We start from the raw sequence: 271,558 nt of genomic DNA, 5'->3' as shown, positions 1-271,558 counted from the left end.
ATATGGCAAGGATGCAATATAGGATCTCTGTATCCCATACATTTTTCTGTTGTTTTTGGCTGGTGATGAAATTTAGTATTTCAGATCATATTTAGAGGAGATCTCATGTTATTATGTCATGTCAAAAGAAGCACTTCAGCTCAGGTTTAGACGTGCAATACAGAGTAGTTCTTTGTGTGGGTAGAGGGTATTAAAAGTGTAAAAGATTATGTTGGTAGTTCTTTATTTCTCACCTGGTTTTGTAGGGGGCGTTAGCTTTTCAGACAAGAAATCCTGAACAGGCAAATTATCATGTGAACTGAAAAAATAAGCTCCTCAATCCACTTGAAGAGCAAACTGCGTAATGAAGTGAAGGTTAGGCTGATAGGAGGGAGAAAAGAGCTGAAGGTTAGGATAGGTGAGAGAAAAGTAGGAAAACTGACTTTCTGTTGTCAGAAAACTAAGGTCGTATTTGTTTTGGATTTTTTTAAAACCGATTATTGGACTCAAACTTAGGCCTTGTTTGTTTTGGATTTTGAGAACCGATTCTGAGTGGGTTTTTTGAGAACAGATTCTGAGTCCAAAACTGATTATTGGACTCAAAATTAATTATCAAAATCCAATACAAAACAAGGGAGTAAACAAATTTGAGTCCAATAATCAGCTTTGAACTCAAGAACAATTCTCAAAATCCGAAACCAACAGGGCCTAAGTAGGAGATGATTTTGGAATCTACTGTCCGTGGTGCTTCGGGGAGTTGGTTTTATTGATTTGTGACTCAGAGGTGACTCAGAGCTTCAGATGATAAATGTCTTCGTTTGAGATTTCTCACTATTTAAGCTTTATTTGCAAATGAAGGTTAGGATGTTCAGCTTGGGGCTCAAATTTTCTTTGTTTGGCAGGGAAAGTTGAGAAAGGAATTTTTCCTTCCCCAAACTTTTACCTATTTTCGAGTCATTGTTTGCTCAAACAATGACTTGGCTTGAAAGATCAGAGGCATGCATTCTCTTTAGTTCATTGACAAAATATCAATGAAGTCCTTCCCATAACTTCGAAAATTCCCTTCACTACTTCCCAATGAATTACTAGAGCTTCTAATGCCTACTATTATACAAGCAAAAGCTTATTAAGAAAATAAGGAATGATATGAAAAGAAGAAAAATAGACATTGCATTTCACAGGTTGCCTGCGCTGAGTAGGCTTCCCATTCAGTGTACTACTCCAGGTTTCGGCATCTTACGCAGGTGTTGAAATGTAAACAAAGCCGCCCTCCAATATCCATACCACCTTTAACCAAATGATACAGAACAAAGAAAATAGTTGGAACTTGACAACCCTTTTACACCTTTTTATGAAAAGAATTGATTGTTTCTTGGTTGCATAATTATTGGGGTTTACTAGGTGTTTTGACTAGTTTTGGGGTGCCACGCCAGTTGTGTTTGGTTGCATGTTTAAATTCAAAATATAAGGAGACTACTTGCCTTCCCTTGTGACAACCAAACACTACTGCCATTAATCTGCGAGGAGACTACTTCACTGCTATTACACATGTTGACTGCTTAAAGTTCAAATTCACCACTACAGCTAACTGTGTGCAACCAAACCAAATTCTCACTTGAGACATGGGAGACCTAGAATGGGGATCGCGGCAAATGCACAAGGACACAACATGCAATAGATCGCAACCCTCCGATCTATAGAGGTTTTCATAATACGCAGTTTCTCTTTAGATCTGAGGGCTACGATCATCCTATGGAAATGATTTTTTGGGACACAACCTATTTACGATGTGGCAAAAACATGGGTGGGTCCGGGAGCATTCATGCCCTCCAAACGTTCATGTTGGAGAGAGAGAGAAAGAGAGAGGTGAGGTGGGTCCCGGAGCATTTAATATTATATGGGCGGGAAGGGAAATTCGAATTTTCAACTGGATTGTGAGGCCCTTCATAGCCACTAGTTAGGAGGACTTTGCATTTAATGCTACTGTCGTCATTAATGCTCTGTATGGTTGCCAGGTTTTTTTTGGTCCCGGGAGTTGTGGGAGAAAAAAAACCCTGGGAGATAGGTGGGAAAAAAAAAGTCCTGGAAGTATCCTGGTAAAATAAAAATTCCATGTTTGGTTATGTTGGAGAAAAAACTACCCTGGGAGATATGGTGGGAAAAAAAAAACCTTTGTTTGGTTGCTTGAACTGTTGGGTAGAAAAAAATTCTTCTCAAGCTTATTTTTGGTTCCTGAGTTTATTTTTGTTCCTGAGGTTATCTTGGGATGGGATGAAAAGGCAATCATTACAAAAGTGGGATTAAAAAATTCACCCCACAAGTAATCATTACAGAGTGAGATTAAAATAAACCTAGTGCTAAAAGGCAACCAAACATGGGATAGGACCAAAATTTAACTTACTCTCCCACAAAACTCCCGGGAACAAAAAAACCCCGGCAACCAAACAGAGCATAAGGCACAAATAATTTTTCAAGGCTTGGGGGTAGCAGCTAGGACTGGGACGGTGATCTTTCACCCAAGTAGGAGGTGGTGGGTCCCGCTGAGTCCATATTTGATATTGGCAGCCCTCTTTATCTTACCGTTCGCAAAAAGTTACTGGGCTCCTAATAGGACGACGTTGTGAAAATAAAAGGAATGTTATAAAGAAGAGAAGCCCAAATTGGAGAGGGTATTATAACGGTCGTTTTTTAGGTTGAGTACTGAGTAGGAGGGATGAAGGCAAGATGTCGTTGAGATTGAAGAGAGAAGAATGCAAGCATACATACCACGACTCTTCCTTCTCCAAATGGGAGGTCTCTCTCTCTCTCTCTCTCTGTAATTTTTTTTCAGTTATTAGGGCAAAATGCAAATCCCCCCCATTCTCTTTTGCTTTCGATTTCTCTTTTACAATAGTTAAATTTTCTCCTTCTTTTTCCCCTCACTACTTAATGACTATATATCTTTGACAAAAATCTAATCTTTTAAAAAATTTGTTGTTGTTAACTAGTTGAATGGAATGTAAACTTCATATTTTCTATGTTCCATTAATAAACTGGTAAGGGTCGTTCCAAACCCTTCAAAAAATTGTTCTTATTGTTTAATAATGGATGGGTTCTTTCCTTATTGTTTGTTCCTTTTAAAATTTTGCTAATTTTATCAGTAGTTTTAGGTATTTTAATTGGGGATTTTTCCTCTCACCACTTGGTTTATCTATGTTGGGTTTTAATTGCTTCCAAGATTTGTTTTCTGCATTAGGAACTCGGATTATTCTAAAGAAGATTAGAAAAGCACTAGGGTTTCTCCTCTATTGTTACGGTCAGTAAGGCCCTGTTTGGATTGCAAGAATGTTTTGGAAATTTTTGGAAAGGAAAAGTATTTCTAAAATTTTCTACTTTTTTGCACCCAAAGAAATATGACTTGAACCGATCCTATTCAATTTTTACATGGAGGGACCTTCAATCTAATCTAAATCAATCATAATCTTATCATTGCCCTTTAAATGATGGAAGGAAAAAAATTTCCCAAGAATTTTTTTTCCTGTCAGAAATGTTTTTCTTCCAATCCAAACTGGGTCTAAGAGAAAGCTATTTTGATGTCTATTGTATGTATGTGTTACAAAGAGAAATCGATTTAGGAAAATCGCACTACACGAGAGATTGGTTTCGTGGAACTGTATCTTAAAAATCTTAACGGATAAAAATTAAATTAACATAAGAGTGAAAGTTCAGCAGATTTACAACTATCTTTGTGTTTACAACACTTTATTTTCAACTAATTAACTCTTTCTTGCTTGTCAACTCTCTTTGTAGTCATTTCCTCCTTTATGATTGTGGAGTTGTAGCCTTCATTATTACTGAAGGCTACGACCGGTGGGAAAACACAAAGGAACGGAATGCGTGAAGTTGAAGTACCATTGTCTGTTTGATCCTTGTCATTTGTTCATTCTCAAAGTCGCCACCTAGAATTGAACATTGGGATCTAGGGCCTAAATATTACCTAACCAGGCATATGTATCCATAAGGGTCCGTTTTTGTTTACGTGATTTGGACAGTGTTAGGCACCAAATCCGCCAAAAAGTCTCATCCTCGAATGACACAAGATTGGAACTCAGACCTTGCTACTATGATCATGATCCAATAGGAGATTTTCTCTGCATTCCTCGGTCATCAAGCTCCATTAAAAGGGAAAGAGGCGCTACGCTTCCCAAGTCACATCTTCGCTAAAGTCTTTCGTTAACTCTCGTTGTCAAGCTCCTCCCTCACTCTCGAGTAAACACGGTCTCTACTCATATACATGACAGTATATTTAGATGTTTTTAAGTGTGATCAATTCAAACATGATTTCACCATGGGGCAACCAATTCTAGTTTATTACATGTAAGTACATGAAAGAATAAGGGCAGATTAAACGGAACTAAGCTCAGAGTGAGTTTTAAGGAGGCCATCCCTCTCAGGTTGACTGATTGGTATGGGTAGGACCGATCGGTTGGGGTACCAACTGATAGACCTGGCAAACGGGTGGGCCGGGCCCGGTCAACCCGCGAGTGATGCGGGTGCGGGTCACACGGGTCGGGTCACGAAATGACCCGCATTTTTGCGGGTCAGAATTTACGTGACCCGCGCGGCCCGCGGGTGGGCCGGGTCAACCCGCGGGTCACCCGCAAATTCAAACAGTGGTTAAATTCAAACGATTTTTTTAATTTAGGAAAATGTTAAAACTTAAAAGTAGGGTATGGCCGGCACCGTGGGATGATCCAAACCGTCCATTAGATGGCCCACAGCCTAAATAGGTTGTGCCCCAAAAATCATTTCAATAGGTTGATCCCAACCCTCCGATCTATAGAGGGTTAGGATCAAGTGATCAACCCTCTAACATTCAAATCGGAGGGTTGGGATCAACCTATGGTGCTAGCCATAAGCTATTCAGGCATCAAACCCTTAAAAAATAGATTAGCATGGCAAAATCACCATCCTTTGCATTAGAAAAAAAAGCCATCTAACTAGATTAGCATAACAAAATCACCACCCTTAAAAAAGCCAAGTTACTTGCGGGTGCCCGCGGGTTGACCCGACCCGACCCATGTTTTTGCGGGTTGGGTCACCCGCGGGTTAGTTTTGACGGGTCACTAAAAGTCAGACCCGTGCCCGCAAATTTGCGGGTGGGTCGGGTCGACCCGCGGGCACGGGTCGCTTTTGCCAGGTCTACCAATTGATTGGCTGGGCCGAAGTACACGAGATGATTACATCCCGTTGTCTTGATTATTTATTATTGAGTTGGGTATCTTGAATTCACCCCAGTTGGGTCTGAAATATTGTGTGCAACCCGGAAGCGGCTTGTTTATTTGGCCGCTCGGCCCAGCCTGGCCTGCTATTTAAGTGAGTTTGGCCCGTTTTGGGTATGCTTGTTTTGACCCGCTTTGTATAAGGGGTTTTAGGGTTTATTTTCTGTTCTAGGTTTTAGAACAGGGGTGAGAGCTCAGAAGGGGTGAGAAAGGTGTAGAAGGGTTTCGGGGTGTGTTGGTGAGAGATATCTCTTTTCTCTTATAATATCTAATTCTCTAGTACATATAGTGGTTTTTTCTTGTCGCCTCTGCTGTGAATGCAGGTTTTACGCCGAACCACGCAAATCTTTGTGTCTTCCTATGTTTGCTTGTTTCGTTTGCTTTGCCATTGAAATTGTAGCTTGCTTTTGAGATGTTTGTTCACTACATTTATGGCCTTAATTAAATCTAAATGAAATGAACGATGTACACCAAGAAAAGCTAATTAAGTGCCTATTCTAAACATGCTATGTGAATATGATTTTCTACCTTAATTATGCATGCTTAATCTAATCTAAATCTATTCTAAGCATATTAGATCTGTATTAATTTTAACTTCAGCGTAAAAAAAAATTCAGAGGGAAGAAATTATACCTGAGAAGCATGGGGGGGGGGGGACCTTAGGTCTCCTTTCGCTCTCCTTGGGGCTGGCCTCCGTAAGAAGATAAAGAAAGGAGGGGAAGGGGAAGAGAGCAAGAGGACTTGCTGCCTTTGTCACAAATATCTCCGAGATTTTCAAAATATAGATATTTTATCACGACATTTTGATAAAACGATAAAATCCCGAAATAGTACCGAGACTTTAAAAAATATAGCTATATTTTCATTTAACGCGATAATATCATGATATTTTTATGATATTTTTTCTTAGTTTATATATTTTTAAATAATTTTATTTTTATCATTTTCCCAATACAAACTCGAAAAAATAAAATAAAAAATTAATATATCCTGAGACTTTCCCTTCGGAGAAATTCTCGAGAACAATATTTGTGACTTAGCTCGTTGCGAGTCGTCATAGAATCTTATGTTCGTTCGAGCCCTAGACTCTCGCTAACTAGCTCTTTACGCTGAAAAGCTACCCGAGCATGATAACACTTTTGGACTCCTAGAGAGTTCTCTAAACTCTTTTCGGGGCTTTCTTGGAAGGGTTCTGGTTCTTGGAGCTGGAAATGGGAGGCTCTATTTATAGATTTATGTTGGGGGTCTGAGTTTGATTTTCCAACGTGGAACTAAGTGTATGGTTTTGATCCCAGGTCTAGTTTAGTTCAATGTTAGCAGGATGACCCTCCCACCCTCCGACCCGCAATCCAGGGTTGCCGACCCGAAATGTGGGTCGTTTGCGACCCGGATGGCAAAAAATGGCGATCCGGGCGACCCGCTGGAAAGGGAGAGAGATGCATAGAGAGAGGAAACACTTTGTTGGACTAGGAATAGAGAGCTCAGCAATAGTTTATTAGTTTGTTCATGTTTCTATGTTTCTATTTCAAAAATAGGTAATTATTTTCTGATATGTTGGTACTTAATTTAGTGATATTTGGAGATCTTGAAATTTTATATATTATGGATTGTAACTGGTTTTCTGATATGTTGGTACTTAATTTAGTGATATTTGGAGATCTTGAAATTTTATATATTATGGATTGTAACTGGAATTTTCATTTTGAATATATATGAATGGCATACACACGGCTTTTGGTTTTGTTTATTCATTGCACGTAGTATGGACTATAGAATGATATTTTTGTAAAAATATATGAAATTATATATAGAGAGCCATAAACACCTCGTACCCCGTACCCGTTCCCGTACCGTGTACCAGAACGAACTGCGTTCCAGGTAACGTTGGTTTAGTTTGGGCTTTTTGGAGTGCTAGGATCATTCAAAATGAGTTTTAGACATATTTTAGGTAAAAGGGGTGTGTGAAGGGCGGATTGAACGACCTATAAGGGGATAGAGTTCGAAATTTAATTTTTATCCTAACCATCTCCACCTGGCCAACTAATCAGTAGGGGTCCTGATCAATCAGTCTCGACCTAACTGGTTGGTTGTGAGGCCTACTGATCTGTCGGATAGAGGCTTGACCTTCATTTTTCTGGGTTATTTTTGGCATTTTCCAATATATTTTGGTCTTTTTAAATTGTTTCTAGGGCTCCCAAGGATTTCTAAGGTTTCTTAATGTTTCCTAAGGCTTCTTAGGGTTTCTTTGATTTCTAGGGGTTTCTGGGAATTCATAGGTTCTCTAAGGTTTCTAGAGTCGCTAATACTTCTCAAGGTATTTAGGGTTGGTGATTTCGAAAGATAGGTCAAAATATAGGTGGCCTTCAGCTTAGTTTCAAAACTTTCCCGCGTCCTCGTAGACTTTCCTGAGTCGATTCCGTTTTACCTTGACCACGTTCTTGTCCAAGTCCGCTTTCTACTCTACAAAGTCAATCAAAACTTCTTTGACTCTTCCGAGTACTCAGCCGTGTTAACCGACTTCTCAACCACGTCTTGCCGAGTCGACTCGATGTGCTTTGGCCGCATTTTGACCCGCATCCATGTTTTGAAACACTGGCCTCGAGTCTAAATCCTTTCATAGGGTCTGATTGTTAGCAAATCATAGAGGCTCCATCATCATTGGAATCCCCATCCCAAGGCGACAAATGTCAGGTTAGACAGGGACAAAGTGAGGTGTCTACAACTATCCTCCCTCAAGTAGTGGAGGGAGTGACAATGAACACTAAGCTTGACTCATAGTGAGCAAAACACAAATCCTTAGATAAGAGGCTTAGTAAGAATATCGGCTAGTTGATTAGTGGGCGAACAAACCTTGTAACGAGTCACAGGTTTGATCCCAACTTATCGACACAAAAAAAGAAAAAGAAAATAAACTTGTAACAAGAGATCCCATTTGCACTCGTTTACAAAATCATCGTCCAGTTCAATGTGATTCGACTGAGCATGAAAACATGATTAATTGACATGTTCAGAGCACTCGTACTATAAAAATTAAAGCGGTAAGATTCGAGAGCATCACATCTAATGCTTGGAGAATGAATGATATCCAAGTCAGTTCAGCTGCAGCGCGAGCCATTGAGTGGTATTTGCTTCCATACTTGATCGAGCAATGTTCGACTGCTTCTTTGAGGCCTAAGAGATAAAGTTTGAACCCTATTGGTAGAACGTCTGGTAAAATGACAAGTTGGAGATGAGAGACAAGTTGGTAAAATGATCTCTATCCAATCTGCATTAGAAAACAAGTAGAGATCCAAGTAGTATCACACAGCAGATGCATTCCATAGGAGATCATTCCATGAACATACCTTAATATATGGTTGAAAAGTTGGAGATGAGAGATAACTGGAGCATGCATGTATTGATAGACAAGATTGACTGAATAAAAAAAATGTCTTGACGAGTGAGTGACTAGTGCTGGAGTGCACCTACAGACTACGAGAAAGACATCAATTTCAAAAAAAGAAAGAACGAAAAAAGACTACAATAAAGACTAACATCATGAAAAGTTGTTATAAGAAGAAGAATATGAATGTTTAACAGCTACAAGAGTGGATATAGTTTTACAATCAGACTAGAAGCACATGAAAGAATGCCCTTAGCATACTCTGAATGAGAAAGAAGAATACCAGAAGAGATGTATTTGACTTCAATCTCTAAGAAAAAAAATGAAGAGACCAAGATCTTGCATAGCAAACTCATTAGCAACACATGAAATAAGGGCATGAAGTAGTGTTTCAAAACTCAAACTCAATGAAAGCTTAGCCACTGTAAAAGGGGAGTCGACTGGGGCGAATCAATGATTTGATGCGATCACTTTTTCATTAACTTGGGTGAGTCAAAGGTGTTTTGATTGACTTGGTAGGTCAAAACTCAAACTCAAATGAGTACAAGCTAAAAGGGGGGATTCTACTTGGACAAGTAGACGATTGACACAGTGTTTTTAAAAGTAGCATGAAAAAGGAAGAATTACTGCTAGTTAGGATTATATCAGCACACAGGAACAAAAAAATTGTACCTTGATGACTTTGAAGAACAAAGAATGAAAGATCATGCATGCTGCATATGAATCCATAACATATAAGAAAGGTACTAAAACTGATCATACAAGGCATGGGGAGCTTGTCTGAGTCCATACAAGTTACCGAGAGAGGCAACCCATGTAATGATACCAAGTGGGATCAACCAAGCCCTGAGACTGCCCCATCTAGGAAGGGTTACTTGTGGTGCCCATGTAGGAATGTGTTTTTAAGTAGTTTTAACATCGAATTGGCATATCTCCCATTGTTGTGATAATGCAATGGTAAGAACGATGCAGATTGTCTATGTTTTATGATGGGGCTGAATGTCTCCTCAAAGTTAATACCTTCAACCTTACTGTATTCTTTTGCTGCCAAATGAGGGCGAGTAGGATCAGCCAAGCCTAGAGTCTACTTCATTTAGGTGGGGTTCCTTGAGGTGCCCACCATGGTGTGTTAAACATCGAGTTGGCATATCTCCCATTGTTGTGATAGCGCAACGGTAAGAACTATGCCGATTGGCAGTGTTTAATGACAGGGCTGAATGTCTCCTCAAAGGCAATAACTTCCGCTTGGCTGTTTTCTTTTGCTACCAAATGAGCCTTAAGCCTTTCAGGAGAACCATCGACTTTTAGCTTCATGAAAAAGACCCATTTGCACTTCTTTTTTTCTACAATGGAAAAGACCACATTTGCACCCGAAAACATTCCTTGATGAGGTTCAAGATACAAGAGTCCAAGTAGAGTTAGTTTGGAGAGAAGTGATCTCTTCATTAATTGCTTCAAGCCAACCGGGATGCTGGAGGGCAATTTTCACAAAATGAGGTTCCTTTGGAACTGATGTAGTAGCAATGTTTGCAGAAACCAGATGTTACTTTACCTCTTATTTTCATTGAATTTATATTAAGATGAAATTGGTGATCAGGTGTTGTAGATGATGAAGATGGTTGTCCTTGTACAACGTATCATAGATTCATACTAGGCACTGATTCTTGTGGTCGACCAGATTGATAAGAGGACATAAATCAATATTGAACGTACCACTGGCTGTATGAGCCAATGGTTGAAGTTGACGAAGGCATATGGTAGGTCTACATAGGATATATGCTAGTCAATCAATGGTCTACATCTGATTTGGATGTGGAGTACCAGTCAATGTGATGTAGCATCGGGAGAGAAAAATAGAAGAAATGGGAGAAAAAGAGAAGGAGAGAAGAGAAGGAGAAGAATAGAGTCAATAGACAAAGAAGAAGATGAAATTAGGGGAGAAGAGAAGAGGGAAGAAGAAGAGAGCTCCAAATAGAAGAAGAGAAAGATTAGATGAGAAAGAGGAAGAAGAAGAAAACCTGTAGAGGGGAGTAGCCAATCAGTTTTTATTAATCATGCAAAACTTAAAATCTCTACTACAGAAGGCCTATTTATAGGGAACTGAAATAAAATTCCATGTAAAGTAAACAAAAGCTCTAAATCTAAATAACATGGAAAATAAAATCCTAGAAACTAAATAACATGCAAATAAGAATCCTAGAAACTAAATATCATGGAAATAAATCCTAATGGGCAAATATGCCACTTATTGGCCTAATATCTGCATCATTCTCCCCTTCTTGAAAAGAATTCGACCTCAAGTTCTAGTCCTCCTGGATCAAATATGTACACGGCCCAATTAAGTAGTAGGAGTCGTAATCCGTCAGAAGAACACGTGATGCCTAATACTTGCGACAATCGTGAGAGTTGCCTGATATGACGGCAGAGCAATAGGGAAGAAATCGCCCATGTAGAATCATAAGAACACAAACTACGCCGGATAAGTAAACTGCATGGGAAGATAGCAACATAGTCTTCCTGGATCTGTGAGATCGGCATGATAGCTATGGGCAGTACCAATCTATGACAAGCCTCAATGAGGTCATCACCCGTTAGTATATCATTTGACTCAATGAAATCAACATCAAAGTCATCTGCTAGAACAATATCTGGCTCAGTGATGTCAGACTGACAACCCTTCTGATGATCATCAATGAAATCCACATCAAAGTCACTGAAATCCTCTGTTTCAACCTCTACAATCATCTTGAGCGGAACATCTACTGTAGAACTGTGCTCATGTACTGATATGGAATCAGCATCCTCAATGAACTGCTCGTGCTCTGCATGCGCTGGCAATGCTTCATCAGTTACTAGGCTCTCTAGCTCTATTTCTTCCATCTCGGATTCTGTATCTTACATAAGCATGGGCTCAACTTCGATAATGATCTCATCAACACTAGCATCAGGCTCCTCAATAGTGTTCGCAACTTCCTTCTCATGCATGTGGCGCTCCAAATATTTGTTTTCTGCTTCAATTTTGGCGTCTCGTGTACAAAGGGCTGCGGCTTCACGTTCACAACGAGCTGCGATTATTCGTTCACACCTCAATCTTAGTTCATACCAATGTGCCGAATATGCATAAATAAGCGTTAACTCAAAACAGATCTCCTCCCAATGACAGAATGGAGGTCCGCCTTCAATACGACGCGCTTTCACCATGCTCATCAAGAACCATCGGGCTTGTCCCCTCGTAGTTTCTCTGGCTCGGTAGATGGTCGCTCTGTGATCATAGCTATAGTTACTCATGATATGTGTCTAGAGCACAGATCCACCGTAAACATGCATCCTCATAATAACTCATGATATAGTATTTACTCATGCTATGTGTCTAGAGCATAGATCCACTATAAACATGCATCCTCATAATAACTACAAGGAGTCTGGCGTTGCAAAAATTGATCGTCGTACCCATCATGTAACGACTACTATTATCCTCGCTAAAATTTTCTTTTTTTTTATAGTGACAGCCTTTTTGAAACACTAAAACATATTAATATTGGGGAAATGATAAATGCGCCCCATTTTCATCGCTTGGGACAGCCAACTGTACGTGGAAATCGAATCCGTTGAATCCTTCTGGCATGAAGTACATCAGCCCCTCCTGCTGGCTGTCCCAAGTGATGAAAAGGGGCGCATTTATCATTTCCTAATATTGACACCCCCTTTATTTATTTTAAAAACTCTAAACAAACTAGGTAAAAATTCTTTTTTTAAGACTAATTAAGGGGAGATGAACATTGAGTTTGGAAAACCGAAAACCCAACTTCTTCTTGCCGTGTGCACGCCCAAAATTTGGGGAGGTTGCACATGGCTGGAGTGGGCCCCACTATTATGAACAAATAGTATTAAATAAATAGATGCATTTAGAAACTTAGAAATCACACCCTTTTTGTTAAGCTTAAACCAATTAGACCGTTTCCTTAGAAAATAGAGTTATAGAAAGAAACAAATTTGGGGAATTTGTATGTGACTCAAAGAAGGAAACTTGGTGAATGGGTTTCTATAAAACCCATTCATCGTGAGTCATCAAACTCACTGTGTATGCGTGAGTTCTCCCAATCGAGAGCCAAGCAGAAAAAAATCAGAGAGAGAGAGAGAGAGAGAGAGAGAGAGAGAGAGAGAGAGAGAGAGAGAGAGAGAGAGAGAGATTTCATTGATCTTTCCTTCTCTGGACTTTTCTTCTCCGGTCGATCTCTCCTTCAATTTCCATCACAGCTTCGCCGAGCTCGTCTCCTTCAAGTAGGTCTTCTGATCAGTCTTGGTTTTCCATTTTTCCTAGTCTCACTGTATTATCCTCTTCTTCTCTATAATTTAATCTAGAACAGCAACCAAAGAAGATCTAGATCAAAGGGTAAAGAAATCATAATACAGATCAACAATGAAGCAAGACCCAATTCAGGGATGAACAAGGCCCAATTAATAACCATGCCCAGGAAACCAATTAACAATCACACCCCATTCCCTAAAATTGAAATCCTACTTCAAAAAACTTTAGAAACAATTGGAAACCCATGTCAATACAACTTTAAAATCAACCACAAACCCTTCAAGCCATTGAACCCACACCATCAAAACCTATCCCTGTACAACTGGATGCCTAAAATCCACATCAAACCTGCAAATCATACAAGCACCCAATATACATCATGAAACCCACCATAACACCATGCCACAACCCATGGCCATTTAGAGATCAAACCCCTTTTTGCCTTCTCCATCACACCTACATGCCCAAGCTGCCATAGCCTCAAATCTGTGAACTCCATGCATTGCCCTCGATCTCATGTCCGGACCATCATCCGCACATTCAAACCCACTTTCGGAAACCTGCAAAAAAATGAAATAGAAACAGAGAATAAGGAGAAACAGAAATAAAAAGGAAAAGAAGACTTCAAGAAAATGATGTAGTCAGCCTTCTTTTTACCGTGGGCCACCCCCTATGTTGTATTTATGACTACTCTTTTACATTAGAGAGGGGTGGTTCAGGTAGGAAAGAGGGGTGGGGTAATTCACTAAATAAAAAGGTAAAAAGAAAGGGATGACATCAGCCCAACCATTTTCTTAAATATTCACACAATTTTAGCTTGTTATTTTAGATCTCATGGGGTGGCTTGGGTGGAAGTAGGGGATGAAAATATTACTTCAACATGTTGACACTACCATGTTTTAAAAAAATATTTTTTTGCACGAATGTATGCTGTTGAGAGCACAAAGCTTGTTTTGATATTTGCACTACCATGTTTCTTACTTTCTTCCATGAGAATTGAGAGCACAAAGCCTTGCCATGTCATTATGTTGACACTGCCTTGTTTTAATAATTGCACACCCCTCAACAAAAAACTACTGTTACTTGCACTACCTGGTTTTGATAAGTGCACTAACTTCCATTGTCTTTTATTTAGCGTGCAAACCTCTTTCTTTCGAGGACTGTAACATCTCTTTTGGCAGCTCTCAAAATAATAAAAGACGTAGAGAGTGAGTGCAAGTATCAAAATATGGCCTTGACGATTTCATTAAGAAACAAAGTACACAATGGATAATAGATATCGGCACCATCATGCTTCAACAAGTACGTTGTCCTAGCTTACAAGGTTTACATAGGATTGTTTTGGACAACTTATTGACCTTTTGGCCACTTGATAAATACTAAGGGATAAGGAGTAATGGTGTAGGTTTCAAAATATGGTTGTGTCAATATCATTCCTTTAAGGTACTCTTAATCCAGCAACAAATAACTTTAACAATTAAGAAGCCTTTGAACACTTTGATAAATTCCCTTCGCCTTTCCACTTTGAAAACCTACAAGCCACTTTGGTAATGTCACTTTTTTTATAATAATAACACCCCCTTTTAAACAAGTATGCTTAACAAGTGAAACTAAAGAAGAATAGATAATATTAGAATAAATAATTTTTGCTCTTTGTCATGAAATATTACAGGTTTCTTCCTGGTTAATCCTTAGAGCTATTTTTCACTCTTTCGTTGCACTCGAGGAATCAAAGGCAAGTGATGACTGGAATTTGTTATTTTAGTCATAATTATGATATTGTTTTTGAGGATTATGTTTCTTATGTTATTTCAAATCTTGCTTTTATTCCTTATTCACATGCTATACTTCACTTATGTCATTGAATTAACTGATTATCCCGTAGAACTTCTTGTGGCAGGACTTTTTATTTTAGGCCATAATCTATATACACGATGTTTTTTTAATTATTATTACGCCTCGTGCTATAGTACGGGAAGGCTATAGAGCTACGTGTGGCCACTTACCGACGGGTTTGTGAGGATTTTCATCGTGTATATACTTATGAGGAGTTAGAAGACCCATATAAATTATTGAGATGATATAATCATCTTTGTACTTCTAGATCCCTAGGTAGCTTATGCTATTTTGAGACACATCTTCTAGTGAACTCCATATTGTGTTATCGTTAACTTTTTTTTTGTCACATTCATATGTTAATGTCGTTCCTTCTATTGTTTCTTTTTATCAAGTGAAAGCTATGCGGAACTATATTTTTTCAATACAATTATCATGTTGTACTTTCATTACACTTTTTGGTTCAATGACCTTGCTGCTAACTTAGTTTCTCCTACCAGATTTCATACGTGATGATATAATAGTAGAGGAATCTGATAGCTCCTTCGTAGAAGAACAAATTTAGGCAACATTCGAGATGAAAGAGCATTCGTAGTGGTTTTGGGGCATGACGACTTAGTCATGCCCTCTAGTTAGTTATTTCTGCTTTAGTAGTTTGGATGTTTCCAGTTGTCTTTAGTAGTTGTGGATTTTTTTTACAGTTAGATCAATTCAATTCAAGGGTAATGGACAATTGGTATTTGGAATAAGAATGATTTTTCCTTTGGTTTCTTTAATCAGGCTATTGTTTTTTTTAAATAAAAATTTTATGTGATTTTTGGCTTTTCTTGTTCTCTTGTTGGGAGCGACCTTAGTATGGAACCGGGTCGTTACAGTTGTGGTATCAGAGCCGTCAGGTTTAGTCAGTGAAGAACCTGGTGTGAGCGAGTCTTGGGTATGTCCTAAGAAAGGGGTAGATGAACATAACCTAAGTAAAAGTCATGCACCTCTCTTTTACACTTGAAATACCCGTAAAGGAAAACACACACCAACATAGATCATTAGGTTGTAAGTAAATAAAGTAGACCAACCCACCTCATAAAACATTGTATGTTTAAAATAAAAGAATAATCCTTTGGACTTTTGTAACGTATCTAATTGCATGTTACTCATTTTGCAGATGCAACAGTATCGTAGGAGGGGAAATCGGGCTAATGCCCAAGATGGAGAGGGTGAGGACGCATTGCACATGCTTGCTGAAATTTTGAGAGGGCAAGTACAGACTCGGGCTGCGAATCAAGTGGCCAATCAGGCTGCTCTTCAGGACATTACAACGAGCTTTGCAGCTCGTCAGGAGCCGAGAGCTGTAGCAGATCCATCGCAGCTACACAGACAGTTCAGGGATTATCACCCACAGGAGTTTACTAGGCTAGGAGATCATACGCTTGCAGATCAGTGGATTGTGGAGGTGGAATGCATATTCGATGTTATGGAGTGCAACAATGTTCAGGAGATTCATTTGGCCAACTTTTTGCTGAAAGATCAGGCTGGCATTTTGGTGGAGGTCAGTGGAGTAGAATTACCCTGAGGCCAGAAATGAGACATGGATGCAGTTCAAGACAAGATTCAATAATCAGTTCTTCCCAAATCATGTAAGAAATGACTTGGCACCACAATTCGCATCCCTGAGGCAAGGGAGTTTGACCGTGCCTTAGTATGGAGCCAAGTTCAGGCAGTTATCGAGGTACGCGCCATCTATCATGCGAGCATCATCAATTCTGGACTCGTAGACATTGGCAGAGGCCTTTGAGAAGGCCGAGTTAGCGGAGCGTTGTGACATGGTTGTTCAGGCAGCTCGAATGCAGTCATCAGGAAACAGAAACCAGGCACCGCCTCCTAAGAGGCCGAGGACAGATGACAATTTCTCTGCAAGAGTTCCGTGTGTTACATGCATAGTTAGCAAAACTCTGTTTTTTTGAAAAAAAAAACACGTTTTATTGGTGTGCCGTTTAAAACTTTTACAACTAATAAAACTTTGCTTTTTTTAGGCAAACGTTTTAAACACGTTTTTTTGGCCAACTTTCCAATTTTACCCCCACGTTTTAGGCAAACATTTTTGCTACATTTTTTTGAACCAATACCGTATTAAACTCAAATTTTTGCCCTCCCGTTTTTTTGCTGAATCACGTTTTGCTAACTATTGTTACATGTATTGCATTCCCGGAAGTGTTGGAAGACTATGAATGTCTTCCACAATTGTGGGGACGAAAACCATAAAATTTTGGAGTGTCCCAAGCCTTTATATCGGACCATGAGAGCTCCTCTGAGGCAGTAACAAAACTTTCCACCAACGGCAAATCAAGGCAATCGGAATTTCAACAACCAGCAGCGGGAACAACAACCACAGCAGGTGTCACAACAACAGAGGCAGACGACAACAACAACCACAGCAGGTGTCACAACAACAGAGGCAGACGGTTCAGCAGAGACCCAGCACAGCAGTAACAGAATCAATGGAGAGGAAATTAGAGCAACAAAATCAATTGAGAGGAAATTCGAACCACCTGCAGAACCAAGATAAAAATGCCCCTCATGCGTCAGTCAATCGAGTGTTTGTACTCAATCAGCAGGACACCAAAGCTTCTGATGCCGTGATAGAAGGTCATCTTTTTGTTAATAATACATCTGCATACATACTTATTGATTCTAGTTCTACCTCGTTATTTATATCACCTGCTTTTGTTCGGGAGTTAGATTTGACTCCTACACCATTATTGACTCTTTTGAGAGTTGTTACACCTTTAGGAGATGTAGTAGTCACTAATTGCAAGAGATGTATCATTAAGATCTGTGACAAGGAGCTATTAAGAGACCTGATACTATTCGACATGAATGACTTCAAAGTCATACTTGGCATGGATTGGTTGGCTTCCTATCATGCTAGTGTAGATTGTCTCCATAAGTTGGTGAGATTTAATATTCCTAGAGAAGAAGAGTTCATTTTTGAAGCAGTGAAGCGTACTAGGAGGATCAAAATGATAGCAGCATTAAAGGCTCAGAAGTTATTAGGCAAAGGGTGTGAAGGTTACTTGGCATATGTGAAGGAGGATGACTGTGGAGAGCTTTTTGCAGTAGACATTCCTGTGGTGAGCTAGTTCTTGGATGTTTTTCTAGAGGACTTGACGGAGTTGCCTCTCCACAGAGAGGTCGATTTCATTATTGACCTTGAGCTAGGGACCAGGCCAATTTCTAAAGCACCTTACAGGATGGCCCGCCAAAGTTGAAAGAGTTGAAGGATCATTTATCAGAATTGCTTGAGAAAGGGGATTCATTAGGCCGTGTTCATCACCATTGGTAGCTCCTGTGTTATTTGTGAAGAAGAAGGATGGTAGTCTTCGGTTATGCACTGACTACATACAGTTGAATAAGGTTACCATCAAGAATCGTTATCCATTACTTAGGATTGACGACCTTTTTGATCAGTTGCAAGGAGCCTGTCATTTTTTGAAGATTGATGTAAGGTCTGGATATTATCAGTTGCATTTTAGAGACGAAGATATCTCTAAGACTGCATTTCAGACTCGGTATGGTCATTATGAATTTGTGGTGATGCCCTTTGGGTTGGCGAATGCTTCAGCCATATTTATGGATGTGATGAATAAAGTTTTCAAACCTTTTTTTGGATCGGTTCGTGGTAGTGTTCTTTGACAATATTCTCATTTACTTAAATCTAGAGAAGAGCATGCTGAGTATTTGAGGTTGGCATTTGAGACTTTGAGGCAAAATAAGTTGTATGCAGAGTTCTCTATATATGAATTTTGGTTAGAGCGCATGATATTTTTGGGTCACGTGATTTCAAAGGAAGGTACCTTGTGGAAGCAGCCAACAAATGCTACAGAAGTTAGGAGTTTCTTGGGCTTGGCGGGATATTATAAAAAATTTGTTGAGGGCTTTTCAATTCTAGCTGGACCATTGACTAAATTGACAAGGAAGAATGCTAGGTATGTTTGGACTGAGGAATGTGAAAGCAGTTTCCAAGAACTGAAGAAGAGATTGACATCTGCACCAGTTTTAGTGCTTCATTCCGAGGAAGGGGATTTCGTAGTATATAGTGATGCTTCATTTAGAGGTTTGGGTTGTGTTCTTGGGCAATCAGGAAAAGTCATTGCTTATGGGTCGAGACAGCTGAAGAGGCATGAAGTAAATTACCCCACTCAAATAACTTTTTGATAAAAAGAATTGAATATGCGCCAGAGGAGATGGCTGGAATTCCTTAAGGATTACGATTTTACTTTGAGTTATAATCCCGGGAAATGTGGTGGCGATGCTCTTAACAGGCAAAAGCATCCTAAAATGGCATGTTGGAAGATGGAAGAGTGGAACTTATTAAAGCAGTTTAGAGATCTGGATTTGGGGACTTGTGAGGTTGGTGGCAGTTCTTTCATTGGCAGTCTTCGAGTTCAATCAGATTTTATGGAAGGGATTAAGATGGCTCAGGCGGATGATGCAGAGTTAATGAAAGTGAAGGCAGAAGTGGATTCTAAACCAGACTTTTCTGTTGGGACAGATGGCTGTTTGTATATCAAGGATATAATTTGTGTACTGGATAAAGAGGAGCTTAGAAAAAAGCATCTTGGATGAGTTGAGTCATTGAATCCACATCATCAAAACCTATCCCTGTACAATCGGATGCCTAAAATCCACATCAAACCTGCAACTCATACGAACACCCAATATACACCATGAAACCCACCATAACACCATGCCACAACCCATGGCCACTTAGAGATCAAACCCCCTTTTGCCTTCTCCATCACACCTACATACCCAAGCTGCCATAGCCTCAAATCTGTGAACTCCACGCATTGCCCTCGATCCCATGTCCGAACCATCATCTGCACATGCAAACCCACTTTAAATACTGCCTTTCTCCAACAGCTTAAGCTTTTGGAGATGTTGGTAAGTTAACATCATCAATTAAGCCCGCGAATCTCCAAGGAATTCCATGAGGGTTTCTCAGCCATCTAATAACGTTAAGGGTATCCCCTTCAATCACCACCTTATTTAACTCTACATTTTGGAGCAACCTCACACCTTGGTGGACAGCCCGAACTTCCGCCTCGTTTGCATCCGCCACACCAATAGGACCCCTAAAAGCCCATACCAGCACACCATTTTCATCCCTCGACAAGCCTCCAATACCCGAGGGCCCATGATTCCCCAAACTAGATCCATCAAAGTTCAGTTTATGCATCCCTTGCTAACAAATCACGCGTATGCCATACCATTAACTCTAATGAATATGCTTGTAAGACCTTATATGAAGAATCTCTGAGATAAAATTTACCTACATTTGTGTGCATAGCTCATACTCCATGATTGAAGTGAAGCTGCTCTTTACTTAATTTATTTTTCAAGCAAGTGCTTTTGAGTGGTCTATATTAGCCTCAGCAAAGAAAGAATTTGTTGTCTGAATTTATTTTGAACCTTATTTCCATGTCATGAGAAGCTGACTGTTCCCACCCCATGGTTAAATTCTCTTCCTTCCTCTCTCTCTCTCTCTCTCTCTCTCTCTCTTCAAACTTCATATGGTATCAACTGTTCTTGCTCCACAAATAAATTCACAATATTTAATTCCTCTCTCTCTCTCTCTCACTCAACTCTATATAGTAATTACTCTGGTTTCTTTATTTAAGCTTTGAGTCTCTCTCCTTTACTTCAAAAAAGCCGAGTACACACATTTTAGGGGAGGGAACCCACCTAGAAGGTAAAAATGAACATAAAATCGAGAATAAAGGGGTACCATTAAAAAAATCAGGAATAAAGGGGTACCATTAAAAAAAATCAGGAATAAAGGGGTATTCGGAAACACTTCCATCTCCCTCACTTTGTTGCTTCTAAATTTGGAATCTGAAAATTTATACAATAGCCTTCCTTTATAGCATTATATTTAATTTTCTATTTTATAGATTCATTTTAAATAGTTCTGTTTATTTTGGTGTGTCATCTATTCAGATTCTAGTTGGGCCTTCTGATTGGGAAAACCACTCCTTGGGCAAGGATGGAACAGAGAGGTATCGGGTCCATAGGCTTCCAGAAATCTGCTCGCATCCAGGTCTCTATGAGCTTGGCATAGCTACAGTCCACACTGATTTGGGTCGTAAGGTCAGCAAGATTAATTCTAGCCGCATCATCGCTGTCTACCTTGGACAAGCCGACAATGTTAGGGTAAGACTCCAGAAACATGGGCGGGGAAGTTCTCATTTGGGCTGTGGCATCTCAACTGGGGAGCATGGATTATTTGGAAATATATTTTCGAGGGGCTATCCAATTGTGTACAGATGGGCTCCGGTAAAGTCTCACTTCTTTTATCTTATTTTATACCTTTATTTGGATGGGTACCTGATGCTTGGTGAAACCGATGCCTTTTTTTGTAGAAATTGATTTATAACATTATACGTTGAACTTTCTGAATGTTTGATAACCATGGTTTTAAATTTCGAGTGAAATACCGAAAATTCGGCCGAAATGTCGGATTTCGGCCAGGACTGAAATCTAAAATCAAAACTGAAATTCAAAAATTTTGGCCGAAATTATAAGATTTTCACCAATATTTCCTCCGGAACTGAAATTGCCACCACCGAAATTTCAATCCTTTTTTATGACTACCTCAAATTGGAATCCAAGTGGAGCTAAATTTGGCTAAACGAGACATGGAAGTAATCTTCACTTAATCTTGATTTAGGCAGTCGACTGAATTTTTCACCTGAAGTATCATGTTGCGTTGTCCTCTTCTAGATGCAGCTATGAGGATCCCAATGTGATAGAATTGGTGGTACTTAAACTGTGTACACTATATATATTTAGAAAAAAAATGTTTTTGTACAACAGTTGATGACTATAAATAATCAATAAATGTAGCATTTTCAAATTTTCTAGAAAGGATAAATCCGATGGGAAGTTTTGATAGTCCGTATTTCATTTGTGTACCATATGTTATACCAGAACAGAAGACCCTGAGTGCTGGTAAAAAACAAGCACGTCGCATGTGCAATAACGAAAAGTTATATCTGAAATAGGTCGGTAATTTGAAGAAGATGGATAGGAGGTTGAATTTCTCGAGAGGATTGAACGCATGAAGTAATGGACCGAAGGAGGCAGAGACCTGAGAGAAAAGACCAGTTTTCATGGCAGGTGCAGAAAAATAGAAGAGAGAAGAGGATTGAATGCATGACGAAGAAGAGAAATAGTGAGAAGCACAGCGACCGGAGGTGCTGCCGCTGTGGGTATCACAATTTCAGAAGATGAGTGGAATGCTGGGGATGCGGTAAAATATGGTCATCCTTGGATGCAAATTTCGAAAAAGCAACAGAGAAGACAAACGATGGGATCAAATCAAACCGACTGATTCTACTACATCACAGAACATTGTCATTGGAGATCCTGAAAGTAGGATATTGTGCCACTGATCTCTATCAAAGGAGTTCAGTGGAGGTTGTGGAGCAAAATCAGGACTGGTTGGTCGGGCGACATTCCAGCCCTAGAAGATTGGCTTCTGAAAAGGAATGGGTCAGAGAGAGGTGTTAAGGCATTCAAAATTGATGCTCTAAAAGTAACTATCATTGTGAATCCGACGACGAACGTGGTTGAATCTCAAATGACTTGGATAGCGGCGACCAATTCACCCTTCGTGGTGCTTTGTGCCTGGAGCAAAAAATTTGCTTCAAGGGAGATGTTGGATTGGTGGTACATCAGGGATCCCCCCTCAAGCATATGGTACACTGAGAATTTCATCAAGATTGGAAGGAAAATTGGTAGGGTGGTCAACCTTTACAGGAGGACTGTTACCTTTTCAAAAAAAAAAAAAATGTAAATCGGGGAGGGGGTATGCGAAGGTCAAGATCTGTATTGCAACGATTTAAAAATGCCCGGCATTAGTGGCTATTCCGGTGTGTATTGAGAAAGCAACTATGTGGGTCAAGTATGAGAAAGAGGAGTTCTGTGCATCAGGGAACGATCAGACGATCTCGTTGACAGCGGAAACGGAGGATGTATCAGGAGAAGACAGATCTTCGTTGAGTACCAGCGGCCACTCTGAAGCTCCATCGGAGAAGGTAGCGGCTCACGATTGTAACTTGGAGGATCGATAGTGGTGCAAGATAGCCCGACGGAGCATGTTAGCAACCATTTTGAATTTCAAAATCAAATCCCACGTGTCGCTCCCCATGTGGATGATGTTGGGAGGGACTTTCCCTACCTGACATGTGCACACCACGTGCAGACCACTTACCCTGATTTGCCCGCTCCTGTATCATATGACTCTTTTAATATTGGGCCTGTCGACGAGCCCGCGAAACATAACCAAAGGTCATTAAATGGGCTACGGGACCAGTTGCACCAAATGGTCGATAATATGATGGTCTTAGTTGAAAGGACCTCCACAAACATCCCAGGTCCCAGCACACCCCTTCGATTTGTTCGAGGTAGGCATGCATCCAGATCGCATCTTCCACCTCTCATCGAACTATCTCCGTTCGCAAACCCCTTCGATTTGTTCGAGGTAGGCATGCATCCTGATCACATCTTCCACCTCTCATCGAACTATCTCCGTTCACAAACGACATTGAATCTATCTTTGGAGACCCCTGCTATGTTCCAAAGGCGGTGCACTCAGCGTGTCTACTTCAGAACTTGAATCGGAGGAGGAGGATGTTTTGAGCCAGCAAGACTCCGGTAGCATGCAGGACGACCGATTTGTCTAAAGAGGGCCCAAAAAATGAAATCGTCCTCTACGGACAGTCAACATATTCTGCAATTAGAAATCCCTGTAGAAAACATATTTCAAAGAATTGGGGAGTCGATATCCGGCTTGGCTAACATGCATACGCCGAGCCATGATAAACCCTCGGGTAAAACTCAGAAATCAAGATGCTGGAACCATCTTATGGTAATGAAACATGTGAAAGAAATGAGTGGCCGAGCAGCAGGTATATCTAACACACTCCCTGATTCTCCTGCTTGTGTTTTGTTTCCCTCCAATGTGGCTTTGCGCAGGCTGCAGACACGTGTCCACCAAATGAAGAATCACTACTTTACTCCCCCTCCTCCGAGTTCCCAGATCCTATTCCTAGTCACCCACAGAGTTTTATTGATGACATTTCAGCAGCAGAAATGGTTGTGCAGAGATCCGAGAATCAGAATTGTATGGAAATAGTGGTGCAAGGGGAAACTGTTGTGGATCCTATCACTAGCAGCGGGGCGGATGACGACACCTTGGAGACTTTTATCAAACGTGTTATGGAAAATGGAAACAAGCATAGAACTGGGCTTATCATACTCGGGGGTAGTCAGTAAACTGGAAAGCTTGTTCCGAGAGGCTGAATAGAGAGAACTGACCTTGCGTGGCGAATCGGATGTGGCAGCAAGGGAGGTGTCTAGGAAGGTAATGAGGGAATTAGCAAGGCTGAAGTCTGAAGTGAATTATGATGGTTCTGCCAAGACTGCAGTCAAGAGCAAAGTCATCAATGGATGTGGAAAAAATTCCTCCAAGGGAATAGGAAGAGGTCAAAACTGTTCGTAATGAAGATCTTATCATTGTTAGGTTTGTGCTAGTGAGAAAGCACAAACCTAACATTCTCTGTATTCAAGAATTGACATGGTCCTAAGTCAGTAGAGCTGCCATTAAGGGGTTGGGGATCCCAAGCAATTGGGACTTTCTGGGATGCGGTGGGTGTGTCAGGGGGTATCATTGTTGCATGGGATGCGGCGAAGCTTGAGATGCTCGACCCTCACTGTGGGAGTTTCTCTCTATCAGTGGTTCTCAAAGATATCAGTAAGAATTTGTGTTGTACGTTTTCTTGCATCTACGGACCGGTCCTTAGAGAGGATAGAAACTTGTTGTGGGAGGAGTTCGTGGGCATTAGTGGTTCTCAAAGAAAATCAACCCGAGTTGCACCCCTAGGAAGACCATTTCCCAGTCGGGTTGAGCTTTTCCTAAAAAATGAATAGGACTCAACCCGAACCCGACCCAATTTTAAGGTAAAATCTCAACCCGAATTCCTAAAAATCAACCCAAGTTGCACCCCTAGGTCTTACCCATGGTGTCTGTGCGGGGATTTTAATGAAATCAGATTGGTGGAGGAAAGAAGAAGGGGATGTACCAGATCAAGTCGCAATATGAGAGTTTTTTCAAACTTCATCGCTACACATGAATTAATAGATATCCTGTTGATGGGGCCCAATTTACATGGTCCAAAAACGAAAGCAAAAGCAGGCTCGACAGATTTCTCATTTGCCGTTTATGGCTCGATTATTTTCCGGAAACTTGCCAACGCGCACTTCAACATTATGTTTCGGGCCATTTCTTGATTCTATTGGACTCAAGATTGGAATCTTGGGGGCCTGCGCCATGTAGATTCGAATTGGCTTTGTTGGAAGTCCCTAAGATGGTGGAAAAGCTAGGCTTATGGTGGAACGAGCACTCCGGTTGTGGGTAAGGCGTATGTGGTTATTGGTTCCAAGCTAAGATTTGTTGATAAAAAACTCAAGGAGTGGAGCAAGGAAAACAATAGGGAGAAGAACGAGAGAAAAACATGGTTATCCTCACGCATAAGCGAGCTTGTTAATAAAGATGAGGCGGGTCTGGCAAGTGTTGAGGAGATTGAGGAAGTTGGAAAGTTAAAGGAAGAACATAACCGTATTATTTTGCAAGTGGAAATCTCTTGGCGACAAAAATCTAGAGTCAAATGGCTTAAAGAATGAGATAAGAACTATCACAAAAGAAATTATGGATTTCTATAAGGAACTCTACTCATCGGAAGCCATCATGCGTGTCCGTACCTAAATAGAGTAGATTTTGGGCGGCTTGAGCAAGAGGAGAGCAAGGCTTTAGAAAGTCCCTTTACTGAGGAAGAATTCCATATGGGTTTTTTTTCACTTGATAGGGACAAATCTTCGGGGCTGGATGGTTTCTGTCTTTCTGTCTTGCGTTCTTTCAAAGATGTTGGAAGTACGTTAAAGGAGACGTGACCAATTTCTTTCATCAATTTCACGAAGGGATGGAGTTGGACCAAGGGACGGGAGCCACCTTCATTGCGCTCATTCCTAAGGGGAAAGGCGGTACTAAAGTGAAGAATTTCCGCCCCATTAGCTTGGTGGGGTGCCTATACAAAATTCTTGCTAAAGTGTTGGTTGATCGCATCAAAATGGTCCTGCATAAGATTATCTCCCCAAACCAGTGCGCTTTTGTACAAGAGAGACGGATTCTTGATTGCTCCCTCATTGCGAATGCGACGATAGACTATCATTCGAAAATGGGCTATCCGGGCTTTGTTTACAAACTGGATATGGAAAAGGCATATGACCGGGTGGAGTGGGACTGTCTTGACTATTTACTTGGAAGGATGGGGTTTGGGGCGACATGGCGATCCTGGATTATGAAGTGTCTATCCTCGGCATGGTTTTTTCAAATCATCTAGGGGTCGTAGGCAAGGAGATCCTTTTTCCTAGATAAAGGAAAAGCAAACGGGCTGGTTAAAGGGTTTGAGGTGGGGGATAAGAAGGTTGAGATTACACATCTACAGTTTGCTGATGACACACTATTGTTAAGCTCTCCAGACCTGTTGAAGATTGCAAATTTAAAAGCCATTCTGAGATGCTACGAAGTGATCTTAAGACAGATTAAATTTCCATAAATCCAAGGTGTTTGGCATCAATATGTCTGAGGAAGATGTTATGGATCTGGCTGGAATTCTGGGTTGCTCTGTCGATTCCCTTCCAACCTTGGCCTCCCTCTTGGCATGGGTTGTCCTAAGAAAGAAAGTTGGGAACCAATTATTGAGAAGGTGGAGAGAAGATTGGATACATGGAAAAGAAACATTGTATCAAGAGGCGGAAGAATCACTTTAACTAAAGCAGTATTAGCTAATATTCCAATTTACCAATTATCCATGGTTAAAATGTCCAGTGATTGGAAAAAATTCAGAGAAGATTCCTTTGGGGTGGATCGAGTGATAAAAACGGATTTCCTCTGCTCAAATGGAAAAAAGTATGCAAACCAATTAAGGTGGGCGGTCTGGGAATCCGCAGAATTACAGAGACTAATCAAGCGTTGCTAGGTAAGTGACTATGGAGATACGTGGAGGAAAGTTCTGAGCTTTGGGCAAAAGTGATCGATAGCAAACAAATTCAGGAAAAAGGGTTCCACAATGTGGAGGGAAATCATGAAGTTTAAACCCAAATTTGATAAAGGTATCAGATTCAGGGTTTACAAAGGAGATCACATTAGATTTTGGTTGGATCTTTGGTGCGATGCTTGTTCTCTGAAAGATATTTTTCCGGATTTATTCATGGTCACGGGAAACAAAGATGCTCTAGTGATGGAGTGTTTTGACTGGAGGGATAGCAAATTGGTATGAGTTCCTCTTTTCATAAGAGACTTTTTCAATAGAGAGCTGGATGCCGTGGATAGGTTGCTGGCCATGTTAGAGAAGATCTACATCAAACGCTCAGGCAGGGACAAAAGAATATGGATCTGGAACTCGAGAGGGGACTACTCAGTCAAATCTTTCTACAATCATTTGGTGCCAGGTTCTGCATCCTCTAAAGTCGCCAAGGTATGGAACATCCAAGCTCCCCCCAGGGTTCAAACATTTGCACGGGCGGCTATCCTACAAAGAATTCAAACTATGGATTTCCTTAGGAACCGTAACATATGGGTCATTGATTATTGCCCCATATGCATCGAGGAGTGGGAATCGGTTGACCATCTGCTCCTACAATGCAAGGTTGCTAGAGAGGTATGGAACATGTTATTGTCCAGGTTTGGCATTGCATGGGTCCTCCCAGCCAAGTTAGAAGACTTGTTTGATCATTGAGAAGTGGCCCCTTGCAAAGGAAAAGGGAAACTCTATGGACGGTTTCCTTTCTTGCCACGATTTGGGTTCTCTGGAAAGAAAGAAACCCTAGGGTTTTCAAAGAATTCTCACGGAGACCTCTCTTCCTTTTTAATCAGGCTTAGCATCGCATGGGTCCTCCCAGCCAAGTTAGAAGACTTGTTTGATCATTGGGAAATGGCCCCTTGGAAAGGAAAAGGGAAAACTCTATGGAAGGTTTCCTTTCTTGCCACGATTTGGGTTCTCTGGAAAGAAAGAAATGCTAGGGTTTTCTAAGAATTCTCATGAGACCTCTCTTCCTTTTTAATAAGGTGATCACACTCATTGTTTCTTGGGTGAGAATCATCCCTAGCTTTGCTTTTGTCTCGGCAGACGACCTATGGTATGGATGGAATGTGATTTGCGAAGAGGACATGCTTGCTTGTAGTGTGGATCAGGTTTGGGAACCTCCTAATCAAGGATCTCTAAAATTAAACTTTGATGGCTCTAGTATGGGAAATCCGGGTCCTTCCGGAATTGGGGGTGTATTGAGAGATGATCGGCCCCACCTTAGGTCGGTGATGCAAGCGCATCTAAGGCCAGATGTTTTAGATTGGCAATTGGATTGCGTAGATTCTTCGGGTCTACGGTCGGGAATTCTCAATTCCATGATCGGACCATTGAATATTTCCATATCGTTGAAGATTTGTTCTAAGGTCTATGAAACTTACAGACTTTTTGAACATCAGTGATTAATGTGCATAATGTATTTGAAATGATTTGCTTCCGTCTGTAACATTCTTATGAATGATTTCTATCTAAATCCTTCATTTGTTCCTAATCCTTGTTATTCTTGAATGTGACATGCAAAATAAAAAAGGAAGCTGACAAGACAGAAGCTCGGCTGCTTCAGCGTGTTCATCTAAATCGTTAATTTGTTTCTAATCCCATTGTCATTCTTGAATCTACAGATGCAAAATAAGAAAGAAGCTGAGAAGACAGAAGGTCGGCTGCTTGAAACCTTTGATTATGCATGGAACAAAGGTTGCAATGGTACCCGCCGCCCAGAGGACATCCTTCAAAAACTAGATAAAACTAGTTCTGGCATTGCCCAGTTCTCTAACTTCCTTGAACCTTTCAATCCCCGGAATTGGTCTCCCTTCAGTGTGAAGCAAGAGGGTATCAAGATTAATTCGACCATGAAAGATACCGAATCAATTTTGAATGATTCGGAGCACATTATTGGTCCCCGGGCCTTCTCATTCAGCAAATCACGTCCTCGATTAGTTTCAGGAAACTGTGATGTTAATGACAATGATGATATATGTGGAGTGGCCCTAGGTGATGGGTCTATTTGTAGAAGCAGGCCAGTTGATAGGAGAAAAAGGTGTGGTCAACATGTAGGAATGAGGGTTACTGGGACAGCCTCCCGGTTAGTTATACCTTCAGTAACAAAAGAAGAATATGTTAGTGAGGATTATACTATATGTGGAGTGGCTTTAGGCGATGGGTCTGTTTGTAGAAGTACACCCATTAAAGGAAGAAAAAGGTGTGGTGAACATAAAGGAATGAGGGTTAATGGGTCATTCTCCACTTCATTTGTACCCAAGGGAGACTTGGAAACAACAGAGAAACATCTTAAAGAGGAATATAGTATCTGTGGAGTTGCTTTAGGTGATGGGTCTCTTTGTAGAAGTAGACCCATTGAAGGAAGAAAAAGGTGTGCTGAACATAAAGGAATGAGGGTTAATGGGTTATTCTCCACTTCATTTGTAACCAAGGTAGACTTGGAAACAACAGAGAAACATCTTAAAGAGGAATATAGTATCTGTGGAGTGGCTCTAGGTGATGGGTCTGTTTGTAGGAGTAGACCCATTGAAGGAAGAAAAAGGTGTGCTGAACATAGAGGAATGAGGGTTAATGTGTCATCCTCTACGTCATTTTCACCCAAGGAAAGCTTAGTAACTAGAGGAACATCAGGTGTTTGTGGTGTAGGATTACGAGGTGGATCTGTTTGTATGGAATCCCCGGTCTGTGGAAGGAAGAGATGTGAGCGACACAAAGGAATGAGGGTATGATGATCTCTGAGTCAAGTCTGAATCAGAAGCATCTTTGTGAGAGATGCTGTGTATGTGTCTTAGTACCGTGTTCTAAATTGCTTTGGTAAATTTGTGGACTGGCATAGATATCATGTTGGAGGTCTTTGTAATAGAATTTGCAAAATATTTGGTGTAACAGTTTAAACCCCATCAGATTTAGCTAGTCCAACGTTGTTTGAATAGATCCGTCTTATGATAATGTAAGATATATTCCTTGACTTGCTTGTGGCATTCCTGTACTGTGTTATTATTTTCTTCTGTTATATTAATTTCCATGATTATACCCCTCGGAGTTCCAGTGAAGTTGCTGATGGTTTAGCATGAGAGGGTACAGATAGGGAGGTCTAATGGGTGGGAGATAATCATCTAATCTTCTAATTTCTGTTTTTTTTTCTGTTGTGTTTACAAAAATGTTCGTCTCACATTGGTGTTTTATAGAGAATTACAGAAGTCCCTTATTTATATGGGTGCTTGGATTCAATTGTTTCTTACTTGGCTCCTCTAGTTCGACATTGAATATACTAATCTGCCTGTAAGTTTAGAGGAAATTTAGCTCCCTGTCTTTTGGAAATCAGCACTCAATTCAGAGGTGGAAAAGCAATTGGAAGATCTTCTTACATCATCATCTATAAAAAAAGAAGTTAGTGTTGATGCTACCAGCTTTCAAACAGAAAATTCAGGACTCTTGTTTCCAGTCAATTTCTTCAGCCAGGGCAAAAAAGCATAAGTATGGCACTGTTCAAGGAAGTTTCTTCCTCATTGCACATCTATCCATTCTCTTTGGAGGTATTCTTCTGCAGCTTGAACTCCAAGGTTGTGTTCGGCAACCATTCGTTTCAGTAATTCTGTTTTTCTGTGAAGTGAATGAGAAAAAAAGTGTTCAGCCAATAGGACCCACAAAGCCTGCTTCTCCAAACTCTGTCAAAATAGCATGGGAGAATTAGATTTCCACCAGTTTTTCGAAGCTTGCAGAGTTCCTTCGGGCGGTTCTAATTCCCCTATTTCTCCATTAAAAAAAAAAAAATCTCTCCTATGTCTGACCCTTTTTAGATCCTGTTTTACATGTTTTACGATTCTTCATCTGAAATGAAGCTGATAGTTGAAGGATTCCAAGATTTTTTGTGCTGGCCACAAAATTTTCAAGCAACAGCTAGACTGTTTATGAATTAGGCAATATGATAGCAGGCAAGCTCTGTAAAGTGCCAGTTCATATTTGCTGAAGGATTCCAAGATTTTTTGTGGTGGCCACAAATTTTTCAAGCAACAACTAGACTGTTTCTGAATTAGACAGTGATAGCAGGCAAGCTCTGTATAGTGGCAGTTCATATTTGCTGATGAGATTGATCCAGTCACTGTTAACAAATTCCATGTGATGTTTAGCTTGAACTAATGTATTAGCCTCCTTTTTATCCCAAGTGAATGGGAATCACTTGTAAACCAAATCCAAGAGATTCCAATTGAATACTGTCTGAATTCTGAAACTCCTCATCGGTGGAAGATCGGTTCGCAGAGGTTAATGGGCTTTCATTTGGAGTTCTGCCTAGCGATGAGCAATTATGGGTTAGGATTGGAAATAGAGCCTGGCAAGAATGTAAGGTGAGCTTCGCCGAAAATGGAGTATCTGAAGTTAGAAGATCATGAATTTTCATCATAACTTATATGATCATGGGTAGGGATTGTTTGATGGTGTGCTTGACCTATCTGATATGACAATTTAGAAGCGTTTTCTAATTTGATAGGACAATTTATGGTCATTAATCAATTTCTCTTTTAATTTACTCCTGTTTACATCATGTGTTTTACGATGGAAGCATTGAAAGTCTTCTAACCCGGATAGGACTTATATTTTCTGGGTGAGTGGGGTGTCAGGAATGCGAACTGAGCTGAGACATGTATGCAAAAATGCATTGTGCAGTGGTAGTAGAACCATGGGACCTGCTGATGGAATAACTACTCTTCTACGTGATATTTAGAATGTTCTACTAGGGTTTGTAAGATTAGTGGACCTATGTGTTTAGTGTTTTAGGAAACATACGGGTAGGCATATAGATGTGATGTGTTGGGCATATTCATGCACAACATGCGGAAATATGCACATTTGTGGGGGATCGTAGAGTAATTCAATAGAAGTATGCCCTTATATATACTTTTGGGAATATGTTGAATAATGTGTACTTTGTTATATAACATAGTTTGGGATTTGCTAGGGTCCATTACAAAAGGCATTTCTTGGCCGGTCTGTTGCATGTCAGACCAGCCCAGCCGCCTCGTGCTTTTGTCTCCATTCACGAGGCGGCTGGGCTGGTCTGACATGCAACAGACCGGCCGCGGAATGCCTTTGACGCTAACAATTCCCAACAAGGTTCTATACTCACCCCTTTTTATATGGAGAAGGTATATGCAAGATTTTTTATTAGGTATATAAACGTAGGAGTTTTTATAAGATGCATTCCATTATTGGATGATCCAAATCATTCAGTTGTTGGATCTCGACTGAAACAGTCCATGCCCTAAAAATAATCCCTAACCTTCCAATTTGTTGAGGTCTAAAATAGATGGTGTAAAGAAACATATATAGTAGGAGAGTATATTGTTTTTGTGCACCTGCACATAACTTCTGACAAAACCTTTACATATCCGAGAGGATTTTTGTTTTGGGGCGGCTTGGATTCATGGATTTTATAATCCAGGATTGTAAAATTCCAGGTTCTAGGTTATAAAACCTTGCATTTAGCTTGTAAAATCTAGGTTCTAGCCCGTAAAATCCTGGTGTTGTCGTGCAATCTTTGTCTGTACTTAGCACGTACTCAGGACTCAGGACAACATACCAAACTACCACCATTATAACAAGAGTTTTAAGAGAGGAAAATTCTCAGAAAAAAGGGAGGAAAAATACCAAATTAGTTTTAAAATTCTGAAAAAATAATAATTAAGAAACAGGTGCTTCCCTTCTCTCTATTTTTTCAAAGAATTGTTAAGCACACTGGCGAGGCATGGTCACGGGCCATTGTTTTTTTTTTTTTTTTTTGAAAGTTAACGAACCAATTTTATTCTAAGTCTATAACAATACAGCTGTCCCACGAGATGCAACCAGTGCGTCCAGCCTCTGGCCTCACTACATAAAAAGAATTGACAAAAATATTCAAGAGATGATTCCCCGGGTGTTAGGAAATATGATGCGTGCTTGAAGGAGATAGACACCCACTTTTGCCAATGCATCTGCCATCGAGTTTGCAGACCTCCATATATGATCGAGCTGAGGATGTAAGATCCTGATCACATCTCTAATCGCGTCATGTAAGGACATACATTGAGCAAAGCATGTGTGCTCGTAGGTAAATCAAAGTCTGAACTCTCCCGTGCTAGTCAGCAGGTTTAGCAATGAAAATTTTGATGCCTTGGACCTTGAGAGACACATTTGCAATGAAAGTTTTGATGCCTTGGACCTTGAGAGACACATTGAGACACGACCATTGGATATGTGATGCAGTGCCAACATGGTAGCCATGTCTTACCTAGGTGGTTTTGGGGAGTTCCAAGGTGCAGTCCCGTTATAATGTTGCTGGCCCGTTTTGAACCTTGTTTTTGGGCTTCTAAATGGTAGAATCATGGAAAGTGGTAAATTACAAAGTTGTAGCTATCTTTGATATCTTTTCAACAAGTATTTGTTCTCGAAAATTGGTCAAGTGGGTAGAAAGTTATGGCTGTTTTAGTGGACTGTGTTTGTGGGTTCCCAAAACAGTCAAAGTTAGTAAATTCCAGTACAATTTAATGTTTTGTTAGTCCCTAAGTTAGCTTGTGGAGGAAGTTGGACGAATTTTCTTTGGTTTTCTTTTATTTAAAGGGTAAGAAACCATCTTTAGATGGGACTTTGGATTTTGAAAACTTGTGTAATTGATGGAATATCAATTGGGTTGAGCATTGCTCTCATTTTGGTTCTTCCTCTCTTTTTGTGTTATTGAATACTAGTTTTCTTCTTCTTTCCTCTTAAGCACCCGCATGAGTTCATTCTTTTTGGCCGTTGGCACTGAAACCATTAAAAGAACACCCAATAACTTATTGGATACTGTACGGTGGATTTGAAATACGGGAAATAATTTGATTCATTGATTTGATTGAACCTAGCGAGTACGTGCTACAAGATTGAAGATTTCACCAGGATTCCCTTCCTAAACAAGGGTAGAAAAGCGAGGTAGTCAACTGTATCAAAGCCAACGTTACTCTCTTGGGCTAGCTTCGATTTGATTTTAATGGCGGCACGGAGAGGTAGAGAAAGGCGTGGTGCCCAAATAATGGAAGATTTGAAAGATGGAAGAGATGATGAACTTCAAGCACTTCGAAGACAGAGAAGAGCCAAAAACAGCAGCGCTATCCATCACTATAGGGATCTGACCAAGTTAGATGGAAAGTTTACTACAAACGTTTTGGGTTTTGATTATTACTATTCTGTTGTAACAATCACTGATGAAAAGACAGTTTTAACCTATTCATCGGGTATTAGCCAAGCTGTAATCCTGCCTACCTAAAAACCCTTTTATACTTGCACGAACTGAACTTGTCTTTTCATTTTTTATTGGGTTTTGAGAGCTTTGTGGGAATTGTAATAACCTTTCACATAGGGGCGCAAATTGGGTCGGTTGGGTCGAGTTGAGGCCAACCTGAGGAACCATATACTAAACTTAAACCCGACCCGACCTGAGTTCCAACCTGACCCAACCCGAGGAATCCTTTTTTCCAACCCGAACCCGACCCGACCTGAGTTCCAACTCGACCCAACCCGAGTTTTCAAGCTTACTAAAAATTTAAAAAATGAAAAAAAAGAAAGTTGGGTTTCACTCAGGTTGGGTTGACCAAGCCATCAACCCGAACCCGACCTGAACTCGACCCAGGTTAAGAAAACCCAACCTAAACTCAACCCGAAAAACACCGAACCCGACCCAATCCTTTTTATGATTGAACCTGACCCGAGTTACACCCTGACTTTCGCAGCTGTTTAAATAATAAAGGACAAGCTGAGTCTGTGTGATTATTAAAAATTGTCTTTTCATATAGTGCCTACGAGAAAAACATTTCAGCCGGATAGAAAAAAAATAAAAATTTATTTCTACAATTTAGATGGAAATGATGTGTTATTGGCATGATTTTAAATTTCGACCGAAATCCGAAATTTCGGATTTCGGATTTCGGTGGAGACCGACACCGAAATCGACCAAAACCGAAACGGTCATTTATTTCGGCTGAAATTTTGGAATTTCGGTTTTTCCAAAATTTGACCAAAAAAAAAAATTGTTTTTTTATATATTAATTTAATATTTTATCGAAATTTCTATAATTTCGGCCGAAATTTAATATTAAATAAAATATTGGTTTCGGGTTATGTACCATATTTCGATCGAGATTTCGAAATTCCAGGGTCCGAAACCAGTACCGAAACCGAAATTTTAAACCTTGGTTATTGGTGAAGCCTGATCTCAGTCTAATCTGGAAAGTACTGTACTCTTTACCCTGACTACGGCGGTCCTGCTAGGTTCGGGGGCGGTAGCCCCCGACCCGAATTTTTTAAGGTATTTTTATACTGGGGGTAGTTTTGTACTTTCATGAATTAGGTTTATTCCCTTTATTGTAACCCGTTTTCTGAACACCATATAAAAGGATGTGATATCAGGAGACGCCATAGAGAGGCGTGAGGGTTTGTAATCTCTTCTTCATAATAGTGGAATCGTTGGCTTGTCGCTCTGCCGTGGATGTAGCCCATACCAAACCGGTTGGGTGAACTACGTAAATCTCTGTGTGAATCTTTCGTTTATCTTTGCATCGTTATTCTGCTGCGTTGTTAATTCCTAACAATATGATTATGAATAACTTCGGGTGATGAAGAGAAATGATATCAACACACCCATGTTTTAATAATTGGACCAACTCGGATTGTCTTTTTCTTCTTAATTGGCTTGTGACTTGTGAGCATGGTCTTAAATTTCGACCGAAATCTGATGGAGACCGACACAGAAATCAACAATACCTGAAATGATATTTTATTTCGGCCGAAATTTTGTTTTCCCCCGAAATTTCACCCAGAAACCTGTTTTTTTTTAATTAAAATAATATTTTACCGAAATGTTATATTGAATAAAATAATGTTGTTCTGGTTTCGCCAGATTTCGGCCGAAATTTCGATTTCGGTGGGGTCAGAAACTGGTACTGAAACCGAAATTTAAAACCATGCTTGTGAGTTTTTTTGAGAAATATAATAAACATTGACAGTTCTTTAAATAGTAAAAGACAAGAAGAGTTATTGCAATTATTAAAACATAGTTGATATAATTTCTCGATTACAAATTGAAGGCCCCTTGAGAAAATATTGAATTCGGGTTTGTTTAAGTCGTTCTTTTCTCTTAATAAAGAAGTAAGAAATTTTAGAAATTTTTTTCATTTCCAAACTTTTCCAAAAAATCCATGCAATCCGGCCATGATTTTCACATTTTTTCTTTCTGTTTTTTAACAAGGGTTTTTGTTAACGAGTGCCCCCGGTGCATTGGAAATGTAAATCTACACATTGTTTGAGAAGAAAGACTCAAAAGCCATGTAAAACTCTGAATCCCTATGTAAATTTATTATAGATTTACATTTTCATTGCACCTTAACTAGTGTCCCGGGGGAAGTCGTTAACAAAACCCTATTAACAACACCTCTGTGAAAATCGCTTCCTCTTCAATAGATAAGAAAAGAACGATCCTAGGGCCATTTTAAACTATCCAAATCACAAAGCTTGAACCAATGAGATTGGGGCAGCTCAGCACAATTTAAGAAGCTTAAAACGATTAGCCACAACTATATGACCTTCCCTTGGTAATTTTGGTGAAGGATAACAGACAGAATTCCCTTGGTTTTAACCAAATTTTCGAAACCATATTTTTTGGTAGGCAAGCTGGGGTTGGGACCCCTATCAATGTTACAATCGGATATATTGAGCAATAATAAAAAACAACCGTTAAAAATAAAAAATAAAAAAATAGCTGCTTATATTCGCACTACCACGTTTTGACAGTTGCAATAACTCACCGTGTCTTTTAGTAGTTAACTAGCTGTCAAAGGTTATCACAATTTCCAAAAAGCTATAAAGAAGCAACTAGTAGGTCACCAATGAAAACCAATGAAAAGGAGTAACTTGCTATGCAACGCACCCAAAACTCCTACTTTTCTGTTGTCTTATCCTCACCCAAAACTCCTACTTTCTCTTGCCTTATCCTTAGTAGATTCTGTCCTTACTACGCATGATTGCCTTTCTTTAATGAAACTTGCTATGCAAGGCACCCAATATTCCTACTTTCTTCTAGGTTTCCTTATCAGACAAGGAACCTGTAAAAATAAAAGGAATATAAAAAGGGCGATGATATTTTCACTCCCCCTGCATTACGCATGCGCCCCCCTTTTAAAATGATTTAACGTCATGAAGTTGCCCCCTCTGTTCACGTCAAATCACGTTATAAGGGGGCGTATACTTAATGCAGGGGGGGTGGTTTGAAAATATCATCTGCCTATAAAAAACAGAAGCCAAATTAGAGAGGGTATATTTTGACGGTCGTTTTTTCAGGTCAGTACTCTCAGTACTCAGTAGCATGGATGAAAGCAAGATGTTATTGAGAGAAGAATGCAAGCATACGCCCCTCGACTCTTCCTTCTCCAAATGGGAGGTCTCTCTCTCTCTCTCTCTCTCTCATTTTTTCTCTCTCTTTCTTTAATGAAAGCAAGATGTTCACATAAGAGTGAGAGTTCAGCAGATTTACAACTGTTTTTCTGTTTACAGCACTTTATTTTCAACTTCTCAACTCTCTTTGTAGTCATTTCCTCCTCTATGATTGTGGACTTGTAGCCTTCATTATTAATGAAGGCCACGACTGGTGGGAAAACACAAAGGAACAGAATGCATGAAGCTGAAGGACAAATCTCTACCATTGTCTGTTTGATACTTGTCATTTGTTCATTCTCGAAGTCGCCACCTAGAATTGACCGTTGGGATCTAGGGCCTAAAGATTACCTAACCAGGCATACTTTCCTAGAAGGGTCTGTTTTTGTTTACGTGATTTTGAAGGTGTTAGGCATCAAATTCGCCTGGTAAACACAGTCTATACTCATATACGTAATGATATTTTTAGATGTTTTTAAGTATGATCAATACAAATATCATTTCACCATGAGGCAAGAGCAATTCTAGTTTATTACATGTAATCTCTAGTTCATATAGTGGATTTTCTTGTCGCCTCTCCCGTGGATGTAGGCTTTACGCCGAACCACATAAATCTTTGTGTCTTCCTATGTTTGATGTGTTTGCTTGTTTCTTTTTGCTTTGCCATTGAAATTGTAGGTTGCTTTTGAGGTGTTTTTTACTTTTTTCACAACATTTATGGCTTTAATTAAATCTAAATGAAATGAACAATGTACATCAATAAAAGCTAATTAGGCGCCTATGCTAAACATGTTATGTGAATATGATTTTCTACCTTAATTCGCATGCTTAATCTAATCTAAATCTATTCTAAGCATATTAGATCTGTACTAATTCTAACTTCAACATAAAAAAAATTGAAAGGGAAGAAGTTATACCCGAGAAGCATGGGGGAAAACCTTAGGTCTCCTTTTGCTTGCCTAGGGGCTGGCCTTCATTAGAAGATAAATAAAGGAGGAGGGAGGGGAAGAGAGCAAGAGGACTCGCTGCCTATGTCACAAATATCTCCGATATTTTCAAAATATAATGATTTTATCACGACATTTTGATAATGTTAAAGTATAAAAGATTAAATACTGCCGTTCTCCAACAGCGTAAGCTTTTGGAGACATTGGGAAGCTTCCACATGGTGTCAGAACAATAGGTCTCGAGTTCAAACCTCCCCGATTTCAAAAAAAAATAAAAAAAAATCCACATGCAATGGTCGGCCCAAGGTGGGACCACATGTGCCACGTGTTTGCCAAGTGGGCCACACGTGAGGGGGAGTGTTAAATGCACAAGCTCATCATATTCGTAGATGCACAAGCTCATCATATTCTGTACGAGTGATGACCATAGTGTCGGAAGTCACAGATGGGGTGACAGATGAGGGAAGATTGTTTGATGCAACAGCAGAAGCACTCACAACTCTGTAGGAATGAAGCTCAGGGTGTAAATCATAACAATACTCATCACTGTGACCATCCATCCGGCAGTGAGTGCAGTAACGGGACCCGCGCCCACGGCCACCACCAGCACGGCCTGCCCCTGACTCACGACCGTCGCCACGGCCAAACCGACCACAACCACGTCAAAAACGACCACCACTTCGACCACGATCAGACCCAACATATGTCAAATGAACGGACCCATCTGGCATAAGATCACTATGTTGAACAACTCTCATACGTTGAACCCGAGAGAAGACATCAACAAGTGTGGGAAGCGAACCAGAAGAGCTAGAACCAACAATCTGCTGTCGAAGCTGTAAATAGTCAGGCCGTAATGAATCCAAAAGACGAACAACTCGTAACTCCTCCTGTCATTTTTTCAGGAGCTAGAACCACCAGCACGGCCTGCCCTTGTACTAATTCTAACTTCAACATAAAAAAAATTGAAAGGGAAGAAATTATACCCGAGAAGCATGGGGGAAAACCTTAGGTCTCCTTTTGCTCGCCTAGGGGCTGGCCTTCGTTAGAAGATAAATAAAGGAGGAGGGAGGGGAAGAGAGCAAGAGGACTCGCTGCCTATGTCACAAATATCTCCGATATTTTCAAAATATAATGATTTTATCACGACATTTTGATAATGTTAAAGTATAAAAGATTAAATACTGCCCTTCTCCAACAGCGTAAGCTTTTGGAGACATTGGGAAGTTTCCACATGGTATCAGAACAGTAGGTCTCAAGTTCAAACCTCCCCGATGTCAAAAAAAAAAAAAATCCACATGCAATGGTCGGCCCAAGGTGGGACCACATGTGCCACGTGTTTGCCAAGTGGGCCACACGTGAGGGGGAGTGTTAAATTATAAAAGATTAAATACTGACCTTCTCCAACAACTTAAGCTTTTGTAGACATTGGTAGTTTCCACTGAGAAAATGATAAAATCCTGAAATAATACCGAGACTTTAAAAAATAGAGCTATATTTTCATTTACCACGATAATATCATAATGTTTTTATGATAATTTTTTCTTAGTTTATATATTTTTAAATAATTTTATTTTTATCGTTTTCACAATATAAACCCGAAAAAATAAAAAAATAAATTTATCCTGAGACTTTCCCTTGCCGAGAAATTCTCGAGAACGATATTGGTGACTTAGCTCGTTGCGAGTCGTCATAGAATCTTAAGTCCGTTCTTTCCTTGAATACGCCCTCTATTGCTAATATGTCTGCCTCGCCGTTGGCCGACTGTCTGATATGGGCAAAAGATACCGAAGCCAAGCCAATTCTATTCTGTATCTCATCAAATAAGGCCGCGAATCTCCAAGGAATTCCATTAGGGTTTCTCAGCCATCTAATGACGTTAAGGGAGTCCCCTTCAATCACCACCTTATTTAAGTCTACATTTTGGAGCAACCTCACACCTTGGTGGACAGCGCGAACTTCCGCCTCGTTTGCATCCGCCACACCAATGGGACCCCTAAAAGCCCATACCACCACACTATTTTCATCCCTCAATAGGTCTCCAATACCTGAGGGCCCAGGATTCCCCAAATTAGATCCATCAAACAGGTCTCCAATACCTGAGGGCCCAGGATTCCCCAAACTAGATCCATCAAAGTTCAGTTTATCCATCCCTTGCTAACAAATCACGCATATGCCATATGTTAACTCTCATGAATATGCTTGTAAGACCTTATATGAAGAATCTCTGTGATAAAATTTACCTACATTTGTGTGCATCGCTCATACTCCATGATTGAAGTGAAGCAGCTCTTTACTTAATTTTGTTTTTCAACTAAGTGCTTTTAAGTGGTCTATATCAGGCTCAGCGAAGAAGAATTTGTTGTTTCAATTTATTTTGAACCTTATTTTCATATGTCATGAGAAGCTGACTCTTCCCACCCCCTGGCTAAACTCTCTTTCTCTCTCTTCAAACTTCATGTGGTATCAACTGTACTTGCTCCACATATAAATTCACAATATTTAATTCCTCTCTTTCTCTCTCTCACTCAACTCTATATAGGAGTTACTCTGGTTTCTATATTTAAGATTTGAACTTCTCTCCTTCACTTCAAAAAAGCCAAGGAGACACATTTTAGGGGAGAGAACCACCCGAGAAGGTAAAAATGAACATATGATCGGGAATAAAGGGGTACCATTAAAAAAAATCAGGAATAAAGGGGTATTCGGAAACACTTCCATCTCCCTCACTCTGGTTTCTACAGCATTATCTTGAATTTTCTATTTTATAGATTCATTTAAAATAGTTCTGTTTATTTTGGTGTGTCATCTATTCAGATTCTAGTTGGGCCTTCTGATTGGAAAAATCACTCCTTGGGCAAGGATGGAACAGAGAGGTACCATAGGCCTTCAGAAATCTGCTCACAACCAGGTGTCTATGAGTTTGGCATAGCTACAGTCCACACTGATTTAGGTCGTAAGATCGGCAAGATTAATTCTAGCTGCATCATCCCTGTCTATGCTGGGGAGACCGACAATGTTAGGGTAAGACTCCAGGAACATGGGCGGGGAGATTCTCATTTGGGCCCTAGCATCTCAACTGGGGAGCGTGGATTATTTGGAGATATATTTTCGAGGGGCTATCCAATTGTATACAGATGGGCTCCGGTAAAGTCTAACTTCTTTTATCTTATTTTATACCTATTTTTTGGATAGGTACCTGATGCTTGGTGAAACCAATGCCTTTTTGTGTAGAAATTGATTTATACCATTATAGGTTGAACTTTCTGAATGTTTGATAACCATGGTTTTAAATTTCGTCCGAAATACAGAAAATTCGGCCTAAATTTCGGATTTCGGCCGGGACTGAAATTTAAAAATTTTGGCCGAAATTATAAGATTTTCACCGAAATTTCTATCCTTGTTGATAACTACCTTGAATTGGAATCCAAGTGGAGCTAAATTTGGCTAAACGAGACATGGAAGTAATCTTCAATTAATCTTGATTTAGACAGTCTACTGAATTTTTCACCTGAGGTATCATTTTGCGTTGTCCTCTTCTAGATCCAGCTATGAGGATCCCAATGTGATAGAATTGGTCGTACACTAAATATATTTATAAAAAAAATGTTTTTGTACAACAGTTGACTATAAATAATAAACAAATGTAGCATTTTCAAATTTTCCAGAGAGGATAAATCCGATGGGAGGTGTTGATAGTCCTTATTTGGGTTTTGTACTATATGGTTATACGAGATCAGAAGAGCCAGTATAACTCACATGATTTAATAGTTACTAAATAGTCAGCCCCAGGACCAATGCAGATTTGGTAGAGATTTCCAGCTAAACATCATGGTTTCCTTGGGAGGCTGAGTTTTACTTCTTGCTGAACCAACCTTTCCTTGGTAATTATGATTCCATGAAGAAGAGTGTCTTAAGTCCTTACAAGTTCTTGTGTCACCTAATTGCTAGTTAGCATGAGGCAAATCAACGATGCAGATCAATGCACCTTCAAAACTACACAGAGCCGCTACAAGTGACAACTACCCATGTTACTTTCTAAGTGGGATTTATGGGATAAAGTCCGTTCGGATGCTACATAAAGAAAGAAAGTAGATGGAAAGAACTCCTTTTTCCGTTTAACACAGTTGATTATGTATTTGGATGCCATGTAAAGCAGTTTCTTGAGAAGTGGAGAGTTCCTTGTCGAGTGCTTGTCGGCTGAGGGGTAAGCCCATTTAGGACTTCATTTTCCCCTTAAAACGAGAGGGTCTCTCTCTCTCTCTCTCGGTGCGGCGATTAAAGCAGAACGTGATTTCGGCCACCAGCCCAGAAATTCGTAATTTCTCTGCTCCCTGCTGCTCCCTTCTCAGATTCAAGCTCTCCCTGCTCCGGCTAAATCACTTTCAACAAACAGTCCTGTTATATGAGGGAAGAGAAATGTCAGAAAATTGGAATTACTACTGGGGAAACTAAGCATGGATTACGCAATTTTTTTTTCTGGACAGTGGCAAGTGTGGCTTGATAATTTCCTTTCATAAAAAGTATGGTAGAATGCTTCTATGATGAGTTCTTGCTAGAAGTCTGTTGTTGCTTGTAGAGTCATCTTGTTGTTCATATTTATATTTAATCTTGTTATTCAGATTTATAGTTTTCAATTCTGCTCCTGATTTTGGTGGATGCTTTTTTCTATGTAGTACAGGAACCCGTGCTTTTTTATAATTTATTGTTTTAGGAGCCTGGTTTTATTCTTTGTTTGTTGGAGTGAGACGGAATTAGCAATTGGGAAAATTAAGTTGGTCTCTTGTGTGAAACCCACTCCACAAGATACATAAGTTATGTTAGAATGATTAGTCTTTCATGATCTTTGCCACCATAAAAGTTTACAGCATCTAGTTGGGCCACCTTGTGCATGTTTACTAATTTATTGGAGGTGTGTACATCCAGTTACACATGCATGTTCACTTGTCTAGGTTCCAAGAGTTTGTAACTCTTATTATGTAAGACGTCGCATATGTGATCATCATAGTATAAGAATGAAAATGGATCCACTTTCATGTATGGTTTAGATGATGACGGCAAGCGGGTCGAAATGCAAACTTTGCAGTTGATGTGTATGACTAGGGTATATTTCTATTACATCATGGTGGAGAGGTTCCTATTCCTGGACTAAGAATCTGTGGATCTAATGAACAAGTATTTCATTCTTTAATTTCTTTATTATGTGGTGATCAGTTCTTAATAATTTTAAGCAAATAATGTTTAATTTTGAGCCCAACTCTAATGGATCAAGAAATGTTACACAGTGAGTGCATTTTCTAGGTTCAAATAATTGGAAATAGTTTAAGTTAAACCAAACTAGGACATTACCCATGACAATCATGCTTCCGAATGTAAGATTCCTTAATCTTTATGTTTCAACTTTCTCTTATGAATGATATATTTCTAGGTACGCTGTTATCACATGATTGTTTTTGCTTCTCCTCCTTTAATTAGTATGCTCCTCATTTTCTTACGTTTGTGTAAAAAGATTCCTATATATTTATCTGTCATTTTTTTTTTTATGCTCCTCATTTTTTAAAGCATCGGTAAGACACCAATTTCCAAGTACCCTTTCACATACTTGTTGACCATTAGTACCTTATTGTTATAAATCTAGAAAATAAAATTGACAAGGAAGGAATCAGAAGGAATAAGAGTGAAAGATTGAGATGGGGGGAGTGAGAGAGTAATACTCAGCCCTACCTTAGGTCGGTGATGCAGGCGCATCTTTAGACAATCTAAGGCCAGATGTTTTAGATTGGCAATTGGATTGGCTAGATTCTTCGGATCAATGGTCAGAATTCTCAATTCCATGATCGGACCATTGAAGATTTTCATATCGTTGAAGTTTTGCTCGAAGGTCTATGAAACTTACGGACTTTTTGAACATTAGTAATTAATGTGCATAATGTATTTGAAATGATTTGCTTCCGAGTGTTCTTGGATTGTAGCTGTAACATTCTTATGAATGATTTCTATCTAAATCCTTCATTTGTTCCTATGCAAAATAAAAAAAAGGAAGCTGACAAGACAGAAGCTTGGCTGCTTCAGTGTGTTCATCTAAATCGTTAATTTGTTTCTAATCCCATTGTAATTCTTCAATTTACAGATGCAAAATAAGAAAGAAGCTGAGAAGACAGAACGTCAGCTGCTTAAAATCTATGATTATGCATGGAACAAAACTCACAACGGTACCCGCCGCCCAGATGACATCCTTCAAAAACTAGATAAAACTAATTCTGGCATTGCCCAGTTCTCTAACTTCCTTGAGCCTTTCAATCCCCGGAATTGGTCTCCCTTCAGTGTGAAGCAAGAGGGTATCAAGATCTATTCAACCATGAAAGATACCGAATCAATTTTGAATGGTTCGGAGCACATTATTGGTCCCCGGGCCTTCACATTCAGCAGATCACGGCCTCGATTGGTTTCAAGAAACTGTGATGTTAATGACAATGATGATATATGTGGAGTGGCCCTAGGTGATGGGTCTATTTGTAAATGCAGGCCAGTTGATGGGAGAAAAAGGTGTGGTCAACATGTAGGAATGAGGATCACTGGGACATCCTCCGTGGTAGTTATACCTTCAGTAACAAAAGACGAATATGTTAGTGAAAATTATACCATATGTGGAGTGGCTTTAGACGATGGGTCTGTTTGTAGAAGTAGACCCATTGAAGGAAGAAAAAGGTGTGGTGAACATAAAGGAATGAGGGTTAATGAGTCATTCTCCACTTCATTTGTACCTAAGGGAGACTTGGAAACAACAGAGAAACATCGTAAAGAGGAACATAGTATTTGTGGAGTGACTTTAGGTGATGGGTCTCTTTGTAGAAGTATACCCATTGAGGGAAGACAAAGATGTGGTGAACATAGAGGAATGAGGGTTAATGGGACATTCTCCTCTTCATTTGTACCCAAGGGAGACTTGGAAACAACAGAGAAACATCGTAAAGAGGAACATAGTATTTGTGGAGTGACTTTAGGTGATGGGTCTCTTTGTAGAAGTATACCCATTGAGGGAAGACAAATATGTGGTGAACATAGAGGAATGAGGGTTAATGGGACATTCTCCTCTTCATTTGTACCCAAGGGAGACTTGAAAACAACATGGAATCATTTTAATGAGGAATATACTATTTGTGGAGTGGCTCTAGGTAATGGGTCTGTTTGTAGAAGTAGACCCATTGACGGAAGACAAAGATGTGGTGAACATAAGGGAATGAGGGTTAATGGGACATTCTCCACTTCATTTGTACCCAAGGGGGACATGGAAACAAAAAGGAATCATTTTAAAGAGGAATATACTATTTGTGGAGTGGCTCTAGGTAATGGGTCTGTTTGTAGAAGTAGACCCATTGAGGGAAGACAAAGATGTGGTGAACATAAGGGAATGAGGGTTAATGAGACATTCTCCACTTCATTTGTACCCAAGGGGGACATGGAAACAAAATGGAATCATTTAAAAGAGGAATATACTATTTGTGGAGTGACTCTAGGTAATGGGTCTGTTTGTAGAAGTAGACCCATTGAGGGAAGACAAAGATGTGGTAAACATAAAGGAATGCGGGTTAATGTGTCATCCTCTACGTCATTTATACCCGAGGAAAGCTTAGTAACAAGAGGAACATCAGGTGTTTGTGGTGTAGGATTACGAGGTGGATCTGTTTGTATGCAACCCCGGTCCGTGGAAGGAAGAGATGTGAGCGACACAAAGGAATGAGGGTATGATTATCTCTTATTCAAGTTGAATCAGAAGCATCTCTGTTAGAGATGCTGTGTATGTGTCTTAGTAGTATGTTTCCAAATTGCTTTTGGTAAATTTGGGGACTGGCATAGATATAATGTGGAGGTATTTGTAATAAAAATTTGCAAAATATTTGGTGTAACGGTTTTAAACCCAATCGGATTTAGCTAGTCTAATGTTGGTTGAACAGATCCGACCTATAATATATTGCTTGAGTTGCTTTTAGCATTCATTGTGTTATTATACCCTGCTGTTATATTAATGGGCCATGATTATACCCCTCAGAGTTCCAATGAAGTTGCAGTTGGTTTAGCATGAGAGGGCGCTGATATGGATAACTGGTGCAAGATAAGCTTCTAATTTTTTATTTTTTTATTTTTATTTTTATTTTATTTTATTTTTTTGTGTTTCCAAAAAGTTCAATCTCACGTCAGTGTTTTGTTGAGAATTACTGGAGTCCCTTGTTAATGGGTGCTTGGATTCCATCGTTTGCTGCTATTTAGCATGTGAGCTTTATTTTATAGGTTATGATTTGTGGACACAGACACGAGTGTCGCATGTTGACACAGACACGGAGTGTTCAGACACGGCGAACTCCAAAAATTTAGAAATGGGGACACGGCTAAACTAGAAAGCATATAATCATGATTTGCGGACACGGATTCATGTGCCGAGTTTCCTCATGGATACGTGGTGTCTGACATGACAAACCCTAAAAAACTAGAATTACTATGATACTCACACATACATATGAAGGTGCTGACACTTCTAGTAGTACATTTGAAAGTGTCTAAAGGAGTGTCGAAACGTGTGGACACGGGTGTCGTGTCGGACACGATACGATACGTATCGGCAATAAATTCAAATTGTCGGCCATATCATTGCTTATAGGGTGTTCTTTTTCAATAAAAAATTGTCATGTTTTCTCTGCTTTAATTTGTTCATGTTTATCCATTTTATGTCCAATATTTTGCCAAGTAAGCAAGAAAATGTGCCATGATTATACCCCTCGGAGTTCCAATGACATTGCTTATGGTTTGGCCTGAGAAGTAGGGCTGCAACTCGGGTAGGGCGGGTCGGGTTTTGGAGAACCCAACCCTACCCGAGAAATATCTCGGGTCGGGTCGGGTCGAGTTTTTTCACGTTGACGCAATTTTTTTAGGAAAACTCTTGTTTGGCAAGGCAACTCAACTCATAGAAGCAGAAATTACACTTGAATCAAACAATGTTGTAATCAAACAATGCTGTAATTACAATCAAACAATGCTGAATCAGAGACTTGAATCAACTCAACTCATAGAAGCAGAAATTACACTCACATACTATAGCAGTGGGTGCGTGGATTTTCATTTTTAACTTTTAACTGACAATAGAAAAAAAAATGCATACTATAACTTATGTAACTCGGGTCAGGTCGGGTCGGGTCGGGCCCCTTCAAACCCGGCTCGACCCGAGATTCATGCGGGCTTTTGGATGCTCAACCCGGCTCGACCCGAAACCCATGAAACCTGAACCCAACCCAAGCTATTTTCGGGTCGGGCCCCTTCAAACCCGGCTCGACCCGAGATTCATGCGGGCTTTTGGATGCTCAACCCGGCTCGACCCGAAACCCATGAAACCTGAACCCAACCCAAGCTATTTTCGGGTCGGGTCGGGTCGGGTCGGGTCGATGCAGGTCGGGTAAAACCCGGCTCGGGTTGCAGCCCTACTGAGAAGGTGCTGATAGGGAAGGTCTAATGGGTGGTAGATAATTTTCTAAATTTATAACTGTCATTTTTTTCATTGTTTCCAAAAAGTTTAGTCTCACATCTATGTTTTATAGAGAATTACCGGAGTCCCTTGTTTATATATGGGTGCCCAATCCCCAATTGCAAATCCCCTTTCTGTTCTGTGACGATCTGCAAATCTTTTCATTCTCTCATAAGCTGATAATAAATTCTCCTTCAGTAATGATAATAGGCGATCTCTACTGCATAGCTCTGTCTCCACTGCTTGCACCTTTGTAGTTCTGGGTATGTAAGCCGTGATTCGTGGTGGTGGTCTCCATAGACTACCTCGTATGGTGTGAGAAATGTGGAGAAATGGAAAGTGGTATTATACCACCACTCGGCCCTTGGAAGCCACTTGGCCCACTCCTTCGGCTTTCCACAAGAGAAACATCTCAAATAATTCTCAAGGCACCGATTAACAACCTCGGTTTGGGGGTGATAGGCCGAGCTCATTTTCAGTTGGGTTCCATGAAAGCGGAATAATTCTGTCCAGAATAACCCGGTAAATGTTGGGTCCCTGTCACTTACTATTAATTCTGTCCAGAATAACCCGGTAAATGTTGGGTCCCTGTCACTTACTATTCATCCCTGTCACTTACTATTCATCTCTGCATTCCATGTAATTTAAATACATGTTCCACAGAGAGTTGGGTAGGGCTGTAACTCGAGCCGGGTAAAACCCGACCCGCATCGACCCGACCCGAAAATAGCCTGGGTCGGGTTCAGGTTTCATGGGTTTCGGGTCGAGCCGGGTTCAGCATTCAAAAGCCCGCATGAATCTCGGGTCGAGCCGGGTTTGAAGGGGCCCGACCCGACCTGACCCGAGTTACATAAGTTATAGTATGTATATTTTTTTCTATTGTTAGTTAAAAGTTAAAGGGATAATTACATTTACACCCCCTCTAGTTTCTGACACATCCACTTACACCCCTATAGTTTAAAACGTGACAAATACACCCTTGTAGTTTCAATTTGTTTAAGGTAGGCCCCCTCAGCGGAAGGTTCGTCCATAGATTGAAGGGTTAGGATGATCCGATGGAGCTGATTTTTTGGGCACACCCTAACTATGTCAGGACTCATCAAATGAACGCTTTGGATCATCCAAACAATGTGGGCCCACATTATTTGGATGATTTTTTGGTAGTGTTTGGATTCGGGTAGGGGCCCACATTATTTGGATGATCCAAAGCGTTCATTTGATGGGTCCTGACATAGATATGGTGTGTCCAAAAAATCATCTCCATCGGATCATCCTAACCCTTCAATCTATGGACGAACCTTCAGCTGAGGGGGCAAACCTTAAACAAATTGAAACTACAGGGGTGTATTTGTCACGTTTTAAACTATAGGGGTGGAAGTGGATGTGTCAGAAACTAGAGGGGGTGTAAATGTAATTATCCCAAAGTTAAAAGTGAAAACCCACGCACCCACTGTTACTGTATGTGAGTGTAATTTCTGCTTCTATGAGTTGAGTTGATTCAAGTGTTTGATTCAGCATTGTTTGATTGTAATTACAACATTGTTTGATTACAGCATTGTTTGATTCAAGTGTGATGTGAGTGTAATTACATCATTGTTTGATTCAAGTGTAATGTGAGTGTAATTTCTGCTTCTATGAGTTGAGTTGCCTTGCCAAACAAGAATTTTCCTTAAAAATTTGCGTCAACGTGAAAAAACCCGACCCGACCCGAACCGACCCGAGATTTATCATGGGTAGGGCCGGGTTTGGGAATCGTGGGTTTTCCGAAAAAAAAACCCGACCCGACCCGACCCGAGATATTTCTCGGGTAGGGTTGGGTTCTCCAAAACCCGACCCACCCGACCCGAGTTGCAGCCCTAGAGTTGGGCCATAATTGCTGCTGTGTAGGGATGAGCCAAGGCTATAAAATGAGCATACTTTGTGAGGCGATCTACCACAACCAAAATCACGCTTTTTCATTGATTTTATCAAGTGATATATCAACCCAAACCTGCTCGAGTATTGGTAAGGGCTGAAGGAGACAAGGGGGTGCCACATTTTCTGACTTGTGACGTTGGCGGATGTCACATTCATGAACATGTTGCTTAATCTCTTCCCTCATTCCACGCCAATAGAAATTGTGGGCGACCCGTTTTAATGTCTTTTGATATCCCGAATGTCTGAGTAAAAGTCTTCTCTTGTAATAAAGTGAAATACAAGTGTGGCAACTCAAGAGGGGGGTGAATTTGTCAATTAAAAATTTTGCCTTAAATAGAAGGGTGTGTGAGATTAATCTTAGATTATTATAACCCTTGTTCAAATATGCTTATGAGATGAAGAATAGAAATTGTCAATTAAAGCAATTTATATCTAATCCTTGTTAATTAAGCAAGATAATAAAATTAGGGTTTAGATATTATCAAAACACCAAGTGCAAGAAGGCAAGTAAGAGAAGAAGAAGCACACCAAATTTATAGTGGTTCGGTCTATCAACAAGACCTACTCCACTCTTCCAAGTTTAGCTCCTTGGGAACTCCACTAATGTTGAAAGCTTTACAAACGCCTTCTTCACCTCCGAGGGGACAAACCCTCTAGCTCTGGATTCTCCTTTCTTAACGAGCAGAATCGGAGACCCTCCTACAATTAAGCTTCTCCTTAAGGCCGAAGAGAAAACCTCTCTCACAACTCCAAGATTCACCTTTCTTACCTGGCCGAATCGGAGACCCTCAATACAATGAAGAACAATAAAGAAAAACCTCTCTTAGCCTCTTGATATGCTTGATACAAAGATAGAAGCTCTCAATCTCTCCAAATGATAACAAATGTAAAAGCCCTATAGAGATCCTCTTGTTGAATGTAGATGCAAAAATCAAAGTATAGAAGCGGATTAACTAAAAACCTTGGATTTGAAAATTTGGCTCAAATAGATATGAAATAATATTGCAAAAGGTTATTTAGTTGGCCTAGGATAGGGTATAAATAGCCCACTTGAAAATATGACCGTTTGGGGGTAAAACCGTAAAAAACTGGGTTGAAAAAGTCAAGCCCCGCAAGCCCCAACGGCTACTTTTTGAGACTGTCGCAGTCGACCGAGGTGTCGCGGTCGCCCACCCTATCGGGCGCTCTTTTTTTTTTTTTTGAATTTCTTATCGCCGCAGTCGACCGAGCTTGTCGCGGTCACCCGCCGAGAGCAATCTGGACATTTTTATTTTTGTCCAGGTTCCTATCCACGGTCGGCCGACCATATGGCGATCGACCGGCCTAACCATGCTAGATTGTTTCTGGATTGCCAGAAACCCATCCGCGGTCGCCCCGGAAGCTTCGTTCGACCGGCCCACTATGTTTCGGTAGGCGCCGGACTTCCAGCCACCCTACCACGGTCGGCCGGGGAACCCGGTCAACCAACCCTGTTTAAAATTCCATTTTAAAGTTAAAATCTTAGGGACTTTGGGCTTTTCACCTTTTGGGAAGTGTGGATGGTTTCTAAAGATATCAAATTTGTTTTAAAAAAATCATTTTGAAAATCTTTGAAAGTGCAAATATACATTTAAAACAAGAGGACTCCAAATACAATTTAAAAAGATAAAACCTTGAGTCTTCTTGGATTGCTTGGCTCTTCCGCACTTTCTTGGACATCTTTGCCTTGCGAGTGAACTCTTCGACTTACTTTGGCTCTTGTGACTTCCTCCATTCTTTGAATATCTTCAATGGTCCATGAGAAAGTCACCAATGCTAGTTCAACTCCAAACTTCTACTGGCATATTGCTAGACATGCTTGTGGGATCTTCAACTTGAGCTCTTGAACTTGAACATCTTTCAAGGATGATGTCTTCAATGTGTGTGCAAGCTCTTTGGTTCATTTGCATCTTGATCCGCAAGCCATGTGTTGCATTGAGTTGTGTAATGGTAATATGACATGTCAAGTTCCTGTCTAAGACACAACACTCAAAGACAATACATTAGTCCATAAAGACTAATTAATTTGGGTTTGCTAGGATCAAAACAAGAAGGTAAAGGTGAATGATTAAGCCCATGGGAACTCTTGGGCTTGCATAAAGAATTCCATTTGTGACTCTCATAGAATAATTAGAATCATCAAGTTGTCCCTCCTTCCAACGCCGCAACTTATCTTGCATTTCCGGATCAGCATCATACTCCCTCCTCACATCATCTAACCAAGAGGGTATCAGAGTTGATATAGTAATAAGGGAACCAGAATCTACTACCCTTGAAAGAGCATCTGCTACACGATTCTCTGTCCCCTTTTTATACTCTTGTCACATATTCATACCCCATTATCTTTGTCAGCCATTTTTGTTGAGCATTGTTGGCAATTCTTTGCTCTAACAAATACTTTAAGCTGTTTTGATCTATTCTAATGATGAATCGACGACCCAATAGATATGGTCGTCACTTCTGAACTGCGATGACGATTGCCAAGAGCTCCTTCTCATATGTAGATAGGTTAACGTTCCTTCCATGCAATGCTTGACTCATGAAGGCAATGGTTTTTCCTTCTTGCATAAGTACCGCACCATAAGTACCGCACCGATGCCCCCACCAGAAGTGTCACATTCTATAATAAACGGCTTATTGAAGTCAGGCAAGAGCTTGCATCATGGCTTCTTTGAGACGTGTGAAGACGTGTTCAGCTCCATCAGACCAACCAAAAGGATTCTTTTTAAGTAATGTCGTTAAAGGAGCAGCCACCTTTCCATAGTCTTCGATAAATTTCCGGTAATACCAGGGTCCATGGCTGCCCCTTCGTGCGAAATGATGTGGCCAAGATAATCAATTTCCTCTTGACCAAACCCGCATTTTGACATCTTGGCAAACAAATTGTGAGCCCTTGATACATCTGAGGTTTTTCTAAGATGAATCAAGTTATCCTTCCATGTCCTGCTATACAAAAAATATCATCAAAAAATACAAGTATAAACTTTCTTATATGTGGCTTGAATATCTGATTCATAAGACTTTGAAGTAGAGGGTGCATTGGTGAGTCCAAAGGGCATCACCAAAAATTCATAATGACCCGGGTCCTAAACGCAGTCTTTGGGATGTCACCTTCATGGACTCGGATCTGATGTTATCCAGATCTAAGGTCTAACTTAGAATAATAGTGTGACCCGCAATTCATCAAGTAATTCATCAATAACAGGAATAGGGAACTTATCTTTAATTGTCTCCTCGTTGAGTGCTCTCTAATCAACTCAAAGGTGCCAACTACCATCATGTTTACGAACCAGCAGCACCGGAGATGGATACGGGCTTGCACTAGGGCGGATAATACCTGCTTCCAACATCTCACGCACCATCTGCTCTATTTCATTTTTTTGAAAGTGTGGGTAATGATATGATCATACACTGACTGGACCGCTTCCTTCGTGCACTGGAATTCAATGATCATGGGTTCTAGATGGTGGTACCCCCATGTGGCTCAACAATGACATCTTTGAATTCATTCATCGATTCCTTAAGTTGAACCTGATTAGGTAGTTCAGTAGGCTGCACCTCGAGACTGTAAAATTGTAGGACCACCCCTTTTACATGCTTCATGATACTTTTTTTCCATCTGAGAACAATCCACAACCTCCATACCTGTTGTCGGTACTCCCTTAACGGTATGTTCCTTTCCCTTAAAAGAGAAACTCATCCATAATTGTATAAAATCCTAAAGGATCCGGCCTAAAGTATGCAACCAGTGGGCCCCTAATACCATGTCGAAACTGCCAAGTGGCAAGAGGTAGAAATCAGTTTGGATTGTAAGTCCTTGGATGGTGATTGATACACCTGAGAACTTCCCTTCACTATTCATTTTATCACCATTAGCAACCATCACTTGAAGATGATCATTCGGTAACACCTTGATCCCACTTCTGTTAACAACTGCAGGATCTACAAAGTTGTGAGTAGTCCCTAAATCAATCGTGATGGGTCACCAGTCTCAAATCGTGGAAAATCTAGCTTAACAGTCCGGCCTTGGATTAATCCAGGTGGCTCACCTTGCGACGGCCCAGATGCTCCATCAACCCTCAGAGGTTGCCCATTAGATCGGCCATCCGAATGCTCCACTCGGTCAGCTTGAGAATTGCCTGCTAGGGTGTTCAATCTCATCTTCATGACGAGTCAGAGAAGGATCATCCATGGTCCCAGTTGGCTCTTACCTTTAGCTATCTTGAAAAGGAAGAAGAAATTGACTCTCTTCGAGGGAAATCGGTCCTCCTATTCCTTAGAAAAGTATAAGTTTGATGCAAAATTGTGAAGTCTTTCATTGATTCTCAAAGTTAAATACAATACATAACCATTACTTGCCAACATCAACAAACTAAGCAAAAGCACAAACACAGTCAACAACCAAGCCATATCCCTCCTACATTATCTCCCTAAATCTCTAGAAAGACTCCAACAACTGTTGACTTAGCATATTCATGATAAACCCAAGACTCTATCCTAACCTACCAGTTCCCACAAAAGATAAAACAACCTACTTGAGTGGCATGCCCCATAACGTGCATAAACTGCACGCATCTTGAGTTCAACACAATCACCCTCGTAAGGCCCTGTTTGTTTTAGACTGACAACGGATGGAGCCCCCAACCGATTATTAGACCGAAAATTGCAATAAATTTGAGACCAATAAGGGGACTCAACAATCCGTTGTCATAATCTGAGACAAAAGGGCCCTAAACGGGTACTGATATTTCCCCCCCTCTGACAGATCAAATTCCCCCTTTAACGTTATTAGTTAAGTTTTACACGCAAAGAAAAACGTTAAAGTGGGTGAATTTATCCTTAAGCAATGAACCATTCTCACAGAAACCATTAGGGGGGATATCATTTCCCTCCTAAACCCATAGTGCATAATTCTAATCTTTTTTTTCTCTGAGCAAAATCCGAGAAAAGAAACCCAGAAGCAGAAAGACAGAGAAGAGCCAAACGTTTTGGGTTCTGAATATTACTATTCTGTTGTACCGATCACTGATGAAAAGACGGTTTTAACCTGTTCATCGGGTATCAGCCGAACTGTAATCCTGCCCATAGTTAACAAAACGTGATTCGCCAAAGAAACGGGACGGCAAAAATTCGAGTTTAATACGGTACTGGTTCAAAAAAACGTAACCAAAAAAACGGAAACACAAGAAAATGAGTTTAGAATTTTGTCATTTACAAAATATGGTGGGGTTTGTATTATCTTTGTTCCTTCAGGACCACCTCGGTTCTGTTTTTACATATATATATATATATATAATCTGTTGCCCTTTTCAAAAAAAAAATATGGTGGGGTAAAATTGGAAAGTTGGCCCAAAAAAACGTGTTTAAAACGTTTGCCTAAAAAAAATGGAGTTTTATTGGTTGTGAAAGTTTTAAACGGCACACTAATAAAACGCATTTTTTTTCAAACGGAGTTTTGCTAACTATGATCCTACCTAACTAAAAACCCCTTTCTTTAGGCTACTGATATTGGCACTACCATGTTTTAAAGTTGCACGAACTCAGGTTGTCTTTTCATTTTTTATTGGCTTTTGAGAGCTTTGTGGGAACTGTAGTAACCTTTCACAGCTATTTAAATAATAAAGGACAAGCTGAGTCTCTGCAATTATTAAAAATTGTCTTTTCATATGGATTTGCTAAATCCAGGACTTTGAGGGACTTAGTTTAACTCGGAGTCCTTTCTCACCATTGATGTGCGTCTGTAATCTTTTTTACACTTGGAATAAAATCATCTTTTCCAAAAAAGAAGAAGAAGAGGGTTTTGCTATCAAGGTGCTTTGGGAGCTTAATTTTACATATGTTTTTAGACTTCTTTATCAAAACAGAGTTTTTATATGGTGGCCGACCGTCTGACATAAAGGGCAGAGAGAGAAAAAACTCTCCCTTGATTTTTGATCCGGTCAAACTCTCCTTTTAACCTTCCTGGGCTGATATTTTCTCTCTCGGCCCTTTATACTAAAGGGCGGCTACCATATAATTTCTCATCAAAACAAGTGTAAAAGTTTAAAACTACGTCAAAATTAAGTTGCCAAAGCACCTTAACGAGATCCCTTGATAGCAAAACTCTAAAATAAAAACTCACTTAAAACTGAGAATTTATACGATGGGTGGCCGTCAAAACACGTGAAGTCTAAAAAAGTAGGTACGACCCACTCCATATGATGATCCAAACTGTTCATCTGTTTTGGCATAACGTAAATAGGTTGTGTCCCAAAAATCATTTACATAGGATGATTCTTAACCCTCTGAACTGATCTGAATATATATGTACTGCCCCAAAAAATCATTTATCGAATCTTCTGCTAATCAGAGGGTTAGGATCATCCTATGGAAATGATTTTTGGGGCACAACCTATTTACATTGTGCCCAAGCAGATAAACGGTTTGGATCATCATATGGAGTGGGTCGTACCTACTTTTTAAGACTTCACGTGTTTTCACAGCCGCCCATCGGATAAATTCTCTTTACAACTAGAGTGCATTCTCAATATTTCAAAAAAGACAAAAATTTTGGCCATCGATTGATCTTAACGGTCCATCAATTGACCTTTGTAGATTATAATTTGCCACCATCCGTGCATTTATGACTCCACCTTTTTACACTAAAAGTGGGGTGGAAAAGCGAAGAAAACGGGGCGAAGCTTATATATTCAGTCCCCAGCCTTTCTCATTGGCTGTTACAGACTTACAGTACAGATTGCGAAAAGCTATCAGGCGCCCAATACGAGGAGGTGTAAAAGTAAAAGGAAGGGCATAACAAATTTATATGGGTCGATTTTTGGTGAGTGCCAGGGATGAAGGCAAAATGTTGAGATTGAAGGGAGAAGAAGACTGCAAGCAAACGTGCCACGACTCACCCTTCTCCAAATGGGAGGTCTCTCTCTCTCTCTCTCTCTCTCTCTCTCTCTCTCTCTCTCTCTCTCTCTCTCTCTCATTTTTTTTTTCTCTTTCTTTTCCCTTTCAGTACTTAGCTACTATATCTTTGACATAATTTTAATTTTTTTAAAACATTTGTTATTGTTAACTAGATTATTCGAATGTAAAGTTCATATTTTCTATTTTTTCAATTAATAAACTGGTAAGGGTCTTGAGAAACCTATGCTTACACCCCCACCCCACGACACACACGCAAAAAAAAAAAAAAAAAAAATGATAATGGGTTCTTTCCTTTTTTATAAACTGGGGTTTAGATCTATGTCAGATACATCTCCTATATTTTCAAAATATAGCAATTTTATAGTAATATTTTAGTAAAACGTCAAAATCCCGATATATTTCTGAGCATTTAAAAAAAAATAGCAATATTTATTTTTATTTTTTTCTTAATTTAAAATTAATATATCTCTAGATTTTCCCTTGCCGAGAAATTCCCGAGAACGGTATTTGTGACATAGGTTTAGATTTGTGTAACGACCCGGATTTTGGGCAAATTTTTAGACATAATTTTTTTTTTTTCAAAATCCTAAAATCCGAATCGCTACCCCAAAAAGGAAAACAAAAACTAAACAATTCTATTCCATTAATTGAATGTCTATTATATGATTTATCTAAACTGCTAATATCAAACTATGAACCAAAATAAAATAATAACTGAATCCATGATTAAACCTCAATATGTAAAATGAATAAAAACAACTAAACTTCCATTTGGGCAGCACAACAAGTCACCCCCCAAAAGAAATCCTATGAGTGCTCTCCCCATCCTAAGTGCCACCTAGACTTGTTCATCGGCAAAGGCTCCTGAATTTTCTCACGAACAAAGTCTGGAAAATAATCTAAGTCAAACAACAAGCTCATGTGACTGGCTTGGATAATAAAAGTGACAAGAATGAAAATTTGCATTATAAAGGTGTTCATCATGGCATTCACATGTGATAAGGAAAATAAATAAGAATTATAAGATTTATTGCTAAGGATAAAGAATATCAATAAGCATGTGAGAATGTCAAGAAAATATACTAAAGATGGCAAATCATGAAATCATATAAGAGAGCCTCAATCATAAAATAGTACATATAGAGAAAGGTATCATGTCATCTCCACGAGGTATATGGGTCATATTTATATCCTCATAATTATATACACGATGGAAATCATCACAAACGCGTCGGTAAGTTGCCACACGTAGCTCTATGGCCTTCTCGTACTATAGCACGAGGCGTAATATTAATAATAAAAAAACACCGTGTATATAGATTATGGCTTAAAAATATAAAGTCCTACCACAGGAAATTCTACTGGGATAATCAGTTAATTCAATGACATGGGTGCAAAAAGAATGCGAATAATCATAGGAAACGGAAATATAATCACAGAAATAATAATTATAACTAATATTATAAAAGTCAGTCATCACTTGCCTTCGATTTCTTGAGTGAAAGGAGTCAAAATACCACGCTCTAGGTGTCACTCGGAAGAAAGCCTGTAATCATGACATGTCGCATGGGTGTCAATCCAAATATATTTGATGTTTCAAATACTTCTTTCTTTTCTTTGCTCCCCATTAACCTATATGTTTTCCCTAATATTTTCACTTCCCTAATTTATTCCTATGTCATTCTTTTTTATCCTAAAAATCCCTTTTTTTCCAATTCTTATGTAACATTTATGATTTAAATTTGGTAGGATGTTAGTACTTTAACCCACTAACCATAGCATACACTAGTCCTTCCCAAAATCCTTAATTTAAGCCATAGGATTTCTACTTAAATGATTGTTTTTACTAAGTAGTTACCCCAACACATCCATTCCATTTAAGTTTAAAAAACACTTTTCCCCATCTCCCATAATCCAACAATTATTATTTAATACATATAGGGGCTGTTCTTACCAAAAAGAGTTCCCAAAACATGATTAAAACTCATACTCGATTGCCGTTTTATCTTAAACTAATTCATATATTTTGTTATTCCATACTTGTACATCCAACACATCTTAAAACAACATTTTTAATAAATTTTCAGCTACTTTAGGTGCTGATTTTTATCGAAAACTGCGCTTAAATACCTATATATTGTATATACATCACCCATTTCATATAAAATCGTAGACATACACTACATGCTATTTCTACAAAAAAGGTACACACAAAACAACCCCCTATTTACTACTATTTTGTGCGATTTTGTTGAAAAAACCTCCTAAAATATTGTAAAACCCATTATCATGATGTATTCACCATTAAAACCCATTTATTATTACTCTAGGTTGAAACCCTAATATATTTCTTGAAAAACAGTGCTGATTTTTTTTAATTAAAATCGTTGAACCTCTTAAAGATTATATGAATAGCCTTAAATCTCGAAAACAAGTCCCTAACACAATCGATTAGGGTTCCGACAACAAAAGAAAATCCATGAAACTCTCTCTTCTTGATTCGAAAAGTTTATTTTTCATCTTAGATTATAGAAAATCCTAATAATTAAAGCAAAATTTCGAGTTTAAGCACTTACTTGATTGGAGAAAAAGAAACAATTTGAGGAAACCCCTATTTTTCTTTTTTCTTATATTTTCTTCTTCTTTTCTTCTCTCTCTCTCTCTCTCTCTCTCTCTCTCTCTCTCTCTCTCTCAGTTTCGGGATGGCGTGCGCAAGGGGAGGAAACCCATGTTTTGATTCCAATATATAACATTTTTATAAAAGGTTTCATATTCTAAGTCTAAAAGGAATGGTAAGTGTTTACTTTTATTAGTTCTCTCTGATCTTATCTTATTAAATAAATTAACTACAAAATATATATTAAGTGGTCCCACTTATTATTTATAGTAAAAATAGACTTACTATTTATAGTAAGTTTATTATTTATAGTAAAAATAGACTTACTATTTATAGTAAAAACGGACTTACTATTTGTAGTAAAAATGGACTTACTATTTATAGTAAGTGCAATTTTGACGGTCCGAAAAGTTCCAATCGAAGATCTAAACCGTTGATCTTCGATCGGGGGATCTATGACCAAGATTTAAATAAAATCATTAACTTTCCTGACCCTTAGTGGGGCCGGGTGTTACAATTTGGTTCCCTGAGGCCTGGCCAAACTGAATTGGCTCAGCTGAGTTCCAAGTATGTCATGCTAGTGAACATTGGATTGAACATATGGTGACACGCAATTAGGGGTGCAACTTGGGTCTGGCTCAACCCGATTTTGGCTCGGGTTGGGTTGGGTTAGGGTTGGGAAAAGCCGTCCCGATTTAAATTCGGGTTGGGTTAGGGTTGAGGCCTTGGCAACCCGACCCGACCCAAACCCACCCTCCGTCTTCTAATTTTATCATGATTTTCTCAGGATTATGTTTTTCTTTCTTGTATTTTTCTGTTTGGCCGTAGATGAATCCGATCCCAACCCGTGGCTTGGGTTGGGTCGGGTTAGCGTTGAGGGAATGCTATCTCAGGTTGGGTTAGGGTTGGCCTCAACCCGACCCGACCCGAGTTGCACCCCTACACACAATTGTGAGAAGATTGTGATCCCATCATATCTGGAGGTGATAATGCATTATGTTACATTTTGCTCTTGATTTTGGTTGACCTTAGTGCTATAAAGAATTATATTTGAGCTATAAATTGTGAAGTCTACAAACCTTGAGTTGGGCATGTCATATAGATGTGGATCCCCACAATTAATCTACATGTACAGCTTTCCTAGATTGCTAATGATTCATTTGTGACCAGTAGCTTTTTCTTCTGAGAGATAATGATGAAGTTTATTAGATAAAGGAAACAATACCAAAGAGAAGGTGACATGCTGACCCCATTAAGAAAAAAAGTGAAATAAAAAGAAAGGAAGGGGAAAGAGCACCGAAATTACATGCCTTCTACAAAACAAGGACCCGCAAAACCCATACATGGAACAGTCCTATTCCTATCTACTCCATCCCTTGCTAACAAATCACCCATATGCAATATCATTAGCTCTCATGAATATGCTTGTAAGACCTTATATGAATAATCTCTGAGATAAAAAAATCCTACATTTGTGTGCATAACTCCTACTCCATGATTGAAGCAGCTATTTACATAATTTATTGTTTCAACATAATTCTTTTAAGTGTTATATATCAGGCTCCGCAAAGAAAGAATTTGTTGTCTTAATGTATTTTGATTTTTATTTTCATGTCATGGGAAGCTTACTGTTCCCACCCCATGGTTAAACTCTCTCTCTCTCTCTCTCTCTCTCTCTCTCTCTCTCTCTCTCTCTCTCTCTCTCTTCAAACTTCATATGGTATCAACTGTTCTTGCTCCACATATAAATTCACAATATTTAATCCCCCCCCCCCCCCCCACACACACACAAAACACTATATAGGAGTTACTCTGGTTTCTATATTTAAGCTTTGAGTCTTTGTCATTTCCTTAACAAAAGCCGAGGAGACATATTTTAGGGGAGGGAACCACCCCGAAAAGGTAAAAATGAACATATAATCAGGAATAAAGGGGTACCATTAAAAAAAATAGGAATAAAGGGGTATTCGGAAACACTTCCATCTCCTTCACTTTGTTGCGTCTAAATTTGGAATCTGAAAATTTATACAATAGCCTGTCTTTATAGCTCTGTATAGCATTATCTTGAATTTTCTATTTTATAGATTCATTTTAAATAGTTCTATTTATTTTGGTGTGTCATCTATTCAGATTCTAGTTGGGCCTTCTGATTGGGAAAACCATTCCTTGGGCGAGGATGGAACGGAGAGGTATCGGATCCATAGGCTCCCAGAAATCTGCTCACATCCAGGTCTCTATGAGCTTGGCATAGCCGCAGCTCACACTGATTTAGGTCGTAAGATCAACAAGATTAATTCTAGCAGCGTCGTCCCCATCTACATTGGACAAGCCGACAATGTTAGGATGCGACTCCAGGAACATGGCCGGGGAAGTTCCCATTTGGGCAGTGGCACCTCAACTGGGGAGCATGGATTATTTGAAAATATATTTTCGAGGGGCTATCCAATCCTATACAGATGGGCTCCGGTAAAGTCTCATTTCTTTTATCTTATTTATTCCTTTATTTGGAGGGGTACCTGATGCTTGGTGAAACCGATGCCTTTTTGTGCTGAAATTGATTTATACCATTATAGTTGAACTTTCTGAATGTTTGATAACTACCTTAAATTGGAATCCAGGTGGAGCTAAATTTGGCAAAACGAGACATGGAAGTAATCTTCACTTAATCTTGATTCAGACAGTCTACTGAATTTTTTCACCTGAAGTGTCATTTTGAGGTGTCTTCTTCTAGATGCAGCTATGAGGATTCCAATGTGATAGAATTGGTGATTCTTAATTGCATACGCTAAATATATTTAGAAAAAATAATGTTTTTGTACAACAGTTGACGACTTTAAATAATCAACAAATGTAGCAATATCAAATTTTCGAGAAAGGATAAATCCAATGGTAAGTGTTGATAGTCCTTATTTGGTTTGGGTACTATATGTTATACAAGAACAAAAGAGCCATTATAGCACACAGGATTTAATGGTTACTAAATAGTCAGCCCCAGGACCAACGCAGATTTGGTAGAGATTTCCAACTAAACATCATGGTTTCCTTGGAGGCTGGGATTTACTTCTTGCTGAAGCAACCTTTCCTTGGGAATTATGATCCATGAATAAGAGTGTCTGAAGAAGCCTTTTAAGGGCTCTCCTTACAAGTTCATGCATCACCTACTTTCTAGTTAGCATGAGGCAAATCAACAATGCAGATCAATGCACCTTCAAAACTACACACAGTCGCTAATTGACAGCTACCCATGTTACTTTCTAAGTGGGATTTATGGGTTAAAGCCTGTTTGGATGCTACATAAAGAGAGAAAGTGGATGGAAAGAAACCCTTTTTCCCTTTTAACACTGTCGATTATGCTTTTGGATGCTATGTAAAGCGGTTTCTCGAAAAGTGGAGAGTTCCTTGTCGAGTGCTTGTCGGCTGAGGTGGCAGCCCATTTAGCCGACTTCATTTTCCCCTTAAACTCAACTCAACTCAACTAAGCCTTTGTCCCAAACTAGTTGGGGTCGGCTGATGAATCCTTTAGAAAATTTTCATGAAGAAGGTGAAAGGATCTACGCAGCTCAAATTGACTAAGTCTAGTCTGAGCCGGTCAGAACCAGGCGGGTTCTTCGTCATCACAAATCCAGCAGCCTTCAAAAACCTTTCCTCGTTCTCAATCGGCATCAACAAGCAGCACAAACAGTCTAAGAGATTCTACTACATCTCGTCCTCGCCCATAGTCCTCCAGTTACACATGCACATGCTCACTTGTCTAGGTTCCAAGACTTTGTAACTGCTATTATTTAAGATGTGGCATGGATTATATGTGATCATCATAATATAAGAATGAAAATGTATCCACTTTCATGTATGATTTAGTTGACAACGACAAGCGGGGTCCAAATGCAGACTTTGCAGTTGATGTGTAGGACTTGGGTATATTTCTATTACAACATGGTGGAGAGACTCCTATTCCTGGACTAAGACACTGTGAATCTAATGAACAAGCATTTCATTCTTTAATTTCTTTATTATGTGGTGATCAGTTCTTAACAATTTTAAGCGAATAATGTTTAATCTTGTGCTCTACTCTAATCGATCATGAACCGTTACACAGTGAGTGCATTTTCTGGGTTCAAATAATTTAAAATAGTTTATTCAAACCAAACTAGGACATTCATCCAAACTATCATTCATGATTCCAAATGAAAGATTCCTTTATCTTTATGTTTCAACTTTCTCTTATGAATGCTATATTTCTAGGTACCCTATCACATGATTGTTTTTGCTTCTCCTCATTTAATTGGTATGCTCCTCATTTTTAAGATGAACATCATTTTTTTACGTTATACGTTTGTATTCCTATATATTTATCTTTCATCTTTCAATTTTTATTTTATGCTCCTCATTTTATAAAGCATTGGTAAAACACCAATTTTCAACTACCCTTTCACATACTTGTTGACCAATTTCCAACAACCCTTTCACGTACTCGTTGACCATTAGTACCTTATTGTAATAAATCTAGAAAATAAACTAAATTGACAAAGGAATAAGAAGGAATAAGCGTGAAAGATGTGTGTGTGTGTGATGTGTGTGTGTGTGTGTGAGAGAGAGAGAGAGAGAGAGAGAGTAATACTCGGCCCCACCTTAGGTCGGTGACGCAGGCGCATCTTAGACGATTGAAGGCCAGATGTTTTAGATTGACAATTAGATTAGCTAGATTCTTCGGATCAACGGCCAAAAATCTCAAGTCAATGACCGGACCATTGAAGATTTTCATATCCTCGAAGATTTGTTCGAAAGCCTATGAATCTTAGAGACCTTTTGACCATTAGTAATTAATGTGCATAATGTATTTGAAATCATTTACTTCCGAATGTTCTTGGATTGTAGCTTTAACATTCTTATGAATGCTGTCTATCTAAACCCTTCATTTGTTCCTAATCCTTGTTATTCGTGAATGTGACAGATGCAAAATAAAAAATACAAAAAGGAAGCTGACAAGACAAAAACTTGGCTACTTCAGTGTGTTTATCTAACTAGTTAATGTGTTTCTAATCCCATTGTCATTATTGAATTTACAGATGCAAAATAAGAATGAAGCTGAGAAGACAGAAGGTTGGCTGCTTGAAACCTTTGATTATGCATGGAAGAAAGGTGGCAACAGTATCCGCTGCCCAGATGACATCCTTCAAAAACTAGATAGAACTAGTTCTGGCATTGCCCAGTTCTCTATCTTCCTTGAACCTTTCAATCCCCGGAATTGGTCTCCCTTCAGTGTGAAGCAAGAGGGTATGAAGATCAATTTGACCATGAAAGATACCGAATCAAATTCGAATGATTCGGAGCACATTATTGGTCCCTGGGCCTTCACATTCAGCAAATCACGGCCTCGATTAGTTTCAGGAAACTGGGATGTTATTAACAATGATGATATATGTGGAGTGGCCCTAGGTGATGGGTCTATTTGTAGAAGCAGGCCAGTTGATGGGAGAAAAAGGTGTGGCCAACATGAAGGAATGAGGGTTACTGGGGCATCCTCCCGGTTAGTTATACCTTCAGTAACAAAAGACGAATGTGTTAGTGAAGATTATACTATATGTGGAGTGGCTTTAGGCGATGGGGCTGTTTGTAGAAGTAGACCCACTGAAGGAAGAAAAAGGTGTGGTGAACATAAAGAAATGAGGGTTAATGAGTCATTCTCCACTTCATTTGTACCCAAGGGAGACTTGGAAACAACAGAGAAACATCTTAAAGAGGAATATAGTATTTGTGGAGTGGCTTTAGGTGATGGGTCTCTTTGTAGAAGTAGACCCATTGAAGGAAGAAAAAGGTGTGGTGAACATAAAGGAATGAGGGTTAATGAGAAATTCTCCACTTCATTTGTACCCAAGGGAGACTTGGAAACAACAGAGAAACATCTTAAAGAGGAATATAGTATTTGTGGAGTAGCTTTAGGTGATGGGTCTCTTTGTAGAAGTAGACCCATTGAGGGAAGAAAAAGGTGTGGTGAACATAAAGGAATGAGGGTTAATGGGTCATTCTCCACTTCATTTGTACCCAAGGGAAACTTGGAAACAACAGAGCAACATCTTAAAGAGGAATATAGTATTTGTGGAGTGGCTTTAGGTGAGGGGTCTCTTTGTAGAAGTAGACCCATTGAGGGAAGAAAAAGGTGTGGTGAACATAAAGGAATGAGGGTTTTCTCCACTTCATTCGTACCCAAGGGAAACTTGGAAACAAAATGGAATCATTTTAAAGAGGAATATACTATTTGTGGAGTGGCTCTAGGTAATGGGTCTGTTTGTAGAAGTAGACCCATTGAAGGAAGAAAAAGGTGTGCTGACCATAAAGGAATGAGGGTTAATGTGTCGTCATCTACATCATTTATACCCAAGGAAAGGTTAGTAACAAAAGGAACATCAGGTGTTTGTGGTGTAGGATTACGAGGCGGATCTGTTTGTATGGAATCCCCAGTCCGTGGAAGGAAGAGATGTGAGCAACACAAAGGAATGAGGGTATGATCATCTCTGGGTCAAGTTGAATCAGAAGCATCTTCGCGAGAGATGCTGTGTATGTGTCTTAGTAGTATGTTTCTAAATTGCTTTGGTAAATTTGTGAACTCGCATAGATATCATGTTGGAGGTATTTGTAAAAACAATTTGCAAAATATTCGGTGTAACAGTTTTAAACCCCATTAGATTTAGCTAGTCCAACGTTGTTTGAACAGATCCGACCTATGATAATTTAAGCGTAATATATTTCTTGACTTGCTTGTAGCATTCCTGTATTGTGTTATTATGCTCTGCTGTTATATTATTGTGCCATGATTATACCCCTCAGAGTTCCAATGTAGTTGCAGACTGTTTAGCATGAGAGGGCACTGATATGGAGGTTTTACTGGTGCGAGATAATCTTCGATTTTTATTTATTTTTTTATTTTTTTGTTGTGTTTCCAAAAAATTCATTCTCACATCGGTGTTTCGTTGAGAATTACTTGAGTCCCTTGTTTATGTGTGCTTGGATTCCATTGTTTACTACTATTTAGCATGGGCTTATCTTATAGGGTGTTCTTTTTCAATAAAAATTTGTCATGTTTTCTCTGCTTTAATTTGTTCCTGTTTATCCATTTTATGTCCAATATTTTGCCAAGTAAGCAAGAAAATGTGGCATGATCAATGACATTGCTTATGGTTTAGCCAGAGAAGTTGCTGATAGGGAGGTCTAATGGGTGGGAGATAATCTTGTAAATTTGTAATTATCGGGTTTTTTTTTTGTTTCCAAAAAGTTTAGTCTCACATCTGTGTTTTATAGAGAATTACCAGAGTCCCTTGTTTATATATGGGTTCTTGGATTCAATTGTTTATTTTTATTTAGCATGTGAACTTCAATCTTATAGGGTACTGCAGTCTTTGTTAGTAAAATATTTGTTATGTTTTCTTTGCCTTCCATTTCTTCTGTGCATTGTTTATTGATTTTGTGTCCAATCTTTTGCCATTTAAGCAAGAAACTGTACTTAAAAATAAAGAAAAATACAAAATACCAGGATGCTATATTCTCAACTACACTCTGTTTCTTACTTGACCCCTTATTATGTTTAGAGAAATCTGCTAATCTCAGTTAATCATTATTAATGATGAAGAGTGCTTATATAAAGCACTTACAATTAAAGATAAGGATACACATGATAAGATCAAGAGATAATCCTAATCACCATCCTCAAACTAATCCACATCCTCAACTACCTAATCTTCCAAGTCTAGATATGATATAGTCTAACATGCCCCCTCACACGTATGTGGATTGAAAATCGACATATGTTTGATTACAATGAAGTTCCTAAATTGAAAATTCCCCAATTTGGTACATGTGCTGAAGATGAGATGTCATCGTTGTTGCTGAAGATGTTTTTTTGTTTATTGCCTGATGAATGATGCTGCTTGCTGAAGCGCTTGGAAGATGAGCCTTAATAGGCTTGATGGGACTCTAACTTCGATGGGTGAGTTCTCATGGATCGATTTTCGATACCGGTCTTTAAAGAAATGGGTCACAATGGACCAAGCCTCGATGGGCAATCCTCATGGAATGAGACATCATGGGTCGGCTATTGATGCCAATCCTCATGGAATTTGAAATTGCTCTCTCAGGCACGTGCCTCAAGGGACGAGGCACCTCAACTAAATAGAGCTTCAATTTCAGGCACGCACCTCAAAGAATTGAGGCACCTCAACTAGGGGTGCAACTTGGGTCGGGCTCAACCCGAACCCGACGGGTCAGCCCAATTTTTGCTCGGGTTAGGTTGGCATTTTCTTGGGTTGGGTTGGGTTGGGAAAAGCCAACCCGATTTAATTTCGAGTTGAATTAGGGTTGAGGCCTTTGCAACCCGACCCGACCTCCGTCTTCTAATTTTCTCATGGTTTTATAGGGTTATTTTGTATTTTTCTATTTGGCCCTAGATGAACCCAAACCCAACACGAACCCATCCCGACCTGATTTAGAGGCGGGCTAGGTTGACCATCCTCAACCCGAGGCTCGGGTTAGGGTTGAGAGAAGCTATCTCGGGTTGGGTTAGGGTTGGCCTCAACCCGACCCGAGCTACACCCGTAACCGCAACTGAAATGGATCAAAAAGGAAAATAAATTTAAAAGAAATTGGCCGAAATATAAAAGTAACGATACGAGCAACACTTGACGGCTTTGGAATGATGACAACACTGGTAAGAGAACGACATTGCGTTAAAAAATGGGGTGCAAAAGAACAGAAGGGAGAAAAAAAGGGCGATTTCATCTCTCTCTGATGAAGATAATAGGCCAATAAGTGGCATATTTGCCCATTAGGATGTATATTTCCATGTTATTTAGTTTAAGAATTTCTTTTCCATGTTATTTTAGTTTCTAGGAATTTTATTTCAATATTTACTTTTTAGGGATTCTTAAATTAGGTAGTTTCCTTATTTTAAGGACTCCTAATTGCCTATATATAGGCCTTATTTAGTAGAGATTATTAACTATGATTGATATTGAATAAAGATTCTTCTCCCTCGTTTTTTTCTTCTCTCTTCTAATTTCTTCTCTTCTCTCCCTAAATTCGTCTATTCTTCTTCTACTTCTCCCTAAATTCGTCTCTTCTTCAGGTTATTTTCGTCTCTTCTTCCCCTATTCTTCTAATTCTATCCCCTTTCGTCTATTTCTCTCCCATTTCCTCAATTTTTCTTCACGGTGCTGCATCAATTTGGTATCAAAGCGAAAGATCCAAGAATCTCAGCAAAATCAAAGCTAAAGATCCAAGACTCCGAGAAGATCACAGCACAACTTGCGATCATAGTCAAGGTATATTTTTAATCTCAGCCCCAAACCTGCAGAAAATTTACACCAAATCGGCAACCCAAAACCCTAATTCCTTCAAAACCATAACCCTAACCCTTTGAGGACTTTCATCAAACATCTTGCCTACCCCATAAAATCTGTCCTGATTTTTGCTTCAAGTTTTCATTGCCGAATAGCCCTTGAAACCCAGTTTTTCCTTCTAAATCTGCAGCCCCTACTGCCCTCTACAATCCGGCAGATTTTGCTACTGCAACCCCACCCAGAATCACCTTTAGACCAGCCCTTTGTTTTCTGCCCAGACCCCCTCTTGTTACCCACCAATCAGTCCCAAAACCTAACCCTAATCTTTACAAGCCCAACAATCCCTTGCAATTTCGATCAAGCAAACTTTCCACTGTTTCACTATCACCCACAACCCAGCCTTGCGTATCACCCACCTAACCCACCTTTGTTTTAGCCTCTAAAGCCGTACATCACATCCACCTTTCCAATTTGCAACTTGCAGGTTTCATCTTCCCCAAACTCTACCTGAGAGCAGCCTTGTAAAGCCTGCAAAATCAGACCATAAACACCATCTGTTGGTTTTCAATCACCATATTTTCAGACCCTTATTCCCTACCTTTCATCCACCTTTTTTTAGAGTAGCCAGCTTCAAGCTTCCTAAAGAATAGCCGTATGTAAATCAACAACAGTACAAGCATTCCCCACCTTACTTGGAGGAGAAGAAAAACATTTGACCTACCCAGTAGGTTTCCAATTTCCAAGATAGCAATATTTCTTATCTTTGTTTGTTTGTTTAACAAAAAGAGGAAAGTGGAAAGTGATATTGGAAAGCGGAATCTGTTAGAAATTCAAAAGTGGTAATTAGAGAGTGGCAGTGGCTATTAATCAAGAGGAAAAACTAGAAAGTAAAATACAGGCTAAAATAGAAAGTTCTGTCAACTATAAAGAGTAGCCCAAATTGTCATCTCAAAGAAGGAAGCTTGTACAAAAAGTAACTTGCACAGTACATTGCATTCAAGAAAGGCAAGTACAAGTCACTTTTAGCAAAAGGAGAGTTTCCTTCTTGTGGAAGCAATGTAGAAGGAATAAAGTGTGCAGAAAGTAAGCCCTTATTATTAGCAACTGCCAGCTGTTATAGAAGTAAAAAGGTAATCCTCTTCTTCCTTTAAGTTATACTTCCTGTTTGGGGCTTGAGTGGTTCACGTGACCAATTCCAACATAAAAAGAAAGAAATAAAAGGCTTCTTTTCACACCCCCCATATTCCTTCAGACACCCCCTCATATTAGTACTACTAGATTTAACCCCCATCTTTTTCCTTCAGGCACCCCCCTCCCCCCCCCCCCAAAAAAAAAAAAACAGAAATAGAGTTTCTTTTTCTCTCCTCTCTCCTCTCTCCTCTTTCCGTTAGTTTCTCTCTCTCCTTGTTTGGGCTATTTATGCTCAAAATTGGCCTTCGACCTTAAAACGAAAGTTGTTCGTGACAACTTTTAGAGGGTATCCAGCATATTTTCCGCAGCGGCCAGCAGTCTTCAACACAGTTTCAGGAGCCATCTCAGCCGTTGATCAAGCCCCTTCTTTCGATCATCAGCTTTCACTCATTCGATTTTAGACCCGCGACAGACAGTGTGTTTCTTTCGACATGCCATACAAATCAGACGGTTGATTTCAGTTTTCGTCATCAATCTCTATGACTCCACCATTTATTCCGTTTTTTGATGGGTACGACGAAAGCTGTTGGAATGGCCGCACTCCCTTTAGCTATTATGAGGATGCATGTTTACGTTGGATTAATGCTCTAGACGCATATCATGAGTACAATGGCCATGATCACCGCCAGACTATCTACTGGGCTAAAGAAACTGTGCGACGACAAGCCCGATGCTCATGGAGCCACATTGAAACGAACCGTCGTAGAAGACGTGCCAGCCAATCTGTCATTGGGAGGATGTTCGTGATGCGTTTATGAATATTTATGCGCTCGACTATTTGAATCAACAGAGATTGAATCGTGAGCGAGAATATAGAGTGTTGTGTAGTGTTGAACGTAAAGTCGAAGCCCTCCTTGAACAACTAAAAGAAGACCGTCATTATATATGCGAAGCTAAAATTGTAGCTGAAAATTCAGTGCGTCGTATACATGAGCAGAGACAGCTTCACACTTTTAAGGCAAATATTGTGGCAGATCCATGTGAGGTTTTTCCCTTGACAGAGTTGATCGAGCATCGTCTTGAGTCAGAGCCGAGTGACATGACTGTCGAGCCATTACCTGAGACAGATGATCGCGAGCATATTACAGAGGAGTGCCCTATATTTGCGCCGATTGATCATATTGCCGAGACTTGTGCCGACACAGATGAACTTGTTCCGCAGATTGATCATGAGGTCCATCAGCCTGACATCACTGCCCAAGCTTCAGTCCTAGACTCTGATTTTATCATTGATTCTACTAAGCCTAATGAGATAATAGCGGATGACTTTCATGTAAATTCTCCTGTGCCTACTGAGCTACCACTTGATGTTGATTATGTGGAGGATGTTCCCCGATTGGTACCACCCATAGCTATTTTGCCAATCACGCCGATCCAAGACGAGTACATTGCCATCTTCCCAGCTTCCATATTCCGCCGCCAGCCTTTTAGATCGCTTTCATTGCTGTCTCGAGCATTAGCCATCAGGATTGCTTCAGACGGATTGCGCCTCATTCTGCTTCATTGGATTATTTTCATATTTGACCCAGGCGGACTAGAACTCGAGGGCGAGTTCTTTTCAACCGGAGGAGAATGATAAAGATAATAGGCCAATAAGTGGCATATTTGCCCATTAGGATTTATATTTCCATCTTATTTAGTTTAGGAATTTATTTTCCATGTTATTTTAGTTTCTAGGAATTTTATTTCAATATTTACTTTTTAGGGATTCTTAAATTAGGCAGTTTCCTTATTTTAAGGACTCCTAATTGCCTATATATAGGCCTTATGTAGTAGAGATTATTAACTTTGATTGATATTGAATAAAGATTCTTCTCCCTCGTTTTCTTCTTCCCTCTTCTAATTTCTTCTCTTATCTCCCTAAATTTGTCTATTCTTCTCTTCTTCTTCTACTTCTCCCTAAATCCGTCTCTTCTTCAGGTTATTTTCATCTCTTCTTCCCCTATTCTTCTAATTCTATCCTCTTTCGTCTATTTCTCTCCCCTTTCCTCAATTTTTCTTCACGGTGCTGCATCTCTCTCTCTCTCTCAGTGTTTTTCCCCTCTCTCTCGCTGGTCTCTCTCTCTCCGATCTTTCTCTCTCTCCCTCTCTCCCCCTATCTCCTTTTCTTTCATTTTTCTGATCTCTCCCTGATCTCTCTCTTTTTGCCTTTTCTGTTCCTCCCTCTTTCTATCTCTTTGGTCTCTCTTTCTCTTAGGTCTACCTCTTCTACTTTCTGATCTCTCAATTTCTCTCCCTTGATGGGCAAATGAGGTGTTTGTGGCCGGATGATGCCCGGAGTTGGGCATATCTCGCAGGGGATGCAGCAATGGTGGCTGGAGGTGCGAAATGGCCGGATCTAGGTCCGAGTGGGCCAGATTTAATGGGGAAAGGATCAAAACTGGGTACGGTGGATGGAGAAAGTGGGCTGGTGAATCGGAAGTGGTGGAGGTGGCAGGAGAGTATGAAAAAGGGTGGCCGGATTCGGAGGAAAAAAGGAAGATGTTGAAGGTGGAGGTCGTGGTCGTGGTCGTGGAGAAAAAGTATGATGGAGGATGTGGACGACGGTACTGAGACGGTCGGAAAAAAAAAGACGATCGTGGCGCTCCCTCCATAGGTCGATGGAATCCCTAGGGAGGGAGGCGGTTTCTTCCCCATCTCTCTCTCCTCTCTCTCGTCTCCCTCTCTCCCTTGTCTCCCTTTCTCTCTCTCATCTCCCTCTCCTCTCGTCTCCATATCTTCCTCCCTTTCTCTCTCATCTCCCCCCTCTCTCTCATCTCCCTCTCTCTCGCCTCCCTCCCTTTCTTGCTCATCTCCTTCTCTTTCTTGTCTCCCCCTCTCTTTCTCTCTCGTCTCCCTCTCTCTCTCATCTCCTTCTCTTTTTCTGATTTTTAGGCCTTGCCCTCTCTTTCTTGTCTCCCCATTGCTGGCCCCTTCTCGTCTCCCTCTCTTCCTCTATATTTTTTGAGTCTCACCCTATTTTTCTTGTTTCTCCCCATTGCAGGCAAAAGTTGAGCCGTGGAGGCTAGATCTAGATTATGGCTTTTCTGTGGAGGCCGGATCTAGGGCCGTGGAGGCCGTGATGTTGGATCTGGAGCCGAGGAAAACCGCGAAGGTTGCCGGAGGCCGGATCTGGAGCTGTGGAGGCCGTGATGCCTGGATCTGGAGCTGAAGAAAACCGCGGAGGTTGCCGGAAGCAGTGAAAGGCCGTGGGTTCCTGGATCCGGAGTTGTGGAAGGCCGGCTAGGCAAAGCGATCTTATTTTTCAGGCCGAGGATTACTGGAGGCTGTGGATTGCCGATTAGCAATGGGGTTGATAGGTTTGGTTGTAGGAGGTTGTGGTCTCCGGCATCAAGATCATGGGTGGTGGCCTGTGGCGATGGTGGTTGCCGGATCTTGATGACGGTGGTGGTGGTTGAGACTCCTGACGGAGATGTTTTCTGTGGAGGAAACGGAGGTGGGACTGGAGGTGGTGACCGCGGTGATTGGTGGTGGTTTGAGGTGGAGGCCGTCAGAGACCCGATGTTGTTCGGTGGTTAGCTATCGTGCACGATGAGGGCGCACAATAGCTCTGGGCTTTTGAGCGGGATTTTTGAAAATCGAATTCGGGATGTGGTGGAGAAGTCGGTGTGACGTAGCAGGTCATGATCTTGACTTGGGGGGCTCCACAATATGGCATTTTTGTTGGATTCGATACAATTAAGGCTATTGGGTATTGTAAGGGGTAATGGGTTTTCTTTTGGGCCAAGGAGAATGCTCCTGGGCAATTCATACTATGTAAATCTAGTGGGACTACTGGTCCCCATTGTAAAATTTGCTGGTATGAATATATTTGTCAATTTAAAAAATATATATATATATCCTGGCATATGTTCCGCTTTTCAAGGATTGCAAAAACTTGGAGAAACTCTCCGTAGAAAGATGTGAAGAGTTAGAGGAAGTGTTTTACGATGAAGAGGGGATCAGAGAAGAGGGTCATGTCATTCCTATGTGATGGGGACATCGACCATTTTCGTGGATTCAAGGTCAATAGGCGTCGAAGGAGCCAACGGATATCCTCAATCCAACGGATATCCTCGATCCGTACAGCTGATGATGGAGATGATTGTGATCGTTGATATTAGCGTGGCCCATGTTACCACCATGAGTGGGACGTTTTTTTTTTATTGCTTTATTTCATTAAGTTGCACGTTATTTTATTGATATTACTGGATTGTAATTAATGGTATTAGAGTTGTGATAGATTAGGAAACATATTACTTAGTGGTTAAGTATTCACTTAAAGCCGTGTGGGCCAACTTAGAGTGGGATATTCACGCGTGAATTCTCTCCTCATATATGTATTTGACGTTATTTTTTTTTGGAGAATAGAATGCAAATGTTTATCGCATATTGCCGTGGATAGGTATGCAAAACTGAAATCAGTAATGGCTATCTAGTATCAGGTAAGGTTAAACAATGGTTCCTTAAAGCTAGGGCTTAAATTTAAAGGCAAAAAGAGCATACGAATTGGGGTTTCAATCGGTTGGACTAAGAAAGTACTGTTTGTTGAAGGATTTCGATCCTACCTTTGATTCCAGTTGATTCGAGAGATGAGAAAGAAGTAGAAGAGAGGAAATAGGGAAGGTAGAAGGGTCGGTTCCAAACCCTTGTTTAAGCCCTAGCTTTAAGGAACCATTGTTTAACCTTACCTAATATTAGATAGCCATTACTGATTTCAGTTTTGCATACAATAGACTATTCTTTTGGACCATTAATCTGACCTAGTTTTCTAAAACTTTTATAGACTGCTGAATTTGTTCTCTGCCAAGCATCATCGAATACTATTGGTTTTCTAATTAGTTGGATTTTAATTCATAGGGTTACACAGTTCTTTGTTATTTTAATCGATCTTGCCTGCTAGAGCCTAGTTTTGGTTTGATTTTACTATTATCAGTTATTTCTAGAACCTATAGCTTGTGGATTCACTTGCATAGAATTATCTGTTTCATATAAGTTGTGATCTCTCTAACTTATAACTGCATATTTAAGTCTTGCTGTTGTCCGTAGAGATTATATAGTCAAATCAGCCCCTACTTATTTAATTTCTGTGTTATTTTGTCTCCTAAGTAAGCCTAAATATTTCCTAAACCCATTATCCCATTTGGAGTGTAGGATTTTCCCTATTCTAGGTATTGTCCTGCATCACTATGCCACATCTCCTACATTGAAAAGAATGGTATTACGACGTCTACCAAAATTGTCAAGTATATGGAAGGGGGTCATACCACCAACTGGAACCCTCCATAACCTAAAGGAGCTGTTTGTGGTACAATGTGAGAGCTTGTGATCAATGTTATTAAAATCGTACGATTTGCGATTCAAATCGTACGATTCAAATCGAATCGTATGCAAAACGATTTGAATCGGTCATTTGAATCGGTTTTAGCTTGAATCGTACGATTCGATCGTGAATCGTACGATTCAATTTAAACGTGTATTTTTTGAAAAAAAAATGGGCCCCACAGCCACAGCAACATAAAAACCCATATTTATGTTTTTTTTCTCACTCTTTCTCTCGACGATCACTCTTTCTCTCGACGAGGGTTTTGCAAAAACCCTCTTTCTCTACACCTCCACCGTACGGTCCTCCTCCACCGTAGTTTCCTCCTCCTCCACCGTACGCTCCTCCTCCACCGTACTTTTCTCCTCCTCCACCGTACGGTCCTCCTCCACCACCGTACGGTCCTCCTCCACCGAAGAAGAAGAAGAAGAAGACCAGGTACGTTGTTTTTTTTTTTTTTTCTCCTCTGCTCCTTTTCTTTTTTCATTTTTGCTTTTTCTCTTCTTTTCTTTTTTCATTTTTGCACCTTTTGTTTTGGATTTTGAGAACCGATTGGACTCCAATCAGCTCTTAAAATCCAAAAACAAAGAGGGCTGGCTGACCCTCTGTTTCTTTTATAAATGGAATGGGTTTTTTTTTTTTTTTTTTTGGATTTTGAGAACTAATTTGGAGTCCAAAACTGATTATCAGACCCCAAATAATCTGTTATGGACTCTCAATCTGTTTTCAAAATCCAAAACAAACATACCATTAATTTTGAGATCAAAATTATATTTTTTTTTAACAATTAGCCTTAGGCTCTGTTTGTTTTGGATGCTGATTGATTTCGAGTCCTAAACTGATTATTAGAGCCAAATTAATGTTTAAATTTGGGTCAAATAACATGTTATGGACTCGCAATCTGTTCACAAAATCCAACAGAAAAAGAGCCTTAAATTTGATTGTATTTTGTTGGTCAAATTTGTTTCTTTTGGATTTTGAGAATTGATTTAGAGTCCAAAACTGATTAGGCTCTGTTTCTTTTGGATTTTGAGAACCGATAGGACTCCAATCAGTTCTTAAAATCCAAAACAAACAGAGCGTCAGAGCCCTTAATTTTGAGTTCAAAATCTTCAGTGTTGGATTGCACTGGGGCTATTTGATTGCTTTAATGTGTTGCTGTTGCCTGTTGGATTGGTTTAATGTGGGACTATAAGGCTATTTTTCCTTTTGTCATCTATTTTTATTTCAGGCATTGGATTTACAAGTTTGTATTTCTTTGAGAAGTTTGAAGTGTAGTATAAAGAAAGATGGTTAAGGCTAGAGAAGTCGATGTGACATGGGAGCATTGTACGACGGCCGTTCCCAATAACAAGACAAGATTACGATGTAATTATTGTGGGAAAGAGTATTCTGGAGGTGTATTTAGAATGAAGCATCATTTGGGACGTACAAAACAGAATGTAGCTGCTTGTACACAAAATCTGGATGACGTTGTTGATAAATTTAAGTTACTATTGAAGAAAAATGAAGAAGAGAAGGAGAAAAGAGATGATGCAAAGTATGATGTGGGGGGCCGGACTTCTATTATCAAGATAGAGAGGAAATAGAGAATGCACGTGTTGCTAGAGGGAAGAGGAAAATGGATGATTTTGTGGTGAGGGGGGACAAAAAAACCGGCAAGCAAGCAACTATCAATCAAATTTGGAAAAAGGGGGATAGGGATAAAGTTTGCCAAAACATAGCAAGGTTCTTTTACTCGAATGCCTTGTCTTTAAATGCCCGTTTTTTGACGCCATGGTTGAATCCATAACCCATTTTGGACATGGATTAAAAGTCCCAAGTTACCATGAGATGAGGAATACATTCCTTAAAAGAGAAGTAGAGAACATAGAGTCTCTGATGGATGAATATAAGAAAGAATGGAAGAAGATGGGTTGCACGCTTATGTCAGATGGTTGGACAGATGGGGTGAATAGATCCATTACTAATTTCTTGGTTAATAGTCCAAAGGGGACAGTTTTTTTGAGATCAGTAGATACCTCTGATATCTCAGAAAATGCAGATAACTTGTTTACTCTACTTGATTCGGTTGTGGAAGAGGTGGGAGAGGAAAATGTAGTCCAAGTTATCACAGATAGTGCGGCTGCATATGTGAGAGCAGGGGAGTTGTTAATGGAGAAGAGGAAAATTTTATTTTGGTCTCCTTGTGCCGCTCATTGCATAGATTTGATGCTTGAAGACATTGGAAAATTACCAACCCATGCAGAGACCATCACAAAGGCCAGGATGATCACAGTATACATTTACAATCATAGCTGGGTTTTGCATCTAATGCATAAGCATACGAAAGGGGAATTGACAAGGCCAGCTGTGACACGTTTTGCAACGTGCTTCCTGACATTGAAGAGTCTAAGAGAGAGAAAGGCGGGCTTGATGCAGATGTTTGCCTCGGATGATTGGCAAAAAAGCCCATATTCCAAAAAAGCCGATGGCAGCAAGATATTCGGAATTGTGGTTAGGCGATTCCACATTTTGGCCCAGTGTGTATTATTGTTTGAAATGCACATCCCCATTGGTGAAAGTCCTACGCTTAGTAGATTCAGATGAGAGGCCTGCCATGGGGTACATTTATGAGGCTATGGACCGAGCTAAAGAAGCCATTGCAAAGAATTTGGGCAACATAAAGAAGAAATATGAGCAAATTTGGAATATCATTGATGAACGTTGGGACAGGCAACTTCATAAGCCCTTGCACGCAGCGGGTTATTTTTTAAATCCACGGTTTCAGTATGAGACTTCAAATGACGTGGACATTGAAATTAAGGTGGGGCTATTGGATTGCTTAGAAAGAATGGTTCCAAGTTCAAAAGAGAGGTGTTAATTGGTAACCAAATTGATAAGTTCAAGAAAGCAGAGGGTCTCTTTGGGCGGGAAATGGCAAAGTTAATGAGGAAAGAACAGTTACCAGGTAAATTCTTTAACTAAAAATTTTTAATTGAACTCTTATCTTATGTATTTAGAAATTATCATAATTATTTTTTGGAAAAATAGGTTTATGGTGGAACGCCTTTGGAGATGAATGTCCCGAGTTGCAAAAATTTGCAATTCGAATTGAAAGCCTGACGTGTAGTGCTAGCGGTTGCGAGCGCAACTGGAGCACATTTGAACAGGTAAATATTAGTAAGTCTACTTTTTTTATTTGTATCCCTTTAATTTTTATTATTAACTTTTTTTATTTTAGATACATTCAAAAAGAAGAAACCGACTCGAACAAAAGATGATGAATGCACTTGTTTATGTCAAATACAATCTTCAACTTCGAGTTCGCAATTCAAAGAGGAAGGGCGACAAAGGATTTGATCCTATTTCGTTATCTGACATGGACTCGGACGATGAGTGGATAACGGAAAAGGATGGACCTGTGCTTCCAGAAGACACGACTTGGTTGGATATGGGTGAATGTTTTGTGGAAGAAGCTACAGGAGATGAGACGGGCGCCGGCTCCAGCCATACGCCTCAACAAAAGAAAAGACGTAAGTTATTTGTAATTTCTTTTCTTAGTAATAAAGAGTTAAAGACATGATTTATTGATATTCATTCTTGTAAATGTAACAGGCGTTAGAAACCTCAACAAAAGGAAGGACAAGCGCCAATTGCAAGATGAAGAAGAATTTGGTTCTGCTTCCGACACAGATGATAGAGATGTGGGTGTTAATATTGAGGGAAGAACTACCGATGCCGATGACGAAGATAATGATGAGGATGTGAATGGGATCGACGACATCCATGATCTATATTTTATACAATCATGATATGTTTCATGTTTTGTTTTGTGGTTCATATGTGAGACTTTAAGTTTTTTTTATCTTTTGAGATCGTTATAGAGAGAATGAATGGATTTTGCCATTTTGGAAATGAATGGTTAATTAATTTTAATAATGACAATCGGTTAAGTGGTTATCAAGCATTTCATGTTATTTATTTTAATGGTTTTGAATGAAAAATTGATAATTACTCTTTTTATTCTTATTTATAATTTTTCCAATTTTTTATTATTTATTTCTGATTTTTATATATAAATCTGAAAAATATTACGATTTACGATTCGATACGATTCGACCCCTCTTACGATTTACAATACGATTCCGATTTTCAGAACATTGCTTGTGATGTCTATTCAGCCCTGTTCTTGCACATAGCCTTCAACAATTGGAGAAACTTGATATTGTCACTGCTCAAAATTGGAGAAAATAATCTCGGATGAGGAGCTGATGTTGGAGAATATGACGAGAAAAAATTTCTCATCATTGCCACCTCGTTTAAACTTCTAAAATCTTCAAACAAAAACCATTGAAATCTTCCCCAGGTTCAAGGGTCTATTCTCTTGGAAGATAGCACGAGGCCTCCAACAGTTGAAACTTCTCAAAGTAGCTGAGTGTGAAGAAATGGAGGAGATAATAAGTGCAGAAGAAGAGGAGCAGGAATTGGTAGTGGTGGACAAGGGGAGTCTGCTCCCTTGATTGGAGACTATAGAATTAAGCAAACTCCCAAAGCTTTGGTAGTGGTGGACAAGGGGAGTCTGCTCCCTTGATTAGAGACTATAGAATTAAGCAAACTCCCAAAGCTTAGGAGTCTCCACTGCCGTCACCATAGGGGAGGAGGGGTCCCATGTATTTCTCAATTTCCCTTCCTTTGTGTCTATTGGTGTATGTGATTGCCAGAATTTGAAGAAGCTTCTGCTAGGGCCGCAAAGCACACCTAAACTTGAATGGATTGAAGGAGAAGCAGCATGGTTTGAAGGGTTGGAATGGGAGGACGAAAGCATCATGTCACACCTCCAAAATCTTTTTCATTCCTAGAATGCGTTTTGATGGAGAAGTCTGCCAGTTTTTTTAAAGCAACAGAACTGGCCTTAAGTGATGGTAACTTCATTATTCGTGTGAGGTAATTCTCATTTCATTTTCTTTCTTATCTAATGATGTGTTGTGCCTTTGATGTTTCTTTTATTTTGTTCTAGAGATGACATATGTTACATTCAAAGTTGCTACAACATGGATTCCACAATCCTTAGAGAATGAAGAACTCTGTGATTATGATTATAATTATTATTCTTGCTGTACCCTCTCTCTTACTTCTTATTGTTCTTATGCATTATGCATCCAGTTTTCTACCCATCAAAGGATGTTTAAAGTAAGAAAGAAATTTGGTATTCCATTTTGAAGTAGATTTGTAGCTTGAAAGCAAAATTTTATGTGTTTGATATTGTGTTTGTGAGAAGCTTGACAGTTGAACCTACTTTACTTTTGTGTATGGGCGGTCTGCATGATGTTGATGCATGGGAAATGCTTGTGTTATTGGTTACAAATCATTTTTCTTTAGGATTGGCTTGTTTTCAAGGTCCCTTGAACTAGATCTAGCTCAATAGGTACCATTCCAAAATGACCAATTCCGATCTAAATATAATAAGACGAAGCAAGGACAACTTGCACCCTTTTAATGCGACATTTTTCAAGCTGAAGCTGTTGAGATGATATCAAGTGAGAGGACTCATGTCATGTTTTTATTTTATATCAAATCCACAAAGGCCTTGTTTGTTTTGGATTATGAGAATTGATTTTGAGTTATGAACTCAAAATCAATTCTTAAAATCCAAAACAAACAATGCCTAGGTGTGCTAATGCCCTCTCTGAGATCAAAAGATCGGATCTTATGGAGAGTTGGTTTTTTAACCAGTTTCACAAATGCCTAAATTAACTTGCCCCTTTCAAATCCAAACCCCAAAGTAGAAGAAGAAGAAAACTAGACAAAAAGACTTCTTTTTAAATCATAAAAAAAATGCTTAAAAGACAGTGCTGTAAGCTCTAACAGCCACTTTTTGGGTCAGCATATATGTAAATGATCGGATTTGTCAGATCCGACCTGCCACCACAAGTGTGGCCAAATGCTTTTGAGAACACCTTGATCAGATGATCTTAGCCCCTTGACCAATCAACTCTCATCTAGATTTCTGCCATAAATCGCTCATTTTCCTCGTAGGGATTTTTAAATTAAGCATGGGATGTTTGTTCAACATAGGACCAAGGCATGTGCTGTTCTGCAATGCTAGAGGTGCAACTTGGGTCGATTTTGAGAATTCTGGTTCAGCTCTTATCATAAAATAAGATCAGAACTGGGTTGAATCCAATTCATTTTTTTTAGGAAAAGCTCAACCCGACCCAAGTTGCACCCCTATGCAATACCAACAGTTCGATTTCTCGCACATGTCCCCACACGGGACCCGAAAATTGATCGGTGACCCGAAAATTGATCGGTTTTGATCTCCGACGCTGGTTTGTATGGTGTGATGCGATTAAACCGGTACTAGCTATCACAGAGTTCTATGAATCAGTGTTTTGGATGAACTCAAGTTATGCACTCATCAAAACCCATCTGCAAGGGCGCTCCATTGGATCGACAGAATCTAACCGCATATATTATTCCTTTAATTGTGCATTCTGAGTGCCTCATAAATGTGGTTGGGTGACATGGATCCAACGGGGGCACCCTTAGTGTTGGGTTCTTGCAGGAGCGCCCTTCAGGATTCTCTACTTTCTACCGCCTTTTTTTAACGTCGGTTCTTTTTTTAATTGAATTTTACATTAATAAATAAATAAACTCAAGAGAGACCTAAGGAAAATTATCTACACGTATCATATAACAATTCTAATAAGAAAGTATGAAACATTCTAATAAGAATATTAGAAGATTTATACTTATTACAGTTCTTTTTAGTAACTATAGATGAGAATAAATATAGTGTTATGTTCTGATATTTTGAAAAAATAGAAGGGGATTTTTCTGGTTTAAAGAGATTATTCCAATTATGTAGATAAAGAATCTCAATAAATGCAAAGAGTCTGCCGTGAAGGGTTAAAACCAAGATTTGTGAAGAAATAGAGTCTCACAGGTAAAAAAAAAAAAAAACTACACCAGAAAGACAAACAAAACAAAAAGGAAAAGCTAAAGAGAAAATTCACTACTAAGGAGATCTGTCAAACTGAGAATTCAGCCTCGCAATGAGGTCAAAGACCATGCTTTTGGTCCCAGTGCAGATTCAATTTTAACAACTAAGTAAACCAATGAAGATGTAATATATAGTGAAAGACAAAAAATATACACCCACCAATTTTCAACGATCAAACTCGGCTTGTTTCTATTAGCAATGTAGAAATTCAGTACATGCCTGAACTAAACACCAGATAGTAACTAAAATCTACAAACTTCATCTTCAACAAGAGCCACAATAGTTTTCATTACCAATGCATCAAACATTTCTATCTGATTTAAACATTAAACTGCCAAATGAAAATAAGAAAATTTGGTTGCGTACCCATACCAATGGTTGTACCTTCAATGTCTCGCACCTTTACCAGTAGTCCCCACACGAACATTTTCCATCCTTGAAATGATGAAACCGTTTATTATCCCTCACAATAAGTTCCCGCCCAACGATCTTAGACATAATCTTAATTGCATTGTGGCAATCACCGCACACACGGAGGTTCTTGATGATTCTAAGTGGGGTCCTTGCCGGAGTACTAATCAAACCATAAGCAATTGCCAACCGCTCGCTATGATAGAGCAAAGCCTGCTCTTTCGCCTCTTGATCAATATCGTGAAGCACGTATCTTGTGTCTGGCACATAACCCATTTGCTTCATCTGCCCACTCTTCTCATCACTCTTGGGAATTATGGCAGCTCGATATTCACCCACCCTGTTCTTCCCCTCGAGCATATTGATCCCAAATCGCCTCTTCGGTGGTGGGGTTGGGATCTTGGTAATTGCCCTAGAAGGATCAAGCCCAACCAACAATTCCTCAGCACGGTCTTCAATCTCAATGTCACCATGAATTCGAGCGAAATTCATCAATGCCTCCCAAATAGCAGCTGTAGGCTCAAATGGTAATTTCTCAATAAACTCCTCAGCCTCAATAACATGCCCAGATTTCCCAAGAACATCTATCATTCCCAAATAATGCTCAATCCCCGGCGCAATTCCATGATCCTTTTTCATTGAATCAAAATGTATAAAACCTTCCTCCACAGCTTCTACACTAGCACATGCAGATAAAACCCCAAGAAAAGTCTCTCCATCAGGTCGCAACCCTAACTTAAGCATTTGTTCAAACAACTGCAACCCATCATCTCCCTGCCCATTCGACGCAAACCCACTTATCATCAAATTCCAAGAATCCAAATTCCGTTCAGGCATTCGATCAAACACATGGCGTGCACCATTCATACTCCCACATTTCCCATACATCTCAATCATCTTATTGTTAATCTGAATATCAGCCCTAAAAGGGGACCTTACTACAAAGTCATGAATCTTCTTTCCTTCTTCCAAAAGCTTAGACTCACCACAAACACTCAATAGCGCGAAAAATGAACGCGGGTCAGCAGCAAAACCTTGACCTAACACATCTATGGCTTCCCTAATCTTCCCCTCTCTGCACAAACTGATCAGATCTTCGCCAGGGGCGAGTACGTAAGGGGTTCGAACCTCGATTTCAGGCTTTTGGTTTTGGTCTTGAGAATCTCTCTGGTTTTGATTAGGGCGGGGAGCGATTCCTCCCATTCGATTATTGGGGATTGGCCTAGGGTTAGGGTTTGGGGCATTCCACTGGTTCTGATTTTGACGTTGGAAAACCCTAGGATCAGATGGAGGGGGCCTTTGATAGCTGTTTGGGACGGAAGAGGTACAGAGGCATTTTATAGGGAGATTTTGGGGATTGTGGAAAGATACGATTTTTATGGTTTTGTGTGATTTGAAATGTAAAAGAGAAGGATTAGAAGAACGTACCTTGTAGAGAGCAGAGAGCATGGGGTTTCCTGCTCGTTGAATCGCCATGAAAGAGGCCATTACTCAAAGGAAGAACGGGTAAAAACCCTAGTTTTTTTCGAAACCCTAACAGGGAGAATAGAGTGGGAATGGAGAAGAAAGGTTTTTATGTTGTCGCAAAACCCTAGTAGACCTTCTCTTATCCGGGTTAGAAAGGGATGAGGTTTAGAAAGAGGGGTTTTGAATGGGGAAACGAGATGAAGACGTATGAGTGTCAGGGTTGTTCTCAGTAGCCTCTTAATTTTGAGAAAAAATATAGAAGAATTTTGACATTAAAAAAGTAGGAAATGATATCAGCACAACCATGTTTTAACAATTGCACAGACGCAGTTTGTCTTTTCTTACTAAAAGACAAGATGCGTTAGTGGAAATGTCAAAAACATGGTTGTGCTGCTGATATCAATTTCCCTAAAAATTATTATTGTGTTATTGGGTAAGTGGGGTAAAAACGGACGGCTGTTAGGAAGCTTCCTAACACTTGCGTGTCCTCCTAACCGGGTGATTCCTTGAACTGACGTGTGTGGGTTGATCAACGAGCAGGACCATCCTGACCGTTGATTTCAGATGGCCACATTTAGCAGGCAAACGCCATTTTAATTGAACTGGTTATGATCGTTAACCCGAGAAAATTTTGCACTATGGCCCATCTATTGTGATAAATCTGAACCGTACAATTGGTAGATCTCGCTTTGGAATCACACAAATCGAGAAATCCTAGCCCTCATTTAACTTTTCATTAGTATTTCAATATCTAAGTGCCAGCACGGCTGGAATCATCCTACCAATGTAAATTTTTTACGTTATTACAAGAAAGTACAGTGGGGTTCCAATATTTTCAGAAAGTACAGTGGGGACCACTTTTTAGGATGATCCAAACCGTTCATTTGATGGGCCACAACGTAAATAGGATGTATCCCATAAATCATCTCCATTTGAAAGCTAGGAACTAGTACAGATCCTAACATCTCTCTCTCTCTCTCTCTCTCTCTCTCTCTCTCTCTCTCTCTCTCTCTCTCTCTCTCTCTTAGTTGGGAAAATCTCCCCTAACTGGAGGGTTAGGATTATCTGTTGGGGGAGAACTTTTGAGGCATGACCCATCCATGGCAGGGCCAAAAGACACATGGTTTAGATCAAGGAAAGAATGATGCCTAATACCAAGTCGCTTGTGGCCCCCAGTAATTTCTCATGAAGCCTATGTAGTGCCATGGTCGAGGTTTTAAATTTTCATCGAAACCGACACAAATCAACCGAAATATTTTCGTTCGCACCCGTACCGAAATTAAAATCACCAGTACATTGGTAGTATAGTATAACATGCGTTACACAAATATGTTTAGATGAAATATTGTGTATGTATTGTTTATAAATATTTATTTGAATTACATGTGAAATGTGGTATGTACTGAACTATCAATTCAGACCTCACTAGGCGTTTGATATTATTAAACCACTATGGATGTTGTCTTAAATAAGTCTGTATTTATTCTTATTCTAGCATTTCATGAAGTTTCATCTTAAAAATCTACCGTTCGCATATGTTTCATACATTTCCATGATTTTACAGTGAAGAAATTTCGAACCAAAAAAGAAATATATTTCTGCTTCTGTAGCGAACAAAAGCGAAATTTCAAACCTTGGTCATGGCTGTAGACATACAAACACAGATGACTTAGACTTCCATGAAGTTTCATCCTAGAAATCTACCATTCGCATATGTTTCATACATTTCCATGATTTTACAGTGAAGAAATTTCGAACCAAAAAAGAAATATATTTCTGCTTCTGTAGCGAACAAAAGCGAAATTTCAAACCTTGGTCATGGCTGTAGACATAGAAACGCAGATGATTTGGACTTCCATTGTGATTTAATACTGCATCCCAAGAGGCAAAAATTTTGTCCTAGTTTGACTGGCAGAAACCAAGGTGTCATCGGAAGGATCTTCCCATCGCTATTGTGTCATGTAAACTTATTCAAAGCAATTATGCAAGTATATACACTACAAATGGATATACCAGTACAATATATTGTCCACATGGAGCTTGACATCATAAGCAGTTACAATGAAAAAACAAAAGGTTAGTCCTTAGTCTGGCACTAAGAAGATCCAAGCTTATCTATGACTATTTATTCAGGTGAATGATACAAAAAAAGAGACTCCCAGAAAAATTTGGAGCCTTAATTATGCTTGATACAGCTTGCAAGAATGGAATATACAACAAGAATGGCCAGAAATTACCCCGAAAAGTAGAACCTACAAAACTACCCAGATTCCAATGTGATCCTCATCGATTAACTTTTGCAATAAGATGGGTAATTGCTGAGATTGAATGGTGGATATTTGTCAGGAATGAACAGATGATGGATGAGTATTTCTACCTTCTGTTACTACAGCAATGGCCTTGTCATCTCGAGATGGAACTCTCAGCCATGACTTCATCGCATCATAGACTGTAAACCCGATTGCCACTGACGGAACAACCTGGACGACATGCACATGTATTTTTATTATTCAGATTATCCCCAAAATTAAGGAAAATTAAACAAATCTAAATTAAAAATGTTTCATTATTTGTAAGAAAGATGTCATCTCATCTACCTTCAAGTAGTTAATGCTCAACCCTGAAAACAGTTGCTTCCACCCTTGCTTTTGGACAATACTAACAAGGCTTTCTAGTGTTCCTTTTGCTTGACTTCCATTATTGGATGCTGAGAGACCTTGGACCTGAAAATACTCTCTTTAGTCCTGCTCTCCCATGCAACATTTTTTGTAATTTCATCATATGAGCGAATTTGGTGGGGAAAATACCTGCATTTGCCGCCTCACAACGTCGAGAGGGTAGGTTATCGTCTGACCCAATAAACCAGCAACAGATCCACATACAAGGTTTACCATGATGTCTTTTTTGTGATCCTCAGGAACATGTGTTTTCATCTCCTCATAGAAGTAGAATTTTAAACCAGCATATGGGAAGATTCCATACAGTGATGGTGCTGACCACAGAGCTCAAATGTGTTAATGAGGGTAGAAAAAGAGAGTGACTTGAACAGATTTGCTGCATATTAAATGTGACCTATGAAGCACAGGTACGGGTGCGGGGTGCGGGTACGACACGACACGGGTACGTGGGTACGTGATTTTCCAAAAAAACCAGGTGCGGGTACGTTCGGGTACGCCAAATATAATAATATATTTTAATATTTTATTATATATTTATAAAAATTTAAAAATAATAATTGGAGAGCAATCAAATAACAGTAACATCACCAAAATGGAAAATTCTAATATTACTCTTAATTTCATAAGTGATTAAGTTCCATATTTCATAACATGAGGCATCAATACATCATTCATTAGAAAAAAAGTCTGTCACCAGTGTGTTGACCAGTGCCTGACAAGATGAATAATTTTTAGAGACCAAATTATGAGATTTTTTATACCGGACTTTTGGAATTTAATAATGTTTGGACATGATAGATTTTATAAATTTCTAAAATTTGAAAAATACCCAACTGTTTGGAAAATTTTGACCCAGCCCTTTTTCTTCGGATTTTGTACTAGAACAGGAGAGTTGACTTTTTGTCCTTTTAGATTTGGGTCTTGAAACTATTTTTAATAAATCCAAATGGGGGGTATTCCGTTATTTACATGTAAATCTTAAGTAAATGGACAATAAAATAGTAAAGACATTTAAATACTGAGTACAAGAGAGGAGAGAGAACAAGAAGGATTTACACCAGACAGGAGAAGCAAGAGGTGTCGGGTACGCACCCGACACGCACCCAGCAACCAAAATTCGGGGCGTACCAGAAGTACCCGCACACAATACGTGTCGGGTACGGGTACGGGAGCCTCGGGAGAGTACCCGTGCTTCCTAGAATGTGACAGTTAGCTTCCATAACCCTAAGTGCCCAGTCTCCTTTCCAACCCTCAAACAATTAAAAGAACACTCCCTGAAGTCACATATATTTTTCAAAATGTACACTGAATTCAAACTTGAAAGGACTGCATGGTAGAATAATAGTACTGTGAGCCACCACTTATGCCCTGGACATGGTTTTAAATTTCGGTTTTGGTCCAAATTTCAGCCTTGGCCGAAGCCGAAATCAGGTAATAGAAAAAAAAAGTAATATTTTATTATATCCGAAATTTGGTAAAGGCAAAATTTCGGATTTCGTGAAATTTCGGTTTCAGTTTCAACAGGAGATTTCGGCCAAAAATAAAACGAAATAAGGATATGAAATGGAACAATGAATGTAGCGAAAACATGCTGGCACCATTAAACTAACGGCTTCAAAAGCTTCAGATAATAGCATATTTACTGGCCACTAATACAATGCAAGTGGCATACCATCTTCTAAAACCATATCAGCTCATACAGTGGTAATTTGTGTATTGATGCTCCATCACACTATTTTAATCTACACTCAAAACCATTGACACATACAGAGAAGTATGACCAAAAAATTTAGCAAGGCGATCAATAACTTGATCGCAAGCATGGGACTGGTTTATAAGATCAAACTTGGTCACAACGACAAATGCACCCATATTTCTGTTTCAATCTCTCATATATGGATCCCAAGTGAAGCCATATTTCCATATACAGAAAAACTGGGCCACAAAATCTCATCCTTATGGCATCTTCTTGGTAGATTTTTGGGGACATCAAAGATGTTGAACTAAACACAAGCTTGGTTGCAACATCAGAGGCTCTTAATTCACAGCATTAACGAGAATAACTTGCAGTTCCGCGAGTCTTGGGAATGGTCCAACATGACCTGGTAATAGAGGTATATTTCTTCTCATCGCATGTTCAGATATTATTGGAGAGCATACCTCATCATAGAGAGATGGTTCTTGTTACATCCTCATTTCTCATCTTTTACAGTTTTAGGTTATAAAATGTTTAGCTCCATCTATTTCCAGATTGTGTGTTTATAATATTAAATTAGGGCCAAAATATCCCCTGCATAATTTAGTTAAAGGAACCTCATTTCTTTTTCTGATAAAGAGTTGTGATACTGCCTAAACAAGACAAGACAGTAAGAGCCAAAAATTTACTTAGCAAGATCTTCCATCATGGCATAATTTGAAGATCGGTGGAGTGCAAAAGACAAAATATTAAAGGAGCACAAAAAGATTTTGGAGAACCATGAAAGCATGCAATTAACAAGAAAAATAGTAAAAAGCTAAATCTGAAAAGAAATGAGTACACAGGTTTTCTAGTCGTCTCACCTTACTAAAATAGAATTTCTACATTTGGTAACGTACAAGCAACATTTAGAGATTTACTGACCAATTCAGTATATTATATCCCGGTCACTCTAACCTTGTTCTGTAAAAAACTGGCCTGCCAATTATCCACTGTGCCTATTTATTTTTTATTGACTTGGATTAATAGGAATAAGAAATCCAGAGATTGATTTCCAAGCATAGTCCAAGATTGAATATCAAGTAACAGACTTCATCCTCCTATATTATCTAAGCTACAGAACTGTCACTTGAAACCTATTTATTTGCAGATCTGCCACTTTATATCCGAAATTTATTTGCAGAACCATGAAAGCATGCAATTAACAAGAAAAATAGTAAAAAGCTAAATCTGAAAAGAAATGAGTACACAGGTTTTCTAGTCGTCTCACCTTACTAAAATAGAATTTCTACATTTGGTAACGTACAAGCAACATTTAGAGATTTACTGACCAATTCAGTATATTATATCCCGGTCACTCTAACCTTGTTCTGTAAAAAACTGGCCTGCCAATTATCCACTGTGCCTATTTATTTTTTATTGACTTGGATTAATAGGAATAAGAAATCCAGAGATTGATTTCCAAGCATAGTCCAAGATTGAATATCAAGTAACAGACTTCATCCTCCTATATTATCTAAGCTACAGAACTGTCACTTGAAACCTATTTATTTGCAGATCTGCCACTTTATATCCGAAATTGAAGGAATACAAATCCTCTAAAGAAAAATAAAAAACCTTAAAAAAACAATACATACCTGCACCCCTATACAGGCCTCTTATGCCACCCTCTCTATAGATCTTTGAAACACAATCAGAAATTCCTTTATAAAGCAGATCAGAATGGTGTTGCCCTCTGACATTCAACCTCGATGGTCTGTTGACCTGCACTACCAATTAGAAGTCAGCACAGAGCAGAAAGATTCATATTTCTTTAACAAAAACTAAATACCAAGATTAAATACACTGGGAAATGAGAGGAAAGAAGGAATGAAAATAATAGTTCAGCGTTCTTTACCTGATATGCCAATTTGGTCCGAACTAAATCGAGAGGATAAGTGAAAAGTACTGCAGTACCTCCGGCAATCGAACCAGCCACAAGATCAAGAATAGGATCTCTTCTAAACCCAGGAAAAGTGAGAACAATCCATCGACGGTATTGCTCATAAGCCATATAATGCAAAGCTGCATAAGGCACAATTCTAGCAACGCTAGCTCCATTTCCTCTGAAAAGGATCCATCAGGAGAGAAAAAAAATTTTAAAGGAGCAATCTATGGAAAGAAACTACGAGAACATCTACATGCCAGAAACTAAAAGAAATTGAATTGGGAAAACCCACCTGTAAAAACCTAATATACCCTCTGTTTGTGAAATCTTTCTAAAAGATCCCCACAATCCTATACTTTGAAACTCTGCCCTTCTAGTCTGAAAAGCCATTAACAATAAAGTAGTTATATATTGCATTAAAAAAAATTCAATAAAATACCAAATTCACATTCTATAGCAATACAAATAACAAAATTCTTAGTCAACAAACCTACATTTCTATTTGAATGCCATCGAAAAAATCTTAAAAGGAAAAACAGTATACTTTGGACTGTTCTGATCTAATTCTCTTTTTACCCTGCATAAATTCAATCTAATTTCCAAATGTTGGCCCAGATTGAATGGATCGTTGTGAAAGATATGCAATAAAACCATATGAAAGAGCTAGGGAGATACATAGCCAAAGGGCCCGTGTAGAGCTCCACTTTGAACATAAATAAACAAAATAAATAAATAAATAAACTTTGTATACATAGAAGGGGAAAATGATTGTGAGGGCGGCTGTACATGTGACCTCGTCCACGTGTCGTTTAAAAATGCAAGGTGACACGCCCACGTATCGCATCTCCTATGAGTCAATTCACTTTTCCAAGTGATCCTCGGCAGGCTGTATATGTGAAATAGACATGTGATTCTCTATCAAAGGTAGAAGAAGTATCGGCTCATGAAGGGTGGGAAAGAATACACCATCAAAGTGAATTGACTCATAGGAGATGCGATATTTCTTATCTCGGCAACCCAGGATAAGAGGATGGTCAATGCATGTAGCAATGCACTGTTGATGCTAAAACCCAAAACCCCTGCTCCACTGTTCATGGGAGCATCATCACTAATGGAGGAACCTTGACAGAAGGTGGCACACAATTTATCTTCCAAGAGATAAGTTGAACACAAGATGCATAAGCCACACCAATTGGTCAAGGCACACTCACATCCAACTCGACAGAAGCGCAAGCAATGCTATGACCAACATAGTGTCAAAGGTAATTCCTGGAATTGAGAAATAGCTTGGATGCATTCAAACAAAGAAAAGGGGAGGGGAGGAACAAGGAAGCTCAACCCATGCTGTGAGAGATGGTTCAACCAAAATTGGGAACAAGCAGATTTTCACCATTTCCAGTTCTGATTTGCATAAGCAAATGCCACAAAAGGGGGGAGCCATGATCCAAGTAGATCGTGGCTAAAAGTAGGCCCGATTAGAGGTGCTACAAGTGGCGGCAAAACCGCCTGTCTTTTTGGCCACGTTGATGCAGCGTGTTTTGGCATAGGAGTGATGACGTGGCAAGAAGGTAAATTGGGTGGACTGTCGGCTATGGTAGTTCTTGTTTTTGGGTTAGTGTCATCAAGGGTAAAACTCTCCAACCAAGTAGTTGGAGACAAGGTGGCAAGATGCAAGAGTCCTAGAGCTACTTAGAAAACGGTGGAGTAGAAACAACCCCACCTCATAATTGAGATAAGCTTTATCTCAGGTTAACAATTGTTTTCATCAAAAGGAGTAACCCACCTAAAACTTGAACTCATCTAATGCCTTAGGAGAGTTGGGTTGGAAGAGGACTCTTTGCTTTCCTTTAGACTTCATAATCCTTAAAACAAATAGAAGTACTGGTTTTTCTAGCAACCAGAAACTGGTAGAGAGTTTATAGGATGTAGATTAGACCTTTTTTCTCTCTTTAGTGTATGTAATATGGGCATTAGTTCCATGGCTATATGGCCTTTTATTATTGGTCATTCTAGTTGAGTCAGGTAGATTCCTTTCACCTTCTTCATGAAATTTTTCTAAAGGATTCATTTAGCCGACCCCAACTAGTTTGGGACAAAGGCTTTGTTGAGTTGAGTTGAGTTGAGTTGTAGTTGCTAGTTGCTAATAAATTACAAGACGAGGACGAGAATTAGTCTCCATTTCCATAAAGCAATGGTTGATGCATGAGTTGCAAATTTTTCCCCAAAACTTGCTATTTTCAGTTTTAAGAAGTGATGACAATTTTTTGTTTTCTTTGAACAAGATGTACATTGATTTGTAGACCCGAGAGCTATCTTGTGGACAGGGTTGCATGTTGTTTTGGAGGTAGCACCTGAGTTGCAGTTTTGCAAAAGAGAGCAGCCATGCATCACATTGAGAGAAAGCGTCGATCTATTCTATATCGGGATCATTTGGTATCAGAGCCACTAGATTACACAACATCCAAACCTTTTTTCTTTTTTCTTGGAAAGGTTGTCATAGTCAAAACATTGCATATGATATACCGATGGAAAGATTTTTAAGTTTGGTTTTGATCCAAAAAATAGGTTTGGATGTTGTATAATCTAGTGGCTCTGATACCCCTTTTTGGCCCATATTGAATGGATCCTCCTTGTGAAAGATATATAATAGATTCATCATTCATATGAAAGAGCTACGGAGATACACGGCCCAAGGGTCCATGTAAAGCTTCACTAAAACACAAATAAACACCAAAATATAAACTTTATACATATCAAAACACTTATAAGATATGTCCCTACAACTTTTGTTCTTCTCTTTCCCTTCTCTAGATCTCTACACTTCTTCTCCCTTTTTGCCCTACACAAATGACTACATTCATATCGACATAAACCACTACTATAAACTTTAAATTTCATGAGAGGAATTCTAGACTGAAGGGAGCCCTTGCAAAAAAGAGGTGAAAGGGCTCTCCTATTGGCTACACATCACCATCATGCATTAATATCGGCTGAAAAGTCAAACATGATGGTGATGTGCAGCCAATGGGGAGCCCTTTCACCTCTTTTTTGCAAGGGCTCCCTTCAGTTTAGACTTCCTCATTTCATGAAATGACATTGATCCAAATAAAACAAAATTCCATCTGATAACTGCAAAGATAATTCTAAAAGTAAGAATTCATTTTTTATTGCTATTGCTAAAAGAAAGACACAAACCCTGGAATATTTCCCCATATGATTATTTCACTTTCTAATGAACCCAGGTTCAGTAGCAAATAAATGATGAGATTTTCATAAAAATTTCATCAAGTAGTCCATCCCAAAAGTAACATCAAAATGAGAACCCCTAAACCCATAGACAATCCCTTCCAAAGTAATTTATTCGTTTCTCCTCACCAGTCCAATCAAATTATCCAAATCCCCACTTCCATTTTAACACTGTGAAACAACCAATTACTTCAAAAGCTTAAGCTATTAGTGTTGGTGTTATTTAATCATTTATACTTCAACACCCCTCACATGCTTGTTTGGGTTGGTCGTACAATTGGATTTTTAATATCAAGGAGTTGTTGGATTTTGAACAGAAGACCTGCCATGAGGTTATGTGATTGGACTATTAGAGTTGGTGTTATTTAATCATTCATACTTCCACAAACACTACCAACCAAATTTCAATTACACATTTCCATATAAGAATTGACACAAAATTTCTCTACCAGCAAAACTCAAAGATAATTATCCATTATTCCTCCTAAATCAATCAAATTATGCAAACCCACTTCCATTTCAAGAAACAACAAGCTTTCTATTCAAAATTTTCATATGAGCATTACTATAAAACCCAATAAACAGAAACACTCTCCTCTGCCAAATTCAGGATACTTTCCAGTTTCCAGTTTCTCCTCTAAATTTTTTCAATTTACTTAGACCCATCTTTACAAAACAATCCAAAAAATCTTCCTCCTAATTAAACCACCACTCAATTTGAGAATCACCATGAAAAATACAAACTGTAAACACTTGAACCCTAAAAAAAATCAAGAAAACTAGAGAAACCCTAAATCGAAATTGCCAGCAATTCCAACTCAATTCCCAATCAAATATGATTCTAGGAAAAAAAAACAAGAAAAAAAGAAAATTAAGAAACCTACCCAACGCCCAAAAAAAAGAAGAAGAAGAAGAAGAATTACCTCGCACGTGTGATTACCTGGAACAAGATCTTGACACGCTCGAGCGGAGCAACGGCGGTCTTTGCAATTCCTCCGGCGACACCTCCGGCCACAAGCTCCTTCACAAAGACAGGCATGGATTCTGTAATTCCATAGAAAAATCCTTCTTCTCTCTCCTCACGTGTTCCTTCTCTCTCCTCACGTGTTTCTGCCATTAAAAAAGGCAGAAAGAAAATAGAGAAGAAAGAGAGGATTAAAGATGGGTCATGAAAACTTCATAGAAAGAGAGGAGCTTGGAAGATGGTAAACGCACGTGCGAGCTAGGTCGGCACGTGCGAGGGTAAAGAGAGAGGATGTTTTGTGCGTTGCTTTGATACGTGAAGGAATTATAAGAAGAAGAAAAACTGATTTTGGTTTGCTAGGCGAGAGAATGGAGAATCATTCAGTCGTTGGGATCTGGTTACTTGATCCAACGGCTGTCATTGTTTTCCAGATGGGTCCCACTGGTTTTTACAGTTGTCGGGAGAGAAGGACCCTCTTTGCGAGACAAATTACAAAAATACTACGGGGGTAAATATGTCAATAGAGACAGCGGCTGACGTGGCCATTATATATTGGTTTTTAAGTTTAAACTTAGAAAATCTCGGCGGCTTTAAAGGCGTAGATTTGTCGTTTTCCAGTTTCTAGACATAAATTCCAGAATTTATATGGCGGACGGCCGTGCATGCACGTGCAGACCACTTTATTTGCGGGGAAATGATATAACCACTACCGTATTTTGATAATCGCACTCCTCACTTCTATTAAAAAGTACGGTATGGCTCACACCATAAGATGATCCAAACTGTCCTTTAGATGGGTCACAGCCTAAATAGGTTGTGCCCCAAAAATTATTTTCATAGTCGGAGGGTTAGGATCAACCTATGGAAGTAATTTTTGAGGCACAACCTACTTAGGCTGTAGCCCATCTAATGGACAGTTTGGATCATCCTATGGTACAAGCCATACCATACTTTTTAATAAAGTGAGGGTGCCATCATCAAAATACGGTAGCGGTGATATCATTTCCTATTTTTTCACATTTTAGGCCACACAAGGACGACAAGAAGGGAAGGGGGGATACTGGGCAGAGTCGACAATAAGAAAAGGGAGTGGATTTTTAATATCGAGGAGTTTTGATCCTAAGAGGCGAATTGCTCTAATACCATGTGAAACAACCAATTACTCCAAAAGATTAAGCCGTTGGAGAATGTGTTACTAGAACTTGGGAGATGATAAATGCACCCCTTTCCATCACTTGGGACACCCAGCTTTGGTGTATCTATGACTGCAAAGGGACTAATGTACTTCACATTTGAAGGAGTAAAGGGACCTAATTGCCACGTACAATGCAGCTGGGTGTCCCAACTGATGAAAAGCTGCTCATAATCTTTTATACATTAACAAAAGCCAACAACTCCTTGATATAAAATTCGGCCAACCTAAAAGAAGGGCTACATGTGCCAATAACTAATATTTTAACAGCTTAAGCTTTTGGAGTAATTGGTTATTTCACTCATATACACATCCCCATGTGACACCAAAAAGATAATGATTATTATTGATCTCAATAGTGAGTATCCACAAACTTGTTCTTGTTTTGGAGTTAAGGGTGCCGTCTAAATGTTTAGGTACATAACTAGCATCCTCCCTAAATGGTCACAAATAACTGACAATAGATCAACTTTGGATCGTGACCGTGACAATCTACTGTGAATCGGATTCAAAACGTTTTTGGAGTGCCTTTTCATGTGGAGAAATTATATGATGTCCAACTGTGAGAATGTAAAGGGCGGGTAGAGACAAAACTTGCTGCTATGGTTTTTGAACCAAGGAAAAGTCAGAAAAAGGGCTTTCTCTTGAATTAAAAATCAAGGGAAAGATGGTTTCTCTCGCCGCCCTTTATAATCTCACGGTCGGGCATCATATAAGTTCTTTTTCATCTTATCTTTTAACAGAAGGTCACGGTCCATTTCAAATCAGACCGTCCATCAAAGTGCCGTATGTCATAGATCCTACTTACATTGTACACAATTAGCGTTTAGCGGTTTAGGGTCAAAGAGAGAGAGAGAGAGAGAGAGAGAGATGAAAAACAACAAGAAATGAAATGTTTTTAATATTACAAAAAATATCCTTCATGATTAGAAATAAATGACTAAAATACGAAGGGTATTTTCATACAATGGTGAGCTCAATTCGGATCTAGGACACTCCTTTTGATTTTTTGGCAACGTCGATCCAAAATAATTTTGAACCATTAGAATATGGATCCTATGGTTAAGATCTAGCTGTTGTCGCCAAACCCTGTCCATTAATATTTGGATCCATCATACCATCTCGGTCCATTGACACCCTAGCCACCAATAAAAAATAGAATAGCGCTTTAGTGCTAAAACGACCTCTCCCTCATGCCACGTCCACGCCAATACACTCAACCAAGTACACGGTCCATTGCATCGTCCTTATTTAGCAGATTTTTGTCTTATTCATTCAATTATAATAGTCTGAGGAAATTTTACAAACTCGCACGCAGATGTACTTATATAGAATATATGTACCTAATTTAAATAACATTATTGTTCACGTATCTATGTAATTTGAACAATGTTACCTGACAAGTTACTCTATCATATCTTATATCTCTTGATTTTTATATTAACATGAATCTGACTTTAAAAAGAATTAAAGTCTGGCACATACCCTCCCTTTAAAGAGGCGCGAATTATCCTACAGGGGGTGCAGATTGTGTATTACCCAATAAAATAAAGGCGAATTGAATAGCAGACACATTTTTTTCTTTATTAAAAAAAAGGTGCCTCTTCCCCCAACCTTTGAAGCAGGACACCCACTCCTCCTTCTCTTCCCTTAATTTTATTGATGATCATTATAAATGATGAGGATTTACAAGACACGTCGCCTTTTATGAGTACAAATAATGAATGGAATTACTCTCTCTAAAATAAAAAAATACATACCCGCCCCCTTTTCTTCCCCCGGGCCAGCCCCTTCTAGTGTATTCATGACAACACTTTCACCTAGGAATAAAACGGGACGAAAATATAATTTTCCCTATTGATTACTACATCTTTTCTAGTATGTAAAGTACGAGCATACAAAATTGGAGCTGCACACACCTTTACACCCACTCTCACTTTCATACTTGCAAGGAGATCCGAGTCTTGATGGGCTTTAGCTTCACACCCATGCTTTCTGCGGAGAGAAGCCGTGGAGAGATGCAGGAGGGGCTGAGGGGGCTCCTGGGGCTGCCGCTCAGCTGGCATGATGGCCGGTACAGCCCATACCCCATTAGAAAGTATTCCATCGGTATTACCATTGCATGTGCCTGCTCTTCTGTCACCATTGAACCGCACGCTTGTACCTGCAATTTCATTTCATTTCATTTCCCCCACATGAATGATTCGAGGACAACACTATTCCAGATAATCATTGGACAGCACATCCCTCCTGTTCTGACCATTTGTCTTTAGAAAAAAAAAAAAAAAAGGCTACTGATATTGGCACTGCCGTGTTACGATAATAGCCCTAACTCAGCTTGTCTTTTATTATTTAAACAACTGTCAAAGTTTATTGCAGTTCCACAAAAGCTCTGAAAAGTTAATTAAAAAAAGAAAGGACAAGGTGAGTTTTTGCAATTATCAAAACATGGTATCGCCAATATCAGTAGCCAAAAAATAAAAAAAATTTAAAGTTGGGTGTTGGGACTTGGGAGTCACTTTTGGCAAGCTTTGATTCATCAGATGGAATGATTTCCATCTTTATTCAGTATGAGACAAGGGCCAAAATTTTGCAGATTATCAGATCAATGGGGACCCCTCTAATCATCCACCACATATGTGGCACGTTTATGAGGGAGATGTTAGCTCCAGAAAATTTTGGACAACATGGGCCCCTAATTAAATGTGTACATATATATACATAGGGTGTTAAATGTACCTCAACCAAGGCAGTGTATCTTCTGTCCAGCTTTGTGGCCATGTGAAGTGCCTCAGAATGGAAGGGTGAGTTGTCACCCACAAATATTAGTGTCCGACACTGTAGCTTCTTCAATCCTTGGCTAATGTCAGATCTCCTGTATATGTAATGTACTTTTGATGCATTATCATCTTGTCCAAAAGGAATTAATCCGGATAGATTATGATGAGAAAGGGAAAAATTCAGCAGTTCCCCCACTCCCCTCGGTGGACATATAGCTTGCGCCAATGGGGAATGGGCAAGCTAAAATTTAGGGAAGCCCAGCAAACTAATGAAGTGATCATCAGTGAGAGAAGGCAATTGAGCATGTGAGAAGGCTTACCCACTCATCGCTTGAAGAAACCGCAAAACATTTGAACTCTGCCTCTCATCAAGCAACTGCAAACGCAATAAACATACTATTATGATCAGCAAAGGAGCCCCACATTTTCCAAACGTCAAGACATAAAAATTTACTGAAAATAAGAACCAGAGCACTAACACTTCTGCACGCTTGTACGATATCCGACTCAGGAACTTGAGCATTACCCCGTATTTCCTGCCAATTTAGTCAAAAATCCGTCACTCAAAAATCCCTCAAGAGAGACAAGATGATGATGATGATGTAGAAAGGAACCAGTAACACACCTTACTGAAGTACCGCTGAAGCAAGCATTCCTTCAGCATGCCAGACATTCCATAAAAGTAGAGCAAATTCGACATCGCCTGCAGATGATTCAGTGTCTTATTTAATAAGATTAGGCTCAAACATTTAGGTTTCCCTACAAATGAGAACAAGGAATCAAATCAATAATAACAATGGATGATGAAAAGGAACCTTATTATACAACCATTCAGTCCAAGAGGGTGCTTGGCATAAAGGAGAAACAAGTATCAAACCAAGAACACGCTCCCTATGTTTCAGCTATAACCAAGTAGCACAGGAACCAAATTAGTAAAATCAAAGGGATTTGAAGCCTCTAAACACGCTAGCTATGCCAAGGATCACACATACAGCAAAAAGGGTTAGGATGTAAGCACCCGCTGTGACCCCAAAGCACATCACTGCACCAAGACTAAAAAGAGAAATACCAAGAGCCATTTTAAACAAAAAGTGAGCGATGCAAAAGTCAATGTATTGAAAAGTTGCACATGGAACACATCCAAATAACATTTTGATAGCTAACCTAAATAGGAAAAAAAATTTATCATATATTACCCAAAGTAGTCAAGAACATCTGCAACCTGATCTGCTAAGTCGTCAACAGAAAGTACTGGAATATCTGAAGAAATCGCAGCAGCTCCTAACTGTGAGAACTCTTGAGGAAAGTTCCAAACAAAATGGCGTGAATATAGTGTTTGATAGAAGTGGAAAATGGACATACACACAAAAATAGGGGGGCATAAAAGATCAATGAATCTAAAAACTGTAATCAAATATACCAAATTACCGACCTCGTGTCCTGGAGGACTTATGTGATAAATGCAGAAATTGTGAAGCAGCAAAGAAGAAGCTTCTGGGCAAAAGAATAATCCTTGGAAACATGACATATCTGATAAAATCCATAAGATGTGTTAGAAGCCAGAAAAAGGTCTCAAAACAATACAAGTTTGAAAGCTACAGTCCTGTTTGCTTTGGATTTTAAGAACCGGTTTTGATCTTATTGGACACAGAATTGCATTTAATTTTGAGTCCAATAACTGGTTTTCGACTAGAACACGGTTAACAAAATCAACAACAAAAAGAGCCTGAGTTATTTCTGATCCTTAACTGATGCAGCACAAAAGTGAAAAGGAAGGAAGAAAGAAACCAAAAGGTCAGGTTATCAAATCAATAAAGCAAAGTGCTCCAGGTACCTCAATTCTTCAATTGAACTAACTAACAAATGCACTTTATAAACATTATAACATTCGATACACAACAATGTATGCTACAACAATTACTTTCATCCTTTTAGGCAAGAGGCAGGGATCCATTCTCACATATACAAAATGACAGAATTCCATTCTCACATATCCAAAATGACATAGCTCAACTACAGAAGAGGGAAAACAAAAAATTTTAACAGGATTGCTCAGACAAGAAGAATAGGCTTATTTCACCAAAAAACATTGCACTCACGATTTAGAGCCAAATCAGGATAAGTAACAAGTGCTGGTTTGTCCTGATCACCAAACACAGCGACAGATACAGAACCACGGCCAGTCTGTATAAGATGTTCCTGAAGAAAGATTACAAGAAGATTAAATTAATAAACAGACATAAGAAACACAGGAGAAGAACCAAAATGAAACCACATCTAGAAACCATCATACATCAAAGCACTGAGGGCTATGGTTTTAGAATAATATAAGAGTTAGAAATATGAATCTGTTGAAACAGCATTAACAAGCAATACATCTGATGCAAGGCACAGCCTATGTGACAATTAACTGCTCAAAACACATCAACAAATGGGAACTTGTAACATGCCAAGATATCAAATGTGAACAGGTTAGACAAATAGGCGCTCCATTTAAATAAGTTTTTTTGGAATTGGAATAAATGAGAACAAAAATTAATGGCACAATGGCATTCTCCAATCAAGTAAACCAGGTGCTTTTTTCAAATAAAAGAGCAGTATATTAAGTTGAAAAGATAATTCATTAATTGAGCAGATGCACATCTTTTTCTGGTATTATCCATTAACAAATGAAAAAATATTACAAGGTTATCTGAAACCAATACATTATACTCTTCTAAAGAGCTGGCAATGTACAGGGATTTACATTATACTCTTCTAACGAGCTGGAAATGTACATGTATCTCTTATCAGACAGCCTACAATTCTTGCATCCATCAGCTGATATCCCTTATAAAAAAGAAGGAATATAATAGGTCTTTGTGAGTTCAATGCACTATAATTTTCACTGGCATACCTATTCTTATTTACATCAGCTATCGAAAAGGAAGGAATAGTATTTCAAGTTTACAACAAGAAATAAAGAGGCACTAATGACCGTATTCATTAGAAATGAAAAAGTGGGAAAAAAAAAAGCAATTGAGACAAGAAAATAAGTCCTGATCCAAAATTCAGGGCGCCAGTCAGAGTGCCCAATCAAATGGAAACAGACAGTAAAATACAGTGGATCAGAAAGACATTGATTAGTCGAAAGGCATTGATTTTTTCCTAATAACAGATAAAATTATAAAATTCATCGAACAAGAAGAAATGGTACTACAGAAAACTTGGGAAACACAACGCAAATATATTCAAAAGCCACAGGATCAAAGTCAGCAACCATGGAAGAATATTTCATGCCAGAAAGGCTCGAAACTAAAACAGACAAGAAAGGAGAAATAGACATAATCATATGTGGTAGGAAGCAAGGAATCATGAAGACAAAGAAATGCAAGAAACAATGAATAGAAGATTTTTTCAGAATCCTGAAAAGAGAGAATCCAAGTGCCAAGCAAGGAATGGAATTTCAAAAATCAAAACCTAATATCTGTTGTAAAATGTGAAAAGAGCCAGAAAACAGGCATCTCGAACCCCGAAACGGATCATTAAAGCTAAACAAAAGTTTTTAAAAAAAAAATCAATAATAATATCTGAAAATCTAATTCAAATATTCAGGTTCATCTATTGGCTATATCATCAAACAAAACATTCAAATCTATAGTATCAAATAAAACCTTCAAATTCCGCAACAGGAGTTAAAAAGATTCCAAAATTCATCTCCGAATCAAAAAATCAATTTGTAAAGCAAAAAATAAAAAATAAAAAATCAACAGATCCACATTTAAAACCTCATAGACCATCTCTATTTCCAACAAAAACCTTACAATCCATTTCCAAAAAAAAAAAAAACCTCAAAGGCATAAGGAATGACAAAAGTATACTCCAGACAACCAAAAAACTCATTGATCTAAAACTCAGGCATCCAAAAACTTCAGAAATGAAACAAGATGCAAAAGTTATCGAGAAAAAACAGCTCGTCACCTCAAAAACACAAATGCAAAGCGAAAATCCACCATATAAACCCTAAAACTATAATCCAGACATCCAAAACCCACAAGATCCAACAAAACACCCAAAATTCATCTCAAGTGTCAAAAAATGTCATTGAAACTCTTCCTCTAAGACGCAAACTCAAATTCGAAAACGAAAATCATAAAAAATAAAAAGAAAACCAGATCTAAACATCGAAATCGCATCAGATCCCTCCGTTTGGAACCGAATCTACACAATCCTCGAAAATAAATGAAATAATCTACAACCAGAAGATATCAGAAACGGAAATTCTGGCAAGAAATTCACCATTTAAACCTTAAAACTATAATCCAGACATCCAAAACCTACAAGATCCAACAAAACACCAAAAATTCACCCCGTGCGTCAAAAAATGTCAATGAAACTCTTCCCCTAAGACACAAACTCGAATCCAAAAAACGAAAATCATCAAAAATCACAAGAAAACCAGATCTAAACATGGAAATCGCAACAGATCCCTCCGTTAGGAACCGAATCTACATAATCCTCGTAAAAAAGAATCGAAATAATATACAATCAGAAGAGATTGGCAAGAAATCCACCATATAAACCGTAAAACTATAATCCATTCATCCAAAACCTACAAGATCCAACAAAACACCAAAAATTCACCCCCGTGCGTCAAAAAATGTCAATGAAACTCTTCTTCGAAGATACGAACTCGAATTAAAAACCGAGAATCATAAAAAAAATCACAAGTAAATCAGATCTAAACATCGAGAAGAGGATCGGAAAAAGGAATTGTGGGAAGAAATCAAAACCTTTCCACCTAAAGAGATAGTCTCCATGTCAATGGAAACGGAACCGCTCGAATCGCCCATGGCCGCGGTCTCTTGTCTGGAAAAACAAAATCCTCGCTTCCTTTTCCTTTCCTTTCCTTTGCTTTCCTTTCTCCTCTCCTTCCGCTTTCAGAAAACATCCCCTATTTATATACCTAGACATTCTCGCAAGGCCTAACCGCAACTTAACCACGGTTAAGCCCCTGTAAAATGTGATTTGGCCAAAAAAAAGATCGGGGAAAATTCGAGTTTAATACGGTATGGGTTAAAAAAGAGAGATGCTAAATTCCACCCCCTGTAGGATGATTCGCACCCCTCTGAAGTGAATTGACGTCAAAAAGCATTAAAGTCTGTTAATTCATTTGACAGGGGTACGACTACGAATCATCCTACGTAGGGGTGGACATGGTTCTGGTTCGAACCGAGGAACCGAACCGAACCGGCACATATGGTTCGGTTCCGGTTCCGAAATCCGGGAACCGGTGCAAATTCGGTTCGGTTCTGGGTTTGGGATTCCGGAACCGAGAACCGAACCTCACCTTAAGTCCTTAAGTTCCATACCTCCTCATTTGATAAAATCACCCCACGCCCATTTTAATTCACCCCCTTATAAGTTTTAATTCATGCAGGGGATGGAAATATCATTTCCACGAGATTTTATAGGGTGTGGGGTGTGGCCCTAAAATCTAGTATTTTCAAAAAAAGTAATTTACAGCCCACTTCATAGGAATATCCAAATCGTTCATTTGTTGAGACACAACATAAATTGGTTGTGCCCCGGAAATCATCTTCAAGTGAGATTCCATTGATTGACAGTTAGGATCTTCCAATTACCAAGTGTAATTGGAACTGAACCGAGTGTAATTCATGTTGAACAGAATAACCAAGTGTTGGGTCCGGTCCCATGTTGAACAGAATAACCAAGTGTAATTCATTATTCATATACAAACACTAAATAGGGTTACAGGGCCATTGGTGAAGGTTGGGAAACCCAGAACCGAACCGAACCGAACCGATTATATATGGTTCTGGTTCAGTTCGGTTCCATACATATATGGTTCGGTGCTGGTTCCAATTTCAGGGAACCGATTATATATGATTCGGTTCTGGGTTTAGCCCAAAACCGAACCGAACCGAACCATGTCCACCCCTAATCCTACATATGGTGCGAATTTATCATCACACTAAAAAAAACGCAGTAAAAACAGACTGAAACACCAAAGAATGCAATTTAAACGTGTTTAAAATATTTTCTAGGAAAAAACAGTTTTTTTCCTGTAAAAGTTTCAAGGAGGGAGTTTTTATACGGTGTAAGGCCCTTACAAGTTACAACAATACGGCAATCAAATATCCACCGTATAATTTCTCCAAGAAGAATAAAACGACAAACCTTTAAAACGTTTTTTTTTTTTTTTTTTTACGTCATTAAAAACAGCCATATACTAGCTATATTCTCCGTACCAGCAGCATTCATAATATTTTACCATAGTGTTTAACCAGGGTTAGAGAACGACACCCCAGGCTGAAGTTACGAAAACCACTCTGTCACAGAGACCGAAATGGCGAAAACAGGTACGGGTTATATCAAAACTAGTATGGTTTTATTCGTTAATTTAAAGAAGTTTGGGGCTATTTTCTAGGATAAATTAAATTCGCCCCTACGTGGCAATAAGGAACCATAAATCCGGTCATAGAGACACTGGAGCTGGCTGTCATAATAAGTTATAAATGGGCGGATATATCACTTCCCCAAATTTAGGCTACTTAATGTTGGGGTTACCGTATTTTGATGACTACACTAACTTATCTTGTCTTTTATTAGATTTTAGAATAACTGCACTAACTCATCTTGTCTATTAAAAAAGAAAAGACAAGCTGAGTTTGTGCTGAGTTTCTTTAGAATTGCTTGTTGTGATGTGGATAGCTTGTCCTTATTAGTTTAACTTTTGTATGTCAATTTTAATTTCAACCAAAGACTTATATTTATCCTCTATTTGTCTTGTATTGTCTCGTACTATGAAAGAGATAAATGATGTAGTAGAAGAATGGTAAAGTAAAGGATAAGATCCCAGTGATAAGAGGGGTCCATTGGATCAACATCAATCACCACAGTTGGAGCAATCCTACCTTGTAGAGAAAAACCAAGTACATACTTCTCGAGGAAAATAGTCCAAAATAATCTTATCATGTAAAGAATGATCACAATACCCATATTTATTAAAAAAAGAAAAAGAAAAAGGAGGGGGGATTGTTAGGGTCCATCACAAAAGGCATTTCACAGCTGGTTTGACCCATGTCAGACCACCCACCTCGTGAATGGAGACAATAGTTGTTGCATGTGAGAGCAGCTACGAAGCGATGGACCCAAACAATCCCTTATCTCTCATAAAATTACCGAAGTACTTGGGATTTGCTAGGGACCATCAAAGAAAGGCATTTTGCAGCTGGCTGCTGCATGTGAGAGCAGCCACGCACACAGGCTCACTTTTCAGCAGATTTTGTATTATTGATTTAATTCATCTGAGATGGCTGCTCTCACATGCAACAGCCAGCCGCAAAATGCCTTTCTGAAATGGTCCTAGCAAATCTCTTTTGTAATATTTAAAACCTTATTCAAAACAAAACGACCACCAACATTTCATTTGCCTTTGTTTTGATGAAAGTTGTCCTCTCTCTCTCTCATCCAAAAGCCCCATTTTTTTTCAAAATTAGTAGGGCCTGGGATACTCCATGAACATTTTGGTTGGAAACGGATCATGACCCAGACTCGTATACCATTTTTCGCAGCCAGGAATTTACTTTCATGATAAATTAGTGTCTTCAAGTGGTGAGAGAGAGGTAAGATGGGTGGGAGAAGGAGAGACTTGAGAGGCACAGATGAGTTGAGGGTGAGAAGTGGCTAAAAAAGGAAACAGTCAATCATAATTTGAGTGGAAAATTATTTTTTTTCCGTTGTTTTTCTGGATTTTCTTGCCCTCTGTTCACTTAGGCCCTCGTATATCAATCCCTCTCCCATCATCCTTCACCACTGGGTAAGCTATGCTGATGCTCAATCACTTTAGAGCATCGGTCCGGATCGTGGTGATCCAACTTTGAAGAAAATCAAGTTTTAACAACTTTCTTTAACTATGTTGCCAGAGAATGTGTATAGTGCCAAAAATCTTTTACTTTGCCTCTCCTCACTTCACAAACACGATCGACAGTATGGACAGGAGTTTCTCTTTGCCGTAGATTGTGAAAAGAAACCAAACTTGATGTGTTTTAGATGCACTTGAGTAGGGACCTGGCCACCTGGGAACAACTATTTATATATTTGGGAAAGAGTTGAGAGACTCCGAATCACGTTGTTAGGTACCTTACCGATACGTCTAAAGCTCCAAAGCTGACGGAACGTGTTAGGCAAGGCCCTTTAAACCTATCCCATAGCAGGCTGGGTCCCACCCAGGCCCATACCTAAGCGGGCCCCCACTTAGGACCGTAACATACCATCGTGCTTCCGAATCCGCCGTCCTCGGCGGCCCACTCTGTGACGGCTTTCACTCTGGCCTTTTTTTCCAGGTAGCCCTTTCCACAGGTTGCCCCTTCCGCGGCGGCCCACTCTGTGATAACTTCACTCTGACGACTTTCACTTTAGCTTTTCCAGGTAGTCCTCTCCACAGGTCGCCTCATTCCGTGACTCGAACACGAGACGTGGTGGCTGCTCTGATACCAAATGTTATGTACCTTACCGATACGCCAAAAGCTCCAAAGCTGATGGAACGCGTTAGGCAAGACCCTTTAAACCTTTCCCATACCAGACTGGGTCCCACCCAGTCCCATACCTAGGCGGGCCCCCACTTAGGACCGTAACTCACGCCTCTCTCCAACCCAATCTTTCCCTTAATTTTCGAATTTCATTCCTTATCAAAAACCAATTCTGTTTTATCAAAACCCGAGTAACAACTCAAAGATTCTCCATCAAGAATGGTCCACAATCATGATCCTAACCAGTGATCTTTACACCGGCACTAACGGTTAGGATTTCTCCTAACAAGCTAACATTCCAGGAAAAAAATATTCATGTTCGTGCTCTCATTGTCCATTTCGGTAAATTAGCCAAGAAAGATAAAACTATTCCGCGCCCCCTTTCAAAAGAAAACGAAGAAACTTTCTCCCTCCCTTCTCGTTTCATTCTTCCAATTCCTAACTCCTTTTAAGCTTCCTTTCATGGAATGTGATTTTGTCTCCCTTAGAATGCATTGCCCATCACCCCCTTTCCATCGGCTATTTTTTCACAAACTCAATCTCTCCAAATCTCCCCTATGGAAACCCATCAAATCCCCTCTCTCGCTTCGGAAAAATCTCCCCAAAACTACCTTCAACAAATTCCCAGTTCTTGAACCAAATTCAGTCATCGACACAAAAACGTCAAGGCGTCAAGCTGATTCTACTTGCAAAGAGGTGTTGAGAAAATACTCTGTGATGCTACATGATTGCACTTCAAATCGCTCTCTTAGTAATGGGAGGGCGGTTCATGGGCATATAATCAAAAGTGGTGTAGACCCAGATTTACATTTGTGGGGTTGTTTGGTGAATATGTATTCAAAATGTGGAAGCGTTATGTGTGCGCGCCACATGTTTGATGAAATGCCTGAGAGAGATGTGGTCTCTTGGACAGCCTTGATTTCGGGGTTTGTCCGTGAAGGGAATGGCGAGGAAGGTGTTGTTTTGTTTTGTGAGATGTGGAGGGAAGGGATTCAGCCCAATGGGTTTGTTTTTGCTACTGGTTTGAAAGCTTGTTCGATGTGTTTGGAGCTGAATTTGGGGAAACAAGTGCATGGAGAAGCGATAAAATTTGGGTTGTTATCTGATTTATTTGTGGGTTCTACTCTGGTGTATCTCTATGCAAAATGTGGAGCAATGGAGCTTGCAGAGAGAGTGTTCTTTCAAATGCCAGAGCACAATGCGGTGTCGTGGAATGCAGTGCTTAATGGGTATGTTAGGATTGGTGAAGGTGGAAAGGTTTTGGAGTTGTTTCACCGAATGATAGAGTCAGAGACTAGATTGAGCAAGTTCACTTTATCAAGTGTTCTTAAGGGCTGTGCGGATTTGGGAAATGCGAGGGAGGGTCGAGCGGTTCATTCTCTAGCGATCAAGATTGGATCTGAACTTGATGGATTTCTGTGTAGTAGTCTTGTTGACATGTATTCAAAGTGTGGCTTGGCTGAGGATGCACACAAGGTCTTCGTTAGGATTGAGGATCCTGATGTGGTGGCTTGGAGTTCAATGATCTCGTGTTTCGATCAGTGTGGTTATGTTTGTGAAGCCGTTGAGCTTTTTGGCGAGATGAGGCGAATGGGTGTTAGGCCTAATGAATTTACTCTGGCTAGTCTTGTTAGTGCGGCTACTGATCTAGGTGATCTGCGATATGGTGATAGTGTTCATGCCTATATTAGGAAATTAGGATTTGCGACCAATAATTCGGTTGGTAATGCTTTGATTACAATGTACATGAAAAATGGTGCTGTTCAAGATGGTTGTTGGGTGTTCGATGCAATGACAGATCGGGATTTAGTTTCGTGGAATGCTCTTCTCTCGGGTTTCCATAACGGGAGCCATTGTGAGGAAGGATTGGGGATCTTCAATCGAATGCTTATGGAATGTTTCAAGCCGAATAAGTACACATTCATAAGTATTTTAAGATCTTGTACCAGTCTCTCAGCAGCACGCTATGGGGCACAAGTCCATGCCCATATAATTAAGAATGGCATCCAAATGGATTCTTTTGTAGGAACGGCTCTCGTCGATATGTATGCAAAATGTGGGAGCTTGGAAAATGCTTGTCTAGTTTTTAATAGATTGAATGAAAAAGATGTATTCACGTGGACTGTGATCATCAGTGGCTATGCACAGACGGATCAAGGGGAGAAGGCAGTGAAATTCTTCCGTCTAATGCAACGGGAAGGCGTGAGGGCCAATGAGTTCACATTTGCAAGCTGTTTGAGAGCTTGCTCTAGCATAGCTGCTCTAGAAAGTGGTCGCCAAGTTCATTCCTGGATCGTTAAATCCGGGCATTCAAATGATGGATTTGTAGCAAGTGCACTTGTTGATATGTATGGAACATGTGGGTCCATTAAAGATGCTGAGGGAGTCTTTGATGGGTTGCTTCAGAGAGACATGGTTTTATGGAACACAATAATTTGTGGATATTCACAACATGGGCATGGAGAAAAGGCTCTTGAAGCCTTTCATTCTATGCTGGATGAAAGTGTGAGGCCTGATAAGGTAACCTTTATTGGTGCTCTTTCTGCTTGTAGCCATGTGGGCCTAGTTGAGGAAGGGAAACGATATTTCGATTCGATGAACAAAATGTATGGGATTGCTCCAACAATTGAACACCACACTTGTATGGTAAACATCCTTGGTCGGGCAGGGAAACTTAAGGAGGTTGAATCGTTTATTGAGGAAATGACACTCATTCCTGATGTTTTGATTTGGCAGACAGTTCTTGGGGCTTGTAAAATGCATGGAAATGTTGAATTTGGAGAAAAAGCAGCCGAAAAAATCTTTGAGTTGGAGCCGAAACTGGACTCAACTTACATACTACTATCCAACATTTATGCGGCTGCGGGCAAATGGGACAATGTTGCTAAGGTTAGGGCAATGATGTCTGCCCAAGGGGTAAAGAAAGAACCAGGGTGTAGTTGGATTGAAGTTGATGGTCAAGTTCATGTTTTTTTGCCACATGATGGTTCGCATCCAAAGGCCAAGGAGATCTACCTTAAGTTAGAGGAACTGGGCCAGCAACTAACTCTGTCAGGGTATCTTCCAAACGCAGATTATGTGCTCCATAACATTGCCAGAGATGAGAAAGAGGAAAGCCTTCTTTACCACAGTGAAAGGTTGGCCCTTGCTTATGGCCTCATAAGCATGAAACCGGGAAAATTAATCCGGATTTTCAAAAACCTCCGAATATGTGGAGACTGTCATATTGCTATCAAGCTCATCTCGGAAATCACAAATCAAGAATTAGTTATCCGCGATGTTAGCCGTTTTCACCACTTCCAAAATGGATTTTGTTCCTGTGGGGATTACTGGTGATTCTAGTATGGAGGAACTCAACAGATTGTGCTTGCAGGATGGAATATAAAAATAGTCATTCATGAAATCTGCCGTTTCTTCCACTTCTGTACTTTGTTCTCATAGTTTCAAAACTCTTTCGGGCCATCATGAACTCCCTTGAGTCGACTCCCTTTTACCTTGTCTGCGTTCTTGTCCAAGTGTGTGTTTTGCCCTACAAAGTCAATCAAAACCCCTTTCACTCTCCTGAGTTTTGACCGCGTCAACTGAGTACTCGACCGCATCGTGCCGAGTTGATTAGGATTTGCTTTGACCGCGTTTTGAAACAGTGTTTGTTCTTGCTGTTGTGGAGGTTACTGTGATTCTATCCTGGAGGAACCCAAGAGACTATGATTGCATGGGACGCCTGAATGTGTCGGTTGCTGCCTTAAATTGGTTGAGAAACCTTCCATACTGTTTGCTGCCTTTTGAGCACCAAAGGCACACCACACCTGGCTCTGTCAATGCAGGTTAATCTCCCATCATCCTTCTTCATTTCCAACTTACATGGTCAAGGAGATAAGAATTAGGAACAATTGCTGCCCTGATTGTTTTGTTCATAGTTTCTGGATTTGCATTTTTACTGTATTAATACTTTTTTTTGAGTTTGATTTACTGTATTAATACTTAATGGTGCAAAAAAATATGTTTTAGGACTCTGGAGCCCGAAGAGGAGTAAGCAAATATCTGCACCTGCTAATTAATGATAAACCCAGAGAAGATGAATGCAAAATGCAATGAATGAATGCAAGGATGAATGGAGAGGAGAGAGAGCTTAGAAAGATTCCAATAATCGATCCGTTTGGGCTACAATGGCAGAGGGTTTCTCCTCCCTTTCAGGGGGCTTTCTGTAGGTGTGTTTCCTCTATTATTGTTATTTCCACAGGAATAAGGTGTTGTGCTTATATATGACTCCCTTGTCTAAAGCTGTTACAATCCAACGGCCATAAACACACCCACTTATGGTATTACAATTAATCTATGAGAACTGCACTCAGAGTCCTTTTAGGACTTTGAAGCCCAAAGAGGAGGAAGCGAACGTGTGCACCTGCTGAGTCCTTTTGTGCATGCATGATTCTAACATATTTCTGCTTTCGAGAGAATATAATGGGGTGCAATTTCATGGTTCATTCTGAGTTTTGTCTTGACAAATAAATTTTATTCTATTAAGCAAGCATCCTACTTAAATGTTTCCTTCCTGAGATACTATGGTTTTGCAGGCTAACAAATTGGTAGTGAAACACAAGTCTGGTTTTAGTTTGATCTCCCTGTCAAATATTTATGGGGATATCGATTAATCGAGTTTGTTGCTTCCCCTGCCCGTTGAAGTGTACTGTTGAAACTTAGCAGTAGGTATGCAGCAGTATAAAATATTAAAATATCTCTTATCTTTGCTCTTTCAAGTTTCAAGTATGAGAATATTGCTGAAAGATGTAAGTTTGAAAGGTAGAGATACCTAACAATGTTTGGTAATTATTTAATTGTGGATTTCAGGAAGCTTAGAGCTGTCTCGTGTTGTAGCTGTTCCTGACCCCTAATCTGAAAAAAATCACTAGTCATCATTTTGCAAGATTCTTATGCTGGCAAAGCCTATCTTGTTTCAAGTCTAATTTGTTGCAAAGACGTCAGGTAATTTTCTGATTCCCTCAACTACATCTTTTATTCCCATGAACATGATATTTCATTAGTGTTCGTGTTATGCATGTAATCCAAACAGTGATGCTCTCAGAAAGACAGAGAAACACATGAAGAAGCCTACATATAAATATAAATATCTGAACTGCTTTTGATCTCAAGATCTTCTTTCTATTTTGCATTTACAGTGGAGATGAAGAAAAAGGACATGCAATGATAGAGAAGCAGGGAAGGTTGATGTTATGAAAATTGATGTAGATTATGGAAAAGTAATGATTAATTTCTACTTTTTTTTAGAAACACTGTGATTAATAATTACAAAGGCAAAGTAATATTTTACTTTCTTATATGAAGCTGGTGGTGTTTTCCATGTTTTTCCACCATTGTGCAAAGGAAAATGGGATGTGAAAGAAGGGGGATAATAGATTGTCTTGTCATCAGCAGCTAAGGCCCTGTTTGTTTTAGATTATGACAACCGATTGTGGAGTCCCCAACCGATTATTGGACTGAAAATTGCACTAAATTTGAGTACAATAATCGGTTGGGGACTCCACAATCGGTTGTCCAAATCTAAAACAAACGGGCCCTAAATTCAGCTAAATGACTAATGCTTAGACAAGTAGGCAGAATCCATTGGAGTCTGATTTACTCTTGTTCAAGTTCAACCATTGCAGATAATCTGAGTCAAAGTAACCTTGCAGATAGTCGCCAATACATCAATTGAACATGGCATTCAAGGGAGTCTGTAAGCCATCCCAAAATAATGGTTCCCTATGTTGAATGCACAGTTCTTTCTTTCCTTGAAATGGTAATAATGCTGCAGATTAGCTTTCTAATTTCATGTTGACAACCTGTGATAGAGGTCAAGTCATCAGCTCATATTGCATTCTTTGTTGTTCGAGATATTGTATTCCCTAATATTTGTATGGTATTATTCTACATTGATTTATTGTTTTTGTTCTTATAGTGTTAATGTTCGTAATGGAGTCCAAATACACACCTTGTATGGAGGAAAGGAAGTGATCATGTGAGAGAAAGAAGAAAGGAAAAGGAAAAAGAAAAAGAAATATATATATATATATATATATATATATATATATATATGCCGCTAGGGCCATCCTATTTGATGGCCCCTATCAACAAAGTTAATTAGTGAAAGTAAATACTTAAAGAAACACGTGTAAATTTAAGTATACGCGCACCCGTCTAATGAATGAATGCCAGCGGATTCGAACCGCGACCGATCGATCTACCATTTTCTTTTCTCCATCTTATCCGGGGTGTGAGATGAGACCTACTGTAATTAAACTCTCTAACACTCTCCTTCAAGATAAAGCATGGGTAACAACATGTACAACATGTACAGCTTTGAGTAGATATCTCTCCCTTACATAACATGTTCATCTGCCAAAACTTCACGAACGAGCAAAGAACTCCTCAAATGGACACTTCTTCTATCCACGAGAATCACCATATAATAAAAACTCACACTACAAAGGTATGAGTCCACATAACTAACATTACACAAATGGTATAACAACCAAACAAGAAATGGCTAAACAAACACAAGAATGACTTTGGAGCTACAGTAATGGTTTGTGGCATAACTACATAAGGGCTACTCTGTAATCTAGGGAAGTTTAGATCTAGGGATCTAGAGTGTACTACTAGAGTAAGGTTCTAGGGTACACCACCGAAGCATCTTTAATGGGGACTGCTTTATGTGCTTTCTAATGCATCAATGTTCTCGTGAACAAGCATTGTCTGAGAATTGTCATTATCCTTTATTGGATCAGTGATACTGCTACTCTAAGCTAGTTGTCCTCAAAGATGATTTTCCTAAACTTTGTATTCCCACTGAGGTCATCATTCTCTTAGAAACTTTGACATGTCTACTTCACACCGCATGTACTGAGTCCAACTGTAAAACCTAAATCCTTAAATCTCTTTCCAATGAAGCTGAAGTAAGGACGGTTTTTCAGGGGTAGTGATTCTAGAGAGCAAAGACCAAGGCAGGCTAATAGTGGAGGGGGACTCCCTCAATTTCATCAGATGGTTGGATGGGAGTCATCCTCCCCCTTGGGGGTTTCTGATTTAAGCACAGTATCATCATCATCAGATAGTTTTAAACACAATATAGTCTAAGAAATCTTATCATAGTCATATGTAACCTGGCCAATCAAGAATAGTAGCAGTCAGTTCTTTTCCAGAGGTTCTTAGCCGTTTGCAACTGCATTGGAATGATCCAACAATATTGATCAGTGCCTGCCTTAATAGAACTTCAGGGGTTTCTGATTATAATCGATTAGATTAAAACTAGGGGTGCAACTTGGATCGGGTCGGGTTGGGCTTTTGCTAAAAAATGAATTGGAATCGACCTGAACCCGACCCCATTTTAAGGTCAAAGCTCAACCCGAATTCCAAAAAATCGACCCGAGTTGCACCCATAATTAAAACCATCAATTAGTTCCAATTATCATATATAAATAGTGACCCATTGTACCAAAGAGTTTCGCAAAAAGGTTTACAAACCAAATGGAGCATTAAAATGTGTTTAAAACGGTCAATAGGCATGGAAATACACTTCTTTCGCATAATCTGAGCCTCACATGGGCACACATACCCTCAAAATTGGATTCGGGGGGTTGAAAAATGCTAGAAATCGGTCCACTTCGGTTGGGAAAATGGTCTATATGGCCTTTCCTAAAGAGCCCAAAAACCAGGTCCGAACAGGCTGGTTTAGACCGGTTCGAATCCAGTCCATGTTTATTGGTCTCATTTTCCCACTAAAAAATAATCTAATGAAAGCTCTTGGTTGATCAATGAAGAAAAACATAACTACACCCGCACCTGTTTTTCTTCACTCGGTTTGCCGTGGATTGCAAAAGAGAATTACTTCTCTTTCATACCAAGGTATCAAAGAGGAAAACCTCTCCTTTACTGCTTATAGGGGCTGTTTGGATACATGGATTTTAGAATACAGGTTTTAGTTTGAAAGTCATGTAAAATTATGGAATTTACAATCCAGTATCCTAGATTTTAAGTGAGAAACCCAGGTTTTAGAAATCTCTTCCCCGTCCTGAGATTTCTAAATCCTGGGAACACGAGACTACCTCCTACTCTGTTGCTCGACAGAAAGAAGGGCGAGAAATTAGAAAACAATGGAAACAATGGACGGTCTCCTTCTCTCATCTCCCATCTAGGATTTTGAGGAAATCCAAGATTCTAAAATCCCCATATCCAGATGGCCCCATAAAGATCCATGGTAAATGGAAGAAGAGCAAGTGGGAATCAGATGTATATTTTGGTCCAATGATGCATCCACAATACTCAAAATGCTTCTTCGAAGAGCAAGTGGAGGCAACGAGGGAACTTTCCATTTTTATACCTTGGTATTCCCTGTTTGGATTGCAGAAAATTTTTGGAAAAACAATTTTTTTTTCCCAAAATTTCATGCTTTTCCACTGTTTTATCACATGAAAAAAGTAGCTTGAATCATCTGTTAAACAAATACACAGCTCAAGGACTGTCAATATTACATAAAATTTGAGGTAAATCAACAAGAGACTACCTACAGTAAGTACCCAAGAAATTGGATCAACTCTTCTTTTAAATATAGGCAGCCTAATCATTAATTTAAACAAATCTCAAAAAAAGTGGAAGAAAAACTAAGTTAGATGATAGAAAATTTAGATGATTAACAGTAATTCATCAACAAACAAATTTCCTTCAAGATTATATGCTTTCAACTGAAAGCTACCTTAAATATCATCACATACCTTGCATAGAAAATCTCTGAATTCCGATTATCATTGCATCATCAACGCATCTTATAGTGTTGGGTTCTAGAGACGTTGCAACGCTGGCCATTCAGCGAATATTTGAGCAGTATATCTACATCGCGAGGGTTGTTCTTATTGGGTGCCACTGTCATGCTACCGACCAATGACTCGCCCTCGCATATTGTTAGCACATCTTCAAGGTAGAGAACAGTTTGCTTCCAATGAGTCACCCTTGATTTTGGCTCTGCGTGAATTTTATAATCAGAATATGGAAAACAAATTTGATCTCTCCATAAAGAAGTCTAGAAACAGAAGACAATGTACACAAGAATGCACTGCAAATACTATACAGTTGAAGCTCTGATTATTAATGGCCCATAAATTTATAATCTCTTATATCTTATTGCTCAAACCATGAACCAACATTACTCCAAAGTTTGATAATTTATACTCTTATTTCTAATACTAAATACAAAAATCCAATGTTCTAACATATAAGAGAGTAACTTCTAACATTGTTCAAAGTACATATAAGTGAAAAACAATATAAATTACATATTGAAGCAGATAGTAGGCCAATAAGAGGCATATTTGCCCAATAGGACTTTTATATATTTATTTCCATGTTATTTTAGTTTCCAGGATTTTATTTTCCATGTTATTTAGAATTATGAAGTTTAGTCTTTTAGGAATTCTTATTTTAGTAGGTTTCTATCTTTTAGGTTGTTAATTGCCTATTTATAGGCTTCTTTACAGGTTTATTGTTAACTTTGAATGCTTAATGGAATAAAGATTGATTCTCCCTTCTACTGTTTTCTTCTTCTTCTCCTCTTCTCATATTCTTCTCTTCTTATTCTTCTTCTATTCTTCTTCTTCTTCTATTCTTCTTCTTCTATTCTTCTTCTTCTTCCCCTATTCTTCGTCTATTCTTCTCCTTCTATTCTCTTCTTCCTCTTCTATCCCCTTTCGTCTATTTTTCTCTCATTTCCTCAATTTCTCTTCACGGTCCTACATCAATCTGGTATCAGAGCAATTTCTCCGCAAGAAAATTAGTATTTTTTTTATTTCTTTTTTTTCAAAAAAAGGAAGAGAAAATTCCGTCTCTATACTTTCTCTCTCTACCCATCTCATTTTCTCTCTCCTCACCCGAGCTATTTCTGCTCAAAATTGGCCCTCGACCTCAACACGAAAGTTGTTCGTGACAACTTTTCGAGCACATCCAACCTATTTTCAGCAGCGGCCAGCAGTCTTCAGCACAGTTTCAGGAGCCATCTCAACCGTTGATCAAGCTCCTTCTTCCGATCATCAGCTTTCACTCATCCGATTTGAGATCCGATACAGGCGTTGGATTCCTTTCGACATGACAAACAAATCAGTCGGTTGATTTCAGTTTTCAACGCCGATTCCAATGGCTCCACCATATGTTCCATATTTTGACGGGTACGACGATAGTTATTTGAAAGGCCAAACTCACTACAGCTATTATGAGGATGCATGTCTCCAGTGGATCGCTGCTTTGGATGCATATTGTGTACTACGACTATGATGACAGAGCGCCCATCTACCGCCTTAAAAAAACTGTGAGAGGACAAGCTCAAGGTTATTTGAAACACTTGAAGGCGAAGCGTCGTCGCTTGGGCGAACCTCCATTCCGTCGATGGGAGGAGGTTCGTGAGGAGTTTCTTTACGCTTATGCGAAAGTAGCTCTTTATCAAAATAAGCGGAGGATAGAACGCGAGGAGGCAGCCCGCTGTGAGAGAAAAGCTGCAGCCCGTCGTGCACGAGAAGCTGAACTTGAAGTAGTGAAGGAATTTGCTATCACTTTTGACAAGCCAGACATAGATGATGCTATTGGGCTGACAGAAGCTAATGTCAATGAGATCATTATAGTTGAATCCTTGATTATATCAGATACTGAGTCAGAGATGTCCGATTTAGAGCTAGAGATTCCAGTGATTGTTGATGCCGACATCGACGAGCATGACGATTCAGAGATTTCCACAGGGCCGATTGACGAGCATCTACATAGTGATCTTGACACTTCCACAGTAGAGGTAGATATTATGACTGAGCCAAGTGAGGTTGTTCCTTTGACAGAGTCGACCGAGCATAGTCATGTGTCAGAGGCTCGTAGCCTGACTGATGAATCATTACCTGAGACGAATGTTCGAGAGAATATTGTTGAGGATTGTCCAATCGTTGAGCCGGTTGAGCAGATTAATGAGATTTGTGCTGAGACAGAGGAGCTTGTTACGCAGATTGATCAGGAGGATTGCCCGTCTGATATCACTATGCCGGATACGATTCTAGCAGATGACTTTGTTGTTGATTCCATTGCGTCCGATGTGATACCAGTGGATGATGACCTTATTGAGGCTAGTTATGGATTGGTACATGGAAGATTTCTTCCCCCTCACTCCGTCGGCATTTCAGCCACTTCTCACAGTTGTTACGAGCATTACACATCAGGAGTGTCGCCGAAAGATTGCGACCCATGCTGTTTGAGTGGGTCGACTACATATTTGATCAAGGCGGACTAAACTCGAGGTCGAGTTCTTTTCAAGCAGGGGAGAATGATGCAGATAGTAGGCCAATAAGAGGCATATTTGCCCAATAGGACTTTTAGATATTTATTTCCATGTTATTTTAGTTTCCAAGATTTTATTTTCCATGTTATTTAGAATTAGGAAGTTTAGTCTTTTAAGAATTCTTATTTTAGTAGGTTTCTATCTTTTATGTTGTTAATTGCCTATTTATAAGCCTCTTTACAGGTTTATTGTTAACTTTGAATGATTAATGGAATAAAGATTGATTCTCCCCTCTACTGTTTTCTTCTTCTTCTCCTCTTCTCATATTCTTCTCTTCTCCCCTAATTTCGTCTCTTCTTCTCTTCTTATTCTTCTTCTATTCTTCTTATTCTCCCCTATTCTTCGTCTATTCTTCTCCTTTTATTCTCTTCTTCCTCTTCTATCCCCTTTCGTCTATTTTTCTCTCATTTCCTCAATTTCTCTTCACGGTCCTACATCACATATTATTTGTTTGTAAGTACATACTGTAAGTACATAATAACTGCTCTTCAGTCACTTTAAGTGGAATTCGTTGTGGTGGTGACATAGCCAATTAGCCATTGACTAATGGTGTGGCAGTGGCAGCAACACCAATGGCAAGTCAAAGGTTGCTAGTTTTTTTTTTTTCTTATCAAATAGACAGGGATAAAATTCGGTGCACAAGAAACGTGGGCAGGCAAGGAAAGAGTCTGACAATAAAAGTGCTGCGAAGGGGAGCGGGGAAGGTGTGATGGACAATACCTATCTTATAATTAATACTATCTAATTCTTTATATAAAATGTGGCAACCAGCAATATTAATTATTAGAGCGCCGACTGTAGTTAACATATGGAATTATTTGTAAAATATAAAATATGAACGTACACCAAAATAATACTAGTTGATGCCTACAGTTTACCATGCACAATATAGATGCCCAACTATGTAACTGTTTTTTTTCCAAAGCACACATGACTCTAAATGAAATATCTGCTAGAACTGTATACTGTCAAAAGTATGTAGCTGCATTTTCTGCAAATCCAACTTGGATGCATGACAACACCACCTAAAACAACAATACCAGTATTAATTCAAAACATGCATGCATACAGAACAAAAGTGATGTAGGCAAGGGAGAGAAAAGATGAAAGAAGAAGAGAAGAAGTAGAAGAGAATAACTTGGGGAAGAAAGCAGTACTCAAATCTGTATTAACTCAAATAATCATCCTAAAGTAACAGAAAGCTGTAAATTGGCCTAAAAATAGGCATTTAAGAATCCTTAAAACACTAAAATACCATAAAAAGCAATAAAGACTAAAATAACCCAAATAATAACAAATAATCCCCAAAATCCCTAAGAACAATAAAATAACACTAAAACTAATTAAAAAAAATCCCTACGTGGGCCGGCCATGAGTGCGATACCGCCTAGAATAAACCCGCAAGGGATGTCTACAATCCCCATCAACAAGCACACAAATTAAGAATCAACCATGACCAGTTTTTTTATTAGGGCTATTTAGATTAATCATTGAATTTGTGATTATCAAAACAAATCTTTGAGCTGGACCAGAATGACTGAATGGAAGTAAAAACCTGTAGAGAAGCCTGTCATCTTGTGACACTTGGTAAATGCAACATCAAAGTAGGCTACAAGAGCATGGATGTAATCATTGCGCTCTGCTACAAGCTTAAATGGCGCAGTGAAGGAGGCATCCCCAGAAGACATCTTAGAAATGTCCATCGTCTGCAGAAATTGGAAATCAGTATCTGTTAAAGTATGAAAGATAACGCCTTTCTCCAACAGCTTAAGCTTGTGGAGAAGTTGGTAAGTTAACATGGTATCAGAGCCAAAGGTCTCGAGTTCAAACCTCCCGGATAGCAAAAATCCACATGCAATGGTCAGCCCAAAGATGGACCACATGTGCCAAGTGGGCCACACGTGTGTGTGTGTGTGGGGGGGGGGGGGGGGGGGGAGGGTTGTTAAAGTATGAATGGTAAATAACGCCTTTCTCCAACAGCTTAAGCTTGTGGAGAAGTTGGTAAGTCAACAATATCATTCAAATACAAAACAAGTTTGGGAAGAAAATGCATAAAAACTAACAAAATTATGACCTTGAGTAACTTGCAGTTTGTAACAATCTGGTTTGGGTCAACTGTATCAACAAGGGGTTCCATCATTGATTGTTTCTTGATGCAGCTCATGTCAAAGCCATATACGTTATTCCAGACTGAAATTACAAGAATGCTGTCAGAGGCAAGCAGCAGGAAATTGCAGACTTGAAAACATCATAAACATCCAAAAGTGAATGCCACAAAAGCTCTTCTAGAAAGACTCGCACAAAATTCATTTCAGTGTTTCAAAATGCAAATGTGGGGCAAAATGCGGCATAAAAAAATCCTAGTAGAATCAGGGCGGTGCGGCCAAGTACTCAGTTGACAGTCACAACTCAAAAGAGTTTTAAGGAATTTTGATTGATAGCGGAAAACGCAGGCTCGGACAAGAACAGGGACAAGGTAAAAGTGAGTCAACTCGGGCGAGTCAAAGATTGTGTGTTATTTTTCCACCTTGGATACAAGCCAAAAAAACCAATCAAATGCACGCACATGCACGCATACACAGATCTATAAAAAGTATGCAGGAATATGGGCTCACACTCAATCTTGTCTTCCTTATAGTCAGCATCTTCTATGGCTGTCAAATATAGAGAAGCTTTGTCCGGCAACACAATTCCATCACTAATCTGAATACAACTAACAACATATTAGAACATATACTTTACCTTGAAATGTATGGGATGAAATCAATATATATAAAAGGAAATGATATCAGCACAACCATGCTTTAATAGTTGCACGGTCCCAGCTGGTCTTTCTTTTTTAATTGGCCTGTGAGAGCTTTTTGGGAACTGTAATAACCTTTTGACAGCTCTTTAAATACTAAAAGATGATGCTTTAGCAGAAATATCAAAACATGGTAGTACTGATACCATTTCCATGTGTGTGTGTGTGTGGAGGGTGTCTAGGCAAATTTTGCAAATCCAATTTTGCAGCCCCTCTTTTTCAAAAATAAAAATAAAAATTAATAAATAAAAATAAAAATTGCAGCCCCACTTTTTCAGGAGAGAAGCCACCTAAAGCTGACTTTAAGTTTTTTTTAGTAGCCTTAAATCATTACATGCATTGCATTTCTCTCCTGAAAAAGAGGGGCTGCAAAATTGGATTTGTGAAGTCGCATATGGAATACAAGAGGCATACGGCAATTACAAGAGTACCTGATTATCTTAAGACAATTGAATACATGCTTAATTCATTACTACCCTCAGCAGAATCAGCCAACAAAGCGAAAGTGATTAACTTTTGCTTGTATGGGCTTGATTGACTCTAGCAAAGTCATTTCAATTTTTATTCAATTTATAATAGGCAATTAACAGCTCTTGATAAAGCAAGAACAGAAGATATACATACATAAAAGACCACAACAAGTTTGGAGATCCAGCGCCGTCTGTCCAACCAAAATGCTCAAGGCACTTGCTTAACATAGCACAAGACTCTTGGTTTTCTCAGAAATAGCAGCTGTTTTGGTTGGTGGACTACTTTTGACGGGGGCTAATGTGCAAAGGGAACTTCCTTAGAGAGCTAGATGTTGAATTCAAAAATGATTGGAATCACTCAAAACTTTTGTTGGGTTTTCTCAATTCTAACTCTATCTGGGGAAAAAATGACTGCTGGAACAAGATTGTTTTGCATATCTTTTTACTCTTGGAGAGGTTTCTGTGTTGATACAAGCTAGGTTTTCTCAATTCTTTATAACTCAAGCTGGAAAAAAATTATCGTCCTTGAAACGATATATCTTTTAAATTTTACTAATAAAATTTAGGGACTTGCTAGGGAACATCGCAGAAGGCAATTTGCGGACGGGCTGTTGTATGAGAGAGCAGCCACATAAGCTCATTTTTTCAACAGATTCTGTCTCATTCATTTAATTTATCTAAGGTGGCTGCTCTCTCATGCAACCCACCGGCGAAATGACTTCTGCGATGGTCCCTAGCAAATCCCTAAATTTTAAATAGCATCTAAAAGTCACATAGTCAATTATACTTGCAAATGTAATGACACTAACAAGCAAAATCATAATAGTTAAAACAAAGAGGGTGATATATGTTTGAAATTGATAGATATTGTGACCAACAAAAGTATCAATGAAGTATCCAGTTTGAATATCACTTCTGTATACATTGGGCCTGCACGAGTATCTGGGTATCATAGACCACGAGTGTATACGGTCTTCTCACTAGCAAATAAATGTATCCTTCAAGATGACCAACACCTGAAATCTCCCGTCTTTTCACATCATTTAGCAAAGGGTATACCAGCAACTAGCAACTTATATAGCCTTAAATGTATAAACTAAATAATGATCATAACAATACAAATCAATTAGTGTTGCCAAGTAATTATGTTGTTGTACATAATCATACCTATCATACCATCCACCATATTCACATCGAAGTAACACGGCATCAGTTCTACCTTCTTTTTCCATTAAAAAAATAGATACCATTCAAAGGAAAAACAAATGAGCCCCATAAAGTGCATATAAAATTCATAATCTCGAAAGGGATGCACCACTTACAAGCCATTTATCGCGTGCATATAAAACTGTGTCCAACATATTTTCAAACAGTAAAAAGTAGCCCATCCACTCTGAAATAATGATATCCACGTGTGTGACAGGAAGCACAATCTCTTCAACCTTTCCCTTCAAGACTGTTATGACTGAAGAAAATGTACAGAGAACAGGTGATAATAAGAAACAGTTACACAGAAATTGAAGCAAAAAAAAAAACGAAAGAAAGAAATTGGAGCAAAGAAATAAATGGGAAAAATATTTCCAGGGGATGATACCATCAGAAAATCCATTTGCTTGAACAATCTCTTTTGCCATGTCAGCCATAAGAGAGCATTCCACCTGCAGTGCCAAAGTTTGTCATCCCACTGATTGCATAAACAAAATGGTAGACCAGTTGATAAAAATGGAAAGAAAACATTACCGACGTACCAACTAAGCCAACATTACTGATGTAACAACTAAGCAAGGTATAAATTTTCGGACATAGCCGAAACCGAGATTTCGGCCAAAAAAACAAATCTCATTATTGTGTCGAAATTTTGGGAAAAAATAGTAAATTTCAGAAGAAAAAAATTACATTTTCCTGAAATTTCGGATTTATGTACTTTCGGTGTCACTCTGAACCAAAATCTGAAATTTCGACCGACATTTCGGTATTTCATCTGAAATTTAAAACCATGCAACTAAGCTAGATAAAACAAATACAAATCCATCCATGCCCTAGAGCCATATTTTGATAATAAAGGGGGAAGTTCATAATGAAAAAATACCATTAAAAAAAGTTCATAATGAAAAAAAAACGACTCACTAGAGGTTAGACAGCCTCTAACTACGGTGGAGAGTCCCAACTCCAAACTCAAACATGGCCGGTCTGATTGACCAATCAACTAACAACATCATTTGTGATTTATTTGTGAGCACCACAGGGAAACAAATAAGATTGCCAAATTCATTTTCCATGCCCGGTTACCTCTGCTGCTATCTAAAATTAAACTTCCGTGATTTATTTGATTTTCAAGTTCAAATTTCCACATTTTATTGGATATTCAAATTTCTGAACTATACAAGTTAGGCCAACTAATTATACATAGCAAGTTACACCCTCTCGCAGAAGTGCAAAACTTACATTGGACTCAACTAGTGAATACTCCTTTTCAGAGACGATGACATCATGATACTGAAAAACAAAGTTATAGGTAACTTTCCACTCATGGAAAAGTCACAACTTTTCATATTTTCTCACCACATAAGTTCATACAACTGCCTTTCCAAATTGGCACTTGTTATTTAGTATTACACATAGTTTCAAAACTCCCCCGCGTCAAAACTCCTCTGCATCATCGTGGACTCCCCCGATTCGACTCCCTATTACCTTGGCCGCATTCTTGTCCAAGTCCCCTATTTGCCCTACAAAGTCAATCAAAACCCCTAGTTATGACTGCACCAACCAAGTAATAAGCCGCATCAATCGAGTACTCAACCGCATCGTGCCGAGTCGACTAGGATTTGCTTTGGCCGTGTTCTGACTTGCATCCGCGTTTTCTAACACTGGTATTACACGGTCATCTTATTCCAATAAGTTGGTCATTAACTCAATTGGTTCACAATTCTTCTAATGCTATATCAATCATGAGAGTAATTTCTGTGGAGGCAAAAAAGGATTAAATTATTCTTCAAATACAAAAGATAAAAGAAGATAAATACAAGGGTAACTAGGTACGATAGGTGGACCACCGGGAAAATGATCCAAAATCTGACGTAGATTTTGGATTGGTTTTCTGGTGGCCGGTCCATTTTTGTCACCTGGACAACATCGTATTGGCCAGAGGGAGACTCTGATCAGTGTTTGTCACATTCGACGGCTAGTGATGCTATTTTTTAAATTAACACCTTAATAAGGGTATTTTTGTCATTTTCATGATTGATATAGCAAAATAAAATACCGTATTAGAAGCTTTTCCTTGCCAAAGAGAACTCTTCTTACGATAATGCCTTGTCATTCAGGTTCTGCTTCCCTTAAAAGTTATATTAAGCTATCCAATTCCCAAAATCAAAAGTTGATACAAAGCATGCACCAAATGAATTATAAGGGCTGGTAACTTAGACATGGACGTGTACCAGTGCCAATAAAGGTACCCCATGATACCATTAAATCAGATGTGCAAACATGAGCACATAATTATATAAGTATTATTTAGAGGTGTATTAGTTCATATAAGTGACATGACATAAACAAATGTATCTATGTAGTTATAATTTATATGTACATCAATTAGCTAAACTAATCTGACAACTGTCCAACATAGCAAACTTTTAAAGAAGAGATTGCAAATATTACATCAGGTAAAGATAAGTAGCTTACAATTCCAAATAAATATCCTAATAAGAGAATAGATTTAATCAACAGAGTATTTTGTAAAAGAAAATCAAAGAAAAAAAAGAAACTAATTCACCCACCGCATAAACATGCTTGGCCCCTGCTTTTGCACAAAAGAGGGATAAAATTCCAGTCCCAGCTCCCACATCCAGAACTATCTTGTCCTTGAACAGAAAGGTATTCTGATAGATAACATTTTGGTATGTCTTTGTCCTGACAATATCTTTCAGCATTTCCTGCAAGACGAGTTCCAGAGAAACTTTTTAGATTCTAGTTTCGGAAAATTATTATTGCTTAGTAATCATGCAAGGGTTGAGCAATGCCTTTTAAGATTAGTGGGCAAACAAGTGAATAGAGTAACCCAGATTGCAGGTCTAAGCTATTAGATTCTATAACAAGCGTGCCCAGCAGAGAGTGTCAAGCAATCGCATTACTGCTTAAAAAGGCATGTATAAAACTCCATTGGTCTTGAGAATTAAGTAAAGGCAAACTTCAATCTACAAAGATGAACTCCATGTCATAAGCATCTAGACCAAAACTGCAAGTTCTTTATTTGACATGGAAATAATAATTGACAAACAACACTCCACAAAAAGATGTGAACATAAGACTCAATTCCAAGCAGCAAACCAGATTAGAAACTACCCTTCTTAAAAACCACGCCCTAATTATATTAGTAGGAAAGTAAATTCTACAAAAAAGGAAATTTTTTGCCAAGTCCTTTTGTGAGCTAAAGCCCCAATGTAGGAACAACAAACTCCATGCTGATACCCAAAAAAAAGGCCTACCAGAAATTGTAGCTGTTAAAGTATAAAAGATAAATAACGCCTTTCTCCAACAGCTTGAGCTTTTGGAGAAGTTGGTAAGTTAACATGGTATCAGAGCCAAAGGTCTTGAGTTCAAACCTCCCGGATAGCAAAAATCCACATGCGATGGTTGGCCCAAAGTGGGACCACATGTGCCACGTGTTTGCCAAGTGGGCCACACGTGCCGGGGAGTGTTAAAGTATAAAAGATAAATAACGCCTTTCTCCAACGGCTTAAGCTTTTGGAGAAGTTGGTAAGTTAACAGTAGCAACATTGAAAAGAATGTGTAACCACTAATATTGAAAATAAAGAGATAAAAATGCAAGCTTCCCTCCTTTAAGTAGAGAGATTGCCCAAACTCCATCTTGACAAAACACTGGGATGCTACTTTAAATGCCCGGGTTCTTATATATATATATATATATATAAGCTTAGTACACATCAATGATTCACTTAAAGCAATGCTGCCTTCTAAATTCAGAAGGAAATTGGAAGTTTCTTAATGACCGGACATAAGTTGGACGTACCATCAATGTTTTTTTTAATGGACGTACCATCAATGTTGCAACACCATAAACTGGATTAAGTGATTTTGGCCCTCCATACTTCCACCGAGTTCATTCCACTGTGTAATCTTTTACTTTAAGAATGCGAGAGGAAATAAAACAAGTAAGAAAGACCACCAATGGAAAAATCTGAATGGAAGAAGTCCCTTAAAAGTTAAAACAACGGAGAGATCAAAAGAAAGAAGAAAAAATACTTCTTCATTTCTGTTCCCCATCTCCATTTTTTTCTCTAAGTTTGAAACTAACCCAAGTTCAATCACATTAAGTTCACCCAATCTGTTTTAATAATTCATTCCAAAGCCAACCACTCCCTAAGAAGGAAAATGAGTCGGTAGCATGGAGAGGCAATAGGGAAAACCCGGATAAGGAGCTGTCCATCGAGAGGCTTTTGGAACTTCAAAAGCATAGTCTAAAATGTAGGAAAACATCACTTGTCCTTCTAAAGAGGAAGTCATAAAAGCTCTCACAAATAGGGTTCATCCAAACACTGGCTATTTGGGCTGGATCTCTAATATAGACCTCGTAGCACAAAGGATGGATATGTTCAAGATTGTACCAACTTTACATCACAAGGAATTTCAAAGAGACAACTTCCCTCTTCCTTTTATAAATTATAGATATATTGGCTGATCCTATCATTCAATATATATATATATTGGCTGATCCTATAGCAAGACATGAGAGGCTATTTCCTATGGTGGGCGTGTGGTTAAAACTTAAAACTAGAGCAAGCTTGTTGGAGAACATCAAACATGGCCTTCCTTTATAAATCAACTGAGGACATTTTGCCACAGGGCCATGTACTTTGGCCTCAAAAAGCTTGGCAACCTATCAAAGGGCCATAATACACCATCTTCCATGATCCCAAGTGAGACATTAAAGATTATGTCGTACAAGATCTTCATAATACATTGGCAGCAAGCCAGTTTATCTTGCAACTAGATGTAGTTAGAAAATAATACTACAATTCATGTTGTGGACCAATCCTCAAAAAGTGTGTATCCAAAGTATCATACAACAATCTTTTGGGATTTATATATAGCAAGAAATAAACTGGGGCATAACCAACCAAGATAAGAGCCATCATCAACATGCCTTTACCAGGTAATCTCAAGAATCTACAAAGCCCCCACCTGCAATTCATAGTCCGCATTGCAAGCCAGCATAAGAGGTGGATCCATAAATTAGTTCTTAAAGAAGACTTCTTTGACATGTAAGCCCTTTTTTTGAATGGTGAAGATATATAAAAAGAGAAAGTGACGCAGGGGAGGATAGCGGGCCGCGGATAAGCAGAAGTTTGTAGGAAAGGCTACTTCGATGGTGGTTTGCCGTTGGAAACCAAACGAGTAATAAGAGATAGGGAAGAAGAAAGAGAACCACAAAAATCTTTTGTGTTTTCTTCTTGTTCCAAGGTTGAAGATGAAGATAGAAAAGGAATAAATTCTTAAAATAAACACTCAAACTTTTATTCGAATAAAATCAGCCATCCTCAAACGTTTACAATGAAGCCATATTTATAGGCTTTTGCTTTGGACGTTTTTCAATCCTACTAGAACTAGGAAATAAAAGAAAAGAAAACTCCTAATTTTTCTCAAACTCAATCTTTTCTAGAATTTCTCCCAATCCTAAAATATCTCCAAAGGAGACTCGTCCAACTCTAGTTTCTAAAATTCCTAACACAACTAAAATTCTAAAATAGAAATTCTAATAACAGTAAAACTCTTTGTTTTTTTTGCAATCAACGTGGGTCGTTGATTATAGCGTCGTCTCGTTCTCGTGGCGATCTTGACTTGATTGGCCTTTGGAAAATATGATTTTGCATATTTTCAATCTTGATCGTCGGTACGTGTCACCATAGGCTTGATCCAATGGGCTAAAAATGGCTCGATCATTGATTTGATCTGTGCAGCCTACTAATGGCGTAGATGCACCTGCATCAGAAAGCCACCAAGACAGCGATGGTCAAAGCACACCAAAGCAAAAGGAGAAAACAAAAACAAGGAACAAGGAGAAGAAAAGGAAAAGAGAAACCCAAAACAACATTAAGGTTGCAAGCGATCAAACCACTGAAAAAGCCTCTCTTCCAACCCCGGATCGAGCAAGATGATCAACCTCGCTATTGGCCGATATATAAGTATTGTGAAAGGAGGTATCAAGCTTGTCAACCATATCCAAAATCTCTTCAACAAGATCGGAAAATACCCAATGAATATCATATCTAATCAACTGAGGACATTATTTTGCAATTGAATGTAGTCTAAAAAGCCTTTACCGTGCAATATCAAGAATCTACAAAGCCTCCACCTGCAATTCATACTCGGCATTGCCAGCCAGCACAATATGTGGATCCATGAATTAGTTCTTAAAGAATTATTAATTTCTCCAATAAAGTTGCTACAACACTTCTCTGACATGTACCCTTATTTTGAATAGAGAAGACATATAAAGAGAAAGAGCCTCCAAGACCGAGATGGTGACATCACACCAAAGCAAAACGAGGAAAAAAAAGAAGAAACAAGGAACAGAAAAAGGAAAAAAGACCAACCCAAAACAACATCAAGGTCAAATGTGATCAAACAACTGAAAAGTCTCTCTTCCAACCTGATGTGGACATCAGCCCCATCTAGCCAGTCCCAAGATTGAAGATCCGGCAAGAGGAGCCCATGAGCCAGCTTTAACATTCAAAGGTACTATGAAGAAGAAAAAAGGTTAAAGAATAAAATTTGAGGACTGTTTGTGGCATTTTTTTAAATAACTAGTAATGGTGCCTCTGTCAATTGAGAGATATGAGTGGGCTATGTAGTGAGGACATCAATGTAAATATAGGGTCTATGAGGGGTTTAATGTAGTGAGGATATATTAAGGGGGGGATTGAGGGAAGGCTGTCACCTCAGCTGTGTGGGGAGCATGGTGACATCAGCCATGTGCTCAAAGTGGGAGACCAAGACTCTTGTTAATCAGCTAGCAAACAAGTGGGGACCAAGCCACTTGTCAAATTCATGGAGGCCATTGCACCAAGTTTTGCCATGTGGCATGTGGGGACCAACCAACCACTTGCCACATCAGCTGGCTGGAAGGGTCCCCCCTCGCTTCCTCTGTAAATTGAGGTGAGGGGCCACATTTCTAGGAAGTTCTTTTGGCCATTGGAGAAGATGAGTGTGATAAAGAAGAGTCCCTTATTGAAGTTTTCTTGTGGGATGAAGTTAGAGAGAAGATTGGCTGAGAAGAAAAGGAGGAACTCCTTGGTTGAGTAAGGCTTTCCAATCTACTTCTCCTTACACACTGAATTGCTTATGGATCTCGTTTTCTCTCCAATGAAATCCACTTTATCCTCTAATTTTCTTCCATTTTGAGATTGATCTTTAACAAACCCTCCTTAATTTCTTCCACTTTATCCTCTAATTTTCCAATCTACTTCTCCTTACACACTTAATTGCTTATGGATCTTGTTTTCTCTCCAATGAAATCCACTTTATCCTCTAATTTTCTTCCCTTTTGAGATTGATCTTTAGCAAACCCTCCTTAATGTACCTTTGGGACTGTTATAATAGTTCATTTGTTTTTCCTTGTTGTATCAATCTAGTAGCTTGCTTTAGGATCCATTAGATTTTTACCTATCTTAATGAATTTCAGCCCTTTCATAAGATCTGATCATAGGACAGCAAGATCTCTTGTTTCCTCCAGATCAGGTCCGCATCACAACTATGGATTGAGGATGATGATCTACTTCGCTAATGGCTAATGGCCAATATATAAGTATGCATCTCGGCTGTATCCAAAATCTCTTCAATCACATTGGAAAATCTCCAAGGATAACAAGCACCATCTCTAATCCCACCAAATCACGTTAATGGATTCCCTTCGACAATAAGTGAATCAAGAGTCCTAGTCCACAGGTCTAATCCATCTAAGCAGGCAATGGATTTTTGCCTCATTAGAATCATAACTTCACAACCCCCAAATTACAGATGAGACTGCCAATACCAGACATGCTCGGGTTTTCCAAACTCAAGACATGATTTTTTTTATTGGTTGTTGGGGGGGGGGGGGAATCTAGGAGAAGGGCGCTCCACCATGATTCGGCTCAACCTAATCGTATCCAAGGAAGTGAGGAAGGCAAAAGAAACAACCCTAAACATAGAAAGCACCACCACTCATAGAACAACTGTCGAAAAGATTTGCTGCTAAATGAAGCAAACCCCCTTCGAGTCCCCTTTAAAAATCCTTCATTTCTCTGCTTCCAAACAAGCCAAAGTGAAGAAAGGACAAACAAAGCCCAGAGAGTGCGGACCCTAGCGTCCAAGGCCCGGAAAGCCAATAATCAAACAGCTCTAGGAAGAACCCGAGTAACTTCGAAAAAACTGAATATAAAGCCTCAAATCTCATCAACGAAACTGCAATGAATAAATAAGTGAACGGTCGTCTCCTTCGATCCGAGACACATTGCAATACGGCACAATGGCTGGCAATAATCTGACCCCAGTTGTGATGATGATCTACCGTAAGATTATTTTCCCAAACACAATCTAGCAAAAGGAATTCATTTTCTCTAGAGTAGGCACCCTCCAAACCTTTTTTTTAATGGTAGGTACCTTCCAAACCCTCTTAACAAGAGAAAGAGGAAACCTAGCAGCAAGGAGAGAGTAGAAAGATCTCACAGAAAATCTACCATCCACTTAACATATAAGCCGTATTAATTCTGCCCTAGAGAAAATAAAAGATCAATAGCAAAAAGATCACATCTTTTCAATGATCTAGCATTCAAATCAGGTATTAAATCAGTTGATACCAAGACATGTCATCCAATAAGTCTCAGGTTTTTCAGTTGGATGACATGAACAATGAAGTGCATGCATCTCTTGATATATATTCATCCAGAAAAACACAGCATGTCATCCAATAAAATGTTTGTCTTGCATGATATGTAGGCTACGTTTTGGAGTTTGAGGCATCTATTACATGCCGAAAACCCAACAGTGTGCGTCCAATCAGCTTCTTTTTTTTAAATCCAAAAAATTCATTCAGTCCCAGAATATCTAGCTAGTAAAACTAAACAAGACATTTATGTAGGTACAAAGAAGAAGCACTGCTGTAAATCCTCAAGCACTGCCATCCAACACCATTCAAAGGCCAGACAATCCAATCTCAAACCTACTATAGTAAAAGGCAATGCGAAAATACTTAAACTCTAGTGCAGGTTTGCATCCCCAAAACTCAAACTCACTCATGAAGTCAAGACAATTAATTTTGCAATAGAAAATTTAGAAACAAACTCAGAGAAAATAATATCAATTTGGCTAATTGCCTCATTCACCAGCCAAGCTGCCTAAATGTAGATGAGTCAGAAGCTGAATTAGCAGGGTTTGTAAAATGATGAAAATCATCAATCATTCCATAGAAGGGTTGGGCCTGTAGCTCAACGGTTGAGACATAGTTTCTCAAACTCTATTTCAAAAAGGTTTGACCCCAAGTTACCGATCAAAAAAAAAAAAATCAATCATTCCATAGATTAAATTAGTAACCTAATTTCTGAGATAATGCTTACCTTCAATGCATAAAACATCATTAAAATAACAATAAATGTAAACAGTATAATTTTTGCTAAATAAGTAAGCAATGCACACAAGTTATACTTCTCTATTTCGAAGGTAAAATCACATTTACCACGCACAACACCAGAAAGCTATGTACTTACTTCATGAATACCTGCAACCAAGCAACACCAAAAGAAAGCCCACATGAGTACTTGCATTGATCAAGCTCTAGAAAGAATAGAACCAACAAATAAATACTGCATAGTTCATAAAAAGACAAAATAATTTCACATTCAAGTGCAGCTTTTAGAGAGAACAAAAGCATACAACTTCTAAAAAATTACCAAAACAATCGGCAAACAATATCCCCAAATTCGTTCAAAACTATAACGACTTCATATTGAAGCAAAACTCCAAACAGAAAACCCAGATAACTTCTTGAAAGAACAGACCTTTAAAATAAAGAAAAAGTAATTAGCTAAAAAGGGAGAAAGGTAAGTCTTTCAGAACATTGAAAAACCAAGCCAACATTACAACATTCATGTAACAGTATCAAATCAGCAAAGACAGATTAGCAATAGAACATACAGTTACCCAATAAAGAAAAGCACAACGAATGTTTGAACTTTAAACAACCAATTACTCTAAAAGCCTAAGCTGTTAGAGTTGGTGTTATCATTTATACTTCAACACTCCCCCTCACATGTGGCCCCTCTTTTTTGGGTCAGCCGTACAACGGTACATGTGGCACATGTGGCACCTCTTTTGGGTTGGCCGTACACATGGATTTTTAATACCAATGAGTTGTTGGGTTTTAAAACTAGGACATGTTGTGAGTCAATTGCTCTGATACAATGTTTAAAGAACCAATTACTCCAAAAAATTAAGCTGTTAGAGCTGGTGTTATCATTTATACTTCAACACTCGCCCTCACATGTGGCCCCTCTTTTTCTTTTTCTTTTGTGGTGGGGACCGTACACGTGGCACATGTTGCCCCTCTTTTGGGTTGGCCGTACAAATGGAACTTTGAATACCGAGGAGTTGTTAGGTTTTGAATCCGTGACCTGCTGTGAGAAAAACCAATTACTCCGTAAACTTAAGCTGATAGAGTTAATGTTATTTAATCATTTAGACTTCAAAATTCGCCCTCACGTGTGGCCCCTCTTTTTTGGGTTAGGTCCCTCTTTTGGGTTGGTTGTAAACATGGATTTTTAATAAGAATGAGTTGTTGGGTTTTGAAACCAGGACCTGACTGTTCTATACCAAATGAAAACAACCAATTACTCCAAAAACTTAAGCTGTTAGAGGTGGTTTTATTTAATCATTTATACTTCAACAAAGAAAGAGAAAAAAAAAAGACATCCTAAGCTTACCGAAATGGGAGTAGGAATCAAAGTAGTAATCTGCACTAGTCTTGTCACTGCCGATGAGGGCTTCCGCGGGCTCATTCATGGCGTCGTCTAAATTCGTACTCTCTATCTGTTTTTCGACGTCTTCTTCGTCTTCGACTCGCATCATTGTTACTTGGTGATTGAGGCTGCTGTTGTTGCTCGAAGAGCTGTTCTTGTTGCTGCTCTTGCGGCGACCCATTTCGCTGTTCAGATTCTGCAAATACGGGGTTTTGGCGGGATTTTTGGATTTGGGTATTGGTGGAATGAGCTTGGGAGCTTCAGAAAAATCTTTGAACTCTACTCTCTTTGGGCCTCCTCTTGTAAAGAAGAGTCTGGGTTTTGGAGGGAAGAAAGTATGTAAAGAGAGAGAGAGAGATTTTAGGGCATCAGAAGTAGAAACTGATTAAGGGCTCTAGGCAGTTTAGGGCACCAGTTGTGTTCTTCCAACTTTGTTGAAAGTTTGGCTTCAAAGTGGGAGTAAGTGGAGGTTTTATATGCGGTATGCCACACAGTACTTTTTTTAAAATACTGGACTATACGGGCATACATCATATAAAGAACTTTGGGGCACCGACTTATGAAAAAAAAAATTATATTCATAATTTGGGATTTGCTAGCATCCATCGCAGAAGGCATTTAGCGGATGGTCTGTTGCATGTGAGAGCGACCACCCCCACAAATGAAGACAAAATCTGCTGAAAAGTGAGCTTGGGTGGCTGCTCTCATATGCAGCAGACCATCCTCGAAATTCCTTTTGCGATGAACAATAGCAAATCCCTCGTAATTTAAAGGGAAATGATATAATTATAACTTATTTAGATGGATATCATCCCTCTTAAGTACATATTTGAACTGTAGTGGTTCAATGTTTTCTATTTTTCATTTGTAATCAAATAGTGGAAAAGCAATAAATTCTAGAAAAGTTTTTCATTTCCAAACAATTCCTGCAATCCAAACTGCAATGGGGTCGAGCCTGTAGCTATCGGTTGATGCTTTGTTTCTCAACCTTGAGGAAGCAGGTTTGATCCTAGCTTACCTACCAAAAAATTTTAAAAAAAACTATAAAAGCTATCTTACTGACCGTAAGATCTATCTATTTGCACTTCTCTCTATTTCGATCTTCATCGGACGAGACAAAAAACCTGTTACAATTAGAAGAGGGAAAGGGAAATTGTCTTGTGAGATTAGGTCTATCATCACACATTTGATTAAGGCTTCGTACCAAAAATAAGCACTTTTATCTTTTAAAAAATGTGAATAAGTGTGATTCTTACTAAAAAGGTGTAATTGCACTTATCCTTTCTTTTAGAAGAGAAGTTGTTTTTTCTCGGAATAAAAGTTGCATAGAAAGAACTTATCCAGGACAGCCCATCCTAGAATACAATGCAACCCTGGGTAAGGTTTTATCCATGAAAAGCTCTCCTACAATCAAACAAACAAGATTCTACCATCAAAACAGTTAAGAAAATTGCACAGCACAGTCGCGTGCCTTGTGTGGCCTTTGTTTTTGTTAGCAGTGCAACTCTGGTCGATTTTTAGGAATTTGGGTTGAGCTTTTACCATAAAATCAGGTCAGGTTCGAGTTGATTCCGATTCATCTTTTTAGCAAAAGTTCAACCCGATCTGACTCGTCCCAAGTTGTACCCCTAGTTTTTTGGCTGCGAGCCTGTATCTCATGAGGCTGATCGCATTGATCCAGGCAATGCTGTGAGCCATGTGAATGGTAATTCACACCTGTTGGGTTTCCTTATATCTCCCTGCTTTAGGACAATAACCCGCGTTGATATACCTCAGGTGATACCTCACTCATGTTGGATCATGTAGCCATGGCTCTCGATCGGAGATCCGTAATGATTTGATAGTGGCCATTGGTGAAGATCACCATGTTGACAAACCCCAAAACACATATTGCACATCCAAATGCATTGATTTCCAAAATTATATATATAGCCTTCATCGCAAAAGACATTTCGCGTCTGCTCTGTTGTTGCAGACTACCCACCTCGTGAATGGAGAAACAACCCATGGGTTAGGATGATCCTATGAACCTGATTTTTTGTAGGAACCTATCCATGTAAGGGACTTTCAAATGAATGCTTTGGAAATTAATGTATGTGGACGTGCAAGATGTGTATGTGGGTTGGCAGGGTTGTTTTCTTATGGCACACAGGCTTACGAGTCGGTTTGGTGTGATGACTTAATAAGTGATTGATAAATATACTACTAGTAAGATAGGGTTATTATCTTAGGTGGGTGTGTATGATTAATGGAAAATAAGGAGCCTTGATCATAGCTCTTCGAGTGAGAATTAAATGACCTAAAAGATATGTACCAACCGGAGAGTACATCCCAAGATCAGAGAAAAACCTCATTTCGGATTTCTACATCCCTGAAATCAGAGAAAATTAGATCTAAAGAGATCTTAAAATGTGCATACCCCGATTTGGTAGTGACAGGTATTTGTAAATGGGGTTCCAAACGGAAACATGAGGCCAAAAAAAATAGCCTTGTTATGAGCCTATCAACGACCATATTTTAAGCAATCTAGCTAGATATGAATTGCTATTTCTTCCTTCCTACCCTAAAGATAAAGAGGATTTATTTTTTATAGCAAGCAGCTGCTGCACCATGAAAGAAAAGGAATTGACAAAAAAAGCTCTCCCTTTTTTTCGGGCTTTGGCCAATGTAAAAGAGGAAAGAAAAGCAAGACTAATAACCCAGGATAGATATTGGAATTAGATCATGCAATCTACATCTGTTCTAGAGACACCAAAACATCCCTCTTAGTTTTTTTTTACGCCATAGTTGGATGATCATTCACTCTAAAGAATGAAGGGCAATGTTTGGCACCTATGAATTCTCTTTCCATGTAATGGTGGACGGCAGTAAAGGGAAATATCTGAGTGATCCCTCTCTCACCACTTGATAAACTACTATTTCGTAGAAAAAAAAAATTCACAGCTGCCAAACATGGCCTAAATCTTAAAATAGTAAAAAAAAAAGATCAGTTTCTTTCCCTCTGTTCCATGAGGAAATGGGTGAGCAGGAGCATATGCTTTTACCTTTCTTTTTTCCCTCAGCTGCAGCATAAGATCATTCCACACTCCAGCAATGCGGTTGGGGCAAAAATGCTGATTTAATCGATGGAAAAAGAACAAAAAATAGAAAAGCAAACTAAATGCATTTAAAACCAGGCCCAGAGGCTTATTCAAGATAAGTCATTCATCCCCACCTCCCAAATTTACAAATTATAACTGTCAGATAAACAAAATCCCCCCCAAAAAGTACGACAAAAGTAAGACTTACATACCGATTTCATCCCAGCTCACGCCGTGTGACTATCCAAATTATCAGAGGCTCGCAACTCTGATAAATGAAGAAAGAAGGGTTAGCACATCACTTGCCAATAATCATGATAAACATTCACATAGCGCACAAAAAGTGGGTACAGAAATACATGCCCAACAAGCCCCATGCAATAATCTTATTGGTATACAGAACAGGCCTTACGGCATTTGAGTCAGAGAGACCCCTTGGATGGACCTCAACATAGTGGCGGAATTGAACAGCCCTTTGTTCTGGTTGTAGGAGAGCTACAAACAAATTTGTGGATCTAAACCTGACAGAATAAGAAAAGAAGTGAATCTTTTCTAAAAAGAATCAGAACTACACTGCCCTGCCCACGAACAAAAGACGGAACTTCCTCGAGGATCCAATAAGACAATATGCTAAAACTTAAGGACGATGGGGCTCTGAGGAATGCAGGTGTTTCTACTTTAGTTGCGGCCTTCACTGAGAGCAACCCACAAAACTTTCCAAACAAAAATATTCCTTCCAAGACCTTTACGCATAATACATGTAGAGGCTGTTTGCCGCAGCACAGGCAAGTGAATTCTCAGTTGGGTGCCAGGCTAGGTGGAGCAATTTTGTTGTGAAATCACAAGCATTTCCATTTGCGTCGACACCTTGGCTTTCAGCTCCTATAGATTCATAAACCCATGTTAAATAAATAAAAATGGCATATAAAGAATTTTCCGAATAACTCAAAACAGCCCATAAAATGCAACTCCGAGCTAACACATATTCAATTCAACACTGACCTCGTCTTACAACACGTGCTAGACTGCTGAGAGATCTTGAAGGCCTGGATGGGGTCTGCACTTGTCTCCTAAATGAAATTAACACCAAGACATAAAATGGTTATATAAGCCATCAAAATGTTTCCAAACAAACAGTAACAGCCATCGTGATCATACTACCACGGTTACTGTAACAGCCATCGTCCACTAATTAATCATCCTGATCATAATTGTTTTCAGTATTATCATTACCATTAGAAGTCTCATACTATGTAAATGCAAGTTGGAACCTCTGGTCCCCAATGTAAATCTCATAGTATAAATATATTTTGTCAAATTTCAAAAAAAAAATTATCATTAGGAGTCATACCTCATAGGGTTTTTGCTGGCTTCTAAAGTTGTAGCCTCAGTGCTTCCAGCAGTGCAACCAAACACCCGAAACAAATTGCTGGGATAAAAAAAACAGTCTCAGTAAAACTATATTGAAGTCAGGACCCCAATCTAGAGTTCCAGTAACAACAATAAATGAAAAATTATTAAATTGCAGACCTGTAGGAACCGGTCGCTACCCGAAGTCCATCTCCACTCAGACAGCACTCAAATTTGTCAAAGATCGAGTCATTTTCATATAAATCACAGAGCTGTCCAAGTTCAAAGTGTATATCATAATTAGCACTACAACTGGATAGTTGTATTGATAGCAAGCACCAATGCTTTGACTAAGCAATTTCTAAAAGAAAGCGAACTCACCCTAGGCCTTAAATTTTCATGAACCTGGAAAGTTGCAACAGGACCAGCATCCATGTTTATGTCCCATAGCTGATAAAGAACATGTAAAACAAACACAAATGAGGAAAAGGAAGAACTGATAAAAGTAATTAAAAAAAAATACCATCACGAAATCCAGGCGGGGCCAGACACCAGGGTATATCAAAATTATGATTCAGAAACTGAAAAAATGCTTGACATCAGCGTGCCAATTCTTCAAAAATGAAGACCAGATAAAACATTGAAGAGTTTCAAGCATAAGCAAACGTAGTTTCCATTAATGGGCAATTCAAATACATGTGTGCATGTATAATCCACACATACATGCACATGAGGATAATCTAAATTTTTTTTGGATAGGTGGCACATGATGGTATTTCAAAGATTCCATCGACTGTGTGAGGGGTACTGCATATTTCTGAGGCAATGAAATTGTCTTTCCTTCTATTTAGAACTCTTATTAGGAAGTAGGAACTATCTTCAATCCTAGGGTACGTGGCACATGATGGTATTTCAAAGATTTCATCAACTGTGTGAGGGTTGTATATGGTAATGAACACACGTGCACATTAAATTAAACTCAACAAAGGATACAATATATGGCAATGAACACACATGCACATAAATTGAAACCCAACAAAGGATAAAGTAATATTATCCATTATCTAGCCATTTCCAGCCTCCAACTATAAAAGAATTGAGAATGTCCACATCAATAATTACAACTTGAATTTTAAGAATTAACCCTTTTTTCTTTTCATGAAAGTAAAGTGGATGTCGGACTGAGATAGCAAATCCACCAGCTGGAGAGTTTTGACTGACGCGTTCTTTCTATTCTTCCTTTTATAATTATAAACTTCAAAATGGGTCAATTAATTGGCACACACAATGTACAATGAGTTGCCAGTCAGTTAATCGGAACTCTACAAAGAAAACATTTTTTTTTAAAGTAACTAGATTTTATTACAAAACAGCAGATGTAATCCAAATAATGGGGACAAGTCCCACCAAGCAAATACAGCAGCAATTCCCAAACATTACTCACTACCTTGCTCACTCCCATCCACCCCCTCCAAGTCTCGCCCTCAACTAAGGGCCGGTAATCTCCACCCTGCCCTATCCACTCTGTCTTTCACTAGCTTGTCAGCTTGATCATTTGCAGCCCGCTTCATATAGGAGAACTCCCAGTGCAAAATCAAGTAAAGGTCTCTAATTTCCGAAATGATGTTTGACAATTTCCATAGGCGAGACGCCTTATTCCTAGCCCACACCAAAATGTTAGCAGAATCCCCTTCAATGATTTAAGGATTCGGAGAGTAACTCGCATGCCATTTAAAACTCCAAAGGAGTGCACTTGCTTCCGCCCCAAGAGAGTCACACACCCTGCTGGTCCGGAGAAAGAGAGTACCGTACACCCACTATTATCACAAATCAGGGTTTGCTTTTGAACTTCCATCAAAGTTAAAGTTCACCCACTCAGAAGGAGGGCACCATCTAGGGGTAATTTTAACCTTTGCCTAAATGATTGTCCTCTGATTCCTAAGAATGTTTACCATGGCATACAAAGATGGTATCTTTTCATTTCTACCCCTATGAAACACGATCAGTTTTGATTTCAGCTATTATCCTTCCAACACTCATCGTTTTCTCTTCAAAGATGTGGTTGTTTTTTTTTAATGGTAACAACTTTCATTGAATAGGGGAAGACCGAAATGTGGTTGTTCCTCTCTTTCCAAATGTGTCATATCATATCAATGCATAATGAACTAGTCGCTAAAGAATACCGTCTCGCCTATCCAAAAGGATCGCTACTCCAATGCAAGATAGTTGTCTTGACGGTTCTATGGAATACCCAAGCCAGGCCGGAGCTTTTGGTAATTTACCTCAATAGTAGAAAGGATAAAGAGCAATGTAACAATGCATGATCCAGGGATTCTACTACTCGCTTGCATAAAGACACCAGCTGGCAAGAAAAATCATCCTTCTCTTGAGGCACTCACACATGTTGATCTCTTGTTCGCCACCATCCTAGCGAATGCAGTTATAGCCGTGCGTGTGTCAGCACGTGGTTTTTGTGTGTGTGGTGGTGGGGGGTGGGGCGGGGAGGGGAGGGGAGGGAGGGACAGATTCTTAAAAAATTGGTGCCAACCCCATACTCTCTAACCAACCTGTAAAAAAAAGGATCGACCAGAGAAGATCTAATACTGTTAGGGGTCCACACTATATGGTCATGGCTAGAGGGGGGATTGGACTGGGAACCAACGAGACCAAGAAGCAGAAAGACTGACTATCTCACTATCCATACGGTTACTCCCAAGCCAAATGATTAAATCCCCCCCCCCCCCAATTCCCTCTTTCTTTTCTTTCCATATAGTTGCACACTAGCCTCTCTATCAGTTGCTAACTGGTATAAGTCTTGAAATGCATGGCACAACAAGGACTCACCTATGCCTATCTACCCAAAACGAGTTCCCTCTCCCCCTCACACTCTGAATCTAACTGAGATATCATACAAAAGTCTAGACACACAAATGGACTTCCATGCATCCACACCTTTACTTAATACAGGGTTCCTATTCTACCAATCCTCTCAACCCCAAGCATATTTATCCCCTACGATTCTGTGCCACAATGCTTCCTTCTCTTCCCCGTCTCGCCAAAGTTTTATTTCCAAAAGAGTTTTATTACTCAATCTTATTCTACCAATCCAACCCTCATCATGTATCTTCAACATGCATACCTTCTCCCAACTAATTAGGCATTTCACCTTTCTATTAACCTGCCCTCTTTCAAAGAGAAAGTCCCTCTGAAGCTTTTCTATTCTCTTTTGCGACCATTGTCGGTATTTTATATAAAGACTTGTAGTATACTAGTCGGTTTGTTACAGGACTTGCCTTATTAAGGGTGTCACAGCACAAATACATACTTACAAACCATCACATAAACAAGACAACCATCCATAATGGCTTAATCACATCAAACACCTAGTGGCATGCGTTGTCGCACATGTCTGTAACAGTAAAGTCAAAGGAGTACAATGTAATAAAGTATAAAAAAGTACAATGACGAGTCTCCCTTTCAAGTATCATTCTCTATATTAATGAAATGAAATGAAATGCAAATCATAACATCTTTCCATTTTTTTGTCGGTCCTATCGTTTCGGTCGAATTTCGGTTACATTTCTGAAATTTCAGTTGAATTTCAGGAATTTCAGTCAAAATTTCAGGGAAATAATGACGGAAAAGGAAATCGTGTAGGTTTCGTTTAGGTGGGGATGGAATGGAAATATTTCGGTCATTTTGGGGAAATTTAAAACCATGAGAAGAAGTTGATATCAAGGTTTTAAATTTTGGTTTCGGTTTCGGTTTCGGTCATCAGCGAAATGGAAACATTTCGGTTTCGGTTCAAAATTTCAGCTGATAAGCTGTAAAATCACGGAAATATTTCAGTATGAAATCATGGCCGACTTTGTTTTTAATATGAAAAGCTGCGTGTTTTCCATATTTCAGCCAAAACATTAACGAAATCCCGAAATTTAGGACGAAATCTTGCAATTTTCCGAATCCAAGTAGATTTTGTTACGGTAGCATCCGAAATCGAAATATTTCGGCTGAAACGATGGTTTCGGCAGAACTTTAAAACCATGGTTGATATGCAGGCCCTTATCCAATTTCTCCATTTATCGTTGAATCCCATCCTCTCCTAAATAAAGTTCAAAAAATTCCATTCAACATGATCATACACCTTCTCCATGTCAAACTAGCAAATCAGTTCCCTTTCGTCCCCTCGTCTCCTGGTATCAATAACTTCATTAGCTATAAGAATGACACCCGGGATCTGTCTTCCTTTGACAAACGCTCCCTGAAACTGAGAAATGAAACTCTACATTACTTCTTTAGCTCTCCTTCATAAACTTTGACCAAAACCTTGTTCATACTGTGGACTAAGCTAAAGGGCGGCCCAGTGCACGAGGCTCCCGCCATTGCGGGGCCTGGGGAGGGCTAGATGTACGCAGCCTTACCCCTGCTTTGCAGAGAGGCTGTTTCCGTGACTCGAACTTGTGACCATCAGGTCACAATGGAGCAACCTTACCATTGCGCCAAGGCTCGCCCTCATACTGTGGACTAAGCTAATAGGTCGAAAATCTTTAAGCTCAATAATTCCCTTTTTCTTTGGGACGAGTAACGACCGTCGTGTTCATTTCCTTACCCAAGTTGCCTCATCTATGAAATTCATCCATGAATGCTAGCATACATTATGTGCATGTACCTGAAACCTGTTGTGTGTCCATATGGCATCTAGAGGACACTGCACGGTATGTTTTATGATTATGTACACATTGCATCATGTTTGTGTCAATCAATAAAGTTGCTGCGATGTCTACAAAATTGTTCGAAACCGCAGAAAAGTGCTCAGTAGGCACCCACTGCTGAAATCCAAAGTTGCAAGCAAGGTTCCCATTTGGGTTTTCCACAATATGGATGCGCATGAAAATTCACAGGGAGTAATAAATCACTCATATTTATGGGTTTCACTAATTTCACATGGAGTTACAAATCAATCATAGTTGAATATGGGTCACGGGTTTTGATTCTAGAGAACACCCTAGCTGTGATAATCTAGTAGAGCGTAGCCTTTGAGGTTCCGAATTATTGGTTACAATGGCAAGTAAAGAATGCAACTGAGGTAGTATAGCCAGCCAAAAAAAGGACTCAAAAGGAATCCTAGCGGAAATATAGGACTCAAGAAGGTAGGTAAGACACAGGTATAGAGACTTGGATGGGGTAAATCTGAAAATTAGGGATATGTATTAATAGATTGAGAAGCATTTATGATGGATGGAAAATCAGAATTCAAAATATGTAGGAGATATATTTGATTAATAAAAAATAATGTAATAGAATTCAACAACGGATCAAAATAACAGTAATCGAATAGATAAGAAAGCTAGGTGTTCTAAAGTCATACTAGTAATCCCTAGAATTCTTACCTTGTAGAAGAAAGCTTCACACCCCACGTTTGCCAACAGGGTGCAGAAAAGTCTTTTTAAGTCATAAAGTCTGGGTTTTTTAATGGTCCTAGTCCTTACAAAATATAGAGCTTGTCCATGACTTCTAGACTAAGAACAAATAAGACCCTAACATGGGCATGAATAGTAATAATGTGAATAGTAAACCCTAACTTTTAAAAACTTATCACTTAAAACTCAAAGAAAAAAAAACTAGTCGCTTAACCAAGAGGTGGACCATGTGGGCCTCATCTCCTACTAATAATAAAATAAAATTTAAACACCCAATATAACAAAGATGCCACTATGAAAAATAATAAGAAAACCCTAAAAGACATCTAATGTGCCCCACTATCACTCTTTTTCTAATTTTCGTAAAAGTTGGTCTGCATCATAAACACATGCTTATCTCGTTTTTGGTGTCAGATGAAACTCTTTTTTGGTGTCAGATGAAACTCTTTTCTTTTCTTTTTGAAATGGAAAAGTGTCAGATGAAACTCTTACGCCTACCATCAATTAGATTGCACATGGCTGCATCAAAAGGTTCATCATGAGGTTGACAAGAGTCTATTTAGTGAGTGTTTTTTTAATTGTAATTTTTTGTGACAATAATATAAACAAGGAGAAAAAGAAAAACCCTGAGCTCTTTCTTATGTTTCTCTCCCTTTGCTTCTTTACTGCTTTCTTCTCTCTATATATCAAATCCCTAAATAAAAAAATCAATTTGGCATCAGACATCAAGATCATATCGGAATGGAGGAAATTGATGAAAAAGGGGGAAGAAAATCATGACCATACGGTTCCGTGCAGGTTGTACGAAACTGTGTGAGTTGTACTAGCTGTACGGACATGGTAACAATCCACACGGTTTGGCGTGGCAAGTGGCATCAAGGCAGTGAATACAGAGGCAAAAAAAAACTGTGTGACATGGTGAGAAAGTTCCTCTTAGAGTGGGGGAATGGCGGAGTTATTGCGAGTTCTTGGTGGTTCCATTGGATGGCTTTGAAGTTATTCTTGCCGTAAAATTTTTTGTTCAAGCCAACGATACGTGGTACCTTGCGGGGGAATTTTGTAATGGATGTACAAAGTCCATGTTTTGTGCCGGTCCTCAAAGTCAAGGAGGCGGTGGCTGAAAGATGCTCGGTCATCAGGGTGGTGGGTGGTGGGTGGACCAAGGAGATCACTTGATCCGCATTGACAAAGGCAAGGCCGCAAGGGAGTACAGGAGAAGCGAGTGATGGAAAAGGCATTTGGTGAAGAAGATGCAGTGTTGAGGCAAGAGGAGAAACTCAATGGAGTAAACCTACCAATGGGTCCAATGAGGACGTTGGATAGTTTGGGTGGGAGAGGTTTGTCACCCCCATAAATTTATGGCATGGGGATTGAGTGTGTGTTTTGAATTGAGTGCTTTCTTGTAAAGGCAAAGGCCTAGGGCGTGAGTTCCCTTTGAGTTAAGGCAATAGAGATTTGCTTGTGGACGAATGCACTGTTTGGCCGAACCACGTTAAAAACTTGGTGTCCCTTGTGTTGTTTGTGTGCTTGTCCCTTTCTTGCGCGAGCCTCGAGTGTGGGTTGGCTGACTAAGTTGAGAAGACTTAGTGCCATCACGGGTTGCCTTTAGGAAAAGCAAAACTACCCTGTGACACTGTCCATCGTGTATACCTCCTTTGAGCTAACCCTATCAATCGTTATGCAATCTCACCAATAGAACTGAACATCCAAGAAAATATTCCATGAAAGTGTTGGTATTCCTCAGCTTAAATATAAAATAATCAGCCATATTGTGCATTTTTCAAATTAAAAGAAATATATTTATCATGATGCATTTCCACTAAGCATATTTTTTTTAAAGGATTGCTGAAGAAACTCTAAACAATTCAGAGAACTAAATAAACATAACAAACCCAATTATTAAAAAAATGGACCTTAAGAGTCATATAATCACGACTAAGAATATATCTCCCATCCTTTCCAAACTTAATGTCAGATATTGAAGCAATAATCTCTGTAAAAAAGGACCTAGATCCAGGTGTTTCCTTCTCCTCAAACCTGCATGGGGAAAACATAATTAGATAGTGCTTCAAAAGACGTGAAAGTAAGATATCTGCCTACTAAAAAAAACAAAGATGCCAGATAAACCATGTTATGAAGCAATGATTAAATAACATGTTATTATCCTACTCAATAGCTAAGAAAATACATCCTTTTTCTTTACAATATGAATGCACATTTGCACGAAATGCCTAGAATAAAGACAAGACAACAGACTACTTACAATTTAGTATGAGTATCACATAATGCTGATTGCCGCAAGTCAACTAGCCGAATTGAGCCCTTTGAGCTGCTATATGATAACATATTACAATGGGTAGGGTGAAACTCAGCAGATGTTATCACCTCTGCAAGTTAGAAATCAGAAGATTTACAAGGTTGAACAACTAAATTCATCAACTATCAGGTATAAATTACAAGATGTAACATAAGTACATAGTTTAGCACATATTTACTACGTACATAGTAGTAGTTGCACTTTAAAAATCAAAGATCATACAAATGAATGGAGTACGTAGAACAAACTGCAATACAAAATCCATGAGTTGGTAAAGATCAGATCATGCAAAACCAAGTATCAAGAACAAGGAAACCAACAAACAGGACCCACTGTAAAAGTACCCAACTCTTTTCTTTCTTTCTTGACTCACTAACGGATAATAGAAAATGAAATACAAAATGCACAAGCTGGTAAGAGTTTCTACACGCTCAACAAATCAAAATCCATCACAAAAATACCTTCTGCAACCTCACAAATAGAAATAATAATGTAAGCTACAGGCGATCAAACAGAGGAACACAAAAAAGAAACTGAACAAGAGTGAAGCAAATTGAGAAAACCACCATTTGATAATTGAGAGAAGGTACGTGGTCGTTTCTTGAAAATGTTTGCACCGGTAACTTATCAACAGGCCTTAGATTTTTCAGGCTAGAAAACTGCATAAGCAAAAAGCCCAAAAGGCCAAAGACTTTGCCAGAAGGAAAGCCGCATGCCTTACAATTCAAAAGACATGGCAAATGTACCGGGCTAAGAAGGAATACCGAATACACGTTACTTCCGCCACTATTATTCAAAGTTGGGTTCGTCGGCAAATGGACTGTGACAATTACTTGAGATTCAAATTGGCTACATATGTCATTCAACAAGCCTGGAGGAATCGAATCACTCGGCATCATTCTTGTGGGCATCAAAATCTACCAATGAAAGAGCTAAAGAGCACCAATAGCAAATTGGAATGTCAAGTAGAAATTTTGACACGCCAATTAAATGAAGAACGGGAGATGCGCCTCGGAATGGAGCGAGCTTTGCAAGACCTTAAGTGTAAGTTCGAGGCCTTGATAGAAAGCTTGCAAGAGTCGGAGAGCTACATAGACGTGCAGATCTATCACGTAAAGGGCGAAGATTGGCCCATCATCGATGATTGTCCAGCCCATAATTTTGAGAGTAGTGAAGGCTTCTTTCCGCCTCCACTATTCCAGTTCGACGAGCATATCGAGAGTATGGTTTCTTGCCGAATCAAGGTCTACCGCCCACCCAAAAGAGTTAGATTAATAGCATGATGGAAGTATCTAATTTGCTGGAAAGGACGTCAGTTCGAAGTCGGAGCGAGATGTGAATCCATTGTGGCCACCCTAATCCTTACTCCCCAAATAGTCAACATCACTAAACCAAACTCGAGGGCGAGCTTTCTTCTAGAGGGGGCGACTGATTCAGATGCATACGGTCAGTTAGTCCAAGCCCACCTAGCTTGGATAGACCATCCCAAGAGGTCCCATAAGCAATGCTAAATTTAGCTTTTCCTCTAATTTGGCTTGTATGCTTTTCCTTTAATTTGGCTATTATTCAGTAGAATCTTTTTTTTTGTTCAAGAGGAGAAAATAGGAAGACAACCTACTATTTTGCTTCGGTAAAATCAGCAACCTGCCATTTGAGATTTGCGAAATTAGCAAATATCCAATAAGCAACCCGCCATGTAAGAGTTACTTAAATAGCCAATATCTTAGTCATATTAGAATGGACGACACATGCCTTGTTAGATTTTAGTAAATGCCATTTACACCTCATTCAAAATAGCAACTTAACTTTTGCCTATGTTCTTTCTTTATTCAAATTGTAAAAGGAACAACCATTCCTATTCATGGACGTGGATTCCATTTTGTTGTTGCTTCTTTCTTATTTGCTATTTGCAATAAGAGGAAACTCTCTCCGCTATTTATATGTGACGAATACAATGATGAAGTGGCTTTGGAGTGTTGACAATTAAAATACTGAATGTAAAGTGTTTCTTTTCTTGAGGAGAAAAGGTGTTTTTACACTTTTTTCTTGGAGTTTCCCTCCAACGTGGGTTAGCTTTTCCGGGAGCATATACAGAGGTATCAACCATTGTTCACTGCCTACCAATAAGTAGATAGAGAAATAAAGAAAGCAACTTGACCACAGCAAATTAAAACCATCTCATGATCAAAATCAAATTGCATTGGAGAACGAATCCATTACTCATCCTCGAGGAGCACCACAACTGCTTCCCACCCACATTAAATAAATATCTAGCTTTGCATATTAATATATTATGTTCAACAATGAAGCTTATGTCTATTATCCCCAACTTAACTAGTGTTTAGTTTTTTTTTTTTGAATTTTTTTTTAATGGTCCCCAACTTAACTAGTCAAAAGCCTTTTCCCTATTACCAAAAATCCTCAGTTGAAGATTATCTCTTCCACTATGATAGAATGAGAGATTGTTGAAACCTACCTCATGGGCACAATGAATATTATGCTTTCCACCTTCCCCTCATATTATATAACATGGTACAAGAAGATCAATTTCATAACTAAAATACTAGGCTGAAATGGAACATGCATGCAGCACAACACAAAATTCTGTCCGTATACCTTACCATTCTATCCATCACATTACTTGATGACTTCTAGGCATACAGCCCTGTAAGCATTCTAAGAACCACATATAATCCATTCCTGACATGCTACAAAAATCAGCAAGGATTTTCAAGATCGAAAATAATTGTTTACCAGAAAGAAACCGGAGTGGCACTTATTGACCATCTAAATGGACAATTGGGAAAATAAAAATGGTCTCCACGTCAGCCCAGTTTCAAACAACTTTTGCTTTGTTCTTAGTTTCCCTGTCCATTATATGCCATTTTTTTGGGTTGACAATGACTGAATATTAAGAGACAACAGCCATTCTTTCAAATGATTTGAATCAATACCATACTCTGCATGAGGTGGTGTGTTTCACTTATTGATCATCATTCCTGTCTTATTATCATACAATATGAGTAATATAATGTAAAGTCCGTGGTGTGTTTCTCTTCTTAATCATCATTCCCAGATTATTATCATACGAGTAACCTAATGTGAAATCCCTTCTCATGACCACTCCCCCATGATGATGATTGATCACTACTACTTCTCTTCTACTTTTTCTTTAACAAGTGAGAAAAATTTATTACAATGAAACAGAAGATTATAGAGACCTCAGGGCATGAAGAAACTATAGCCATGCATATGATCTCAAAGCACTAAATGATTACATGAAATACAAATGAGAACCTACGGAGTACTGATGAAGTTCAGTTGTGATGATAGTAGTAAATGGAATATAATGGACTTTGGTACAGGTGGTGTGGCGAAACCGCGAAACTCCAGGCAGATGGATCTAGGGAGTGTGTTGCATCTTCACCAGATTTAAAACAAACATGGGATTGAGCCTCTAGCTCAATGGTCAAGGCTTTGTTCTCCAACCTGGAGGTCAGATGTCCAATCCCAGAAAGGATGCGTTTGTGTCACTGTTCATTGGAAGAGTTTTCTGTTGCACTGTATAGAAGGCAATGTTGAAAACCCATTACAGAAATTGAACAAAGATGGGATTTCCAAAGCATCCTGAATTCATAGAAATTTTAGAGAAAATCATACATCAGCTGACCAGTAAAGTGATTGGAGTCCTCCCGAGGTAGCTTGGGTGATTTGAACCGAACGGAACCTTTCTTTGAGAAAAAATCATTTGTAGTGAAGATCAATTGGGAAATTAAAGACCTTACATTTAGTTGGGCTATAGGAAAGAAAGATTACTGGGGATTTTCAATTCCAGATCTTTATTGCTCTGTTTGGTTGGCAAAGGTGGGAAGATTAGCAGCGTTTCAAACGCCGCTGATCTTCCCGACATCTACCCAAAGCATATTTGGTTGCCAAAACTCCCTTTGACCACCAGACGTCATTATTAGCTTTTTTCCTAAGTGGCGACAATGTTTCCCCCTCTATCTTTTTTTTTAATGGAATTTGTGGAGAAGATTAGGAAAATATTCTTGTCTTATTATCTTTTCTCTCTTTCTCTCTCTCCCACCCTCTATTTTGGTAATGAGACCCCTACATCTTCCGCTAATCATCTCACGGATTGCCGAGCAACCAAACACTACTCACCACTCTTCCCCTAATCTTCTCCCCATCTTCCATGCTTGTCTAATTCCCTTTGACTTCTTCTTCTCCTAATCTCCCAGCCAACTTCAAGCAACCAAATAGAGCATATAGGAAATGAAAAGAAATTATATGGAAGATGCCCAAAAGAGAGAAAATCTTCTAAATGGATATATCTGTCATCAAATTGAATTTAGATGAGTCCTCAATGAAAAAACTGGGACCAAAGAGGTAAGAGGACTGCTTCAAAAAGGCAAGGGTGAGATTGTAAAGGCGTTTTCCATCCTGATTGGTATCAAGGAATCCCACAAAGCAAGGCAGGATCTCTTGTCACCCGATTACATTGGTGACATAGAATCCAATTTAATCTTTCAGGGGCTGAGCGAAGTATAAAACTATGATGATTGGCAAACACCACTTACAATGTTTTACATGTCGGTAGAGGAAAGGAGTTCTATTTTTCCCATGTGAACATAAGGGCTGAAAAAAATAGTGGACTCTTTACCCAAAGATGTATGTAGAGATTCGTTAGTGGTGCAATCAGTGCCCCACTCATAATCTTTGCTAACATTTCAAAACCAAAAAAAAAAAGTGAACTAGAACCCTGAGGGTTGCACTAGTAGTCCAGACGCTTGGATAACCCTCCATTTTAGGAAGCTTAATTTAATAAAGTGAACTACTAGAACCCTGAGGAATGGACTCGTAGTCCATACGCTTGGATAACCCTCCATTTCGAGAAGCTTAATTTTCTGCCAAATGTTAGCCCTTTGGGATTTTAGAGGAACCATAGTCCTCAAACTTATTCCATAATATTTTCATTTCCTACAATCCTCACACAAAGGCAGGGGACAAAAACAACCCGTTGATCCGTTATTCTATTTGATGAAATCTAAACAAATGTTTCTGGTGCGTTTTCATGATGATTGATCACAGACCCAATTTTTTTCACTTTGGACAAATTATATAACCAGAGAAAGATCACACAATAGCGAAGATTTAATGGTGTAATACACAGAAACTCGCTAACAGAACCTGCAATATAACTTAATAGCTGGTTTTGAGACCAAGGAAAACAGCAGGACTGTCAATCCAGAAACCTCACTGGAAATAGAATTTCAATATGCATGCAATTTCTGTCATTTAGAACAATGTGAATTCATACCAGTTAGATCCTCCATGTTTGCAGGCTTCACGTCAACAATATTGAAGCTCTGGTTGCTTATTTCCAGATTCCAAAGATTTATTCGAAGGTCATCTGCTGATATAAAAGTCTCGCCGTCGCTGAAAATAAATAAAAATGAGCTATAAGCAATCTTTGAGTGCCAAGAAGGCAAAGAAGTTATGCAGACCAGAGTAAAAAAGCACATGTATGCAGCATATAACTAAGAATACCTATGAAAAAACCAATGCAAGATTTCGTTGATTCGTGACTCAGAAAGAGCACAGTGATGAAATTATGGCATTTAAATAATTTTTTAATTTAACGGGTTGTTAGAAAGTGCATCTTTCCCCAAGTTTAGTAGACCGAATAAGTAGTGGTACACACTCATGCCCAATACGAAAATTTAAATCTAGGACAAATACTGCTTAAAACCTGTGTCTTTTAGGTCTGCTCAGAGACCACAACAATAATTTCAGGCATCATTTTTCAAATACTTCTACCCTACCCTAAAGCGTTCTGGAATTTGCCTCTTTCCAAATGAGCCAAAAATTGGAAGGAAGAGAATTGCTTTTGTTTCAAACTGAGCGCAGCCAGAATTTCCAATAAGCGGTGATACTAGGGAGGCCCTAGCAGGTTACAACAAGAATTGAATAATCCAAAAAGAAAAAAAAATCCAAACATGGGAAACAAAATGACGGTGTCAAGTGATTTACCCACCACTAAGGGAGAAAAGGTCCCACAAAGCCCAGATAGCCCAGGCAAACCCCTACAGGAGAGGACAGTCGCTGTTGCGCTTCCTAGAAAGAATTGACGAACTCTAAGGCTGTGATAAGTGGACACGGACACGAGTGTCGCGTGTCGACACGGACACGGCAAACCCCCAAAATTTAGAAACGTGGACACGGCTAAAATAGAAAGTATATATAATCATGATCTGTGGATACGGATTCGTGTGTCAAATTTGACATAGATACAAGTTGTCTGACACATAATGTCACACTTGACACAGTACAAAAACAAAATGTCATACTTGACACAGTACAAAAACATGTCCACACGCCCACGTGCAGGACACGTGTGTGTTGGCAATAACTTCAAAGTGTCGGCTAAATCATAGCTCTAAGGTAACTACCACAAATTTTATTTCCATCCCAGGTTCAACCAAACTAAAGAGATCTTTAATAGCTCTCTTAAGACCAGGCTCATTCACACAACATTCTGGAATTTTATCTTCAAGATAATTTGGAAGACAAAGACCTGCACTGAGGATTTAGGCACATGGTTTTAAATTTCGGCTGAAATATTTCGGTTTCGGTGGAAAACGAAACGAAATTCACAGTGAGTCGGAAAAGTACCAAATTCGCCGAAACGTTTCGGAAATTTCGGTGAAACGTTTCGGTGTAGTACAAAATTTCACCCGAAATTAACGTTTCGGAAATTTCGTTGAAACTTTTACAAGATTTCGTCCGAAATTTCGTACCGAAACCGAAACCGAGATTTAAAACCTTGTTTAGGCATCCTCAGATCTTCCTAAGGAAATTTTCAGATTCCCTATTGAAAGCTTGCTTTCCGAAGAGGAACATCTGTTATAAATCATATCAGGATGTTGAGATCTTGATCTAGAACCAATAGGGAAAGGAATCTAATAATTTCCTTCTTTTTTTTTTGAAATATCAAATCTAATAATTTCTAATACTAATTCTTGTAGCTCTTGATACCAAACATGGTGCGGAACTAATATAGAGATGTGCTTTACTCTTCCTCTATACAAAAAGCATCTAAATATAGTCGATCTAGGGTTTGTATGATCTTTCTAAAAATAGATTCACACCTAGCCTTCAATATGCCTCAAAATTTTAGATCTTGATTAATCTTCAATCCAAGGTGAAATCAATCAAATCCAACCATAGGTCCTACCATTCAAAAAAAAAACCCATAGGTCCCTCAAATCAACCTAATTTATGAATCCAATGGTTGGGATTGACTAAATCCAGACTACTGATTTAGGATCAGATCCATTTAGATTGATTCTTTTAATAAAAGTAAAGCCCCAGCATCCACAAGAACTTTAAATATTGAAATCAACAAGATCATAACAGGTCACAACATCGACAATAGACATTAACCATATCGGTCATGGGTCCAACATCAGATTATATCACTTGATTCCTTATCAAGTTTTGAGTCTAAAACAATATCACATGGGAATTTTTGAAACTTAAAAACACAGTTTCAGAGGGAATTTCAAGTTCCTGGTAATAAGTAGAGATACATGTAGATATTACCTCAGAACAGAAGAAAGAAAGATATTCTAGGGCATCACACCTAAGATCCAAAAGCCACACACCATTGGGCAATCACAACATCATATCGTGGTTAAGAAATTACAAGTCTAAAACAATGTCACAGGGGAACTTTTGAAGCTTAAAAACAAAGTTTCGGAGGAAGCTTCAAGTTCCCAGTGACAAGTAGAGAAACCTGTGAATATTACCTCAAGATAGAAGAAAGAAAGAAAGATAATCTAGGGCACCACACCTAGGATCCAAGGGTCTCACACGAAAGGGCGATCACAACATCATATCAACATCAAGAAGAGAAGAGAAGAAAAGTTCTCCACAAGTAAATGCTCTAAGTTTGCATTCATGATCAATGTTTTGAAAATCTTACGATTTACGATTCAAATCGTACATCCGATCGCATAGACAACGATTCAAACTGCATAATTGAATTGAAATGCAACTAAATCGTGCAATTATAAATTGAATCATGCAATTTGATCTAAAATTGTATGATGCGATTCGAAATAACCGTCTACCGCTGCTTTTTTGTGGGGTTTCAAGAATATGTGCCCATCTTTAAATGACTTCAATAAAATAAAGAAAACCAAAAATCTATCATTCAAATCCCCCAAACCCCATCATTCTTCTCTTTCGAACTGTTCCCCAAGGAAAACGGAGGAAATAGAAGACGAAGGAGGATGAGAATAAGATGGATAATTCGACTATTCATTTCCAATTTGCAAAGCAGTTCGCATCTGTTTCGAAGAATAAGAATTACTTGTTCGCAGCCCTTCATGTGTAGTCTAACAACGGCCAGAAGCTATGTTTCTATTTTCATGCATTCTTTTTTTTTTCTTGAACCCCTCTTCGAAGTTGTTTGGAGGTTTTTCACCTTTTTTTAACCTGTTTGAAGTTGTTCAAACAATAGTTAGCAAAACATTATATGCCAAAGAAGGGGGGACAGGAAACTTCGACTTCATTACGATATTGGACAAAAAAATGTAGTAGAAAAGAGCCAAACAAACAGAAACGAAAAAACGAGTTCCCCCCAGACCCCTAACCTCAAGATCTAGTTCTACAAAACATATCGGTTGCTTTCATTGTTCCTATTCATACTAACCACTAGTAGAGCAAGGGGAGAGTGACTAGCGACGATAGGGCTTTGGTAACCAGAGGAGTAGTTGACTAGTAGCCAGCTCACTGAGTTCAGCATAATGCCATTTTACATACATTACACATCACCAACTGTAAGCAATATCCGTCATGGTTTTAAATTTCGGCTGGGACCGAAACTGAAAGTACCAAAAATCGAAATGTTACATCATTTCGCCGAACTTTCATGGGTGCTGAAATTTACAAAATTTCGGTAAGAAATCTCTACCAAAATCTTGTAAAATACCGAAATTATTTTCCCAAATTTTACATGATTTCAGCCGAAAGCGTCCAAAACCGAAATTTCAAACCTTGATATCAGTAACCCAGTAATCACTAATACAGAATGTCATAGTTGATGACCTTGGATCCATAAGAATCAATCAGGATATCAAAATTTTGATTTTTAGATACATGGCATGCTTTTCGTTCAAAATGAAATGGCATTGCAATTCATAAATATCTTTCTTGTCAAGACAAAAAAAAATGACCGTACCGATAAAGAAAACACTAGTTTTAGTTTGTATAGCCTCTTTGAGGTCACATGCTGAGATAACCTATTATAGTCAGCCAATCAGCTACTTTTTGAATCCAACAGGAAGGAGTAACTGGGAAATAGATAATATACATTTCCAAGCTAATATTAGGAAAGAGAAGAAACACCTCCCAATAATTTCTTTAAAACATTTAACCAAACGATCGAACAAGAATAGAACAAATAAAGCAAACATGGAATGAACTGCTGTTTAAAAAATAAAAAAACATGAATGAGCATAAAGTCTAATATATAATGAACAAAATCCAACACGCAATGAAGCTTAAGAAAAATACACTAAATAAAACAAAAAATAATTGAATGCACCTGTTATTTGAAATAGAATTGATGTGATAGTCATGAGCATGAGCATATATTCTTCGACATCTAGGAACAAGGTTTGTCTCTTGGCTGGCCACCTAAATATATAGAGCCACACATGCGGTAAGGAACAATGCTGCCGATCAAACATAAGTACAAGAAGCTATGGAATTATTGCAGAAAACCAAATGCAAACCCTTCATCAATATAACGAAGAATGTCACAAATTCTTGATGCGGGCTTGAAAGAACCCATCAGTGCATGATGATGAAAATAGAAATACCAAAAACATTCAATTTTCACCATGAGATTTAGAATCTATTGCAAGTGGTATAATGTGTGGGGTGCTGACACTAATACATTATAATTTCTTTAGATAAAACTACTGCTGTTATGTGTATCAGTTGGTTGGGCTGAGTACAACTACCACGGGCAAATGTAGAGATGGGATCCCCCCAGGGGGGAATAGAACGTCATTGCTCGAACAAGTGTATGGCCTTTCTGAACATCCACCATTGGGGAGGCACATTTTTGGGCTAGTTGATATACTTGAGCCTGCAATGCTACCATTTCCCAAAACTTGTGACGGGTCCACATTCATGTCACATATTTTCTTCACCTTCTTTTCCTGAACCTGCCAGTATTCAAAAACAAAGAGAAAAAAACATAACTCTTAGAAAATTAACAACGTAAATAATCGGTTTATTAAAAGAAGAAAGACTAGTACAATGAGAGGATAAATCAAAAAAGCTGCCAGTGTTGAAACATGGAGACGCAGAAAAAAATGTCGGTTACTTAGAAAGCGATAAGAACATGCCCCAACTCATACAGAAGTCCAAGCTCATTATTGTCCCAGAAAGTACAATTTCCAGGATGCATGTTCCTATATGTGATTGCAGCATGGAGATGAAGAAGATTGAAAAGCAAAAATGTAAATGATGCAACATAACTAGATACATGGAAGAACAAATTCAAAGGAGACGCCAAGGAAATCAACAACAAAACAAAATTAATGCCTTCATAGACCCGCCAGAATAACAGTGCCACTTGTAAAATAATGTCATGAAATTTTAAGCAGATACTTGACATTTTGGGATTTGGACCCCTGACTTTAATAGACAATGTATATTGAGTATAAGTAGTGTACATTACACACGATTTAACATGTGCTACATAAAAATGGACACAAAAAGATATCTAAAAGAAGGAACGGCATACCACTTTGAAGTAAAGAATACTTGAGTAGTGCTTTGGTGTTTTTTTATTCGAAGGAATTGGGTTATCTGAAGTACTTCGTATTGAATTAAAGAATATTTGCGAAGTGTTTTAGTGTTTTGTATATGAAGCATTTGGGTTATCTCAAGCATGGTTTTAAATTTCGATCGAAATCTGAAATTTAGGGTTTCGGTCGATAACGAAACCCAAATCGATTATACCCGAAACGGTAGTATATTTCGGCTGAAATTTTGACCGTGCGAAATTTAAGGAGTTGGTGTACTGCGGATAATTTTAAGTTCAAAAGTCTAATTGTTTGGCGGGATATTTTGAAGGTTGAGATTTTATTTAGGAAAGGTATACGCTTTAAGGTTTATGTTGGGGATAGAATCCGTTTTTTGTCAGATCTGTGGTGCTCGGCAGTTCCTCTTAGGGTATTGTTCCCTAATCTGTTTCTGGTGTCTACTTAGAAGGTGGCTTTGGTGGCGGATTGCTTTGAGAGGGTTAACTCGACAGTGTTTTGGAAGCCGAAGTTCGGAAGAAACGTTTTTGATTTAGAGTTGAATTCAGTTATAGAGTTGATGTCTTTGATTGAAGGGTGTTATATTAAGAGGAGGGGGGTTGATTCCCATGTGTGGTTTTGGTGTACATCCGGATTTTTCTCTGTTAAATCTTGTTATCAACATTTGGTGTGTAGCGAAGTGGAGCCACTATCTGCTTCGATCTGGAAGTTTTCTTGCCCGCCGAGAGTTTCTTTTTTTGGCGTGGGCAGTATGTTGTGGTTGTACCCAGACAATTGAATTTTTGAGGAAGAGAGGGATGATTTTGGTAAACCATTGCCCTTTATGTTTATCGGATGACGAATCCATTGATCATCTGTTCATTCACTGTAAGTTTGCTACAGATATCTGGAGCTTTATTCTATCTCGCTTTGGGGTATTATGGGTTCTCCCTAACACCATATCAGATTTTATTAAAAGTTGGGAATGGTGCCCTTGGAAAAGAAGGGGTAAGATGCTGTGGAAGATGTGTTTGTTGGCTTCATGGTGGTTCATTTGGAAGGAAAGAAATTCCAGAGTATTTGAAGGTGTGGCAAAATCGTCTTATTGGATATTTATCAAGATCATTGCAGCGGTCATTTCTTGGGCTAGAAGCCTTCCTCTGTTTCATTTCGTCTCAGTGTATGATCTATGGGAAGGTTGGCAGATTATTTGCAAGGAGGGGTTGGCAAAATAAAAATTAACCAATCCTGGCTCCCTCCTCCAGATGGGATGTTAAAACAGAATTTTGATGGATCGTCTCTTGGCAATCCTGGTGATGCAGCAATTGGGGGCTTATGCAGATATTCCAAGGGGGATGTTCTCTGGGCGTACTCGGGCCCCATTGGAGTGGCGAACTCTAATGAGGCGGAAGTGAGAGCAGTCCATTGTGGGATGAAGCTTTTGGATAATTCTTTGTTAGATAAGGTGATAGTGGAAGGGGACTCCTCTAATGTTGTCCGTTGGCTTCTGGGTGCGGCTTCTCCTCTGTGGCATTTTCTATCTTTCTTCGAGGAAATTGATGATATAGTTATTGACTCGTCTATAATGTTTAAGCATGTGAGGAGGTCTGTTAATTCAGATGCAAACTCCCTAGCAAGGGGTGGTGTTTTTAGGTCTAATTTGGAGTGGTTTGATTATCTCCCACCTTGATTTTGTATTTCCGTTTTTTCTCTCTCTGTAATTTGCTTGAACCATCTCGGTTCGTCTTTTAATATATTCTCATTTTACCGTCTCAAAAAAATCTCGATTTTTTATAATTATTTAACCGTTGAATTGATTTCATCATATTTCAGCCGAAATTCCAGTTTCGGCGAGGACCGAAGCGCATCCTGAAACCGAAATTTGAAACCATGATCATAAGTACTTGCTTCTGATTGAAGTTGCTTGTTCCAAGCAAGGTATCTTTATTTCTCAATGCAAGTATGTATTGGACCTCCTTAATGACACATGTTTACTGGGTCAAAGCCGGTTGATAATCCTCGTGAGATTAATCATCATCTCTACAGTACAACTGCATGACCCTAGTCATTATTAACGGTTGGTTGGGAAACTCAGGGTGCGTTCGGCAACCATTCGGAAATGGGCTTTTCCGCATTTTTTCAGTTGGAGAAAGAGAAAAACAAAAGAATGGCATTCGGTTCAATAAAAACTGGCTCATTTTTCGGTGGCCAACTCATTAATAACTCTAATTATTTAGAGCGATAATTTGTCGCTTTAAATATCCAGAAATGTTGTTATTCGGGGATAATATAACCCATCGTTTACTCTTTCCCCTTTTCAGTTTCCTTCTCGTTGAAACCGCGCCGAAACCCTCGACAATGGTACCAAGCTAGGGGGTTCAGCTCTCCCAATCGAGCTCTTTTTCTAGATCTTTCTGTCACTCTCTCTACGTCTGCATTTTTGTGATTTTTTCCACCCTTTTTCTGCTCCCATCCATCCCTCTCGAACCCACCATGGTTTTTTCTCATTCTCTCAAATTAGGGTTTCACTAACAGAAATTTTTGGAGATTTGCCAAGGGCATGACGATTGATTGCCTGAAAAATCATTTTGCTTGTGATGCCATTGAGGTTTTCTTTTTTATTACTTTGCTATACCCTTTTGCTGTAGGAACAGGTTATTTTGTATCCCTGTGCACATCTTCCATCCCTGCTTTGTTATTAGAGAAGGACCATCTCATCTATCTGTATCTTTCCTGCCCACACACGAGAAAAAAATCAGTGAAATCGTGCCCAAGCCTCTCATTCTCCTCTTATCCTATGGATCATTTGAAAGCATGCCCAAACCCCTTTTCTTCTAAAAACTTTTGCAAAGATTCTTCATTCAGAAATAAATAAACCTCTATCAAATCTACCCTTGCCAAACAGAGATGGTCTGAATTCAAGAGACAAGTCTGAGATTTTGGGAAATGGGAGATGGCTTTTAAACATTTTCCTGAAAATGATGGTAAGAGAAGGCAAATGGATGGAAGGAATGATACAGATCATGGTGCAATTCAAGTGCCAAGTGCGTGAATGTTCCAGATTGATGATTGGGCAGCCCAGTCAGTTAGTCTTCCCCTGTAATTGAATGATCTTAACCATCCGATGTAGGGCATACAAATGGACATGAAGCCAGAATCCTTTTTTTTTTTTTTGCTGCAGCCAAACTTCATTCTGTTGAAACAAATGGAAAAAATTGATTCATGGACTTGAGTTTGCCGAACACGATTGTGTTACCAGAAGCACTTAAAAACATGCATTCTGATTCTTGATTCTAGAATGAGAATCAACAGAGTTGTTGCCGAACGCACCCATATATGCTTGACTATCACAAGCTTGGAGCCTCGGACATTGCATAAATCATGTGTGCCTAGTCAATTCATGCACACTCCATGCCTAGTTCACGGGTCTCTAAAAACAGTCACAAATATTTCTGATATTTTCGAACATATCGCCATAGTTTGCGATTTTTGATAAACGATAAAATCCCAAAAAATTCCTAAGATTATGAAAAAATCATTGAGATGTCTTGATTTCCTGATATTTGTTGTCCTGATTTTGTTCTTAAATTTTTTTATTTGAATGGCATAAATTTTTTTCATAAATTTTATGTTTTTATACAATTTAAATACTTTATTTCTAGTTTTTTCTTTGATATAACCCCAAAAAGAAAGAAAAAAAATTAAAATATTCCGAGGCAAACCCTTCCCAAGAAATTTCCGAGACATATTTTTTAGACTATGTCCAAGAAAAGGGTCATTGTATCAAAATCACAAACATTTGGAGCTAATAGGATTTTGTGATGCGAACTGGGTTGGGTCCACCGAGATAGGAAGTCAACTAGAGCCTATAGCATGTAATGTTTGTCAAGCAAGAAACAATCACTTGTGGCTCATTCATCAGTTAGGCATTAACTGAGTTGGAAGTTACTGTTTCTATTCTTATGAAACTTCACTTTGACAATAAAGCAGCCATTCACATTGCTTCTTATCTGGCATTTCATGAGAGGACGAAGCACATAGAGGTCGACTGTCATATTGTGAGCGACCCGGTAGCTTCCAATACCATTGCCACACCATTTGTTCATTCTAATTCTCAGCTAGCTGATATCTTCACCAGAGCAACAAGTGTGAGCTTGTATTCACGATACTTTGCACAAGCTAGACATGTTTGGCATTTATGCAACAACTTGTGGGAGAGCGTAGAAGAATGGGTTATGGCCCACTAGACAAAGGTGTTTAAGTTGGGTAGTTTGTTTTAGGTGTATGTCACTTGAATTGACATTATTCAGGGAACACTCCTTAATGGCAACTATTGTTATTCTTTGTAAAGTGATTTAGGTGAATAAAATAGTTCGTGGAGTTGGGCTTTCGACCACGCGAATAGCTTTCCTTCCCCTCTTACTTTCTCTTCTTCTTCTTCCTATTCTCTTCTCTTCCCTAATTTTGGTTTATAGTTTCTCTACTTCCGTCTTTGTGTTCTACATTTATAACAATAGGTATGGGCCACACAATGTTTAGAGGTAGAATTATTTTTTTTTAATGGCAGTAGATTCATTCAAAATAAAAGGGAAGATCGAGGTGGTCAACCGAATTGCAACGCAAATGCAATGCAAGAAACAAACAAGATACAAAGAAAAAGAAGATAAAGATCAGGTAGGAAATCAAACATCTCCAACCCCTGTTTCCCCCCACCATCCCTGGCAACTCTGTCATCCACTTTGTTAGCGGGTCGGTTGTTCCTCCATGGAGGTTCGCCCAGTAATTTGACGAGATCCAAGATCACATAGAAGGGTTTTCTTTAACTTTTAAGCATACTAGAAGGTCCATTCATGGAGTCTACCTCCACGATAGTCACATTCATGCAATCTTTGTTCAAGCACTTTATTCCCTGATGAACTGCTCTAACCTCCACTTCACTAGCGTCTGCCCTCCCGATTGGACCAGAGAAGGCCCAAATGATTCTAGAGGTAGAATAATTTATATATGGGATTTTTGCCAAAAAGTCCCTCCTACAAAGAATATAAGCCAAATTGTCCTTAAAAATTTGATATTGTCCACCAAGTATTACTTTTAAAAAATTATTGCCACAAGGGCCCTAAACTAAACTGATGTTACTTTTTGTTGTAAAGACTTCCAAAATGACAAGTTTACCCTTCAAGCTAGCCCCTTAAGATGCCTTTAATAATTACACGTGCCTAGCTTTCCATGAAACTGTATATGAAGGGGGCCACATGATCCGAACCGCTGATTTGCTAGTTTAGTCTAGAAGACTACAAAATATAAAGTGGGCCCCATGATCCAAACCGCTGACTTGCTAGTTTAGTCTATAAGACTACAAAATATAAACTGGGCCACATGATCCGAACCACTGATTTGCTAGTTTAGTCTATAAGACTACAAAATATAGAGTGGGACTTGGGCCACATGATCCGAACCGTTGATTTGCTAGTTTAGTCTATAAGGCTACAAAATATAAAGTGGGCCCCATGATCCGAACCGCTGATTTGCTAGCTTAGTCTATAAGACTACAAAATATAAAGTGGGCCCCATGATCCTAACCGCTGATTTGCAGAGATCTTTGTACTCGTTATTTTTTAAACTCTTTTAAACCCTCTATTTTACATGAAATGCATTTGAGGGCTAGGATCATCCTATGAAGAAAAATTTTGGGGGACAGTGTATACACGCCGGTAATAACAAATTAACAGGCAGATCATCTAAATACATGGGCTCCACTTATTTTTTGTAACCGTGTATTTACAAAGCTATCATATAAAATCTGCTTTATGAGATCAACCAGTGAGACAATCTTACAAAGCTATCAATAAAATCTGCTTTATGAGATCAACTAGTTAGACGATCTTGACCCCTTCATTTGAACTGTTGATCTGATGGGTCCTCATAGGGAGATCCTGCGAGTTTAGGTTCGATGCCGAATAGGGACCTTAACCACCCGAACACTTTGTTTTCGTTGGGATTGAACAATGACAGGTTTTCATTGGAATTTCGTATGCACTGTTTGTTTTGGATTTTGAGAACCGATTATGTGCATCCGTCCGGAACAAACAAGCGTAAGAAATCCCAACGAAAACCCTACTCTCCCACCCCCACACCTCTTCTTTCCCACCTTTACATCTACCATAAGAAACCCAAACGGCAACCAGCAATAAGAAATCACGAGAAAAAACTTACCTTGGACAGTCCCTCCAATGGAGAAATGTCGATCTCGGCTACGAGGTGCAGGTTTAGTTTTGATTGTGAAGAGAGAATAGGAGTTAGGGTTTCATTTGTGAACAAGGAGAAGAGCGGGAAAGAAAATAAAACGTGGTATATTGGTTGAAAAAATACTTACAACTAAGGGTAAGTCTGTCATTTTAAAAAATTGACGGAGCAAACTAACAGCCGTGTCGTGGAGGGACTTGGCGGCAATTATTCTAAAAAAGCATTACCGTACAGCTAATATTCCATTCTCAAGGACTTATTAGCAACTGTATTATGAAGGAGGGACTATTTGGCAAAAATCCCTTTATATATCTATCATTAATGTGTTTATGATGGGATATAATAGTTTATATACTTATGTATTCAGATAGAATAGAGTAGTTTATATACATGTTATTCATGTATTTAGGACGGGATAGGATATTTTATATACCTGGTATTCAAGTATTTACAATGGGGCCCATCATAACAAAGTTATAATGGCATACTTGTAAATTTCATATTTTTACACAAAAGCGAGTTTATGTGGGATATCAAGTATTTACAATGGGGCCCATATCATAACAGAGTTATAATGGCATAATTGTAAATTTCATATTTTTACACAAATGCGAGTTTATGTGGGATATATCTCCACAACCCTACAAACTCCCTTCTTCCTCCCTCTTTCTTTCTCCTTCTCCCTTCTTCTGTACTCTATTGCCATGGTGTAGCTATAGATTTGATATTACAATTTTAAAAAATGGCACATGGCGAACAGAAATACGCCCCATTTTCAACTGTGCAGAATATCACTCGAATATTGACACCTGGCGATTCCTGTGGACCATCTTCTTACCCACTACCCATTAGCACGTCTCTATAGCATTTTGTGTTCCATGTAGCATGGAAGTGGCTACATTATGGTCATTTTGGTCACATTATGGTCATGTTGGAAAATAATAAGATTTTTTGAACAAAACACTGTGAACCAGTAATGGAGATGTAAGCTTGGATAATATGGTGGGCTTCCATTCATGAGGAGTTTTGACGAATAAGGAGAAGAGGGGATCGTTTGTTAGAAAGTGGTTCGACGGTTGGAGTTCAAGAGTAGTGGGGAGAGTCATGTCAGAGGCTCAAAGTAATTGAGAGATGGAAGCCCCCTCTAAGGAAATCCTTAAAACTAAACTTTAATGAGTGTTTTTGTTGGAAACCCAGTTTCTACAGGGCCGAAGAACATTTTAAGATCAAAATGGAGAGGTTAGATTGCTTTTTTCATGCCCATTAGGTGTGAGAGATTCAAGTGAGGCAAAAGATTTCGCATTACATCAAGGTGTTAACATTCACCATCCCAATTTTTATGCCTTTAGAGATCGAGGAGGATTCACTTAATGTAATTAACTAGATGTGTTGTGGGCGGGCTTTAGTATCCATGGAGATAGACAAATATGATTTTAAGAGATTCTTGACAAAATGTTAGGTTTTTGGGTTTCCATATTGATTCACAGATAAACAAACATGGAAATCGATTCTATAGCCAAAGAAGGGTTATTCAAGACAAAATTCACAACTAAACAAACATGGAAATGGATTGAATTCTATAGCTCAAAGAATGGCTATTCAAGACAATATTCACAAATAAACAAACATGGAAATGGATTCTATAGCCAAAGAAGGGTTATCAGGATTCTAGACCGTATGTCATTTCCGGCATCTAGATACCTTCTTTACTCCCTCTTTTTGCTGTAACATATTCCTTTTGTATCATAAAATATTTGCTATTGAACAAAAGAAAAAATATTATTCACTGCACTGAATTCAGTGAATTAAAAAGTATAAAAAATTTAATATGGCACAAGTTCCAATCACACAAGGTCATATGTCCATCTATGTTACCCTAATACTTCAAACTAAAAAATTACATGTTGCAACAGGTGACACATTTTCCCTTATTGAATATTCCTTAATAACTGTTTCTAGGGAGTGTCATAAGACCAAACCATGTGACACAGCTGGTTGTTGCATCGCACTGCATAGGCACCATGGTGCAAGATGTGCCCTAAATGCGAATGCCCGCAATTTAGACAGAGATTGTAATAAAGGCCGGGATTTGGCTAGGTGCTGGTTAAGTGGTGCAAGTGTGTGAAACAATGTACAATTATGAGGTGTGTTAACTTACCAACTTCTCCAGAAGCTTAAGCTGTTGAAGAAAGGCATTATTTATCTTTTATACTTTAACACTCCCCCGCACGTGTGGCCCACTTGGCAAACACGTGGCACATGTGGTCCAACTTTTGGCCAACCATCGCATGTGGATTTTTGCTATCCGGGAGGTTTGAACTCGAGACCTTTGCCTCTGATACCATGTTAACTAAGGATCATGTATGATCAATCTTAGCCATCCACATGACCACAATCCAACCGTAGATCTTTTGAATTTGAATAATAGCCAAGAATGGTAGATTGACAAGAATAAATCTAGTAGTTAATTTGAATATGAATAATGGCTTGTAATTAGGACGTAGATTAGGAGAGAATCTTTTTATTAGTTAAGTTGAATTTGAATAATGGCTCTCAATCAATTAATTTGAACTTGAATTACTTTAACACTCCCCCACACGTGTGGCCAACTTGGCAAACACGTGGCACATGTGGTCCCACTTTGGGTCGACCATCGCATGTGGATTTTTGCTATCCGGGAGGTTTGAGCTTGAGACCTTTGGCTCTGATACCATGTTAACTTACCAACTTCTTCGAAAGCTTAAGCTGTTGGAGAAAGGCAGTATTTATGTTTTACACTTTAACATGGTGATATAGTGTGAAAGTGAGTGTGTGCTTAAGTGGAATGCTACATAATCATATTGATGAATTGTCATTCACTTAAGGAGATGGAGTATTCTATAAATAGGTACGAGGGGATAAAGATTGGTTAGTTTTTGAATAATGTAATTTTTAGAGGCTTGGAGTTTGGAGGGATCTTGGAGGTGTGTTCCAAAGAGGAAGAGGTTTCATCTGCTAAAGATTTGCACCGTCATGAAGTGGTGTGCATTTCCACTTTGGTTCGTCAGTTCTTGTCGAATGCAAGATCTGACACCTTCATGGTGAGTAAATCTAGTTGAGAGCAAGATCACTTGAAATGTTGTAATTTTTCATTTCCTTTCTCGAAAATTCCATCCATTTTGTCGGCATTATCTTTCTTTTCTTCACTTTCTATTCTTAGATCTACAAATATGATACAGACCCCGGTTCGATTCCCGGCTGGTGCAAAGCAAATATACATTTACCATTCAAAAAGAATCTATGAATTTTCAGTTTGAATCATAAAGTTTTTGTTCGTAGATCTCGACTTTCATTCGTAGTTCATTGAAATAATAAAATTTTGGAAAATCATGTACATTTGTTGTAATCTCAATTTTCAGTTTGAATCTCATATTTCCATATCTAGATCAGATCAAAAACTTTTTCCAAATGCTTTCGCTCACCACTCTACATCAAATTGGTAGTAGAGCTTCCACTGCGAGTTACTCTGCGTCAAAGTAGTATCAGAGCCACATTGCAAGAGCTTCTGACACCTTGGTGTATCATGTTTTCCCATAGCTCTAGAATTTCCAACTCAGATATAGCATTCTAGCATTTCAAACTTTATAACCTGTTACAATTTGGCTCTGAAACCACTTCAATGCAGAGTAAGTCGCAATGGAAGATCTGATACCACCATTTTAATGCCGAGTAACTTGCAGTGGAAGCTCTAATACCTATTTGATGCCGAATAACTCGCAGTGGGAGCTTTGTTACCAATTTGAAATAGGGCAAGTCGCAGTGGAAGCTTCCGTTGATACCAATTTGATGTAGAGCAGCAAATGGAAGCATTTAGAAAAAGTTTTGGATTCGATCTTAATATGGGATCGATTTGAAATTTGCAGCAAAGGTACAAGATTTTCATGTAAAATTGGATTGAAATGAGAAGAAATCTGGACTTGTTTATTAAAACAGGTCTGGAATTATATTATTCCAACGAAGCACAAATGAAAATCAAGATCTACGAACAGAAACTTTAAGATTCAAACTGACAAATTCATACATCTACGAATAGAAAGTGAAAAAAAGAAAGATCATGTAGAGAAAATGGATAGAATTTCTAAGAAAAAGTACAACACAAGTACAACACTTCAAGCGATCTTGCACTCCACCCAATTTACTCGACAAGAGGAACGGATGGAACGAAGAGGCAATACACATCACTTCATGCATGTGCGAATCTCTATCGAACGAAACCTCCTCCTTCTTCCCTCCAAACTCAAAAGTCTCCAAAACATACATTCTTTAAAAACTAACTAATCTCTACCCCTGGCCCCTATTTACAGAAAACTCCAGCACCTTAAGCGAATGACATGAAGATGTGGCATTCCACTTAAACGCACACTTACTTTCAATTAACATCACTGCATTCTTATATAATTTTTTACACACTTGCACGATTTAACCTGCACCTAGCAAAACCTTGGCGGTTGATCCACGTCCACGCCACACCAAGGCTTGGCCCAATCTACATCAGTCACTCACCTAAACGCATTTGGATTCATGGATGCCCTAGGTATGATGCCATTAGTGAAGGCCACCTATGAGGCTATGACCAAGGTTTTAAATTTTGGTTTCACGGAAACATTTCAGTGCAAAATCGCGGCTGAAATCGAGGAAAGATTCTTCTTCACTACCGGTTTTTAATTTTCTTTTTGTTCTTTTTTAGAAATTTCTTAAAGGAATCTCGTTGTTCTTCTCTTTTCTACGAGTGGAGTTGATTTTTGTCAAGGTTTATATCGAAATGTCAACATGTCGATAAAAACTTTCATTTTTTATCTGAAAAGTTGCACGTTTCGCATATTTCGATAGAAACATTAATAAAATTTCATAATTTCATGCGAAATTCAAAAATTTCAGGCGAAACCTGGTATTTTTCCGAATCCAACTGAATTTTGTTTCATGTAGCAGCCAAAATTGAAATACTTCGGCCGAAACAAAATGTATCGACCAAAATTTAAAACCGTGCTTATGATTAGTAACAATAAGAACTTCTCAAATAAGTGAGAAATAATCTATCTCCCCCATATCTAAAGATTGGATTTATCAACCACTTACCTAAGAACATCTTCATTCTTTGAAAGATTGCAATATACAAATGGCAAACTACATGCACATATACAACTCCACTCAACTAAGCCTTTGTCCCAAACTAGTTGGGATCAGCTAATGAATCCTTTAGAAAATTTTCATGAAGAACGTGAAAGGATCTACCAGGCTCAAATTGACTAAGTCTAATCCTGACACTAGTTGGTTTCGTCTACATGGACAACATACTACGTGTATTTATAACACATACAACATACTACGTGTATTATACCATTCAACATATATATTTTTAGTGCTATTAATTATAAGAGGAATGATAGAATGAAAGGCGCCCTTACAAAAACGACTCCAAGGGCGCCCTGATTGGTCGGCTCTACTTTTTGCAACCGGATTTACAATCCCATCCGGTTGTGAAATTTGGTCTAATACGCCATTTTTTACAGGAGAAAGATATTTGCGCAATTAAGTCTCCTATTATATCTCTTTCTCTCTCATCTGTCTCGCGCAATTAAATCTCCTATCATCTCTCGCCCTCTTTATCCAATTAGAAGGTCAGGATCGTCCCATTCCCAAAAAAAGGGACAATCCGAATTCCCATAAAAAATTTACCCAATTTATGGTAAAAATTCGACCCGAAATCCCAAAAAATGACCCGAGTTGACCCCTGATTAGAGGGTCAAGATCATCCCATGTAGAGATAAATTTTGTAAAAATCGGCTTATTGGCCCACTCCGTAGTAATTACAGTTTGCAAAAAATCGTGAAAAAAAACTTGATAAAGAGGGCGAGAGATTATAGGAGATTTAATTGCCATGAGAGCGGGATGAGAGAGAGAGAGAGAGAGAAATAGATATAATAGGAGATTTAATTGCGTTTTAATGAAAACGCAAATCTCTTTCTCCCGTTAAAAATGGCGGGAGCCCTGATTGGTCGGCTCTACTTTTTGCAACCGGATTTACAATGCCATCCGGTTGTGAAATTTAGTCTAATACGTCATTTTACGGGGAGAAAGGGATTTGCGCTTTCATCAAAAAGCAATTAAATCTCCAATTATATTTCTTCCTCTCTCCCTCATCTCTCTCTCTCTCTCTCTCTCATGGCAATTAAATCACATATAATCTCTCGCCCTCTTTATCAAAGTATCTTTTCACGATTTTTTGCAAACTATAATTACTACGAAGTGGCCCAATAAGCAGATTTTTACAAAATCTCTCTCTCTCCATGGGACGATCTTGACCCTCTAATCAGGGGTCAACTCAGGTCATTTTTTAGGATTTCAGGTCGTTTTTTACCATAAATTGGGTAAAAATTTATGGCAATTCGGATTGTCCCTTTTTTGGGGAATGGGACGGTCCTGACCCTCTAATTGGATAAAGTGGGCAAGAGGTTATAGGAGATTTAATTGCCACGAGAGAGATATGAGAGAGAGAGAGAGAGAGATATATAATAGGAGATTTAATTGTACAAATATCTTTCTCCCGTAAAAAATGGCATATTAGACTAAATTTCACAACCGGATGGCATTGTAAATCCGGTTGCAAAAAGTAGAGCCGCCCAATCAGGGCGCCCTTGGAGCCGTTTTTTGCAAGGGCGCCTTTCATTCTATCATTCCTCTAATTATAATCTTAAAGGTAAATAACTACAAACTACATGCACATATACAAATTTATTTATAGTACATATTACAAACTAGATGCACATATACAAATGTATTTATGGTACATACTACAAACTATGTGTATTAGACCATTAAACATATATATTTTAGTGCCACTAATCATGAAAATATATAGATATGCCTAAGCCTACATTGTTCCACCATTCAAATATATACATATATATATATATATATGAGAATAGTGTTCCCAAGGTGTCACCTCATATATTATATGAGGTGGCGCTTAAAAACATAAGGGGCCCACTTTGTTTGGGGTAATCCAAACCACTCATTTGAAAGGCCCTTGGATGGATATGGTGCCTACAAAAAATCAGGTCCATAGGATCATCCTAACCCTTCCATTTATGGAGGTAAAAAATGGGCATATTTATGGAGGTTTATACCCATCCATTTCAACCTCCACAAATGGAAGGGTTAGGATGATCCTATGAAGTTGATTTTTTGGGCACACCCTATCTATGTGAGGGCCTATCAAATGAATGCTTTGGATCATCCAAACAAAGTGGGCCCCTTATGTTTTTAAGCGCCACCTCATATAAGCTATATGAGGTGACACCTTAGGAACTCTATTCTCATATATATATATATATATATATATATATATATATATATATATATATATATATATATGAGGAAAGTGTTGGTGAGCTTAAGCGCCCCAATCACATGGGTCCCACATTTTCTGTGGTGATCCAAACCATTTATTTGCAAGGCTCTATCATAGATAGGGTGTGTACCAAAAATCAGCTCCATAGGATCATCCTAACCCCTCCATTTGTGGAGGACAAAAATGGGCAGATTTGTGGGCAAATAATGTCTGTCCATTTTGACCTCCACAAATGGATGGGTTAGGATGATCCTATGGAGCTGATTTTTGGTACACACCCCATCTATGTAAGGGCCTTTCAAATGAATGGCTTGGATCATCCTAACAAAGTAGGCCCCAATGTGATTGGGCATTTAAGCTCACCATAAGTTTGGTGAGCTTAAGCTCACCAACAGTTTCCTCATATATATATATATATATATATATATATATATATATATATATATATAGAGAGAGAGAGAGAGAGAGAGGAAACTGTTGGTGAGCTTAAGTGCACCAAACTTATGGTGTGCTTAAGCTCCCCAATCACATGGGGGCCCACTTTTATGTGGTGATCCAAACCATTCATTTGCAAGGCCTTATGATAGATAGGGGGTGTACCAAAAATCAGCTCCATAGGATCATCCTAACCCCTCCATTTGTGGAGGACAAAAAATGGGCAGATTTGTGTCTGTCCATTTTTGTCCTTCACAAATGGAGGGGTTAGGATGATCCTATGGAGCTGATTTTTGGTACACCCCCCATCTATGTAAGGGACTTTCAAATGAATGCTTTGGATCATCCTAACAAAGTGGGCCCCATGTGATTGGGCGCTTAAGCTCACCATAAGTTTGGTGAGCTTAATCGCACCAACAGTTTCCTCTATATATATATATATATATATATATATATATATATATATATATATATATATAGACACACACACGCATACATATGCCTAAAGAACCAGTAAACATATAAATTTTAGTGCTACTAATTATGAAAAAATTTAGCTATGCCTAAAGTTTTTCTATCTTGGTTATCAGATCCTTGTGCAAGTAAACATTAGGGCTAGCTACCACGTCACCAATTCTATATAGCAACTTCAGTGTAAGACACTAAATGCAAAATAGAAAATCAAATCATCCATGCATACATCAATCAACTGATCCCTACAGGAACAAAAGATCAAAAATATCTAGTATTGAATGGTTCATCATAACTGATATAGAATAAGAACAAATTGAGAAGCATAGAAGCAAGTCTTTTAGCAGAAAATTGCAGGGGGGTGGAACCAAAACTCCATTAATTTAGTTTAGAAGCATCTTGTAATCACAATTGGTTCTGTTGTTTGAGATTTTTCACTAAATGGGAGTACATCAGACACCTTAGATCAAACTATGAAGATGGAGAACAAAAATTACTACAAGATAAATCTGTTGATATGAAGAAGACTATATCCACAAACTAAACTACCCAAGTAACAAGAAAGTTACAACAATTTATTTAGACACAGCTTTGCACAAGATTGCATATTCTGGGCATAGAGAAGAAGCCATCATCATAATGTAAACAGAATTTGTGATTATAATTTATTTTGTCGTCACTACATTATCATCATAATGTAGTTACGTCAAAATAAATTATAATCACAAATTCCGTTTTAAATAAAGAAACTAAATGGTGATCCCGGTGCTGTTACCTTCCAAAATTTAATTGTTTTATCATTAGTTGAGAGAAGAAACAGGGCACCATTGGCTGTCTGACACCATCTGATCTTGTTGATCTTTTCCTCTATTTCCAAGCTCTTGAGATAGTCAAACTGAAATTTTGAAACAGATTCATCCACAATATACAAGAGGTTAACACTCCAGGATCCAGAGCCCCACTACCAAGAGGATGACTAGATACATAACTCCAAACAGAAATAACCAAAAGACTGTATACCTCAGGTTCATGGCTTTGAAACTCTGTTTTGTAGCGAAATTCTGGATGCCTGCTAATTGGATAATCCAGCCTCTCTAGATCTCGTCGATAGCCATGCTACATATTGCATTCAAAAGATGTGAAAACGATGCAATAAAAAAAGAGCATCAAATCGAAGCTAACAACAGAGGAAAATGCACAAAGTCAATGAACATACATCCCTCGTGTCTGTTCTTTCAAATAGAACCACACGGCCTCCTCTGTCTCCAGTAGCAAGATGGTTTCCAGTTTTATCAAACTCAATTGCTGAGATGATGTCAACTACAAAACATTTCCACAAGCAAATTAGAAAAACACAAAACAATCCTGCCTAGATGCTGAAAATAGACACACTACTAGTATCCTTCAGGCACACAGCGTCTGCAATATAGATTAAATTTAGACTTCACTGAAAGCTCAAGTAATTAATGAAAACCAAAAACAAGTGGAAACAGCACCATGGGACCAAAGATAACTTCCAAAGGCCCACCTGTGAATAAGATCATGCAGAAGGAAAAAAACACAACATCAACATGAAAGAAAATAGCTCATTCACCTAGCGGTAAATGTCGTCAGAGAGAGAGAGAGAGAGAGAGAGATCTACTGGTAAAAGTGATAGCTGAAACCAATGCCAAAATAATGAAATTGGCAAAATCCCCATGAGGAAGATTACAGTGGTCTCCATGTGATTACATGCCTATTGGTATTAGCACATAGATGTGAAATGATGATTTTGATTTTATTGCAAACAATGGGTATTGTTGACCTTTTACTGGTTTTAGGAAATCATCTCTGGAGCTTACTTAGTCCACACTTTTACATGGCATAAAGTTTTTTTTTTTTTACATAAGTCTGCACTTTTACTTAGTCCGCACTTTTGGCATAAAAATAATTCAGTGATTCAACGACTAGTGCAGTCTATACAAGGCCCACCAGGCTCTGAATAATTAAGCCAACTGATTTGATCTAATTTAGGCACTCAAATTTTTTTGAGATAAGCACAGATAGAACCCATGACCTCAAGGTTGAGACACAAAGCACCATGCCAGCTAGGAGCTCAAACCCAACTTGACATGTTAGCAATATATTTGTTATTACTCTTGTCCTCATTGTTATTATTATGAATACAGATTTTTATAAATAATTAAGAGATAATAACATTTATCATGCCTTTTATTATATTTTCTGCCATTCAACATAGAAAGGAGAAATTTTCAAAGATGTACAGGAGTTTCATAGTAAAGAGAAATTCAGCTGTATGCTGCTCCAAATATGGAAATTCTCCTCTAATCAATGATCACTCTTCTGAAATGGAAAAATTGGTCCATGACATTTGGTCAATTAATGGATGCCTCCCTGGAGATTGTGTCACTTGCTAAAAGAGTCTTTTCACGTGCATGACATCCGTAGCCTTCTCGAGTAAGCTTTCAATGTTTCTCCCATATTCAGGAGACTCATCCAATTGCATATGAGGTATTCTTGATTTCATAATTGATGGACTTACATCACAGCCAATTCAAAGTGTTTCAAGGGTGACAAAAAAAAGGAACAACAAATCAGGATTTATTTTCAATATCAATCCTTTACATGCCCAGCCTCAGGCCTCCCAGTTACATTGAATCTTGCTAATCTCCCAACCATATGCATGCTTGGTGACATTTAGTCCACATGTGGGCCTAAGAAAGTCTAGTTCTGAGACAGAAAAGGTGCATACAACTTAGACCTATGTACTATTTAAAAAGAATGGGAAGGGAAAACTGGCAAGCATAGAGCTACGTCAAAATGCCTATGCCAATAGTGTGTCCTGATCCAAAAAAGATCCCCGCAATGTCATCTTTGTGTGAAGTTCACTATGTTGAAGGAACCATCAACAATCGGCAAACATTCTCCTAATCCATTTAGCTAGAAAGTTCGATAACATTGACACTGATAAGAAATCATAGAGTGAGGGGCCATTTGGATAAATGGATTTTATAATCCAGGATTGTAAAATCCTCGAGTTTACAAGCTAAAACCTAGAATTTTTAAGCTAAAACCTGGATTTTAAATGTGTAAATAAGCTGTGTTGCCACTCAATCATGTAAAGTCGAGATCATAACTTAAAAAAACTAGGTTTTAGCTTGTAAAATCCATTATCAAAACAGCCCTTGAGTTTCTAATCATTTATTAGAGAGGTTTCTAATCATGTACGATTGCTCCATAGGGATCTTATTCGTGTTCTCAACTATATACAAATGAAACCTCCAAACCCTAAATCATACCACGCTAAATCCATCATCAATTTCAACGATCTAGCCTTAGCAATAAAAAATCAGCCACTGAAATCCACATAACAACATCATAATCTCAAGAACATACAATTCGGACACGAATCGGCAGATTAAAAAATGAAGAAATCACCAAACCCTAACCCTAATCAAAACCAATAAAAAAAAACCCTAACGAAAGAACAGATCTAGAAAAAGGAAAAACATACCTTCCTGAACTTCCTCTCCGGCCGTCCTTTCACCGAAAACCTGAGAGAATTTCCACTCGAGAGGCAGCGGCCGGCCCGCCGGATGGGCCGAGTCTTCTTCTCCCACGCCGTTCATTTCTCAGACGAGTCTCCGGCCAAATCTCCGGCCAAATCGATGATGAATGAACTTGAAAATCCCAACGGCATCAACGATCGAGCGATTTCAAGGCTTTTCAAAAGGTCACGAGCTCGAATCTGTAGAGAAATACGTGAAAATGCGGGTTTTTTATTCCCCCATGAGAGCTCAGAAAGCGAGAGGATTTGATCGATGAGGTTTTCGTTCTCTGTTACTAAAAAGGTCTTTTGCCCTAAGTTAGTTTTTGATGTTACATGTTCTGTAAAAATCATCAGGGACAGGAAGAAGGTAAGATTATGTTTTTAATGACAATAATACCCCTGATCTTTTTAGTTTAGTACATTATCCCCCTCGAGCCTTTTTGTTTTCTCTTTTGTTCTGATGGGCAGATTATTCCCAAGTGACATGATTGTCATATGTACAGAGAAAGAGTCACTTTTTCGGTAATCCGGATCTATTTGGGGCCTACATAGATGAGCACTGATATCTCCTTCATCAAACGTTCTCGACCCTCCGATCAAAGCATGACTTTCAACAAAATATGGATAACTTTTTTCTTGTTATTTTCACCCCTGTTCTTCCCTGGGCCACCCGCTTGTAGCTTCAAAAGACTAGTTATAAATAACCGGAGCCCCCCACTTGTAGTGTAAAAGGCGTAGAAGATGGGCACAGAAATCTCCTTCATCGAACGTTCCCGACCCTCCGATCAAGTATGGAAAATATGGATAGCCTCTTTCCTTTTTTGTATTTCACCCCTTTTCTTCCCGGGCCACCCACTTGAAGCTTAGAAAGAGTTGCTCTATAAATAACCGGAGCCACCCTCTTGTAATGTACATAATAAATACACTAGAAGGGGTGGCCCAGAGAAGAAAAGGGGACTAATATGTCAATTCCCTTCTACATTCACAAATAGTTGTTATGGCGTACTTTACTCAACTCAACTCAACAAAGTCTTTGTCCCAAACTAGTTGGGGTCGGCAAAATAAATCCCTTAGAAAATATTCATGAAGAAGGTAAAAGAAATCTACCCAGCTCTAATCCTGCTTTTATTTAGGTTCTTCTACGTGGATCATTAATATCTTTGAGTTCGGAACAAAAGGTCATGAGTTCATAACTCCTTCGCATTAACCAACCCAAAAGAGAGGCTACATGTGCCATGTGTAGGCCAACCCTAAACAGAGGGGCCACGCGTGAGGTGAAGTGTTAAAGTATAAAAAGATTAAATAATGCCTTCTCTAAAAGCTTAAGCTCTGGGGTAATTGGTAATTGGGAACATTAAAAGTGGCATGCTCCAAAACATTTTTTTCCAGTTGTTTAGTGAGAATTGAAAAAATAGTAACATGAACAACCACATTATAGTTATATCATTTTCATCTAAATCATTGAAATGGAAGATGTTTCCTGCGATCCAGACCGGGACTTAGGTTGCATTCGGCTATCTTTTCACACTTGCGTTTTTTAGCTGAAACAAGTGAGAAACAAAAATGATCCGCAGAGCCTACTTCCCCAGCTTCTTCCATCTATACAGCAAACGAAGTGAGAAATATGAGATTTTTCTGAAACGACTCATAGTTGTTTCAAAAGATTCTCATTGCCCCTTTTCTGCCCGTTTAGTACGTAGGGAATGAGAAGCCATGCTGAACACATGCTCATGCACTGGTTTGATTGAAGGAATCATTGGAAAAAGTCTGGGAAATAATTGTAGGAATTTTTGGATCAAGTCTGGAAAAGAAAATCCGGGATTTCATGTGTCAATTAGAAATTTCGGATTTTCGGACCGAAATTTCGGATTTCACTGAGGACCGAAACAGAAAAGGTATTGAAACTAAAATTCCCGAAATTTACCAAATTTCGTTCGAAATATTAGAAATTTTGAGAATTTCGTCGAAACTTATAGTAAAATAACATTTTTTTATTCCGTTAACTGATTTCGAACGAAATTAGTTAAATTTTGCCCGAAATTTCGTCCCAAAAATCTGGGATTTTGTGAGTCAACACCAAATTTTGCCTAAAATTTCGATTTCCGATAACTCCGAAATTTTAGCCGAAACCGAAAATTTAAAACCATGCATATAGCGTGGGAGTGGCCATGGCCCCAATGACTTGCAAAATACCTTTGATCAATGTGGGGAGAGATAGGAGTTGCAGGACATAGCAGGGTCCACAAGGACCAATGCAGGCAAAGTGTAAATTAGTCTGGCCCCCCAAGTGTATATTCCTGGCTCCGCCCCTGTGTTTGGAAGCCATGAAATTTTTTTCCATGGAATATTAGCTTATCAAATGTTGAAATATGTTACATGGGTGAGAGAGGGAGAGGTAGGTTATCAAATGTTGAGAGAGAGAGAGAGAGAGGAAAACAAAAGCTCTCTCTTGTGGGGTTTTTCCTTCTCTTTCTTGGCTGCCGAGCATAGTCTAAAAAAAAAACTTTTCATAGGAAAAAAATTTCAGCAGAAAACGTTTTTGGCCCCATCCAAACGATCCAATTTATGTGATTTTCCTCCATGGCCCATCCATAGCAAGGCCCGAGTGGTAATTGTCCCCGACTTACTTTTTCTAGGAAAGATACTGCTCGTCTACCCCCCTGTCTATGTAATTTTGCAAAATCGAATTGCCATCTTAAATAAATTACACAAATCCAGCTACAAGGTGGTGAACTGGCTATGTGTTTTAGACTCTGACAGATGATCTTTAAATGGAAAAAATATGCACTTGCTTAGTCAAATTTTAGCCAAAAAGTAACTTCTTAAAAATATTTCTAACAAGTCCACGAGCAATCATTCGAAAAAAAGTCCATAAACACTACTTTTTCACTTATATTATACGCTGAACTTTTCTTTTGACAAACTTGAGAAGGAGGCTCCCCAAAGTAGCTTGCAGTTAAATTGCCTAGACATTCCCTCTGTAGGAAATTTTTATCAGGGATTTGCTAGGGGCCATCGCAGAAGGCATTTCACGGACAGCTATTGAACGAGAAAGCAGTGATGTAAGCTCACTTTTCAACAGATTTTGTCTTTAATTCATTTAATTCATACGAGGATAGAGCCTTACGGACAAGAGAAGGCACGGATTTCTCATAAACCCCGTATTAGGCAGCCCTTTCCACAATAATTATAGGTTTTGGAACCCTTTATTCTGAGGGATTTGCTAGGGATCACCATTGCAGAAGGCATTTCGTGGACCCCCCCGTTGCACGAGAGAGCAGCCACATAGGCTCAATTTTCAACAGATTTTGTCTTAATCATTTAATTCATCTGAGGCGGTTGCTCTCTCATGCAACAACCGGTCCATGAAACGCCTTCTTCAGTGATCCCTAGCAGATCCCTTATTATGATTAAGGAATATGAGGCTGTTACCGTGTCACACTTCAGTAGATTATGTCTTATTCCTTTAACTAGTTGGATGACCCGTGCATTGCACGGGGTTGAAATATATTCCATTATATAATTTAAAAAGTTTAAGACTCCTTTTGATTAGGTCAAAATAATTTTAAGAAATTTAAAAAGTTAGAATTTAAATTATTTCATGGGAAGTGATATTTACCCTCCTTTTGATCACCAAGGACCTAACGCCAGAAGAATCCAGTGGGTTTGATTGCCACGTACATTAGTGCTCGACTGCTCAGTGTCCTGGTGATCAAAAGGGGCGTAAATATCACTTCCCTATTTCATTATATAATTTAAAAAGTCAGAATTTCAGGTGGTTTAAGGACATGTTAGTTTAAGATTATTGCAACTAATTATGAATCCAAAAACCAATTATCGGACTCAAATAGGATTTTACCTATATTTTTTAGGAAGTGGGATTTTTTAACTAAGAGTTTTTATATGGTGTAAGCCGGAATGTCCTGAAATTTTCGGCATGGTTGTGCCACAATGTAAATAGGTTGTGCCTGAAAAATCATTTCAATAGTATGAACCCAGCCCTTCAATATAGAGGGGTTTCCATAATATGTAGTTATTCTCTTGATCGGAGGGCTAGGATCATCCTATGGAAATGACTTTTTGTCACAACCTAAACGCACGATTTGGATCAGCCTATGGTGTAATCCATACAATACTTTATGAAAAAAATTGAACTATAAGGGCTTACACCATATTAAATCTCGACATGCGCTGTACCCTAAAAACGTCATGAGGCCGATTCACCTGCATCGCAATGCAGCGTCACACTGTTCGTTGCCCATGTATGAGCCGTTGGATTGCTTTTACGGATGAGATTAAAAGTACTTAAAAACGCTTACAATAGGGAGCCGGTTACCCTCTTCCTCGTCCTATCCCTGGTTAGTGTTTTTAAATTAGAGAGAGAGAGAGAGAGATTTTGGATTTTTGGGTATGCTTGTAAGATATTTTGTCCCACTAATGTATTTACAAGTAACTAAAATTTTTAAAGCAGCCCTACAAAAAAAAATCAATGTAATATTTTGATTAGATTTGTATGCATCCTAACAATTACAAAGCCTCCTAAATGGATACTTACCAGTAAGCATTTTCTTTTTATTTATACCCTCAACGGCACTCTTCTCTTCATTTGACGCACACTTATTAGTAAAGTTTTTTCCTTTATGAGAGAGAGAGAGAATTATATACGTAAGTGTATATGTGCAATTAAGATTGCTGATTTTTCGCCACGTAGATTAAAAGCAGAAGGGGAGGCTGTCCACGTCACCATGAACAGTGACACCCCATCCAGAAGATAGATTTGACACACACTTATTAATAAAGTTTGTTCCTTTATTAGATATATATAGAGAGAGAGAGTCACATACGTACATGTTGTGTGAAATAAGATTGCTGAATGTCACATACGTACATGTTGTGTGAAATAAGATTGCTGATTTTTTGGCACGTACATTAAAAGCATACATGTACAGTGACACTCCCATCCTGCTATATTATAATAGAAGATAGATACATCTCAGGTGCCTGCTCTCTCATGCAACAGCTTGTCCGCAAAAGGAAAACAAGGCAAAAATAGGGAACAAATCTTTGTATAACCTACCGGTCTCATTTTCTCCCATGAATGTTCCCTACGTCTACGCAACCACAATGGCGATTCTCCCTAGAATGGCGAGGCTCTCCCTAATTTCTTCCCAACGAACATCATCATTCCACACCACCACTCCATCGCCAGCGATTTCTTCTCAGTCGCCGACGTCGTTCGCTCTCCCACTACTGCCTTCGCCGGTTAGAATACCGAAGGAGGCCGAGTATGTGATCTCGAAGGTCGATGATCTGATGAACTGGGCCCGCAGCGGATCCGTCTGGCCCATGACCTTTGGACTCGCTTGTTGTGCGGTCGAGATGATGCACAGTGCAGGCCCCCGCTACGGTTTCGATCGATTCGGCATAATTTTCCGGGCCAGCCCGCGCCAATCCGATATCATGATCATTGCAGGAACCGTCACCAACAAGATGGCTCCTGCCCTGCGCAAGTATTGTCGTATGTGTCAGTTTTTAAGGGTTGAATCAGAAGAAGCTGGATGATGTACGTAGGCGTACATCTAAATCGATTTGTGGGTCACGTACGGTGCCATTTGGATATGTAAACATGGCCGGAGAACCTATACACACGTAGACGTTGACATCTCTCTAGGGCCCAACAAACCAACAACTAAATCATTCAGATGAGGAAATGAAATATTCGTCCCCTTTTTTGGCTTGTGACATACCCTCTAGTGTAAAAGAGAAGTCATAAATACACTACAGGGTCTGTCCCAGGTACAAAAATTAAGGGGCGAATATATCACTTCCGTTATATGATTGGTGGTCATATAAACCTATACCTTTTCTAAAAGTACGGCACGGCCCACTCCATAGGATGATCCAAAACGTCCATTTGTTGGGCTACAACGTGAATAGGTTGTTCCCAACCCAAAAGTCATTTCCCTAGGATGATCCTAACCCTCCAATCTATAGATGGACTACACATTATGAAAACTTCAATAGATCAGAGGGTTAGGATCATATTGGAAATTATTTTTGGGGCACAACCAATTCACATTGTGGCCCAAAAAATGGATGGTTTAGATCATCCTACGGAGTGGGCCGTACCGTACTTTATGAAAAATACGAGTTTGTAAGGCCACCCATCATATAATTTCTCTTTAAAATGTAACCGATGTGTGGACTCTGCATAAAGCGCATTTTTTTTTTCAAAAAAAAAAAAAAAACTTTAGCCCAACTTCTTCTGACGATCCAAACCATTCATTTGTTGGGCCCCCCATGATGATTTCTAACCATCCGATCTATAAACGGAAGACAACATACAACAGATCGAAGGGTTGGAATCATCCGGTAGAGATAATTTTTGGGGGACTGCCTGGCAAATTAACGGTTTAGATCTTTGAACAATGTAGGGTCCAATAAATTTGATAATAAATAACATTATATGGTGCCCATACGTAGGGGTATGTATTATTAGTATTTTTTAAAAATCACTCGGGGCCACTTTGTTTGAAGATCAAAAAGTTATTATATCATTAGAAAAATATAGAGGTTGGAAGGCTAGGATCATCCTATGAATATGATTTTCAGGTCTAACAATTGAATGGTTTACATCAAGGTCCAAGAAATGAATGGTTTGGATCTTCGAACAAGGTGGGCCCCGCTCTATTTTAAAGCAAAATAGGCACACCTATGTATGACAAGCATTACTTAATGTACATTTATTAGAAATTTCACTGGGGCCCACCTTGTTCGAAGATCCAAACCATTCATTTCTTGGACCCTGATGTAAATAGGCCTTTCCTCAAAAAACATTTCCATACACCCGACCATCGAATTGTTTAAATCTCTGAATAAGGTAGGCCACACACTGTTTTTTTTAATAAAATGTGCACCTAGGTATATTTTTTAATAGAATTTTTAAGGTAAGTATGAAAGTATTACAATCATCCCATTATGCGTGTTTATTATAACATTCTTGGGGACCCACTTTTTTCGAAGATCCAAACATTCATTTCTTGGGCCAGGTGCAAATAGGCCTTTCTAATAAAATCATCTCCATAGGATGATCTTGGTAGAGGTCTATATATGGTGCCGTCCATCAATAGCTTGGAGGGTTAGGATCGACCTATGGAGAAGAATTTATGAGCAAGGGCTGGTTACATTGGGCCCATGAACGGTTTGGATTTCAAATAAAGTGGGTCCAATTATATGGTCTCCGCATGTAGATGCAAGTACTTTTTTAAAATTACCGTGGGTTCACCTTTTCGAAGATCCAAAGTGATATATTCACCCTTTTTCTACTTGGGACGGCCCCCCTGTAGTGTACTTATGACTTCTCTTTTACAATAGATGGGATGTCCCAAGCCAAAAATGGGGGCAATGTATCATTTCCTCATCTCTGTGTGCTGGCCATACCAGTTGTAGGTATACAACCCGGTAAAAAGGTGTGCATGGGTTGTCGAAGGGGCGGATTTATCGGTGCCTTTTTTTATTTGGGAAATGATATTCATCACATGGGACACCCAACTGCAGTGTATGTGGCAATCAAATCCGTTGAATCCTCCTTACGTGAAGTACATCAGCCCCTCTGCAGTCATTGATACACTGTTGATGGGTGTCTCAAGTGATGAAAAGGGGCGCATTTATCATTTCCCTTTTATTTTTTGTCTTTTTGCCAAAGCAAAAGCCTTGTTTCTCCTCTTATTTACAACCTAATGCCCTTCCCCATAAGTACCCAAACACCCCAAGCCTCAAATTTACAAAGGCATTCTAAAATGAGAGTTCTTTCAATTTTCTCTCGGCTCTTTTTCAAAAGAGCTCACAAACCCCATTCTTTCCCCCAATATCAAAAAGAGCTCACAAACCCCATTCTTTCCCCCAATATCTCTTCCAAATCAATGAAAATCGAAAATCCCTTAGTCAAACCTTCCATTCCCTCCTAGAATTGCAATCAATTCCACGCCTTTATTGCTTTACATTCGGTTTTCTTCCAAAACCATGCCCAATTTTACAGCCCTTAAAAATCCTTTGATCGATCGTCCCCTAATAGCTATTTTCACCCATTTTCTCTCTCTATAAAAGCCCCTAAGGTTCCCATCTAGAAACAACATTCTCACACGAGAATGCCACAAAACAGCAAGAGCCCTCTTATCTCAAGCATTTTCTTCTCTTTTCTATTTTTTTTTGTTTTCCTCTACATTTTTGTCATTTCAACACCGGGGCAGCAGCTCGAACACTGTCACGAAAGTCATCAAACAAGGGTCATACGACCCGCCCACACTTCATCTTCTCCCACCAGCGGAGCACAAAATCCCTTGCCTCGATTCATTCGCTCTTTTTTCTTTAATTTGCTCTAGCTATATGATGTGCTTACTTGATCAAAGACCTCGGGGTAGTTTATCTGTAAACCCCAATCTTGCTCAGTCATTACTGACCCATTTATTCTTTTCACAAACCGATCTCCCTACTTAAATATAATGTTATTGGCCATTGATTCTTAAAATCATTTATATTTACAGCACTATATTTGCTGGGTTCTAAGCTCTGATCTATCTACTTATCTTGCTAAGTTTGTTTAGTACCAAATTCTTAAAAGCAATCTCTTAGAATATTTAATTCCGTGGTGCATCTATTTCCGAGGACATAAATTCCTAAACTATAAGCTGTACTCTGTTTCATTTACAGGTTGTTTGTCTCTTACCCCGTCGCTACATGTTATATTATTTACGTGCTTATAAATTATATGAAAAAAATCAGTTTATTCATATGTCTGTACTACTTATACGAGCCTAAGATTTCAAGCTTCAGTTTACCACAAAGATTTATTCTTTCTTATTGCACTGGACTTGTCTCACTTGCTTAGCTTCTGAATCAGATTTTATGTTGCACTATGAAAGCAGTTTTTCATATTTAATAAGATCCTTATTGAAGACTTTTGAGATTTTGATAATCTGCAGCCCACACCAAATCGTGTGTCCAGCAATCCTTTATATACACAATATACTATTACATGACTTAAATGCCGCTATACGGCCAATATTACAATGATGACAGTTTTTACATGTTATTACCCTCCCGCTATTTGAACGGGATTGGAACGAACGTTCAAATTGGATCTGAGAAATGAGAATCTTGATGAAGAAAATCCTTTTTGTGAAGATATCGACAACTTGATTTTCAGTAGGGATGTAGAACACTGAAAGTTCTACTCTGGCGACTTTTTCATGAACGAAGTGGCAGCCGATGTGGACATGTTTGGTACGTGAATGCATTACAGGATTTGCCACCAAATATGTGGCACCAATATTATCACAATGAACGGTAACTGGTGTTGGAAGAAAAATGTGAAGTTCACTGAGTGTAGACTTGATCCAACAAGTATCTGCCACAGCATACGCAAGAGCTCTATATTCGGATTCCGTGCTTGAACGTGAAATTGTAGGTTGTTTCTTTGCAGACCACGAAATTAAACTTTTACCCAAGAAAATACAAAACCCTGTTGTAGATCTGTGGGTGTCAATACAACCAGCATAATTAGCATAAGAAAACACCGTAATTGAATCAATGTGGGAAGAGTATAAGCATAATCCATAATTGATTGTTCCCTTAACATATCTCATAATACATTTCACTGCTTGTAAATGGCTTTCTCGAGGTGCATGCATATATTGGCAGACTAGATTTTGTTAGTGATTTTGGATTTTCAAAATCATATATTTTGCATGTTTTAGTGTTTTGGAAAATATTTTATCAAAAGCGTTTGGGAAAAAGAAAATGTTTTCTTGGAAAGATTTGCTTTTACAAAAGGATGTAGAGGTGTAGTTGAAAAGATAGTCCCGTACCGGATGAGAGGAAGGAAAGAGAAGGGCTTATAAAGCACTACACTTTCCTAATACTTGTTGATTGCACATTGGATTGAACCCATGTTGGACCCGCGGGACGGTGCAACGCACTGTTCACACGCGCGCGGGCGCGGCGTGGGCAATGGGCTATAGGGCGCATAGTGGCGCTTTTTTAGGCGCACTTTGCACTTGAGTGTGATCAAATGGGTTGTGTCCCTTCCCCCAACGGTCAAGTGCCAAGGGGGGTGCGATCCACACCATAGATGGTTGATCTAACAATGACTGGGTTGGAGAGAGGTTTTACTCAAACCAACAGTCACCTCTAGAATCGATCAGGACCGTTCAAAAGTAATGGGTGCGATCTAACGGTCAGATTTCAAACATTCTGGAAAGGTGCCCTGTAGAAGTGTTTTTCACACTGAAAAGACACCAGGTGGTCTACAAAATGTGCAGAATTCAGTCATTTCATATAAGAAAACGAATTGGCAATTATGACAGACTTTACACTCTCTTCTACACTCCTACAAAATCCCTAAGTATTTCTACATACTGTTTTTCTTTTGTTTACTGTTCTAGATACTGTTTCTCTGCAGAAACAGTATCTAGAAATTTCTCTAAGGCTTGAAATTTCGGAAGAGCATTTCGGGTTTGATTCACCTAGTGCTACGCGTCATCAAACATTAGTAGGGCTTCCTTACTAGGCTTCATTGTATCTTGGAGGCAATTCGCGGATCGCCTTTGCACACTACTAGTGGGGGCGAATCTTGTCTTAAGGAAAGTGATATCACGCCTTGAAGCAACAAGTTTCTGTTTTCTATCAACAACAGTACCCTCAATTTTTTCCAACAGATTTACCGCAAAAGATAAATTAGGTATTGTAAAAGTGAGGTATTAAAGTGCGTCAACAATGCTTCTGTGTGAAGTGGGATCAAGTAGTAGCGGACTTGAATCATCATATAATTGATGTTTTTGAACAGCTAGAATAGATACTTTCTTCGAACTCACCATATTTGCTCTCTGTAAAAGATCAGTTGCATATTTCTGTTGGCTAAAAAATAATCCGTTCGAGAGTTTTGTCCCCGTGACAAGACCCGCGAAGTATTTGTCTCGAATTTATTTTTTCCTTCGAATGATATGCCCGAGAATCCCATTCCTTCGAATTTGCAGCTGCAAGTTAGACGAATGAGACTCCGCTAAATGGTTTGCTGCGAATGCTGACCTCCTACATTTTCTTAAGACTAAAATGCCCTAATAATTTTCCAACTTTGCAAGGGCAAAAACGTCAAACAATTCTATATATAACCCCTCGGCCCAATTTCTCCCAGAACACCCCCTCCCTTTTCACAGCTACAATGGCGATTCTCCCTAGAATGGCAAGGCTTTCCCTAATTTCTTCCCAAAGAACATCATCATTCCACACCACGATCCCTTCTCCGGCGGTTTCTTCTCCGTCGCCGGCACCTTACGCTCGCACACCGCCCCCTTCTCCGGCCGGGATATCGAAGGGGGCCGAGTATGTGATTTCAAAGGTGGATGATCTGATGAATTATGCCCGCCGCGGATCCATCTGGCCCATGACCTTCGGGCTCGCCTGTTGCGCGGTCGAGATGATGCACGCCGGAGCTGCCCGTTATGATTTTGATCGTTTCGGCATCATCTTTAGGCCCAGTCCGCGCCAGTCTGATGTCATGATTGTTGCAGGAACCCTCACCAACAAGATGGCTCCTGCCTTGCGCAAGTAAACCCTAAACCCCCTTTCAGTTTTGATTTTGTTGGGTTATTGGTTTGATTGAGGATTTTGAATTTGGATTGCCAAATTGGAATTCAGGGTTTGTTGAATGTGTTGGTTTAAGTGTTGAATTGGAATAATCTGGATGATTTTTTATTATTGGGGACTTTGATGATATCCAGTGATATTAGGGGTTATTGAACATCATTTTATTGAAAAAAATCTGAATTCTTAGCTATTTTCTTGATTTTCTCTGTAGGTTTACCATGTAAATTAGGGATTTCATCCCTAATTCTCATGATTTCAGAACCTTTGTAAATTAGAGAGAAAGATAGGGACTTAAAAAGACATTGAATGGGAGATATACTCTAAACATTAATTCTAACTGTATTGGGAAAGACCTTGGAATCTAGGGTTCTTAGAACCCTAACTTCCATGGCTTTCCCCCTTCCTCTATCTTCTATCAAATCAAAGAAGAAGAAGAAACTGGAAATCCACGGTGAAGAAATAAAGAAGATTACCTCAAAATGCTGATCATCGAGCTTCTGAGCGGTGTCGCTCTGGTTCCTTAGCTTGATCCTTCTGCTCATCTAGCCTGAAGCACGTCTGAAGAGGTCCGGAAAACCTTATTTGGCCCAACTTCTCCTTTGGAAAATTTCCGGCTAGAATTTCGGTCTTATCCGGTGATTTCCATACTTGAAATTCAAAAAAGTGAGGGAATTTCATTCTTTTGGGCGAAGTTTGAGCCAAAAATTGTTCTCCCCGAATCCATTAGCTAAGGGCCTTTTTTATAGGCGCCAAAAGTGGGAGAAAACTGGTTTAATTTTGATGTGGGACTAAAAATTTTGAATTTTACCATTCGAGGTGTCAGATTCGGCAAACCCCCAAAAGCCAAAAGTAGGATTCGGATTCGGTATATATATATATAGACACACACACACACTCAACTCAACTCAACTAAGCCTTTGTCCCAAACTATTCGGGGTTGGCTAATGAATCCTTTAGGAAAATTTCATGAAGAAGCTTAAAGGTGAGTTTTGTATTCAGAGAATTGAAGGAGGAAGGGGATCGATATTCGAGGGTCGAGGCGCTAGGGTTTTTATTAAAAGAGTACGGGTTGTGCTTTCATATAAAAAAATTAAGAAGAAAATATGTTTAAAGGGAAAATATACATAATTCGCATTTCAAAAAAAAAAAAGGATTTGTGTGGTACATGGCTAAGACAAGAATCTGGGTGTGTCCCATGTGAATCTATGTCCGATTCAGATGCGAAGACGTGTTGACATGGATTCGGCATAGGGGGCAAGGAATCCATGCAGCATAGTTGCCATGGCATTGTAGACGGGGAAAACTCTGAGTTTTTGCCGGCTTTTGAGCTGGGTTTTCTTGGCCACAAAGTTTGGGATTTCTTTCACTTTTTGCTTCTACAAAAGACGATCAATCAAGTTCTTCAGGAATCGAAACTTTCTTGATTCCTTATTGGAACCATCCATGCGGCGACCTATCGTTAGTCCAGACTTGGAAAAATAGGGTGTCTACACTAGTATAAATAATCTTTCCATCGTGTTCGGCTATAACTGAAACCCCCGAATCTAGTGCAGTTGTCCATGAAATTGGTACTCGGCTTGAGGGTGGGTTCTTTTTTTGCTTTTGATGCTGTTCTCTTTCCTAACTATGGTTGCTCCTCCGGAATTTGACACATCTATGCAGGATGGGATGGCACCGTGATCATGCATCCACATGTGTCCTAAAAGTGGGATGAATGTGGTCTACTACTCCAATCACATATTGTTTAACATTCTCCCAACAAGCAGTAAATAAAGTCCCATCAAAACCTTCTGGCCCCGGCTTACTGTTTGTTGGCATACCAAAGACCGATTTTTTTATTTCTTCTTCAGATGTCTGGCACTTTAACATAGTGTTATCAACATCCGACATGATAGGAGGGTTTGTGCGTAGGATCTCAAAATTTAGAAATTATCCCTCTTCATACCAAAGGTTGTTGTAAAAGAACCATGCCACATCTTGGATGGATAACGGATCCTCCACCTAAGCTCCATTATGCCAAATCCTATTTATATTATATTATTAACTATCATCCTTTAGGAACTGAAGCATGGAAGAATTTCGTATTACCATCCCCTTCGACCATTTTTCTCTTGATTTCTGTCTCGAGAAAATCTCTTTCTTGAGGGCTTGATGGAGCTTCTGCTAAGCAACTGCTAGCAATTCACCTGATCGAGGAGTAAGCCTCTCACTGTGTCTATTTTCCACCAAGGTAACAAGATCTTCAGCCTCTCTAAAAAACATTTTAGAAGACATCTCCAAAGACCCCCTCATTCCAAACTATAAGTGTAGATTTCAACCTTTTGAGTTTTGCCGCAAGAACATAGATGTTGCTCCAAGGAATAGGCTTCTATCAGTCCTCATTTAGAACCGTCGTAATGGGGATTTTACTATTTATTTTTATTCTAATTTCAAATTTCATTTATTAAAAGAGTCGCAGTTGAACGGGGCCGGGAGCGTGGTTGAATCTTTTTGGGCTTGGTCGTGACCTTTTTCAGTTCAGTCATCAATTTGATTCCTAAAACATTGGTTTGGAGAGATATCTTTCGGTTCTGGAATGCCTTTCAGGAAGGTATCAAACTCATGGTTAGTGTTAGAAGCCACCAAAGAGGGACAAAGAAAGAGGAAGAAGAGAGAGTGACTTAGGGATCCTGCCCCTCACTTATGTATTTATAGGAAAGAGAACATACAAAATATTACTATGCCCTTATGGCTACAATACACACTTCTAACACCCCCCTTCAAGCTGGAATGTATATATTATACATTCTCAGTTTGTTACAAATGTCATTTCATTTTGCATTACTAAGGGATTTAGTGAAAACATCTGCTAGTTGGTCCACAGACCGAATGAAGGAAACATGAATCTCGCCTCTATGAATTTGTTGGCGAATGAAGTGACAATCATCCTCTATGTGCTTGGTATTCTCATGGAAGACAGGATCGGTAACTATATGAATCGCAGCCTTATTATCGCAATAAAGCTGAGTTGGAGAAGATGGGGAGAAACCAATCTCAGATAGGAGTGAACGTAACCAAAGGAGTTCTCCACTAGTATGGGACATAGCTCGGGACTCTGCCTCAGCATTAGACTTGGAAACAATGTCCTGTTTTTTACTCTTCCATGACACTAAATTGCCGCCAACAAAAGTACAATATCTGGTGGTGGATCTCCTATCTGCAGGAGATACTGCCCAGTCTACATCATAAAATCTTTCCAACCTGATATGCCCATGCTTCTTGAATAGGAGGCCTTTCCCTGATGCCCCTTTCAAGTAGCGAATAATCTGAATCACTGCTTCCAGGTGGGAAGTACGGGGTGAGCTCATATGTTGGCTAACAACACCAACAGCATATGATATATCTGGACGAGTGACTGTAAGATATATGAGCTTACCCACTAGCCTCCTATATTTGCCAGGATCATCTAACAAATCCCCTTCTTCTGGAAGAAGTTTCACATTTTGGTCCATAGGAACTGAGGCAGGTTTTACTCCAAGGGAACCTGTCTCCTCAAGAAGATCTAATACATATTGTCGCTGCGAGAGAGAGATACCTCTAGTAGAATGGGCAACCTCAGTGCCAAGAAAGTATCTAAGACGTCCAAAATCTTTGGTTGAGAACTCTTTCTGCCAGAATGTCTTCTGTTTGTGTATCCTCACTGAATCACTGTCTGTAATGATAATGTCATCAACATACACTATCAATTGAACGCAACCAGCACCCGACTGATAACTGAAGACAGAGTGATTAACAACACATTGCTTCATGCTGAAGCGCATGATAGCATCGCTAAACCGGCTAAACCAAGCTCTAGGGGACTGCTTTAGGCCATATATAGGCCGCCGCAACCAACACATTGAGGAGGACATCTCCCCCTGAGCAATATACCCAGGAGGTTGCTCCATATACACCTCATCAATAAGCTCTTCATGTAAGAAGGCATTCTTCACATCTAACTGATGTAGGGGCCAGCCGTTGTTAACTGCAAGTGAGAGGAGAACCCTGACAGATGGTATTTTGGCAACCGGGGAAAATGTCTCCTGGTAATCAACTCCAAAGGTTTGAGTATAACCTTTGGCAACTAGGCGCGCTTTAAGGCGCTCAACTGCTCCGTTAGGTAAGTGTTTGATGGCACAAACCCAGCGGCATCCGACAGGCCGAGCTCCAGGTGGAAGGGTAACCAAATCCCATGTATGATTGGCCTGAAGGGCCTCCATCTCAAGGTCTATAGCCGCACGCCAACCAGGATGATCAAGAGTTGCTAGCAAGGACTATAGCACAGAAATAAAAGACAAAGAAGATACAAAACTCCGAAACATAGAGGTCAGAGAGTCATAGGAAACAACTGAGGAAATAGGATGAGGGGCTGGTCAAGCTTGGATTTTTCCAACATCGAAGCCCCATATTGCAGAGGTTGGTGGCATCCTTAAAAGTTACGAGCGGTTGGTCAAGCTTGGATTCTCTAGGCCAATTAGTGTTAAGGATTCCAATGAGTTGGAAGTGATGACCCTTATGTGTGGTATCAGATTCTGGTCTCATTAACCTTTAGAATCTATGATTTTTGAAGGCGACTCTTGCAACATCATAAATGCATCCAAGCAAAGAATGGAGTTTTTAAAGTTTGATTGATTGAGACCAAGCATGCTTTTAAACTTGTTTTGTGATGCTAACAGTGTTGTTTAGGCAATCCGGGTCGTGCTGGTATTGGAGGCGTGTTTCGTGATGCCAACGGTGTTGTTTTGATGTCTTTCTCGGGCCCAGCGAGTTTTTGTGATACTAATGAAGCCGAAGCGAAGGCACTTTTGTTTGCACTAAGATGGTATGTGAAACACAACTTGGGCCCTCTCATCATTGAAGGCGCGACTCGTTGAATACGTTAGCTTGGGCTTCCGACTAGTGCAGGTGGCCTTAGGAAACTAGAAAACACCACCACTGAGATTCGGGATTTGTCTTGTGTTATTTGTCCTAAAATCCAACATATGAGAAGATCCGCCAATGAGAAGGCTGGCCCCTCAACAAAGGATGGGGTGAACTTGCCAACGGTGCTGTATTTCAAAGCACCTTTCACGATGGGGTCGGATAGTCTCATGGTGGCGCCTTTGATACCTTTTTTGGGGGTTTTCTGTTTTACTGTATTCTGTTGTTCATTTCTGTGTCTTTGACGCAAGCTATTGCACAGCCTATAGTTTTCTCTGGGGACAGCTTGTCTCCTTGGGATTGTAATATGATCTTTTGGCTCCTGGAATGAAAACTGTCTTCTTTAAAAACAAAGCATGGTTTTAAACTTTCACCGACATGTGCTGACTTCCCTAGGACCAAATTTCAAAGTTTGATTCCTTGATTCAACCACATTAACCCGAAAATTTTGGGGATGTGGAGGTAGGTACAGATCAATTTGATTTGAAGGTTCGAAATCAACACTGCTTTTTGCTAGATAACAACTTCTACACACTCATGTAGGAACTACATTGAGAATTTACCCCCATCAAGTCAACCTTGTCAACTAATTGTATGCCATTATTTTAAATCCCAGGATAGTGGTAAGTTGGGTAGGGTTTTTTTTAAAGGTGGATTTGTTTTCCTTCTTTGTGAAGGAATAGAAACAGCCGTAAATATTGTTGATGTGAACTTGAAAGTATGTTCGCATTGGAAATAGTCACCCAACTCCTTTTAAGAGTATTTCAGGAATGAGAGTAGACCATTCATCTCGTGCAAAAGTGTGAGGAGCCCCTGTTCCTCTTAAGAGCTGATTTTTTTTTCTGGAATCAATTTAAAATTTTGATTTCAGATCACTTTCAACACTGGAAACTCAAGCTTGCAAATATGTAGATGATGTCAGCCAGAGGAGTCGCTAGATCACCTTGTCCTTTGTGCAGTGTCAAGAGAGGTTTGGAATCACTTTCTGATCATCTCTGGCATTCAATGTTGTACCATTCCAGTGTGCAGAATTGGACAGACGGTTGATTCCCAGGACCGTTCGGTAGAGGCCGATACTTATTGAGGATCATTCCATTTGTGATTTTTATGTGTTTTTAAGGTGAGGATGCTTATTGAGGATCCTTCCATTTTTTATTTTCTGTGTTTTCAAGGAGAGGAACTATAGGATCTGCAAAGGCGGATTCTTCTAAAGAGGCAATTGTTGGAGCATTTTTTATAGCAAGAAATTTAGTGGGACTAAAGTTAGTGTTTGATTAGAGATTGGGGAAAGGAAAGAAAAGCTTTTCTTTAAGTGAATGGAGCTTCTGGTCGAATTCTTGAGGCTCAAATTTTGGCGGTAACTCAGAGTGGAAATCTTGGTCCTCTAGGTGTTGCTAGCATTTTTAAAGATGAAAAAAGAGGGAGGCAAAAGCTGCTTTTTCAGGCTTGATATGGGGCATAAAACAGTTGCAAAGAACTGAGGCAAGGGGTAGCTTTAGAAGTTTTAGGATTTCCTTTTCATCTATGTTCGGCCTATATATGGACATTCCCTGAATTTAGTTACATGGATGTTAACCAAGGGGTCACATCACTTCGAGATTCTCTGTATTATTGATGATGAAGTCTTGGATTTAACACAACATTTAGATATTTCCTTTTCTCATATCTTAATCGAATCAAATGGTATCTTTCAGCTACCTTGCCTAAGGAGGGATTTTGAAGCCATCCTTTTTATGGAGTATTTGCCTGCCCTTTAATTATGTGTGGTTTTAAACAAAATAATTGTGTATGGTTTGTTCCTTCTCCAAAATTGATAATTGTCATAAAAGATCATGGTATAGAAATGCTGATTTTGGTGATACTTTTATTATGTTCCATTGCGACTCCCTTAAGAACTAAGAACTTGATTAATGCTAAGACGTGTAGACATGTTTTCCCTGTGGATAGAAATATTCCTTATTCCAATTTTCTGTTCTTGAAAATTTTCTAAAGGATTAATTAGCTGACCCCAACTAGTTTGGGACAAAGGCTTAGTTGAGTTGAGTTGAGCTTTTCACTTTACATCGTCTTCCTAAAAATCACACATTTGCTGACCTTGGATTAGTTGTGGGTACTTGATTCTTGATGCACTTGTCAATCTTCTTTTTATTATAAATATATTTTTCACTTAGGTTATGTTTTGAGTTGAAGGGGCCCACAAATATCAAGATCTTTTACCACTACCATATTTTATAGCCCTCTCAAGTAAGAATTTCACGCGCTTCTGGTGCTTTTGTGTCTCTGGATCTAATTTTGAAATTATTGAGGGCAATGATCAGATGTATATATAGCATATAATTTATGTCAGCCTCTGTTGTTTGATTGCAAGCGGGTCTACCACATAGTAGGTAGGAGCAGCCCCACCCCAAGAATGTCTCCATCTTGAGCAGGCGCTGTGCCCCAGTCATGACCTCACTGTGCATATGCCATCCACCAAATCATTCTTTTTTAATGAAACATCGCTCTTTCTGCATTTGAATCGAAATTGAAACGGAAGTGCATGGGATTGTTGCAACCCTTATTTTCTAACTTGTTGCAGGGTTTACGACCAAATGCCGGAGCCTCGCTGGGTCATCTCCATGGGCAGCTGTGCAAATGGCGGTGGCTACTATCACTACTCATACTCTGTCGTTCGAGGTTGTGACAGGATTGTTCCCGTTGACATATATGTCCCAGGGTGCCCCCCAACGGCCGAGGCTTTACTCTACGGGATTCTCCAGTTGCAGAAGAAGATCAACCGGCGAAAGGACTTCCTTCATTGGTGGACTAAGTGAAGAAACCCCTTGAGCAGTCACAAGAAATGGTTATGTTTTGAGTTACTGTTTCTCCCATGGAAGAATAAATTACTAGTGAAAGAACTTGCAGTTGTATTGTTTAAATGCTATAAAAATTCTGACTTGTGTGATTAGTTCATGTGAATTCATATGTATTATGTTTGATGGCACAACTGTGGGCAATCCATTGTCCTCTTCTTGTGCCAGCTTGAGCAAAAATACTTAAAATTATCTTTGCATGCTTTTATTTTGTTTGATTATGTGTTGTATTTGGTTGTATAGAAGCTTTAGACTATCAATTGCTGCTTATGTTTTGGTTGGTCATGTGTTGTGCAAGTGCAGGTTTCTCTGGTTTGGTGATCCGAAATACAAGCCCTTCTAAAAAGGAATTGTAGAACAACTGGACTTTGAGAAGTTGACCAAAAAGGTTGCATACAAGGGCAGGGTGCAGCTTGGGTTTGGTTGGGTCAAGTTTTTGCTAAAAAATGAATTGGAATCAACTTGATGCCGACCCCATTTTATGGTAAAAACTTTAACCTGAATTCCCAAAAATCGACCCTTGTTGCAGCCCCTAGACTAGGGGCATTGTTGGTAGCACCCAATGAATCTCACACTTCGAATCAACTGCACCAACAATTGAACTGGCTATGAAGCTTGTATATGGAAATTAAGAAATTACCAGTATATGGAAATTCAACTCATCATTTGTCAAATCCAAAGAAAATGGAGGCTAAAATATTTTCTTTGACCTCATCTTGCATATCGAGTGTTCAACTAGTACAAATCAAAATAGTCACTTTCCTTCGTCTGACTAGAAAAAAGGACCCATTTGTTGATGCTATGGAAACACAAGGATTTACCTTGTAAAATACTGGTAGTGATAATTAGTGTTTGGTTGCCAACCTAGTAGAGTTGTGGGAGGCTGTATCAATACCAATATAGAAAGGGAAGAGAGGGAAGAGAGAGAGGGAAAAATTCATATTTTACTTTAAGAACTACACTATTTTTGAGAAATGTAGCATGGAAGGTCTAAGGAGAGAACTTGGATGCCATGTCACTAGACAAGCAATTATTACCTGTGATTCTTGTCGAGAAGCCTCCAAGTATTGTGATGCTAAATTGGCATCTAAACACCAAAAAGTTACCAAAAAATTCTTAAGCATTTTTGGGGCAAGTATGATCTATGGCGGGGGCAAAATTTTGGATGCAATTAAACCCCTGGTAAAGCCATGTGCTTTATTTTGTTTGGATGTTACTGAGCAGGGAGAGGGAGAGTTGGAGAGAAGAGAGAGAGGATTACCTAAGAAATCTTTTCTTTTTTTGAGTTATTTCATATGGAAATTCACGTCACTAGACAGGCATTATTACATCTATTTTCTTGTGTAACTAGAGAAAGGTAGTGATGCCACGTCACCAGACGACGAACAATTATTACATCTGTTTTCATGTCTCATAGTTTTCAAGGATTTTGATGCTAAATTGGCAACCAAGCACCATAATAGAGATGGATGCTCTGGTGAGAAAAAGTGACTCGTGCCAAGTTGAAGGAGTAAAAGGAGGAAGGAGCAGACCGAAAACAGCTTGGGTAGAAATAATGAGGAAAGACTTGATGGCTAGGAAAATAACAGAGAACATGACCTTGGATAGAGGGAAGAAAATGATCCATGTAGATGAACCTAACTAGTGTCAGGATTAAATCTAGTCAATTTGAGCACGGTATGCTCTTTCACCTTCTTCATGAAAATTTTCTATTTCATAAGCCGACCCTAACTAGTCTGGGACAAAGGCTTAGTTGAGTATTGGCAATCAAGCACCATAAAGTATCGGAAAGTGGTTTTTTTTGGCTTGAGAATTACCTGGGGTCTTCTTGAGGATCCCTTTTACTTGGCATCCGAACAGAGGTTTTGACCAATGACCACGGAGCAAAGTAGTGTTCAGGAACTCTGTGGAAATTGCTGTTCTATGAGATAACGGAATTGGAAGCAACCGGTAGGATATTCAGGATCAATTGATAGATGAAATCTTTGGATTGCCCATCCACGGTGGGTCCGACCAGATGTTGACACCATAGTAGAGGGAAGTGATATATGTGCCCCCCTTTTTCTTCTCGGGCCACACCTTGCGGTAAAAAGAATAGTTATAAATACACAAAAGTGGGGTGCCCCCGGAAAGTAAAGGGGGAAATGATATTCGGCCCCTTTTGTTTCCTTGGCCATCCCTTGTAGACTTGTAGTTAAAAATAGTGGTTATAAATACAAAAATAGGGGGTGGATCTGGTAAAAAAAAAGGGGGGATTATATCACTTCCCTCCGGTGGCCCTTTAAAGATCTGGTCCCACTGTTACCACTGGCGGTAGCTATGGGTCCTATTGGGACTAAAATTATGGAGGGAAATGATATAAGCGGCCCTCCTTTTGTTCCCAACTTTTTTGGTCTAAAAAGACTAGTTATAGCTTAGAAATACATAAAAGGGGTGGTCCGGGAAGAAAAGTGGGGGAATATATCATTTCCCTAGAGCGGACCCTGAAAGATGCGGTCCACTGTTCCCATTAACGGTAGCTGTGGGACCTTGTCGGAACTCAAATTAAGTAGGGGAATGATATATGCGGTCCCCCTCTTGGTTACTTGGCCACCCCTAATAGTTATAAAAAGAGTATGTATAATACACAACAGAGGGGTGATCCGGGAAGAAAAGTAGGAAAATACTGAATATATCACTTCTCGTCTTCTCTACAGTGACAGATGCCGTCCCACTGGTCCCATTGGCGGCAGCTGTGGGAACTAAAAATTAGCAGGAAAATGATACATGCTTGCCACCTTTTGTTCACTTGGCCACCCATAATAGTCTAAAAAGAGTAGTTACAACTTATAAGGGCAATGATTTATTCGCACTCCTTGTAGGTTAATTCGCACCCTTATAATGTGATTTGACGTCAAATAGCGTTAAAGTAGGGGTGAAAGTTTGGCCCGGTCAGTCCTGACCCGTCCTGAACCGCCTTGAGCCAGAACAGGGTCAGGGCTGGATTTTTCAACCCTGAAGGCGGGATAGGGTTATTTTTTTAGACCCTGACTCAGGTCGGGTCGGATTCTGGGTTAATGCCTCAGGTACCCTGACCTGGCCCGACCCTAAGTTTTCTATTATAGAATTGAACCATCTGTGCATGTTTCTTTTGCTAATGTTTTCTATTATATTGGATTGATGTTTCTTTAGATTATTATTATTTGTCTATGTTGCCGTCATGGTGTTGAATTCATATTGTCTTATTTTGTTCTCTTTCTTTGTTTATTGATCATTTTGTTCTATATGATAAGTGGTTGCTTTATTTTTGGCACTCTTAACATTTATTTGCACTAGGCTCAATTAGGCCCGGCCTGGCCCAATCAAGGCCAATCAGGGCGGGCCACGACTAGTGCCGAGCCTTGTAAGGCGGGTAATGGGTTGAGGTTTTTCGGCCCTGACCACCGAGATAATGGGATTCATGGTTAGGCTAGGGTTTTGAAAAACCCGACCCAACCCGACCGTGTTGCAGCCCTACGTTAAAGTCTACAAACAATTGACGTTAAAGAAGGGTGCGTATTATCCTACAGGAGCCGCGAATTTATCATATAACACAACAGGAAGAAAAGAGGGCAAATATATAAATTCCGGACCTTGAAAGAAGCGGTCCCACTGTTCTAAAATAAAATCAACTGTTTTTACTACTGTCTATAAAAACCCCAATCTCACACCCTTTCTAAACCTAGGGTTTGCCCGAGCTCCCTACCTTTCGCCTACCTTTCCAAAATCTCTCTTCTTCTCTGCTGTGCAGAAACCCTAACAATGGCGGATGACTTGGAATTTGCTTCCAGGGCAGACAACAAGAGAAAATACGAAGAACAAATGGCTCCTCCTCCTCGGAGAGCCACAGGTTTCTCTGCTCCGATCGTTTCTCAAGATCCTCCTTCTTCGTACAACAACGTACCTCCACCGTCCGATGAGATCCAGCTCGCCAAGCAGAGAGCTCAGGAGATCGCAGCTCGTCTTTTCAGCAACGCTGAGGCCAAGAGGCCTCGCTCCGAGAACGGTGATGATTCGAACGGAAAGGGTTTCGGATCCGGCCCGATAGGTTGTTGCTTTAACATTCCCCCCCCTTTTGTGTTTTGATTTAAGTAGGTTATGTTTCAAATCCTCGTTTTGGTAAATTAGGGTTTTGTTCTTGTGATGGTTGTGAGTGTTTTGATCTGATTTGGATTTGGTAGATTTTAGTTTGGTATACTTGGATTCCGTTTTGATGTTAGGGTTTTTGAAAGTTGTAGGATTTTGTTGCTTGTCTAGTCCCTTTTTTCGGTTTTGTTGAGGTTTCTTTGTATTTTGGATTTGGAGTTTCTTTTCCTTATTTAGCTCCAGTTGGCTAGGTGAAGGTTTCGTTTTGATGATGGGTTTTTGGCTTATTTTGGGTTTCCTGTAGTATGGATCTGTTTGCGTTGAATTAGATTGGTTTTGCATTTGAGCTAGAGTTCATTGAATCTTTTTATTCCGTGTTGGATTTCTTCTCTTCTCTTGTGGTTTCAATTTCATTTACTAAATCAGTGCTAAGTTGATGCAGTTATTGTTAAACTTTTGATTTTTTGTTTCTATTGTTGTCTTGGCCACTTTAGCAATTGATATTCTTTGACGATAGTTATAGTTTTTTTAGTCTTGGATTTGGTTTTGGTCCTGGGGTGTGTGTGTGGAGTGTTTATGGGCTATCGTTTGAGCAATTTTGGTTCTGGGGTGAGTTGGATGCATGTCTGAGTTCTTCAGTCCTTGGAGTGTTTGAGGTAGGTGGGGGTTGGGGGTGGATTATTCTGTTCCAGTCACTTTGTTCGTATTCTTGTGTCATATTTTTTTATCGGGCAATTATTTATGTATATTCAGAACAAAGCCGAAAAGGGTGCAAATAACTGAGACTGTGGATTTCAGGTTTTATGTGATTGATGGAGTAGCACCACTCTTGTTTCTACCTGCATTTCGAAGAGAACCTTTCACATTGGCTGGGTGTTTCATTTGTTGTTTGTGTTTCTAAGTCTATTTCTCTTACTTGATTGGTGACAGACATTGGGCAGAAGCCCCCAGGCCCCCCTGCATCAATTCCAGTTGCATATGGTTTTCAGGGTGCTACCAAAAAGATGGATATTCCAAATGGAAGGGTAGGTACTCACTTGTTGTAGGAAAAAAACTGTTGTGTATTTTTTTTTCCACAGCAGGAAAACATGCACTTATCCATAAACTTGGATAATTTGTTGCAGGTTGGCGTTATCATTGGGAAGGGTGGGGAGACTATCAAATATCTTCAGCTCCAGTCGGGAGCAAAGATTCAGGTAACCAGGGATATGGATGCCGACCCTACTTCTCAGACTAGACCCGTAGAACTCGTGGGTACTCCAGAGCAAATCAGCAAGGCTGAACAGTTAATTAATGATGTTCTTTCAGAGGTACTGTAGATCTAGTTTTGGAATTTCTTTAGGGCGATGATAAAATCGCACCCCCTGTAGGATAATTCACACCCCTTTTAAACGTCAAAAGGTGTTAAGAGTCTTCCACAATTCGCGTTAAAAGGGGTGTGAATTATCGCACATGGGGGGTGAATTTATCATCACCCTTTCTTTATTCATTATTCATTGTACCTTTTAGTATCTTATTTTTTAAAATTTATTTCAATATATGTTCTTCTTTCTTGATGTCATTTTAATGTTTGTAATAGTCAATGCAGGCTGAAGCAGGGGGGTCTGGCACAGCTGGATCTAGAAGGTTCACTTCTGGACAAACTGGAGCTGAACAATTCACAATGAAAGTTCCAACCAACAAGGCAAGCAAAAAATAATTATGTATCTATGATGTTTCATTCACCTGGGTAACTTTCTGTTACTTTTCACTCAATGTGTTTGGAATTCTTTTCTTTCATCCTTCTTTCCAGGTTGGTTTGATCATTGGTAAAGGCGGTGAGACAATAAAAAATATGCAAGCTAGGTCAGGAGCTCGCATTCAGGTTAGTAACTTGGTCCTCTCAATATCTAATACTCATCCTTCATCCTTTCCCAATGCCATCGGATTCTTCACTAATTTTATAATTAATGGATGCGCAGGTCTATTTGCCAGACCTCTCTTGTAGATTGTGTAGGTGTCATGGACATAATGTTTACAGAAATATTGTAAAACTATTATTGGAGCAATGATAGATACAAGGGAGCCCTTGCCTAAAGAGCCGCAAAAGGGCTCTTCATTGGATCCACGTCATTTTCAGTTACATTTTAAAATCGGTTGGAAAAGTAAAATCAGTTACATTTGATGACGTGGATCCAATCAAGAGCCCTTTTTGGGCTCTTTATGCAAGGGCTCCCTTGTATCTATCATTCCTCTTATTATTGTTTCTTCAATTTTGTAGTGGGCATGGTGTTTTGTTTCACCTACAGCTCTGTATGTTGTACCCGTCAGATTTCTGCCACGAAGCACCAATTTTTTTGTCTATTCATTGATTTCATTTGGCTCCATCCATGTTTACAGAATTATTCAAATAATTGGTAGTTATTTAAAAAATTCTTATATTTTACGCGTCGTTTTATACTTTTATACTTCCAAAAAATCCTATAGAAATTTTGAATTAAATACGAATTATCTGTATTAAGCACGAATTTGATAAATTATTCATTAAATTTTCATATGTTGCTTGTAATTCTCTTTGAGAAATTCAAAATTATTGGGAAAATATTGTATTAAAAATTGAACTCGGAACCTAATTTGGAACACATGCACTTAACCACCCTTCCAAACTTTTTTTTGTTATGTATTATTTAGAAAGCAAGTTACATGTAGGAGGTATGTGTGATTGTAAATAGTAAAACCTGCGCTTCTTTTCCGATTTTTTTTTTTTTTTTTAACATAATCTTTCAAACTGTTGCCTCATCAAATTTTTACCAAATCCGAACTTTTTAAGTATGGATCCATTAGTGTTGTAAAATGCAGATGTGGGCCGAAAGCCATAGAAAGTTCGCCCGACTTGTCAAATTATAGTCTTTAAAACAAACAGAAAAATCATATATATATTAAATGTAATTCCTAAAAAGATTTTTGTAGGTGGTCAAATGGGGCATGCACGTCTGATCGAGACCCCTGATCTTGTTGTCCATCACAGTGTGGCGCACATTTTTCTGGTCCTATGCCGAATAGTATCCCATCCACAAGATAATGGAAGGCAAAAATTAGCGGTTTAGGTTTATTCATGGTACCTTAATGGGGCTTGATGGATCATGGGGCCACCGGCCACAATCATCCAATTTAGAGGGAGTCAGCAAAAATGGCCTCGACTTTAGGATTTTCATTTGGATCGATGGATCTGATCATGTCCGCGTGTGGCCCAAAAATCATGGGATTCAAGTCAAAAATTGAAATCTATAGAATTTTATTTGAATTGTAAATCGTAAGATTTTTAAAACAATGTATATATCTATATTAATTAGAGAAGGCTGACGGGGAATCATTATGGACTGTAAAAGATATGAGATTTCATTCCAAGTTGTCATGTCTAAATGGTGTTTAGATTTGTGTTCGACTAGGCCGAGTTCCGAGATGAATCGACAAGTTTTAAAGCATTGGTATCCATCTTGTGGGAAATATGCAGTCAAATGCATGAATTTCATTTCTACATGAAATGTTCACCACTTTACATGTTAAGAGCAAACTGGATTGGCTAGGGGTCTTTGATTTCCCTTCAACTTCATCATTCTTCTTGTCTGCATTATTTATCTTTCCCTCATGAGCAAATGCTCTTCTTTTATAAATGATTTTATATGTGTATTATTGTGGAGCAACATCTGTTTTTTTGTTTGTTCTGTCAATGCTGCAATTTTTACTATTATATTTGAACAACAGACGTAGACATGGTCAACATTTTATGTTGTATCATTTTTTTAGTATAATGCTTTCCACGTTTATTATAGCTAGATTTTTATCTAATTCTGTAAGTTTAATTTTTTTCTATGTATGGATCATTAGAGTTGTCGGAGTTCATCTGTGATTCATAAAATGCTGGTTTGATATGTATTATGCACCTGGCTGTTTTTTTCACTCATGGAAGTAATTTCAAGTTATAATGCCGAACACTCGTTTTCATTTCTTGTGCAGTTGATACCTTTGCATCCACCTCCGGGTGATACATCAACAGAAAGAACTGTGCAGATTGAAGGAACCAAGGAACAAATTGAATCTGCCAAACAATTGGTCGAGGAAGTTACCAGTGAGGTAGGTGGACAAGTCCTTTATTGGCTTGTGGATTATCTTTGTAAAAATTCATTATATTTACATTTTTGGGTGCTTGAAAACAATATAATATGGAATTCATTTTCAAAAAAAAAGAAAAAAAGAAAAGAAAACAATCTAATGTTGAATTAGGAAATATTGTTTTTTGTTAGCCTTGATCACGGCAATTGATGACATTGCTTATATTAGCAGAGCAGACTTCTGTCGGTCTATTTCGCCCATCGTGCAGGAAGTTGAGCTCAGAGTGTTTTTTATTGAGGGCTGCTGTGCTGCCTGGATGCTACATGACATGCATTCTTATGTCTGGTTGTGATATAACCATGAAATTTCACTGGAATGGATGCCACTAACATATGAGATCCTTTCGCTAATTCAACATTGCCTGTTCAAAGATCTATTGCATGACATGTCCGTTCCTTACTACCAATCTTATGGTTGGTTGTGATATCACCATGGTATTTCGTTGGAATGGATGTTACTAAAGATCATTTCGTTAATGCAAAATTTGTTAGTTCAAAGATCTATGGCTTAGATTTTGCTAATTTTTTTTTCCAATGGCATTAAATTTATGGTTAATGCCTTGGAGTAACCTTCTCATTCAAAGTGTCTTTGGTTTTCATCCGGGATATGTAGTGCCGTGTTTCCTTTTCCGTGCATAGTTAAATTCCTGTTTGTCTGTCTTAATTTTCATGTGTCATAGAAATAGTGTTTGATTCATTTATATTTGCCCCATATCCCCATGTGCTACCAGCATTTTGTATTATCTCTTCCAAGGTACAATCATTGCGAGATAATCATTGCATTTTATTTCCTTTCTCAAATTTTGCTATTTTTCATTTTTTTTCACTTCTGGAGTCTTCCTTTTCCTCAATCTTCCGTCTATATTGTTTTGCAATTATGCTATCCTCTCTTCTTAGTAGCTTCCATCCTTTTGAATTGCTTCCTGCTATTTCCTGTCCGTACATCCATTACCTATCAGTTCATGTCCTGGCATACTTCATCCCATTCGTGCCTATGAATGGACTTAAGCAAACTCTTCTCAAAATTTTTTATTTGTACCCAGTATGCTATTTCACCATCTCCTGTCAACGTTAGTAGTCTCTGCCATACAAAAAGATACAATGCCTTTTGATTGATCCCAATTGAGTGATCATGATTGTTATTAGCTTTCTCTTTTGACTAAATATCTCATATGATTATACTGTAGTTAATTTTGACTAAATATGATTGTTATTAGCTTTCTCTTTTTGACTAAATATCTCATATGATTATACTGTAGTTAATTTTTTTTATATATTAAAATTTTAAACTTGGCAGCTGACATCTGCACTACCATATTTTGATAATGGCAAAACTCACTTTGTTTTACACTTTTTTTTGGATGTTGATGGCATCTTGAGCATTGTAACAGCTGTTGAAAGCTAATTTAAAAAGTGTAAAGCAAAGTGAGTAGTTGCATCAGCAAAGTATGGTAGTGCAGATATCAGTCCCCTTGAAGTTTTATTACTGCTATTAATTTTGTTTTATTACTGCTATTAATTTTAATTGCTGCGGTTGTTAGTAATTCATTTTGTAGATACTGTTTGTAATTGGTGTCCTGTCCGAATGTATAATTGAGAATAGTATCCTCGAGTGATTTATTTTTCATCCTATATGTAGGATGTAGATGGTATAAACTTATTGTTTTTCTGATTGTGCACCAGTCTGTGTTGTTAGAATCTTACTATTTACGATTTGAATCTTACGATTCAAATCGATTCGTGGGTTGAACGATTCAAATCGGGCGAAGAATCTTTTTTCGTAAAAATCTTACGATTCAAGTACGATTCGACCTTGAATTGTGCGATTTTTACGATTCTTTTTACAAATTTTTATGATTCTGTCTGTTTTGGATATGTCTGTTTTGGATATTGAGAACTGATTGTGATTTCATGAAAATCATTTCAAAATACTTTGTTTATTGCTGACATTTCTTTGTATGATGATTATTATAGATTTGAGTATGTGCTTTGTTTACGGTTGTAATAAATTATATAATGCTTTGTGCTTTGATTATTATAGATGAATATAGTTTGTGCTTTGTTTAGTAATTTATTTTGTGATGAATATGGTTTGTGCTTCGGATTACTAATCATGGAATTTTATATTTAATTTAATAGTTTCAAATGGAAAATAGATAATTACTTATGTTATTCTTACTTTTTACCTTTTTTCTATATTTTTAATATTTTTTCTCATTTTTATGTATAAATCTGAAAAAATCTTATGATTTACTATCCGATTTTCGATTTGATACGATTCGAACCTTGTTACGATTTACGATTTGATTCCGATTTTTAGAACCTTGGCACCTGTTATTTTGTACAAACCTCGTTGAGCACATGCTGTACTTTTTGTATCTATTGTGCTGCTATAATTGTATAATGCTTTCTGCATTCTTGACATTTTTTTTCTTGGAAAAAATTCCTTTGGGCCATGTTGCACTCTCTAGCTATAATGCATTCTACATGCATGACTTTTTTGCTGGGAACATAATTTCATTGGGGTTATGTTGCACAAATGTACTTGGAGAGAGTGGATTCCACTACTTAGTTTTGTCTGTTTGGTTTAATGAGTTATTAGTGATACTACTTATTGCTTCTACTCCATATCTTCCGTTCTTTCTTCTGCCACTGCTTTTTATTGCCTACTCTCCTATCGTATTGGTTCCAAGCGTGCCTACAATTTTGTTCTTAGCTATTGGCTGAAGGGTTTGTTAGATCGATGGTGCAGGCATAGAATACTGCGGCCTTTTGTGCCCTACAAATTTGTTATCTGAACCTGTTTATTGTGGTATTACTATTCTCAACTTGTGCTGGTTCATTCAGTTGGATTGTTTTTCTTTATATTGCAGCACTACTGCACTGATTTTTGGATGTTGATCATAGCTACACTGCTAGTCAAAATTTGGTCCTTATGAGTGGGCATCTTATTGGGCAAAATGAACTATGTAAAAAGGATTCACATTATTATTCGGAAAAAAATGAAAATGATTCAGATATCCCAGATACTTGTTTCTTTGAGGGATTTTCTTGGACCCGTCTACTCTATTTTATATTCATTCTTTGAGTTTCATGTTGGGAATATGATATTGAACCTGTAGATATTGCACAATATCCATCTGGATCTTGTATCGATGCAATTTGATTTAATCTTGAGATTATGGACCTGCAGGATCAGTGGGATGCTCGAATCCATGCTTTTCTTGTGTATCTGCAGTTAGATGATTTTTATTTTCTTACTTTTGCGGGTCGCGGAGCAATGAATCGAGACTTGGTCAGTTTATCTTGTAGGGGAGTACCTTATGGATGCGGACATTCTGAAGTTTTCTTAAAAGGGAATGAACAGTATTTATTTCTCTTTTGAGTTACATTTGTGGACCTATCTGCTGGATTTGTTGAATGTTAGCTTGTGGCGGCAGGTCTCCTGTATTTTATGTTCATTGGGGCTAATGACTTCATCAGAATGATTCGTTAATCTCCAGGATGTGTGAAACATACTTGAATGAACTCTGATAGTCTGTCTTAGTTTATTGCCTAAAGTGAATAATTGTTGGGATGGTAGCCTGCATCAAACCTAGATGTTATATTCATTGTGTGCTTCATGTGACTCAAATTGTTCTTGGGAATTATTGTAGGATTAGCTTTTGTGTTGGTGACACCAACACGGTGCAGTTTTATAGGCAAGCCCAATTTTGGTTTCTTTGACCCGACGCTGGTATGGTCTTGAATCTCGATTCCTTACAACTGCTAATTGATCTCCTGATGGATATGCAAGATTTATTCTTTATGGCCAGTGTTGCATATGATGGTATTAATGTTTTCGGCAGTGGAGCACAAACCTTCAGGATTATTGACTTATTAGTATTTATCATTAGAAGTGTGCAGTTTATCTTGCTGTTTACTTTGATTATCTTTAACTTGTAAAGAAGCACAACTTGCAAGTTTTTTTTTTATCTTTTTCGTAATATTTATTGATATGATTTGTTCATCCATGTCGAAGAATTTTGGAAAGGACATTTAAAAATGGGGTTTTTTTATGTCATTCACTGGATTACATATTGTTTATACTGAAGCCCATTTTTTATGATGATGCTTCTTTGTTGATTCCATACTATTGGGAATTATATCTCTTCTTTCTCGATTCCATAGTTTTTGCCGAGCTTTACAGTTACTATTGGGAATTATATCGAGGGTGAAAATCTTATGTTTAGGTTAGATACTTGGCATGGATCGCCATTTTACTGCAGGGTTTTTTATTCCTGTTAAATAACTCGGGCCACATCGAGTGCTAGTTTTTTGTAGCATTTTCTCTGTTATCTTTAGGGCACAGACAAATATCTCCAATATTTTTAAAAATACCGGGACTTTATAATTTTTTTTTTTTGATAATACTCAATCTCGATTTTTTCCAAGATTCTGGAAACTTACTGAGATATCTTCATATTTTATTTTTATTGCAAACATCACTAATATATCCCGATAAATACACGATATTATTTATTGGATTTTTGTCCTAATCTTGTTCGTAAATTTTATATATTTTTATTTTCCCAGTTTTGTTCCCGAAATAAAACCCAAATTAACAAAAGAATTTAAATTTCCTGATATACACCCTTCCCGAGAAATTCCAGAGACAGATACTTGTGACTATGCTTTATCGTATTGCATCATTTCAATCAATGCTTTCTCAAAATTTTTTCTCGTATACGACCTACCTGCATATCTTTTCTATCTAGTCGAACAATGTTTAGAGATGCATATCGCAAGATGTCCATGGTTGATTCTTGATGGTTCAATTTTGGCTGTAGCCTTTAATGTTCTATTGTCTTGTACATCATTGAGAGATGGGGGAAATTACATTTATCTCTCTAAAAGGTGAATATCGTTTCGCTATTCAAAGAAAAAGGTGAATAGCTTTTTTCTTTGGGACTGATTTATTGCAGAAACTTGTGTCCTGGGCAGTTGTAAGTAAAAAACTGTTGTTTTGGCTACCAAGGTTCTTGTCTTAGATGCAATTGTGTACTTCTTAGCCCTAGATAGTACTGGGTACTGAATAAAATAAGAGAAATTTTCATTCTTTAAAGTTTTAGAGTGATTATTACAATTATTATATGGGAATTGGTACTGCCACCCACTGTTTTTGCTATCTTCCCACCCGGTTGTATCGGTTGATTTTTCTTCGATGCATCCAAAATGACAGTTTTTTATTGATGACTTACGGCCATCCCATCCAGATCAGTTTATAACACTGTTTAAAAACTCATTGACTTGACTCTGAACTCACCCAAGTCGACTCCCTTTTAGCTTGGCCGTGTTCTGCGTTGCACCACATCCGCAATCCGTGTTTTTCCCTACTGAGGAAGTCAATAAAAACTCCTTTGACTCTCCCGAGCAATGACCGTGTCAACCCCGTCAGCCCCATTCTTGGCCGCGTCCGCGCCGAGTCGACAAGGATTTTTCTTGGCCGCATTCCGCATCACATCCCCGCATTTTTAAACACCGGTTTATAACCATCTAAAAGAAGTGTGTGCCTGTTTCTTTCAGAAAACACTTTTCTTTATCTCACCAAACCAGAATTTTCCTTTCCTTTTCCTTTTTGTTCTTTTGTTTGTAACCGGTGAACAAAGTTGTTCTAAGAAGAGGAATGCTACATGCAGACGAAATAGATTCATCCTAAACATGGGGACGCATAATCACTATTCCTACGTTTTTGGGTTAAATACCCTTTTAAATTTTTTTGCTGTTGGGTTTGTTTTGGGTGCGTGTTAATGGTAAGTAGTTGATTTTCACTATAATTAGTTGAATGGAACTTTGTTGTTTTGCGATATTGTCTCTGTTTTGTCTGTGGATGATCTAGTGTAGAGTTTTGGTTTTTTATCTAAGGTATTAGAGGATTCATATTTTTCTCCAGCTGTTTGTTCTGCATGTTTTTCTTCTTCTTTGGACCCGCGATTCTTTTTTCTTTTTTGACTCCTTCAAGTCTCATTTTGTATTCCACCGCATGCTGCACAGGAAGCATGGTCCGTATTGATTAATTTTTTGTTATCTGTCATGCTGGTTAGTTCTCATTGGGTGATCATGGAGTTGCTTTTCTGTTATGATGTAATATTCCGAATATGTTGATTTTAATTTCTTTTTTGTAATTTGAATTGGTAATATTTCAAATTATTTATTGGATTTGTTTGATTTTCAAGTATGATATTTGTTGGTGATGTTGCCAATTATTCAAGCCTATATGCTTTGATAAAAGGATCCTAGCAAACTGAACCACTGCTTTAGTGGTGTTCTCGGACCTATCTGGCGTCCTCATAATTGTTTCATGAAAAAAAAATCTATTAATCTTTTACTTATTCTATGCTTTTATTTATATTATCAATTTTAAATGTTAGGCACTTTAGTCTTAAGGGAGAAAGGGCATTTATTTTTGTCTAAATTTCCTTGTATCTTTCTTCTATCAACTTTTGACAATGTTTCATAGTACCAATATACTCAAACTTTGTTGGGTGATTAAGTTTTGTCATTGGGTCCAAAAAAAAAAAGATTAGGTTTTGTCATTTTGGTACCTGAAATTAGCCCGGCTTTTGTATTGGTATAGGGGGAATTTACTCATTATGTTAACAAGTGAACGCAATGCATTATTGGATCATTTTGCCTAATGTTTTGCTGCTAGTTGTGAATGATGTGCATCAAGTACTGAGTTGCATGATATGATCCTCTCCCTATACACTTCCAAACCTACATTGTTTTTTCTGGCAAGATATATTTTGCGTGGTTCTGCTCTTGTCTAGAGTCTTTGTATAGCTTTTGCGACTACACATTAGTATCCATTTTCTAGTCGGAGAGGATGGGGCATCTGCCGTTGTAGCTTGAACAGGTCGCTTCCAGCACGGTAAGTAGATGTCCTTCTTGGCCTTCTAAGCCAATTATATAATGCACCAAACCTCGTTTAAACAACAAATGTCTTTGTTCATGTATATCCTCATTTATGCATCTTTCAAAAATGTATACCCTCATTTATGCATTGCCTGAGATGAGAATTCAATTACTTTTTTCTGTTATGATATTTAATATATTGTCGTCTTCCCTTTTGTATCATTATATATGAAAAGGTCACCTTGGTTTATATGAAGAAACATATCTATGCAGAATCGTGCTAGAAATCCACATATGGGTGGGGGATATTCTCAGCAAGGCGGCTACCGTCCTCCACGACCTCCAACAAATTGGGGTCCACCTGGGCCTCCAATGCAGCAACCTGGTTATGGGTACATGCAACCGGGCGCATATCCTGGGCAGCCGCCCCAGTATAACATGTCTCAACCACCTTATAATACCGGGTATCCACCTCAACCCGCATCTGGTGGGTGGGACCAAACGACGGCCCCAGCAAATCAGCAAACTCCGCAGAGTGCTGGATACGATTACTATGGTCAGCAACAACAACCAACTGCTCCCGGAGGATCATCGGCTCCAACAGATAACAGCACTTACAATTATGGCCAACCACCAGCTTCTAATTACAATCCGCAAGGGGGGTCATATGGTGAGTCTACTTACTCGCAGCCACCTGTTGGGCAACAACAAGGATATACCCAGGATGCTTATGGTGGTGCTTACAGTGCTCCTGTTCCCCAGTCGGGGGGTTATAGCCAACCACAGTCAAATCCTCCGCCAGGTTACGAATATGGAACTGTGGTTAACCCGACCCAGGATGGTTCTGCTACTTATGGAGCACAAGGTGGAGCCACCCAAGTGCCTTCAGCTCAGCAAGTTGGTCCACCTGTCCAACCTCCAGCTACAAATCAACAAGGATACGCTGGTCAACAGCCTACTAGTACACCTACAAGCTATACCTCTCAAGCAACTACCCAACCTGGTTACGGAATACCTCCAACTTCGCAGCCTGGTTATGGAAGCCAACCCCCAGCTCAAACCATCTATGCACAATCAGCGCCGGTGACCCAACCCGGCTATGGGCCGCCTCAGGGACAGAAGCCACCCCCAACTCAGGGTGTTTATGGGCAAACCCAACAAGCTCCAACCACTCAAGGTGGATATTCTCATTCTCAGCTGCCACAGACACAATCTGGTTATGCTCAACAAGTGGCTCATCCTGGCTATGGGCAGCAGCAGTCCTATGGTGCACCACCACCAGCGGCCCAGCCTGGTTACGCGCAACAACAACCTTATAATGATTCTTATGGTGGTGGTTATGCACAGCCTACTGTGTATTCGACAGACACTGCAGCGGGGGCTCAAACTATTCAGAGCGGGATTCCGAAAGCTTCGCCTTCGAGTTGATGTAAGGTAAGTAGTCCTTCAGCACTTTTATAGGTCTTATGCATACTATATTGTTTTGGATTTTTGGATTTTGGTGCTGTGGTTGGCTTCTAAAGATGATTCAGACTGGTGGTTATTACTAGGTGGAACAAAGTCCTGAGTATTTTCTATTTATTTTTGATGCACATTGCCATGGTGGAACATGGATACAGTTTTATTATGTGTAGGGTGGGACAACTAGGTATCTTTAATCGGTACCATATCTCTTTAGAACTTGTTTGAATGCTTCCTTGAATTGCCCGCCAAATACTTCAAAACTGGAAGAGATCTTAAAACTAATGAGGCTGTTCTCTGATAGCAAGCTGGGTGATTCTCGTGATTTTTATCCAAAGGTAAATTAGATTTTGAACAACCGAATTGGATTAGGGAATATCGCAAAACATAAATTATTATTATTATTATTATTTTGAGTTGATCAATGAGCCTAAAATATGCCTCAAACTGTTCTCGATAGCAGGCTGGGTTATACTTTATCCTTGGATAGGCTTACTATCTTGGTTTACATAGAGAGAATCCCACGGTGGGTAGGTTAATACTATCCACGCAGCAGTGTTGGTACTGGATGGCCAAGGTGAAAGGGTAAATCATAAATTCTCGAATGGTAAGTGATATATTCGCCCTTTTCGTAGGTAGGAAAATGAAGATCAGCAACTTCGGCTTACTTTGGCACGTTGCAACATACGAACATGATTCATGGCAAAGAGAAGCTAACTTTCCTGATCAATACCTAGTATTCACGGCCATATTTTGTTAATGAGGTGAACTGACCTTGTTTTACATTAATTAAACAGCTGTCCAAGGCAGTTCTAGCTCTCAATAGCCAAGTAAAATTTATATAACAAGGTGAGTTTGCCCCATATTGAAATATGGTCGTGAGGAAGTTAGTAGCCTTTCTTAATTCATTTTATTAACTTTTTGGGAATTGAAATTGTCCTTAATGTTTGCTTCCACAGAAGCCCAGATGGCTTAAGGATCTTTCTTGGCATTTGGGTTCCAGGTTAGCAAAATCGTGCTCGATGATCCGTAAACTACTTAGGTCTAGATTGTGACAACTGATGATTGGGGCCTCACCATCGGTTAAATGAATAGGCCTTAGGGACGTCCCCTGCTTAATCAATGATCTGTAGACTACTTAGCGTCGATAGGGCTGCAACTTGGGTCGGGTCGTGTTGAGCTTTTGCTAAAAAATGAATAGGAATCAACTCGACCCCGACCGGATTTTTAGGTAAAGCTCAACGCGAATTCCCAAAAATAAGTTGCCACCCCCACTTAGGGATGTCTCCTGCCCGTGATCTTTGTTTCCTCCCAAAGAGAATCCAGCCTAAAAGAACAGAGGAGTTTTTCTTGGAGTTCTTTGGAGGAGTAATGCCCCCCCCCCCCTCTCTCTCTCCTTCTTCTTTATTGGTAATGCTCCCTCCCATTACTCTATGAGGTTGACAACAAAACACTACTTACCACTATTCTAGGAGGAAAGTTCAAGGTAAGTCCAGGGCTTGTCTCGTCCCCGTTGTCTACTGATACTACTACATTACTAGTGATATATCATTTATGTAAAAGTTCGACCAAAAGTATAATGATATGGAAATTGATATCAGCACAACCATATTTTGGTATTTTCACTAACCCATCTTATCTTTAGTATTTAAAGAGCTGTCAGATGGTTATTACATTTCCCACTAGGCTCTCACAAGCCAAATAAAGAAAAATGACAGGCCGAGTTTGTGCAAATATCAATTCTCTAATGATATTATCCTTATTTTCACTTTTTGACTTTCTTATCAAAACAAGATCTCATTTGGGAAGTACAAGTTCGGAGATTTGAGAAATTATATGATGCCGGCAGCTCCCTTGATTTTTAATCCAAGAGAATGCACTGTTTTCTACTTTTCCTTGGTTCAAAAACCAACGCAGCAGTTTTTGTCTCCTTCCGCGCTTTACATTTTGACGGTCGGGCATCATATAATTTCTCCAAGAGATTTTAGTATTTTATATGGTGCCTGAGCGTCGTCGGAGGCATGCACGGTATAATTTCTCTTGAGAAGTTATGCAGAAGAGGCTTTATTTTGAATTCCAATAAAAGCTCTCAGCAGCCGATTAGATAAAGAAAGTGATATATTCGCCTCTTTTATTACTCGGGACAGCTCTCTCTAGTGTAAAAGAATAGTCATAAAAACACTAAGTAAAACAAAGGGTGCTGTCCTAAGTAAAAAAGGGGAGCGGATTTATCACTTCCCAGGAATGTAAAACAAAGAGCGTCGTCTCGTTTATAAAAAAATTCGTGCGGATATAAGTAGCCCTCTCATATTTACAAAATTGCCCCTTCAAGGATGTAGTAGCAAATAGCAAAGATAAAATCCTATTCAAAGCTCTTGTTCTTTGTCGGCATTTCTTCTCTGCGATTTTCCATTTTTCGCCCCCTTAAAAGCAAGATTAAGGTATATTCACTTCACTATCTCAGATTGATTTCTTTTGATTTTTGATTCCTTTCTTTTTTTTTGTTTGATTTTCTGCGTTTGATTTTGCTCGATTTTCTGTTTGCTTGTTGTTTGGTTCTTAGGCGCATCTAGATCTGGATTATTTGATTTAGGGTTTTTCTTTGTGGTTTTGAATTTTGCTGGTCCCGTTTTTGGTACTTGTAGGGTTTGATTTTAGGGTTTTTAGCTGGTAGGATTCGGTTGTTTGCAATTTGATTTAGGGTTTGTCTACGTATTGTTTTGATAACTCGGTCACCAGATATTTGTAATATGTACTGAGTAGACTAGAAATGTGTTCTAATGGCTGCAAAACATGCAAAATTCGATAATTATGAAATGCGTTTTTCTTGTATAGATGTCCTTAAGTTGGATTTTGATGGGTTTGAGTACGCGACTTGAACCCATTTTACCCATCAGAAAAGAAGAAGCATATTTTCTGATGACTTGTTTTTTGGGTTTGTGTCGCAAACATAATTTAGGTTGCCTATGGCATCGAGATTGCACTATGTAGTGGGTAGACAGTAAATGTGTTCCAATGGCTGCAGAACTCGTAGAATTCGAGAATTTTGAAATGTGATTTTCTTGTATAGATGTTCTTAAGTTGGTATTTGATGGGTTTGAGTACGCGGTTTGAACCCATTTTACCCATTAGAAAAGTAGTAGTTTTTTCTGATAAGCTTTTTGGGTTTGTGTTGCAATCATAATTTAGGTTGCCCATGGCGTCGAGATTGCAGCAACTTAAGTCCAAGGCTGGTCAAGCCTCACAGTTTGTGGCAAAACATGGGACAGGTTACTATAAGCAGTTGCTAGAGCAGAACAAGCAGTACATCCAGGAACCACCCACTGTCGAGAAATGCAACCTGTTGGCCAAGCAACTACTTTACACTCGTCTTGCTAGGTTATCATTTCCTTCAATGCTGTGACTTTGTTATGACGTTTTTGCTTTCAAGGTTGATTGTATCAGACTCATTTTGCATAGACTTGCACTCATTTTCCATGATCGCTTTTTTCAATTTCTGCTCATTGTTTGTGGATGAACATTTCCTGCAGTTTTCCTTAGTAGCAACATTTATTTTGACTAAATGTGAGTGTTCTGACAATGGGATTCAGGTTGGTAACTAGAATATTTGTGGTCGTGTATCTTATGTCATTCACATGACGCGTGCATTTGGTTTTGCATCTGATTGACATGGTATTGTTTTGTCTGAAGTCCATAGTTATGTGGCAGAACTTGGCACTTGCTGTTTGCTCATCTCATTTTTATGCTTGGCACCTGTCTCTTGAGTTGAGTGCATCTAGTGTGGTCTACAAACTGGTGAATTAACCTCACCTCTGATCGTGACTTTGGTAACCCAGTTCCCCAAAAGGGTACATCTGGGGAAAGCGACCGACAATTCTGCGCTCCTTCCTTCCAATTGCCAGGCCTCTCCCAATCAGTGTTCTGTCATTGCCGTTCCAGGCCCCCGATTAGGATAAGCCCTTATGCCTTTTCCCATCATTCCATGGATGATGGATGCATACAATAGGAAGCACGGTCTGGATGCTTTTAGTTTGCCTGAACGTTTTTTCATCCATCAGAGAAGTGCTATTTCCTTTACCCATTCTCTGCTTGAATGATTGCTGCATGTGTGAATTCTATTGCTGTGTGTGCGCTCATTTATATTGTTAAAAAAGAAGAAGGGAATTAGATCTACACGGAGGGGTCATGCATAGACATTGAAGCATTGATTAATGCATGTGTCATTATGGTTTGAGTCTCTAATTATGCCTGTCTCTAATTATGCCTGCGTATTCAAATTAAATTGAATTTGAGAGATTTGGATGAAAATAGTACTAAACTGTACTTCTATTTTATGAAAACTTATACCTGTGTATCCAAATTAAATTGAATCTGAGAGATTTGGATGAAAATAGTACTAAACTGTACTTCTATTCTATGAAAACTACGAATACACTGTGATCTTCATCTTACAATAGAGTTCGATAATAGAAGGGCTAGGAAACAGTTAGATATAAAATGGAAAATATTACCTAGGCCTTTACATCTTTTCATATTAAATTGGGGAAACTGACGTCAAAATATCTTGAGACTTTAGAGGTCTTGCGACATATATGTATGATTTGGTTTTTTCACTATTTTTTTGAGATTTTCTGTATCATTTATTTATTATTTTTGACCGATAACAAAAATATCTATTAAGAAATAAAAAGGCAGAACTTACAATTGGAACAATGATTTTTCCAAGGCAAAAAACCTCTCTAAGAGTCTAAGAGCACCCACTTTAGTGTTGTAGCCTGCTTTATTGGTAGCTTTTCTAAGTTGATTTGGACCGTACCATTATTCAAAAAAAGGGGTTGGTGTGGCCCATGTGGCGTAGATAAACCCTTTTCTCTATGCACACCAACTATCTCGTTGATATTGCGAGCCAACTACCAAGGACCTGCACACAATTTACTGCCCAAGAAATTACATCCGAGGAGTCTCCTTCACCCCATAACCTCCTCTTAATTCCTTTAGGAAAACTATCTTGTTGATATTGTGAGCCAACTACCAAGGACCTGCACACAACGAACTGCCCAAGAAATTACATCCGAGGAGTCTCCTTCAGCCCATAACCTCCTCTTAACTCCTTTAGAAATACACACCACCCTTTAAGAAGAGTCCTCGCCTCGGCTTTGTTCAAAGCCATTGATGCCATTGATGCCTACTGGACCTGAAAATGCCAACACAAATGTCTACTGTATCAGTTTGGAAAAAAGCAAAGCCTCCAACCCCTGCCGATCTTGGATTTCCCAATAAACAATCCTGAGCATTTAACATAATATTATGAGGTGGCGGCGACCATTTTCCACTCCGTTTTCACCTCTATAAGCTTTTCTTCAGTTATCTCTTTAAACTTCCAAAAAGACCTTGGTTGAGAATCCCCTTCCTCTCACAAACTGAATGCTCAAGCTTCTAATATCAAGGATGAGCCGCCCAACTGAATAATTTTATCCTAAAAAGTTCCTTGATTCCTGATGCAATCAGTCTCTAAAAATATTAAAATCTCCCCCCTGTCCTTATAGTCCCTCCCTCCAGAACAATAATAGCTCTATATGGCAATGCGCTTAGAGAATTATATCACACAGTGATTTATGAAAATCGAAATTTTCTGCAGGGTGAAATACTATGGACACCAACTGGTTTCAGAAACATGTATGCTCCAAATAGGGATTGAACACCGATTGAAATTTCCCAGAAACGGGGCTTTCACCAGCACACGAACAGGAGAATTTGAATATCTAAACCAGCAGAAGTTGAGGGCTTTTTTTGGGGAGAGGAAGATTATGTTAATCAGCTGAAATAATTTCTGCAGCGGGAAAAACATAAACAATCTGAAGATCAGTGGCCCATGGCATGTACTTAAAGACAAAATATGACCTTTCTAGTGCTTATTATTATTCTAAAACTAGGAATTAAAATCCTGGTGCAAACTTTGGCTTCACTAGTTCTTTAAGGAGAACTTTGGAGCTTTAAAGTGTGTATTATTCAGTAGAATCAGCACTAACAACTTGAACATATTAAGCAACCAGAGAATGATCAAATCACATCTATGTTTTTTGCGCGTTTGTTAGCCTTAATGTTAATTCACCAACAAGTTAATTCGGACAAATAAAACATGCAACAATTAGCTTTCACCAAATAAAACTAATTCCATAAATAAGGGGCAGCAATGATATAATGATATAAAGGTCTGTCTACAATCTGAAACGATACAAAAATGGTTAACACTAGGGCCCAAAGAGATTAGACTAGGGTATTGTAATCACGTTAAAGGTATGAGTAGATGGAGGGCTGGTCAAAGGGGGAGATGTAGCGACATATGTATCAATAGGGCTGTTGAAAGGAAGTGGGAATGATCTAACCCAATCGTGGTAGCCTCAGCCTAAAATCTCGATGTGTAAAAAAACAATAAGAGCTAGAGCAATAGCAACATCTACTATCCCTCCAAGTGCTCTACCTGCCACTTGTGTCATGTGAAATGGCAGGGAAACGTGATGAAATTGAAGTGTGTGCTGCGGGTAAGGACTGCAAAAGCAGCCAAAGAGATGGAAAAGGAGAGAGGGAATGAGGACAGATTCTGTTGTTACTACAGAAATTATAGCAGAAAAGGGTCTAATAGCAGCACACGCATAGCTAACTGACACAATGGAAAAGAAAAGGGAGAAATTGATCAGCAACTCCGATCTAGGAGGACTGCAGGAGAGAGAGAGAGAGAGAGAGAGAGAGAGAGAGAGAGAGAGAGAGAGAGAGAGAGAGAGAGAGAGCGGCAGTTAAGGAAGGGGTGGAAGACAAGGGGAGAAAGTGGATATGGGAGAGAGGATTTTTCGGGAGGGGGGGGGGGTGAATTGGGTACTTAAAACTTTTTGATTGATTTTGAAATTAAATTAATTATAAAAAAAACTTACTTAGAAGTGATCAATGAAGTAGCAAAGAATAAATTAGTAAAGATGTTACCAAGCACAAGAGAGGGCAATGGGAAAAGAAGGAGATTGAGTCATGCGGTTATAGTGGTTCGGCCCAATTTTGGGCTTCTTCCACTTTCCCAAGGAACCCTTCCTTGAGGCTTCACTAAACACTTGATCTCTCTCCTGGTAGAGATCAAACCGTTACAAATTTCCAAGCTTTCTTCCGCTCCAAGGGTTGATTTAGTGACCTTACACAAATGCAATGAAGAAAGAAGAACAATACAAGCTGTAATTGTCTCATAGAAAGCTAATACTAGTGTTTAAAAACACGGATGCGTGACCGATGAAAATCCTAGTCACTTCGGCACGACGCGGTCGAGTACTCGGTTGACGTAGCTGATTACTCGGTTGACGCGGTCATAATTCGGGAGAGTCAAAGGAGTTTTTGTTGACTCTGTAGGGAAAAACACTGACTGCGGCAGCAAAACGCCAACGCGACCAAGGTAAAAGGGAGTCGACTCGGGGGAGTCCACGATGACGAGGGGGAGTTTTAAAACTATGGTTAATACAAAGATTAAAAGCACACTTTCACACTCCAAGAACGATTAGAAGTTGATCCTAGTAGTCTTTGAATGTAAATCACATGTTAAGGCACTTGAGAGAGGGTGTGAGAAACATTCTGATCAAAATGATGGTCCTAAGGTAAGTATGCGATAAAAAATCAAGTTGGTAAGCATTTAAGATGGTTTTAAATGAGCCCCGACTCTGTATTTATAGAGGGGAACCCAAACTAGCCGTTATTGGGCTCCCAACGGCTAGTACAGAGGTTTCCATGGAGCTACGTGCAACTAGCCGTTGCCATGTATTTTTTTAGATAGATCGGCCCCACGGCGCTCTGTGGAAGCTATCAATCTGTTCTATATTTTATCTCGAATCTTGCTAATTTTTCCACTACCATTTTATCTTACTTTTGATCATTAGATTGGCAGCCATATGGGTCAAAACATGTTTGGACACTACCTTGGCCATCCACTAATCCAATTTAGTTTATTTTAATCTCTCTTTTAGTGCCCTTTAACTTGAAATTCAAATGAGACTAAGTACTTTCTAAGAAATGAAGTTTTCCTTAATGAATCTTCATTCTTGGACAAGTCTTGGGGTCATGTCTCGGCTACATTGATCCTCTGTGAATTGCTCCGTCTTAGGCTTCTATCTCTTGGGGAATTCACCTTTGGCCATATCTTTGGATCGGTGATGAAAGTGCCACTCTAGCTTACCTTGAGTAACTGCTTTGGACTAAACATAACGCACTTACACATGCAAACCATCAGTCCAAATTATCTTTTACTACTTGACAAATTGTGTCTGTTAATCATCAAAACATGAGTCTCGGAGCAATTGTTGAACCCTTGGGCTAACATAGGGAAAGAGAAGAGAGGGAGAAGATTAAGAGAGAAAAAAGAAAGAAGATGAAAGAGGAGAAGGGAGGAAAGAGAGAGAAGAAAGAAGAGAAGAGGAGATAGAGAGGTGAAGTAGGAGAAAGAGGAGGGAGAAGGAGAACCGACCTTGCGGTTGGCTTGGGTGTTGGGGGAGGGGGGAGGGGGGAGAGGGGGAGTTGTGGGAATAGCCGCTCTTTAGGGCTCTCCATGGGGCTTCTATAAAAAGGCTGGGATTTTTAAAAGCGGTGGGCTTTATTACCAATAGCATATAAGCAAGCCACATAACTGACTTAAGTGGACACATTTGCGCCATGTCATGGGTAAGGGTAAAATGATGATAAGCCAAAAGATGAGTTGTGGGCATTGTCCCTTGTTCTTTATCTTATCTAGCTCTCTCTTTCTCTGTGTGTGTGTGTGTGGATACCTTCCGCATTACGATGTCAAGGCACGGATCCTTGCACGCCTCTTAGGTACGAATCCAATTATCTCTATCTTTCTACTCCTTTCCTATAAATTCTTTCTTGAAATCTTTTCTACTAACCTTTACCCCTACATTAATTATTCCCAACCCTCATCACTTTATTTCCCTACAAGACCTATAGATTCCCCATTTCTTCCTTACATCATTAGTATTGTTTGGGCCATAGTTATGTATTTTCTTTATCTGATTTTCTAAGACAGATTTGTTTCAGATCTGATTTTCTTTTATTAGATAGCTATTTTTTTTTTGAAAAAGTGACATTTTATTCCCAGAAGAGAAAGATTACATTCAAGGGGACAAGATGTCCCCAAATCAAACAGTTATAAAAACTGAATAAGAAGAGAAAGGTTACACAAATGGGCTATGCTAATGTGCCGAAAAGGTTAGATATTAATATTCTCCATCCCATCAATGCCTAGAGGAGTCCTGGTAGATATGACCATCGATTCCAATAGCACGCCATCCTTAGCGAGTCCGCCATCTCATTTTTCGATCATCTCTTATGTTCTATTCTAGGGCATATGGCTTGTACAAAATCTCATATCTCCATAATAGATTTTTCTAGCTTCCAAGGTCCTTTAGATTTATTGGTAGCCCAGGCGATGATATTCGATGAGTCGCCCTCAACAATAAGGGGGCCTAGGCTGTATTTCGAGTACCATCTAAGGCCAAAGAGAAGTGCTTTTACTTCAGCTTCATTAGCATCACAAATTCCCACCGGGCCTGAATAAGACATTGGCACTCTCCTATTTGCATCATGAATGAAGCCACCAATCCCGGCTCTACTTGGGTTTACCAATCAAACTTCCATCAAAGTTCAACTTGAACTATCCCTTTGGTGGGTTCTTCCACTTTGGGTTTATCTTTTCTTTTAACTTCTTTTCCCATATTACGGCATGCCAATTTCTTAATATTTCACCAACTACATAAGTGAGACCATCTTCTCTCTAGTCCATGCAATTAATTCGATCTTGATTTCGAGTGCAACTTGATAGACCCACTTCTCCCTTTCCTCAAATATTCGGTTGTTTCTTTCATTCCAAACCTTCCGTATGAGGACATATAGGAGTGGTTTCCACATCGTTTGACCTGTATTCCTAAAAGGTCCGCTAGTCCAATGTAGTAGCATCTTGATGTCATTTGGGAAGACCCATGCCATTCCAAAATGTTTTATTGTGTCTGTCCAAAGGTAATAGGAAAAAAAAGGCAGTGCAATAATAGATGGTCCAACGATTCCTCCGCCCTTTTGCATAGGACCCACCAACCTGCCATTTGGAGCAGTCTTTTTTTGATGCGATCACATGTATTGATACTTTTATGGACAACGGTCCATGCAATGGCTACAACCCTTTTGCGTGCGTGCGTGCGTGTGTCAATTGGAATTCCATATTTTGGCACGACTAGAGACATTCTTGAAACGATCATGCAAAGAGTAAAAGAAAGATTTAACTGAGAAGTCTTGTCTTTGTAATTTGTGGGTGGACATTCCCAATCTGACCCTTTTCTCTAATGAAATCTGTTACCGTTCAAAAAAAAAAAAGATTTAATCGAGAAGCCCCCTTGAGGTTTGGGTGTCCAAACTCTATGGTCCGGTTCAAAGGGCGAACAATAATAGGAATTTAAGAGGTCTAGGAGAGATGAGAAACTTTCAATTTCATCATCTTTGAGGTTATACCTTCCTCAGCCCTCACCAAATAATCAGAGACTTTGGACTCTCCATTGGTTGCTAAACGGAATAGTTTCGGGAATGCATGACATAAAGGAGACTCCCCCACCAATAGATCCACCCAAAAACGAATCTCATCTCCCTTTTTAACTCTAAATCTAGCAAGAGACTCAAATAGGACACATGAGACACAAATAGACTCACTGCACCCGAACCTTTGCCTACAACCGGGTTCCTAGCATCCCAATTCCCCCACCCTCTCCCATATTTGTCGGCAATGATTTAATGCCAAAGAGCCTCTTTTTCCACACCAAATCTCTACAACCATTTGCCAATCAAAGCTTTATTTCGCAACTTGATTTTCCCAATCCCCAAGCCTCCATGTTTCTTCAATTTAGTCACCTTTTTCCAAGTCATTAAATGCTTTAATCTCTTATGTTTCTTCAATCCCCAAGCCTCCATGTTTCTTCTTCTTTTTTTTTTTTTTTTTGGGATTATTGTATGGGACAAAGTTTGGATGAATTAATTTCTTTTGATGATTGAACCCTAAACTTTATAATTTGTTTGATAATTTTTGCCGAATTTGATAATTTATTTTATGTTTACGCTGATTTGGAAATGCAACTTGCTTTTTTATTGAATTAGAACCCATATTATGCTTTTAAATTCCCAGAAAATAGCCGCAAACACTTTATTTGCGGTAATTTGGTATTTAGAGGTCACAGCCCAGAGCTCAAATCCTGTATAGAGTTCCATCACTTTACGCCTTCTAGGCGTTCGATAATATTATTGATGGGGTCCTTAGTTGTAGGTCTTATGTAACTCTTCTAGCACACGCCAAGTGTTTGATTAAATTCCCATTGAGTCCATGTTCATTGATGTTTGTCATTTAGGGGTCTTTAGATACTAGTTGAGTTTCTTAGCGATGTTTGTTATTGATGTTTGATCTTAGAGTCTGCTCTAGATCAAATAGATGCAATTTTCCTACTCATATGTCCATCTGTTTTCTTTTAGGGTGTCTAAGCACTTTTCCTGTGTCTGCAGGGTTTTCTTGCTCTCACATTTGTCCAAACAATGGCTAATAGGGTCAATGCTTGTACATGCAGTTACATTTGTCATCAGGAGTAAGGACAAGTCCAACCCCGATGGACCCGCCAACAACACACTTACGTTGTACCAGCACTCGGACATGTTAGCCGAGATTAGAGGTACCTGAACCACATTAGCAAACATATTGGGATTGGGGCTCCCAAAAATACTATGAACCTAAGGAATACACACCCAGGCTCCTCACCTTGTCAAGGCAAGACAAGACGAAACGACATTGACTGAGGCCTTACTAATTTTGTTATGAGAAATCCCATAGCCAGTCGCTTCAATCTCACTTTCTTCCCTAACAACATAGTCATGAGACCACCGGTAGATGAGATAAACGCAGGTTGTGGTCTTCTAGGACCCAAACCACACACTATCACCTTCAAATATTCCAAGTGAGGTAGACCGGGTCACATATTGTCCAATTCTCCAGGTAGGATGTTCGATCCTCAAATTAGAGCAAGTAATTGATAATAATATGACTCTCCTCAGAGGAGAGAATAGTCTCCATGATAAAAGTGCTCTACATGAGGTAACCAATGATCTATCTTGTGAAGGCTTGCACAATGAAACCACATGTGATGTGATCATGTGGGGATATTTTATGTGACCAAGTGCATGACGAGTCATTTTGTTGCGACGTTCGAGTCCGTTAGGAGAGTTGAGTCCATTTTTTTTACCATTAAAAAAAATCATTAATTTTTTTTTTGAATGATAGCAGATTTTATTGCAAAAAGGACCAAGATGGTCAAGAAACACATTAAAAGAGAACTAGCAGATGGAAATCTAGGAACTACAAAAAGAACAAATCAAAGTGGGAGGGAATAAAAAAATGCTGAGTCCATCCTTGTTATTATTGATGGTTTCTCCAAAGTGTCTCATTTTATGTCGATTTGTATAGTTAGGTTATTCTCGAGATATTTCCGCAGCATATGGGCAAAATAGGGGTTATATTTCGATTTCATAGTACATACTACTCCCAACTCCCAATCAGATGGACAAACGGGATTGATGAATCACAACTTAGGCCTTTTGTTGAAATGCTTAGCTGGTGACGAGCATCATCAATGAAACTTCATTCTACCCATAGCAGAGTTTACAGACTATAGTTCTATTACCCGTTCCTTTGAGATCATTTATGGCCATCTCTCTGTCCTGGGAAGTGCAGTGCTGAGGCTGGTGCCGATGCCTTTGTGTGCTACATTGAAGAGGTATATCGAAGAGGTATATCGACAGGTGTTAAGAGAGGTTGTGACCGAGTATTGAGAGGAACGAAGTAGCTGATGATCAGCATTAGAGAGATCACTTCTACATCATGGGCGTTCTAGTGACCATGTTCATTCAATATGATTCGTTCGCGATTAGTGTCATTCATCGTACACACATTAGATATTTCCTAGAGCTTACCATCTTCACTTTGTCACCTTCTAGAGTTTACGACATGGAGGTTCGGACGACAGAGATCTATCGAGGATTTCACTTGAGATATTTAGATCCTTAGCGAGGACGTTCTCTGATCAACTGTTCGTGGTTAGATACGATACATTATGACGACTTCATGAGGTTATGTTTCGACACATTGTAAAGTTTATGAAGTCTAGTTCTTATCACATGGTAAGAGCTAATGAAATTTAGTCTCCAATTTGGGATCAATTTATTGACAGATATGATTATTTACATTTTATTAGGATTTTATTTTAGTTTTTAGATTTATTTTAATAGAGCTAGAGACGGGGATGCCACATCAACCTATGGCCCACTTTACTTGCCTATTACCCATTGCCCACTACCCTAGAAATAAGCCCAAGCCCACTTAAAGCCTCTTAAAATCATTCACTTAAAACCTTAAAATCTCATTGGTTTTTCCATGACCTAGCACTTCTATCCCCAAAACTCACTTGAAGAAACCTTAAAACCTCATCTATTGCTCCTGTGGCTCACCACTAAACTCTTTAAAATGCACTCACGTCGCACCTATGCCTTTTAAAAATCTGTTCTTTTATCCTACTAGCCAAAACCCTATGGACCACCACTTAAGCCAAACACATCTCCATATCAAACCTAACACCCCCTCCCTCTCCATCCTTTCTCTGCTCCATGTGTTTCTCTTCTCTCCCTCCAACTCTTCTCCTCTTTTTCTTTTTATCCTTGCTTCTCCTCTCCATCCCCTCGCCCTCACAATTGGTTTTATAAGCCGCCCTTCTTTTGTCCTTGTCATCCCACTTTTCTCTCCCTCCATCTCTCTCTCTTTTCTCTTGCAGTTAAGATTAGTCCCTTGTTCTTTCTCATATTTAGCTCTCTCTTTCTCTCTTTCTAGATACCTTTTGCATCACAACGACCAATGCACGGAGCTCGACACTCCGCCCCTGGTGCAAATTCAATCACCTCCATTTCCTGCAACGATTCCCGTTATCTTTTCACTTGAAATCTTTCCCTCTAACCTTTACCCTTACCTTAATCATTCTCAGCCCTTGTCACTTTATTACTCTAACATGCCAAGAGATTCTCCCTTACCCATTAGTATTGTTTGGGCTTAATTAAGTATTTCCTTTATAGAGCTGATTTTCTAGGACATATTTGACTGAGATCTGATTTTCATTCGTTAGATGGTCGTTTCCTCTTTTTTGGAGTATTATATGGAACATGTTTGGATGAACTATTTTCTTTTGATGATTAAAACTCTAAAGTTTATCATCTTTTTTTGAAAACCCTTGCTAAGTTTGATTATTTATGTTGTGTTTATGCTGATTTGTTAATTCATGTTGCTGATTTATTGAATTAGACCCTATATTATGCTCCTAAATTCCTAGAAAGTACATGTGAACCCTAGGTTTGGACCACCTTGTCAGTGGAGTGCGGATATCAGACTATTTATAGGGTTTAGGGCTTGAAAGGAGACAAGTGAACGACCTGAAAAGGGGGAGTGCGGAGATCATCCCCCTTTTATAATGATAAAGTATATCTTAGATAATTATATTATAAGAAGAATAAAATGGCACTTGAATTCTTTTAAGCATAATAATAACAATGTTAGATGTTCTCCACGATGCTTGTGGAGAAATTTCTAGTAGGTAAGACATTATTTTGGTTCTTTTAGGGTCTGGTTGGATGCTTTTAATGTTGTTAAGTGCAAAGATCATGAAATTTCCCTGTAAAACGCCCTGGAATCTTTGTTTCCTTAACAAGGAAAGCAAAAATTTGAATAACTGTGCTTATCCTTGTCGGTGCTCGTCGGTCGGCGTGGCACCCGGTTTTCTGTCATTTATTTTCCTTTCTTTATAAGAGGCAAATGTCTCTCTCTCTCTCTCTCTCTCTCTCTCTCTCTCGTGAGTTTCACCTCATGCCGCTAGCTTCCTATACAAAGCAAATGAAGGATGCCCGCGGCCTTTGAAAATCATTGTTTTGTAGCGCCACCCATAGCATGAAGACTTTGAGGGCAAAGTATTGCAGCTTCACCCATGGCCGGAGATGCAATAAGAGACAGAAGGCATCCTGTTTATTGATGTGCCCATATCCCCTCTTCTCCCGGCACCTTCCTATACCAAGCAGCAGCAACAACACAACTCCTTGTCGGCACCAACGACCACCCACTTCGAATGCCCCTTCTGACGATTTTCAAATCAGGACTTGCCCAGTGGACCAGACTTGACGGGAGTTATCTGAAGAAGATTCATATTTTTAACGAATGTTCCAACTTGGCTGGATTTCCGATCTGCGGTGGTCTGGATTGTCAAAAAAACTTGGCTGGACTTCCGACTTGCGATTCTGGATTGTCTTCCATATCTGGAGTCGTCATTTTCTATGAATCTTCCCATCGTTTATTGGTGATGCATCCATCCCGCGAGTTATTCCTTTTCCCTTCCCCTTTCCCTCTCAGGAACCTGGAAAAATCAAGCAACTTCATGGCTGAAAGCTTGAAATGAATCGAATCTGATGAAACTTTATAGCAGAGAGTCCTGCACAACCTGATTTTTTTTCGGAAGGAGGTTGAAGAAGCTTGATTTCAGCTCTATTCGAATCTCCATCCCTATTTTTGGAAAGAGTTTGAGGACGAAACTTCTTGCTTCTTTTCCAAGATTGCCATTTCCGCCTTTATTTTTTTTGAAAGGCGACAATTAATTATAATATATTAAAAAAAGAGATTACACATAGCAGACCAGTAGTCCCTATCGTATCTATAATCTTTTGGGCCCCTTAGAAGATGGGGGTACCCATACAATTTCCTACCACCTAAGCAAAACCCCTTTTGACAAAAACTTTAACCCTATTCCACAAGTCTTGTAAACATCAATAAATTTCAGAACATTCCTGTAAATCCGAGAGGAGCGTTTCAATTTTAGTAAGGAATACCTCCTCGTCAATACTATTAGCCCGAAGCCCCTCCGCCGATGGATTCTGATTATGGAAAGCCCGCTTCCGCTTAATCATGTCCTCCAATTTTTTAATCCCAGTCTCCTTATCATTCACCCATCGATTTCGTCTAGCCTCCCTTTCATCCACCAACAACTTGATAAAGAAGGGATGCTTATGCATGGCGGAGTGAGAATCTTTAACATTTCGCAGACCTGTCGTACTATAGAAGTCTTCCGGCCTTCTATCAGCTAACTCTTAAAAGAGTCTCCGCTGATGCTTCAAAAAGACCCTAATGGTTTCCCTAGGGATTGGCAAAGACTTAGAGGCTAGCTCCTCGTTATATTCCATTGCTTTGATCCTCCCTCAGGCAATTTCCATCTCGGTAAGGTCCACCGACCGCTTCCTTTTCCGACTCAATTCTAATGAACTCAAGGTAGAGGGACATGAGCATGGTGAGACATTTCGGAACTCCATTAGGATACAGATTGTATCTCCAAGAAAACTTTTCCTTAATTCTTATAGATGGAGAGATGAATCGTCACAAGCAATCCGCTGGCCCTAGGCCAAACGTTCCAACTATCATTTAATGAAGCGTAAAAGAGTCTCTTTCCGTCATAAATGAATAATGATGGCACAGTAAGAGACATTGCTTATTATCATGTATGAGCAAACCTTCTCTGCTTCCTAAAAGATATTTGCACAGGCACTCCTTTCATTATTACAGATAATCTCTTCTTTAGCAGTCACATCACCACAGATTTGTTCCCCAGGTAAAGAAAATAAAAGAACAAACACCTTTTCCCCAAGAAGTTACAATCTAAGCCCAGCTTAAATTTTGAGGGACACCTCATCCACAGGAGACACAGGCTTTACGAAGCGAGATGGCCCCACCAAGACTATCACCTTTTATTATGGGAACTTCTACTCTTTCTGGGATAGGCTCCAAGGAAGGACCTCCTTTTTCCTTTGACAGAGACCTGAAAAGGGACACCCCCCACCCCCCCCCACCCGATAGTCTGCGACTGCCACTCTGGGCCGTCCTTCCCTGCGCGATCAACTTTAGAATTACAACTTTCCGGAAAAAATCTGGGAGTCCTAGATATGACGGCACCCAAATTTTTCCTTACCTCCGCAAATCTACCCTTCCTTGACCAGGAACGAAAAAAGCTAAGACGCCCATAGTGGCGCTTATGATGGGTCCCCTTAAATTTTAGTCTTCTCCCCTCGATACTACTAAAGGAGGGGTTGTTCGTACCCCGGGCAAGAGATGACTTTTCTGACAGGTATTTGAATTTGAAATCGATGGGGTAGGTCCCACTGGTTCAACGGATACCCAGCCTAAATTTTCCGGCAGGAGAGGAGATGGAATTCCCAACGCCGACGCGAACTTTTCCTGGATCTGAGAGACATGATTCAAGGGGCCAAGATCCGGTGGGGATGTAATCCTACCCGGGTGTGGATGCAAAACCTGAGACTCTGCGCCAAGGGCCATCAGACGCCTATTGCTCAGGGATTCGATGCCAATTGTGTTGCGATGGCCACTTAATGCTTCAACTGTTGATATGGCCCATACATGGAGGGGAATGCCATAGAACTTGATCCAAAGTTCCTCCCACCCCGGGGTGAAGTCTATACTCCATGGGGAGAGGGAATGTAGTTGATCATCCCAAACCTAGACCTTTGTTCATGATCACTGCAGCTTCCTCTTCCGTCTCGAAGATAAATAAAACTTCATCCTTTGATAAAATACATGGACATGATAAACGAGGGAGGTGCCAAGCTCTCTTAGCCCATAACGAGAGTTCGTGAATAGTTCCATAAATGTCCTTCCTTTTTCCGATTAGGTAACTTTTGAGTGAGGATACTCTTGATTCTACCTCCGTACCCGAGATAGATAAAGCCGGGGTACCTCCCCCAGGGAGTACATAAATCATCCCAGAATCAGGCCATCGATCATCTTCGTTATTGACCGATCCAATGTCCGGATTGTTCCTTTTTTTCACCTGGAGGCGAGATTCCGTCCTTTGTGTTCAAACGACATCTCCGGCATCTGTCCCGCCAGTTAAAATTGAAATATTTACAGGAAAGACAACTCCAATCACCTAGTCGCCAACTTGTATCCGCCCCCTTGCTTTTTCTTTTTTCCACCTCCAAGGATTTGGGGGATTAACCAGATCCCGATTGTGTTGTTGATCCCACCGACACGATCGCCTTCATTTAAAGTTCCGATAAGATCAAAAATCGTAGTACCAATCCCCCTCCGCCATCCCTCAGCACCAAGAAGAATTTTTTTTATGGGGGTTCTGCGTTTTGACTACAAAACCTAAAGAAGTGTGCAGTGCTCAGTGGAAGGAGTCAACCCTGATTTCCAAAATTGCTATTTCTTCTGGTTTCTAATGGCTTGATTTCCCGCCCTCCCCCCCCCCCCCCCCCCCCCCCCCTCTTCCAAGCTTGAAAACCTAACATGCAATGGAAACCAAAAAACTTCCATTTTCAATCCTTTCTCTTCCCTGTCGGACACGTCATTCCTTTCCATTCCTATCCCTTCCTGACTTACAAAATGGACCCTTAAGATAATGCTTGTGGAAAACTGAACCTTAAGATGCGATGGCTTCAAATGCATCAGTGAATTGAAATCTCATGTGCTAGTGAACTTTACAAACTCTGGTTGATGTCCATTTTGTAATTTCGTGCAGTAAGATTTTTATAAGGCGGAAGAATCTGTAGAGGAAAGAAAATAAGGTACCTATGTTGGAGTCAATGTAGTTCATAGAAATTCCTTGAAGTTGTATTTCATGAGGTGAAGAATAGTTTTTCTTTTTCAAGAAAAAGGGAACACCATAAGAATGTTGGGATATACCTGATTTTCTGTTCCAGAATAAAATAAATTTAAATAGAAGAAGAATCAACAATGGTTGTATTTGGATGTTTCAGATCAGCACATCCAGTTTTTCCCATTATTATAGATCTCTGTTTTTATATCTGATTAGTTTTTTTGTCCCCCAACAGCTATTGAACTGATGTGATTGGCACTGTGGTGATTGTATCCTATGTTTTTGTTTTCCACTACTTTTTGTAAATTAGCTATGGACCATCATTGGTGAGAAATATATATTTTTATGGCGTGAGAAAATTTATACCTGTATGTTAAAGCTTTACCGTGGAAGTTGATTTATGATGTGGGAATTTTCTTGTGAAGTTATGCAGATGGATTCTTATTTATTTATTTTTTTCACCTTTTATTTTAAGTGCTCATTTTTTTTAGTAAAGAATTTCCGCTTTCTTAAAGCCTCTTTCTTTCTTCTTTAAAAAAAAAAAAAAAAAATGAGAAATCATTTTTAGCTCATGTTTTTTTCTTGCTTTGTCCTCTGGAGTAGTCATACTCATTGATTCAGATGATTCTACTGGGTAACCTTTCTTACCAAAAAATGATTCTACTGGGTAATCTTATGATTATTTTGGAGTAATCATACTCATTGATAAACAATATGCTCTTTTATCATGTAGGAATATGCTTGAAGTTTCAAGGGAATTGTAATGCTAGTAATGATCTTCCTGAATTTGTCTCTGGTTATATTCTCCAACCAACTGTGATTTTCTCTATGCCAGTGGATCTCTAACTGTGCTCTGTTCATTAACATTATTTTCTTCATACGTCTTGATAATCTCAGTTGCTTGTGGTTGAAGTCGAATTTTCAGTTGCATAATTGAAAACCTCGCTTACTTGAACTATGGATTGTTATATGAAATGTCATGAGTTCATTAAAAGAGCATCATCTTCTTCACAATCTACTGCCAATGGATTGCTATATGGAATTGATTTACTTACTTTTTGCAGCATTCCTGGACGTTATGAGACATTATGGAAAGAAGTGGATTATGTTAAGCATTTGTGGAGGAACAGGAAGGAATTGAAAGTTGAGGATGTTGGCGTTGGCGCACTGTTCGGGCTGGAATGCTTTGCCTGGTTCTGTGCCGGTGAGATCGTGGGAAGAGGGTTCACATTTACAGGTTACTATGTCTGAGCCCGGCCACTTCAATAGCTTGCTTTTGTGGCATTTGCATTCGTTAAGCTTCTTGTTGATGAGTGATTTGAGTCACTGACATTCTCATTCTACATGCAAAATTTTCTTTTTCTGCAAAAATTTAGAAGCTGAGTTAAGCTTCACAAGCATATTTGGCCTCAATAATCTGTGAGTTTGCTGATGCTTTTTCCCCTGTTCTATGAAGTGGCTCTTGATTTGATAAACACAGCCCCTTTCAATTCTATTAGAAATTGCTTCTACATTTAGCTTTGAAATGCATTGAATTTTTTGTTTTTTTTGGACTTGTGTAAGGACTTTTTAAGTGGGTCTTTGGGTCCTTGGGAAACTATTTCCTTGGGGACTTGAATCTCCTGAAATTCCAGCATCTCAAAAAAGGAGTTTGTAGAAACCTTTTTCCTCTATTTAGTCGACATCCTTTTGTTTCTTGGATTCTTGAACTGTTTTTGTTTTGTTATAAATCCCATGAAAATTATCTACAGGAAAAGGTTTCTGAGGTATCACGCAGCCTAAGCAGCCCTCTAAATACACCTTCTCCCATTGTTTGACTCATCGAACCCATTCATTCTGTAGGTTATAGGTAGGATTATGGTTATGGTTATGGGTTATGGTTAGGGTTATGATTTGTGGAGGTTTTGAAATGGATGGCTAGAAATTAGGCTCCTATAGATCGAATGGTTATGATTATGTATGGAGATGGTTTCTTAGGAAGTTAGGAACACCCTATCTATGTGAGGTCCTATAGAATGAATGGGTTGGATGGGCCAAACTACATAGAGATGGTGTATTTATAGTGGCTTGCTCCGGCTACGCGCGATACCTCATAAACCTCGCCCCCAATTATCTAGTTACCAAAATGGATACTTGCTTAACTTCCTCTAGAGGACATTTGTGCTGTAGGTGACTTATGCGCCGACCCTGACAGTCCGACGGATTCTCAGGATTCGATCTGACTAAAATGATTATGGATAGTAATTTTAATTCGATGGATCATTCATAAATCCATAATGGACCCAGGTTATGAAACTATATGTCCAAACCCAATTAGATGCTGACAAATTACAAAATCACCCTCATGTTTTGTGTGGTTTAGTATTAATTACAACGTTATTTTAATATTTTTAATTGCAAATGTGAATGCTCTTTTTATTGCACTAGATTGTAATGCAGCATGATTTTTGTTAGGGCGATGATATTTTCATCCCCTGCAGTACGCATTTGCTCCCCTTATAACTTGAACAGTGGGCAACTTTAATGCTTTTTGACGTCAAATCACGTTAAAAGCGGGGCGAATGGGTACTGGCGGTGTTAAAAGGGGGGCGAATGGGTACTCGCCCCAGGGGGCGGGGGGGAAGATGTTGTTGCTGTTGAAAATATCATCACCCTTTTTGTTATGATAGGAACAATCTTTTACTTTGTTGGATCAGGAGTGCCCTGTTCATTTCAGGTTGTGTTAACCGATTGTTAGCCCCCAACAAATTATTAGACTAAAAAGATGAATGATAGATGCAAAGGCCCTCTTTATGCAAGGGCCAGAGAAGGGCTCTTGAATAGATCCATGTCATCGAGAGTAATCAAATTCAATTTCTCAACTGACTTTGAAAATGACATGGATCTATTTGAGGGCCCATCTCGGGCCCTTCCATAAAGAGGGCCCTTGCATTTATCATTCCTCGAGTAGAAAATGTGTTTAATTTTGAGTCCAATAATAGGTTTGGGACCTAACAATTGGTGGCCACAATCTGAAACGAACGGGGCCAAGCCTTGATGGCTTGGGGATTTTGCTTGTGTTTTGGTGCCACGTCATCAAAACCCTTGATGTAGCACTGAAATTCCGGATGACTATGAGGCCCTATTCATTTTAGATTGTGATAACCTATTGTGAGTCCTAGAGTCCAATAATCCGTATGGGCTCACAATGGGTTGCAATAATCTAAAATGAACTGGTGATGTGAGATGGAAACTCCCCACAAAATCCAACCTAAACACCTTTTGCTTGGATTTTCCTGGGAATGATGCTTCTTCTCTCTTTCTCTCTCTTTTCTCCCCTCCCTCTATATTGGTAAAAGACACCCCCTACCACTACAAGGTTAAACTATGAGGTAACTCCAAGGCTTGTCTCCTCTCAGCGTACCTGCAACCAAACGGAGACTTGGATTCAAACACAACGGAATTTTCTTGGATTCAAACACAAGGAACATTCATTTGATAGGATTTTCAACAACCCAATTCAGATTGGCACTTCCTCATTGCAGGTTTTTTATTTTATTTTATGTAGTAGATAGAAGTGCCCTTATCAAAAGAGGAGGGGACTTTTAAAATGGCAAAAATCGAAGGCTCATGTGACAATAAATGTGCCCTTTTTTCACATTATCAAATCTAGGCCGTTAGATCTCTTAACTGAGGCCCTTCGTGTTGCGTTAAAAGAAAAGTTAATATTTTTCTGTATCTTACAAAAAGGTGATAGCTTGATGTCATTTTTTAACTTTCTTTTTTCTATTTGAGTTTTGCATAAATGAGATTAAAAAAAGGGAAATGTTATCAGCACTACCATATTTTGATGATCGCACTCCTCTCTTTTTTAAAAAGTAGGGTATGGCCCGCTCCATAGGATGATCCAAACCGTCCATTAGATGGGCCACACCCTAAATAACTTGTGCCCAAAAGTCATTTCCATAGGTTGATGTCCAAACGGGCTCATGTCCCAGCTATTTATATTGTCGCCCATTGTTATCAGCTATTTATATATGTAAAACCCTTTGGACATCAAACCGTCCATTGCCATCAGCTATTTATATTGTTGCCCAACAAATGGACGGTTTAGATCATCCTATGGAATGGGCCCTACAATACTTTTAAAAAAAAAATATTGGATTATACAGCTACACGCCATATAAAAACTCCCGATTTTCTAATCCTAAATTGGATGGAAAAAACTTTCGGTGTAATACAAATTTTATGCCCATTTTTTAAAAAAGTAGGCCTAAACTTTGTTTTAAATCTATTTTACCACCGAACCGGAACCATATATAATCGGTTCGGTTCGGTTCTGGGTTTACCCAACCTTCACCAAATGTAGATATTTTGCCTAATCGTATTTATAATCGGTTCGGTCCTGTTTATATATGAACTACAAACACTAACATGCACGAATTTGGAATAATCAGGCACAAATTTGCACAAATTTGAGCAATGCAAAAATTATATATAACCTACAAACATGCACAAATTTAGAATAATCAAGCACAAATTTGGGGAGTCAATTAAAATTTTAAAGGCAAAGCGATGAGGCATTGGGTTTTAAGGTGAGGGTCGGTTCTCGGTTCGGTTTTCGGTTCCGGGATCCCAAACCCAGAACCGAACCGAATTTCCATCGGTTCCAGGATATCAGAACCGGAACCGAACCATATAAATATGGAACTTAACCGAACCGAACCATATGTGCTGGTTCGGTTCAGTTCCTCGGTTCAAACCGGAACCATGTCCACCCCTAGTAGCGCCCTCTATGCTTTTTTGCCTTCGAATAGCATAGATTTCTTTGGTATTTAACACTTGCTTGCTGCCGTCATCATTGTTGTCTCCCTTCCAGCCTTGAGTTGGAGCTAGGAGTTCGAGTGCGAGCTCAAGCTGTAGATCGAGGTTATAGTTGGAGTCAGTAGCTGCCTGCATTAGGAGCCCGCCAGTCAAAATGACATTGCCATAAATTGGTAAGGGGGCTATGAGCTAAGCTATACTTGGAATCAAAGGCTGACCCCGCGGAGAACCTTCTAATGCTGTGAAATCAATTACCTTTACTGCAAGGGAAGGCTCCCCCAACACTTTTGTGCCATGCCTGGCTTGAACTCCCGAACTACGGGAATTAATATTGAATGATTGATTGCACCTTCTGTCTCGAACTTCTGAATTACCAATTGGCTTTCGCCTTCCATACTATCGTACTTTTTCTTTGGCTTTGGCTATTAGTATTATTTTTCTTGTTTTTGGTATTATAACATTCTTGGTATTCTCTGCTACTTCATTCCTTGTTAGAATTTTTAAAACAAAATAATAAAAAGATTTGAAAAGTCAAAGATGTTTTTTCTTTTTGTATAAAAAATTTGGAGGGAAGATTCAAATTATGTTTCCCTCTCTTGTTTTAAAGCAACAGACTTTTGCATATGTGGGGACTTGAACCCAAGACCTTGGTGAGTGTGCTTGTGGTGTGTTTTCAAAACCAAAACGTTTTTGTCTTTTAATGGTAATTAAGAGAGAAACGTTTATGTCTTTTAATGGTAATTAAGAGAGAAACGTTTTTGTCTTTTAATGATGATTAAAAGAGAAACGCTTTTGTCTTTTAATAGTAATTAAGAGAGAAACGTTTATGTCTTTTAATGGTGATTAAAAGAGAAACATTTTTTGTCTTTTAATGGTGATTAAGAGAGAAACATTTTTTGTCTTTTAATGGTGATTAAAAGAGAAACGTTTTTTGTCTTTTAATGGTGATTAAAAGAGAAACGTTTTGGTCTTTTAATGGTGATTAATTATCCTCCAACAGTCATATTCTTATCTATAAAAAGAAGAGAACAGCACCATTGGAGGATATAGTTTTTTACAGAAAAAAAAAAAATCAAAGTTTCTGCTTGTCTTCTTCCTTTCCTCCGTTCTGATCTGAGTACAGTTCTACGGTGATTCTGGGTGGACCAGTCAGCGAGTGCACGTGGACTGGAGCCAACTTTGGCTGTTTTATCTTGGAGCATCGGTTCGCGGATCCCGGTTTGCACCGGTAGGGGGCGGATACGATTCTTAAGGAGAGTGACCAGTGGCACGACTCAGCCTTCTTCTTCTCGATCTGTTTTACAGAAACGTTTTTCTACAAAAGCTAAGTACTGATTTATTTATATTTCTAATTTCTGGATTCAATCAAGCCATATATCAGACCCTACTGGACAAAATCTAATTTTGTCCAACAATCTTAAGAATCGTATTTTTCAAATCTGATCATATGGCTTCTGATAATCCGAACCCAACTTCTGTTGATACCATCTCTGTTGAGAATTCCAATCCAACGGTTGTTCGCACCTCTGTTGTGAACAGAATTCTCAACACCATTCCAGATTTTTCCAAGATCGAACGCCTTACTGGATTGAACTATAAAAGATGGAAACAACAGATCTTGTTTGCTCTACAACAAATTGGTGCCGCTTTTGTTCTTACACAATCAAAACCATCTGAAGATTCTGCTGATTTTGAAAACTGGAATAATGCTGATTATATTTGCAAGAACCATCTCTTGAATGGTTTGTCAAATGACCTTTATAACATATACTATTCATTTGAACATGCTGCTGATCTTTGGAATGCATTTGTAACTAAATATGATTTAGAGGATGCTGGAAATAGGAAATATGTGATAGGGAATTTTTTAGACTTTGCTATGGAAGATGGGAAACCTATATCTGCTCAAATAGATGAGTATCAGTTCCTAATTGGAGAATTGGCTAAGGAAGGTATGAAGTTACCTGACACATTCGTGGCTGGTTCTCTTATTGAGAAACTGCCTTTGTCTTGGAAAGATTTTAAAATCGGAATGAAACACAAGACAAAAGAATGGACCTTAGACCAAGTAGTTGTTCGGATTAAAATCGAAGAGAAAAACAGACTAAAAGATAAGCAACAAAATGCCAAACCTTATACCAAGTAGTTGTTCGGATTAAAATCGAAGAGAAAAACAGACTAAAAGATAAGCAACAAAATGCCAAAGAGTATACCTCTAAGGCAAACATTGTTGAGACTAAGAATGATGGGTCTAAGAATCTGAAACCGAAAAAGGAAAAGAACTTCAAGAAATTTGGACCCAAAAAGAAAGGAGTCTGTTTTGAATGTGGAAAACCCGGACACTACAAGAAGGACTGCCGACACCGAAAGACTGGTTCGTCCAGTGCCAAGGTTAATTTAATCGAGGCAGATGTGATTGCAGCGGTTGTGACTGAGGTAAATCTGGTGGAAAATCCAAAGGAGTGGGTTCTGGATACTGGTGCTACCAAGCACATTTGTGGAAACCGAAACTCCTTCTACAACTACACCTTAGTTAAGGAAGGGGATCAAGTTTTCATGGGGAACTCACTGACCTCAAAAGTCGTTGGTAAGGGCAAGGTCTTGTTGAAGTTAACTTCAGGGAAAGTACTTGCACTTCAGGAGGTGCTGCATGTGCCGGATATACGGCGTAACTTGGTGTCTGGTGCGCTCTTGAACAAGAATGGACTAAAGCTCACTTTTGAAGCAGACAAGGCAATCATTAGCAAAAATACTGTGTTTGTAGGGAAGGGCTACAATGCAAATGGTTTATTTGTTCTTAATGTACTTGAAATCCTGAATGAAAAAGTATCCTCTTCTTCTGCTTACATTGTCGAGTCCTTTGATATTTGGCATGGTAGATTAGGACATAGAAGTGCACCTTACATTAAAAGACTTTGTAATTTAGGTTTAATAAATGAAAAAATTGAACCTAGTAAAGAAAAATGTGAAATATGTGTTGAAGCAAAATTCACAAAGAAACCTCACTTTAGTGTTGAAAGAAAATCTGACTTATTAGAGTTAATTCATAGTGATCTAGCTGATTTTAGAAATCTTGAATCTAGAGGAGGTAAAAGGTACTATGTGACCTTTATAGATGATTACTCTAGATACACTAAAGTATATCTTCTTAGAACTAAAGATGAGGCTGAACAAGCCTTTATCAAATATAAAAATGAAGTGGAAAATCAGTTAGAAAGAAGAATTAAAAGACTTAGAACAGATAGAGGTACAGAATACTCTATAACTAAGTTCTGTGATGATAATGGTATTATCCATGAAACCACAGCCCCGTACCAACCTGAATCAAATGGTATAGCAGAACGAATGAACAGAACATTAAAGGATATGTTTAATGCTATGTTGATAAGTTCTGGTTTACCCTTGAACTTGTGGGGGGAAGCACTTCTTTCAGCTTGTTATATATATAACAGGATACCTCCAAAGAAAAAGGGTCAAATACCATATGATCTCTGGCATAACAAAATGCCTAGTTTATCTCATTTGAAAGTTTGGAGTTGTTTGGCTAAGGTTGGAATACCAGAACCTAAGAAAAGAAACTAGGACCTAAAACATGTGATTGTGTATTCATAGGATATGCTCAAAATAGTACAGCCTATAGATTTCTAGTTTTGAAATCAGTTGAAAATATCCTTGAATATAACACTATAATTGAATCTAGGGATGTTGAGTTCTTTGAACATCACTTCCCTATGAAGAAAGAAATTCCTAAAGAACCTAGTAATGATTCAAGAAATCAACCTGAAACTGAAAAGGAATTGGATTCTGAGTTTCAAGAACTCAGAAGAAGTAAAAGACAAAGAAAAGAAACAAATCTAGGAGATGGGATGTTCACCTATCTAATAGATAAAGATCCTGTAACTTACTCTGAAGCTGTAACATCTCCAGATGCTGTATTTTGGAAAGAAGCTATTAAAAGTGAATTAGATTCCATAATAGAAAATCACACTTGGGAACTAGTGGACCTTCCACCTGGAACAAAAGCACTAGATAGCAAGTTGATATTTAAAAAGAAGCTAAGACCTGATGGGACAATTGACAAGTTTAAAGCAAGACTAGTAGCTAAAGGCTTTAGACAGAAAAAGGAGATAGATTATTTTGATACCTATTCTCCTGTTGCTAGGTTGTCCACCATTAGGATATTATTAGCTATAGCTTCTATTCATAAATTGGTAATACATCAGATTGATGTAAAATCAGCTTTCTTAAATGGAGATTTTGAAGAAGAAATTTACATTAAACAACCTGAAGGATTCATTGTGTCTGGTCATGAAAACAAAGTTTGTAAACTAATTAAGTCACTGTATGGTTTGAAACAAGCACCTAAACAGTGGAAAGACAAATTTGATAGTGTCTCAATTACAAATGGGTATAAGATAAATGAATCCGACAAATGTGTTTATAGTAAGTTTAATGGGGATAAAGGTGTAATACTTTGTGTATATGTAGATGATATACTAATTATTGGTACTAATTTGGACATAGTAAAATCTACTAAGAGATTTTAAATGTCAAATTTTGAAACCAAAGATATGGGTGAAGCTGATGTAATCTTAGGGATGAAGATCATCAGAAAAGAAAATGAAATAATATTGTCTCAGTCTCATTATGTAGAGAGCATTCGAAGGAAATTTGGACAATATGATAGTTCACCTGCAAAGACACCTTTAGATTGTCAGGTACACCTAAAGAAAAACAAAGGTGAGTTGGTATCCCAAAAGGAATACTCAAGTATTATAGGTTCAGTGTCATATTTAATGAACTGTACTAGACCTGACATTGCACTAGCAAGTGGAAAACTCAGTCAACACACACATAGACCAGGACATGAACACTGGCGGGCTTTGACTAGGTTGTTGAGGTACTTAAAAGGTACAATAAATTTTGGACTGCATTTTAGGGGGTTTCCTGCTGTCTTAGAAGGCTATAGTGATGCGAATTGGATCTCTGATTCAAGAGATTCAGTGTCTACCAGTGGATATGTATTCACCCTTGGTGGTGGTGCGATTTCTTGGAAATCGGTTAAACAAACTTGTAGTACAAGTTCCACTATGGCAGCAGAATTTATAGCCTTAGCCCTAGCAGGAGCTGAAGCCGAATGACTCAGGAATTTTATGGCAGATGTGCCTTTATGGCCAAGGCCGGTTCCCTCAGTGTCTTTACACTGTGATAGTCAAGCTGCTTTAGCCAAGGCCAAAAGTAAGACCTATAATGGCAAAAGAAGGCATATACGCCTGAGGCATAATTTGGTAAATCAATACTTGAGTGAGGGAACAATAGCACTCGACTTTGTAAGGTCGGAGAGGAATCTGGCAGATCCTCTGACAAAACCACAGATAAACAAGGTGGTTTATGAGACATCGCAAGGAATGGGGTTAAAGCTCGTGGCATGAATCATTAGTGATGGACACCCAACCAATGTGGAAGGAGATCCCTGGAATTTGGTTCAATGGGTACTAACAAGTCACCGGATGGTTTGTTAACACTATCACCCCCTACTCCTAGATGCAAAATGATGAAAGATAGTGTTCACTGCAAATGAGAGAGGATGAGTTATAGACTCTTAATCAGATCATAACCTGTATTGGGTGGTATGTTACTTGCAGTGCATACTTGATGACGGACCTAAGTGAATGTGGAGGTAAGGCCGCTTCCTATGAGAATTTAACGAGTAATTCTCTAGAACATTCATGAGAACCAAGAGGGGAACAAGGCCAAAATGTTCCAAAACTGTGAATGAATCACCAAGGAATCGAATGTAGAGTGTGGATAACATGTTAGTCAGTTACACCCACGAGGAAAGGTTGAAGGAGTCTAACTCTACCCGTACTCGGTAACGTAATCTGTTTATCCTAAATATCGGTTGAAGTCCAAAAGACACCGGTATGAATCCACTCTATTTTCTAATGTGCTCAGATACTTCCGTTTTCAATTTTCAATTGTATTTTGAATCTTGTGGGGGATTGTTAGAATTTTTAAAACAAAATAATAAAAAGATTTGAAAAGTCAAAGATGCTTTTTCTTTTTGTTTAAAAAAATTTGGAGGGAAGATTCAAATTATGTTTCTCTCTCTTGTTTTAAAGCAAAAGACTTTTGCATATGTGGGGACTTGAACCCAAGACCTTGGTGAGTGTGCTTGTGGTGTGTTTTCAAAACCAAAACCGTTTTTGTCTTTTAATGGTAATTAAGAGAGAAACATTTATGTCTTTTAATGGTAATTAAGAGAGAAACATTTTTATCTTTTAATGGTGATTAAAAGAGAAACGTTTTTGTCTTTTAATGGTAATTAAGAGAGAAACGTTTGTCTTTTAATGGTGATTTAAAGAGAAACGTTTTTTGTCTTTTAATGGTGATTAAGAGAGAAACGTTTTTTTGTCTTTTAATGGTGATTAAAAGAGAAACGTTTTTTGTCTTTTAATGGTGATTAAGAGAGAAACGTTTTTTGTCTTTTAATGGCGATTAAAAGAGAAACGTTTTGGTATTTTAATGGTGATTAATTATCCTCCAACAGTCATATTCTCATCTATAAAAAGAAGAGAACAACACCATTGGAGGATATAGTTTTTTACAGAAAAAAAAATCAAAGTTTCTGCTTGTCTTCTTCCTTTCCTCCGTTCTGATCTGAGCACAGTTCTACGGTGATTCTGGGTGGACCAGTCAGCGAGTGCACGTGAACTGGAGCCAACTTTGGCTGTTTTATCTTGGAGCATCGGTTCGCGGATCCCGGTTTGCACCGGTAGGGGTTTGGTCTTTTAATGGTGATTAATTATCCTCCAACAGTCATATTCTCATCTATAAAAAGAAGAGAACAGCACCATTGGAGGATATAGTTTTTTACCGAAAAAAAAACATCAAAGTTCTGCTTGTCTTCTTCCTTTCCTCCGTTCTGATCTGAGCACAGTTCTACGGTGATTCTGGGTGGACCAGTCAGCGAGTGCACGTGGACTGGAGCCAACTTTGGCTGTTTTATCTTGGAGCATCGGTTCGCGGATCCCGGTTTGCACCGGTAAGGGGCGGATACGATTCTTAAGGAGAGTGACCAGTGGCACGACTCAGCCTTCTTCTTCTCGATCTGTTTTACAGAAACGTTTTTCTACAAAAGCTAAGTACTGATTTATTTATATTTCTAATTTCTGGATTCAATCAAGCCATATATCAGACCCTACTGAACAACATCTAATTTTGTCCAACATTCCTCCATTTGAAAGGAATAGTAGCGTACTCAACCTCTTTTGTGTGCCGTGCCTTTTTATTTTGGATACAGAGAGGAAGATGCTGGTGGGAAATGTGGAAGCAAAAGAACCCGGTTATGGTTCTCACTCAGTCACCGAGGGCTTGGACTTGTCCCATCCGGCTCGTCAAAGAAGTTAGAACAAGAAGCAAATCATTTTCTTTCATGGTTTTGCATAGTGATCACAGAGCATTGGCCTTGTATGGTTCAGAATTGTAGTCTCTCTTTGCCCTTCGAGTTCAGCTTTCAAGTGCGAGTTCGAGTTTAGGGAGTTTTAGGGGGACAGACAGATGCCTTGTGACTTGTGACTCTTAGGTGGCCTACTTTTTGTGCCGACTTCGTGCGCTGGTCCTGTATCCTCAAAAGCGACCCCAACTAGATTAGTGTAGGCGAAAAAGGGTATTGTAGTCATTTTACTAAGCATTAAATGAAGGGGAGATGATAGAGATTCGCCCCTTTTTCTTTCGTAGGCGCCCCACTTAAAAGGGTAGTCCAGGAAAGAAAAAGAGGGCTACGGAGACACTTTCGCGCTTAAAAACGAAGAGGCCCATTTTTCAAGTTTGGAGGGTGCGTTCTTCTCTTCAGTTATTTCCCTGAAAAATAGATCGAACCTGGTTTCTGCCCTAAATCTGTAATGGCAGAATCTCTAGCCGTGGAAATCCCATCGGACAGTGATGATCCATCCCCCTTCCCATCTCGAATAAGAAAGAGAAAGAACGTGAGAGGAGAAGAAACTTCGTTTCTCATTCTCGACGATGATCCCACACCCCAAAAGCCGGGTCCCACGAGCACCCCCTTTTTTGTTCTCGACACCCCTCTCTCAAATCCTTCCCCATCAGATTCTTCCATTGTTAAATGCACGGCCCGATTTTCCAAACCCACGGAGGAGAAATTATCCGGTAAGTTCATACTCATTCTCCGCAATTGAATTAGTTATGAAATCCATTCCTTTCCATGATTGGAATGAATTAGTTTAGATGGGTCCCAGTTGGGGTGGAATAAATTAGTTTAGATTTTAGCTATTTGTAGGATTTGCTGTGTAGTTGTTTGGTATGTGTAGGAGTATTAGAGATAAGGGTTAGGGTTTCCAGATTGTCTTGGGTTAGAGATTTAGATGAAGAAGTCAAGTGGGTTTTCTATAAATAACATGTAAGTAGTCTTTTTCAAATCAATGAAGAATTTTATCCCAGAAATTGTGTCGAGGATTGACCCTTCCCTCGAAGTGGGTCAAGAGGCTGATCTTCCCTCTAAGAAGATCAATCGCGTTGCGAACTGATTCGGGTTCGTAACTGTTGAGAGGAGAAGAGATTTGAGAGAAAAGGAAGAAGTTACGTTTTCTCCCCCTTACTTTAGTATTTATATATAAAGAGAACATACAAAGACCACTATGCCCTTAGGCTATGCAATACACCTTCTAACACTCCCCCTCAAGCTGGAATGTATATATTGTACATTCCAAGCTTGTTACATATGTCACTCAATTTTGTATAGCTTAAGGGCTTTGTGAACACATCTGCTAACTGATCAGCAGATCTCGTGAAAGAAACATGAATCTCGCCTCTTTGTATCCTTTGGCGAATGAAGTGGCAATCAACCTCTATATGCTTGGTTCTCTCATGAAAGACCGGATTGGTAGCTATATGAATTGCAGCTTGATTGTCACAATACAGCTGAGCTGGAGCAGATGAAGAGAAACCAATCTCTGAAAGGAGAGAACGTAACCAAATAAGCTCCCCACTGGTATGAGACATAGCACGATACTCTGATTCGGCACTCGACTTGGAGATTATGTCCTGCTTCTTACTTTTCCACGACACTAGATTGCCACCAACAAAGGTGCAATATCCAGTGGTAGATCCCCTATCTGCTAGAGATCCTGCCCAGTCTGCATCACAGAAGCCTTCTACCCGGGTATGACCATGCTTCTTGAATACGAGTCCTTTCCCTGGTGCTTCTTTCAAGTAGCGAAGAATCTGAATCACTGCTGCCCAGTGAGAAGTACGGGGTGAGCTCATATGTTGGCTGACTGAGCCAACAACAAATGATATATCTGGACGAGTGACTGTAAGATATATGAGCTTACCCACCAGCCTCCTATATCTGCCAGGGTCATCTAATAAATCTCCTTCTTCTGGAATAAGTTTCCCATTCGGGTCCATGGGAGCAGACGCAGGTTTTACTCCAAGGTGACCTGTCTCCTCAAGAAGATCTAGTACATATTTCCTCTGTGAGAGGGAGAGACCTCCAGTAGAATATGCAACCTCAATGCCAAGAAAGTATCTGAGACGACCCAAATCTTTGGTTGAAAACTCGTTCTGCAAGAAGGTTTTCAACCTGTGTATCCCCTCTGAATCACTGCCTGTAATGATGATGTCATCGACATATACTATCAATAGCACACAACCAGTAGTGGAATGAGAACTGAAGACGGAGTGATCAACTGCACATTGCTTCATACCATAGTGCATGATAGCATCACTGAATCGTCCAAACCAGGCTCTAGGAGACTACTTGAGACCGTATATAGACTTCTGCAACCGACATACTGAGGAGGACATCGCCCCCTGAGCAACATACCCAGGAGGTTGCTCCATATACACCTCCTCAGTAAGCTCACCATGTAAAAAGGCATTCTTGACATCTAACTGATGCAGAGGCCAGTCATGTGTAACTGCAAGGGATAGAAGAACACGAACAGACAGAATCTTAGCTACCGGCGAAAAAGTCTCTAAATAATCAACACCAAAGGTCTGAGTATAGCCTTTTGCCACCAACCGCGCCTTAAGGCGCTCAATAGTACCGTCAGGTAAGTGTTTGACGGCATAAACCCAGCGACAACCAACTGATCGAGCCCCAGGAGGAAGAGGAACTAACTCCCATGTCTTATTGGCCTGGAGGGCCTCCATCTCAAGATCCATGGCCGCACGCCATCCCGAATGATCAAGTGCAGCTGGTAAAGACTGGGGCAAAGAAACAAAGGACAAAGAGGAAACAAAACTCCGAAACATCGGGGTGAGAGAATCATATGAAATAACAGAGGAAATAGGGTGAGCAGTACTGTGAGAACGAGTACGAGAAGCAATGGGAGAATCTGAAGAAGGAGTAGGAGAGAGAGGTACCTGAGATGTGGGGGGTGTGATCTCAGGCTGCAAGGACGATGGCGCAGGCAGAGGAGGATGAGCTGTAGATCTCGGTCGACGAGGATATGTCTGCGGAGGAGCGGGAGGAGGAGCCTCAGGAGCCTTAGGAGCCTGTAGTGAAGAGGAGGGATCACAAACAGGAATAGTCTCATGAACTAATACAGGAGGGGATAGGAGAGGAGCCGGAAGGGTGGGGAGGGGAAGAGGAAGGTCCGAGTCAGGAACTGTGGAAGGAGTCTCATGAGAAGATACAAAGTAGGACTCAGACTCGAAGAATGTGACATCGGCAGACACAAAAGACCGACACAGGCGAGGACTGTAACAGTGATAACCTTTCTGGGTACAGGAGTACCCAAGAAAGATGCATCGTTCAGCCCGAGGGTCCAGCTTATCAAAGCCAGGACCAAGGTGGTGAACAAAACACACACACCCAAAGACCCTAGGGGTGATAGGAAAGGGGTCATGACCAGGGTATAACACATCAAAGTGGGAAGAGCCACCAAGAACCGAGGATGGAAGCCGGTTGGCAAGGTGGCATGCAGTAAGAACAACATCACCCCAATAGCTCTTGGGAACTCGCATCTGAATAAGAAGAGAGCGAGCCCCATCAAGTAAAGAGTGCATCTTCCTTTCAGCCACACCATTCTGCTGAGAGGTGTGAGCACAGGAAGACTGGTGGGGAATACCCCGACTGGAAAGAAAGTCCTGGAACCCATGGGTAGTAGAGAAATATTCTCTAGCATTATCTATGCGCAAGCATTTGAGGGTACAATCAAACTGATTGGTAACCTCAGAATGAAAAGTATGAAAAGCAGAGAAAACCTCAGAACGATCGTGAAGCAAATACAGCGAAGTCATGCGAGAATAATCATCAATGAAAACAACAAAATATCTATATCCAAAAATAGAAGGAGTTCTCAGGGGACCCCATACATCAGAGTGCACTAAAGCAAAAGGGTGCGAGGCCCGACTAACAAGCCTAGAGGGAAAAGACACACGGTGGTGTTTTCCAAGTTCACAGGCCTCGCACTGAAAAGACTGAATAGGAACAGAAACTATAGAGGTGCGCCGTTAGCGCTCAATGCATGGATGACCAAGGCGGCAGTGCCACTGGTAGGCGTCGACAGAACTGTGTAAAATGGTACGGGGGGACCTCCATCCAGACGATACAACCCATCTACCTCACGTCATTTACCAATCGTCCTCCCAGTCGCAAGATCCTGTAATAAGCAATAAGATGGATAAAATGAGACATAGCTGTTAAGATATTTAGTGAGCTGACTGACTGAAAGTAAGTTAAAGGGAGACTGGGGAACACAAAGCACAGAGGAGAGGGTAAGACCAGGGTAGGGAGAGGTACTCCCTGTACCAGAAATGGGAGTAGTACGGCCATCAGCGAGGGTAATAGACTGAGAGGAAAGAGGGTGAAAAGACCTGAGTGATGATAGAGTACCTGTCACATGGTTCGAGGCTCCCGAATCAATGATCCAAGAGCTCGAACTACTGAGAAGAGAGGCAGGAGTGTTACCTGGCTGTGCAAAGCCAGCACTGGGAGGATGGGCGGCCAAGCGTAGGCGATGGAGCTCATCATAGTCGGCCTGAGTGAAAGACGGTACAGCAGGGCTGGAGCCGAAGGAAGATACTCGAGGATCAGAGTCTTTCAGAGTAGAAAGGTGCGCTGATCGCCCGAACTGAGATGGCGGCGGGGGACGACGCTCAGGATGTAGCACATAACAGGTCTCATCACGGTGGCCCTTGCGCCGGCAATGTGTACAATATGGACGAGGTCGGCCACCATATCCCCTGTCACTAGAGAAATCCGTACCCATGGTACGTCCGCCACGGCTAGAGTCACGGCCACGGCCTCTGCCAAACATCCCACCACCACGGGCAGGACGATCTCCTACTGCATATGCCGCGGTAGCATGACCATAAAAAACAGCAGGAGTAAGAGAGGCTCCACCTAGACACTGTTGTGCCCGCTGATAGACCTCCTCGAGGGAAGGCATAGTGCCAGAACCATAAATCTGCTGGCGAAAAAACATAAACTCGGGGCCCAAGGTCTCGAGAAACTGAACAACTTGAAGCTGATCCCGCTGCCGAGCGGCGACGGCTAAGTCTGTCGTCAAGGGCATAAAAATATCGAGTTGCTGACAGTGAGAGACGAACTGACCATAGTATGTAGAAAGAGGGGTGTCACCACGCTGAAGATGCATCCACTCAGAATATGTGGCACTAATACTAGACCTGGCAAAAGTGACCCGTGCCCGCGGGTCGACCCGGCCCACCCGCAAATTTGCGGGCACGGGTCTAAGTTTCCGTGACCCGTCAAAAACCAACCCGCGGGTGACCCAACCCGCAAAAACACGGGTCGGGTCGGGTCAACCCGCGGGCACCCGCATTTTTACAGTATTTTTTAATCTTTTTGAGAATGTTATCATCACTGCTGTTTGTTTTTTTATGAGTAACTCCTCACTTTATAAAAAGTACGGTATGTCCTGCACCGTAGGATTATCCAAAGTTCCAAACCGTCCATTAGATGGGCCATACCCTAAATAGGTTATGCCCCAAAATTATTTCCATCGGTTGATTCTAACCCTCCGATCTATAGAGGGTTAGGATCAACCCTCTAACATTCAGATTGGAGGGATAGGATCATCCTATGGAAATGATTTTTGGAGCATAACCTATTTAGGCTATGGCCCAACTAATGGACGGTTTGGATCATCCTATGGTGTGGGCCATACATAAAGTGAGAGTGCCCAGTAGTGTTGATAACATTTAAATGTGGTTTTTATTTTATTAGAATTTGCTATCAAGCTTCTCCTTTGGCAATTTCTCGGCAAGTGGCCTTTGTGTATGCAAAGATGCGCGCATCCAAATGTTGCTAAAATGTTCCTAGAAAATATGTAAAAAAGTAATCATTACACCACAAAAAGTAAATTAGCTAAATTATAAAGTTTTGAATGAAAAATTACCTAGAAAGGGTTATAAAATTTTAAAATTATGAAAAAAATACCAAATCACATATTGGAGGTTATGACAATTACGGGCAAATAGAGGCTGTCAAATCAAAATAATTATTACAATCCCATATTTGCGGGTGACCCGCGGGTTGACCCGGCCCACCCGCGGGCCGCGCGGGTCACGTAAATTTTGACCCGCCAAAATGCGGGTCATTTTCTCACCCGACCCGTGGACCCGCACCCGCATCACCCGCGGGTTGACCCGGCCCGACCCACCCGTTTGCCAGGTCTAACTAATACGGGAGAGGTTACCGACGCCTGAAAACATAACCGCAGTATGATCCCAAATCCTCTTTGCAGTCGGAAGCTGCATCATAGTCCCTGAAATCTGTGGGATCATACTCTGCCAGAGTAAACTACGGATATGAGCATCATCCGTTTTCCACTGCTCATAAGTGGGATCCAAAACCGCAGGAGGGTCACAACGTATGGTGTAGACCTTCCTTTTGGCAATGAGATAAACTTCCACCGCCATTTTCCAATTCATATAATTGGAACCATCAAGCTTGACCGTGGTCATCGGGAGGAAGGAGGCATCACCCGATGAAGTGGAAATAGGGGTGGAAGAAGAAGATGTTTGCCCGAGAGAGGGATTGTCTACAATAGGAGGATCCATAGAAGGAACGAAGGCGAACTAGACAACACACGACGTCAAAGTAAGGGACAAGAGAAATGAGAAGGCCTCTAGGGCATAAAGATACCACTATGTGTGGTGAGAGAATGTGGCGCGACTCCGACGAATGAGAGGAGAAAAAAAGACATAATAGGGCCTCTAGGGTAGAAATGGAGAAGATGAAAGGTCGGAGTCGCGGAGCGAAGAAGAAAAAGAGGGGCGGAAGAAATTTAGACCATAGAGAGAAAGAGGGTTAGAGATTTAAGGTTTCACGAGGGATAGGAAATGGGATTAGTAGGGAAAAATTAGGGTTTTAATGAGGGAAAGGAAGGGAAGGGTGGAAATGGGATTAGTAGGAAAAAAAGAAGGAAGGGAAGGCTGTGTCTGTGAGAGAGAAGAAGAAGAGGCTGTCGCGTCTGCAACTTAAGAATCGATCGAATCGTCTGCAAGTTGCAGCGTGAGAGACTGAGGGAGAAGAAGAAGAGACTTTTTCGTGTGAGAGACTGAGAAAGAGTCGACATCGATCGAATCGTCTGCAAGTAACTTGCAGCGTTTGCTGAGAAGAAAACCCTAAAAACTAAAAACTCAAAGCCTGGAGTGTGAAAGTAAGGCGGAAAAAGAAAAAGAAAAAATTTGGGCTGGTAGGGAGGAGCGTGATGGAGGGAGGGAGGAGAGAAGAAGGAGAAGGGGAGCTTCTCCAATGGTCCCTAGGGCACAAAAACCCCTAGGGCTCTGATACCATGTTGAGAGGAGAAGAGATTTGAGAGAAAAGGAAGAAGTTGCGTTTTCTCCCCCTTACTTTAGTATTTATATATAAAGAGAACATACAAAGACCACTATGCCCTTAGGCTATGCAATACACCTTCTAACAGTAACAAATTGGACCTAGTTTCTCTGATTTGTACCAATTTCTTATCGTTTATGCATATTTCATTTCTATTCGGTGCCATGATGAACGCCTTTGCAGTACAAAATTGCATATATGGAAGCTATAAATCCATTCCTTTTCATGATTGGAATATTTCACTGTTAGGGTTATTTTGAAGAATTTGGATTGCCCGAGATTCTTTGTCCACCCCCCCCCCCCCCCCCCCTTCTATTTTAAATATGGTCTCTAGGGTTATGGGTGGTGCTTTGTGCTCTTGATTACTTCCATTGAATTATTGATTTGTTGGATGGAAATGGGAAATGATTTCAACACAACCATGTTTTGATACAAGACGCTCATGTTTCTTGTCTTTTAGTATTTAAAGAGCTGTAAAATGGGTTTTTACGGTTCCCAAAAAGCACTTACATGACAATTAAATGCTAAAAGACAAGATACATGAGCGCATGTATCAAAACATAGTTGGGCTGAAATCATTTCCAATGGAAATTTAAAGGACGAAATACTTATTCTAATTGAGAATGTTTGTAAACGGCTAGTTATCTAGCCTGGATGCTTTTTTCCCCCCATGATAGGGGTTCCAAACCCTGTTGAATTGCTCTGCTCTGATACACGATTTACAACTTGTGGTCGATCTTCTTCTATCTTGATCTTCTACAAAGTTTGAATCTACAAAGCCAACCATATCCAAATTCTGACTCTCACCATAAAATATAGCAATCTCGGAAGTACCCTTCAAGTACCAAAAGATCTACTTCACAACATTCCAATGATCTCTCCCCGGCATCTATCTACTGACTACACTACTCACACTGCTGGGTAATGTCAGGTCTAGTTGTGCACCATGAAAAAATATGGCTCCTCACTGCCAATGAATATGGTTCACTTTAACAACCTTTTAATTGACCATTTTCTTCAAAAAATTTACAACCGTCTTCATCAAACATTCCCATGAGGCAATGACAGGAGACTCTTATGTAGATATGGTACGTGTCAACTCTTATGTAGATATGGTATGTGTCAATTGTCTTCATAAAAAAACGTATGAATGATGCCTTCAAACTTAGTAATTTTGACATCTTGAGGTCCAACTAATTTACATATGTTTTTATCAACCATGTAAACAGTTATTCCATCCCATGATTGGTACTGATATAACCGGTCATTACATGGTGTCATGTGAAAAGTAAGTGCTAGAATCCAAAATCCACTCATATTGTAGATTTTCTCGTGGGAGAACATATAACAACACCTCACTATCCTTGGATCATATGCTTTAATCCGCTAGATTTCTTTGTGAACATTTTGAATCTTGCATATGTTCATGAATCATATTTCGTCACATGAAAAATTGGCAGAGTTAACACAAGAAGAGAACGGAGGGAACATGAAACATGAAGTAGAAAAGGAAGGATAAATGTGGCTCGAATGCGACACCAACATCCTGATTATAACTTGAATTAGAACTAGCATAAGCAACTGAAGTTTTCAAAGTGGCGCACAGTTACTGCCACTACACTCTCAACAACCACCAATTGTCTTCCTTGTCTTCAAATCTTGAAAAACACTATATGAATAAATGGAAATTATAAAACAATTCAAGGAATTTGTCAGACTAATTTCAAATAATGAATTATTGAAGTATTAGGAACAAATGAATAAAATTGATATTGTGAAACTTGGACCGTTCCCTTTCCTTCAGTGGTAGAAGAAGACTTCAGCTAGTCTAGGACTTCCCCCAAGGAATACATAGGGAGGCAAAATGGTTGTGCTTACCACATGCGGAAAGGCAATAGAATTAATGACCCATGAGAACCTATACTGGAATATTAGCATGAAAAACTGATGGGACGGGACTTTGTTATAAGGTGGATACATTAGCTAATGCATTAGCTAGAGAATATTTTTGCTATTGAAGGGTCTTGTTGGTATTTTGTAAAGTAATGCTTATTGGTTTTATGTGTTGTAATTTTGTAAAGTTACCTTTTGTAATTTTTTTCCATAGTGGAAGAGTAGAATATTTTCTTCCCACATAAATTTCCACTTTTCCTTTTTTCTATTATTCTGCTTTAAATGATATCAAAGCTTTGAACTCTAAATTAGAGGAAAATTTTCGTTGGGATTGTTTTCTCTAGATGTATGACTATTCTTTATAGCCACACATCTTCTTACAGTTTGAATAGCCTTGGTTGTCAGCATAGTCACAAATATCTCTGATATTTTTACAAATATCGTGATTTTTTTTTATCAAACGACAAATCCCAAAATTTTCCCAAGATTTCGAAAAGTCATCGAGATATCTTCATACTTCATTTTTTACCACAAAAATATCGTGAAAATGTCATGTTAACTTCTTAATATATTTGTTTTCATAATTTTGTTCTTAAATTTTATACTCAACTCAGCTCAACAAAGCCTTTGTCCCAAACTAGTTGGGGTCGGCTAAATGAATCCTTTAGAAAAATTTCATGAAGAAGGAAGGAATCTACCCGGCTCTAGTTGGGTTCTTCTACGTGGATAATTTTCTTCCACTCTATCCTATCCAAGGTCATGTTCTCTGTTATGTTCCTAGCTATCAAGTCTTTCCTCACTGTTTTTACCCAAGTTGTTTTCGGTCTGCCCGCTCTTTTTACTCCATCAATTTGGCACGAGTTGCCTCTTCTCACCGGAGCATCGAAAGGCCTATGTTGGATATGTCCAAACGATCATAAGCGGTGCTCTCTCATCTTCTCCTCAACTGGTGCCACCCCCACCTTTTTGCGAATGTCTTCATTTTTAATTCTATCTAAGCTTGTGTGGCCGCATATCCATCTAAGCATTCGCATATCTGCTACACTCATCTTATGCACATGCTGCTTCTTGGTGGCCCAGCATTTTGAGCCGTACAGCATGGCTAGCCTTACAACTGTCTTATAAAACTTTCTCTTCAATTTGGTAGGGATTTTACGATCGCATAGAACTCCTGAGGCAAGCTTCCACTTCAACCAACCTGCTCTTATTCTATGGTTAACATCCTCTTCAATCTCTCCTTCCTTATGTAGAATTGAACCAAGATAGCGGAAGATATCCCTTTTAGGTACCTCTTGGCCAGTCATATTTACTACATCCTCGTCCCGCCTCCTTACATTACTAAAGTTGCACTTCATATACTCTGTCTTAGTCCTACTCAGTCTAAAACCTTTGGATTTAATCCTATAGAAAATTTGTTCTTAAATTTTATATTTTTATATATTTTATTTTTCCTGTTTTCCCTAATATAAACCTGAAAATAACAAAAAATTTAAGATATCCCGAGATACATTTGTGATTGAGAAGGTTCTATGTTAGGTTGTAAGCTTGGAATGTCTTGGGTATTTCAAAGGAGGATAGATAATGTGATCCTGAACTGGCTCGGTGCTTATAACGGATGCATTGGACAACTATTTTGGACGGCAATACCCTATGCAGTAACGTGGCACATATGGAATGAAAGGAACAACCGCATCTTTTCGGGAAAATGGCGGGCTCAACAATATATTGCTATGGACATAAGAATTTCTTTAATTCGATGGGCGGGCTCAAAAGTAAATATATCTTATCCTGTGGGATCCATATTGCGGAATTGGCGTGTGGTTTGTTCCGAGAAAAGGCGTCGCGTATCCTTTGCCCCTATTTGGTCCCCGCCACAGCCGGGATGTATTAAACTCAATTTTGATGGAAGCTCATTCGGAAATCCTGGTAGGAGTCTTCCGTAACCATACTGTCTCTATCATTGCATCATATTCTGGCCCTGCCGGAACATGCAATGCCAATGAAGCGGAGGTGTCAGCTCTTCGATTCGGACTAAAATGGTTCATCAATCAAAATTTGGGTCCTCTGATCGTAGAAGGTGATTCTGCGAATGTCACCGCATGGGCAACTAATCGATGCGGTGGTCTGTGGAGATTGGCGCCCAAGATTGACGAGATCAGAGCTCTTGTCAGCATTGTGAAGCCGTATATTGAGCACATGTGACGAAGTGCGAATTCGATGGCGGATGCGTTGGCAAAGCATGGGGTTAATCTCGAGTCTGTATGTATATTGGAGGGATCATTAGGATGTGGTAGTGGGTAGTGGCTTTCTTTGGATGTATATAATGGGCTTGCCTGTTTGGACATCTTGTCCCTATGATTGTAAGCTCGGTTTGAAGTAGATAAAATTTGTTACCTTTAAAAAAAATGTTAGGTTGTAAGCATTTTTTGTTAGTTGTTTTGTTTTGTTTTTTGTTTTTGTATGATTTGATCTACTTGTCTTGTGGTGCATGATTTTGCATTTTCTTCCAAAACGGTAGTGGGTCTAGTTGTTTGTTGAGAGTCGGTTTGTTAGATGATATAAGGGATGCCCCTATTTTTGTTTCTGGATTTGATATCATACAACTTTTTACAGAGATACGGTCCTTCAAAATTGGGTTGAAATGTTCTACTTTATATAATTGGGTTTTTTTGCAAAAGCAGTCTTCTACTTTGTTTTATTTGCAAACAGAGTCTTCTTGTCCGACAATTTGCAAATAGAGTCATAACGTTTGAGTGAATTTTGCAAATCAGGTCATGTCATTGGTTTGTGACCAAAATGCCCATGGTAGATTTCTTTACTCATAAAAAGACCAAAATGCCCTTGTATTTAAAAAGACAAACTACCTTATAAAAGACCAAAATTCCTTCTGTATATACTAGCATTCTTATACATGAAAAGACAAAAATTACAGGGCATACATGGGCTCATGTGGAGATCGCGGGACCTACCCAATCATAGCATTTTTTGCCTATGCTATGCATAGGTGTAAAAAATATGAGCCCACCCTATCACAACATAATCTGTAAAATTGTGAACCCTACGCTGTACATGGGCTCTACGCCTCTACCCCATAAAAACATAAGTCAACTTGGTGGGCTCGACCTGATGCATGGGTTTGAGTTGACTTGGTGTGACCGGCATGCCCTATCAAAACATATCCGTGAGCATCATGGGTATTTTGGTCTTTTTCAAAAGAAAATTTTCATCTTTTCAGACCCAAAGACATTTTGGGCTAGTTAAGAATAAAAAAAATTCTACGGTGGGTATTTTGGTCATAAACTGATAGCATGATCTGATTTGCAAAATTGACCCAAAAGTGATGACTCTACTTGCAAATTGTGGAACTAGAAGACTCTTTTTGCAAATAAAGCAAAGTAGAAGACTTCATTTGCAAAAACCCCTATATAATTTTGAATTGATTTGTCACTTTTGTTGCTCCTCAGTGCTTTTCCATGAGACTGATGTTTTCTGTTAGTTTTGGCAGAAGAAAGGAAGTTCGGGTCATTATTTGTTTGTGATACCAAGGATGGGAGAGTCATTGTAGTCACTCAGACAGAGTCCAAGTACCGTGAAGTTAAATGGAGAAAATTTTCTAAACTATTCTCAGCTACCCATAACTGATATTACTGATTCTAAGTATCGTGAGTTGGAAATTTGGAATCTAAAAACATCACAGTGTTGGGATGATTATTAAGCTCTACGGGATCATGAAACAGAAGAGGCTTATTGTTTCCTAAGACTTCCAATGAAGTTTTGGAGACAATAAATGAATTGAATAATTTTTCCATAACATAGGGCGATGCAATCTGGTTTACTATCAGTTTGCTTCTAAGGGATTCTGGGTTTTGTGCCTTTTCTAAACCTAGGGCTTATGTTCTATTGACTACCACTTGATATGAAACTTCCTCACTCAGTTAATTCTCTGAATAGTCCTTGTCCATTTCAAGACTCAATTCTGCGCCCTTTTAGCTCCTGCACAAGCATTTAGGTCATATTCTTGCCCTATTATTGGTGAAACATTTAAACTCCATTATGCTATGGAGACTCATTAGGGATCATCTGTTGCAAGTTAAATTTCCGACCTATTTCGCACACACAGTTTCTGATCCCACTAGCTGCTTCTATGTGCATTCCTGAATACCGTCGTAATTTCTAAATCTGCCAAAATTGTTTCTCGGGCTCATTAACTTGGTTTGGGATACTGTTTCATAGATTGACTTCTTCCTTGCTTTGTCGTTTATTGAAATCATGTGAGGCTTTGTTCATTACTCGGTAAATATGACTTTTTGGTGTGGTTATCAACTTATGATCTAGGACACCCTTTTTCCCTTTTGTCGTTATGTGTTTATGTTAACTGTGTCACTCAAACCTGGTGATGTATTTACTATTTAGCTATTGCTTCCCCAATGGAATAAAATATTTTCCATTAGTTTTCTTATCAGTAAGTATTTGGAAAATATGTATATTTCGTAATGCCCCTTTTGTCGTTATGTGTTTATGGAACTGTGTCACTCAAACCTGGTGCAGTATTTACTATTTAGCTATTGCTTCCCCAATGGAATAAATTATTTGCCATTATTTTTTTATCTGTAAGTATTTGGAAAATATGTATATTTCGTAATGTTGATTTCTTAATTCAGTGACAATTATGATCACTTTGGTCGCTCTCATGTTTGACAGGAATTACTGGTTTGATATGTTTGGAGTCTGACAATGAGTCTGAAAACAGCTTTCAACGTGGAAGTTCAAAGGAAAATGAGAACATGACTGCAAGTTTCGGTGTGACAGATCGTTCAAAAACAAGCTTCTCTAAATCTGCGAGTTCTCTTGCTGGAAGTTATAAAAATGACTATATTGGACCTTGTTTCCCTACAGAACTAGGCGCCATAGGAGGTGGTGATAGTGAACATTTTCAGTTCTTAACCAAGACTGGTTTTGTTTTTGAAGATAAAAGTGCCTTTGGCAGTGTCAGCTTAAAATAAATTTTAAGCACATTTTTTTGTGAGCATCTGAACAAGATAATGAAAGAAAGCTTTATTCACTATATGCTTTTGTGTATACAAGGTACAAACATTTATAGGTATTACAGATATTTCTATTCCCTTGATTAGGGGATATCACACAAGAATAATGGAAACCTATACATGCAATAATCTATACAAGGCATCTGTGAAAAGGAGAATAATCTATATAAGGTATGTGATGTATGTGTGAAATGGCAATAATCTTATACAAGACATGTGTGACAGCAGCATGCTATACAAGGCCATATTATATATGGCATGTGTGAGCCGCACTTGCCGTTAACACCCCCCGCAAACTCAAGATGCTTTTGAATGCATTTGAAGTTTTGAAACAAGAAAACGCAGACGAGGGGATGAATGAGACTTGGTAAACAAATCAGCAATCTGATGTTCTGATGGTACAAACGGCAAGGAAATTGTCTTCCATAGCACATGATCGCAAATAAAATGACAGTCAACTTCAATATGTTTGGTGCATTCATAGAAGACATCATTGTGAGCGATCTGAATCGCACTTTTGTTATCATAGAAGAGAGGAGTAGGATCAGAAAGAGAAACACCCATGTCAGGAAGAAGCCATCGTAACCAAATCACTTCTGTAGTAGAATGGGCAAGAGCACGATATTAAGCTTCAGCACTGGAGCGAGCAACAACTGTTTGCTTCTTACTTTTCCATGATATAAGAGAATCTCTAAGAAAGACACAAAATCCCGTTGTCGAACGACGATCAGTAACATCAGCGGCATAATCAGCATCAGAGTATGCGTGAAGAGTAAGTGATGACTTTGAAGAGTAGAGGATCCCTTGAAACATCGTGCCCTTAAGGTATCGTAAAATCCTAAGAACGGCAGCAAAATGAACAGAGCGAGGTGCGCCCATAAACTGATTAACAACTTGAACTGCATGACTGATACCAGGTCGGGTAATGGTGGCATGACTGATATCAGGTCGGGTAATGGTGAGATAATTGAGACTCCCAACCAGCTGACGATACAAAGTAGGATTAGGAAGAAGGTTGCCATCAGAAGGTCGAAGCTTCACATTTAATTCAAGAGGAGTGTCTATTACCTTAGCATCAGTAAGACTGGCTCGACTAATAATATCAGATGCATACTTCACTTGCGAGAGAAAATATCCAGTAGGAGTGGAATTAACTTCTATCCCAAGAAAGTAACGAAGAGTACTGAGATCTTTCATCTCAAAGCATTTGTGCAAATAATCCTTAGCGTCATAAATGCTGCGTAGATCATCACCAGTAATAATCATATCATCAGCATATAAAAGTAGAATGACAAGTCCACAAGTTGATCTTTTTATGAACATAGCAGAATCATATGCGCTTTGAGAAAAACCATAGCAGAGAATGGCAGTACGAAATTTCTCAAACCAGGAGCGAGGGGCTTGTTTGAGACCATATAAGGCACGACGAAGTTTGCAAACTTGTCAAGGATTGTGTGAAAGACAAGGAGGAGGCTGCATGTATACTTCTTCCTGAAGTCACCATTTAGGAACACATTTTTAACATCCATTTGTTGCAACGACCAGTGTCGAGTAGAGGCAACAGCAATAAGTGTTCGGACAGAAGTAATATGAGCAACAGGGGCAAATGTCTCCTCGTAGTCAATTCTGTACTCTTGGGTGAATCCTTTAGCAATAAGACTGGCTTTGTACCTTTCAACAGATCCATCTGATTTGGTTTTGATCTTATAAACCCAATGTGGACCCCGATCCGAGAGAGGCGGGGGGACGTGCCTCCACGCGAGTCTCAGGATCATCCACGTGAAGGAGAGCTCCGCCAAGGAACTCTCGAAAGAGTGCCCCTCACAGCATGAGCGGCGATGTAAAGTGAGATACCTCTCGATTCGGGGACTGGCCCGGATTCGAGACGCACCTTAGACAAAGAAAGAGTCGCCATCCAAGGAAGTGGGCCCTGGATCCCATGCTGTGCTCTGTCGCAACAGATAACCAGAGATACAAAGGGTCCGTGCCTGATGACGAATGGGGAAGGGGTTAGGCGCCTCCAATTCGCCCAAGTACAAGCACCTGGTCTCTTATGCCATTTATTATTAACTTTGAAGAGTTTTGGGCAAAAATCATGTGAAATGGGAACAATCATCCCCGAGATAACGTCTATCTAAGCATGCATGACCCGGGGATGGGCAAAGAAAGTGAACATCCAAATCCTAACTCATCGCATCTAATCCTAACTCATCACATCTAAGAAAGCAATAAACAATCGCATGCATAGCTACAGCTAAGCAGATAATGACAGATATAATGAGATAAGGAAAGCAAATATCTAAGTTTTAGACAGATAATCAAGCTAAGATGAATGGATAAACGCTATAGCTAAGCAATCAAAGCAGTAAAGTAAACACACTAGCATGCGAGCCAATGCAAGAGATAAGACTAAGAAAATGGCAATCGATCGCACGCTAGAAGAACAAACAAACTAGAATGCATGAGAAATCTAAGATAAGCACACAACAAGCTAAAAGGTGTAAGAAAAGAAAAAAATCGAAAAATCAACGCCATGTGAGAACCAAAAATGCCAGGGGAAAGAAGATGGAACACACGATAGGCTCAGAGGGCGATTCAAAAGGAATCAAGCCCAGCGATCCTAATCTGCTGAAGATCGGACAAGTCTCGCGATCGTCATGACCTATCGTTGGGCTCAGCGAGGACAATCCCTGTAAAGGGACCACGCTACGTCATCGCCCGTCCCAAAACCCCATAAACGTCAGAAAACCGATGGAAACCGAAAAATCACGATGAAAAATGGAAATGGAATGAAAAGAGGGCTCCGAGTGACCTGGCAATCACCATCCTTGCCCATTTTTGCTTTTGTTTTGAAATGTTTGAAAATATTTATTAAAAAGGTTTGACTGAACTTGGGTGGACCCAAGCTACTTACGTACCCTGCGGAGAGGGATCAAGCCAACGTAGTTCGGACGAAAAGGTGAGAAATATTTGTAAAATGGTGTAAAAAAAAGGGTGACTGGACTCAGGATGCCAGCTGCACGCCTGAGCTGCCTACGTACCCCTCAGCTAGGGATCAAGCCATCCGTAGTTCGGACTAAATTTCCTAACTACACTCCTAATGACTCAAGATTTTTGAGATTTTTTATTTTTCAGATGTTTTTGATGTTTTTTTGACTCAACAGGACAGAATCCTATCATCATAAGCGTAGGATAGACTCCTGATATCCCGCAAAGGTTGGACAACATCCTATGCTTTGCGGGGGGAATGAACAGAATAACAACTTTGCAAGGGTTGGACAGCATCCTATACCTTGCAGGAGCGGATAAAAATCACATGATTTGATAAGGGGATGGACGGAATCCTAACCCCTATGATGATAAGACAGACTCCTGAAAGACTAAAGGACTGACTCCTATGCTAAAAACTGACTCTGAAAGATGGAAGGACAGACTCCTAAACTCTCTATGACAGACTCTAAAAAGGAAGAAATCCCTTAACCTGTGAAAACTCTAAGGCAGGAAGGGAAAGGGTTGGCTCAAGAAGCATTCCGTCATAGCCTAACTCGAGGGAAAATTCTAAGGACTGATGAAGATCGAAACACCCACGATTATCTCAAAGCATAACGGTGTGAATATCAATTGACCGTGCTGAAATGGCATCATCAAGATTCAACAAACATACAAATTCTACATTGTCTATAATCATCACAAGTCGTCACAAGCTAAACTCCAACATGAAGGTGATAATACAGAGCTTATATGACAGCAAAGACCAATTATAGAAATGGATAATCCAAGCCAGAAAATAAAAATAAAAATAAAAATGGATTTATTAATCCCAACCTTAAAATCAGATCATAGAGAGGAAGCCAACGACCAAAGGAATTACACTAGAGGAGAGTAACAATAGAACAATTCATGCTTGCTTTCTTAGACAATCAAGGTATAAACCACAATGTAGAATGTAAATTCAAAGAATCTAAGAAAATATCAGATGCAATTCCCAGAACCAATTTAGTCTTTTAATGATATGGAGAAATGCAGATCATTAGCAATGGTAACAAATTCCAAACCTTATTCCATGGCAATAGGCCCGATTTCACCTTAAACACATATTGAAGGAAAGAGATGGAGATTACCTGAACCAAGCGGATTCTCCTTGATGATAGTGATGATCGGAGCCAAAATTGTTAGAAACAGCAAATTAACGATCGGAATTTGCGAAAACACCAAGATTGTAGGGGTGGCCAGAGCTCGAATCAATTTGAATGGAGAGGATGGTTAGAGATCTTAAAATGGGTTTGGGTTCTTGGGGGGAAAGAAATTATAGGAATTAAGGTAGAGATGGGTCTATTGAAGGAGGGTTTTAATGGTAACTGGGAAGATAAATGAAATGGGTTTGGGCATATGGGTGTATGTAACGAAGGAGGCACGGCCGGAGCTGGGAGAGGTTTTCAAAATAGGTTTTGTAGGAAACAGACGGTGGAGGCTACGGGCAGAAAAATGGACGACTGCGGAGGAGACTCGGCCGGAATCCGGCAAGTTTGCCGGATAAGGGGAGCGGAGCATCTTCTCTCTCTCTCTCTCTCTCTCTGTTGAATGGAGAAAAGGGAATGGGGGAAAATGGGCTTGGGTCGGAATCGGCCGGATTTGCAGAGGTTGGGGTGAAATGCGGCTCTCTCTATACCCATGGGATATATGACTTTATAGCTAGGGTTGCCATCCTCCTCCTAATCTCTACCATCCATTTCACTTTTGATCCTATGGTCTCTGTTCGATGCTTGCAAGACAAGCCAAAATGATAAATTCGGCCCCCCTCTTCTTGCCCTGGACAGACCCATTTAGTATTTATGTCTATTCTTAAACCCCACAGGGGGGTGGTCCAAGTACAGACCAGGGGAGGATAAAAAGGTGTTATATTTGCCTTCTTTTTTTTCTTTTTTTTTTCTTTTGGGAAATTGGGGCTAGGTCAAAATGGGGTGTCTACACCCATTTACTTCCTACAACAGACTTTCCAGGAGGAAGATCTACAAGGTCCCAAGTATGAGTATTTTGTAAGGCTGTAAGCTCTTCTGTCATAGCTTGCTGCCACTTTGGGTCAGAGGCAGCCTCTCGGTAAGATTGAGGTTCATGAAGAGATAAAATATTAGATAAAAAACAATGATAATCCTTAAGTTTGGCCGGAGGATGGTGTTCTCGTTGTGGGTAGTGATGCGTATGAACAACATGTGATGGATCACTTGTAGAGGCAGCATCGTTGGTGTCATGCATAAACTGGTCAACATCAGAATCAGGAGCTGGAAGATGATTTGGGAGAGTAGGGGAACTGCTAAGAGGCTCAGAAGAAGTGTTGGAAGGGATATCAGGAAAGGGGTCTACAAGTTGAAGAGATTCAAATGACGGATTGGAGGGGAGGGAATAAAATGGTAATTTTCCCCAAAAGAGGACATGCCGAGAAATTCTTAATTTTTTTGCTTCAGAATCGTAGCAACGATATCCTTTTTGTTGAACGCCATAGCCTAAAAACACACAAATGACACTTCTTTACCTAACTTCTGTTGCTCTCGTATAGGAAGAAGTACAAAACATGTGGATCCGAACACTTGAAGTTCAGAGTAGTCTGGAAGAGAGTAATAAAGACGTTCAAAAGGAGATATGCCAGCAATAATGGATGAGGGAATTCGATTAATAAGATAGACGGAAGTTTGGACAGCTTCACCCCAGAACTTACGAGGAACAGAAGATGAGAGAAGAAGTGTCCGTGCCGTCCCAATAATATGACGATGTTTTCATTCTGCTATACCATTTTGTTCGGGTGTATTAGTACAAGACAACTGGAGAAGAGTACCTTCATTTTTGAGAATGCATGAAATGCAGTTGACATGTATTCTCCACCAGAGTCGGAACGAAAAATTTTAATTGATTTGGAAAACTGAGTTTTTACCATAGTGTGGACCCCGATCCGAGAGCGACGAGTGAGGGAACTAGTCCCTACACTACCTCTGGATCATCCACGTGTGTGGAGAGCTCTACCAAGGAACTCTCAAAACGGATGCCACCCTCATAGCATAGCACGAGTGGCGATATAAAAAGAAAGAGATATGTCTTGATCCGGAGCCAGGGCTCGAAACCGAGACATACCTAAAATAAACTCAGAGTCGCCATCCATGGATATGCCATGGAACCCTAAAATCAAATCCTCTGTGCAATGGATAACCAGAAATATATATGGGTTCGTGCCTGGTTACGAATGGGGAAGGTCTGAGAGCACCCCCGATTCGTCCGAGTGCAAGCACTTGGTCTCTTATGCCATTTATTATTAACTCCAAAGAAGTTTGGGTAAAAATCATATGAAATGGGAACAACCCTCAGGAGTCGTCTACCTAAGCATGCATTTCCTGAGGATAAAAATAATAAACACATATAAAATAAAATAAAAGATGTGACACCTAAGCATAGCTAGGTTATGAGTGACATGCCTAATAGGTATCTAAGTTCTGATGTGCAAACACATGCAAGCTATAGCTAAAGGTATAGGATCAGTACAAGAAAGTAAGAAAACACATCAAAACATACGATGACTACACAACAAATCCTAAGACTCTAAATTATTAGCCCGAGTCTTCAAATGGTCTGGTATTCATCCAAAGAAGCCTACGTATCCCCGCCTCCACGAGAATCAAGGCAACGTAGTTCTTCGCGCCTATTCTAAGCTATGATGCCTAAGACACCTAGCCCTCTATCCTAGACTCGATCTAAAAGACCGGACCATTTATTAAAGTTTCTTGTACGATTATTTAAATTCTAGTGAATTGTGGATTTTAGGACATCCTATATGCCCTAACTAAATGCAAGTTAGCCATAGGCTAATGCAGGTGGTTCCTACAACCTATGTGTAACTAGGCTGTGATTCCTAAGGAAAACCAAAGGTGGACTACCGTATCCTACTCTAGTCATCACTCGGCGATGTGGATCGCCGACTGACCGGACGGAGGCGCTCCTATAACTCTAGGACAGACCCCTAACTCTAAAAACAAGCACACAACAAACAAACAAACAAACAACCTATCAAAAGAAACACCTAACTCTAAAACTCTCTATCTAGGAGAAACTCATAACTCTAGAGGGAGATCTTTTGAAAAACAAGGTTTTAAAGGTTTTTGAAGAAAGTTTTAAAATATTATTTACAAAAAGTTTGGCTGGACTTGGGATGTAAATCCCAAGCTGCACTACGTACCTCGGAAGAGGATCAAGCCAACGTAGTTCGAAAATCGAACTCTCCTAATTGCTACCTCTAAAACATTCAACACTTTAGATTTTTGATATTTTTTAATGTTTTTGATGTTTTTAAAGTTTTTCCAATGTTTTTGAGTTTCAAATTTCTAATGTTTTTGGGTTTTAAAGCTTTTCAAATGTTTTTGGATTTCGAATTTCTGATGTTTTTAGATTTTTAATTTCTGATTTCACCCTTTTGGTCAAAGACCTAAGGGAACACACAAAGCAAAACCCTAGGGCTAAACCCTAGGGCAAACAGGGGAAACCCCTAAACCAGGCAAGCTAACTATCAAAGATGACAAAAGGATCTAAGACCCAGAAGGTAAAGCTCCAATGAGACCGGGCAAGTACCCAACAAACAAGAGTAACGACAACACTAAGGAGAAGCTCCTAAAAACAACTATAGAAAAAAAGGGAAATGAGTCAAAGACTCTCTAATACTGCTATCTAAAGGACGAGTGAGTCAAAGACTCTCTGAAAGAAAAGGAATATGAGTCAAAGACTCTAACAATACCAACTAAAAGGATAAATGAGTCAAGGACTCTCTAAAAGAAATGGAAACACGAGTCAAAGACTCCAATAACACCAACTAAAGGATAAATGAGTCAAAGACTCTAAAAGAAATGGAAACACGAGTCAAAGACTCCACTAACACCAACTAAAGAATAAACAAGTTAAAGACTCTCTAAAAGAAATGGAAACAAGAATTTGCACATTTGGCAGAGGTAAAACACCCAGCCGAGTCGGACAGCTACTTAGCCCTAGGGTGCAACAAATGTGCGCCCAGTACCCCATAAGGGTAGGAGTATGAAGCCAAGCCGAGTAAGGTGTTCTCCCAAAAACCAAACGACGCACAAAGAGGAGAACTAGCGAGAGAATGAGACCGGGCGGGTCTCCCAAACACACACAAAGATGGGCTCCAAGTAACCTTATCATTGCCCTTGCAAGGGGTTTTTTTTTTTTTTAAAAAAATGGTTAAAATAAATCTAAAAGGTTGGGTAGGCCTACTAAACAAAAGAGGGGAGCGCTACTTGGATTGAGCGAGTCCCCTAAAGATGGGCTTGGGCTATCGCCTTCATCGCCCTAGCAATGGGGAAAGATTTTTAAGTTTCTCCTGCATCACTATGCACATCGCTTCCCTATTGAGTTCATTGCATCTATGCTCCTTTTGCTGAAAGGTGACAGGGACGACCAAGATGCAAAACCACTTGAAGAACTATTTCAATAGGGAAGGATATCCTCAAGATTTCCCAAATGAAAAAGAGAGATGAGAAACTCCCTCGTAACTATGGTCCCCTCCAGTCACCAAACTGCACATGTCCGGCAGTTCTAAAAGCACTTTAAGCTGCTGCCCAGCTCGGAGAAGGGGAAGACAAACATCTTTCACAAAACAAGGAATTGTAACTCCATCTTGCTCCCTGATAGATGCCAATGAAGAGCCATTATTGGACCCAGCTTTGCCATGGAAGTAGGGTGATGAGCCATCCAAATATACATGGAAATTGAAAACTTTAAGAAGCTAGGAACTGCTCATAAGCCATTTGATACAACCTATATATCAACTAATTTTCAACTGTAATAGCAAGTCCAATAGAATTCCATTTGTAGACACAGGACATGAACATCAAAATCAATATATGAGATCAAATCATTACCCAATGGATTTGTAAAAAAATAAATCAGAGTGAAGCTAGAATTCGAATCAGAAACAAACCTATAGGCCACACGCCATTCAATCAAGAAGACGATCAATGCAAAGTAAAACAATTATACAAAGTGGAAAAATGCTAGAAAATATTACTTGAAGCTTTGCCCAAAGAGAAATCAAGGTAGAGAAATTACTTTTCATATTCATAGTGAAGCGACCGGAGCTCCGGCAATCCTCCCGGAGAAGACAATCAGAGATCAAAACACTAACCTCTCATTTTCTCTCTCTCGCCTTTTCTCTTCTTTCCTCTTATATTCTCAGATCTAAAATCTCAGATCTGAGATTTCACTCTCTTTCTGGAATTTCTCACGAGAATCCACCGGAGAAGAAAAATTGGTTAATATCTCAGATTCGGGTTTAGATCTAGGATTTGAGGTGTTGATTTAGGGTTTCGAGGCTTCAATCAAGGTTATATAAATCCAGATCTAGGGTTTCTGATAAGGAAAGATGAAGAGATGTTCACCGGAGAAAATGAATTTGCCGGCCAAAGATTTGCTGAAGAAAAAGACCGAATCTCAGATATTCTCACCGGAATTTTACCGAATTTTGCCGGAGAAAAAGATGCCGGACGGAGCTCCGATGAACTCACCGGAGAGGATGACCAGTGAAGGAGATAAAAAATCCCTCTCTCTCTCTTCTCAGATCTGAGATTTCACTACGAGGAAATGAACTCTAGGGCTTCGAATCGGGAGATGGCCGGAGCTTCGGTCGAGCATACCGGGGCAACAGACCAGAAATCTCTCCCCCTCTCTAATCTCTCTCGGATCAGAGGATGGATCTTCGACTATCGATCAGAGGAATGATCTGCGGACGAAGATCAAAGAAAAAAAATTCAAATTTCTCTCCGTTCTCACCCTCTCTTTTCTTTGGATTTTTCGAGACGATGAACAGTGCCCTCCCTTCTGTTGATTTTTTTTTTTATATATAACAAAGTAAAAAACCGATATTCGCACCCCTGATTGATAAAGCGCGCGAAAATTGATGAGCGCGCGAATCAGCTCCGTCCCAGACCAGCTGATTCACCCCCCTTTTCACATGAATATCCCCTCTGCAGATAATTCACCCCCCTTTATACCTTCATACCCCACTTCTTCCAGGCTCGTCCTATTTGACAAATTGAGTCGGATTTCGATGAAATTTGATGGGGATCTTGGTGAGATCTTAACCTATCTCAGGGTGGAATTTGGGATCTTTGCCTGGTGATTGGAATGGGGTTTCACACAAACGCAACGAATCTGGGTCCGGTCAAAATGGGGTGTCTACACATAGTAGCAATTTGATATAAACACGTAAAAATTCAGAATGAGAGTGCAATAGATAAAGTGAAATACTCAAGAGGGGGGGGGGGTGAATTGAATTTTAACACTAAATTAGCCCTTTTGAAAATTACCTATGAACCCTAATTGGAATTTTCTTCACTTAATTAAATATTTGGTTAGTGCAAATATAATTGAAAAACAAAATGAAATGCCAAACCAAAAACAATAATGAAAATGCAAGAGTAAGAAATGACACACCGATATATAGTGGTTCGGCCAACGGCCTACTCCACTCTACTCAAGGTCGCACTTGAGGAATTCCACTATTGGAGACCTCCACGATGCCCGGCTCCGAGGCGGTTACACTTCCAAGGGATATTAAATAAGGATGCCCTTACACCTTTACAAAGACTCTCCTTCTCCGCCGAGTTCTAAGCGGTTGCTCTCTAGGGAATTAAAAAAGGAATGCCCTAGCCACCTATACAAGATATGGAAGATTGATAGCTTGGCTTCTTCTTGAAAGCTTGATGCCCTTTGTAGTTCCTTGATTGCTCTTCAACAAAGATTTGCAAGTGATAGCTCTAAAAAATATCCAAACTCAATAGGTTCACAAGTGAAAGGCAAGTTTGGGAAAAACCAAAAAACTTAAGCTTCAAAGGGTTGCAAGTTTGCTTGAGTGCTTAAGAGGGTTTTTCAAAAATCAAGAGAGAGGAAAGAAATCCTGTAGATGTTGTATTTATAATCTCTCAAGAGAATATGACCGTTTGGGGGTGGAAATATCAAATTTCACAAATTAATTCAAATCCTAACGGCTATATTCTTACTTGTCACGGAGCTCCGAGAAATATTCTCGGAGTTCCGAGAAAACGGCCAGAAGAACAAAATATTCTACTGGACCATTTCTCGGAGTTCCGAGAAAATGGCCAGAAGCTACTGGACCATTTCTCGGAGTTCCGAGCTCGGAGCTCAGAGAAGCCTAAAAATCTGTATATTTTGAGATTTTATTTCTTGTTTGATTTTTGGCTTTTGGAACTCAACTCCTATGATAATTATGGAATGTTTATGAGGGTCCCAACATGTTGGTCCACCACATAATCATTCAATAAACCGTTGAAGTTCTTTAAGTGTTCTTTGAAAAAACAATTTGAAAACACTTTGCCTTGACTTTGAAATCTAAAGAGACAGGATGTACAATGATACCTATGTAGCTTTCAACTTCTCTTTAGTCTAGGTCTTCAATTGATCTTCCATCTTGGGTATGCTTGCTTGAGAGATAATGTGAGCTCAACTTAGCTCCTTTGATTCTTGTGTTGGTACATCTTCAAGCATGACCATGTTGTGTGTTGGTTTCTTCAATGATCAATCCTATCTTAAACACAACACTTCAAAGCAAATTGATTAGTATTTAAAAACACAATCAATTATGTTTAGAATCATCAAAACAAGATTGGAGAGTAGACCCTTGGGCTTACAATCTCTCCCTTTTTGATGATGACAAACAAAATTGATTATGAGGTGTGTGTGGAGTGACATAGTAGGCAAGTGAATACTGGAACTCCCCCTCAATATATGCACATAGATAAATGATACAAATTATAAGCATGTGGTGCATATAGTCAATTGAATAGATAATCAATTTCAAACCTTCTCCCCCTTTTGTCATTGACAGAAAGGATGTAAAAATATATTTTAGGAGTAGATAACTCCCCCTAAATCAATGCTTATGGTATAGAAATATATAGCCAAGTAATGCACATATACCTGTTCATGATCAAGATGTTGACAAATGTCAAATTGTTAGGTATTTTTAATTAAAGTGAAGATACCTCTCCAACTTAGAAAACTAAGAAGGCTAAGAGTATTAATTGAGTGATTTTTAAGATTAATATTTGACATCTCATTCATGCAGATACTACCAAACAACGATGATATGTATAAATACTATATAGATAAGCTGGAGAAAGGCACAAAGTATTTATTTGGCAATTTCTTTGACTTGATCCGCACTCCAAATGTTTAAGGCACTTTGGATATAACAAATTCTATCATCACTAAGGGGTTTTGTAAAGATATCCGCTAATTGATCTTCAGTGTTGATATATTTTAAGCAAATATCCCCTTTTTGTGAGTGATCTCTGATGAAGTGGTGCCTAATCTCAATGTGTTTTGTTCTTGAGTGTTGTATGGGGTTCTTTGTTAAGCTTATAGCACTAGTATTGTCACATTGGATGAGAATATTTTCCATTTTGATTGCATAGTCCATCAATGTGCTTTTCATCCATAGGACTTGAGCACAGCAAGCTCCAGCTGCCACATATTCTGCTTCTGTTGTAGACAGAGCTACTGAATTTTGCTTCTTGCTAAACCATGAAACAAGTGATTTACCCAAGAATTGGCAAGTCCCACTAGTGCTTTTCCTATCTACTCTACATCCAGCAAAGTCTGCATCTGAGTATCCGATGAGAGTGAAGGAAGATGATCTTTCATACCACAGTCCTAGACTTTGGGTTCCTCTTAGGTGCTTGAAGATCTTCTTAACTGCTGATAGGTGAGACTCTTTAGGATCCGATTGAAATCGAGCACAGAGACAGACAGTAAACATAATGTCTGGTCTGCTGGCTGTCAAATAGAGCAAACTACCTATCATACCCCTATACAATTTCTGATCCACAGATTTGCCAAATTCATCCTTTTCTAGCTTAGCAGTAGTACTCATGGGAATTCTTGATGTCTTACTGCTATCCATGCCATACTTCTTTAATAACTCCTTTGTATATTTTTCTTGATTTAAAAATATTCCATTTTTGTATTGTTTAATTTGGAGTCCTAAGAAATAGGTTAACTCGCCCATCATGCTCATTTCAAATTCATTTTTCATTAAAGTTGCAAATTCATCACATAATTTTTGATTTGTTGAGCCACATATGGTATCATCTACATATATCTGGACAAGGAGGATATCTTGATTTTCTCTTTTGATAAATAATGTTTTATCCACCTTTTCCATCTCAAATCCTTTTTCAACCAAGAAAGTGCAAAGCCTCTCATACCAAGCTCTAGGAGCTTGCTTTAACCCATACAAGGCTTTATCAAGTCTGAAGACATGATTTGGATGTTTGAAGTCTTCAAAACCTGGAGGTTGCTCAACATACACTTCCTCTTGGATATTGCCATTTGGGAAGGCACTTTTGACATCCATTTGATATAATTTAAATCTTTTATGAGATGCATATGCCAAGAGTATCCTAATAGCCTCCATACGGGCAACAGGAGCAAATGTCTCATCATAGTCTATTCCCTCCTCCTGATTGTACCCTTGGGCTACCAACCTAGCTTTATTTCTAGTGATAATTCTATTTTCATCCAATTTATTTCTATACACCCATCTCGTGCCAATGACTGGATGATCACTAGGTCTAGGCACTAGCCTCCACACCTTGTTCCTTTCGAATTGACTTAATTCTTCTTGCATGGCCATCAACCAATATTCATCCTTTTCAGCTTCCTTGATGGATTTTGGTTCTAATTCGGATAGGAACGCTAAATTGTTACTCACACTGCGATAGTATGATCTAGTTCTCACTGGCGATGTGGCATCACCTAAAATTTGGGATTCAGGATGATCTACCAATGTTCTCCTATCCCTAGGCAATGAGTCATCATTTTCATTTTCTACTTCCTCACTAGGTAATGTATGACTTGTAGATGCATGAGGAGGAGCACTCAATTTTGGAAAAAGATGTTCAATGGGTTCATCCTCATCATGTGGCATTTCTTGAGGTGTTGGCTCTCTTTCATCAAATGTCACATGCATGGATTCTTCTACAACTAGGGTTCTTCAATTAAATACTCTATATGCCTTACTATGTGATGAATACCCTAAGAATACTCCATCATCCGACTTCTTATCAAATTTGTGTAAATTTTCTTTAATGTTCAAAATGAAGCATTTACATCCAAACACTCTAAAATAGCTTATATTTGGTTTCAAGTTTTTCCAAAGCTCATAAGGTGTCTTCTTAGAAATTGGCCTTAAATATACCCTGTTTATGATATAGCAAGCGGTGCTAACCGCTTCCGCCCAAAAATATCTAGGGAGATCATTTTCATGCAACATAGTTCTAGCCATTTCTTGGAGAGTTCGATTCTTTCTTTCTACTACTCCATTTTGTTGAGGTGTTCTAGGTGCGGAAAAATTATGTTTTATGCCATATTCATTACAGTAAGTGTCAAAATGTACATTTTCAAATTCCGTTCCATGATCACTTCTAATGTAAGAGATAGCAACACCTTTTTCATTTTGTATTTGATTGCACAATGTAAGGAAGTTTCCATAAGTTTCATCTTTGTGTGCTAGAAATATGACCCAAGTAAACCGTGAGTAGTCATCCACAACTACGAACACGTACCTCTTTCCACCTAGGCTACTTGTCTTCATTGGTCCAAAAAGATCCATATGAAGTAGCTCCAAGGGGTAGGAAGTTGCAATCATATTTTTAGGTGCAAATGAGCTTTTCAATTATTTTTCTAATTGACAAGTTCTACAAATGTGATCTTTGATGTATTTGAACTTAGGCAATCCTCTAACACTTTCTTTTGAGGAGAGGGTCGAAATGAGATCCATTCCGGCATGACCCAACCTCCTATGCCATAGCCAAGAATCCTCACTAATGGCATTAAGACAAGTCACATTTTGAAGTCTAAGATCATCTAGTCCAATTGTGTAAATGTTATTGTCTCTAGAACCTATGAATTTGACTTCTCCATTTATCTTATTTTTAACAATGCATTTATCGGGATTGAAGACAACTTCAAAACCATTATCACATAATTGACTAATGCTAATAAGATTATGGGACAAGCCATCAACAAAGAGTACATCATGTATGGGAGAGGTAGAGTTACCTATGGTGCCTTCACCTTTTACTTTTTCTTTCTTATCATCTCCAAAGGTAACGTCTCCACCATCCTTGAATGATAGGGATGCGAATTGAGTAAGGTCTCCGGTCATATGTCTAGAGCATCCACTATCAAGGTACCATGTGTTCTTCTTGTTATGGCTTTTAAGGCATACCTCGTTATTGTCGTTTGTTGAGGCCATGAAGCACACATTCCTTGCCATCAAGCAATCTTCGCCATCATTTTGTTCGCCTTCGCTTTGAATTTTCTCATCCCACGTGGCGGTCATTCCTTTCTTGCCATCTCTTCTCTTGAAGCGGTTGTTTGA

At 39.2% G+C, this 271,558-nt stretch overlaps 14 protein-coding genes and 2 pseudogenes across 27 annotated transcripts; 11 read left to right on the top strand and 5 right to left on the bottom strand.

Moving 5' to 3' along the window:
• Nucleotides 1–2,609: 2,609 nt before the first annotated feature.
• On the top strand, nt 2,610–30,026 carry LOC143845367 (protein EFFECTOR OF TRANSCRIPTION 2-like). Of its 2 annotated transcripts, XM_077353678.1 has the most exons (4): nt 2,610–2,772; nt 14,604–14,666; nt 20,762–21,097; nt 28,590–30,026. In XM_077353678.1, the coding sequence occupies exons 1-4, from the start codon at nt 2,704–2,706 to the stop codon at nt 29,694–29,696; spliced, it is 1,575 nt and encodes a 524-aa protein (XP_077209793.1). In that variant the 5' UTR covers nt 2,610–2,703; the 3' UTR covers nt 29,697–30,026. The 2 variants fall into 2 exon arrangements, with proteins under 2 accessions (XP_077209793.1, XP_077209795.1); XM_077353680.1 differs by lacking the exon at nt 14,604–14,666 and having other exon boundaries at nt 2,614–2,772.
• A 7,225-nt stretch (nt 30,027–37,251) lies between these two features.
• Nucleotides 37,252–46,345, top strand: LOC143845469 (protein EFFECTOR OF TRANSCRIPTION 2-like). 2 transcript variants are annotated; one of them, XM_077353829.1, is made up of 3 exons: nt 37,252–37,408; nt 41,166–41,495; nt 44,479–46,345. In XM_077353829.1, exons 1-3 carry the CDS (start codon nt 37,334–37,336, stop codon nt 46,087–46,089), a joined length of 2,016 nt encoding a protein of 671 aa, XP_077209944.1. In that variant the 5' UTR covers nt 37,252–37,333; the 3' UTR covers nt 46,090–46,345. The 2 variants fall into 2 exon arrangements, with proteins under 2 accessions (XP_077209944.1, XP_077209945.1); XM_077353830.1 differs by lacking the exon at nt 41,166–41,495 and having other exon boundaries at nt 37,257–37,408.
• Nucleotides 46,346–56,444: 10,099 nt separating this feature from the next.
• LOC143845786 (protein EFFECTOR OF TRANSCRIPTION 2-like) lies at nt 56,445–66,080 on the top strand. The gene is made up of 3 exons (XM_077354198.1): nt 56,445–56,710; nt 61,460–61,795; nt 64,396–66,080. The coding sequence occupies exons 1-3, from the start codon at nt 56,603–56,605 to the stop codon at nt 65,833–65,835; spliced, it is 1,884 nt and encodes a 627-aa protein (XP_077210313.1). The 5' UTR covers nt 56,445–56,602; the 3' UTR covers nt 65,836–66,080.
• Nucleotides 66,081–76,020: 9,940 nt separating this feature from the next.
• Nucleotides 76,021–79,093, top strand: LOC143846647 (uncharacterized). Its single transcript, XM_077355140.1, has 4 exons — nt 76,021–78,101; nt 78,185–78,303; nt 78,375–78,666; nt 78,749–79,093. The coding sequence occupies exons 1-4, from the start codon at nt 78,068–78,070 to the stop codon at nt 78,943–78,945; spliced, it is 642 nt and encodes a 213-aa protein (XP_077211255.1). The 5' UTR covers nt 76,021–78,067; the 3' UTR covers nt 78,946–79,093.
• On the top strand, nt 76,928–77,740 carry LOC143891845 (uncharacterized). Its single transcript, XM_077396352.1, has one exon. It carries the CDS (start codon nt 76,928–76,930, stop codon nt 77,738–77,740), a length of 813 nt encoding a protein of 270 aa, XP_077252467.1.
• Nucleotides 79,094–82,244: 3,151 nt separating the features above from the next.
• LOC143846203 (pentatricopeptide repeat-containing protein At2g15690, mitochondrial-like) lies at nt 82,245–84,222 on the bottom strand. Its single transcript, XM_077354624.1, has one exon. The coding sequence runs from the start codon at nt 84,033–84,035 to the stop codon at nt 82,539–82,541; it is 1,497 nt and encodes a 498-aa protein (XP_077210739.1). The 5' UTR covers nt 84,036–84,222; the 3' UTR covers nt 82,245–82,538.
• A 1,772-nt stretch (nt 84,223–85,994) lies between these two features.
• Nucleotides 85,995–94,858, bottom strand: LOC143846181 (Mitochondrial substrate carrier family protein). Its single transcript, XM_077354601.1, has 7 exons — nt 94,502–94,858; nt 90,608–90,693; nt 90,286–90,493; nt 90,026–90,152; nt 86,822–87,006; nt 86,612–86,737; nt 85,995–86,494 (listed from the first exon to the last, which is right to left on the bottom strand). Exons 1-7 carry the CDS (start codon nt 94,676–94,678, stop codon nt 86,357–86,359), a joined length of 1,047 nt encoding a protein of 348 aa, XP_077210716.1. The 5' UTR covers nt 94,679–94,858; the 3' UTR covers nt 85,995–86,356.
• A 2,422-nt stretch (nt 94,859–97,280) lies between these two features.
• Nucleotides 97,281–103,406, bottom strand: LOC143845460 (protein NDL1-like). Of its 6 annotated transcripts, XM_077353815.1 has the most exons (12): nt 103,270–103,402; nt 100,597–100,696; nt 99,930–100,027; nt 99,694–99,782; nt 99,490–99,550; nt 99,313–99,399; nt 99,123–99,200; nt 98,977–99,033; nt 98,818–98,873; nt 98,457–98,592; nt 97,637–97,881; nt 97,281–97,537 (listed from the first exon to the last, which is right to left on the bottom strand). In XM_077353815.1, exons 1-11 carry the CDS (start codon nt 103,327–103,329, stop codon nt 97,657–97,659), a joined length of 1,047 nt encoding a protein of 348 aa, XP_077209930.1. In that variant the 5' UTR covers nt 103,330–103,402; the 3' UTR covers nt 97,281–97,537; nt 97,637–97,656. The 6 variants fall into 6 exon arrangements, with proteins under 6 accessions (XP_077209930.1, XP_077209933.1, XP_077209934.1 ...); XM_077353818.1 differs by having other exon boundaries at nt 97,358–97,881; nt 99,694–99,793; nt 103,278–103,406; XM_077353819.1 differs by having other exon boundaries at nt 97,358–97,881; nt 103,278–103,406.
• A 3,856-nt stretch (nt 103,407–107,262) lies between these two features.
• LOC143846442 (pentatricopeptide repeat-containing protein At2g03880, mitochondrial pseudogene) lies at nt 107,263–112,984 on the top strand (annotated as a pseudogene). 3 transcript variants are annotated; one of them, XR_013234767.1, is made up of 6 exons: nt 107,263–110,855; nt 111,040–111,239; nt 111,606–111,738; nt 111,880–112,014; nt 112,209–112,253; nt 112,695–112,984. The product of XR_013234767.1 is annotated as a pentatricopeptide repeat-containing protein At2g03880, mitochondrial pseudogene, transcript variant X2 (transcript). The 3 variants fall into 3 exon arrangements; XR_013234766.1 differs by having other exon boundaries at nt 112,209–112,289; XR_013234768.1 differs by lacking the exon at nt 111,606–111,738 and having other exon boundaries at nt 112,209–112,289.
• Nucleotides 112,985–115,522: 2,538 nt separating this feature from the next.
• On the bottom strand, nt 115,523–134,062 carry LOC143846320 (protein arginine N-methyltransferase 1-like). The gene is made up of 9 exons (XM_077354748.1): nt 133,639–134,062; nt 132,427–132,437; nt 125,440–125,595; nt 123,258–123,321; nt 122,986–123,128; nt 121,006–121,093; nt 120,465–120,580; nt 119,946–120,096; nt 115,523–116,046 (listed from the first exon to the last, which is right to left on the bottom strand). The coding sequence occupies exons 1-9, from the start codon at nt 133,853–133,855 to the stop codon at nt 115,841–115,843; spliced, it is 1,152 nt and encodes a 383-aa protein (XP_077210863.1). The 5' UTR covers nt 133,856–134,062; the 3' UTR covers nt 115,523–115,840.
• A 2,758-nt stretch (nt 134,063–136,820) lies between these two features.
• Nucleotides 136,821–175,089, bottom strand: LOC143845532 (serine/threonine protein phosphatase 2A 55 kDa regulatory subunit B beta isoform-like). 3 transcript variants are annotated; one of them, XR_013234472.1, is made up of 15 exons: nt 174,718–175,089; nt 172,420–172,523; nt 172,224–172,319; nt 171,979–172,098; nt 155,873–156,082; nt 155,455–155,546; nt 151,162–151,280; nt 145,788–145,911; nt 145,438–145,561; nt 138,486–138,554; nt 138,285–138,376; nt 138,106–138,183; nt 137,757–137,824; nt 137,167–137,636; nt 136,821–137,022 (listed from the first exon to the last, which is right to left on the bottom strand). XR_013234472.1 is itself a non-coding variant. In XM_077353909.1 (14 exons), exons 1-14 carry the CDS (start codon nt 174,830–174,832, stop codon nt 137,500–137,502), a joined length of 1,548 nt encoding a protein of 515 aa, XP_077210024.1. In that variant the 5' UTR covers nt 174,833–175,089; the 3' UTR covers nt 136,821–137,499. The 3 variants fall into 3 exon arrangements, 2 of the variants coding, with proteins under 2 accessions (XP_077210024.1, XP_077210025.1); XM_077353909.1 differs by having other exon boundaries at nt 136,821–137,636; XM_077353910.1 differs by having other exon boundaries at nt 136,821–137,636; nt 155,876–156,082.
• Nucleotides 175,090–179,877: 4,788 nt separating this feature from the next.
• Nucleotides 179,878–180,315, top strand: LOC143891844 (NADH dehydrogenase [ubiquinone] iron-sulfur protein 7, mitochondrial pseudogene; annotated as a pseudogene).
• A 5,619-nt stretch (nt 180,316–185,934) lies between these two features.
• LOC143845457 (uncharacterized) lies at nt 185,935–194,471 on the top strand. The gene is made up of 2 exons (XM_077353811.1): nt 185,935–186,357; nt 193,913–194,471. Exons 1-2 carry the CDS (start codon nt 185,972–185,974, stop codon nt 194,145–194,147), a joined length of 621 nt encoding a protein of 206 aa, XP_077209926.1. The 5' UTR covers nt 185,935–185,971; the 3' UTR covers nt 194,148–194,471.
• Nucleotides 194,472–197,849: 3,378 nt separating this feature from the next.
• Nucleotides 197,850–211,037, top strand: LOC143845355 (uncharacterized). Of its 2 annotated transcripts, none has more exons than XM_077353664.1 (7): nt 197,850–198,252; nt 199,221–199,315; nt 199,415–199,600; nt 199,870–199,974; nt 200,083–200,154; nt 202,287–202,403; nt 209,609–211,037. In XM_077353664.1, the coding sequence occupies exons 1-7, from the start codon at nt 197,967–197,969 to the stop codon at nt 210,761–210,763; spliced, it is 2,016 nt and encodes a 671-aa protein (XP_077209779.1). In that variant the 5' UTR covers nt 197,850–197,966; the 3' UTR covers nt 210,764–211,037. The 2 variants fall into 2 exon arrangements, with proteins under 2 accessions (XP_077209779.1, XP_077209780.1); XM_077353665.1 differs by having other exon boundaries at nt 197,851–198,252; nt 199,879–199,974.
• Nucleotides 211,038–213,084: 2,047 nt separating this feature from the next.
• LOC143845535 (uncharacterized) lies at nt 213,085–231,046 on the top strand. The gene is made up of 3 exons (XM_077353913.1): nt 213,085–213,237; nt 213,986–214,174; nt 230,598–231,046. Exons 2-3 carry the CDS (start codon nt 213,993–213,995, stop codon nt 230,782–230,784), a joined length of 369 nt encoding a protein of 122 aa, XP_077210028.1. The 5' UTR covers nt 213,085–213,237; nt 213,986–213,992; the 3' UTR covers nt 230,785–231,046.
• Nucleotides 231,047–242,157: 11,111 nt separating this feature from the next.
• Nucleotides 242,158–256,065, top strand: LOC143891843 (crossover junction endonuclease EME1B-like). The gene is made up of 2 exons (XM_077396351.1): nt 242,158–242,505; nt 255,764–256,065. Exons 1-2 carry the CDS (start codon nt 242,241–242,243, stop codon nt 256,063–256,065), a joined length of 567 nt encoding a protein of 188 aa, XP_077252466.1. The 5' UTR covers nt 242,158–242,240.
• The last annotated feature ends 15,493 nt before the right edge of the window (nt 256,066–271,558 follow it).

Source organism: Tasmannia lanceolata, unplaced genomic scaffold (assembly GCF_043159265.1).
Source record: "Tasmannia lanceolata isolate RefF3 unplaced genomic scaffold, GAP_Taslan_0.1 ptg000015l, whole genome shotgun sequence".
NCBI lineage: Eukaryota > Viridiplantae > Streptophyta > Magnoliopsida > Canellales > Winteraceae > Tasmannia > Tasmannia lanceolata.
Note: the sequence above shows the minus strand (reverse complement) of the source record. Positions and strands in the feature narration are given on the sequence as shown.

Excerpts from the sequence above, each read along its gene's own strand:
- LOC143845367 (XM_077353678.1), top strand. The coding sequence starts at position 2,704 with ATGTCGTTGAGATTGAAGAGAGAAGAATGCAAGCATACATACCACGAC. Across the intron at positions 14,667-20,761 it reads TTGCACTCGAGGAATCAAAG|ATTCTAGTTGGGCCTTCTGA; the intron begins GCAAGTGATGAC and ends TCATCTATTCAG. Across the intron at positions 21,098-28,589 it reads TTGTGTACAGATGGGCTCCG|ATGCAAAATAAGAAAGAAGC; the intron begins GTAAAGTCTCAC and ends TTGAATCTACAG.
- LOC143845469 (XM_077353829.1), top strand. The coding sequence starts at position 37,334 with ATGGATGAAAGCAAGATGTTATTGAGAGAAGAATGCAAGCATACGCCC. Across the intron at positions 37,409-41,165 it reads CTTCCTTCTCCAAATGGGAG|ATTCTAGTTGGGCCTTCTGA; the intron begins GTCTCTCTCTCT and ends TCATCTATTCAG. Across the intron at positions 41,496-44,478 it reads TTGTATACAGATGGGCTCCG|ATGCAAAATAAGAAAGAAGC; the intron begins GTAAAGTCTAAC and ends TTCAATTTACAG.
- LOC143845786 (XM_077354198.1), top strand. The coding sequence starts at position 56,603 with ATGGGTCGATTTTTGGTGAGTGCCAGGGATGAAGGCAAAATGTTGAGA. Across the intron at positions 56,711-61,459 it reads CACCCTTCTCCAAATGGGAG|ATTCTAGTTGGGCCTTCTGA; the intron begins GTCTCTCTCTCT and ends TCATCTATTCAG. Across the intron at positions 61,796-64,395 it reads TCCTATACAGATGGGCTCCG|ATGCAAAATAAGAATGAAGC; the intron begins GTAAAGTCTCAT and ends TTGAATTTACAG.
- LOC143891845 (XM_077396352.1), top strand. The coding sequence starts at position 76,928 with ATGGTTGAATCCATAACCCATTTTGGACATGGATTAAAAGTCCCAAGT.
- LOC143846647 (XM_077355140.1), top strand. The coding sequence starts at position 78,068 with ATGGCAAAGTTAATGAGGAAAGAACAGTTACCAG. Across the intron at positions 78,102-78,184 it reads GAGGAAAGAACAGTTACCAG|GTTTATGGTGGAACGCCTTT; the intron begins GTAAATTCTTTA and ends TTGGAAAAATAG. Across the intron at positions 78,304-78,374 it reads ACTGGAGCACATTTGAACAG|ATACATTCAAAAAGAAGAAA; the intron begins GTAAATATTAGT and ends TTTTTATTTTAG.
- LOC143846203 (XM_077354624.1), bottom strand. The coding sequence starts at position 84,035 with ATGGCCTCTTTCATGGCGATTCAACGAGCAGGAAACCCCATGCTCTCT.
- LOC143846181 (XM_077354601.1), bottom strand. The coding sequence starts at position 94,678 with ATGGCAGAAACACGTGAGGAGAGAGAAGGAACACGTGAGGAGAGAGAA. Across the intron at positions 90,153-90,285 it reads GGACCAAATTGGCATATCAG|GTCAACAGACCATCGAGGTT; the intron begins GTAAAGAACGCT and ends TTGGTAGTGCAG. Across the intron at positions 87,007-90,025 it reads AGGCCTGTATAGGGGTGCAG|CACCATCACTGTATGGAATC; the intron begins GTATGTATTGTT and ends CTCTGTGGTCAG.
- LOC143845460 (XM_077353815.1), bottom strand. The coding sequence starts at position 103,329 with ATGGGCGATTCGAGCGGTTCCGTTTCCATTGACATGGAGACTATCTCT. Across the intron at positions 100,697-103,269 it reads CTATCTCTTTAGGTGGAAAG|GAACATCTTATACAGACTGG; the intron begins GTTTTGATTTCT and ends ATCTTTCTTCAG. Across the intron at positions 100,028-100,596 it reads TCCTGATTTGGCTCTAAATC|ATATGTCATGTTTCCAAGGA; the intron begins GTGAGTGCAATG and ends GGATTTTATCAG.
- LOC143846320 (XM_077354748.1), bottom strand. The coding sequence starts at position 133,855 with ATGGGTCGCCGCAAGAGCAGCAACAAGAACAGCTCTTCGAGCAACAAC. Across the intron at positions 123,322-125,439 it reads GGGCCAAGCATGTTTATGCG|GTGGAATGCTCTCTTATGGC; the intron begins GTGGGTGAATTA and ends TTGGCACTGCAG. Across the intron at positions 116,047-119,945 it reads GATGACAGGCTTCTCTACAG|AGCCAAAATCAAGGGTGACT; the intron begins GTTTTTACTTCC and ends AAATTCACGCAG.
- LOC143845532 (XM_077353909.1), bottom strand. The coding sequence starts at position 174,832 with ATGAACGGCGTGGGAGAAGAAGACTCGGCCCATCCGGCGGGCCGGCCG. Across the intron at positions 172,099-172,223 it reads TTCAAAGCCATGAACCTGAG|TTTGACTATCTCAAGAGCTT; the intron begins GTATACAGTCTT and ends TCAAAATTTCAG. Across the intron at positions 137,637-137,756 it reads AGCACGTGTTGTAAGACGAG|GAGCTGAAAGCCAAGGTGTC; the intron begins GTCAGTGTTGAA and ends ATGAATCTATAG.
- LOC143845457 (XM_077353811.1), top strand. The coding sequence starts at position 185,972 with ATGGCGATTCTCCCTAGAATGGCAAGGCTTTCCCTAATTTCTTCCCAA. Across the intron at positions 186,358-193,912 it reads ATGGCTCCTGCCTTGCGCAA|GGTTTACGACCAAATGCCGG; the intron begins GTAAACCCTAAA and ends AACTTGTTGCAG.
- LOC143845355 (XM_077353664.1), top strand. The coding sequence starts at position 197,967 with ATGGCGGATGACTTGGAATTTGCTTCCAGGGCAGACAACAAGAGAAAA. Across the intron at positions 198,253-199,220 it reads TTTCGGATCCGGCCCGATAG|ACATTGGGCAGAAGCCCCCA; the intron begins GTTGTTGCTTTA and ends GATTGGTGACAG. Across the intron at positions 200,155-202,286 it reads GGTCAGGAGCTCGCATTCAG|TTGATACCTTTGCATCCACC; the intron begins GTTAGTAACTTG and ends TTTCTTGTGCAG.
- LOC143845535 (XM_077353913.1), top strand. The coding sequence starts at position 213,993 with ATGGCGTCGAGATTGCAGCAACTTAAGTCCAAGGCTGGTCAAGCCTCA. Across the intron at positions 214,175-230,597 it reads CTTTACACTCGTCTTGCTAG|CATTCCTGGACGTTATGAGA; the intron begins GTTATCATTTCC and ends TACTTTTTGCAG.
- LOC143891843 (XM_077396351.1), top strand. The coding sequence starts at position 242,241 with ATGGCAGAATCTCTAGCCGTGGAAATCCCATCGGACAGTGATGATCCA. Across the intron at positions 242,506-255,763 it reads CACGGAGGAGAAATTATCCG|GAATTACTGGTTTGATATGT; the intron begins GTAAGTTCATAC and ends CATGTTTGACAG.